Raw genomic sequence first — 288,358 nt, 5'->3', positions numbered from 1 at the left:
TCCCCCCAACTGTAGTGGTATGAACAACAATAACAGCAACAAGACTGTGGGGATCGCCCAGTAGGGGTAAAACATAGAGTGCGCACAGCCACTTCCCGGTCCGTAGCTCCAGAACTGTAACCGCCCTCGGTGGAGACTAGGGACGAGAAAGTGGTCCTTGGTGTACGTTACCACAGGGGTGCAGAGTCCATGCAGGTCCATCGATCATGAATCGCCCCGAAGTCTGAAGTCCGAGCCGCTGGATGACCGCCAGCTGCCGTGGAGAAGACTCGATCCGTAGTGCACATGGACAGCTATTCATCATGTGGCGCTGGTGACAGGTCGGCATCGTTCTGTTCATCAGCAGCAGCGCCGTCTGCTCTGCGCTCCCTACGTATCGATTTTAGGTAGTCCTCTGCCTTTTGCGGGTTGGTGAAAAACCTCTGCTTACCCTGGTGGGTCACTCGAAGCTTCGCAGGGTATAAGAGAGCATAGTCTATCTGAGCCTCTCGTAGCTTTTTCTTCACCGGCAGAAACTTTCGCCGTTCATCCTGAACCATCGGCGTGAAGTCCGGGTAGACAGAGAAGGTAATTCCATTAAATTGCAGTGATTTTTGAGTGCGGGCCGCCCTGAGAGCAGTGTCACGATCACGGTAATTCAAAAGCCGCGCAATGATGGGCCTTGGTGGAAGGCCAGGCTTGGGCACAGGCGCCAGGGAGCGGTGGGCCCTCTCCACAATGAATTGAGGCGAGAAAGCATCCTCTCCTATCGAGCCTCTGAGCAATCTTTCAACGTATAGTTCCATCCTACCCGTATCTGTAGATTCCGGCACATTCGTGATGCGTATGTTGTTCCGGCGGCTTCGCGCTTCCAGGTCCTCGTTCTTTGCCGCTATAATCCGGAGTAAGTTATCCATCCTGGCCAGTTGCGTCGTATGGGTCGTGGCGACATCGGCGTTATCGGATATCCGCTCCTCCGCAGTCGTGATCCGCTCCTCATGGCGGTCGACCTTGTGTACCAAAGCATCCAGCCGGGCCGTGACGCCGTCCACTTTCTCCACGACAGTGGCGAAACCCTGCCTCATCTCCTGAATCAGGCTGGTAAGATCTACATCATTAGTAGGAGGCGGAGTAGGCAGCGAAGAAGATGCGCTGGACCCAGGATTCATCTGCACCGATTTGGCGCCTTTTTTCACACTGTTGAAGCTCAGTTTTGGCTGACGATTCTCAGTCCGTCCCATAGCGGTGTCCGGGGGATGGCTTCCGGGCCGTGGAGCAGAGTGGTGGTAGAATCTGCGGCCGTGGGATAGATGAGTGCAGTCCACCCAGAGAATGCACAGCCGTCAGTGGACAGGAGAGAGCAAACGCAGGGCCGCCAAAGGGGCTGCGAGGGGGGCCCAATCTGCAAGCGGCGCTATGTGGCAACCAAGCGCTGTGATGGTGAGGGGGTCCAGCAGCCAACAGTAGTGGATCGTGGTAATAGATGCTCCCCGCCCAGTGCCAGCAGGGAAGCGGCCCGGGTATATATTGCTGCTGCAGGCAGTGTGATCCAATCAAGCAGGGCAAAGGATGGCAGGACCCCACTGTGTAGTGCGCAGTGAAGGGTTGCAGCACTCAGGGGGGCAGTCCAGGGCCTCTCCACGTGACAGCCACGCACCCGCCAAGCAGGCGACAGCCCCCCCCACTCGTCCGCTAGTGCAGAAGCTTGATGGCAGCAGGAGTGGCGCGTGATGGTAGCGCCGAGTGCGAGGGGGCTAGTCCCGACCCTGGATCAGCGGTTCCGATTGTTCGCGCTGCTTAGCATAGGAGCCGCAGCGGGCAGAGAGTCGGAGCGATGGTTCGTGGGGGCCGCCCGGCCCAGCAGGCTCCTCCGCCGAGTGGGAAGGAGATCCTTTCCTAGCGCCGATAACGGGGGCCAGCAGGAGGGGGGGGGGGGTGTCTCGCGGCAGAAAGGACAGTAGCCGCTTACCTCCGTTGAAGCCCCCCCGCGATGTCTCCGCAGGAGATCGGTGTCCGCGGCGATCTGCGGCCCAAAGCCTCGTGACAGTCCCCGGGGTCGCGCAGCAGCAGCGGCCGGCCACACGCTCACAGCAGCTCCAGAGCGAGCACCGGATAGAACTCCAGCAGCCTGTAACTCCGGCCCTGGAGCACTTAGGGACTTCAGAGTTTGGTCGAGTGTCTATGGCGATGACCTGAAGCAGGGTCCAAAAGGTGGAGGCAATACAGCACTCCGTGGCACAGGATATGTTAAGGATTATTTACCAAGGAGCGGGAGCTACGCACCTAGGCAGCCATTCCGCAAGTGCGCCCTCTAGCGCCCCCCACAAATATGTTTAATGTATTATTATTAATACTATATAATTAATAATAAGAAATTAAATATATTTAACTGATAATATAATTTAAAAATGTATGTTATTATAATAATTTTCTAGTATGATATTAACATTATTAATTATCAATCTTGCAATGGTATGGTAATCTTTATTGCTTAATTAATTAAAATTTTAGCAATCTGTACAAAAACATATATTTAGAACAAATTCATATTTCATTTAAAACTAAAACTCTATATTCTTAGTCTTGGTATTTCCTATTTAAAATACATACACAATGCAAACAACCCAAAAAATGAAAGTAAGAGGAAAATAAAAGGGTTGTGGGGTAACGGGTACTACTTGGCAGAGTCCACCCGTTAAAAGTCAGTTACAGGCTTATTTAATTTGGCCGTTAAAGCTGTTCAAGCATGATAGATGAATTTTGCGAAGTTGGCCATATGCTTCACTGTGTCCAGCAGGTATAGTTGGGAAACAGCCTCTTCTGCCGTCCTAACTCCTATTTGGAGGAGGATAGGTCTTAGATAGATTCTTCGAACTGTCAGGAGGGCAGGGCAGCATAATAAAATATGAGATAAAGATTCCCGCGTATATTGACATAGTCGACATTCCTTGATCTCTGGTGCAGCTTTAACAGATGGATATAGCTGTTTTAAGGGGAGCACATGCAGTCTTGTAGCCAGGATCCTTTGAAGGGCTTGCCGGCCCACCGACTCTACCAAGTGTGGTTTTAGACCATTTGAAATATGCGGGGAGCTTTGAGTATCGTGGAAGCCTCTGACTGTCAAGGCTTCGATGTCCAGGTTTCGTGAACGAGTTCTTACTTGTTTTCTCAGGACTGTTTTTATGTTTGTGTATTTTATTATGTTCGGATCCCAGTTTTCTATTGCTAGTTCCAGATGTTCTTTAGCTAAAGTCAGGCAGTCTGACCAGGGGTTACCAGTTTTTGTGAATATTTTATTTATTACTTGCTTCATCGAATTCTCTGGAGCTGCTGTCGTTAAATAAAAGTATTTTGCCATGCCTGCCAGTTCTTCCAAGAATTGTCGGGTAAGGTTAAATTCAAGGCGAATTAGGGTATTTCTTGTACGTGCTGGTAGACAGAATAGCTTTTTATATGCTGTGCAATTAAGCTTTTCAAGGTCTTGCGACAGTTTTCCTGGAAACGCCTGTATACCGTAATTGACTGAAGGTAACAGCTTTGCTTTCAAGACCCGTTGGATTGCCACGGTGGTCGGGCTTTCCAAGGTTGCGTTTAATTTGCAAATTGCATAGGTTACCATTTTCGCTTTCTGCATAAGCTTGAGTCGATGAACGTGAGGCCTACCGGTTTCACTAAGCCATACTCCAAGGTAATTATATGCTTGAGTCGTAGATAACGTGAGCGATCCCAGTCTCCATTTTGTTAATTTCTTATTTGGGTATCTGCCAAAAATCAGTATTTTGGATTTTAATTGGTTTGCCACCAGTTTATTTTTGGCATTGTAGTTTGCTAGGGCAGTTTTGACTTTTGTATGATCCAATATGACCAGATCATCGGCATACTGCATCAATTGAAGTCTGGTTTCCCCGATCTTCGGAGTCACCAGGTTTGCTCCCTTAAGTGCTTTACCCAAGTCAGCTGTATATAAATTAAAAAGGAGCGGGGCAAGGACACACCCCTGCTTTAGGCCTTGGTCTGTGCCAATTTTTTTCGTGGCTGATTGGCTCGAAAGTTTGACTCTTACCCACGTCTGGGTGTACAGGGATCTGATGGCTTGTAAAAGTTTCGGACAGATATTCCAACCTGCCAGTTTGCTCCATAGGATGTTCCGGTCGACACCGTTGAATGCTGCTGTGTAATCAATAAAGCAGGCAAAGAGAGGTTGAGCACCCTGGGCCGTTGGTTGTTGAGCAAGGTATGAGAGCACTATGATGTTATCTATAGTTGACCCTCCCGGGCGGAAACCCGTTTGGTGGAAGGGGAGCAGGTTTTCCTTGGTTGCCCAATTTGTTAGTTCTGTAAGGAGAGAGCTTGCAATGTAAAAATATATAAACCTATATACCATAATTTGTACAGCACATTAATGTTAAAAATTCAATTACATTTCATAGAATAAGAATGTATAAATATTTTCATTTATCTTTAAATGTATGTACTCTACTATAGTTTTCTTCAATCTATTTTCAGGTTCTATATTATGTTAATATACAAAAAATGTACTGTACAGAACAACTATAAAAAAAATGTTATTTGTATTTTACATTGCACTTATATTTATTTGTATAAATATTATACATTCATGATTAAAACATGTATAATTTAATTTGTGTACTATATGAAGAAATAAAAAAAATCGAAAAAACTGAGTGATGTTTGTCTACTACCTATTATAAAATCATGAATAACACTATATAAATATTTTTTATTAAAAACATCATATATATGCATATTATAAAAAAATTAAGTAAAACATTTAAAAAAAATAATATTCATACTTAAATCTAAATTTAATTTATATACATACTACAAACTTAACCTATTCACTTAACTATTCCAATTCATTTTTACATTTAATTGAAGTAGTTGCTGGACACTGAACCTATTTAATTAACTATTCCAACTCCTATCTACATTTAATTAGGGTAGGTGCTGGCCAGTGAACCTATCTAATTTACTATTCCAACTCCAATATACATTTAATTAGGGTAGATGCTGGACACTGAACCTATTTAATTTACTATTCCAACTCCAATCAACATTTAATTAGGGTAGGTGCTGTACAGTGAACCTATGTAATTTACTATTCCAACTCCAATCTACATTTAATTAGGGTAGGTGCTGGACACTGAACCTATTTAATTTACAATTCCAACTCCAATCTACATTTAATTAGGGTAGGTGCTGGACACTGAACCTATTTAATTTACTATTCCAACTCCAATCTACATTTAATTAGGGTAGGTGCTGGACAGTGAACCTATCTAATTTAATATTCCAACTCCAATCTACATTTAATTAGGGTAGATGCTGGACACTGAACCTATTTAATTTACTATTCCAACTCCAATCAACATTTAATTAGGGTAGGTGCTGTACAGTGAAGCTATGAAAATTACTATTCCAACTCCAATCTACAATTAATTAGGGAGGGTTCTGGACACTGAACCTATTTAATTTACTATTCCAACTCCAATCTACATTTAATTAGGGTAGGTGCTGGACACTGAACCTATTTAATTTACTATTCCAACTCCAATCTACATTTAATTAGGGTAGGTGCTGGACAGTGAACCTATCTAATTTACTATTCCAACTCCAATCTACATTTAATTAAGGTAGGTGCTGGACAGTGAACCTATCTAATTTACTATTCCAACTCCAATCTACATTTAATTAGGGTAGCTGCTGGACACTGATCCTATTTAATTTACAATTCCAACTCCAATCAACATTTAATTAGGGTAGGTGCTGGACAGTGAACCTATGTAATTTACTATTCCAACTACAATCTACATTTAATTAGGGTAGGTGTGGGACACTGAACCTATTTAATTTACTATTCCAACTCCAATTAACATTTAATTAGGGTAGGTGCTGGACAGTGAACCTATCTAATTTACTATTCCAACTCCAATCTACATTTAATTAGGGTAGCTGCTGGACACTGATCCTATTTAATTTACTATTCCAACTCCAATCAACATTTAATTAGGGTAGGTGCTGGACAGTGAACCTATGTAATTTACTATTCCAACTCCAATCTACATTTAATTAGGGTAGGTCCTGGACACTGAACCTATTTAATTTACTATTCCAACTCCAATTAACATTTAATTAGGGTAGGTGCTGGACAGTGAACCTATTTAATTTACTATTCCAACTCCAATCTACATTTAATTAGGGTAGGTGCTGGACACTGATCCTATTTAATTTACTATTCCATCTCCAATCAACATTTAATTAGAGTAGGTGCTGGACAGTGAACCTATGTAATTTACTATTCCAACTCCAATCTACATTTAATTAGGGTAGGTGCTGGACACTGAACCTATTTAATTTACTATTCCAACTCCAATCTACATTTAATTAGGGTAGGTGCTGGACACTGAACCTATTTAGTTTACTATTCCAACTCCAATCAACATTTAATTAGGGTAGGTGCTGGACAGTGAACCTATGTACTATACTATTCCAACTCCAATCTACATTTAATTAGAGTAGATGTTGCACACTGAACCCATTTAATTTAATATTCGAACTCCAATCTACATTTAATATATTTAAAACACACTCCAACCTTATCCCCTATAAATCCTACATCCCACTATTAACAAAATTATTTATTTTGAAAAATAAAATATATTATCTATCTTCTATTTGTTTTAATTATTTTGCAAATAAAATTTGTATTTAAAAATTAGATATAACATTTTAAAAATATCTAAATTTCTGTATATATCAATTTCAAACAATACCCACCCTTATTCCCTATAAACCCTACATCCCACATCTTCAAAAATGTAAAAAATATTTTTAAATTTTGTATCAAAATTCAAAAATAGAAAATATTTACATTGTCGAATATTTTTTTCTAATGTACATTTTTTAAATATTTTTTTTACATATATATATATTTTTAAAACACTCCCTACCCTTATCCCCTATAAAACCTAAATCCCACTACTTTAAATTATAATTAATATAAAATTTCTATTTATTATCTATTTTCTAATTTCAAAAGAATTTCAAAATTTTATTTTAAATTTAAAAATTTCAACATATTTATAAATTCAAATGATTTCGACTAATTTCTACTTAATTGTTACAACAAATATAAATATCTCTATATATATTTTTAAAACACTCCCCACCCTTTTCCCCTATAAACCCTACATCCCGCTCCTAAAATATATATATTTTTTTTAAATTCCGAGAAATTTTAAAAGTTAAAATGTTTATTTATAATTCAATATTTTTGAGAAATTTAATAATTTCGAATTTTTATTTCTAACTTCTATTTAATTGTTTTAAAAATTTAACAAATCTCTCTATATATTTTTACAACACTCCCCACCCTTATCCCCTATAAACCCTACATCCCACTCCTAACATTTTTAAATAATTTTTAAATTGCGTAAATTTTTACATTTTCAATTTTTTTTTCGAATTTCTATTTAATTGTTTTAATAAATATAAAGAAATATCTATATATTTTTAAAACGCTCCCCACCCTAATCCCCTATAAACCCTACATCCCGCTGCTAAAAACATATAATACATTATAAAACTATTTATTATTACTATAACCTATTATTTCTAAACATTTACAAAAATAATATTTTAAATTTTTTTAACAAACAACACTTTTACATGTCGATATTTTGACTTTTCGATATTTTATACATCAATATTACTTTTAACAACATTACTTGCCTCGATAATATTTACATTACACAAAAATCGATATTTAATACTACGATATTTCCAACATCGATATTTCTTACCCTTGATTTTTTGAACTCAATATTAGTGCTAGTCGACATAAACAACTCGATATTTTGACTGTGTACCATTTATTTGTATATGTTTGTTGATTGAGTGTGTAGATTGATAGGAAAAGTTTGCTATTTGCTATAGGACTTCCTGACCCCCTATGGCTGCTTACGGGGTTTTACAATGATCCCCAAGGTCAAAACCTTTTATTTGTTCTTGCTACGGTACGCTTACTGGATGACTTTCAGACTTTGCACCGCACATAGTCCGTACGTACACGGTACCCGCATGGTAAATCTACTTTTAAAAAAAAATAGCCTCTATCAGTAATTTTTATAATCCCCGGGACTCCATTCCCCGGGGCTTCTTTAAAAGCACCTGTGTGTGGGGGCTTATGTCTCCCCACATGCCCCTGGGACCAGCACCTCTTCGGGTTTCTAATATAGAAAATAGGGTGGTTCGTGACGGACGACCCAGCCCCGGGGACCACCATCCCCCGGGGCTTTTGAAGGTTGGGAGAGGTGTGCGCAGCTCCTCTCCTGGAGCCTTTGATGGCCCTGGGCACTGCCACCTCTCAGGGCAGGCTCCCGCAGTGTCCCGGGCTGCCTACCCCTGGGACACTGCTGTTTGCTATGGTAGGGCGGGAGTCTCGTGGCTCCCACCCTACCATAGCATACTGCTCTCCTATTTGAAAGAGAGAGCAGGTCTCTCTTTCAAGTAGGAAAGGAGATTGCTTTTTGTAAGAGAGAGCAGCATGTAAGTTGCTCTCTCTGACGAAAATCAATGCCGGCTCCCGAAGGATGCGGGGAGCCGGTTGGGACCGTGGGGGCATTAGGGCTCCCACCACGGTCCCCAACTTTATATTTAGCCCCGGGGGATGGGGTTCCCGGAATCATAAAAAATTAGTGATAGAGGCTATTTTTTTTTACGATAGATTTACCATACACGTACGGACGACGTACGTTGCTCAGTTTGAAAGTCGTCCCCTAAATGTACCTAAGCAAGAATAAACCAATCAAAAAACTATATTTTACAAATATCTATCAAATTTATGTGTTAATATGTTGGTTGGTTCTAATGAGATCTTTTCTGTTTATTGGTACTTATAAGTAAGTACTTAAGTATAGTGTAAAGTTGTTGAGGAGCAGTGTTTTATAGAGTGCTGAACTTTTGACCTTTGTTGACAGTTGACTTTTGCATGATCTGTTGGGGTTAGAGTGGACAGTTATGTCAGTTGGAAAGGTTTGAAATGTTGAACCAATAGAAATGTGTGTTTGGTTTTGAATTAATGTGTGAAGGATTTTTATTTTTATTGACATGTAAATATGTGTAAATTGAGAGGGAAAATGTGCTATTTCTTGGTTCTGCTGCAAACATTGAAGTAGAGAGATTTTGTATAAGAATATCTGCTGTGTGAGTTGCACTCGTCTTAATCTATAAATCAATTTCAAAGGTGAGTTGATAAATTGTAAGGGAATGTATGTGGTACATTTTATTTTTGGTAAGAGTAATGTGTTCTTTGCATTTGTATAAATATTGTGCTAACATTATTTGGTAAGTTAGTTTTTTTAGTGAGTCACCTTTGTGCAATAAAGTGCAGTACTAAAAAATGTAGAATGTGTGCAGTCAGTTTTTCAGTTGTAGAGTAGTTAATAGTGTTGCTTGTTTAGAATTAGGCTTGTGTTCTAAATCTACAATTTTGCAGTCAGTATACATACACTACTGCATACACATTTGGCAGATTTATAAGCCCCTTTTGTCTTTTTGTTGTTGTATTACTCTGTCTCTCCTCATTTTCTTTCTATCTCCTCATTTTCTCCCCTCTCTCTTCACACTTCATCTTTCTCTTCATACTCCCTGTTCTGTCCTCTAACTCTTCCCTCTCTCCCTTCATACATTCTGGGGCAGATTTACAAGCCCCTTGTGCGTCTTTGTTGTTTTATTGTGTCAGTTTTTTTTAATGTAATGTTGGCAAAAATAATGTTGTAAATTGCATATGTATTTTCAAAATGAGTCAGGGTTGTTCACTGAAATGCAGTAGTTATATACATGTAATGTGTACAATCACTTTACCGTTTTACAGTAATAAATGTGTTTTGGTATAAAGCACGGTGTCATTTTTTTTGTCTGATATCACACTGTGCAGCTGAGTAGATTAAGGAATTATGGGCCATATTATCAAGGCCGGTGTTAAAATTATCGCTGTTTTATCGGCAGGAAATTGCCGATAAAACGGCGATAATGTGCTTGATAATACGCCCTTGTTAATTCCTATAGAAGCCCATGTTATGGTGTTAACATGGGCTGCTATATGGATTAATAAGGGTGTATTATCAAGTCCATTATCGCAGTTTTTTCGGCAGTTTTCTGCAGATAAAACAGCGATAATTTTAACACTGGGTCTTGATAATATGTCCCTATATTCGCTCCTTTTTACATATTTTTCATCGTCTCTTGTTATACTCCCTCCTCTCTCTTCTTACTCCTTCTTCTCTCCTGATACTACTCCCTTTTTCTTATATTCTCTTTTCTCCTCTTACTGCCTTTCTTTGTGTTTATATTTCCCTGTCTCTCCTCATATTCCTGGTGTCTCCTCATTTTCTTCGCTCTCTTTTCTCATCATACTCCCTGTTCTCTCCTGTTCCCCTTTTCTCTCTCTCTCTGTGCAGATTTATAAGCCCCTTGTGCATCTTTGTTGTTTTATTGTGTCAGTTTTTTTTTATGTAATGTTGGCAAAAATAATGTTGTAAATTGCATATGTATTTTCAAAATGAGTCAGGGTTGTTCACTGAAATGTAGTAGTTATATACATGTAATGTGTACAATCACTTAACCGTTTTACAGTAGTAAATGTGTTTTGGTATAATGCATGGTGTCATATTTTTTTGTCTAATATCACACTGTGCAGCTGAGTAGATTAAGGAATTATGGGCCATATTATCAAGGCCCGGTGTTAAAATTATCGCTGTTTTATCGGCAGGAAATTGCCAATAAAACGGGGATAATGGGCTTGATAATACGCCCTTGTTAATTCCTATAGAAGCCCATGTTATGGTGTTAACATGAGCTTCTGTGGGAATTAACAAGGGCGTATTATCAAGCCCATTATCGCCGTTTTATCATCAGTTTTTTGCCGATAAAACAGCGATAATTTTAACACCGGTCCTTGATAATATTGCCCAATATTCGCCCCTTTTTCCATATTTTCCACCGTCTCTTGTTATACTCACTCCTTGCTCTTCGTACTCCTTCCTCTCCCCTGATACTACTTTTTCTGATATTGTGCTGTGTCCTCGTAGTGCTCTTCTTTGTGTTTATATTTCCCTGTCTCTTCTCATATTTCTCCTGTCTCCTCATTTTCTTCCATCTCTCTTCATATTTTATCTTTACTCCAGTATTGGAACTTTCATAGATTCCCATTGCTTGTATCATTCCCCGTCGTCGGAATGGGAGCCTCGGTAATCATATATATATATATATATATATATCTAGGTAAATACACCCTAGTAGGTACAAAAAAGTAAAAAAAATAGGCCTAGGCCTCATTATATTTTGTAGCCTATAGGTGTCCTTATGTAAAAAGACCCAAACTCACCTCATCAACCAATCAGATAAGCCTCACCCTGTGGAACCTTCCTGAGAAAGCTCAGAACCTCAGATTTTCTACCGCATCGTTGGTGACAGGGAGTCTCCTTAGAGCTCTGCTCTAACTTCTACTTTGAGGTATTATTTAGACTGTTTTCTGACAGGATTTATTCAAAATTTAACAATGGCTGATAAGGAAAAGAAGAGCCTATTCAAGCCTTTTGCCACTTGTGGCAGAAAACGACTTTATGTTGAGGATAAACACAAGGACTGTATATATTGTTTATACCCTGATCATAAAGCAGAGGATTGTAAGATATGCAGGATGATGTCTGTTAAGACCCTTCGTGATCGTGAAGGAAGATTACTTATTTGGCTTAGTAAGTTGGAAAAGAAGGATGTTGTGGTATCCAGTGATGAGGAGGATGCCAGGTCGACGTCTTCTAAAACGTCTCTAAAGAGGGTTAGATCATCTGTGGAGGTATCATCTGAGCCCCCCTCAAAGGCTGTGCGTGGGACCTCTGATAGGTCTGGCAAGCCCGAGCCTGGCGAATCTCCTCACGTAAGTGTAAAGGAGAGGGAAAGGCAAGCACCTCAGGTGCAGAAGGCAAAACTTGATGATGGCTCGGCCGGGCCTTCACATCAGGGTAAAGTTTCTAAGTCCTTCAAGAAGCCAACTGTGGAAGTCTCAACAGTGGTTAAAGAAGGCTCTAAGGCCTCTTCAGTGACTTCGTCTCCTCATCCGTCGACGAGTCATCCAGCGACGACGAAGACGTCGACGAGGACTTCGACGACGATGCCGTCTACGAAGACTGGAGCGACGACAGCGTCGACGACGATAACTACGTCGACGGTTACCACCTCGTCGTCGAAGACAATTCCGTCGACGATGACAATTCCGTCGACGATGACGAGCCCGTCGACGGTGACGGTCCCGTCGACGGTGACGGTCCTGTCGACGGTGAAGATAATCTCGTCGACAGCCTCATCGACGATGGCAGTACAGCCTAGGGATTTGGTGGACTCTTTTATGACGCCGTCGACGGCAGGTGCAAGGCAAAGCACCAGGAAAAGGAGGATAACTCCGGAGATGACTTCACCTAGAAAGGTGGATTCATTACCCCCAGCCCTATTATTGGACGAAGAGGACTACTCAGAGGAGGAGAATGAGATGTATGGAGATGCATATAGCCCATCACAGTTGAATCTTAAATACCATGATTCAGACAAAGATCATGGGTATTATTATCGGCCAGGAAACCCAGGGGCAGCAGGGCACGGTTACTATGCCTATGAGTCTGCTGACAGACTTAAGAGCTATGCTGGAAGAATATAGAAGCAGACAAGGGTCGCGGCCAGTGGAAAGTCAAGTGCCAGTTCAGCCACAGGTTGTGGCGACTCAGTCTGTACCTCCGTCACATGTGGATGAAAAGAGGGAATATCCTAGGCATACACCGCACCGGGATGACACCTCGGATGAGGATGGAGCAGGCGACAACCAGGATCAGAACCTGGATAGTGAATGGAACCAATATATTATTCCGGATCCGGCTTCTCCGGTACCTGACCCGATAGATTCACCTCCAGAGGAGGTGGGGGGTTTCTTCAGCTTAATGGAGAGAGCCACGGCACGCTTTAAACTAGCCATGCCTTCAACATCTACGGATAGTTTTTTGTATGATTTTAAAGAGGCTTACCGTAAGGCAGTGCGTTCGATTCCCATTGTAGAACATATATGGGAAGAGGGAAAGAAGGTGATGCAGGCCCCGGCAACGGTCATTCCAACCTTACCACGCCTAGAGAAGAAGTATAAAGCTCCTGATGACAGTCCCGCCTGCTTGATTGGACAACCTCGACCAGACTCAGTCATATCACAGGCAGCTCAGAAAAAATCGCGAAATCCTTCGGCCACCCTCAGAACTCCACCAGACAAGGAGGGTAGAAGGTTAGACAACGCTGGGAAGCGTTTTTCATCAATGGCTAGCTTGCTGGTCCGGGCGGCCAATGCCCTGGCGATTCTAGCAAGATACGACCGTCAGATGTGGAGTGATATTGCAGCCTATGTAAACCTACTGGCGGATGACCCTAAGGTTGAAGCACAAAAACTTCTGGAGGAGGGGCAACGTTCTTCTTCAGAAATGATTGACTGTGCGATGGACATCGCAACCACTTCTTTCCGTGCTCTGGGTAGCGCGGCTGTTCTTAGACGGCAGGGTTGGCTACGAGCTACTTACTTCCGACCAGAGGTTCAAAATAAGATTCTGGACTTACCCTTTGATGGGGACATGTTGTTTGGAAAACATATCGATGACACACTGCAAGGAATAAAAAAGGACACAGAGACGGCTAGGGCTCTTGGTACCTTACAATATAGGAAAACACCGTTCCGTGGGGCAAGAGGAAGAGGCTTCACTTCGACAAGAGGTGGTTATCAACAGCAACGGTACTCGCAGCAGTCACAGTCGTACAGGCCTCAGTATGGCTATCAGTATTATAAGCGGCAGTCACAATCTCAGTCGTTCTCTCGTCAGAACTCTCGTGGACGTCAAGGACGTCAAAGCAAGGACGCTGGCAAGCGTCAATAGCGGCCTCCTGACTCTGCCAACTGTTCCTCCGCTCCATGGTTCCCCAGTGGGCGGCAGGATAACTCAACATCTGAGCAGCTGGGAAGAAATAACATCGGATCAGTGGGTATTGAACATCGTCCGACACGGGCATACGTTAGAATTAGAATTCCACCTACAAGAGCTCCCCACGCCACTACTTCAAAACACCTAAACCTTCTGCAATTGGAAGTTCAACAAATGCTTCGGAAAGGGGCGATCCAACGTGTTCCCCTATCTCAAAGAGGAGAAGGTTTCTATTCAAGATTTTTTCTGATCCGCAAAACAAAAGAAAAGTGGCGTCCGATCCTGGATTTAAGGGCGCTCAACACCTATCTCCTAAAACTGTCGTTTCGGATGATTACGCTCCAGGACATTTTGCGCCTCTTAAATCCAGGCAACTTCATGGCTACGTTAGACCTGGAAGATGCCTATTTTCATATCCCAATCCACCCAGCTCACAGACGTTTCCTTCGCTTCACAGTAGGCAAGAGTCACTTCCAGTTTATGGTGCTCCCATTTGGATTAAAGTCCGCACCCCGGATATTCACAAAGGTGCTGGCTCCGGTGGCAGCGTTTCTGAGAAGACAGTCGTTGGAAGTATTCCCGTACCTAGACGACTGGCTGCTGAAGGCACCCAGTTTCCAAGCAGCAACAGAGGCGGTGGAGACATGTTTAAGTCTCTTCATTCGGCTGGGTTTACAACTCAACAGAGAAAAATCGGTTCTTCAACCGGCGGGTACGGTGAAGTTCCTGGGAGCAATACTCGATACTCAGGTGTGCAAGGCCTTCCCTTCGCAAGAGAGACAAATGAAACTCATGTCTTCAGCCGCTCGGTTGCAGAGGAGAAGTTGGATGACAGTCAGGATGTACAAATCTCTGCTAGGGTCGATTTCATCCTGTATTCAATTGATTCCGCACTGCAGGCTGCGAATGCGCCCCTTGCAAGAGGAGCTAGACCTTCAGTGGAAGCAGGTGGAAGGGTCTTTCAACGACAGGGTAACTGTCACTCAGCAGATGAAACAGACGGTTTCATGGTGGATGAAAAAATCTGACCCCTCGGTGGGTCTCAGTTTCAGAGCGGCGCCGGCTCCTCGCGTCATTACAACAGACGCCTCCCTTCAGGGTTGGGGAGCGGTCATGCAAGATCTCCAAGTCAGTGGACACTGGACGCCAAAAGAACGTCGCTTGCATATCAATGTTCTGGAGCTACGACCTATTCGATTGGCAATGTTGGCTTTCCTTCCAAAGATTTCAAATTCTGCCATCCTAGTGCGTACGGACAACACCACCGCAATGCATTACGTCAACAAGCAGGGAGGCACAAGATCGCCACTGCTTTCTCAGGAAGCCCAGCTGTTATGGGAATGGGCAATCTCACAGAACATCATGCTTGTGGCGGAACACCTTCCGGGAGTATGCAACACGAAAGCGGATACGTTAAGCCGCCTGAGGGCAGTCTCACACGAGTGGGAATTGGACAATGCAGTGGTCAAGGACATCTTCTCCCGCTGGGGGACCCCAGCGATCGACCTGTTTGCCACTCCAATTAACAAGAAATGCCGGTGTTACGCAAGCAGGGAACACCATCGAGGATCGCTGGGGAATGCCCTTTTGATGTCTTGGTCCGGCGCATTTGTTTATGCCTTTCCGCCATTTCCCCTGATTCCTCGAGTCCTCAAGAAGCTCAAGATGGACAAGTGCAGGATGATACTGATAGCGCCCGCCTGGGCTCGCCAGTTCTGGTTCACGGAGTTGCTTCTTCTGTCAGAGGAACAGCCCATTCATCTTCACTCCAACCAGACGCTTCTATCAATGTCCAACGGCCAGGTTCTCCACCCGAACCCGAGCTCGCTTCAATTGACAGCATGGCTCCTGAACACAGAGAGTATAAGGATCTAGACATTCCGGAGGAATGCAGGAACATCTTGGGACAGGAACTAATAAAACATATAGAGCGAAATGGAAAAGGTTTTATTTATGGTGCCAGATATTGATATTGATATTGATATTGATTGGCATTTATAAAGCGCTAACTTTCGCTCCGGAGGGAGCATCTTGGCGCTGAGCACAACAGGAAGTCATCTAGGGGGGCATGGATCAAATAGCTGCGAGAACAAAGGAGTCGGACTGAGAGTAAATCCAAGTTTTCAGGGATTTCCTAAATAGGCTTTCTGAAGGAGCGTGCCTAAGGTTGGGGGGGAGACGGTTCCATGCCTTAGCCGCCAGAAAAGAGAAGGTCTTTCCACCCTTGGATTTTAGTTTTATACGCGGTTCAGAAATGAAATTAGCGCCAGATGACCTCAAACAGCGGGTTGGAGTGTAACGCTGGAAGCGCTTAGTGAAGTAGAATGGACCCAAGCCCCTGTTTGCTTTAAATACAGTGACTAAGAGCTTGAATAAGATTCTCTTATGGAGGGGCAGCCAATGGAGAGTGTTAAGGGCTGCAGAGGCTGAGGACCTACGGGGGAGTTTCAGAACAAGCCTAGCTGCCGCATGTTGGACACTCTGCAGCTTTTTCAAAGAGGACTTCTTGATGCCTGCTAAGAGGCCGTTGCAATAATCCAGCCGGGAGAGGATGAGGGCCACCGCGACTGCTTTCCTGGCTGTGATAGGCAGAAAATTAAAAAATTTCTTTAGTTGCCTGATCAGACTGAAACAGCGCCCTGCGGTAATACGCACATGTTCATCGAAGCTGAGGGACGTGTCAAATTGAACGCCCAAGTTGCGGGCTGAGGTGACCGCGCTTGGTGGTGCTTCGGAGTTATGAGGCCACCAGTCTTTGGGGGAAAAGAGTGTGCCTTTGCCAAGGGGAATTATTTCTGTTTTGGCGCTGTTGCATTTTAAATGGTGCAGGTTAAGCCAAGAAAAAACTTCTGACAGACAGTTTTGGAATCTGATGGCAGCATCCGGAAGTCTTTTATCGATAGTGACGACAAGCTGGGTGTCGTCAGCGTAGGATGTCACGAGAATCCCATGTGACTCGATCAACGTGAGAAGGGGGGCCATATAAACATTGAAAAAGAGGGGGCTCAGGATGGAACCCTGAGGGACCCCTGAGATGATGGATCGTTCACCGGAGAGGAAGGGGCCCAGGGAGACCGTTTGAGAGCGATTGGACAGGAATGAGGTTATCCAAGCAAGCGCGGAGCCCGAGACACCAATCTCACGCATCCTATTGATTAGAATAGCATGTGAGATGGTGTCGAAGGCCGCGGTTAAGTCGAGCAGGATGAGGACGGCCTGCCTGCCCTCATCCTGCAAGAACTTGATGGTGTCTGACAACTCAATCAAAGTGGTCTCCGTGGAGTGGCCGGAGCGAAAGCCGGATTGCTGTGGGTGCAGGATACAGTGATTTTCCACAAAGTTCTTTAGTTCCTCATGAACTAGTTGCTCAGTGATTTTGCCTAGTGCAGGGAGGAGTGAGATTGGGCGCATATTAGACAAATCAGTAGGGGATTTATTTTGTTTTTTCATGAGGGGCTTGACTGTGGCCTTCTTCCACTCGGAGGGGACAATGCCGGAGTCAAGGGATTCGTTTACGATCGCATTAATTAGAGGGTTAACGGCCTCAATAAGATGGTGCAAGATGACTGGGGGGCAGGAATCCGTGGGCGCACCTGATTTGCAGGCTAGTATGGCTTTATGCGTTTGCAATAAGGAGACTGCTTTAAATTGGTTTAGTGAGGGAATAATTGTGTCAGGCTCTTGGGTGGGAATAGGTGCAGGGGGGAAATCCTTGTGGATATTATTAATTTTCTCCTCGAAGAAATCAGCAATTTGATCACAGAGGACTTGCGAGGGGGGGATTTCAAGTGCCAGTGCTTTAGGGTGAGTAAAAGATTTTACGATATTAAAAATCGTTTGTTGTTTCTGTTTAGCAGAGTCTATTGCTTGAGTGAAGAATGCCTTTTTTGCTTTTTTTATATTAGAGAGATATTGCTTTCTCTGGAGAATGTATGTGGATCTGGAAGATGGATCGTAGGTTTTTCTCCATTCTCTCTCTAAAAGCCTACACTTAAGGTGGCATTCAGCGAGGACCGGAGTATACCAGGGAGCATTGGGTTTCTTTTTTCCTCGGACAGGCTTTTGGATGACGGGTTTTGCATTGGCAGAGATTACTCTCTCAATTACTCTCTCAATCCACAGGTGGAAATTTGTGGAGTCTGATGAAGCGTCACCCGTGATGGAAGGGTGGGGTACAGCTGGTTGTGGGTTGAGTTTGATGTACTCAACTACCTTTTTCCAATTAATGGGGAAAGGGATGTGAGGAAGTTTCATGGGGGGAGAGGGCAAGGTTTTGTTTTTGATGGAGAAGGGAATGAGGCAGTGGTCTGACCATATTTGTGGCACGGGGGTAAAAGCATCTAGGGAGGTCAAGTTTGTGCAAATGCCGTCTAAGGTGTGCCCGGCACAATGGGTAGGAAAGGAGACTAATTGGGAAAGACCAAAAATCTCAAGAGAGTGGCGGAAATTGAGAGTGTGGGGGTCAGTGTCGGATTCCAAATGGAGATTAAAGTCTCCAAGAAGGGTAAAGGTAGGGTAATGGGTAAGAAAAGCTGCAAGAGTTTCGTCAAGGGAGTCCAGGAAAGTAGTGGCATTTCCGGGGGGACGATAGACGAGTGCTCCAGAAAAGGCGGAGGAGGAACTAGTTTGAATTACAAATCCCAGGGATTCACAGTCCTTGAGGGAAGCAAGATCAAATGTGTGACACTTGAGTGCTTTTTTTACAATGATGGCCAATCCGCCTCCCCGACCAATGGGCCTGTCTCGCCTGAAGATGGTGTAATCAGGGGGGAGAGCGGTGGCAAGATCGGGATTTGAAGCATCATGCAACCAAGATTCAGTAATGAACATGGCATCAAAATTGGCTGTTATGATAAGGTCATGGATGTCTTGTCCATGTCGCGCTAAGGATCTGGCATTGATAAGGCCACTGTTAAAGGAGGTTGTCTTATGCCGAGGGCGAGGGGGGGGGGGTAATGGGGCTGGCGGGGCTGGAGGATGACCATCCACACGGTCGGCAGGTGTAAGGGCCACCAAGGTGGTCAGAAAAGGAATGCACACAACAGGAAAGACTAGGTAAGGAGGGGCGCATAGATAGCAACTCAGAAGAGGCGTACCTGAGAGCAGGGGAAATGGAAGCAGCGTGTCCTGCGCCTGGCGCGGTCTTGGCGCGGACGGGCGCAGACGGGCTTGGCTTAGGCGCGGCTTCGGCGCGTATCCGCCAGAGAGAAGGAGTGCATCCATTGTGAAGTGTGTGGCTCACTGGTTAGAGGCGGCAGACCCGAGAGCAGAGGACGGCCCGGGACCAGGGTTCGATTCCCGGCGCGGCAGGTTTCTGGACCAGGGTCAGTGGACTTGATAATTCTCTCGCCTCGGTGCCCACTCTGATCAGCGATCACACTCGGCAACTCTGGGCATTAGCTTGCCTCATCTTCACTAACGGCCCCACCAGACCGCCGGGGATGCCTGGTCTCACCCTGGAGATACCCATTAAGGGACCATCTCTCAGGGAAGCCAGGAAGGGTTTCGCAGCGGTCGAAGCGCCTTGGGACCCTACGGGTAAGTAGTGCGCTATATAAATGCCTATACATTTACATTTACATCCATTCTCATCAGCTCCGCATCAACTCTTGCCATACATTCTTTCTTTGGCAAAGGCAGGTCTGGCTCATGCTTCCATCAAGGTCCACTTGGCGGCTATTTCCAGGTATAGAAGAACAAGATCTGGTCCTTCTCTGTTATCAGCAAGAGTGATAAAGCAGTTTCTGAAAGGACTCTTTAGAGTGTTTCCGTCAGTTCGGTCTCCGCCTCCGGTTTGGCATCTGAATATGTTCCTGGCTCAACTGATGAGATCACCATTTGAGCCGATACATAAGGCGGACTTGAAGTTCCTGTCATGGAAAGTGGCGCTTCTTCTGGCACTCACCTCGGCAAGGAGAGTGGGAGAACTTCAGGCTTTAACTATCAAGGAACCTTACTTGCAGTTCAAAAATGATACCTTGATCCTCCGAATGAACCCCAAGTTCATTCCGAATGTACCGACAGACTTTCATCTTAATGAACCGGTGGTTCTGAATTCCTTTTTTCTTCGGCCTTCAACCCAGGCTCAGAGGACACTTCATTCTCTGGACGTTCAGAGATGTTTGAAATTCTATCATCAACGCACAGCTGGATTTCGGAAGACACCCCAGCTGTTTGTCGCTTTTGGAGCCCCAAGGAAAGGGTTTCCTTTGTCAAAGCAGGGAATTTCCAGATGGATATCGAGTGCGATCCGTTTCTGCCACCAGGCGGCAGGCAAGCCGTTGGAAGGACAGGTGAAGGCGCACTCCACAAGATCGATCTCATCGTCTACAGCACTGTTTGCGGGAGTATCGATAAAGGATATTTGCAGAGCGGCCACCTGGAGCAGTACTCACTCATTCACGAGACACTACTGCCTTGAGGCGGCTGCTAAGGAGGATTCGGCTGTTGGTCAAGCAGTCCTGAGAAATCTCTTCCAGTAAGAGGTGAGCTTTCCTCTCTTTCCTCCTTCCTGTTTTTTCTCACATTTCGTTGATTATGCTATGGTTACTGATTGATGATTATTATGATGTGTTATATCATTGGTTGATAATAGATTTGTAACTATGAACGAAATGTTTGAGGCATGCTCACTGCTATCTACTCTGATACAAGCAATGGGAATCTATGAAAGTTTCAATACTGGAGTAAGAAACAAGTTACTTACCTGGAACTTTAGTTCTCCAGTATTGGTAACTTTCATAGATTCCCATGCGCCCACCCACCTCCCCTGGGAAAGCTCACTCCTGGTATAGGTGACTCTGTGGCAAGGCAACGGCTACGAAAATCTGAGGTTCTGAGCTTTCTCAGGAAGGTTCCACAGGGTGAGGTTTATCTGATTGGTTGATGAGGTGAGTTTGGGTCTTTTTACATAAGGACACCTATAGGCTACAAAATATAACGAGGCCTAGGCCTATTTTTTACTTTTTTGTACCTACTAGGGTGTATTTACCTAGGTATATATATATATATATATATATATATGATTACCGAGGCTCCCATTCCGACGACGGGGAATGATACAAGCAATGGGAATCTATGAAAGTTACCAATACTGGAGAACTAAAGTTACAGGTAAGTAACTTGTTTCTTCTCTTCATACTCCCTGTTCTCTCTTCTTTCTTATTTCTCTCTCTTTCTCTATACACTCTGGGCAGCTTTACAAGCCCCTTGTGCGTCTTTGTTGTTTTTTTCATTGTGTCACTTTTTTTTTATGTAATGTTGGAAAAAATAATGTTGTAAATTGCATATGTATTTTCAAAATGAGTCAGGGTTGTTCACTGAAATGTAGTAGTTATATACATGGAATGTGTTTAGTCACTTAAAAGTTTTACAGTAGTAAATGTGTTTTGGTATAATGCATGGTGTCATATTTTTTTTCTAATATCACACTGTGCGTCTGTGTACATTAAGGAGTTATGGGGCATATTATCAAGGACCGGTGGTATAATTATCGCCGTTTTATCGGCAGAAAACTGCCCATAAAATAGCGATAATGGACTTGATAATGCACCCTTGTTAATTCCCATAGAAGCCCATGTTTTGATGTTAACATGGGCTTCTATGGGGATTAATAAGCATATTATCAAGTCCATTATCACAGGTTTTTCTGCAGTTTTCTGCCAATAAAACGGCGATAATTTTAACACCGAGCCTTGAAAATATGCCCCTATATTTGACCCTTTTTCCATATTTTCCATTGTCTCTTGTTATACTCCCTCATCTCTCTTCTTACTCCTTCTTCTCGCCTAATACTACTCCCTTTTTCTTATATTCTCTTTTGTCCTCATACTGCCTTTCTTAGTGTTTATATTTCCCTGTCTCTGCTCATATTCCTGCTGGCTCCTCATTTTCTACACTCTCTTTTCATACTTTATTTTTCTCATCATTCTCCCTGTTCTCTCCTGTTTCTCTTTTCTCTCTCTCTGTATACACTCTGGGAAGATTTACAAGCCCCTTGTCTGTCTTTATTGTTTTATTGTGTCAGTTTTTTTAATGTAATGTTGGTAAAAATAATGTTGTAAATTGCATATGTATTTTCAAAATGAGTCAGGGTTGTTCACTAAAATGTAGTAGTTATATTAATGTAATGTGTACAATCACTTAACCGTTTTACAGCAGTAAATGTGTTTTGGTATAATGCATGGTGTCAGATTTTTTAGTCTAATATCACACTGTGCAGCTGAGTAGATGAAGGAATTATGGGCCATATTATCAAGGCCCGGTGTTAAAATTATCGCTGTTTTATCGGCAGAAATTGCCGATAAAACGGTGATAATGAGCTTGATAATACGCCCTTGTTAATTCCTATTGAAGCCCATGTTATGGTGTTAATATGAGCGTCTATGGGAATTAACAAGGGCCTATTATCAAGCCCATTATCACCGTATTATCAAGCCCATTATGTTCGTATGGAGCCTAAGACAGGAAAATTGCCTCCTTCAGATTCACAGAGAATATTAAAGGGAAGAGCTGAATATTTGCTTCTAGATTTAAAGAAAAATATTGAAACAATTGGTGTAGAAAATGTAGAAGATGAACCTTTAGTTATTCTTGTTAATGGCGTTCCTACTAAGAGTAAGAAAATCTGGCAAGAATTAGTGAATGTTAGGAAAGTGAAAAAGGCAACATTGTATCAGGTAAAAAATAATCAATATTATAGAAATGTGTATATGAGAGAAGAGGAAATAACTGTAGAAGAAGATAATGACTCGCCATCTGGAGAAATTGAAAAAGTGGATGTGTCCACAACTGAAGAAACATTACAGTGTTCATCCACTTCATTCTAAAGTAGTGATGGGGAATACTATAGTTATTCCAAATGAAAGAAGCAAAAGGAAGTCCCATTAGTGTGTGGGAAAAAAGCTTGGAACCTCATTGTTTCCCTCAGTTGTTTCCCACAGGAAAAGGAGGACGATATGATGACCGACCTGTGCAGATTCCTGCATCTGAATACCGGACATCAAAATTATATACAGAAGATCCAAGATTTTGACAATGTATTACGTATTTGTTTCATCCTTTGTTTGAGAGGGATTTGTCTGGACTTTCTTATGCAGTAATCCATATATTGAAAACAAGTGTACATCTGCAAAATGTTTCGGCAAAGGAATTTATGGATAAAGTACTGCAGAAAGATAATGTTTTGGAATCTCAGCTAATTACTCTCATGGCATGTCAGCGTGGTACTAATGAGTACTGGTACCACCGTCATGGAGAACTGAAATGTCTGCTAAGGAACTTAGGAACTCCTACATGGTCCCTTACTCTAAGCTGTGCTGAATATGCTTGGGATGATCTACTTTAATTTCTTCAAGAGGCATATCCAAATATACTAAATATTGAATACAAGACACCTGGAGAAGTTTGCTCTTTGGATCCAGTTAAAGTATGCAGGTATTTCAATCATAGATTTGAAGCTATGATGTCTTTTATCACCAATAAAAAAAAATCCTCCTCTTGGAGAGGTTCTGGATTTCTTTTGGAGAAAGGAGTATCAAGCGAGAGCTGCTCCTCACATACATATGCTAATATGGATCAAAGATGCTCCCAAATTTGGAACAGACTGAGATGATACAATGTTGTCTTTTATTGAAGAATATGCTACATGTGATATACCCAAAAGTACACAAGATAAAGACTTAAGACAACAAGTCTTACGATTCCAAAACCATCGTTGTGAGAAATTCTGTCGTAAAAAATACAAATCTAAGGACAAATTCTACACCAAATGTCGTTTTGGATTTCCACATCTGTAATATCGAAAGGAAGAGTGAACAGTTTTATGTTATCTTTGCGACATACTATCACAAGAAAGTCCCTAAAAAATACCTACAACTTAAGAAGAAATGAAGAGTCAAAATACAACCCAGACATTTTGTCCATGTGGAATGCTAACATGGATATTCAATACTGTTAGACCTGGCCCCTTGGCGTGAGTCTCCCTTCCACTTTCTTGCTGATGTGCCTCAGATGTTTTGCTGGTGTTCGATGCTCAGGGCACTGCGCCACAGCCAATCCGTGCCGCAGTGCAAGTGCTCCCAATGTAAGGTGTATGTGCAATTGATTTCCACAATTGGCTTATTTGGTTTACTATCAGTCCCCAGTAAAGTGCACGAGGAGTGCCGGGGCTTGTAGGTACAAATGCTGCTAGTGGGCCTGCAGCGCTGGTTGCGCCACCCACAGAAGTGGCTTCGTAAGATATGTCTCGGGTCTGCCATTGCAGACCCCGCGTACAGTCTCGTACTATCACGCTGACTGCGCAAGTGCCCACACTTGCCAGTCCCGGAACCTTCCCTAACCTTCATATCAGTCACCCCTATGGTAGGCCTGCGGGCAGGGTGCATTGTAAGCGTAAGGTAGGACAAGCCTAGAGTGTGGCATGTCCTAGTAGTGAATTGCCGCCCTTTTCGCTCTTCACTATTGAAGGGCTACCTGTTCTCTTAGGCCAGGATGAGCTGTCAGAGCTATTACATGCTATAGTCCAGGCAGGCTCAGGGAACACGGTTGCACGTCGAGTTTAGTGTGCCTGAACTCAGAATAATAAAATACTTCCTTTAGCAAGGTTTATTTTAATATCCTGTGTTTGCAAATGCTACTTTTAGAAAGTTAGCCTTTGCTGGCCTAACTGTTCAGCCCGCCTCTGCCAGGATGTGTATCTGCTGTCTGGGTGTGTGTGAGTGACAGGGCTGGGAGATTACCGGGGACAGTCGGGTGCTCCAGGTGGTGAATGGGGTGCTTACACCAGGATGGGTGGGCGGAGTAGTCCTTGACTCTGAATAGGGTTTTGCTCCTCCACCACAATGCTGGGTCCGCCTCCTGCGGAGCGTCTGATGTCTCTGCCCTGCACCCTGAAAGAAGACGGCAGCGTCCTGTCAACAGAGTACTCCAAAACCGTGTTGAACCAGGCTCAGCCCCCCTGGCCTGCAAAGACAAAAGAAACGCAGTATAAATATAGGAGCTTCGCTCCTTACAAATCAGATCCAGTTTCGACCACGACAAACCTCTGCCTGACTAGAAGAACCAAGAGAAGCTGAAGGACGGAAACCAGTCTGTATCCTGTTAGACTGGCCTGCAGTGGTGCCTTGCTGAGAACGGAGAGGAAAGGACCAGAGAGGACGTTGTACACTTGTGCCTGAAACGATCTCCAAGGGATTGATCAAGAGCTTGCCCCCTGAACGGAACCCCAGGAGCATTGGGTTCTATCTGCTTGTGCCCGTCTGCTGTTGGGCCTTAGTTCTTATTCCCTCGCCGGAGCTGCGACTCGGGTGCCTTCGCCCCCTCCCAGGTCGTGACAGCTCAGAGCCTGGTCGCCCCGCCGTAGAGAGCCCCGCTCATCCCTGAGCCGCTCTCCGCTTCAGTGCCGAACCGCCCGCTCTCCTGTCACCTCGCCGCTAACGGAGCGCGTTGTGTACCTCTCATCTTCTCCTGCCGGAATCTGCACGGAGTGCATTCCATAGCCTCGGACGGTCCGTACGTCGTAACGTACCCGACTGTCTCGCTTTGCCCTCCTGCATACCAAGGCCTGTGCCGCACCTCAAGAAAGGCCTCCCCGTACAGTGGTACCGGAAGCCTGGTGCTGCACCCGTCTGCCCGAGAACGCGATGCCCCTCACAGATCCACAAGTATGACCTGGCATGCTAAGAACTAGTACGTCCCGCAGGCTTGAACGGCGCGTTGCCCCGTGAGCTGCTTCGACCCCGGATCACCACAACCCTCCACAGTCCTGCTCCCCCGCCTCACTCCTCGAGGGGGACCGAGCCGGAGAGATCATCTGGAGAACCGTTGGCCTCGTTCGGAGTCCGCCCTCACCAGTAGCCGCGCCTGAAACGCCTCGGACTTCCACAAGCAAGGTACACTTGAACTCCGTCCCGAGTTCGTATCGGATCCAGGGTCCGCAACGTTCTTATTTCCCTGTTATCGTACCTTGCTGAACAACGAACATTTAAAGACTAAGTTTGCCTATTGTAATCTGGTGGCCTTCAATCGCTAAACGTTATTTTGGTCTTGTGATAATCCTGCTTGAATCTATCTTTTATATAAAGAATACGTATTTTTGATACAACCATACGACTGGTGTCCATTTGTGATGGGTCAATGGGTTTACTGTGTGTGATCATAAATGCTTAACTTACTATCGCCCTGAAGATTAGCCTTGTCTGCTCGCGCCACACTCCCAAGAGGGTGAGCAGGGGTTATTCAAAGGAGTAGTTCCCTTGCCCTGACGTGGAGCTGAGGGTCCCTGCTTGTCACAAGTGCATACCTGTGCCAACCAGAGACCTCCGGTTCCAACAAATACGTTGCGGACAATTCCATTGCTGTTGCTCGATATGTAACATCCTACATAACAAAATCAGAAAAGACGGAATTGAAGGAAATGTGGGAAGAGATTTCCCACGAGAAGAGTCTAAGTAAGAAATTATATAGTTACAGTTTGAAGATGTTATCTCATTGAGAAATTGGAGCATATGAATGCTCGAATTGCTTATCATCTGCAAGTCTATACTCCAAATCTAGAAGAATAAATTCAGTGAGTCTTGCTGCAACACGAAATCGAGTACTTAAATCTGTACAACAAATTGAATATTTAGCTGAAAAAGAGCCAGAAAGTACAGGTACTGTGAAAACTAATATGCTGGACACATATTATCCAAATAGGAGTCATCATCTTGAGAACATTTGTCTCTATGAAGTGCTGCAAAACTATATTTTTAAACGGAATATTACGGAAAACATCAATAATAGTATATATGCCGTGATTGGTTCCGAAGGATGTTTGGTAAAACAAAGAAAAGGACATTTGATTAATCACCGTAAACTGAGTTGCGAAACTCCTGGCAAAAGGGAATTTTACTATTTAGCTCTTTTGCAACTTTTCAAGCCGTGGTGTTCAGAATTGGAATTACTTTGAGATTTTGAGAGCTATGAAGATTCCTTCAATGCAAGTAAAGATACTATAGAATGTCCTATTTTTGCTAATTATGTGAAAATGTTGAACAACGAAATTGAGCAAGAAGATACAATTGCAGCTGAGATTGCTAGAGACAATTATCAAGACAGTCATACTTCTGCTCCGTTGAGTCAGGACCCACTAGGAGAACCAATTGTTCAAAATGAAGCAGCAACTGCTATGGAAGAGGTGGAAACAGCAATATATCAAGCTCAAGGAGATGTAACAAACTTAGAAAACTTGGAAGAACAACTAAATGTTGAGCAGAAACAAATATATGAGCAAGTAAGAGAACAGATTGACCATGGATTACTTCATGAGAAGAAAGAGTGCTCTTGCTCATCATTTCAACCTATCCGAATGTACGTGAGTGGACAAGCTGGAACAGGCAAAAGTTTTTTAATTAAAGTAATCACAACTTTTCTACAGAAAACAACTGAGTCGCATTTGTCTTTTGTTGTCACTGCTCCAACTGGATTAGCAGCCCACAATATTAAAGGAATTACTTTACATTGTTTATTAATGCTACCAGTAGAACACGAAAACAAATTAGAATACCACAAGCTATCTGGAGAAGCTTGCTGTGAAGTTTCAAGAGTCTTGAGGAAAATGAAACTTCTCATTATTGATGAGGTAAGCATTGTATCAAACTTAATGATTGACTTTGTGCATTTAAGAATGCAGCAAATTCTTAAAACAGAGTATGACGTATTTTTGGGAGGAAAACATGTCATAGTTTTTGAGATCTACTACAACTTACTCCTGTTTAAAACACTGGCGCATGAAGAAACCAGAAGTCTTTGGGGAGCATTGTTAACATTTGGTCATATTTTGAGTATAAGGAACTTATTACAAATTTGTGACAGGCAAATCATGCAGATTATGGAACTATCTTCCAAGATATAAGAACTGGAAAAGTGACTATACATGGCAAAGAAGCTTTACAGAGACGATTACTTTCCAATTTGTTTCCAAATGAAAATATTGTCCTAGAGACATCATATATGAGAATTGCAGAAAATAAATCTGTAATCTGCTTAATCAATCAATCAATCAAAAAATAAAGTGTATTTAGACCATTTGATCTATAAACCACAGCTCATACATTATCGTTTAAAATCGACACATCACAAATTCATATTCTTAAACAATAAAAGTCATATTATCCTTAAAGCTTCATTTATAACAATTTAAAACAGATAATTTCATTTTGAATTACAAAGCAGTTAGCTACTCTTAAGCCTCTAATAAGTCAGGGAACGTATATACACCCTGCATATTTTTCCCAATGGCTATCGCAATATCTACATTTTCCATATCAACAAGAAACTCCCGTGCTTGTGAACGCGCCCTTACATCATATTGTAAAAATATCGGGCGAAGGAACAATTTACATACATTTAAAAATATATGACAGTCCAATAAACTGTGCAAAATATTACATTTCATCTCTATCTTACACAAACATTTGCCATCTGGTTGCATTAAAACAACTTTTATTGCACTATTAATAATGACCATGTTAATACCAATTCTTAACTTAAGTACTTCCATTCTTAACCAGCGGTTCGGTAATATGTTTAGGTAGGGAAAGCTTATGTCTTTCTCCCAGCTAGTGCTCATAAATTTTACATAGTCTTTCTTTCTCAAATACTCTTGGTCTATTGCTCTAGAAATGTCTTAACCCTGCACTTTAAGAACACTCTTTATTACATTAATGTGTAGTGTCTTCTGGTCTATTTTCACATTCAGGTGGTCACAAATGGCCAGGAGTTTACTACTTGTTGCTTTTGCTCACTTTAACTCACTGGCCTTTATTTCATTCATGCTCCATTGAGACACCTTTGTGACTTCCCCAAGCCCCAAACGATTCCAGAATCTGAGGAGACTTAATTGCACCTGAACATTCCATGTGGTTAGGCCTAATTCCAGTCTGATTGCCTGGATCATTGCAGAGCTGGGGAGAGACAGTAAAGATTTTAAACATTTCCCCTCATCTTTATCCCAGGAGCTTTTACCTTCAATACAAAGAACTTCCGAACCATATTGGAGTAGCGGGGGAATCGTAGCTTTATAGGCCGTCAATAGAGGTTTATTTATTTATTTATTTATTTATTTATTTATTTATTAGCATTTATAAAGCGCAGCATATACCCTGGGGTGTCTTGGCGCTGATAAATTTGCCAGCTTGATGTTGAGTAAGCTGCCATGCTCAGACCTCTATCCTATACCATGATCTTATTTATTAAACAGCCAGGTTTTAAGTTGTTTGCGGAATTGGAGCAGTGTGGGACAGGCTCTGATTTCCTGGGGTAGGGTATTCCAGAGCTTGGAAGCTGCTACCACAAACCGTCGGTCTCCCCACATCACTGTTCTGGTGCGAGGTATCGTTAGTTGGTTACTGTTAGTTGAACGCAACTGGCGTATAGGTTGGTAAGGACATAGATGGTCTTGAAGGAACTGCGGGCCCTGTTTATTTAGTGCTTTGTAAACAATGCACTGTGATTTGAATCTGGCTCTGTTTTGAATCGTCAGCCAGTGTAGTTTTGAAATGGCATCAGAGAGAGGGGCAAACTTAGGAATTCCCAGAACAAGACGTGCTGCTGCATTCTGTATGGTCTGTAGTTTTTTTATCACTCTAACTTGGGAATTAATAAAAAGCCCATTGCAATAGTCAAGGGATGTCAGGACCAATGAGCTCACCAGAGTTTTGATGGCAGTAGTGGGAAGATAAGGACTTATTTTACGGATCATGCGTGAAATTTAGATGGTCATCAAAAAGTATTCCTAGGTTTCTTACTTTTGTAACTGGACTGGGGGGGGTACCAAAAGTTTGGGGCCACCACGAGGCAGGCCATTCTGGTGAGAGTTGTCCGAAAATCATTACCTCGGTTTTTTCCGAGTTAAGTTTTAGGCAGTTCACTGCCATCCACTCGCCTATTTCCGTCAAACCTCTCTGGAATCTTTTAGCTACCTCTTCTCCATCACCTCTTATTGCCATCACCAATTGAGTGTCATCCGCGTAGGAGGTAAGGCTCATCCCATGTGCTTTGATGACATTGGCCAGGTCCGACACATAAATATTAAAAAGTGTCGGACTCAGGGATGAGCCTTGAGGTACCCCACACGGTTGTGACAACTTAGCAGATTGGTAAGGGCCAAGAGTGACGGCCTGCGTTCTCTCAGAGAGAAAGGAAGCGATGAGGGCTCTAGCCGTGGATGATATGCCCATTTTTCCGACACGGTCGACCAAAATACTATGGTCGACCGTGTCGAAAGCTGCTGAAAGATCCAGCAGTACCAACACCGCTGTACCACCTTGATCTCTTATTATTCTTACATCTTCAGATGCTTTAATAAGGGCGGTTTCAGTCCCATGGTATTTACGAAAGCCATACTGAGTGTCGTCCAGCTTTTTATTGGTTTCTATATACTCAGTCAGTTGTATGTTCATGGCCTTTTCCACCACTTTGGCCATGAACGGGAGATTGGCAATGGGTCGATAATTTTTTAATTCTGACTTATCAGCTCCTGGTTTTTTTAGTTGTGGCTTGAGCAGTGTGGTTTTTAGATTAAGGGGGTATATCCCTGATTGCAGGATGGAATTGCAGACTTGTGTCAGGAGACATATCACCATAACTATGGTTGAATCTTTTCAGCCCACATACCGCTAGATGTGCTTTTAATTTCTGTGCCTCCCAATGCATGCCCCACTTCAGGGAACTTGTAAACCATATTCTGAGGTAATTGTATTCACTTACAATATCTAGTTTAGTTTGGCCCAAGTACCAACTAAACTTCGTATTCTTCTTTCCAAAGCATACATTTTTTGTTTTGTCCATGTTTACTGTAAGTCGTTTGAAGACCCACCTCGGTTTGGTCCAATATTACCAAGTCGTCAGCATACAGCAAACAGGGCAAGTGCCTTCCATTTACTTTTGGGCTTGCACCTCTGGCAGAGCCCAAGAGAATGGGCAAGTCTGCTAAGAATATGGCAAAGAGAAGCGGAACCAAAACATAACCTTGCCTCAGTCCATTGTTTATTGCTATCTCAGGTGTTAGGCCGCCAGAGGTATCTTTGATTACCTGTGCCCAATTTTGGCTGTACGGTTCCTGGATTACCAACAAAAGATCTGTAGGAGCCTCATAATTTCTCATTGTCTCCCACAAACACTCCCTATCCACCAAATCAAACGCTGCGCGGAAATCCATAGAGCAGCAAAACAACTTGCCCTGCAGCTCCATGGACTTCCGCGCCACAGCTCACAGAGCAAAGCAGTGATCGTTAGTAGAATGTCCTTCCTTAAAGCCGCCCTGCTCTATTGGAACTATCGACTGCCGCTCCACCCACTCCTTTAATCTACCAAGGATTATTTTTGAGAAAACCTTTTCTCCAATGTCCAATAAATTGATTAATCTATAATTCCTTGGATCCTTCCTTTCCCCCTTTTTATGTAAGAGTCTAATTATGGCCCCTCTCCAAGATTTGGGAGAATGGTTTGAGTCCAAAATGGCGACAAACATATGAGATAAAAATCTGAATTTTAATTAAGATGGCAGGGAGATTATTGGGACCTGCTGCACGAGATAGATTCAACTTCTTAATTGTTTCTTTTACTTTCTCTACGGTAAAGGCTGGTTTTAGCGCTTCTACACACCCTGACCAAGTTGGTTTATCCTTCTCTATTTCCGGAGTCCTTCTCGCTTTATATAAATTACTTAGGTAATTTACCCATGCCGCCTCTTCCACAACACAGCTCATATTTTCTGGGGCCTGATCCAGCGGCCTATAGAAAATATATCATAAACAACGCTACCCAACTTCATAACCTATAAACAAAATTCTATACTAAATATGGACCCATTTATAAACCTGACATATTTTGGGCCTACTGAATCAGGTGGTCAGATTAAATCTATATACACATTATCTACAAACTATATACATTTTTATACATCTGCGAAAGGAATATTGTCATTAGAATAAAACTTAACCATTTAAATGACCACCATTGGCGACGTGATCTAGCTAATAGTAACCTACACTCCTGAATAACCAAGACCAGCTTGTTTGTCAAAAGTAAGATTTTATTTACTAAATTATGGTATATAAGTTGATAGTTTTATAAATGAATTTTATTAGCAATAAAGCAAGCATGATTGTAAAGAAATATGAGAAAAATACAATTTAAGTAAGTGAATCAAATTTAAAGTAAATATATAAAGTTTAACATTTCTAAAACCTAATTCCCTAACTGAACTAAATAGATAGAATTTAAAGTAAAGTTCTTTGAGGATTCTTACGTTCTCCACGCAAAGTCCGTCAGCACTTCACCCTCATCGGAAAGTCAGAAAGCAGCAGCCAGCCCATCCCTAGGGGCATGACTTTTTATACCTTTCTACGCTAACTAAACTACGCAAAGGAAAGTTTTCAGAAATCTTCGACGTCCCATTGGCTGAGAGTGACAAGTGACATGTCACCCACTTTTCAAAACTTCCATTAAGTCACATTTCTTAGAGACCATTGTCCCTTCCGAGTGCAACCAGGAGCTTCCTTGTATTGCAACAATTGTATAAAGTCATTCTCGCAGCGTCCATTGACTTCCAATTGATTTCCGCGGATGCCAAGTTAAGAACTGACAAAATGTTCTTTTTCGACCTTGGCCATGTCCGACAGAATGACGATAGCACGTTAGTTTTTGCTTTGTGAACGCAGCTTTTGACGAATAATTTATTTCAGAATGGGCGTCTCAGCACTTTTGCAGAAGTAAAATTCAGCATATTGTAGTTCGGGTAGACAAGGCCCAAAAGCAGACAACTTAAGTTTTCTAATATAAAACAAACACAAGAAAAGTATTAATGTAAGAAATAATGTAGATTCTGTATCCACCCCAGGATTTACTAATTAATTAACCCACCCGATTAATCAAAATGTTACCTAGCCATTGCAAACAAATAAAGCAGCGTTTATATCTACCAGTCTCCGTTATTCCATGAGACTTATATGCACCTAGAATAGTAGAAATGACATCACACAGACAAGGAAAAGCAAAACAAGCACATGCTTCTTTTAAGTTTGCAGCAGTTAGTAATGACAAAAACGAAAACAATAAATTATTTTATTATTTTGCACGAGCAAAAAGATGCAACAATTATGCACGTTTATGAGCACACATGTTAGTCCCCCCCATGTGTAAAGTTTAATCTAAGTTGTATTAGCATGACAAATCACAAATCATTAATATTATTATTCATGTTATGGAAATATGACTTCACGAGTTTAAACAAAATTTTGTTTTCTATCTCGCTCCATCAACTCCCTCATCTGGTGATTAACAAATCACCACACCAGCACTCAAAATTTTGATAATTTAAATTTCTAAGAAATCGATTCAAATTCATTTGTATCAGTAAACCTAAAAGTCTGTTTCTGCATAATCTTTGGAATTAGCATAACGCTCTCTATGTAACTCCTGTAATTCGATCTCTCTTTCTTCTTCTTTTCTGAGTTTATAGATCCTTTTCTTCTCTTTCAACTGTTTCTTTCTTTTATGTAACAAACAACCTATTTTGGTCAAAATAAAAATGAATACTATTATAATCAAAGGTGCCAGAATCTTGCCAAGAATTGAACTTCCGATATTATGAAACCAGTTTTTAATTGCTTGAAACCTTTTTGAAAGTTTCCCTGTAAAATCATCTTCTTCTAAAGGAATTATCTCTGAATGCATTTGCGTAATATTCTTAATATACATTTCAATATTCTTACTTTCATCAGGTATATATGTACAACAATGTTGTACATGTAAAATGCCACAGACTCCTCCCTCTTTTGCTAGGAGTATGTCTAAAGCAAGGCGGTCTTGAATTACCATAGATCTAATTGCAATAACTTCAACATTCACTAATTGAAATCCATCAGCTGTGTCAGTTGATAATCTATCAACTATAGTGGACAATTTTCTAATTCTCCCTGCATTTAGGGTTATACCAACAAAAGGTATTACAGCTTGAAAAATATCTCCCAGAACTTCAGTAAAAGTTTCTCTTTTAACTCTATTTACATAATTATGAATTTTAAACAATCCTTCTGAATCTCTGTCAACATGAAACACTTTAGGAAAAACAATTCCCACATAACAAGTTCCATACCAGTGGTCTGGAAGGTTGTAGTAGGCTTTGTCACCACAAACAAAATAAATCCCAGGAAAGATAGGATCTTTTCCACCTTTAAATCCCCAACCTCCCAAAATCTGATAAGTATCTTCAGTTACTTGCACCTACAAAATAATTATCAAAAAGTGTATTATCTCTTCTAATGCAAAGTTTTCCACTAACTGGTTTGTCTATGTGAATTGCAATATTTTCAAGCATTTTGCCATTTAATTTTTCATCCTCTTTCTGCCAGAAACTTGACTTAGTCTGCTTGACTAATTCATTCCTCTTATAAATTGCTCTTCTCTCCTCAACCATGTTCAAAAATGTCTTTCCTTCAGCACTTAATTTACATGTTAGATTATTCTTGTAAGCATACTCGTAAGTGAGTTCGTTAGTAACAAGGAAAAATTCTCTCATTTGTTTTGCTTTCTTATGCTTATTTAAAGCATTATCAATCTTAATATTTGCAAAAATTTCATCATAATTTGAATAGTAATATTCTAAACGTCCAGTTTGATAAAATAAACTAGTTAATACACTACATGTTACAGCATAAGTGAGAGGAAGCATATTATATGTTACTCCCTCAGAAACAGAAGCAGGTAACTTAACGCAGACGTAGCAGTCTTTTGCATCCATTACCTTAACATATTCACTCAATAGCTTTGTGAATGTATTACTTGAGAAATCACCAATTGATTTATCTTGATGAATGTTAGGCTGATGATCAATAACTTTTGTAGACGCACTATGTTTAGTTTGGCTAACCAGAGTTTTGCTTGTTATGTTAACTTTGTGTAATTCTCTGTTCATTTCCAAAGGGATAATCACAGCTAGAACCAACCAGAGCAGAACTAAAATGAGCAGACACACCAGAGTCATCTTACAGCATCTTTTAAAAACAGAACACTTTGAAGTGCTCTCCTTAACATAAGGCATTCTTGGTTAATTTTAGCCTCAAAAAATAAAAATAAATTTTAAAATTCTAAATTTATATTTACACCCCCCTTTTAAAATATTTTTTTTTTTTTTAAAACCCTAAACAAGATTTCTTCGACCTTATGTCATACATAAGTTTTCTTCAACTAAACAGTTTTTCTTCGACCTTGTGTCAACTAACAAATTTTCTTCAGCCTTTTGCCAATTTATTATTTCTGTACCTCAATCATTGTCACTAATTTCTTGGATTTCGTTTTCTTCTTCACTACTATCATATATGTCAATAACAGGTGGAATTACTAAGTAAGTCCACTCTGGAGACTTGTATTTTTGGTTTGGTCTTATTATTCTCTTCCCTTTTCTCGATATCACTTCAATTTTTCTTCCAACTCCAACTTCTTTTCCAGGACTCTTTTGACTACTGATTTCTTCAACTTGTTCTTTTGGCTTCTTGATCAATCTGACTCTCAATCTTCCACCTGGCCAGTAGTCTGCTTTTCTCACGTACTTCTTCTTTGGTTCAGAATTATTTGATTCTGACTTCCAAGTCCTTTTCTTTCTATTTTCACTTTCACCTTCCACGTCACTTTCTTCAGTTTCGTAGTCTGAAATTTCAATTTCAACAGGAACTTCTCTATTCGGCAATTTCACTCCTTCAGGAACTTCACTTTGTCTTCCATCACTGGTACTCGGTAATTCGTCTTCCTCCTCTTCCTCAATTACCCCAACTTCCCAGATTTCGGATTTCTGTTCCTTACTTCAGAGTTTGTTCTCTGCCTTTCGATACTCTCCTGGTCAGAAACTTCTTTTTGTTCTACTTCTTTGTCTTCAATGGAGACAACCGAATCTTCAGTTATCTTTCCTTTTAACAGATTCTCTTCACCTTCAGAATCTATTTCAATTATTTCCAAGTCTTTTCTTGTCAAATTTCCATTCACTGGCACAGTTTCCAGATGTCGACTTTCTTGTCGATCTTCAGAATCTGGAATTATTTCACCTTCTGTTTCGCCTTCTGCCTCAGAATCAGAATCGTCTGTGGTATCACTTACAACATCAGAACTCTCAGGAGTTGGTACTGGAATAGTATGACTAGGATGAATCCAACGTTTCAATCCTCTGCACTTTACAGCATTAGTAGTGATCAAAATTATCTGCCTAGGTTTCTGCCATCTAGGAGCTAGACAATTCCTTCTCCGATGTACTTTCGTTCTGACCCAATCGCCAGGTCTCAGATCATGTGTCAAAACCTTTTCATCTGATTGAGCTTCAGTTCCCACCTGATTAGACACAGAAGTTACCATATCAGATAACCTTTTACAATAATCCAAAATTGCACTGTCATTTATGCTCAACAGTTTACCTACAGGTACAAAAGCTTGCCTCATAACTCTTCCCATTAAAATTTCATGAGGACTCAAACCTGTCTTTTTATCTGGTGTACTTCTTAATGACATCAAAACAAGTGGAAGAGCATCAGTCCATTTTATACCTGTTTCAAGACACATTTTTCCAATTCTGTTTTTAATTGTTCCATTTATTTGTTCAACTACTCCTGATGCCTCTGGTCTGTATGCACAGTGTATTTTCTGCTCAATGCTCAAAGCTTCGCAAATTAACTTCATCAGTTTGTTATCAAAATGGCTTCCTCCATCACTCTCAATAGTGACTGGAAAACCGTACCTTGGGATGATTTCTCTGAGCATTAATTTTGCTACTGTAATTGAATCACAATGTCGTGTAGGGAAAGCCTCTACCCATCTTGAAAATAAGCACACAATTACAAGTACATATTTCAAACAATTGTGTAAGGGCATTTCAATGAAATCCATTTGTAACCTGGTAAAGGGACCACCTTCTCGACCAATTATTCCTGTCCCCACTACTGATTTTCTGTTTGGATTCATTTGTTGGCATGACAAACACCTTTGACAAAAAGATTCAGCAATAGTTCTAAACTTGGTATTGAACCATGTTTCTCTGAAAAGTCTAACCATAGAATCTCTTCCCAGATGTGCTGGACCATGATATAATCTGGCCATGTCAGCAATCAAACAATTTGGTAAGACTACTCTGCCATCTTTGTAAACCCACACTCCATCTTCTTCACGTGGTCTACAATCTGATCTTAACCATAAGTCTTTTTCTTCATCTTCTGCTTCATTTTGTAAATCTCTAATCTCATGCCATGTTTCTACAACAGTTGTTAGCATTAATGAATTTGAATCAGTTTCTTTACTCCTCTCCCGATTGTATGAATAATTTTTCCTTGCGCAGTATTTAGCTGTTTCATCTGCGAAGGCATTTCCCTTGGAAATATAATCAGTTCCTCTAGTGTGCGCTGCACACTTAACAATGGCGATTTCTTTTGGCAATTGTATTGCTTCAATTAATCTCCTAATGAAAACTGCATTTTTAATTGGTGATCCTGCTGATGTCATGTATCCTCTCTGTGACCAGAGTTGTCCATAATCATGCACAACTCCGTACCCATACTGACTATCAGTAATGATGGTAACTCTTATATCCTTTGATATTTCACATGCACGAAATAAAGCAATCAATTCAGCCACTTGTGCTGAACGAACTCCTTCAAGACATGATGCTTCTTCAACATCTACGACTGTACAAACTGAATATGAAGCTTTTAAGACACCTCCTTCGGATCTTAAGCATGACCCATCTACAAAGTAGACAAAATCCGATTCAGACAAAGGTCTGTCTTTGATGTCTTTTCTTGGTTTTGTGCAGAATTCCATGACATCTAAACATTCATGTTCTGTTTCAATGTCATCAACAATTTCAGAATCAGGCAGTAATGTAGAAGGATTCAGATTTAAACATCTTGAAATCGAAACATTATCTGCTCCCAGTATGATTTTCTCATACTTTGTCAATCTGCTACTTGTTAGATGTTGAGTCTTACCTCTTGTCAGTAATATTTCAACTGAATGAGGCACAAAAACTTTCACAGGAAATCCCATAATGATCCCCTCACTTTGTTCGAGGCTGATACTTGTAGCTGCAACTGCTTTCAAACAACCTGGTAATGCTTTAGCAATTGGATCAAGAACTGCAGAGAAGTATGCAATAGGTTTCTTTAAATTTGCATGTCTCTGAATTAACACAGATAATGCACATCCTTCTCTCTCACTGCAATACAGTTCAAAATCTTTCTCATAATTTGGCATGCCTAAAGCAGGAGCTTGGCATAAGCTCTTTTTCAGGTTCTCAAAAGAGTCCATCTCAGCATCATTGAGAATAATTGGATCTTTTACATCTGACTTTGTCAGTCTTTGTAGTGGTTTTGCAATTACTGAAAATCCACTTATCCATTGTCGACAGTAACCAACCATTCCCAAGAACATTCTTACCTGTCTTTGTGTTCTTGGTGGTAACATTGCTTGAATCATTTTTATTCTCTCTATTGTTACTTGTCTTTTTCCCTTTGCAATTCTGTGACCAAGATATTTTACTTCTTGTTTGCAAAACTGTAGTTTTGCTGGGGACACTTTATGTCCTTCTTCTGCAAGGCGATTTAACAGAATTATTGTGTCTGTTACACAATTTTCTCTTGTCTTTGCAGCTATTAACAAATCATCAATATACTGCACTAGCGTAGACCTACCAGGTAAGTCTAGGTCTTCTAATGATCTTTTTAACAATTCGTTAAAAATTGAAGGACTTTCTGTATAGCCCTGAGGGATTCTTGACCATCCGAGGGTCTTACCTTGGAATCTGAAAGCAAAGATTTCATAACTGTCTGGATATAAGGGAACAGTAAAGAATGCATTGCAAAGGTCGATGACTGTATACCATTCAGCATCATGTGGAATCTGAAATAGAATTACTGCTGGATTTGGAACCACAGGACAACATGGAACGACAATTTGATTAACCTTTCTCAAATCTTGTACGATTCTAAATGTTCCGTTAGACTTTTTAACTCCCATAATTGGTGAATTACAAGAGCTACTCTCCATTTCTTTTAATACACCTTGCTTGATTAATTTTTCAATTATAGGTGTAATACCTTCAATTGTTTCTGTTTTCATTTTATATTGTGGAGTGTTTGGAAATTCTATTCCCTGCTTCAATGTAATTTTTACTGGATCTACGTTTTTCATTAGACCCATCTCATTTCCAGTAAAATCCCATATTTCAGATTTCACTGTTTCTTTGAGTTCTTCAGGTAAATCCTTTTCTTCAAATGCAGGAAACAATTTTGTTTCTTCTGCTTCCATCATCATCATTGTCATTCTGTATAAACCATCTTCCTCCATTGTTTGTAATTCAACTCCATCAGGAGAACAATATATTCTACAATTCATTTTACATAGGATGTCTCTGCCCAATAGATTTACTGGACTACTATTACAAACCACAAATCTGTGTTTATCTCTGTAGTTTCCAATTTCAACTGGTACTGGATCAGTTAAGTCAGTTTTAATTTGTTGATTACTTACTCCGACAACTTGGATGGTATCCCCAGAGAGAGGTAGGTTTTCAATTTCCACTGATCTAACAGTAGAACGGGTAGCACCAGTGTCCACTAGAAAAGTGATGTCTACATCATTAACTTTCCCGTTTACAAAAGGACCAGACTGGTCAACCTCAAGAGTGGCTCCAACAACACACTCTTCCTCCTCTCTCGGGCACCGTCAACAATAATCATCAGAATCGCTATCTTGACTTTCTGCTAATAAAAATTGTTGTGAAGCATTTTGCATTTGAACCCTTTGCTGCTTTTGCTGTTTTTGTGGTTTTATTACCTGTTCACTTCCCTGAAATCCCACGTTTGGATTATATTTTTGAACTCCCCCACAATTCGGAAAAGGTGGTTGTGGCAATTGGTCTTGACGATTATTCACCTGTTGTTGTTGCTGTTGCTGTAACTGTCGTTGAATATTTAATTCGTTTAACCCCTGTTGCATCTGTAGCTGTCGCTGCAGGTCAACACCATTCTGCATCTGTGGATTCAATAAGGGATTCTTTAAGTTTTTAGGAGGATGAGGACACTCGTCTCTCCAATGTCCAATTTCGCCACAATTAAAACAAGGTAATCTTTGTTTCAACTCCTCAATCTTTGGGCTAAATTTCTTTGGGAAATTATTACTTTTAAACTTTCCTTGTATCTGGTTTGTATTTCCAGTTTGAACAAAATTAGTGTTCTTATTTCCCATGCTGGCAATCTGTTGCTCAGCCACCTTTACCTGAGCCCACATGGCTTTCTCTTTCAGCTTCTTCTGTTTTACTTCTATTTCATCACTGCAATACTTAGCCTTTCTTAGAATATCATCTACAGATAGTGATTGCCATCCGACAATACTATTTCTGATCATTTCTCCAATTTCAGGTTTTAGTCCATAAACAAATCTATAGACAAAATGGCTCATGTCTTTTTCATCTAATTTTTCATAACCACTGTATTGTTTAAAAATTAACAGTAGTCTTTCATAAAAAGAATGAACTGATTCTTTTGTTTCCTGTTCTGTTCTTTCTATTTTAACCCAATCGACTTCTTTGGGTGGAATTTTGTTTTTCATCCAAACAATTACCTTTTCATAAAAATCCATTACAAGTGGATTTGGAGCACCTGTTTCTTTGATTCGCTCAGGTTCTGTTTTTGGCCAACTAATCGATATTTTACATTCTGTCCAAAGATCAGATGGAACGACAATATCAAAAAATCCATCTAAATCAATCCACAGAACTTTTGACACTTTGATAAATCTATCGACTTGCCTGTACTACTCAACTGGTTTTTCCCTCAATTTTGGAAAGTCATTTGTAAATAACAGAATGTCCTGTCTCGACCAAGGGACATGAACATATCCTCCACCTGCAATTTCTCTCATTGGAAATTGTTTTGACAATTTATCCAATCTTTCATCTTCCTTCTTTTTCGTCCATTTTACTCTCCATTTGTTCAGTTCTCCTAGCTTTTTGATATAGACAATCAAATCTTTAATATGAACTATTCTTCCCATTGAGTTTAAACTCTCAATGTCACTTTCTGAGAAGTCTAATCTGTAATGTTTCGCAAAATTCTTTTGTTTACTCACATCGATTTCAAGTTCTGCTGCTAGATCCTCTAGCTGATCATATTTATTTTTTGTTTTCCATTGTATGCTTTTGCAAATGAACAGTAATTCATCATCTCGATAGTAATTTAAACTATCTGGACCAATTGTTCCAATTATTAATTCTTCGATATTCGCTTTTAATTTGGCCACATCAAGTTTTGGTGTGGTTACCCTGACTTCAGGACTCCCTATATCTGATATAGCACCCATTGGTGTTTTTGGAGATAAATCCTCATTAAAGGTTAAATCAGGCATTCTCGATTTAGAAGAGTTTATTTCAGATAAGTCTGAATAAAATTTTTCAGCAGCCTTTTGAATTTCTGTATTTAAAGGAATAGTTAATCCAGTTTTGTTTGTTTCCTTTTGGTCAAATACGGGCTGAACAGGACCAATTGTTACTGGAACTGTCACAGCTTCCATGCCTTTTGTCATTCTTTTTATTAATTCTTCTTTTGATCTTAAATATTCATTATAATCAACATCTTCAACATTTCTTGCCTCTCTTATATAATCCTTTGGAGGTTCTCTTGCTCTTGGAGCCATTGTAAAATGTCTACCTTCATTTCGAGCATTCTCGAATTCTGGTCTTCTAGGAGTTTCAATGATTTCACAATTATTAGGATAAAGTTTAGGAGCTTCATTAATTGGAGGTGCACTCGGTGAAGTTTCAGTAGAAACCACCGGAGTAGACCATGATCTAGGAGGTCTCAAAGGCTGATTCTTTCTAGCAGTTGTATATATTTCTTCCATAACTGCATCCTCAGATTCACTTTCCATAGATTTCCCTGTAGGAGTACCCATTACCATTTCATGAATTAAATACAATCCTTCACTCATGTTTCCCTGTCTCCACATTCGCAATCTATCTTCATGAGTTTCTCTTCTCCAAGGTGGATTTTTAGAAGGTCTTTTAATTCCACTAGCTTCTCTTTGTAACTGATACATCTCGTCTTCCCACTCAACTAAAGCTTCAAATTGAGTTGGTCTCGGTTTCGGAACAAGAGCATTCATTTTCTCTCGTAAATTTCTTAAGACTTTTACATTAAATGAACCATCATCAGGCCAAGTTAAAACACCGTCGTTTTTAGTATAGCGTTTCCAACTATCTAACCATAAGACAGTATGATATCCATATTCACCTTCCATATACGCTGCAGGTGTTTTATACTTATGAAGTAGTTTACCACCTCGCGTTTCGATTTTCTTGTCAGGTGAAAATAAATTCTTAAACTTCTGAAATAATGTTGGCTTTTTCTCAACATGTTTAAAATGATAACTCATTTTTAAGAGTTAAATCTAATTCACAAAATCGTTCGTAAAATATTTCCGGGATGTTCCGAAAAACAACCAATCCGTGCGCGAAACACACCAACAAGCCAATGACAGTTGAGCTATGTCACTTTTCTGCTCAACCAATAAATTTGAGTTTTTCCGAAGGACCAATCAGCTCACAGGCCGTCAGAGACTCAAGAGCCAATCAGAATATAGCTTGTGACGTAGGTCGCCCAATCCTAGCGCGGCTCTGTGACGTACACAGCAGCTGCGGTTTCTCGTTTCTCACTCCTGGCGCTTACCCCTCCTTCACAAAATCTTTTCACAGCGCCATTTTAAGAACACTTTTCAGTGTAAATTAATTCTTAACAATGACTATAAAGACAACATCTGTTCGTTTCACTATTTAGGATAGTTTACATACATTCAAGTATCCACACTTCGGAATAGACGGCGCTATTCACACTAAGGATAATATTCAATTGTTAGTAGAGTAACCTTACCCCACCCTTCTAACACGTATAATTATGAACTCGCTTTGCTCTGAATCCACCGCGAAGTGAAAGTTCTAAGAGTTCCACTTGAACATAAAATACAATTCAAACTCGCACTTTCACACTGAAATTTCCCTAATTTTCAAACACACATGAAATCCGTACAGGACTCTCACCTGTTTATAGAAATCATGCACCGTTAGCAAAATAACGACGTTATCCGTACAGGGCTCTCACCTGTTTATAGATATGAAACATGTACCCGTACAGGACTCTAACCTGTTTATAGATAATCATGCACCGACGCTAATTTACCCTTCACTCAAGCTCGGATATAACTAATACTCTCATCACAGTGAGTTTTATGGAAGGCGCTTTGTCCCTATTCTCATGCTGCTTTAATTTCTTAGAAAACCCTCACTTTACAAGATTCAGACCTAGCCCTAAAACTGTGTTGCTCGGCGACAACACTATGGTACACGGCGATACCTCTTGTGATACTCGGCGATATCACTACAAACAGAACAGATGGCTTGCGTGACTAATTTCTCGCCACACAATCTATACCGGTATAGCTTACAGATAGCACGAAAAACGAACTCAACATGTGTTAAAACATCGATCCTATTTCCATACCATAATATTTTAGTAACTCTTAGCAACCAACATATTACCTTGGTTACCCTTAGCAACCATCAATTTCTGCTACCAGAGAATTGATCCAGCGGCCTATAGAAAATATATCATAAACAACGCTACCCAACTTCATAACCTATAAACAAAATTCTATACTAAATATGGACCCATTTATAAACCTGACATATTTTGGGCCTACTGAATCAGGTGGTCAGATTAAATCTATATACACATTATCTACAAACTATATACATTTTTATACATCTGCGAAAGGAATATTGTCATTAGAATAAAACTTAACCATTTAAATGACCACCATTGGCGACGTGATCTAGCTAATAGTAACCTACACTCCTGAATAACCAAGACCAGCTTGTTTGTCAAAAGTAAGATTTTATTTACTAAATTATGGTATATAAGTTGATAGTTTTATAAATGAATTTTATTAGCAATAAAGCAAGCATGATTGTAAAGAAATATGAGAAAAATACAATTTAAGTAAGTGAATCAAATTTAAAGTAAATATATAAAGTTTAACATTTCTAAAACCTAATTCCCTAACTGAACTAAATAGATAGAATTTAAAGTAAAGTTCTTTGAGGATTCTTACGTGCTCCACGCAAAGTCCGTCAGCACTTCACCCTCATCGGAAAGTCAGAAAGCAGCAGCCAGCCCATCCCTAGGGGCATGACTTTTTATACCTTTCTACGCTAACTAAACTACGCAAAGGAAAGTTTTCAGAAATCTTCGACGTCCCATTGGCTGAGAGTGACAAGTGACATGTCACCCACTTTTCAAAACTTCCATTAAGTCACATTTCTTAGAGACCATTGTCCCTTCCGAGTGCAACCAGGAGCTTCCTTGTATTGCAACAATTGTATAAAGTCATTCTCGCAGCGTCCATTGACTTCCAATTGATTTCCGCGGATGCCAAGTTAAGAACTGACAAAATGTTCTTTTTCGACCTTGGCCATGTCCGACAGAATGACGATAGCACGTTAGTTTTTGCTTTGTGAACGCAGCTTTTGACGAATAATTTATTTCAGAATGGGCGTCTCAGCACTTTTGCAGAAGTAAAATTCAGCATATTGTAGTTCGGGTAGACAAGGCCCAAAAGCAGACAACTTAAGTTTTCTAATATAAAACAAACACAAGAAAAGTATTAATGTAAGAAATAATGTAGATTCTGTATCCACCCCAGGATTTACTAATTAATTAACCCACCCGATTAATCAAAATGTTACCTAGCCATTGCAAACAAATAAAGCAGCGTTTATATCTACCAGTCTCCGTTATTCCATGAGACTTATATGCACCTAGAATAGTAGAAATGACATCACACAGACAAGGAAAAGCAAAACAAGCACATGCTTCTTTTAAGTTTGCAGCAGTTAGTAATGACAAAAACGAAAACAATAAATTATTTTATTATTTTGCACGAGCAAAAAGATGCAACAATTATGCACGTTTATGAGCACACATGTTAGTCCCCCCCATGTGTAAAGTTTAATCTAAGTTGTATTAGCATGACAAATCACAAATCATTAATATTATTATTCATGTTATGGAAATATGACTTCACGAGTTTAAACAAAATTTTGTTTTCTATCTCGCTCCATCAGGCCCTTCCTGCGACATCCTGTATCAACTTCCAGAACCCTTTTATATTTTTATTTTCAATTGCCTCTAATAGGTTTACCCAACACTTTTCCTTAAAAATACTTTTCTGCCACCTTAATAAGAATTTATTTTCTTTCTTCAGAATGTGCAGGAGCTCTAAATTCCGATGATCATAACAATTCCTCTGATGCCGCTCTATTTTCCGAATGGCCCTTTTTTTATTCTGTACTACAAGATTCATTCCAACTCTGCACTCCTTTTTAACTTTCAATTAATAATTCAAAGAATACAAAGATTTTTTGAATTATTAATTGAAAGTTAAAAAGGAGTGCAGAGTTGGAATGAATCTTGTAGTACAGGATCCATATCTTAATTTCGAAATCCAGTCCTGATAGCCCAGCAGGACTACCACCTAATGCACCAACGAATTATATGAACTATCTTACAGAGTCTCCACATCTAGTCAGGCGCTTTGGGTATTCCACATTTTGGGGGATCACCCTTTCCCATGTACTTGTTAACCCCCCTAAATATTCACAATACAAAACATTATAATCACTGTCCCTGCGCTTGATTACCCGGAACTTTTTTACGATTGCGTAGTTCCAGACCTGAATAAAAATATAATCTATAGGACACTGTTGATTGCCTACTCTAAAGTTCTGTGTGGCTGGTCAGTCTGGGTCCTTCCTGCCATTTAAACATATTAAACCCTTAGAACCCAAAAACTTCCCTAATACTTCATCTTCATTGGAGGTTAAACACATCGGAAATTCTGCTGGGCCTACATTATAAGAGCTCAAAATGTCCTCAAACCAGTGATCTATCTTTCCAAAGTTTAATTTGTCGTTAAAATCACCCATTATCACCTATGTATCCTTCCCGTACTTTTCTATTAAGTCAGTTATATCCTTTTTGAAAAGCCCTAATTCTGTATCGTATTCATTTGGGAACCCCATTGAATATATACATTTATGATAATCAAATGGTTGGCCTTCCCTTTTGTGCCTGGATGAAGTACCTTACAGACCAACAACCATTTACATAATGAGCTAATTAACTTGGCCTCTTTCACAAACCTGGTTGAGGCGAGGGCCATAATCCCCACCGAGGGGCGTCCACATTTTTTCTTTTTGCTAGCTGGTTTGTGAATTTGAACAAGCCCTTCAACTACTTGGGTGTTGCCGCATAGCCATGTCTCCTGCAAACAAATGATATCAACGTACTTTGCAACATGGTTTAAACTATCCACCTTTGTTGTTCCTCCCAACCCGTTTATATTCCACAAAATTAATCTCAGGCTATGCGGCAACTCGGTGACCTAATCGATCTCACTAGAACACCCAGACTCATTCAGTCCCTATGAACAAGTACTTCGGATACTATTATCCGAGCCCCAGTTGCCCCAGTTTTTATTAGGCTTCAAATTCTCTACAGCTATGGTAATATTAGCCTTCTCCCCAGGACCCCCTGCTACCAACTTCACCTGCCTTTCCCCCACACCTGCATGAAATCTCAGAAAGCCTCCCTCTCATTGTTTCCCTTCTTCAACTTCTACTTCTGAAATTATCCTTATACTTTCTTTTAGTATCTCCTTCTCAGCTTTCTGAATTGCTGCCTTAACAAGCCCTGAGTAGACTAGGACCTTTGTGTATTCAGCACCATTGTTGTCACTACTAAATCCTACCTGTCTCAAATCCCTTGTACCAATTTATTTTAAAGTAGGGCATTTTGCAAACAGAAATTTGAGTTGGGAGCGATTTAGTATGGCTGACTTCCTTTGTTTTTTCCTCCCAATCTCTTGATAATTGGGTTTAAAGTAAATCCACATTTTATTCGTATTGCTCTTGTCTAAAGTTTTTGAATCCCAGTCTCCTCTTCTCTGCCGTTCATTCTTTCTAGGAAGTGTGTTAACTCTGCTTCCTCCAACTGCTAAACTTCTTAGGGATTCTTTCCCTCCTAACTTGTTACTGTTGATTTTGGAACACTCCACCTCCCTAGAGGATTTACAGGTGTATTTTCGTGGTGCCCTTTTCCCTTCTACTTCGGCTTCTACTCCTACAGAGCCAGCTTGCCTCACTATTTGCCTTCTTTCCCTTTTATTATTTTTCAGCATGCCATTTTCATAGGTTTGTGCACTAGTCTGCAATTCCTTGCCCTTCTCTTTTTTTGGAGCCTTCTTTCTTCCATATATATGAGTTGATCTTTTATGAGAGTAACTAAAGTTCTGGTCTTTTAGCCAAGAGAAGTCTCCCTGCCTCCTTACCAACATTGGCCATCTAGAGATGTATACATCATGTGGGGCACAACCCTCCACCTTAGCCCCTGTGTTCCCTTCTGTTAGGGCTTCTATTAAGGGGTCATGTACTGGTCTAACCATTGTAGGCATCTGTCCCCTTATCCCCTGTAGTTCTTCTATCATTCTCTTAAATTGTATTTCGTGATTATTTAACTGGGTATTATTTAACACAGAGACTTCTAGCAGCCCTTGCAGCATTTTTTGTAGCATCAGCATAATGTCCAGCATAGAGGCAGAAGATTACGTTGTAATGTCTAGGCCCAGCGTGCCATTCCGTAATATTTCATTTAGGGAGTCTAAGAGTTTTGGGCTTTGGTTTCCTACATGATCCGAGCTTCTGTCAAATGTAGTTCTTGCAGTACAGTTTGACAAATTAATGCGGGCCCCCACATCTTTGGACAAATTCCCTACCGATACTTCCTCCTCAACCGCTAGGAGGAAAAGATACGTGGTGAAGATGAATGTCCCCACAAAGTCCTTTATTGATTTGGACACTAAGCCGCCTTCTTTCCCACAATCTGCTTAATGCCAACACTGCGTGAATGTTCTATATTCAATGAAGAAATTATAAAGTTGGAAAATGAAGAAATTATAAAATTGGAAGCTATTGATAAAATAGAACATGAAGGAATCACTATTATTTTGACCAAAAAGTTGAAGAGGAAATTGGATTCTTTAGAGAAAACGATAAGTAAAACTGCTGGTTTAGAAAAGAATTTATATGCATGTGTAAACTGTAGAGTAATTTTATGACGTAATTTGCATGTGGAAAAGGGTTTCGTAAATGGAGCAATTGGTAAAATTGTTGATTTTGTTAATTATGTAAATAGAGATGGTGTAGAAGGATAAGTTACTTACCTGTAATCCTAGGTCTCTTCCAGGGGTATCCTCATCAAAGTCATTAGCACTGAATATTCCCGCCCATGTGCAGGACCCCGGAAACAATATAAAAATATATATGTAAAAAACACATATATCTCGCTCCACATATATGTATGTACATATATCATTTTTCTCACACCAATGCAGCTCCACAACTGAGGCTAAAACAATGTAAACACATATACATGCACTGCAATTAGTAAGGAAAGAAAAAACACATTAGGTCAAATAACCCTTGAACTTTGTGTTTTAATGAGTAAAACCACTCATAAATCCTGAAAATTGCTCATAACTAGACATTGTTAGCCCTCAGGCTGCATTGCAAAACAATAGCATAGAAAATGAAACCATTTTCAACAAAAAACTGGCACCGTGCCTTTAAGGCAGCCATGACCCCAGGCTTCCCATCATGCCTCAGGGGTGACAGTTAGGTCAGTTGTTTTTTGCATAACCCTGAAGACAGGGCTCAATCACAAGGTTGTAATAGTACCAAATCTCATTTACCTGGGGAGGCGGGTGGGTTGCTTATGACTTTGATGAGGATACCCCTGGAAGAGAACTAGGATTACAGGTAAGTAACTTATCCTTCTCTTCCAGGGGATCCTCATCAATAATCATACGCACTGAATAGAATAGCAAGCCCATCAACCCCCTGCAGGTAAATGAGAAGTATATGACCCAACCAAGCCATAACAGCCAATAACTCAGCTGTTAAACAGATTCCTCAAGGAGGCCTGGCCCACCTGGGTATCTGCTCTTATGTCCGAATCTAGACAGTAATGTCTTGTAAATGTATGGACAGACCTCCAGGTCGCCGCTTTACAAATCTCAGACATGGGCACATTATGCAGTTAAGCTGTCGTGGCAGCTCTACCTCTAGTGGAATGAAGCTCAGAGGTTTCTGCGCCAATTGGTAAGCAAGTTTGATACACGAAACGATCCACCTGGAAATGGAACGTTTCGATGCTGCATGACCACTTCTGATCGATCCGTAGTTAATAAATAATTGATCAGAATGTCGAATAGACTTGGACCTGTCCAGATAGAACTTTAAAACCCTTTTCAGGTCCAAAGAGTGTAAAGCCCTCTCAGCTGGAGTAGAGGGATTGGGAAAGAAAGTGGGCAGAGAGATGGTCTGATTTACATGAAAATCTGACACCACTTTCGGCAGGAAAGAGGGGTGCGTTCTGAGCACCACTCTATTCAAATGAAACACTGCATAAGGCTCTTTGGTACAGAGGGCCTGAATCTCGCTCACCCTACGGGCTGACGTAATCGCTACCAAAAAAGCAGCTTTCCAGGAAATATGCTGTAAAGTAGCTTTATGAATGGGCTCAAAAGGAGGGCCCATCAACTTTGATAGTACTAGGTTCAGCTCCCAAGGAGGAGAAGGAGGCCGTACAGGAGGATACACCTTCTTCAGACCTTGCAGGAAATCTTTTACTGCTGGCAACTGGAAAAAAGAGGTTTGTGAAGGTGATCGCCAATAAGCAGTTATAGCAGCTAAATGCACCTTAATGGAGTTAAACTTCAAACCTGCCTTAGCCAGGTACAACAAGTATGGAAGAACTGCTTCTTCCTGACTCTTCACCGGATTGTGACCATTCTGCATGCCCCACATATAGAACCTCTTCCACTTGCATGCATAAGAATGTCTTGTGGAAGGACATGCAGTCTTGTGGCAGTCCTAGATGGCCGTACTGAATGACCTCAGGGGCAATGCTGCCAAGTTCAGTGACGGAAGGTTGGGATGGTAAATCCTCCCGCTCATCTTCGATAACAGGTCCGGCCTGCACGGAAGCCTCTTGTGAGGAGACACTGACAGATGAAGTAGGTCCGTGTACCACCATTGCCTCGGCCAGTCGGGGGCAATCAGGATCATTGTTGTGCACGAGTGGGTCAGCTTGCTCACCACCTTCGGGATCAGAGGAAGGGGTGGAAAGGGGTACACAAATTCCCCCTCAAAAGAGCATTCCCCCTCGTTCCTGGTCGATAGAACCTTGAGGCGAAGCTTGGGCATTTGCTGTTTACATCGTCCGTGAAGAGATCTATGGAAGGACGACCCCAAGACTAGAAAATGTCTTCTAGCACTTCGTCGTTGAGCACCCAGTCTTCTCTGTCTTAGAGGTGCCGACTTAGTGCGTCCGCCCTCACGTTCTGCTCTCCTGGGAGGTGGACTGCTTGAACAGACAACTTGCGAGCCAGAAGCCAATGCCAGATGCACTGAGCTTCTAGTGACAGAGTCCTTGAGTGGGTTCCTCCCTGCTTGTTCAAATAGTACATCGTGGTGGTGTTGTCCGTTTGTACTAAAACCACTTCTTCCTGAAGCGAGGGAAGGAACGCTTTGAGAGCCAGGTGGACTGCTCTCAATTCCAGCAAGTTGATGTGGTAGGTGCTTTCTTTGGACGACCACAGACCCTGCATCTGAAGGAGACCCATGTGCGCCCCCAAGCCTTGCAACGACGCATCTGTGATGATCGTTTGTGTAGGAGGAGGTTGATGGAAGAGAACTCCCACTTGCATGTTCTGCTTCTTTGTCCACCACAGGATGGAAGATCGCGCTACCTCCGACAAAGTGATCTGATCGTCCCAGCGATCTGATTGCTGGTCCCATTTGTCCTCCAGATCCTGCTGAAGAGGAAGCATCCGAAGTCTGGCGTTCGGTACCAAAAATATGCAGGAAGCCATCGATCCTAAGAGGGAGGCTATCTTTCGCACTTTCTGAGTCCTGTTGCGAAGAACTTGCTGGCCCTTGAGCGCTATCGAAAACTGTCTCTCCTCCGAAGGAAACACTTTTCCTACCTCGGAGTCTAGCAGAGCTCTAGGAAGTGAATCTTCTGAGTGGGTTGGGAGACAGACTTCTTGTAGTTGGCATGCAGGCCTAGACGTTGACAAAGTTCTATGCATGTCTGGAATTGATTCCTTACAGTGTCTGGAGTTGGACCTTTCAACAGTCAATCGTCTAAGTATGGGTATACGAAGACTCCCCCGTGGCGTAGAGCTGCCGCCACCACTGCGACACACTTCGTGAACACCCTGGGGGCCGACTTCAACCCAAACGGAAGGATTTTGAACTGGTAGTGAGAGGTCCCCACCCGAAATCGAAGGAATCTCCTGTGATCGGGCCGTATCGGGACATGAAAATATGCGTCTTGAAGGTCCACCGAACACATCCAATCCCCCTTCCTGAAATGTGGATAGATTTGGTGAAGCGCCAACATGCGAAATTTTTCTTTTCTTACATGTAGATTGAGTGTTCTCAAGTCCAGAATAGGTCTGTAGTCCGCCTTTTGGCCCTTTTTTCTGACCAGAAAATACCTCAAGTATACTCCTTTCCCCCTTTGAGACACCGGCACCCTCTCGATGGCTGATTTCTCGAAGAGTGTCGCTACTTCTTTCTTTAACATTCCCCACTGGAGTGGACAACGGCGCTGGGGGAAGTGAAGACGCATTGCTTCTGCTGAGGCTTATTGAAGTTGTTGCCTTGGCGCTGATTTCCATTTCCTTTGGAATTGCTCTTGCCTTTATATTGCGATTTTTGTTGGCCTTGCTGGTTCTGGCCCTTCTGCCAGTGAGGGGTTTGAACCCTCTGCTTCGAAGAGCCCTTGTTGTCAGAACGGACTTCTTCCGGAATTCCTTCTTCTTTTCAAGTCCCACAGCTTTAAGGGTGTCTCACTCCGTTTTCATCCGCTGCATTTCCTCATCAGCACTTGCCCCAAAGAGAGATGCTCCTGAAAAGGGAAGATTTAGTATTCTGGATTGAGCCTCGGGTTTCAATGCGGTAAGGCGCAACCATGAGGACCTCCTCGCTGTGATTCCATGCACAGCCAGCGTTGCTCCATCTGCCGCCGCTCCTATAATCCTATTGGAGACTTGACCGCCCTCCAACAGAATCTCCTCAAAGTCCTTTCTATCTTCCTGAGGAAGTTTATCAGAAAATCTCTGAAGCGAATCCCACAGAGATCTGTCATATCCGCCCAGAAGAGCTTCCGCATTGGAGACCTTGAGGAAAGAAGCTGAGGTATTACAAACTCTTCTCCCCCATGAGTCTTGTATCTTGCTGTCCTTATCCGGCGGTACCGTGGATGAGGAAGCCACCGCATTGGATTTTCTAGCCGCCGCAATGATTAGTGAATCTGGCGGAGGATCGGACTTGAGGAACAGAGGGTCCTCTTCAGAATCTGGGACTGACTTAACCGTCGCCGGAGTCAGGAAGACCTCTTTTACTGTATCCATTATACCAGGGACCATCGGCAATAAGGGTTTGGGTGCCGTTCTGTGCTGCAGGGTTTCAAAGATGACCGTCGTCTTGATCTGCGGAGCTGTCATAGGCACTCCTAACTTCAGGGCTTCCCTGCCCAAGATGTCTTGGAACGAGAAAATATCCTCAGTTGGGGATATTCTCGAGCGTGGACTGTTTGTTAGAGTCGGAGAGTAATTCCTGTGAGATCGGGTCCTTGATGAACTTGAAGAGCTATGAGTTCGCCTGGACCTAGATCTTCTTCTAGTTGAGCGCGTTCTAGAACGAGATCGCTCTCTGTGACTAGATCTTCCTTTACTTGAATGTCCTCTAGAACGAGACCGTTCTTTGCGGCGGGAGGCTTGATCTCGATACGCCCTCAACCGATCTGCCGTCTCCTTGTCCTTGGCCCAGTGGTGAAGAGGTGTATACCACCTTGGGGAAAGACGAACAGTAGGAGACTTTTGGGTGCGACCCCTCTCTGGAGAACGTTCTCGTGGAGGAGGCTGATCCGCTGGATCCTGCTGCGACATTGAAGGAGACTTTGACCTCTCCCTATTCGAACCGCTATCTTCACCATCCGAGGATCTGTCACTTCGAGATGCCGAGGAGGATGAGGATAGGCTCACTAGAGACCGTCTAGAGGAAGACCTCGACCGACCTCTCTCTTGTGAGACCCTCTTTCTCTTGGCAGGAGGATCATGTAATGGAGAATGTTCCACCTCTGCAGCCGATGCTGATCCTGGGAAACCCAGTTGAGACCTTAGGATTTGAGACTGGTCCAATGGTTCGCTCTCCATCTCCTGCACCACCTGCACCAAAGGCGACCTCTCCTGCGATCTTGAAGGAGAGATGTTCACCGGCTGCGAATCACCCCGCTCCCTGGATCTCCGCTGATCCGTTGACGTGGCTGTTTTGACGCCGAACGCCGAGCAGATAGATGCTCTCTCGACGTCGACCTCGAGTGTCGATGACTGTCCTTCTCCATAGAACGTCTCGCCGTTGGAGGATGCCTGCTCGACGACGACGGAGGCTGCTTCTACGCCGATCATCGGTGCTCTGTCTGCGACGAAAGGTGTCTCGACGTCGAATGCCGCTTGTCTGAATGCGACGGAGGCTGCCTCGACGTCGAACGCCGATGACCGGGCGTCGACGTGGGCTGCTTCGACGTCGATCGATGATGTGTTGGCATAGGTTCCCTCGACGCCGAATGACCACGACTAGTCGTCGACGGAGGTTGTCTTGACGCCGAATGCCGATGGCCAGGCGTCGACGGAGAATGCCTCGACGTCACAGCATGACGATGCTGCTTCGACGTCAGTTGGCTCGCCGTCGAGCTCTTATGCTTCGACGGTGACCTATCCCTCGACGCTGTCTGTAGCAGAGGTACCTTGGATGTAGACGCTGAAGACATCTTCTACGTCGCCGTCGACTGCTTCTTCGACGCCAATCCCGACGCCGAAGGTGAACAAGTCGGGGCTTCTTTCGACGTCGACCGCACCTTCTGACTTTTCTGCTTCTTGGGAGATCTTCCTCTCTCAGAAAGTCCATAAATTCGAATTCTCTCTCGATCTTTGAGAGTTCTGGATGATAAAAGCTGGCAGTGTTCACAGGTTTTTGAAGAATGAGATTCTGGTAGGCACAGGATACACACTGAATGACTGTCAGTCTTGGCCATCTTCCTTCCACATGAAGGGCATTTGTCAAAAAGGGAAGGCATTTTGACAGAAAAAACACCTTTTTTAAGCCTAAAAAAGGTAGTAGTAGCACCCTAGGTCTAAAAGACATCAAGTGAAAGCAAAAATTGTAGATTAACCAAATTATTTTTTGACAGAAAGTCAAAAAGAAAAGGGAGATGTTTCACCAGGGTCCTGACTGAAGGAGCCGGAAAGAACAACTGACCTAACTGTCACCCCTGAGGCATGATGGGAAGCCTGGGGTCATGGCTGCCTTAAGGCACGGTGCCAGTTTTTTGTTGAAAATGGTTTCATTTTCTATGCTATTGTTTTGCAATGCAGCCTGAGGGCTAACAATGTCTATTTATGAGCAATTTTCAGGATTTATGAGTGGTTTTACTCATTAAAACACAAAGTTCAAGGGTTATTTGACCTAATGTGTTTTTTCTTTCCTTACTAATTGCAGTGCATGTCTATGTGTTTACATTGTTTTAGCCTCAGTTGTGGAGCTGCATTGGTGTGAGAAAAATGATATATGTACATACATATATGTGGAGCGAGATATATGTGTTTTTTACATATATATTTTTATATTGTTTCCGGGGTCCCGCACATGGGCGGGAGTATTCAGTGCTTATGACTATTGATGAGGATCCCCTGGAAGAGAATTTTTGAAAATCAAATTTGATGAAATTGAAGTTCAACAATTTAGTCGTTGTTCAGCTTGGTTTTTGCTTGTAAAAGATTTGTATGTTCGCAGAATACAGTTTCCTATTTCTTTGGCGTATGCGGTGACCATTCATAAATCTCAAGGTTTAAGTGTAGATAGTGCTTTAGTGAATATTGGAATGTACTGTGTTTAAAGAGGGTATGGTATATGTTGATTTGTCTCGAGTAAGAACTTTATCTGGATTGTACTTGATTGATTTTGATGAGACAAAGATTAGTGCAGATGCAAGTTGTGTGAAAGAGTATAATAGGTTAAGAAGAGAATATGCACCCAATGTAGGTCAATACCCAGTATTTGAAAAGCGTGTGGTAGGTAGAGAAAGAAGATTTGAGAATGTCTGTAGTGAAGCTGTAGAGAAGAAAAAAAACAAGATGTAGTTGTTATTGGAGGCAAAAAGAAAAAGGACAGTGTTGAAGAGAATGTTGTTATCAGTTTGAAAATAGTTCTGGTGTCAACTGCTATGCTAATGTAGTTTATAATGTTGCTTTTTTTCTTGAAAGTTTGTAACAACAAATTGTTGAAAATCGGAATGAAAGATTCTGTTCGTTGTTGTATTCTGTTTATGAAAAATGTAGTAGTGATAAAAGTAAAATACAAAGTGTTACTCATATTCAAAATGTTTTGGACATATGTCTTGGTTCTACTCACTTTACGCAGAATATTCAGCAAGATTGTCAGGAATTTCTAATGTATATGCTTGTTGTATTGGAAGATGAAGATATAGATATTGAAAACCTTTTTGGCCTTTCTTATAAATGGCAACATGACAGTGGAAATTGTTTGTTTACATGTAACATTGACACTGAAAGGTTCATATATTTGACTTTGCCTGACTGTAAATCAATGTCTTTTAACAATCTACTTAGAGGAGTAAGCCAAAACATGGAGTGTAGCCAATGTAAATCAGAAATGTCATCAACATTATTTATACAGAGATATGGACAGTATGTCATTTTAATGCTGCAACATTGTAGAGCTGATAGAAGAAAATTGGAAACTTTAATTATACATTTTGTAGCTACTAAAGTATTAATATCAGGAAGAACTTTTGTAGCTGTTGCAATTATTTTTCATGATGGACCGTATGTGGACATTACACTGTTCATTTAAAATGTCTGAAAGGTTGGATACATTGTAATGATAGTTAATTGTTTTTTAAACAATGTTTGCCTAAAAAGTTACCAAATTCTTACCTAATAGTTTTAATGCCAACGTTTTAAGAACCAAATTTGGCCTTTCAGGATTACTGCTGTTAAGGTAGGTTGGACTGGTGTTGTAGAGTACTTTGTAAGTGAGGGTGAGGATCTTGAAGGTGATCCTCTTTTCGACGTGGAGCAGTGTAGGTCTCTCAGGTGGTGGGGGATATGGCTGTGGCAGGGGACATTGATGATCAGTCGGACGGAGGTGTTTTGGACTCTTTGGGCTCGTTGGTGTTAGTCGGAGTTGAGATTTAGAGAGTTAATCCTTATGCATTTGGTTACATCTTTCAGTGATGTGTGGCTCCTTGGTGAGGGAGAAGATGAGTTGGGTGTCGTTACCTTAGCAGATAATGTTGAGGTTGTAATGGTGGGCCACTTGTGTAAGGGTGCCATGTAGATGTTGAATAGCGTCAAGTTGAGGGATGAGTCCTGCAGGACGTTGCAAATGATGTCGGAGGATTTGGATCAGAAAGGTGGGAGATGTATGCTGAGGATTACTATTAAGGAACTTCTTTACTAAGAATTTGAGATATACTATTTGGCCATGAGGAAAAGTATATAAAACTATTAAGGACTATTTGTTGTATATTTTCTCAGCATATATTTAAAAGTAACTTTCTTTACAGTGTATCAAAATTAATGATAGTGTTTTGGTATTTTAAGATTCTTTGAGATATCTCATAGTTACGTAAGAAATTGCTGTTTGAAAAAACATTTAACATATGTTTTATTTCAATTTTTTCGATTGTTATTGAGAGTGTTGAATGTTTTTTTTAAGATAATCTTATTGATCGTCTTTTTTTTGCCCGCTGTTATGTCATGAGTACTATTGAACTCACTATTTCTAGTGAAATTAAATATATTCTGAGAACAGCAAAAAAGACAAATGAAATGCTTTACAAATTATTTGGTGTTGTAAAGGATTTATTGTAACTGTATTTTTTTTGTCTTCCACAGATGCTCATTTTAGAATATATAATTTTATTATTATTTATTATGTTTAAGATAAGTGTAAATAACTGTTAAGAATGGCCAATGGAGTGTGCTTCTACAGGGGAAACATCCTTTACAATGCAACATTTACCACGCAGTGCCTTTACGACGCAACTATTACAACGCATGTCATTACAACGCATAGTGCTGTGGGGCGCTCTAGGATAGGGAATAGATTTAATTTACTATCCAACACCTTCCCTACTATCCACGGGTACTGGAGTTGGAAAAGTAAATTAAACTATTCACTATCCAGCACCCCTAAGCACTATGAATGTAAAGGCATACGTTGTAAAAACTGCGTTGTAAAGGCATGCGTGGTAAAAGCATGCGTTGTAATGTCATAAATCCTTCTACAGAGGTGAAATAACAAAACATGGATGGAGTACATGAGTGTTCAAAGATGGTTTGTATCTATTATATACATTTGAAAAACTTAAAATATAAATATACTGAGTGTACCAGTATTCTTTGCATTTTACTACAACACATCTACTAGTTTGGTACAGGTAAGGTGAATAGACATATTGTACTTTTTTTAGTACTGCATTTTATAATAACAGCCTGGTTTTTTTTTCCGATAGTGATAAGGAGTGACTGGTTTGATAATTTAAGAAACTTTAAAAACTGAACATTCATATAAATAATTATATTTATATAATGTTATAAAGTAGTTGAGAATGGTATTTATATAATGTTTCAAAGAGAAAATTAGTTGATAAACCTAGTTTTGTGTTCTGTATTAGGAAAAATGATGAAATAAAGTGTTTATGTTTTTGTACAAGGACCTACAACATAAGAAATTCACAATGAAAAATCAAGAAAACAATATGGAAGACGATTTTGACATTAGTAACAGTGTCATAGAAGAGCTAAACATACCTTTTACGAGCAACAACAATAAAGACGAAGAAATGAATGCTGGAGATATCAGCTGTGATTTTCTGGATGAAACCTTGGATAATGCTTTTGTGGAAGTATTAGATGAGATTGAGATTCATCAGATGACTTTTGAAATTGATAACCAGGAAAATGAAATACCTGATGGAATTATTTTAGAAGTTCTATTAAATTATGAGATGTTACAAGAATACATGTATTATTATATATTAATAATGGTTTGAGACACTCTGCTTGCAGAATTGTAATCATTCAGCTACTACCCAAGTACTCATGGTGTAAAGTGTGCCTTAGGGCATGGACTGCTTCAAAACCTTATAGACTACGAATGTATTTTTCTATGCACTGGCAAACTTGTCTTTTATAGCTTCTATTCCCCAGTCTGTATCGTTAGACTTTCACCAAACACTCTCACACTACTGTTTCAATATTGTAGTGAGCCATTCAACAGTATGTGCTTATCTACACACTGTTCTAAAAATTAACCTCGTATACATTCAACTACACAATGTCCTTGCAGAATTATAGTAATTCAGCCAGTACCTAATTAATCATGGTGTAAAGTGGGCCTTGGGGCATGGACTGCTGCAAACGCCTATATACTATGCGTGTACTGTAGTATGCACCGGCAAACTTGTGTTTTGTACCTTCTTTCCCCAGTCTGTATCCTTATACTTCCAGCAAACTCTCTGTGATTGCTGATTCATTTTTGTACTGAGCTATTCAGTAGAATGTCCTTATCTATGTACTGTGCAAAAAATGAAGCTCTTATAGATTCACTCATGCACTCTCCAAGCAAAACTGTAATCATGCAGTCAGTACCCAAGTAATCATGGAGCAAAGTAGGCCTCAGGCCATGCTTTGTTTTAAACCCCTATAGACTATGCTTGCAGTCTTCTATGCACCTGAAAACTTGCCTTTTATATGTTCAATTTCTCCAGTATATATCGTTAGACTTTCACCAAACACTCTCACACTACTGTTTCAGTATTGTAGTGAACCATACAGCATTATGTGGTTATCTATACAATGTGGTAAAAGTAAAGCTGCTATAAATTCAGCCACGCACTCTCCTTGCAGAATTGTTATCATTCAGCCATTACCCAAGTACTCATGGTGCAAAGTGAGCCTAAGGGCATGGACTGCTTCAAACCCCTATAGACTATGCATGTACTGTTCTATGCACCAGCAAACTTGTCTTTTATACCTTCAATTCCCCAGTCTATATCCTTACACTTCCAGCAAACACTATCACACTTCTGTTTCAGTATTGTAGTGAGCCATACAGCACTATGTGCTTATCTATACACTGTTCTAAAAGAATCCATTCCCTACATTAAAACACTAATCAGCAGATGTACAATAAGTGGTATATCCCCAGAGATATGCCAGTTATTGTGTACTGTGACATCACCACCATGGATGCACTGTATTTACAATATGGTGCACTATGGGGCAAAAACGGTACAGATATGTGATGTATCTGTGCTGTGAAGGCGGCGCATTGCTTGACTTGCGTTGTAAGCCTAATGCAGCTCCACCAATGCTCCTGGGGCCCTATGCTAACAATGCTGTGTCAATACTTACACCTGGTTCAAGCAGGTGCAGGGTTTTGACGCAACATAAGCCCAAAAGTGACTGAATGAAATCTTATAGATTTCACTCAGTCACTTTTAGACTTTTAGGAGGCGTTCCTGCGCCAGAACACCCCCCCCTGCGCAGGAAACCCTCCTTCTGGCGTAGGGATTTACAATGTGATGCACCTTCCAGATGTGTCACATTGTAAATACCACACACCATGGCACATCTTTTGCACCACCGTTGCTTCATAAAAGTGACGCAACGGCTGTGTAAAAGAGGCACAAGGAGGTTGTAAATCCACCCCAACACATACAAATTCATCCAGACAGTTTCACCAGCAGTGCAAATGAAAGCATAATTGTAACATATTTATGTGCATATGTTACATTCAAGGGCTTTGGAGGTACTACAGTATACTATAGGTAAACACCTTATAGATTTATGCTGTTGCACTTCCTTATAGTTCTGCACTTTCACATTCATCATACACTAGTAATGTATTCATTCATTCATTTATGAACTACACATTCAGTCTGACAAACTTTTACACACTAACATAGAAATATAGTTCTTTCTTTGACCAGTGAAGGTAGTTCTAAAAAGAACAGGTTTTTTTTTTTTTTTTTTTTCTATTTTTTTTTCATTTTTCAACATTTTTTTTTTCTTTTTAAAGAAAAATAATTGAACTGGAACCCAAAAAGTGTCCAACAGGAACAAAACAATGAAAAAAAAACCTAATGTCAAGGACAGCGATGCTCCTGCTTCCTGTGTTTTATCAGGTCGATAGACTGTTCCTCATAACACAAAAGTTAATCGCAATAAATGCATAGAATTTTAACTTCACCGAAATCAAGATCAATCTGTGGATGTTGACTGCTTGCCAAAGATACTGCTGCGGTAGTCGATGTGCTTGGTGCAGCAGCAGGCGGGTTGTCCTGCAACCTCCGTGTTGCAGCTCGAGAAAAGTTGTTGGGGTGCAAGTTCTTGACATGTCGCACCATACTCGCTGTGCCAAAGCCAAAGGAGTATTTTTTGGATGGATCACCCCTTGAAAGAGTTGTTTGGCAAATTTTACTGGTTACTAACGGAGCATTAACCTTTTTTTGCCCTTCAGGGAAAGTAAAAACTTCCAAATTAGAGCTTCTTTCTTCTTCTGTAGAGGAATGAAATCTCCCTCTGAAGAATGGCTGGAAGATGACTCCATTGCTGTTATTATGGTGATCTTTCTTCTATTTGACAGGATTCTCAGAAGAGATGCTTCGTCTTAGAAAGTCAAAGTAGAATGAATAAAATGGGAGGGGTCTTTCAACAGTTGGAATAGGAAGTGTTATGAACCAATCAAATCTCTTTTAAACTCACATGGCTTTGCGTACTCTTACAGTGCGCTTACGGTGCTCTTACGCAGCGAGTACGAACGAAGTACCTCCGTGATTTACGTACTAGCTTTTAAAAGTAATATAGGGTTATTAAAAGTTTTAAAAGAACTATTTTCATTATTATCCCAGATAATGTCTTCCCTTAATATGTACATTAAATACATAAATATATGTCTTTGAACAATTAGAAACTTTCGCGCCGTCCTCGTGCGGGGCGCCGTACATGACGTCACGCGGAAGCGTTGATGCAACGCGCAATGTCAAAGCGTATCCCTAGCGGGTGCGCGGGTACGCGCAGAAGACGATTTACCGTACAAAGTATGGTGCAATCACCGTACGTGTACGGTGCGATTACCAAGAAAAAAAATATGGAAAAGGAATTATATAGAATTACATTTTAATATATCGAAGAAGAAAAAAGTAATTCATAAAAAAATTAATTTAGTTTTGTTATTATTTTTCATTAAGAATATGAAATATAGTTACAAATATAAGAAATTAGTATAAAAAGAAAAATATAATAATCAATATATTTAAAAATTATCATTTAGAAAACCTTTTAAATTCATTGAAACATCATAGGCTTCAGCCACGTTATATTTAGGAATTAGCATTTAAAAAACCTTTGAAATTCACTAAAAAAAACATAGGTTTCACACACGTTATAGTTAGGAATTAGAATTTAAAAAACCTTAGAAATTTACGGGAAAAACCATAGGTTTCACACATGTTATAGTTAGCTGGACATTTCACTCATACAAAACCATTGAAATTCCCCCGTTATAGTTAGTTCAGCTAACTATAACTAGCGCGCCCGCAATGCACTCCTGATGACATCACATATTACATCACTCATGACATGGTCAGTGACATCACTCATGAAATCACTGATGACATCTCAAATGACATCACTGATGACATCATCCATGTGAAAGAGTGGCAGACCTCCTCTCACCCTAATATAACCTTTGATAAATACATTCAAAAATAGAAACTAAAATTTTCAAAAAAATGGAGATACCAATACCAGTTACAGCAACCTATTCAGTAATTCCAAAATCTCCATACGCATCCACTCATTCACGAACAGTTCTATATAGTCACTCATACATGTACTCACTCATCATATGTACTCATACACCTATACATCCTGTTACACACCGACACTCATCCATAGAATTACTCACACACATATTCACACATGCATATAAACTATCAAACATTCATTTACTTGCATATACAACTATTAACACAGACCACTACACTTACTTCTACAGAAACGTACACATCTTACTCTCTTAAACAATCACTTATAGAAACACATACTTATTTATAAAAGAACTCTTACAATCTCTCACTCTCACATATATTCACTTATATACATCAATACTCACATATATTAGTTTAAAAAATATGTAGTTACTCATAAAGATACTATTGAGACAGTCATTCATTCACTAATACACCCATGCACACACACATCCACCCATTCAGTTCTGCACACATGCTGTCTTCAAAACACATACAAACAGTGAGTCACTCATTCATGCATGTATGCGCTAAGTAATACCCCCCACCAAACCATACAGACACTCATACTGATACTTAAAAAAACAACTAATAACCCATATAGACACCCATGTAGCTACTCACCAACCCATGCAGCTACTTATAGGCAAAGTGAGACACTGATACAGATATTTACATATTTAAACATTACTCACTAATACATGTATTCACTAAGATACACTTAATAAGTCAGTTATGCAATCATTTTTACAAACAAAATCCATTTAGACACTTATTTACACATTTATTCTTTCATTGACCTTTAAATATACATATATAAAAAATATGTATTTTTCAGAAAGACACACATTCACTGGATGATGTCATCAGTGATGTCATGAGTGATGTCATTTGAGATGTCATCAGTGATGTCATGAGTGATTTCACTGACCATGTCATGAGTGATGTAATTTGTGACATCACCAGCAGTGCATTGCGGGCACCCGAGTTATAGTTAGCTGAACTAAATATAAAGCGGGAGAATTTCAATGGTTTTGTATGAGTGAAATGTCAAGCTAACTATAACATGTTAGGTTAAGTTGTTAGGTTGTCTTGTAAAGTGCATGGCTACCCCAGCGTCCCAGCGCTGTAGACCACTGGGGAACCCGTCCTGGCTTTCCCTGTGAGATGATCCCTGCTGAGTATCTCCAAGGTGAAACCAGGCATCCCCGGTATATGTGGGGGGCCATTGTGGAGATGAGGCAAGCTAATGCCCAGAGTTGTCGAGTGTGATGCCTGGTTAGAGTAGGCACCGAAGCGAGAATTATCGAGTCCGCTGACCCTGGTCCACAACCCTGTGTGAAACCTATGGTTTTTTCTGTGAATTTCTAAGGTTTTTTAAATGCTAATTCCTAACTATAATATGTGTGAAACCTATGGTTTTTTCAGTGAATATATACATATATTCACTGAAAAAACCATAGGTTTCAGGCCTTATATAGTTAGGAATTAGCATTTAAAAAACCTTTAAAATTCACTCAAAAAACTTTAAAAGTTGTAGGGGTGTTATAGTTAGCTGGACATTTCACTCATACAAAACCATTGAAATTGCTCCTATATAGTTAGTTGTACTAACTATATTTCGCGCACCCGCAATCCACTGCTGATGATGTCACATATTACATCATTCATGACATGGTCAGTGACATCACTGATGACATCTCAAATGACATCACTGATGACATCATCCAATGAATGTGGTTTGCTTCGTTATTTAAATATGCATTATATATATATAGCAATTTGCATTGAAGAATGAGTGGATATATAAAAAAATATTTGGATGGAGGATTTAGTAGCAGTGTAATTGACTGTTTACTTGACCAATTTATAGTGTCTCACTAAATATAGTGGATAGTGACTAAACTGTGTGAATATCTGTATCACTCTATCAGTTGTTGTGTAAACTGGTTCTCCAGTTGGTTACTAGCTATGTGAAAGTCTATATTAGTTATTGATTAGGTAACTGAGTATTTGTATTTTGAGAGTGAATGTGTGTGTGGTTCAGTGGGGGGGTATGTGACTGCCCAAAGACGTGTGAATAGTTGATTCACTAGATATATGAAGTTAAAACTACATGTTCTAACAGTTGTTTGGGTGAGTGAATATCTTTATGGGTGTGGTGATGAGCAAATATATTTCTCAATGGTACATGTCCAACAAACTAGAAAAATAAAAGGCAGTGTATGTGTCAGTTGTTGTATATAAATAAGTATACATAAGACTCAATGATTGTGTGAGTGACTGTATGGATAACTGTATACTTGAAATAATGGTTTTATAATTCACTAAGTATGACTTACTATCTAAATGAATAGATGAAGTTGTGTTTGTATAAGTGTGTAGCTAAGTAAATATGTAAGTATGATCCATTGTTTGCATAAGTGAGTAGGATGACTTCATATGTGAATAGGATGTGTGCTGGTGTGTAATGTCGATATAGGTGTATAAGTATTTTTGATAGTGTTCTATTGTTCATTGACAGCATGTATGAGGGAATCTACAGGTAAGTGATTAGATGTGTGTATACATCTATGAATCACTGAGTGGGTTTTTAGATACTTGTAGTGCTGTGACAATGGATTCAAATATGATGCTCTGTATTTTACAAAGAGTGATGAAAGATTTTACTAGTGTATGAAAAGGTGTATGTGATTGTCACGTGGATGATGTCATCAGTGATGTCATTTGAGATGTCATCAGTGATGTCACTGACCATGTCATGAATGATGTAATATGTGACATCATCAGCAGTGGATTGCGGGTGCGCGAAATATGGTTAGTACAACTAACTATATAGGAGTAATTTCAATGGTTGTGTATGAGTGAAATGTCCAGCTAACTATAACACCCCTATAATTCCTAACTATATAAGGCCTGAAACCTATGGGTTTTTCAGTGAATTCCAAAGGTTTTTTAAATGCTAATTCCTAACTATATAAGGCCTAAAACCTATGTTTTTTTCAGTGAATTTGCAAGGTTTTTTAAATGCTAATTCCTAACTATATAAGGCATGAAACCTATGTGTTTTTTCAGTGAATTTCAAAGTTTTTTTTAATGCTAATTCCTAACTATATAAGACCTGAAAGACCACCAGGAATCTCCAGTATGCGCCAGGGGACTGCATTGCAGAGAGGTGTAATGAAGCCACGCCCCTTTTTACACCTCTGCAACGCAGCCCCCGGGCGTGTTTGCAGAGGGGGAACTAATTCCCCTTGCATACTGGGGGTCCCTGGGGGTCAACTAGCCCACCTTGAACCTGCAGTATGCGCCAGGGGGCTGCATTGCAGAGAGATGTAATGAGGCCACACCCTTTTTTACACCTCTCTGCAACGCAGCCCCGTGCATGTTTAAAGAGGGGGAACTAATTCCCCTTGCATACTGGGGGCCCCTGGGGGCCAACTAGCCCACCTGGAACCTCCAGTATGCGCCAGGGGGCTGCATTGCACAGAGATGTAATGAGGCTATGCCCCTTGTTACACCTCTCTGCAACGCAGCCCCCTAGCGCTTTTGCAGAGAGGGAACTAATTCCCCTTGCATACTGGGGGTCCCTGGGGGCCAACTAGCCCACCAGGAGCCTCCAGTATGCGCTAGGGGGCTGCATTGCAGAGAGGTGTTATGAGGCCACACCCTTTTTTACACCTCTCTGCAACGCAGCCCCGTGCATGTTTGAAGAGGCGGAACTAATTCCCCTTGCATACTGGGGGTCCCTGGGGGCCAACTAGCCCACCTGGAACCTCCAGTATGCGCCAGGGGGCTGCATTGCACAGAGGTGTAAAGAGGCTATGCCCCTTTTTACACCTCTCTGCAACGCAGCCCACTGGCGCTTTTGCAGAGGGGGAACTAATTCCCCTTGCATACTGGGGGTCCCTGGGGGCCAACTAGCCCACCAGGACCCTCCAGTATGCACCAGGGGGCTGTGTTGCTTAACCCCGGAGTGCGGCGGTCCCCGGGGCAGTGTGGGGTGGATTGGGCACCCCCCACACTTCTTTATCACTATGGCCCTGCGATTTGGTCCTCCTGGGGGGTAATTTTGAAAAAAACATACTGGGTTTAAAAAAAAAAAATGTTGGCCTTGGGGGTCCTTGTGGGACCACCTGAGCAGGCCTAGGGGGTCAGGGTGCTTCTACCCTGCCCCCTTTTTGAGTTCTACACGTTTGTTTTTCTGCTTTCTTGTGCCTCAGTCTACCGAGGCACAAGATGGCTGCCAACAATTTCTGTTTTGGAGTGTTGACAGACATTGGCAGCCAATCAGCATGCAGCTCGCGTACGCGAAGGTCCGCGCACGTCCGAGCACGTATATATAAATATATATATATTATAGTTAGCTGGACATTTTACTCATACAAAATCATTGAACTTCCCCGTTATAGTTAGTTGTACTCACTATAACTCACTCGCCCGCAATCCACTGCTGATGATGTCACATATTACATCATTCATGACATGGTCAGTGACATCACTGATGACATCTCAAATGACATCACTGATGACATCATCCAGTGAATGTGGTTTGTTTTGATATTTAAATATGTATTATAAATACACTACTTTGCATTGAAGAATGAGTGGATATATAAATATAAATGTGTGGATGGTGGATTTAGTAACAGTGTCATTGATTGCTTCCTTGACTAATTTGTAGAGTCTCACTATATATAATGTGTAGTTACTAAACTGTGAAAGTCTTTATTGCTTTGTCTTAATTGCTATGTTAAAGACTATATTTGTTATTGGTTTCTTAACTGAGTATTGGTATGGGTAAATGAATGTCTATGTGGTTTGGTGGGGGGTGTGTGATTGCCAAAAAATTTATGAATAGTTCATTCAGTAGGTATATGAGGTTAAGACTACATGTTATAACAGTTGTTTCAGTGAGTGTATATGTTTATGGGTGTGGTGGTGATAAAATATTTCTCTCAATGGTACATCTCCATTAAACTTGAAAAAAAGGCAGTGTATGTGACAGTTATATCTAATCAAGTGTGCCTAAGACTTAGTGATTGTATGAGTCACTATATGGATAACTGTATACTTGTAATAGTGATTTTATAACACACTAAGTGTTTGTATAAGTGTGAAGGTGAGTAAATGTAAGTATAATCAATTGTTTGCATAAGTCAGAAGGATGTCTTTATAAGTGAATACAATGTGTGCTGGTGTGTAATGTTGAAATAGGCGTATAAGTATATTTGATAGTGTTCTGTTGATTATTCACTGCATATAACACTGAATCTATAGGTAAGTGATTAGATGTGTGTATAGTTCTATGAATAACTGAGTGGGTGTTTAGAAATTTCGATTGGTGTGTCAATGGTTTCAAATATGGCACTTTCTATTTTACAGTGAGTGATGAAAGATTATACTAGTGTGTGATGAGGTGTATTTGATTGTCACATGGATGATGTCATCAGTGATGTCATCAGTGATGTCACTGACCATGTAATGAATGATGCACTTTTTGTGACGTTCCGGTGGCGCAGAAGACTGAGTGATATTTATCAGGCAGGACTAAGCCACTTTTTGTGGCGTAATCCTGCCTGATAAATATCAGTCCCTTTAACGCAGTGTCCTGCGTTAAAGGGATGTGCAATGGGTGTTGCTGGGGGCGTTCCCAGCAGCATCCATGGACTTGAGTAATTTATAGCATCCTCAAAATCAGTCTTTCCAAAATTCCAAAGTATAGGACATGATAATCCAAATCCAAATGTTTCTCAAGGAAAGTCATAAACCGTGTCCGTGGTCATATCTGCCCAAACGCCGATATTCCGAACGATTGAAAATGACTTTTCTTTCTTTGGATTTGGATTATCATGTCCTATACTTTGGAATTTTTGAAAGACTGACTTTGAGGATGCTATAAATTACTCAAGTCCGCCCGAATTGTGTGGGTAAAATTGATACCTAGTCACTTTGAATAAGAATGTACTTACGTCTCGTCTAACATTCGGAAGAAATATCTAGTTATATGACAACAGGATACCGACATAACTTGAAGAAAATAAGAACGCCCTGAAGAAGTTCTGTTGTACAGAACGAATCGCATCGGCTGACTGTGGTACATAAACTTAAGGAAAATAAAAGCATTTGAATATACACCAAGATTCAGCGCTTCAATAAGGACTCTAAGTGATATGATTTGACTTGTTGTGCAAGTGGTGCTGTGCCAAACTTTGGAATATTCTCCACTACTCTCTACTACTCACTCTCTACAACTCCACTGCTCTCTAATACTCACTCTCTACTACTCATTCTCCACTACTCTACTACTCTCTACTACTCTCTCTCTATTACTCCCTACTACTCACTATCTACTACTCTCTGCTACTCACTCTCTACTATTCTCTACTCTCTACTACTCACTCTCTACTACTCTTTCTCTACTACTTACTCTCTACTACTCACTCTACTACTCTCTACTACTCACTCTACTACTCACTCTCTACTACTCTCTACTACTCACTCTCTACTACTCTCTCTCTACTACTCTCTACTACTCACTCTACTAATCACTCTCTACTACTCTCTACTATTCTCTCTCTCTGCTACTCACTCTCTACTACTCACTCTCTACTACTCATTCTCTACTACTCACTCTCGACTACTCTCTACTACTCACTCTTTACTACTCTCTACTACTCACTCTCTACTGCTCTCTACTACTCACTCTACTACTTACTCTCTACTACTCTCTCTCTACTAGTCACTCTCTACTACTCTCTACTACTCACTCTACTATTCACTCTACTACTCTCTACTACTCACTCTCTGCTACTCTCTCTACTGCTCTCTACTACTCTCTACTACTCACTCTACTCTGTACTACTCACTCTCTACTCTCTACCTCTCTACCTCTCTCTACTTCTCTCTCTACTAGTCTCTACCTCTCTACCTCTACACCTCTACCTCTCTACCTCTCTCTACACGCACACATATACATATATATATGCATATATATGCATATGCATTTATATATATGTATGTGTATATATATATATATACACATACATATATAAACATATATAATCTGCATATCTATATAAATACAAATATAAATGCATGCATACATATACATATATGCATATATATGCATGTTATTTACATGAAAGTTTGAAAAACACAAATAAAAGCAAAGCTAAAAAGCCACCTCATTACAAACAGAATGGCTTTAACTTAAACGAGGGCGAGATCTATTGCATTTTCAATGCTTGTTTACTTTGGTTTCATCTAGAAGGCATTCAGATGTGTCACACATTTGCCATAAATTCTGAATGTTAGAACTCTAGTTGCTCATTAGATCACTGTATTAAAGCTACTGATCACCAGGGAAGTCTGCTGCTGGTATTCAAAGTGCATGTTTCAGTCTGCATGTCAGAATTATTTTAATGAAATAGAAGAGGATTTGAGAAGTCACTCAAAATGTGCCCTAATTTTTCTTTCTGAAGCACTAATCATACTTTCTATGGCAAAATGAACCCCCTCATTTTGTTCCTTTTTAAATTAAATGTTATCAGACTTACCACTTCATTCCAATCAAGATGGCTTGTGGTGTGCCATACTTTGTCATAAGTAAGACTGTTAGCTCTCTAGTTGTTCTTTAGAACACTCTGGGACATTCTGTCATTGGGCTATACTTGGGCTACATCTGGGTGATATTTGGGCTACATTTGGGCTCTTTTGTCTCTGGTGGCCATCTTGGGAGACCGCATGTCAGAATTGTTTTATGAAATAGGTTTTGAGAAGTCACTCAAAATGTGCCCTACTTTTTCTTTCTGCAGCACTAATCATACTTTCTATGGCAAAATACACCCCCTCATTTTATTCCTTTTTAAATTAAATGTTTTAAGAGTTACCACTTTATTACAATCAAGATGGCTTCAGGTGTGCCATACCTTTGTAATAAGTAGGACTGTTAGCACTCTAGTTGTTTTAGCGCTCTAGTTGTTCTTTAGAACATTCTAGGAGGCTGCAGTAGAACACAAAGGAATCAACTGACAGTCTCTGTCCTTGTTGGATGTACATGTTTTACTGAGAATGTCAGACTTCATTCTCACATGACTGAGAAAGATAATGTGGATTTACAGAAAATATGCTTTCAGTTTAGCTTATAGATCCCCTTCCAAACTACTGTGGGAAAAGCATGAGATAATAGTTTTCTTTCAAACATGATTCATGATATCCCAGCAGAAGGCTTTTTCACATGGTAAAATCACCTTAGAACACACCACAATTCCTAAAATGAGTATGGTACCATCAACAAATGATTTATAATGTAACTAAAGCCCTAAACCCTTCTAATAACTGCAATGCTTTTTATTGAGGTGCTATCATGTATATTGGTCCCAAGATGGCGTACCCCGCGATTTAAAAAAAAAAAAACATTTTTGGGCCTGGGGGGTCCTTGTGGGACCCCCTGAGCAGGCCTAGGGGGGGTAAGGGTGCTTCTACCCTGCCCCCTTTTTGAGTTCTACACGTTTGTTTTTCTGCCTTCCTGTGCCTCAGTCTACCGAGGTACAAGATGGCTGCCATCAATTTCTGTTTTGGAGTGTTGACAGACATTGGCAGCCAATCAGAATGCAGCTCATACTCGGGAAGGTACAGAGTACAGTATGCTTATATAGATAGATATTTTTTTTCAATTTAAATTTTCTCAACAACTACTGGCGGGATTTACACCATTTAAACAAAAGGCCCTACTGCGTACCAGTCCCTGCCAAGTTTGGTGTAATTCCGTTCAGCGGTTCGGGCTGTAGCCGTGTCTAATTGTCCTATGGAAAATAACATGGGGAAAACACGTTTTGGGACCTCCCTTTTTTCTCAGCCCCCCAAAACTTTCAGGGAAGGAGCAGAGCGGGCCATCTTCTTTGAGAAATTCGTGGATCTTCATCAACCGGCGCCAAAGTTATTCCCAATAGAATGTTGCGGATTTCCTATGGAAACTAGGTCCTAACTATATATACCTACTAGTGACCGCCAGTAGGTAATATATATACATATACATATATATATGAAATCCAAACCTTCATTATTGCAACGAAATAGGCGCTGACACCGTGGGATTCAACAAAGAGGAATTTATTCACCTCGACGACAACTGCTTACGCGTTTCGGCGGGACAACCGCCTTGCTCACATATATATCTTTGCATATATATAATTTTTTGGATGTGTGTAGGAAAGTGACTCCTTTGACATGGTTAGCCCCCACTTTTTGCTTGATGCCTAAAGTGATTTCGAACAGTAAGTGCACTGGGTCCTTGCTAATCTAGCTTCCGATGCTAGAACTCCTTTCTCAAAACCCTACCATAATTGGCATAACTTCAGCCATCCCTAGTAAAGGGCACACATGGTACCTAGTATATGAGTACTGAAGATGATCCACTGGGGCTGCGTCGCAAATAATGCTTCCCCAGGGACCCCTCACCAAGACCTTGCTCACTGCCATTGCAGGCTGCATGTCTTGGTGCAGAGAAAACTGAAGAGTTGACATGGCACACAGCCCTGTGTGCATGCCTTCAGATACTGCATGAGGTATATGTCTCACCCTTACTGCAGGCCTTACAGCCCTAAGGCAGGGTGCACTATATCCAATGTGTGAACATATATCTGCATGAGCAGATATGATCTGCAATATCTGAGCCATTCTTGGATATTGCAAGTGCACAGGGAAGCCATAAGGAGTGCTTGGGCTGGATACTGGTCCTCACGAGATTTCTGGCTCCATGATGGCTACACTGAACATTGAGGTGTTCGGCACCAATGATCTAGTCTTAATAAATCCACTCTGATGCCAAGGTTGGATTTATTAGTAAATGCACACAGTAGACCCTTCAGAGGGTCCACTGAAAACCTACAAAGAACTGGTGTGCTCTCTGACTAGTCATAGCAAGGCTGCCACCACCAAACATGCTTCTAACCTCATGTGGGCCTGGGGTCGGCGGGTGGCAAGCATAGACCTGCTGCTCAGGGCAGCAAGGGGGATATGAACCAATACTTAGATTCCTTCTGAGATTATATTTTTACGCTTTCAAAAATGTAATGCTCCCTCTTGTCCACCTAAGAGCCATCCCAGGCTATAAGGGTGGAACATGGCTCTGATTATCTGACATACATTCCAGCAACCACATGTTCATCATCCCTAAATATGCTTGATCAGCTAACAAAGAACAATGATTTTGAGTTCTAAGTGTCTTATTCCCTGGAAACTGATCTAATGAAACTTTGACCAGTAAAATAATGTCAACCAATTATATTGAAATATATATCTATACAAAATTACCTTCAATGGACAAATGGATACATATCCTAATCATGCCCCTTTCAGGTGACACCAGCAATCCACCAAAATGAAAAGCTCAGCTATATAAATATGCACAAAAGGGTGCATCAGCCTTTAATGTAAAAGTACAGCAGTGTGGACTCACCCACAACTTCAAAGTTATAGTTAAATATTGAGGGCAGACACCTCAGGCACGGTTAATAGTGCCATGCTTCTTCATAGGTGCTTTCCACTTATTCAATTAGGTGAATCCCACCCAAATGGACTTGGTTACTAATTGGGTGCTTGATGTAAAGATTTTCCTCTGGATACGTTCCGCGATTCAGTTCTTCCTTAAAAATGACTATGAGTGTACTGTTGAGTGTCATAACAGATCCTTCAAATTAATTTTATTCTAAATCATGGCATGGGTACCCACCCAATAAAAGGAGATATCTTTAAGGAACACCCACAGGAATTTTTAAGCAAACACTTGATACCTGTACCACTCCAAAAGAAAAACTTTATATTGAGCTCCCAATTAGGGGCTGAGACCATTCAGGGGCTATTAACCTAACCAGTATCAGCGGAAGGCCCCTGTGATGAAGCATGTTACTATTACCTTAGGCGAAGTTTCTTCTCTTTATATTTTATTTATATATTTGCAGTTGTGGGTGAGCCCACACAGTGGTATTAAAGGCCCAGGCACCCTTTTTGTTTGCAGATCTATTTGATAGGTCGAGCATGCTTCGGCCAAATCCTCTCTCACAATCTAATGTGGCATATTTATATGAAGTTCTCAGCTAGGCCTGGGCAGTGAAATTTATTCCATTCACGGAGTTATGCGGAGTTTTCTGTACTCCGCCGAGCTTGCGAAGTGCAGTATTTCTACCCGATCTGCAGGAATACTAGCACAAACTGCAGTTCACACTGCACTCCTCCACTCGCGGAGCTTCGCAGAGTTTTTTTGTAACTTCGCGAAGTGCTGTGTAGCAAAACTCCACAAACTACACCCAGGGTTAATCTCAGCTAGCCTTAAAATGGTGCTCTCGCTAATCTTATCTGAGTTGAAGGGAGGGTAGAACATACCCTTCCAACTAGCTAGTGAGTAAATAAAATCTTCACATATAATGAGTGATCCAACTCAGCTGGTTAATGTGAATGATCATGTACCTTACAGGGAGGGGTCATCAGAATTAGCACCATAAACAAAGCAAACAATAAACGAAGTACACCTTTGTTGTAACTGAAGAATGTGTCATCTTCTTCTAGACGCAGATGAGAAATGTAACTTGTGCCTGAATCCCAGCTGGGTAAGTATCACAACCCCTTCTGTTCATCAGCTGAGTAATAGAGGTCAATATCATTGGCGTTGCTAAACTATAGGGGGCCCCCCACTTTCCGGGTGCAGTCAGGAGCTCTCAGACCTGATGTGTACAATGGCAAAGTGGGCCCTTGCAGCTAAGGGGCTATTTTTATGCCACTGATAAATACATAATATTCTAGTTGCTTTAATGAACCTTGGTCTTCATTGCATATATGCATCTTGAGGAGACAAATTATATCAGCCTAAAGGTCCTTAATCTCGTCAGACACTAAACATCTCTTTTCAGCTTAGTTTAACCCCCTAATACATTATCTAGGTTAGGCCCTTTAACTCACCTACTGTATCCTTTGCTTAAACATAGCTAGTTAGCTTCATTTTTTTTCTTTGCTTAGTCCCCATATGTGCTCCATATCTCACCATGACCAATTACAACAACCCATATCCATCATCATTAGAAGCCCACCACCCACACAAATATCACTCTCCATTTAGGGTGCCAGCCTGCTAACTTCTGATAAATACCTTGATTAAAGTGACAACCAAGGGGGTGTCAATTGTTGAACACTGATGTGTGCCATGTCAAGAGGAGTTACATCAGTGAAAAGACTGACAGAAGAGTGCTCCCCAAGATGTCAGTTTTGGTTTTGCTAAGGGTGGTTCTTCTGTGACCTTGTTCCAACTTTTGTTACGGTAGCGGTGGGTGTGATGGTGTACGGGGGGTTTGGTGAATGAGAAGTGGATGCAGCGGTGGTCGGTCTTAGGAAGCTCTGAAGTGTGGCTGACTGTGATGGTGTCGCTGGTGGAGAAGTTGGGGTCGAGAGTCCATCCTGCTGAGTGGGATAGGGAGGTGGCCCGTTGTTTGAGTACGATGGTGGCAAGGTTCTCCAGCAGAGACGTGGTGTTCTCATCATTGAGGTCGTCCAGCTGAAAGTTGAGGTCGCTGAGAACGTTGTAGTCTGTGGAGGCAAGAGCGTGGGGTGCAATGAAGTTTTTTATGGAGTTGCTGAAGAGTGGATGGGGTCCAGGGCATCTGTAGATGAGGGTGCCACAGAGGGTGGTGTGTGGGTTGGCCTGGCCCTGGAAGTGGGGTGCTCCATGTTGGTTGAGGGGTCATCCAAGCGGGAGGTGAGGTGGAGGATGCCTTTGTGTACGATAGAAATGCCTCCACCTGGCTTGTTGATGCTGTTCTTGTGAATAATCTTGTAGCCATCGGGCATGGCAGTGGCGATATGGAGTTCATCCAAGTTTCCATGAGAAAGGTGATGTCTGGGTAGACAGAGTCGAGTGGGCCCCAGGTCTCCAAGGGGTATTTGTGGGAGAAGCTTGTGTTGAACAGGATACAGCTGATGTGGTGGAGTCCAGTATTTGTTGGTCGTGTAGTGGGTTCGGCTGGTCTGTGGTGGCAGATGAAGGTGCAGCTGCAGTTTCGGCAGGAAAAGGGGCCCTGAGTATCATTTGGCAGAGTGGCGTCTGGTGTTGAGGGCATAAGGGGTGCTGGTGTCGTAGCGGTGGATGGTCTGAGGACCAGGGTCCGTGGTGCTGGGCCGGTCCAGGTGCTTTCCGCGAACCGGCATCCCACTGCTCTTGGTCGCACAGTGGCCATTATTAAGTAGCATGAGGGGTATGGCTGGACAGTGTGGAGGAGGGGATATCGGCAAAAGGAGCAGGGCAAGGCCATGGGGGACGAGCAGTAGCAGGAGAAAGGCACAAAAGTGACAAGAGAAAAAGTGGAAAAATGTAGAAAGTGCAAGAAAGCGACAGAAAAGCAGAAAATATGAAAGTAGAAAAAAGAGGAAGCAAAGCAGAGAGACTGAAGGCTGCTGACAGAGAAGTCAATGGCTGGCAGTCCCAAACAGCACGCCCCAGCCGCGTGAGTCAGCAGTAACTCACCAGCAGTCTCTGGGCGGGTGAGCAGCAGGAGGGTGCCACAACATCATAATGGCTACATGATGTCAGTGAAGAACTCCAGGGCTGCCAAGGGTGCCAGGCAGTGAGAAGCGCTGGCCAGCCACGATGACCCAACACCCAAGATGATGGTGGCTGAGACCGCCGCCGGTGCAGAATCTGTCTCGTGGGTCCACACAGGTGAGGAACGAATGAAACACCCCACCGCAGGGTACCCCCTGCAGGCGGTAATCACTGGGGCCGACGCCACTGTGGTAGCACCCCCACATCTGCATAATATCTCGACGGGATGAGATTTCAACGAGAGCTGCTGTGGAGAGGAGTGCCCTCCCAGGCATCTCACCGGTCCCAATCAAGGCCACGCAACGAGCTTCAAAGGAGGCAGGAAGTAGGCGGAATGGGTGGAAGGATGTCCCCGGGAAGCCTGGTTATGAGCAGGAACAGCTCCTACGGCATGGATCGCAGTCAGCCAAGTATTAGCATCTTGTCTGCCTCCTACTTAGGCTGACATATTTGATGGTCGCTGCCAATGGATGCTTACAGTGAAGGCTAAAATGTCTACATGTGAATCGAGACGACACACTATTGCCAATCTTATGAATATGAGGTGAAATAGACAGACAGGTACTATGAAAAGTCAAGAAGCTGACCATTCGCTGGAGAGGCTTGCAATCAGGCCAGAGGTCAGGCCTGCCCACAGCAAATGGGTCCCAGTCGGGGATTGTTCGTTGCTTCTGAGAGTGATGCAGATAAGTGGTCTTCAACCCAGCACTGCTTTATCATTTCTGGGCAAGGGTTCTGACAGAAAATAGCTAAACAGCGATTTCTAACTGAGGTAGAAGTGAGTTGGTCTGCTGCACATTTTGAAATTGCACAGTTGTGCAATGAATAGCGGGTAGCAAAAATTAGTACCATGTTGGGTAATGCTTGCATGCACAGTTGTAGAAGATATTTTCATACCAACACAACAGTATTGTGCCATGATCTAGGGAAAAAGTTCATGCTAATGTGGAAATAATTATACTACCCCAGATCAGAGAAACAGAAACTGTATGTGGGGTTGAGTGTGGTAGATATGAGTCACGCGTTGTAACAGCACGCGTTGTGACGGTACGCGTTGTACCGTCATACATCCATTCAGATGTGCTCTTTATCTGGAATAAATCTCCATTTTACAATTCATATTTGATTCATTAGTTTATGAAATAACTACAAACTTTTGGCGACGAGGATGGGATTCTGCGGATTTTTTTTTATCGAAATCCCATATTTTTTTTCTTTCTGAAATTAACTTGTTTGGTTATTGCCAAGTGAGCCTTACTTTTATCATTTTTAATTGTGAAAGAAGAATTCGCCTACCAGCATTCAACATTTTTTTTTGAGTGGATCGAGTGGTCTTTGAAACGACCAGCCTCTCTCTCAGAAGGAAAAAAAACAGGAGGAAACTAAACGGAACCCAGGCAAGCAAGAACTCAATTCTCAGCGGTCAACTGTGAGTAGATTTTGTGCTCCTTCAAACGCTGTACTATTTTTCTTCTTCTACAAAGTGTTTCAGACATAGAGCGCTAAAAGGTATAGGTTATTTACCTTTGAATTGCGTTGTTGTTGCCGACTTCACCGTTCTGCTCGTGGCCCCCGCGTTCTGAGGCAGCGGTGCATAGCAACGCTTTAAGCAACGCATTTTACGTCAGACGCCTTACCTAGCGTTTGTGTCATATTAAAGGTCAAAACAACTAGACCTCACGTAACGTATACGTGCCCCCATTTTGGATTTTCTGCAATCACTTACCGAGCACGTCTGATTCTGCTTCATCGTCAGATTTTCATGTATTTTTGTCTGCAAGTAAGTTTTTTTTGGTTTATTTATTACTATTTCACACATGTCTGAAATTTCTTTCGAATCGTTTCAAACGCTGTGTACATTTTAATAAACCCTTGATAAGCATTCTATTTATATTATTGCTGCCATGAGTAATAGTAATACAAATGACTTTTCAGCTTCTACCAGCACTTCCAATGCTTCAAATGCTTCATCATGTATTAATATTAATATCAGCACACCTAAAGATTTTAAACTTCACCTGGTGAACCAATTATTAAGTGGACCGAATGGAAATACTATTTTTTGAATTACATTGCCACATTTGAAGATAATGTTGGTATTTTGTCTGCTGATAGAAAAATGAGAAGGCTTTTACATAGTATTGGTCCTGAAGGATTAAGAGTTTATAACCAGATGCAAAAACCAGAAAGGTCAGGTGACTGATATTTTCAAGACAGCCGTTTCAGACTTGACTGAGCATTATTCACCTACTGTCTGCTTTGGTGTTACTAGACATGCCTTTTTCAAACGTAAACAGCTTCAACATGAAACGGTGGAAGAATATGTCTCTCAGCTTAAACTTTTAGCAGCACATTGTAAATTTGGTGTGTTACACGATGAACTCAAGAGAGATCAAGTTGTTGTGTGTACAAGGAATAAAACCATCCAGGAAAGACTTCGGATTGAGGGAGAATCTAGGCTTAAGGATGTCATAACCTTATTAAAAAAGGCTGAACTTTCAGACAGAAGTTCAAAAGCTTTGTCAGAACAGTCTGAATCTGCTTCTACTTCCACTCCTACTGTTAACAAGATATCTGACAATAAGAAAGGGAATGAGTATTCTAAAAGAAAAGGAAACAAGAAGTCGCAATTCAACAAGAATTTTCAAACAAAATCGCACAATAACAAGTCGTTTAACAAGTCCAGGTTTAACCAAAATAACTCATTCACTTTGGCATGCTACCTTTGTGGAGACAAAAACCACAATGCAGGTTCTGAAAAGTGCCCGGCGAGATCTGCGAAGTGTTCTAATTGTGGCATTGTAGGACATTATGCTAAAGTGTGTAATAAGAACTCCATTCTGCGCTCTAAAGTAACATGCATTACTGACACCGATTCTTCTGATTAAGATTCTGATTTGAGCAACTCTACGCCCAATTCTACTGGAAACGTACAGTGTAATATAGTTTTAAATGTTAGTGAAAAAGAAAGAAACAAACCTTTATGTGTTGTAAAGTTTGGTGGTATTCCTTTACAGGTTGCTGCAGACTCCGGTTCTCCGTTTACTCTTATTAACAAAGATGTTTGGGAAAAAGAATTGGTCAAAGATTTGGGTCCTCATCTGGAACCTACTGATGTTCTTCCAGAAAGCTTTACTGGTGATAAAATTGATATGTTAGGTTTCCGTCCATTAGTATTTGAATTTAAAAATCGTACTGCCTTTTGTAAATTGTATATTGCTATCAATGGTCCTTCTGTGTTAGGTTGGAAAGATCAAAGATCTTTACATATTATTCTCGATCCCAACTGCCCGAACAGGTTCTGGTTACTGGTGAGAGTGAAGATACTAAGAAATGAGCTCTTAAGGAATTTCCTAACGTATTTTCAGGTAAGATTGGTAAGTGTAAAGGTTTCTCTCACCACATAAAATTGAAAAGCAATGCCGTTCCTATAGTTCAGTAAGGTGCGCAACATACCAATAATAGTTAGAGATGAGGTCAAGAATGAATTACTAAAATTGCAAGAGAATGGTATATTAGAACCTATTGAGGCTGCTGAGTGGATTTCTCCATTGGTCGTTGCTGGACGGGCCAATAGGAAAATTCGCCTATGTGTTGATTTAAGGTATTTAAATAACAATATGATTGTGGACCAATACCCTTTACCAAGGATTGATGAAATGTTATCACTAACTCGTGGAGCCAAATACTTTTCTACGCTCTATTTGTCTTCAGCGTACCACCAAATTACTTTACACCATTCTAGTCGAAATCTCACTGAATTTTGTACTCCTTTTGGGTGCTTTCGTTTTCGCCGCATGCCTTTTGGTTTGGCATCCACGGCTGCGGTATTTCAACGTATTATGTCACAACATTTTTTGGAGACATGCATGGTGTCATTTTCTTCCAAGATGATAATCTTATCATGGGAAAGAATGCACATCAACATGATTCTAGATTAAGAAAAGTTCTGAGTGTTCTGAATGATAAAGGTCTTACTGCTGAAATCTCTAAGTGTAAGTTTTCAGAAGATAAGGTGGTGTACTTAGGTCACGAGATTGGTGAGCAAGGTATAAGACCTAAGACCAAATTGGTAAGAGCTATTTTGGATGCACCTTCTCCCAAATCCAAAGACGACTTAAGATTAAGGGTGGGCGTAGTCCGTGTAGTGGGGCTCCGCGAAGTGGGGTGGGTGCTATGCCCACCCACACACTTTGCGTAGCCCCACTATGCACCGCCCGCCTCCCTCTCACCCTCTTTTACAACCCTATTTTTCTCACGAGAAATGCGCATGTGCGGGCACCCACGCATGCACATTTGTTTGAAGAAGTCGGCCCGTCTACAGGATGAGGGAGCCCCGGGATGCCGCATTTAAGGTAAGTTATTTTCCTTTTATTTTACTGTATGTAATATGAAAAATAGGGTTGTAGAAGAGGGCGGGAGGCAGGCGGGTGGTGGGCAACTTCACACCACCACAGAGTGGGCGTAGTGTTGCCTACTATGCCTACTTTGTGAAGCGCGAAGTAGGCAACACTATGCCCACTCCATGGTGGAGCGAAGTGCTACGCCCACGGTTACTGAAGATCATTTTTGGATGTAGCCGAATTTTGCTCTAAATTTGATTCGAATTTTTCCGAGAACCTATCCTATGAGAAACCTATTGAAAAACAAGGTTCCTTTCACATGGTCTCAAGAATGTCAACAAGCTTTTGTTACAGTTAAGAAGGCTAATTGTTGTGCTCCCAACTTGCAAGGGTTTGACCCTAGTGCTTCTACATTTGTTACTACTGACGCGAGTTCCAAGGGTTTGGGTGCTGTTTTACCTCAGATTTCTGAGTGCAATCAAGAAGTTGTGATTGCATTTGCATTAAGATCTTTGACACCTACAGAGGAAAAATATTCCGTAATCGAAATGGAGACTCTTGCGGTAGTTTGGGGATTAGAGCATTTCAGGAAATTCATTTGTGGGAAAAGTTTCTGTGTGAGAACAGACCACAAACCGCTCACTAAATTTCTGACTACAGATGGTCTTTACGAAGCTACTGCTAGGATTGCGAGACTTTCTATGCGTTTGCAAGATTCTTTGTTTGACATCAGATATGTTCCAGGGGCCAGAAATGTTATTGCAGATTTTTTGAGTAGGTTTTCCTTACCCATTTTTTAATCTGACCGAAATTCTTGGAATTATTTTTCTGTTGCCAATGTTGTTTACAATGATACAATTTTTTGACTGCATTGCTCAAGAACAGTGGGTCAAAGCAGATTCCGATGACAAGAATTTGAATGATGTAAAATCCAAGGTTATATCTAGATGGAGTGATTTTTGTAAAAAAAATCTTGATGATACCTTGGGGGGGTTTTTGGGAGGTCAGGGATGAACTTTCTCTTCTGAACAATTTCTTGTTAGAGGAGACAAAATAATACCTTCTATATCTGTAAGAACTCAAATAGTGCAATTATCCCACGAGGGTCATCCTGGCATTTCTCGCACTAAATCTAGGGTAAGGGATCAGTATTGGTGGCCAGGAATGGATAATGATATTGAGAAAATTGTTAGATCATGTATCAATTGTAAAGTTTCTGAAAAATCTAAGAAAACTTTTAACCCGCCTTTAGGTGAGGTAGCTTCTCCAAATCTTCCTTGGGAAGAATTAGCTATGGACATCATGGGTCCTATCAATTGGTTTGATGATAGTACAAAGTATATTATCGTTATTGTTGATTTGTTTTCAAAATGGTTTGAAATGAAAGTTGTTGATAAAGCTAACACTTTTAATGTAATTGAATTTTTGGAAAACACATTTATTCAAGAAGGATGTCCATCGTCTATCTTAACGGACAATGGTGTCCAGTTCCAATCTAAGGAAATGCAGATGTTCTTTACTTCAAATGGAATTAAACATAAGCTGACTCCGCTTTACCATCCTTCTTGCAATGGTGTTGTGGAGAGACTCAATAGAGTTATCAAAAGTACTTTACAACGGTGTATTAAATCTGGACTTCTGTGGGAAAGTGAACTTAAAAAATGTGTGGGCGTATAGAGTGACACCTCATCCATCTTCTGTTAAGTGTCCGTTTTCTCTTATGAGATGTAGAATTCCTCTTACTAAAATAAATCCTAGTTGGATGAAAAGAAATGAAATGTTCTTTCATGATACTTGTGAGATCAAATCTAATCTTTCCTTGTCTCAGTCAAAGAATAAGAATTATCATGATACTAAACATGGATCTAAACCTGCTAAGTTGCAAGTTGGGCAATGGGTTTGTATTAAAAGTGCTAGGAAAGTTTCCAAAGGTCAGAGTAAATTCAGTATTCCAAAGAAAGTTGTAATATTCGGTGACTTTAGACAATGGTGAAAAATGGCATTTAAGTCGCTTAGCTCTGGCTCCACAAAAAGGTGTACATATGTTTAATGATAATGACTATAGTTCCTGTTATGAAATCTCGTGGTCATTTTTGGTGCTTAGACAATGATAAGAGTGATAAATCTTCTATTGAGTCCTCTTCAAGTTTTTTTGAGAACAGTTCAACTGTGGAGGATGAATGTACTAATAATGATTGTGAAGCTCATGTTTCTCATAAATCCTCTTTTGGAAGATCTATAAAGAGACCTATGAAATACAAAGAGCTTATAGTTTATAAGTAGGGTTTTTTTTCTTTCTTCTCTTCTCTTTCCTTTTCTTTTTCTTTTCACTTATATTATTTCTTTATTGTTTTTTTTTTTTTTGAAGAGGGGACGATATGTAGTATGCTAGTTATTAGTTATTAGTTGGAATGTATTCCTTTAAGTGTATTCCTTGTATTGCTTGTATCCTTTTGAATGTGTTTGCATTCTACGTTCTAATACATGTTGTTATAGAATGTAGTGTTCCTTACTGATGGTCAGTTCACTGCTTGCTACTGATCTATTCAGACGCTCTTTATCTGGAATAAATCTCCATTCTACAATTCATATTTGATTCATTGTTTTATGAAGTAGTACACCTCACTCACCACTACAGAGCATCTATAACACAATGCAATCATAAGGCTAGACACTCAAATTTTGATCTGGTAGCCTGGCTGCTGGATCCTAGGAAGCTGCCATAGTGTTGAACCCTCCTCCCCGCTAACCTGCCTGTAAGGAATATAATACAGAGATTTTATTGTGCATTCTGTAAACATAGATTAACCAGTCATATTTCAGCTGACAATGCAACTTTATTTGGGATTTTCTGTCTGACACTCACATAATACTGTGACAGCAGAATAAACATTTCAGGCCAGGTGCCCACATCACATGCAAGGTTATCACAGCTCTACAGAAGATGAATAGCACAACAACACACATTATCAAAACACTAGAGTCCTTATTTCCCATTGCAGAGGCTCCATTGAAGGCGCTGAAACTTTGCTGAGTGTGTGCCATGTTTAATGCAACTGCACGGCAAAGATATCTGTTCTTCAAAAACAAACTCCCAAAGCAAACGCTTCTTTTTGCAAAACAAATCACTTTGGGATGTTGAGGTAATTTCCTTGGTTTCATGACTGGGGCCTACAGGCTTTCCAGGAAATCCTTAACAACAAAGAAGTAGTTCAAAATGATCACCCTAAATAGAGTGGACGGTTTGAGACACTTCCATTGGGGGAGCCAGGATACACTCTGCCAATGGAAACATCGTAGTATTGCGGCTCTATATTGATCCTGGAAACTTAAGTTTGGGAGATGGAATAACCACCAATTTTTTGGGAACAGTATCCCTTCTACCAAACTATAAATGAGGGTCTGTATTCATCACACCAACGTTATGTAAAGTGTCAGACAATATAATATAGAATGAAGTAGGAGCCTCTTCTCTTGAGATGGGGACTTTGGCAGTTCCTTTTGTCGCCGAGTCAATGTGTCACATCTCTTCTTTGGGTTACACTGAAATAAAAGATTGGGAGAGAAATGTCAGTTGTGAAGTTGGTTAGGGGTATTGTTAGAAGGTGGTTCTGATCCATCTGGGCCCCCTGGATTTTTCACATTTTGAGCACCAATTGTTGAGCTTTTACTGTGGGAGAGCCTCATCAGTTGGGACTCACCCACAGTGAACTCATGATGAAAGACACTGCATGTGGATTTTACTGGTGTCCCCCTTGCTTGAATAGGCCACTGCGCTGCAACTAGAGTGAGGGGCACCGGGCTGGTTACATGCAGAATGTGGACCTGCATGTGCACACGTGTAGGGGCTGCACAGGGGAGATTTCAGGTGTGCGCACCCCAAGAGCAGGTACAGATAGAATGGTGTGGCAGGGATTATGCAGAACTGGGTGGTGACATGAAATAGGCTTTATACAGTGGGAAGAAACATGCCAGGGAACGTCAGTGTGTTTTACTGTTTTCACTTCATCATTCTCCTATGGGGATATGGAGCCCATGTGCTAGTTTCACTTTCCTAGGGCCTACCAATGTCAGACACGCACTAAAGCCCAATGTAACTGATGTGAGAAGAAGTATTCTGCAGAGTCCAAAGTCATATTTGTACTGCTTTTGGGTAATCCAGAAATATCATATTTCTCTGAGTCAGTCCATAACCAGGGCCTGGCTGGGGGCTGACCCCAGCAGGCTGGATTAATGACCTTCCCCTCCAAGAGCAAAGGCCTCCTCTCCACAGAAGAGAAGATGGGTGGAGCTACAGGCTCATCCATCTGCCGCTGTCACTGGAAGAATGCAGCCTCTCCCAACACGAAGAAGAGGAGTCCCCCCTAAGTCTCATGGGGACTTGAAAAGAATAACCCCTCAAGGGCTCAGACAGCATTTTAACACCTCCTGGGCTGGAACGTTTGTTCTACAGCTGGGGGTGTATTGAGAAGTGCACCAAGGGATGAAGGACTTAGCTGGGGATGTCTGGAGAAGGGAAACCCCTGGAGGTGAAGAGGTGTAATTGCACCCGTAGTGCATTTACTAATGGTATTTCTTTTAGAGGGACTGAAGGTCACATGTGTAATGTAAAGTACCCGTGTACGGTGATGTCATAAGCAAAGTAGGGTTATGTTGCCAGACAGTCCTGCTAGGGTGTCTGGCTGTATATGCTTAATCCTGTGATTTCATCTGTGATTCATTTAGGGGCTGTAACTGCAATGCATTCTAATGAGCCACAAATGTGCCGAGTACTGTCTTTCTAAAGTGATGCTTAAACATGTATTCTTGCTGCTTTGCTTAAATAAAGAACCCAGACTGTTAGCCCTTAAGATGCATAGGTGTATACTTCATGGCCAGTAGAAAATGCTCAGTCAGGTTTGTGTGTCACCAGGGCAGGTGTGCGTGTTTTATATGCTTGTTGAGGAAATGGGGTGGGTCGCCACTGGGATGATGCCAGTGCGCAGGGCCCTCGCTCAGATTATGTTCAACTAACTGCATTTGGGGGCAAGATGATGTGCATACATGGGAGTGGTGGTACTAGACCCCACCCCCCTGCAGGAGGGGTGGAGATGTTATGCAATTTCATAAAGTAATTCCAACAGCTTATGTATGTATGAAAATTGGTTGCATAATATTGAGTAGTGCGTGTGTTTCATAAATGTACTCTTACTTTTATAAAGCAAAGTACAAACTGGACAATCAATTATTGAGTATTATTGCTGCTCACCTGTAATGGCAGTTACTAGCCCACACCACCTTCCTTGAGTAAGCCTCAGACTGCTCTGCAACGCTGCCCTCTGACAGTCAGGTGCTATAATTGGGTGTTTGGTTCCCAGTGAAGGACAAATGTAGTCATGTTATTTGTGCAGGCCTGACAGACACTGCCTCATTTTCCAACAGGTATACTTTACCCGAGAGGGTGCATAGCTGTTGTCAGAGAGCTAGCCATGTATATATGTCACAGGTTATATCTATTTGATATAGAACATTGTTTTCCCCCAATCAGTTCAGATTTAGGCAATAGTTAAGTCATTAGTCTTACAAAGATTGCAGGATGTCCTAAGGTATTTGACTGATTTCTGCTCAGTGGATCTATCTGAAAGCCACAGCTCACATATGAGAGTGTTGTATGTATGAAACCGTGGTCTTGACTCATTCCAGCCTGAAGAAGAAGTCATTTCCACCCCTTGAGTAAAGCTGGTGTTTACAGACCCCACCAGTTTCTTCTCCTTGCCACAGCATCATTGATACGTGAACCTGCTTCTTTGCAGCCATGATGTTTCTTGTTCTTTCCTTGAACTTTGCATTCTTTGACCAAATGTTAAGTTAAAAAGTCTCACAAGGTTCTGCTGCTCTAGGCTATTTGCAGTTTGACCAGAGTATGTCAACAAGAGCTGGAGTTTGTAAGATGCTGATTCCTTGGACACTCAGGCCCAGAATGAAGATATAGGAAGCACCTAAATACCAGCCGCAACAAAGACCACACCAAATGTGCTAGCTTAATATGTGAGGTGCAGCGATATAAAGCAATTAAGTGTGTCATGTGACTGATGATGAGTTCTTAGATTCTAGACTCAGTGTGACTGCCACCTTAATTTTAGACTTGGAGCTAAAACTCTTGATTTTTAGATTCCCAGCAACAGCCCTCAAATTTCTACATGTGGAACTGTAATCCACTTATTTTTAAACCTTGTTCAACATCCTCAATTCTAGACTTGGTGGTATAACTTTTTTAATTCTTGACTCAGTGCCATTGCCGTCAAAATTCTAGTCACAAGGCTACAAACGTCTTAATACTAGACTTAACGTAATACACCTCTTTTTGATTTCATGCTATAACCCTCTTAAAGCTATGATCTTTAGTCATTTATTGTGTAGGAGACTTATACTCATGACAGGTGAAGTAATTCTTTAGAGAAGGAAGTGGCAGATGCAGACCACTCAGTTCATCCATCTATGGAGAGCCAAAGAAAATAAATAAAATTGATCAGCTCAAGGCATTAATGAATGGACAAGGTGTGGCAGAAGTAAAGCAACACTAAGGGGTTGATTCCGACGTGGTCGAAAACGGCTCCAACTGTCGGTCGGAGCCGTCCCGACTGCATCGGAATGTCCTGTTCGGATTCCTTTCCGACCGACCCATTTTGATGGGGTCGGTCGGAAAGAAATCCGAATCAGATTTCCAAATGGTTTCCGACGGGCCCGTAGAGCCCAGATGTCAATCGGAAATCCTCCATCAATCCCTCTGGCGGCTCTTACTGGCCGAGGGATTTTGATGGAAGATTCCCACAGCATTTCTGTGCCGGCTTTTCCGACGCAGAAAGGCAGTGGCAATCCTACTTTGGGGGCCGTGAGCAAGGCCCACATTGGTGCAGGGCCTCCGTATGGCAGCCTAGGGGGCACCTATAGTGCCTCCCTATTGATCCCTGCACCCGGTGGCAGGCACCTTGAAGTGCCTGCTATCAACTGCACATCTGCTCTTTACAAAGAGAGCATGCATGCAGTTCGGAATGCATGCTCCCATTGTAAAGAATAGGATTGTGACCGAACTGGGTTCAGTCGCATCTGACTTGCTGGGCTGGAACCGACGACAGGAGGTCGTTCGGTTTCAGTTCCCAAACAGTGTTGTACAGACTCCGGTATGTCTGACATCGTATTCGGGTCCTACATGTTGATCGATTGCTGCTGTTGGCTGCACTGTAAGAGCTGGATCGGTGGCATGTTGCATGAGGAGATACCAATGCTCCAAAAAGCGTAAGAAAATATTATCCAACATTCTCGCTCAAAAAACCGTACTAACTTAATTCTAAAACCTTTGTACACTCTATCTACACTGGAGCTGCTTCCTTATATTTCATGTTATGTTATGTTATATTGATTTGTATAGCACACTAATCACCCGAGAGGGTATACAAGTGCTTCCTGATATTTCAAGCGCTCAGCATCGGAAATTAAAAACCTCAGGGTTTTGGGCCTTTATCATTTTGGAAATTGGTTTGTGAATCACAATATCCACAGCTGAATCCATGTGGTTCCTAAGAAGGAAGTAGCATCAAAGAGGCATGATGATAACAAGATGGAAGGATATATATCAATCCTGTGCAACCACAACTGTAGATAAAACTATCAAATAGATGCCGTCACAGCAAAGAAGAGGTTTCCATTCACAAAGTAGAAGCTGACCATAACAGGCTGCTTGCACTTTGTGAATGAGACATGCTAGTATTGGGGTAAGGAGAGGGAGAGCCGACAGTGGTTCAGAAGACTGCTTCATGCGTCTCCGGATGCCAATTTGTATTATGCCACCAATTTTTTTTTTAAAACATAACAGGTCCTGGGTTTTAAGTGATAGAGGACCCCATGTCTGGTGAGCCTCACAGGTTTCAGTTCTTGCATTGGCGGGCATTTTGTGGGGTCACAAGTGGATTCCTATGTTAATAATAACATTATTGGAACAGAGATTCTTAGACTTCTACTGAATATAACACATGATTGTACTGCACTGCCTATTGTTTGTACGAGCAGGTTTCTGCAACCAATTTTATGCCTGTGCAAACCAATGCTCTGCTTGTCCTGTTTCAAATTTGTATGGTTGTGTTTTGCAGTCAGACTCACATATTTGTCTGGTTTATCATTTGTTACATTAGGATTTTGTGTTTTGGTTAGGTTTCTGTGTTTGGTGTCTTGCGTATTGCAACCAATGGTCAGCTTCTCCTATTTCATATGTGTCTGTTTGGGATTTTGCAAACATCGCTCTGCTTGTCCACAATGCATGTCGTCTTAATACAGAACCTGACAACTGTGTGCCTCAAGTGTTAAGCCTGGTGTGTAAGGATTAGTTACTTACCTGTAATCCTAGTTCTCTTCCAGGGGTATCCTCATCAAAGTCATAAGCATTAGAATATTCCCGCCCATGTGCGGGACCCCGGAAACACTATATTATATGTGCCCCACATATATATATATACTCATATATATATATATATAAATACATATATATATATACAACATGCAATAGCAGCCAATAGAAACAGAGCTGAAATATGCTGTGTAGAATTTCCACCATACATGTAATAATAATAAGCATTAGAAACATGAGAAACAACAAAAAAGTTTGTTTAGAAATTGTTTTAATGCTCAGAAAGCAGTAGAAATTCTTATAACTCACTGGAAGCATAGAAAGCTCCCAGGCTGCATTGCAAACACACAGTCTAAAAAGACTGAAAAGCTAACCTGTAGCTGCATAGCAATAAACTGACACCGTGCCTTTAAGGCACTCATGACCCCAAGTATCCCATCATGCCTCAGGGGTGACAGTTAGGTCAGTTGTTCTTTTCGGAGACTGAAAATAAACCCAATAACAAATAGGTTAACAATATCTCCTTATTAAAGAATGTCCTTTGCCCGGGGAGGCGGGAGGGTTGCTTATGACTTTGATGAGGATACCCCTGGAAGAGAACTAGGATTACAGGTAAGTAACTAATCCTTCTCTTCCAGGGGATCCTCATCAATAGTCATAAGCATTAGAATAGAATAGCGAGCCTCACTTCATCTCCCTGCGGGCAAAGGAGTAACAATACAGTAATAAACCATATGAAGCCTAGTAACCACTAAGCTTGTACAGGCCGTAGGCTACCCAAATAGATTCCTCAAAGAGGCTTGCCCTACTTGAGTATCGGCCCTGGAATCAGACTCGAGACAGTAATGTCTCGTAAAGGTATGAACTGATTTCCAAGTCGCAGCCTTGCATATCTCCGACATTGGAATGTCGTGCAAGAAGGCTACTGTAGCGGCCTTCCCTCTAGTGGAATGCGCTTTGGGTGACTGCAACAAAGGCTTGCCTGCAAGCTGATAAGCCAATTTAATGCAAGAGACAATCCATCTCGCGATGGACCTCTTGGCCGCTGGAAAACCTGTTTGCATTGAACATAGTTCACAAACAGTTGATCCGTTTTCCTAATCCCTTTGGTCATTTCCAAATAGAACTTGAGCACTCTTTTAAGATCTAAGGAGTGAAGTGACCGCTCAGCTGGGGTCGCAGGATTTGGAAAAAATGACGGGAGGGAAAAGGACTGATTTATATGAAAATCAGAGATGACTTTAGGTAAGAAAGATGGATGAGCCCTTAGGACTACCCTATTGTGATGAAAAATAGTGTATGGTTCTTTTGCACAGAGAGCTTGAATCTCGCTGACTCTGCGAGCAGAGGTAATCGCCACCAAAAAGGCCGCCTTCCAAGAGAGATGTTGCAAAGAGGCCTTGTGGATGGGCTCAAAAGGTGGTGACATTAACCTGGATAGCACCAGGTTTAATTCCCATGGAGGAGAAGGATTTCGCACAGGGGGATACACTTTCTTCAACCCCTGGAGGAAGTCCTTAACCACTGGAACCTGAAAGAAAGACACCTGATCTGGTGATTTTCTGTATGCTACTATGGCTGACAAATGCACCCTAATAGAAGCGTATTTTAAACCAGCGGTAGCTAGGGAAAGGAGGTATGGCAATATGACGTCCTCCTGTCCTGAAGTCGGATCAAGGTGATGATCCCTACACCATAGGAAAAACCTCTTCCACTTGAATGCATAGGACGCTCTCGTGGAAGGTCTCTTAGCCTCCTTTAAAATGTTCATGCACTCAGGAGGCAAGTTCAAATGTCCATATTGCAGGACCTCAGGAGCCATGCTGTTAGGTTCAATGATGGGAGGTTGGGATGCATTATCCTCCCGTTCATCTTGCTCAACAGGTCCGGCCTGCAAGGGAGTCGTCTGTGTGGACACACAGACAGATGTAGAAGGTCCGGGTACCACCACTGCCGCGGCCAATCCGGAGCTATCAGGATCATTTCCATGTTCGACCTGCAGAGCTTGGAAACTACTCTCGGAATCAGAGCCAGGGGAGGAAACGCGTAAGCGAATGACCCTGACCAATCCATCAGCAGAGCATTCCCCTGAGTCCCTGGTCGGTGGAACCTGGACGCGAAGGCGTGGCATTTGGAGTTTTCGTCGTCTGCAAACAAATCTACGGTTGGACAACCCCAGCAACGAAAAAGCTCTTCCACTACTTCGTCGTTTAGCACCCAGTCTGGCTGATCTTCGAAGTGCCTGCTGAGTGTGTCTGCTTTTACGTTCAACTAGCCTGGAAGGTGCACCGCCACTACCGTGAGGCCTCGAGAGAGGAGCCAATGCCAGATTGCCTGAGCCTCTCGAGACAGAGGGCGAGACCTCGTGCCTCCTTGTTTGTTCAGATAGAACATGGTGGTCGTGTTGTCCGTCTGAACTAGGACTGAGTTGGACTCTATCGCTGGTAAAAAAAGCTTTGAGAGCCAGGAATACCGCTCTGAGTTTCAGCATATTGATGTGGTATGTCTGCTCCTGCGCAGACCACAGGCCTTGAATCTGAAGCGGACCCATATGCGCTCCTCAACCTTGCAGAGAGGCATCCGTCACTATCAACTGGGTTGGAAGAGGCTGGTGAAACCGAACCCCCACCAGCAGATTCTTTCTCCGTGTCCACCATTTGATGGCATCTTTTGTCGCTTGGGAGAAATTGATGCGATCCTCCCAAAGATATGTCGCCTGGTCCCATTGATCCTCCAGAGCCTGCTGTAGAGGACACATTCTCAGCCTGGTGTTTGGGATGAGAAAGATGCAGGACGCCATGGAACCTAGCAGGGATGCTACTTGGGCTGTTGGAAGCCGAGATTTCAGCAGGATTCCACATTTCTGGCTCATGGAAAAAAGTCTCTCCTCCGAAGGAAACGCTTTTCCCACTTTTGTGTCCAGAACAGAGCCTAGGTAGTGGATTGATTGAGTAGGCCGCTGGACTGACTTCTCCAGGTTCACATGGAGGCCGAGCCTGTGCAACTGGAGTAGACACAGATGTAGCTCGTGTTTTACCTGACCTGGAGATGGACCTTTCATGAGCCAGTCGTCCAGGTACGGGTAGACGAAGAGCCCCTTCTTGTAAAGAAAAGCCGCCACCACTGCCATGCATTTGGTGAAGACTCACGGTGCGGACTTGAGACCGAAGGGTAGCACTGTGTACTGATAGTGTTTGTTCCCTATGACAAACCTTAAGTACTTGCGATGTTGTAGAGCAATAGGGATGTGAAAGTACGCATCTTGTAGGTCCACCGAACACATCCAATCTCCGACTTGAAGATGTGGGCATATTTGGTGAAGTGCCAACATGCGAAACTTTTCTCTGACGATGACCTTGTTGAGAAGTCGTAGATCGAGTATTGGTCTGAACTTGTCCTCCTGATCTTTTTTGGGGACAAGAAAGTACCTGGAATAAACTCCCTTTCCTCTTTGAGCGAGAGGAACCCCCTCTATCGCTCTTTTTTGTAGTAGGACTTTTACCTCTCTTTGGAGCAAGCTTAGTTGATGAGGGTAAGCGCTCTTTGGAGGAATGCTCTTTGGAGGGGCATGGAAACGTAGCCTGTATCTATTGCGCAGTATATTCAGCACCCACTGATCCTTGGTGATGCTGACCCACTCTGCCAGGTGTTGTGAAGCACTTCCTCCCACTGGAGTGGGCAACGGCGCCAGAGGAAGCCACTGATCAGGCTTTTCCTCCTCTTGTGGTGTTAGAGGATTGCTGATGACCTCCTCTACCTCTGCCCGGTTTACCTCGAAACTGGGCTTTCTCTTGGGTTTTACTTTGGGACCATTGAGGGGTTTGAACCCTCTGTTGAGCCCCTCTCCCCCTGTTGGGCTTGAAACGGCGCTTGAACTCTTTCTTCTTTTCCAAGCCCACCGCTTTCACTGTGTCCAGTTCCGTCTTCATTCGGGTCATTTCTTCGTCAGCATGCTCCCCGAAGAGAGCGGAACCCGAAAAGGGGAGATTAAGGATGCGATGTTGAGCATCCGGCTTCAGGCCTTTCAGGCGCAACCATGCCGATCTCCTGGCACAAACCCCATGAGAATAGGAGTGCGCCGCAAGGACAGCACCATCCGCAGCCGTGCTTATCATCTGATTCGCCACCAGACATCCTTCAGTCACGGTCTCTTCAAAATCCTGCTGGTCTTCTTTTGGCAGCTTGGCTTTGAACCTTTCCATAGAGTCCCATAAGGCTCTGTCGTATCGACCCAGAAGTGCAGCCGCACTAGAAACCTTAAGAGTCGACGCAGCTGAGTTGCAAACTTTGCGGCCCCAGGAGTCTTGAGTCTTGCTGTCCTTGTCTGGTGGGACTGAAGAAGAACCGGCAACTGCGTGTGTCTTCCTCGCCGCCGCCACAATAACAGAGTCTGCTGGAGGGTCAGATCTTACAAAAACCGGGTCAGAAGAGGCCGGTTTTTATTTCTTCTGGATGCGGGCTGGCACAGCTCTGATAGCCGCCGGAGTTAGGAATACCTCCTTGACAGGATCCATAATCCCCGGGACTAATGGTAGTAGAGGACCGGTGATCGCCTTTTTGTGTAAAGTTTCAAAAATGACTGTCGTTGTAACCTGAGGGACAGACATTTCAATGCTCAGCTTCTGGGCTCCTCTTTGCAAGACATCCAGATACGTGCCAATGTCATCCACTGGGGAGGATCGGGACGTAGGACTGTCCGTCAAAGTAGGGGAGTAGTCCCTCTTGGAAGACCTGGTAGAAGAGGTAGATGAAGTAGACGGAGTTCGTCGACGTCTACGGTGGACACTGTGCCTCCTCTCTTTTGATCGTTTCGAACGCTCTTCTCGTCTAGGAGAGCGAGACCTGACCCGCTCCTCTGGTTCTTTTCTGGGAGATCGGGGCCTTCTGGGAGATCCGGTAGGTGCTCTCACAGGAGATTTGCGCCTGGGAGGGCTATGCTTGTCCATCTCCTCCACCAGATCCTGAAGAGGAGACCTGTGCTGCGAGCTGGCATAGTCTTGCATACGCTTTGCAGCCCCAGAATCTCTCCAATGGTCCAAAGACCTGTACCATCTAGGTGACAGTCTGACTTTATCCGCCCAAGGGTCCGTCCGACGCTCAGGTGATTTGCGTACCGGACTTCTGGACTTCGAAGATGCAGTTGAGGAGCCAGAGGACCTTGAGGTGGAATGACGGGAAGCTGACTCCGTTACCATCACCACATCTGAACATCTCGACGTCGAGCGATCTTCCCTCGTGGTCGAATGCTTTCGGGGAGTCGGCGGATCAAACAATCTTGTTTTTGAATGTCTTTGCGAGGATGTGTGGTCTCTCGACGTCGAGCGGCGATGAGCAGCCGCCGACGGAGTTCCATGTCTCGACGTCGAACGGCGAGTACCGGCCGTCGACGGAGTCCTCTCTCTCGACGTCAAACGACGATGCCCAGTCGTCGACGGAAGTCTCGACGTCGAACGACGATGTCCTGTCGTCGACGAAGCACCCTGCCTCGACGTCGAGTGACGATGTCCAATCGTCGACGGAGGTCTTTCTCTCGACGTCGAACGGTGATGATCAGCCGTCGACGGAGTTTTCTGCCTCGACGTCGAATGTCTGTGCGACGACGGTGGAGGGGTATTGGACACCCTCGACGCCGAGAGCTGACGAGACACCGACGGAGACTGCCTCCTCGACGCCGATCGACTCTTCCCTGTCGACGGCGGAGGGGTCTTGGTCCTCGACGCCGAACGTCGCTTCTTCGACGACGGCGGAGGAGTCACACTTCTCGATGCCAGTCGACGTCTGATTGACAACGGCGGAGGGGTGACCTCCCTCGACGCCAGTCGTCGCCTGGTTGACGACGGCGGAGGGGTCTTGGAACTCGACACCGACTGTCGCCCGGTTGACGGCGGCGGAGTTCCCTTCCTCGACGTCGGACGTCGCCCGGTTGACGCCGGCGGAGGGGATTTCGACGATGGAACTGGATCCTTCGACGACGTCGACGTACCTGGTCTTCTCTTCGACGGCGAGCCCGCCGTCGACGGCAGTTTAGATGATGAATGATCCACCGGTTGTTCTTTTCTCAGCGCCGAGCCCAACGCTGAGGGTGAGGGGTGTGAAGACTTCTTCCTGGACGATGAATGAGTCTTCTTGGAGCCCTTCCTCACCGGAGATCTTCCTCTTGATGACCTATGAGCTAGGCCATAAATGCGAATCCTCTCCCTGTCTTTTAAAGTTCTTCCTGACAGGTGTTCACAATGAGGACAGGTGCCTGGATCATGTTCCTCAGGCAGACACAGGATACAGTCGTCGTGGTTGTCTGACTTGGCCTTCTTGTTGCCACAAGAAGGGCATTTGTCAAAGAGTGAAGGCATTTTCAGGAGAAAATGCTCACCAAATTGACTGAAAAAGACAGTATCTTACTTGACTAGATGTTAAATGTCGAGTAAGAACAAAACATTGTCAAAAGTGAAGAGTTTTTATGTCAAAAAACGGGAAAATTAGTGGAGCTGTGTAACCAGGGTCCTTCTCTGAAGGAGCCGGAAAGAACAACTGACCTAACTGTCACCCCTGAGGCATGATGGGATACTGGAGGTCATGAGTGCCTTAAAGGCACGGTGTCAGTTTATTGCTATGCAGCTACAGGTTAGCTTTTCAGTCTTTTTAGACTGTGTGTTTGCAATGCAGCCTGGGAGCTTTCTATGCTTCCAGTGAGTTATAAGAATTTCTACTGCTTTCTGAGCATTAAAACAATTTATAAACAAACTTTTTTGTTGTTTCTCATGTTTCTAATGCTTATTATTATTACATGTATGGTGGAAATTCTACACAGCATATTTCAGCTCTGTTTCTATTGGCTGCTATTGCATGTTATATATATATATGTATTTATATATATATGAGTATATATATATATATGTGGGGCACATATAATATAGTGTTTCCGGGGTCCCGCACATGGGCGGGAATATTCTAATGCTTATGACTTTGATGAGGATACCCCTGGAAGAGAAGTTATACTACTTAAGTGTATTGCTAGATAGAGGAGGACAAATGAGCAAGGCAGCTTGTGGGGAACACGGACATGCATCCTGAGAGAAGAATGAAGGGGCACATGGTGCAGTATCTAAGAAGCCTGAAGGGTAAAGCTTTGATGCAAAATGTTGTCCTCTTTATCTTTGATGAAACCTGGCAGAGTTACATACCTAATGAGATATGTTAGGGAAGTGAGAGCTCTCCTGTAACTAAATGCAGAGAGATTTCTTTTGAATTGGAGTAGAGAGTGTCCAAAGCACCAGCGATTGCTAGAGGTGGAACTGAAACATTGCATCATAGTGTCTTAATATTTGCATTGCATCAAAATAGTAACATTCTTGTTGAAATTTCATTTTATTGGTTTGGGAATATTTAATTGCTACACTGTTGAGTCTTTACAACATTGCCTAGTGAGAGGAGCTTTTTCTTTACTTGTTTTTCGCACCACTAAACTCAAACTCTTCAAGATTCTTCATAGGGATTTGTAGCCCCAAGTATCTGTGGCCAAGTTCAGATAAGAGCATCTCAGTTGTAGGTAAACATTCCATCTGCAAAATGGCTATCTTTGTGACTATAAAGTGGCCTTTAACTTGTAGCCGAGATGTCATAAAGATCATCACAATGGATGGATCGGAACATGATAGTGAGGATGAGTTGAGGTTATGAGAGAAGGGATGCAAACAAGTGCCACATTCACTTCGTTGGCAGGTATGGATGGCTCTCACACTGTTGCACAATCACTTCATGGTTCTTCAAGCCTTAACGGGGAAGAAACGGAGAGTAGCCAGGGGTGTGCAACAGAGGCCAGGAAGGATATGATAGATCCTAGAAAATGGTTTATGGTTCTCATGGATGGTTCAACATGTCCCATTGCCTTGAGCCATTCTTTTTGAAGATTCTGGTCTATGCTTCTGTCATCAGAGCTCCAGTTCAAGGGAATTTTTGTGGGATGACTAAAAGGAGGACCCAGGTTGGTATGCAGTAGTCGTCCATTGTTTGCAAGTCTCATTGTCCTTTGTGCTAAGATGGTTTTTGTGAGAAGTGTAGCTCTCTGGATTTGATTTTAAACCCCATTGGAACATGATATAGTGACTTTACGTTGAGTTTCTTGTGTTCATGCCTTATTGTAAAAGCTGGTTTCGCTGTAGGATTTTGCACCAGTGATTCTTGTCACATTTTTTTTCAAACAACAATCATGTGGTCCTTTAATTTTGTGGATTACCAAGGTATGGCAAACTGTTTGGTAAAGTCACCCAACTAGTAAATCAAATTCATGGCTGGTACCTGAATAGCTTCTGTGGTAATTCTTGGTTAGCTTGGTGTGTTGTTGTTGTAGTTCTAAACCTTCCGGAAAACATTGCTACATGAAACTTATAATACAGTACCACAAAATGCAATACAACATAACAACTCAACTCAACCTAGCACGTGAAAACATTTAGCGCGAATCAACTTACCGAAGGTGTATGTAGCCTGGAAGCCTGTCCTCTCATCTGAACTGTCACTGTGGAACTGGAGCAGCAATGAGTTCCCTGTGGACACCACTGATGGGACTGGACCAGATCCACAATATAGACCAATCAGTGGGTCATTGTTTGTGGGACCATTATAGATGGCTAGGTAGTCTATGTGGCAGCGGGGGAAGCTGGGCTCCAAGTCAAAGTCAGTGAATGTCAAGGAAATCTATGATATGAGACACAGAAGAAAAGAGGAGCCTTTTTTAGGGGTAATGTGTCATCACATTCTTCTACCACTTGACGTGGTATCATAGGCTCTCCCAGTGTAATAGTAAAGAGTGTGTTGTGCTACTGACCTTATTCCCTGATGGGGCCGAGATGTAGTACCCACAGTCCAAATTGGCTGGATAGTTCTGAGGATAGTTTTCTGATGTGACAGTACCTGGTGAAGTGCTGTACACATGGGCACAAGCAACTAGAAAGCAAAGAGAGACACACTGTCAAACATCCAGAAACCTCTACGTGCCATCACCATCTATGTTTCAGAAGCACTGGTTTGTTCCAAATACTTTAGCAACATGCAGCGATGATTCACTAGTGCATGTTAGGAGTGTAATTTTTCCTTCAACCATTCATTCATTACCACAAAACCTATTTTTAAACAGGACTAAAGGCTACTCAGTGCTGTTTGGTGCCAGCAGTAGCAGGCCTTGGCTACGCAAAATAAGGGTTGCATGTCAGAATATCATTGATGAAACTACTGTTTGACAATTATATTGTGTCTTGAATATTGTTTCCAAAAATATAATCTGATAGAGTGTAGATTTTCTATTATGAACTCAATGTGCCAATATTTTAGTAATTCCATTAAGAATGAAATTTATGTTGGACAATATTCTGGGAGAGATATTCTGGTATCAGACCCATGATCAGTTGCATACACATAAAATTCCATTCTTGTAAATTCCGTCATGTCTCATAACGATAACTTATTCCTGGATTTGTACTTTGCTAGGTTATCATTTCACTTCTCTCCTTTAGTACTTTTGACCTCTGTCCTTACTGACTCTAGTTTTAGTACCCAGTGGCCCATTGTGGGTAGGTGTATGTGTTAGTCTATATCACATGTATCTGTTCATTCAACGGGAACATTTTATTCAGCTATTGAAAAGGCCAATGCTATGAAAATATCTTTTAAAGTTGTTGAAAAGGTATTCTATTGAGGTGTCATAAGCTAATGTGACATTCAAACAACCAATCACCTAGTGAATAAGAGATAAGAAACAGAAAGTCTCCTACTGTTCTGGTAGTAGGCGTTAAACCCGCTGGCAGAGATGGCTCCATTGGTAACAAACTGCAGCAGCATGACATTTGTTGAAGAGACCACTGGGGGCACACTTCCTCTCCCACAGGCTCTGTTCAGTAAGACCGGGGAGTCTTTGGTCATCCCATCATAAACCATGACATAATCAGACTCACAGTTTGGAGAGGACTCAATATCGAAGGCCTTAAATGTGAGCAAAATCTGGAAGAGAAAGCAGAGAAGTGGCTTGGCATCAGGACACTGCCCTGGAGTCTTCCATATCAAGGGAGGCTTTCAAATCAATGGTGCAATCTCCACTGTCTGACAGCTTAATGGTCGAACACGCATAACCAAAAAAGAACTTTCTGCAGACTTACCTTTGCAGCATTAGCTCGAATCAGATACGAACAGTCAGTATTGCTTGGGTACTGTGAAGGGTAATTGGTAGAGTTCAGAAATCCATAGCCCACCCTGGAGATTGTGCTGCACATATCTGAAAGGGAAATTAGGAAAAGGGACCTTTCATGAGCAGGTCTGTTCAGGCCTCTTTACTACTTCAAAAAGCAGTGAAACACTTGGAACTTTGAGTTTTTACCTTTTTTGATAGAGGCCATGACAACACTAACATCAATAACTAGGCAGCAGCAGGACCTACACACTGAAGTAACATAGAGAAAACTCTCTTAAAAGTCCTAAGGTGGGGGTTGCAGCACTTGCAGTAGTTACAGGAGATGGTGATGAGCTCACAAGGAGTGAGCTTTGCTGCAATCAAGTGGTAAGAGAGAATGCTGAAATCACAAGAAGGGAAAACAGATCAGCTGAGATCACAAGAAGGGCAAAGTGATCAAATCTTATGATAACAGAAAATACTGTAATAAAGTGGAAGGAGAAAATGTGCTGATCACATGAACGGAAAGAATTATTGGAAACAATCCAAGACATGTATGTTGGGGAAAACACAGATGGGGTGTTGGGATCACTTGGTGAGAAGGATCCTGTGATCACATGCAGGGGATGATATCACAGAAACCAGAAAGAATGGATGCTCAGACCACATGTCAACAAGGGTGTTAAGATCGAAAGAAGACCAGGAAGCAGGAATTACATGGAGGAGAGAATGATGGGATCTAATCGAAACGAGGATGCTGGAATCACATGGAGGATTTGGTCCTGGGATCACTGGAGAACAAGACTCTGAAATCACATGGAGCAGAGGCTAGCGGGATCTCATGGTGAACAGAATGTAAAAGGGTATACCGAGATCACTTAAGGAACAGGATCACCTGGAAAATTGAATCACATGGAGGAAAGGTTGTTGGCATCACATAGAGAATGGGAAACTCAAGTAACGTGGTGGAAAATAAGCTGGGATCACATGGAGAACCTCATGGTGAAAGCACATGGAGGAGAATATACTGAGAGGTGCGGTGGGTTCTTAGGTAACTACCGGCCTAAGCTGCTTGAAACACCGGCGGTGCTTCCTCAGACACAGGACAAACAGTGGGATGTCTCCTGCACTATTTGTGTCCACGCGCCCCCTACCCTCAGGCCACTTAAAGAACAATCTGCTGGGATCATTTGGAGGACAGGATGGTGCAATCACATAGAGGAGATTATGCACATCTAACATGGTGCACAAGTAGAAGAGGGTACTGAAATCACATGGGGAAAAGGATGCTGAAGTAACATGGAAAGGAGAGAGGAGAAGTTGCAGGAATCACTAGAGGAGATGATACTGGCACTGCTGGGAAGAGCGACTGCAAGGATGACACATTAAAGAGAGGAAACTTAGTTCATGAGGATGAGGGAATGTTAGGGTCAAGTGGAGTGTGGGATACTGAAATTAGATCATGGTATTACATGGAGTGAAGGATGCTGGGCTCACATGACATACATGAAGAACAGCAGAATGTTATCACACAGGAGAGAGCATAGGCAGAGAGAATTCCTTGATAAAGAGAGATCACATGAAGAAGAGGATGCTGGGATCATATGAGAGAAGGGGATCATGAGATCCTATGTGGAACAGACAGGACGTAGTTGGGAGGACTAGATGCAGGAATCACACAGAGCACATGGAGTAGAGGGTATTGGGAGCACTTCAAGAATGGAATGCTGGGATTGCACAATGGAGAGAATAAATAGAGGTATTTCACGGAGGAAATGGGATCCTATATATTTATATGTTGTAACCAACTATTATTAATATTTGCAGTGCACACAATAGTTTACTCATTACAATATAAGGATGAAAATGACAGTAGCACTTCTGTTCCCTCCAGGGTCTACACATTCTATACAAAGATGTTTAATGCAGCAGGAGATATTCGTTCAGCTTTTGATAATCAGTAAACAATATTGAGAACAAACACAACTGACAGGTCATAACAGACGTCAGTAGTCAAGATCCCTGACCATGCACCAAACAAACAGTACAGCTTTAGTCGTTGATAACAAGGGGCTCGAGACTATATAATGGAACAGCTTCCAGCTGCACTCACTGGCCAACTCTCAGCAAGATACACAGTGGATTGTAGTGCAAGGTGGCACACTAAGTCCTCCACCCTGTACTGTAACATCCCGCACCGTTAATTCCAAGGAGCGGACCTGACCTTCGATGTCCCTGACTGTGGATCGTAGTTTATTGAGGGTGCTTTCTGTCTGGGTGACTCGTCCTGACAGTTTCCTCTGGCCTTCATGGAGTAAGTCAACCTCAATCGCCACAGCATCCATTCTGGTATGCAAGTCCTGACGTGATTCTGCCACGGCGATCAGAATTTGATCAAACCCCTCTGGCACAGGATGATCATGACTTTTACGTCCCTGCAACTCCATAGAGATCGCCTCCAGGCATCCCAATGAGTGGGTTCTATGGGCTCCACGCTCCGCATATATTTCATTCTCACAAAGTGGGAGTTTGGTATAGGTATGGGTGATCCAGGCAAGAGTGTAGGGAAATGGACGCCAAGAGCACAATCCCACACCCAACGGGCACTATGGATCATCAGCGCATTCACAGAGGCAAACGTGTGACACAGACTCCAAGTGAAGGTGCCACCCAGTGTAGTTCACTCTCTCCAAGAATGTCCTGAGGGTGGGGGGCGCGTGGACACAAATAGTGCAGGAGACATCCCACTGTTTGTCCTGTGTCTGAGGAAGCACCGCCGGTGTTTCAAGCAGCTTAGGCCGGTAGTTACCTAAGAACCCACCGCACCTCTCATCGGGGAAGTGGACATCAGGTGAAGAGAGAGGCACAAGCAGTCCCTAGTCATTGCCAACTGGTGATGTGTTGCATCGTGGGAGCCATGCAAGTCAGGCGATAACAGTACAAGAACTGTTGTGCCCTGATAAGCTAGAGACTGTGGTGAGATGCTGGGGTGGCAGGGGGTGGTCCGCATAGGTAAGTAATCCTCCTCACCTATACTCTAGTGCTGTCATTCTGTGGTGGGGAGAGGGGAATGAGCATTCTAAGCCCCCCTGCCGCCCTACGGTGAAGCACACCACGCACCGCACACTCTTGTTATCAAACGCCTTGATGGGCTCAGTCCATTCATGTATCAGCCCTCAGTCGATGGGGCCGGCAAGATCAGTCCCGGGTGGGCAACCAAAACACTGTCCAGGAGGAACCCAATTAAGAAGAAAAGGGGGAGGCACGATGAGCAGTGGCTGCAGGAGGGAGAAAAGTCCCCAAGTTAAGGCTTTTTCTACCCAACGGGGCTCGGCCATTTGTACTATCCGCTGCCTCATGGGTGCCGAGCCGCAGGTCAACTAGGGGGCTCGATGGCTGCAGTCAGATTCATGGTGTGTGACATAAAGAGGATCGGGCCAGAAGGGTCCACCGACCTCACCAGGGGTAGGGGAAACGGTGGCAGCTGGCTCCCCCTCATCTCTGGCTTCTGCCTCCAGGCGTGTTCCACTCAATGCAGGCCTCACCAGCGGCACAAATCCTTGTTGCCTCAAATCCTCACCGGCTGCCTCTGAGCGAGGGAAGTGTTACATTCAATGCCAAACAATAGCAAAAAAGGCAGGGCCATGCAGGAAGGTCCCATCTCAGTGGCCACAATGCAGCAGAACCCCAACAGGTCACCACACCAGACCCCGGAGCCAGCACTCCTTGCAGTCCCCTACATGTCACAGGGCCAGACAGTGGGTTGCCGCGGTCTTCAGAGTTGACAGAATGATTTACCGGGGCACTCTGGAACACCGCACTTCACAGGTGCACTTAAAGTAGGCGCCAGATTGCAGATGGATGACATAGGATCATGGGTCAGGTTGTTGAGCTGTACTAAGCTGCATCCGCCATATGGCCGTGGTCAGCTATGCCACGGAAGTAGGATCAAATAAAGGAGAATTCTGGGATCACCTGAAGAAAGTGGTGTTAGATTGCACAGAGGAGTGGATGACAATATCAGATGAGAGAAGGGGATACCAAGGCTCCATGAGAGAAGAGGATGATGAGGTCACATGAAGGAGAGAATGCTGGGATCACATGAAGGGAGAGGATTCTATTATCACATGAGCAAGTCGATACTGGCATCACATAAAGGGAGATGCTATGATCACATTAATGAGATAATGCTTTGATCACATGAAGGGATCACATGAACAAGAGAATATGAGATCATATGAAGGGAGAGGATGCTACGACTGATCCTCGATGTACCACGACACGGCCACATCACCCCACCAGAGAAACCTGCACTGGCTCCCCATCAACAAGAGGATATCCATCAAGCTCCTCATTCACGCACACAAGGCACTCCATAAGACCGGCCCAGCCTACCTCAACAGACGGCTCTCCTTTTACACCCCCAACCGCCAGCTACGCTCTGCCGACCATTCACTCACTACCGTCCCATGCATCCGAAGAACAACCACCGGCGGGAGATCCTTCTCCCTCCTCGCCACCAAGACATGGAACACCCTCCCACTGAGCCTGCAACAGACCCAAGACCTGCTGACCTTCAGGAGGATACTAAAGACCTGTCTATTCGATCAGTAGAGGCCCCCACCTCCCCCCCAGCGCATTGAGACCCTCGCGGGTATGTAGTGCGCTTTACAAATGATTGATTATGATCACATTAATGAGAGAATTCTGGGATCACATGAAGGGAGAGGATGCTATGATCACATGAATGAGTCAATGCTGGGATCACATGAAGGGAGAGGATGCCATGATCTAATGAACGAGAGAATCCTGGGGACACATGAACGGAGAGGATGCTATGATCACATGAACGAGAGACTCCTGGGATCATATGAAGTTAGAGGATGCTATGATCACAAGAATGAGTCGATGCTGAGATCTCGTGAAGGAGCGGATGAAAGTAAAAGATTCTAGGATAAAGTGGAGATGGTGATACTATGTTCACCTTGAAGAGAATAATGTGGACAGACAGGTGAAGACGACATTGGGATCACATGAAATAGAGGAAGTTGAGAACACATAAAGGAAGATTCTGCAATCACATTGTAGGTAGTGATATTAGATCGCATGCAGGAGAGGATGATGAGATCAGATGAGAGGGTATAGAGAATTGTTTCGTAAAGTGTGATCACAAAGAGAAGAGTATACAGGAACCACATCAATTGAAAGATGCTGAGATATGATGGGAGTGCTGCATAGTAAATGAGAATGCTGGAATTTATTTAATCACTCAGGGATTAGTGGACACCATCTCGGAGAAGAAGGAATGGCCCTGGGATGCTAGAAGAGTAGGGGAATGTTGAACTAATCCCAAATATCCAAATTAATCATAGCAAACTGTTACTTACCACAGTTATATAGCCGGTTGATTTTAGCTAAATCCAGATTGGTGAGACCAACTGTCTGCCCAAGGGCTGCATTAGGATCTTTTATGGGGATGATTGTTGCCTGTCCTGTGGTGTTAGTAAATGCATACCTGGGAAAATAAAAACATATTCACTAATAGTAAATATTCATTTATTAGTCAATAAAAACCATAAACATTATTTAAAAATACAAATCTGGGCATATAACTAGAAAGAAATATAGAGCACAAACACCAATCATATACAATTAGTATGTTCAAGGACAATTTAGCTAAATCCAGTGTTGTCGTTTTGTACAAGATACTTAGTATATAAAGTACAACCATATAGATCTTTATTCCTATTTGGTCAGTAGCGAGAGTGCAGGCTGGATAGCTTTAGTCCTGTCTGGTGCCCCATAACATCCTGCACTAAAGGAAGAGCAACTGAGGCCTATACAATGTGCACAAATATGCCAAGAGAACAGTTTGGCTGGTTCTAGTGTTACCTGTGTGTGCAAAGAAGAGCATAAAGTGCAATCGTGCAGATCTTCATTCTTGTTTAGGCAGTGCCACTAATACAGAATTTGCTGGGGCTACACAATGAGCAAGAATGTGTAAAAGCAGAAAGTGCAAAAGTATTAGTGTTGAACTAGCAAAGGCCTATGCAATATGCAAATGTGCGCAAAACGTGCACAAAAGATGCTAATATTTAGCCAAGAGAACATTTATGGGAGTATGAAACTGGTACTCAACCTGACGGGATTGGAAACAAGGATTCATGGTGCCTCGCAACATGCCATGGTATAAATACATTCAAAAGTTCTTACAGGGACCTTCTTTACCATTTATCTTGACCCCTGCCAGTGTCCATGGATCTACCTTGGCAAGTGATTTGAAAATGTCCAAGAACTGTACTAGTCTAATGTTCAGCATTGCGTTCCTTGGATCCAATGACTCAATTTGGGCTGATCAACACGACCTGATACCTAACTTATTAAATTATTTTTTAACAAGCTTTTTCAATGTATGGCCAGAGCAGAACAGATACAGATGACATGCTTCAAGGTTCCGTCTGCCTGGTGACATAAGCAGCATTCATGGTCTCCTCTTTTGCCACCTTCCCTCCACTTTGGAAGAAAGTCTAAAGTTGGAATATCAACAAGTCATAATGTCAATAATCCCTGTTTAATCTTCAGGAGTTGGGTGGCCTCCAGGAGGGATGACTCTCTTTGAGCTTCGTAAAATTTCAGTAACAACCACCTGTATGACCTTTTGGTCACCTTGTCTTTAGCATTCATCCAACTTTGCAATTTAATGCATTTTTTCACTGCTCTTCTAAAAGCTTGACCAGATATGTTAAGGTTCCACAGGTCACCCACCTCGAGCATGTCAATGCTTTATTCATGGTATTTTTTTTTTATTCACTGATCCCCTTTTCAATCGGAACAGATTAGATTAGCCAGGGTTGTCCTCAGCGGCTGACCACAGTTTGTGGCAAAACGTAATAATCGTCGCAAGTATGGCGAATGTCTGCTTTTTCAGTGAGAACTCTAGCCTAACTTGAGTGGGCGATGCCAATCTGGGTGCTGGAAGACTTGTTTATAGGATCTTATCATGATTTTATCAAGGACACTGGCCTCAGCGCCTATCATTAATTCCGACCCATAGGAGGGGGTAGGTAACAGTTTAGCCTTCATTACTGCTACGAATGGCTTGAGATTATTGCCCCGAATGGTTCTTGCCAGCGTTGTAAAGGCATGATTAAGTGCCTGCGCTTTTCTTTTAATCCCCTCTCTTTGGGGTGCAAACATTGCTCTTGCATATTTATTGACTCCTAAATACACGTATGCGGGTGCTTCATCAATTGTGTTTCAGCTAAGGTGCCATTTGCATTGATTTTAAATGCGATGATTGAGTGAAATCACTTTCGTTTTTTTGCAATTCATTTCCAGGTCGTTGTCCTCTGCATATGATGCAAGGTGGTTCAAAAATCTCTGTGGGCCTAATCTGGCATTGCTAGGTAGTATCAGATCGAATGCATACAGAATATTTGATAGTTGCTGGCCACCAAGGCTCAGAGCATGGGATGTCTGGTCATCCTGGTCTATGGAGAAGTCTGCAATATATGAATGAAATAGTAGTGGTGCTAAAACCAACCTTATTTTAGATTGTTTGATGTTTTTTTCACTTCCCATTACAAGTGAGTGTCATCTCCGATCTTAATCTTAACCCACGTTTCTGAGTATAGGAGCCTTAATTCCTCACAAGAAGTTGGGCAGAATTTCCCATTGTTGGAGTTTAGCTCATAGCCTGCTGCACAGGACACAGTCAAACGCTGCCTTGAACCCCTTCCATGCTCATGACGAGCTCAGCTCGTCATGCAGTACACTGCTTGTGTGCTCATGACGAGCTGAGCTCGTCATGAACAATGGGATTCATCGATGATTAGCACAGAGGATGAATCTCTGTAGCATTGATGGTGTTAAATCAACAAAATACATGTGGAGGGGTGCTTGTGGCCTTGGCTCTACTGATGATCAGCCCCACTGCCACGAGATTTGGTAGAGTACTTTGGCTCCTGGTAAATCCAGTTTGGTTGAGTGGGAGTCTGCCAGTGTCTGATGCCCATGCCTCCAGATCGTGTGGTAGCAGTGTAGAAAAGATTTTAAGATCTGCGTTCAAGAGTGCAATGAAGCGATAATTGCTTGGTAAAGATGCAGCACCTCCCTTAAACATGGGGTGGATTACTGAGCCTTTCTAGCTTTTGGGGATGACTCCTTTTCCAGAATGAGGTTAAACATTGCTGCCAGGAAGATTGCCCACAACATATTCACTAGACCCTCAGCATCACATTTTTTAGAAACAGTATTCCGGCTGGTGCTCTGCTATAGTGTAAATGCAACAAACGATTGGACGGAATGCTGAATGATTCAAGCATTCTTCCCAGTCAAGAGATCTGGGTTAAATCCATTGTTCTTTCGTCCACTACTCTACCCCAGTTTGGACCAAGCCATATGCAAACCAGTCTTGACACTGTGCCTCATGGGAACAGTCCAGACCAAACTGCCAAGCCAGGTTCTCCCTGCACCAGAAACAAGCATCCTGGGACCTGTTTCAGGGTATGTCACCCTTCATCAGCTAGGCTAGCTTGAATCCAGTGGCCCAGTGAGCAAGGGACCCACGCCTGGGTCCAAACTGGAGTGGTGTGGTGAGCAAAAGAATGATGGATTAAACCCATATTCTTGTGACTGGGAGTGAATGTTTGCATTGTCCAGCCTTCCATAACTTGTTTCTTTTGCATATGTCACCCTAAGTGGGAAGGGTATGATCAGACGTGGGTTCCGTGCTTTCTAGACCAATGAATTCAAGCTAGCCTGGCTGATGAAGGGTGATGCCCTGCAACCGGTCCCAGGATGCTTGTTTCGGTCCAGGGAGGACCTGACTTGGCAATTCGGGCTGGACTGTTCCCACAAAGAACAGGGTCAAGACTGATTTGCATTTGGCTGGGTCCAAACTGGGGTGGTGTGCTGAGCAAAAGAAGATGTATTAAACCCAGATCCTTGTGACTGGGTGTGTATGTTTGCATTGCCCAGCATTCCGTCCATCAATAGTTTCTTGTGCATATTGTGCTCTGCTAAAGGCTTGAGTCTGATTTGTCATGACTTATTTAGAAAAATCAAAGATTTTATAATATTCCATTCTTTACCAACTCAACCACATCCAACCTCATATTTGTTCTCTGGCCCCACAGCCCTTCTTGTGTTAGACCATTTTGGGGCATATTATCAAGCACCTTATTGCTGCGTTATCAGCACTTTCCTAACCAATAACGCTGGCGATATTTGCATCGCCCTATTATCAAGGCAGGGTTAAGGCAATTAACGTGGCTCAAAGCCACGTTAATTGGCTTAACGCTGCCTTGGAAATAGGGCCCCTTTCACAATAAATGAATAGTTAAAGGGGGCGTGCAGTGGGTGTTGCGGTGGGCATTCTACTGCAACACCCATTCACTTCGACACTGCCATCTATTACCAAGCTTGGAGATAATAGGTGGCAGCGCCGAACTTAAGACCAGAAAAATCCTGGCCTTAAGGTAGTGAAAAGAGAAGAAATGATTCATTTCTCCTCGTTTTTGCTTTTTCCATGTGTGTTGCCTTATGCAGAACACATTGGAAAAGCAAAATGCCATGGTTTGTTTATGTACAGGAAGGTGTCACTTCCCGTACATAAACAAACCTCTTTTTAAAAATGCCAATTTGTAACTTACACGTGTGATGCATGTAGTAGCACACATGTATGTTACAAAATGGTATTTAAGGTTTGTTTATGTGCAGGAAGGAACTCCTTCCTGTATATAAACAAACCTTCCCTGCTAACAGACACCCTTGCAGTCTGATCCAAGAGTGCCTGCGCTGGCGATAAGTTGTAAAACTTATCGCCAGCGCAGGGGAAAATGCTAGGCTGCACCATATCCTTGGTAATATGGTGCAGCCTAGCGTTTCCGAAGTGGTGAAGAGAGGCGTTCAGCCACTTTATTGATAACATGTTTGAAAAGTGTTGTTTTCAGTGTGCTAGCTACATATGCTGCAGATACTTTGAAACACACATGTCTTACAAAATATCAACAATATAACTAAAATAAAAATGGAGTCATGCTATCACTAAAAAATGCATTACTTACCTGTAACTGCAGTTATCCAGTATTGGTATCTTTCATAGATTCACATGCCTGAATCATTCCCCGTCGTCGGGGTGGGAGTCACCGGTATATAATAACAGTAATGTCATATAGACATATACATACTAATAGGCCAGAGGCCTCACATTAGTAACCTATCCTTTTGTAAAAAGGACCAAACTTTGGCCAGGAGCCAATCAGCTACTACCACCCTCTAGAACCTTCCTGGAAGGAGCCCTAGTCCCTCAGATTTTCGTAAGCACAGTGCTAAGTAGTACCTTCTGAGAGAACCAAGGTGAGCCCTTCCAGGGGAGGCGGGTGGGTTGCATGTGAATTTATGAAAGATACCAATACTGGATAACTGCAGTTACAGGTAAGTAACGCATTTCTTATCCAGTATTATGGGTATCTTTCATAGATTCACATGCCTGAATCAGAGTAGCAAGCAATAGGCAGCACATTTCGCATAATATAGCATGTAAGACACTTGATAACAACTTATCAATAGTGCAACGCAATAAACTGCAAACAGTAGCAGGATAAGAAATGTGCAATTAGGTAATAGGAAAGGTGGGATGAAAGGAAGAAGGCTCACCTCTAATGAAATAGATGACGGAGCACCGCCTGACCCACTGCTGCATCCTTCATAAGTTCTGAATCCAAGCAGTAGTGCTTGGTGAACGTATGTGGTGTCTTCCATGTCGCCGCTCTGCAAATGTCGACAATGGGCACCCCAGAAAAGAGCGCCATGGAGGTGGAAACCGCTCTCGTGGAATGAGCCCGAACCTTGGAGGGCAGAGGATGTCCTGCCTGCTGATGGCAGAAGGCAATGGCCGCAGAGATCCATCTTGAAATGCTCTGCTTTGACAGTGGTAGGCCCTTCCTGGGCCTGCTGAAGGAAATAAACAATTGGTTGGACTTGCGAAATTGTTCCGTTCTATGAATGTAGAATTTTAGACATCTTTTCAGATCTAAGGAATGTAGAGATCTCTCCGCTGCTGAAGATGGCTTCGGAAAGAAAGATCTCAAGACAATAGGCTCGTTTAGATGAAAAGCAGACGGAACCTTTGGTATGAATTTGTGGTTAGTCCGTAGAATGACCCTGTCCTGTTTGAACTGAAGAAACGGGTCTTGAATAGAGAAAGCCTGCAGTTCACTCACTCGCCTTGCTGATGTGAGAGCCAGCAAAAGAGCTGTTTTCCATGACAAGTATTTGAGGTCTGCTTTATGCATTGGCTCAAAGGGGTGTTTCATCAATTGAGCCATGACCGCATTGAGTTGCCATGTAGGTGGTAAAGGTTTTATTGGAGGATAAGTCCTGAATAAGCCTTTCAGAAATTGCGTGACCAGTCTATTCGACCATCGGGAAATTCCAGACGAAGAGCGCCTGAACCGAGATATGGCTGCCAGGTGGTCTTTGATTGAGGCATGGGCCAATCCCGAGTTGGCCAGGTGAAGCAGGTAAGGCAGAAGTTGAGCCGGAGATGACGAGAATGGGTGCAGCTTGTTAGCTTTACACCACAAACAGAATCTCTTCCACTTAAGGGAATACTTTTTGTTGGTACTGTCAGCACGGGCCCTGGCTAAGACAACTCTGCAGTCCTGAGGAATATCTAAATCCTGAAAAGCTCTGAACTCAGGAGCCAAGCCGATAATCTGAGAAATGTCGGATCTGGATGTTGGACTTGCCCCTGGTTCATAGTGAGGAGATGCGGGTAAGGCCTGAATGGAATCGGAAGCTCCAGTGACAGGATGTGTAGTTCTGTAAACCAGTGTTGGCGCGGCCACGCTGGGGCTACCAGGATCAGGGTGCAACGCTCCGCTTTCAGTTTCCGGATGACCTTGGGGATCAGGGGAAATGGAGGAAAAACGTAAGCAAAGACGTTGCACCATGCCATCGAAAATGCATCCCCGAGAGATACTTTCTGGGGATGCCAACTCGCATAATGTTGGCATTTTGCGTCGATCTTCGTCGCAAATAGATCCAGTTGAGGTCTGCCCCATCGGGAGAACACTGTGTCGAGAGCATGTTGGTCGAGCTCCCACTCGTGACAAATGGAGCGTTGCCTGCTCAGTGAGTCCGCCAGGGTGTTGTCCGCTCCTGGGACATACTCCGCTCTCAGCGAAATGTTGTGTTGGAGTAGCCACTTCCAAATTCGCTGTGATTCTTGAGATAATGTCATGGATCGAGTTCCCCCTTGCTTGTTTAAATAGTGCATTGTGGTGGTGTTGTCCGTCCTCACAAGCACTGGGGGAGTTCCAGATCCGAGGCAGGAATGCTCGGAGTGCCAGGTATACTGCCCTCAGTTCTAGCAGGTTGATGTGGAGCTGTTTTTCTGCCAGCAACCACTGACCATGAATTTGAAGTTCCTGCAGGAACGCACCCCATCCTTCCAAAGATGCATCCGTTGTTATCACGTGTGGGGAAATTGGAAGTAGGAATGGAAGGCCCTGGTTTAGGTTGTTTGTTTGAAGCCACCAGTGCAGGGCCTTCACCATGGACGGAGTGATCCTGATAAGATCGTCGAAGGATCCCGTACACTGGATCCACTGAGAGGATAACGCCTCCTGTAAGGGACGCATACGGAGGCGGCAGTGTGGTATTAGGAGGATGTTGGAGGACATCATTCCTAGTAATGACTTGAAGAGTCGCACCTTGATGGTCTTCTTGACCTGAATGTGGGCTGCAAGAGACCTCAGTTTGACCTGACGCTCCTCTGATGGGAAGGCCTTCTCCTGATGCGTGTCCAGAGTTGCTCCCAGGAAAGTGAGGCGTTGAGAGGGCTGCAATACTGACTTTTCCTGGTTGAGCGTAAGCCCCAGGCTCTCGAAGAGCTGCAGACAAGCGTTGTAAGATCCGCTTACGCCTTCTAGAGTAGGAGACTTGATGAGCCAATCGTCCAAGTAAGGGAATACCTGGTGATGGTGCTGGCGAAGGTATGCTGCCACTGGAGATAGGCATTTTGTAAAGATGCGTGGCGCCGACTTTAGGCCAAATGGCAACACTCTGAATTGGTAGTGTCTGCCCGCCACTACAAACCTTAGGTATTGGCGGTGACTTTTGTGGATGAGTATGTGAAAATAGGCGTCCTGGAGGTCTAAGGACACCATGAAATCTTTGGAATTGAGTAGCTGTAACACCTCCTGAATGGATACCATACGGAACGATTGTTTCTTGAGGTATCTGTTGAGGTTCCTTAGATCCAATATAGGTCTCCATTTCTTCTCCTTTTTTCTTATTAGGAAGAACCGGGAATAGAATCCTTTCCCCCTCTGACCTCTGGGAACTCTTTCTACGGCTCTTTTCTGGAGCATTAGTGAGAGTTCCGCTTGAAGGAGATGCAGATTCTTGTGCTGCATGGGACCTGGGGGGTTCGAAGGAGGAGTTTCCACGAACTCCAAAGTATGGCCGAACCAGTTGTAGAACCCAACGATCCGTCGTTATTTTTTGCCAATTGTGGAGGAAGTTGGAAATCTTTCCTCCAACTACGTAATGTGGAGAAGAAGTGGAGGCCTGTTGGAGAAAGAAGTCATTGTCTTCTGGTATCCTTCTTTCCTCCTCTCCCTCGAAAGGACGACTTATTGTACGAGGACTGGCCTTGTTGCTGCCTCTGTTGGAATTGAGGCTTGTATTGCTGGGACGAGCCGTAGGAGGATTTGTATCTCTGATAGCCACCTCTTGTCTGCTGGCCTCTTCCTCTGGAGCCCCGAAAGGAAGTATTTCTATACTGGAGGGTACCCAAGGCTTTTGCGGTCTCCGTGTCTTTCTTGATACCCTGCAGCATTTCATCAATATGCTCCCCAAAGAGCAGGTTTCCGTCAAACGGCATGTCCAGTACTTTGGACTGTACCTCCGGCCGGAAGGATGTAGACTTAAGCCATCCCTGGCGTCTAAGGACCGCTGCCCCCGCTAGCTGCCGAAATCCTGTTGAGGCGATATCCATCGCCACGTCAATCATTTCTGAGGCGGACCACTCTCCCTCAAGGAGGATCTTCTTTACCTCCTCTTTCTGCTCCTCTGGCAGTGTGCCTAGATATGGGGCAACATCCGCCCACATCTGGCGATTGTAACGCCCTAAAAGCGCTAGCGAGTTTGCCGCCTTAACCGTAAGGGCCGACATCGACGAGAATCTCTTCCCGATGTTATCCAGTTTACGGCCTTCCTTATCCGGAGGCGCAGTCAGCGCAACAGCTGGGTTGTTGGATTTCCGCTGCGCGGCCTGGGTGATAACAGAGTCCGGTTTGGTATGGCCTGTAAGGCATGCCGGAGCTGAGTCCGGGGCCTTATACTTCTTGTCAAGCCTAATCGGCACTGGTTGCAAAGATGAGGGGTTTTTCATTATTTTTACCCCCTGGTCCCAGATGTAATCAAGAATAGCCGTCTTCTTGAACGGCTCTTTGAAGTCATATAGGAAGCAATCCTGAGGTTGCGTGGTCATCTCTATTTTGAATCTTGTTGCTGCTCTCTCTACGACATTATGAATGTGAATCCGCCTGAGCCTGGTCTGGGGAAGCTGGACGTTCAATGACATAGTCATCCCACTCGTCATCCTGTATTTCTCCCTCCTCCTGTTGACCTTCTTCATCTTCTCCTACTGCTTCCTCCTCTTCTTCTTCAGAAGACAGCAGAGGAGGTAAAGTCACAGGATCCTGGCGAATGACCAGCGGTGGTGGTCTAGGGCGAGGAAGAGGAGCTGGTGGCACAAGATTTTGAGGCACCACCGAAGGAGGTGGAGTAGGCGGAAACCGCAGCTTGTAGTCTGTTATGAGGAATTGAAGGTCCGTGACTATTGAGGCCGGGAGGCACACCATAGGCTGTGGAGGAGGAGGTGGTTGATATTCCTCCTGGCATGGCACTTCTGCCTGACCAAGGTCTTCATAGTCCGAAATCTCTTGGACCTTTACATTGAGCTGTGAAGGACTTGTTGCAGTGTGGAACAAGGCACAATCATCAGAATCCTCAGTCTTCAGTAAGTGGACCAGTAAGTGGACCGGCAGCAGTGGCTGGACCTTGCTAGGAGACGTAGTCTCTGGCGTCAGCGTACGCATTGACATTTTGAAGTGTGTATAAATACACTTCAGCTTAGGAGATTCTTCCGTCGACGGGCCCATCGACGGGGTGGTCATCAGCGGTGAGATGCTGTCAGCCCCAGCAGACCTCTCTGTAGTCTTCGTCGGCGACGGCGTCGTCGACGATGGCTTCTTTGTCGACGGCTTCGTCGACGCTGGTGCTGCTGTCGACGGCTTCGTCGACGGCTTCGTCGACGATGGCTTCGTCGACGCTGGAGTCGACGACGATGGCTTCGTCGACGATGACATCGTCGACGAGGTTGTCGTCGACGTCGATGGGACCTACGTCGACGACGATGGTTTCGACTTCGTCGACGCGGAAACTATCGTCGACGGAGGCGTCGTCGACGCTTTTTTGACAGGAATTATTGAGGAAATCGACCTACCCGTCGACGACGATGCTGTGGTAGTTGTCGACAAGGTGGTAAAGGTTAAAGCTGTCGTCGTAGAGATGGTTACTGTCGACGCTGTCACAGGCAAGACAGAAGACACCAGCACAGGCTTCTTGAAGGTGGCCTCCTGAAGAGAAGTATTAACTGTCATGGCCTTTGAATGACCCTCTGAAGACTTTGGCGTCTTCTTTTGAGGTGGCACCTCAGACAGACCTGGGGATGTCTGTATTGGCCTTTTGGAAGAGGAGTGTGAGCTCCTGAAGGAACACTCGCTCTCACCTGAGGAGACTGTTTGATCCCTGTCCTTTAGTCTCTGAAGCCACAGAAGCAGGCGACCTTCTCTGTCTTTTAAAGTCTTGACAGAGAAAGTGCGGCAGACCTTACAATCCTTGGCAGAATGTTCAGGATAGAGACAGTAGAGGCAGTCTTCATGTTTGTCATCCACGTGCAGTCTCAGCTTACTACACGAGGCACAGGGTCTAAAGAGCCCTTTTTTAGGAGTGGTAGACATAGCTGCTCTAGCACTCCTCCACGAGAGTAAGTTTGAAGAGAAAAATATGGAAAGAATCCAAAAATACCAGAAAACTGAGCAGAGCTCAGTGGAGACTCCCTTAGCACAACGTGCGGTAGAAAATCTGAGGGCCTAGGGCTCCTTCCAGGAAGGTTCTAGAGCGTGGTAGTAGCTGATTGGCTCCTGGCCAAAGTTTGGTCCTTTTTACAAAAGGACTTGGATAGGTTAGTAATGTGAGGCCTCTGGCCTATTAGTATGTATATGTCTATATGACATTACTGTTAATATATACCGGTGACTCCCACCCCGACGACGGGGAATGATTCAGGCATGTGAATCTATTAAAGATACCCATAATACTGGATAAGTTGACTTGTTCTGTTTCTGTCCAGCCCTGGCACCTGGTCCCAATGTTCCCTAAGAGCCCAGTTTTCAAGAGTTCCTGTTTCAAGGAAAAGCAGATCTGAACTTTCTAAACTACAGTAACATGGTGAAAAATCTTTAGCTCCAAATATCCCAGATTTTTTTAGCCTGGATAATATACTTGACGTTTATAGTTAATCCATTTATTTTTCTGTCAACTTGACTGATGGGGTGTTTTTTTATCTGAACATTGCCTATTTCACATAGACTTCGATTTTGGCTATTTTTTGATAGAATTCATGCATCTGTCCTTTTACACATTTGAGTTTACAAACCTGGGATAATTTTGATGTTAGTAAGATGCTCCATGGACCAAATACTTCTACAACTATTTGAATGTGATGTACCAAATACTTCTTCTAAAACGATTTGAATGTGACTCTAATTCTAATTTAATATTTTCATAAGTTATATCCTGAATGAATACATAGGTTTCAGAATTTGAAGCTGTTTCTGTCTGGCATGGCAATTAGAAGACATTTTATTATTTCCTGTAAAATGGGTTGAATTATAACGTTCAGGAAAGAGAATCTCCTTATCGCATTGATTCACTAGTGGGGATCTGTCCCACAATTCTGCAAAAGGCTAAAACACATCTTTCGTTCCATGTCTCTTTGTTTAATTGTCACACATCTTTATGTGTTCTGTTCAGGGACCTATCCCTCCCTTTCCTCCCTGCTTGAGTCACATTCCCTAAACACATAGGGACAGATTTACAAGCCCCTAGCGACGCTTTTTCACCGCTGTTGTGTCACTTTTTGTTTGTGACACACTGGCGGCATAAACAATGCAGCCAATTTACAACGTGATGCATCTAGGGAGATGCGTCATGTTGTATAGCCCTGCGTCACATTATTGCTGTGTCAGGTATAATGTATGCAGGGTGGGCGTTCCCATGATTTCCCTGCACCACTTCTAGGATGCCACTGCATCAAAACCTTACTTAACAGTAAGGTTGAAGCAGGTGTAAGGAGTGATGCAGTACGATAAGTATAGGCCTCAAAATGCATTGCTGGAGTTGCATCGTGCTTGCGACACAACTCCAGCAATGCTTGACTTTTGGGCCAACAGATGCATCAGAATTTCTGATGCATCTGTTAATCCTTGCGCCATGGTGTGCCGTATTGTAAATACAGCGCATTCACGGTGGTGCAAGGGTATTGCAGGCTGACGCAAGGAAACTGACTCATCTCTACAGATGCGTCAGTTTCTTGTAAATCTTGACCATGTTGAAATGTTACACATTCTGCATTGTTTTAACCTCCTAATTCAGGAAGTAGACAATACGGAGTGTAGACCCGGTGAGGGCAATTGGAACAACAGTGTTATTTAACAGCATATAACATATGGCAGGGGTGTAATGATGTTCCAATGTACTTCTATTTGTGTGTATCTATATATATATATATAAGCACACACAAATAGAAGTATACCTATATATACGTTTTACAAGCGTCCACATTCATCCAGTACTCCATGAGATACAAGTGGTTTCAGGGGGAATTACTTACCTGGCTTTCCTGACTGATGAATGCTGGGAGTTGTAGTGTGCCGACGCCGCTACAACGCCTCCCCTCCAATCAACCTGACCCACCTGGATGGCCACCAATGGCAAGACGCTGTTTCATACTTTTAAACGGACTGGCAGATTTGATGGTGTATCAGGCATTTGAAAAAGACATTGTTGTCGAAACGCGTCATGCCACACTCTGCTGAATAAATTCCTTTCCTGAAAACCCCGCTGAGTCTCTCCGGTTCTTCTTGCAGGAATCATTCTTTCTCATTCGATTCGCGCGTCAGCCCTTGGGCGCGCCTGAGTAGACCCGTCTTCTAAAGTGGCCGGAGGCACGAGGGCACTCTTTCTCAATTGTCCAAGGTATTGGAAGCACTCCGGCTCGCCGCTCTCCTAATCCGCAAGGCTTCCGCTGCAGCCCAGCAGTCCGTGACCTCACGGAGCAGTCAAGATCACTGCATTCTTGGCTTCAGGATCAGCGTTGCAGGAGCTACCAGCGGCTTAGACGTTGGGGGACTCAGGAGAGGGGAAGACTTCAGCCACAGCACAGCCTTTTCGTTTTACAAGCGTCCACATTCATCCAGTACTCCATGAGATACAAGTGGTTTCAGGGGGAATTACTTACCTGGCTTTCCTGACTGATGAATGCTGGGAGTTGTAGTGTGCCGACGCCGCTACAACGCCTCCCCTCCAATCAACCTGACCCACCTGGATGGCCACCAATGGCAAGACGCTGTTTCATACTTTTAAACGGACTGGCAGATTTGATGGTGTATCAGGCATTTGAAAAAGACATTGTTGTCGAAACGCGTCATGCCACACTCTGCTGAATAAATTCCTTTCCTGAAAACCCCGCTGAGTCTCTCCGGTTCTTCTTGCAGGAATCATTCTTTCTCATTCGATTCGCGCGTCAGCCCTTGGGCGCGCCTGAGTAGACCCGTCTTCTAAAGTGGCCGGAGGCACGAGGGCACTCTTTCTCAATTGTCCAAGGTATTGGAAGCACTCCGGCTCGCCGCTCTCCTAATCCGCAAGGCTTCCGCTGCAGCCCAGCAGTCCGTGACCTCACGGAGCAGTCAAGATCACTGCATTCTTGGCTTCAGGATCAGCGTTGCAGGAGCTACCAGCGGCTTAGACGTTGGGGGACTCAGGAGAGGGGAAGACTTCAGCCACAGCACAGCCTTTTCGTTTTACAAGCGTCCACATTCATCCAGTACTCCATGAGATACAAGTGGTTTCAGGGGGAATTACTTACCTGGCTTTCCTGACTGATGAATGCTGGGAGTTGTAGTGTGCCGACGCCGCTACAACGCCTCCCCTCCAATCAACCTGACCCACCTGGATGGCCACCAATGGCAAGACGCTGTTTCATACTTTTAAACGGACTGGCAGATTTGATGGTGTATCAGGCATTTGAAAAAGACATTGTTGTCGAAACGCGTCATGCCACACTCTGCTGAATAAATTCCTTTCCTGAAAACCCCGCTGAGTCTCTCCGGTTCTTCTTGCAGTAATCATTCTTTCTCATTCGATTCGCGCGTCAGCCCTTGGGCGCGCCTGAGTAGACCCGTCTTCTAAAGTGGCCGGAGGCACGAGGGCACTCTTTCTCAATTGTCCAAGGTATTGGAAGCACTCCGGCTCGCCGCTCTCCTAATCCGCAAGGCTTCCGCTGCAGCCCAGCAGACCGTGACCTCACGGAGCAGTCAAGATCACTGCATTCTTGGCTTCAGGATCAGCGTTGCAGGAGCTACCAGCGGCTTAGACGTTGGGGGACTCAGGAGAGGGGAAGACTTCAGCCACAGCACAGCCTTTTTGTTTTACAAGCGTCCACATTCATCCAGTACTCCATGAGATACAAGTGGTTTCAGGGGGAATTACTTACCTGGCTTTCCTGACTGATGAATGCTGGGAGTTGTAGTGTGCCGACGCCGCTACAACGCCTCCCCTCCAATCAACCTGACCCACCTGGATGGCCACCAATGGCAAGACGCTGTTTCATACTTTTAAACGGACTGGCAGATTTGATGGTGTATCAGGCATTTGAAAAAGACATTGTTGTCGAAACGCGTCATGCCACACTCTGCTGAATAAATTCCTTTCCTGAAAACCCCGCTGAGTCTCTCCGGTTCTTCTTGCAGGAATCATTCTTTCTCATTCGATTCGCGCGTCAGCCCTTGGGCGCGCCTGAGTAGACCCGTCTTCTAAAGTGGCCGGAGGCACGAGGGCACTCTTTCTCAATTGTCCAAGGTATTGGAAGCACTCCGGCTCGCCGCTCTCCTAATCCGCAAGGCTTCCGCTGCAGCCCAGCAGTCCGTGACCTCACGGAGCAGTCAAGATCACTGCATTCTTGGCTTCAGGATCAGCGTTGCAGGAGCTACCAGCGGCTTAGACGTTGGGGGACTCAGGAGAGGGGAAGACTTCAGCCACAGCACAGCCTTTTCGTTTTACAAGCGTCCACATTCATCCAGTACTCCATGAGATACAAGTGGTTTCAGGGGGAATTACTTACCTGGCTTTCCTGACTGATGAATGCTGGGAGTTGTAGTGTGCCGACGCCGCTACAACGCCTCCCCTCCAATCAACCTGACCCACCTGGATGGCCACCAATGGCAAGACGCTGTTTCATACTTTTAAACGGACTGGCAGATTTGATGGTGTATCAGGCATTTGAAAAAGACATTGTTGTCGAAACGCGTCATGCCACACTCTGCTGAATAAATTCCTTTCCTGAAAACCCCGCTGAGTCTCTCCGGTTCTTCTTGCAGGAATCATTCTTTCTCATATATATATATATATATATACACACACACACACAAATAGAAGTGTGTGTGTGCATGTATATATATATATACATATACACACACACACAAATAGAAGTGTGTGTGTGTGTATATATATATATATATATATATATACATATATAACATTATTCCACAAATATATATATATATATATATATATATTCACTGAAAAAACCATAGGTTATAAACCATATATAGTTAGGAATTAGCATTTAAAAAACCTTACTTTACTCACACAAAACCATTGAAATTCCATATATAGTTACTTGTACTAACTATATATCGCGCACCCGCAATCCACTGCTGATCATGTCACATATTACATCATTCATGACATGGTCAGTGACATCACTGATGACATCTCAAATGACATCACTGATGACATCACTGATGACATCTCAAATGACATCACTGATGACATCTCATTTGACATTACTGATCACATCACTGATGACATCATTCATGTGATAATACGATGAACCTCTTCAGACTCTAATATAACCTTAGATACACTCAGTGTAAACACAGACTCACAGATTGTCACTCATCCATGAAGTTACACACACACCTAGTCAGTCATGCAAACAATCAATCACACCTCCATTTCCTTAACTATACAGTTAAACACACCTTACTTATTCAAACATATACTAAAACATATTTACTCACTTATACAATCCTGGATACAAGTTCACAATGATCCATACAGCCACTCACACATTCACTGGCTCTTATGCACAGTTATTTATATATGTCAACTCTCACATGTACTGTATTTTACATATGTACTTACTTTGACATGTAGCACTGAGATATCTATTCACTCACCAATACAGTCATGCACACAGTCAACCGCCCATACAGCTGTTTCCACATGCACTTTTGAACCCATACATCTATGCAGAGAGTCATACACCTCCCAGCCACCCATACACACTCTCAGTCTCCCATACAAATACTTGGGCAACCAATCAATAACCCATATAGTTAATCATATAGCTACTGATCAACACATGCAGCAGTTTACAGAACAACAGACATAATGATGCACAAATTAAGACAGTTTAGTCACTAACCCATGCACTCAGTGAGACACATTTAATCACTCACTCATACAGTCAGTCATGCACCTACTAAATCCTTTGTTCAGACACTTCTACATCCACTCATTCTTCAATATGTAAGACATATTTTAACTTTACAGAAACATACAGTCACTGGATGTTGTCATCAGTGATGTCATCAGTGATGTCATTTGAGATGTCATCAGTGACGTCATCAGTGATGTCATTTGAGATGTCATCAGTGATGTCATCAGTGATGTCACTGACCATGTCATGAATGATGTAATATGTGACATGATCAGCAGTGGATTGCGGGTGCGCGATATATAGTTAGTACAACTAACTATATATGGAATTTCAATGGTTTTGTGTGAGTAAAGTAAGGTTTTTTAAATGCTAATTCCTAACTATATATGGTTTTTTCAGTGAATTTTCAAGGTTTTGTAAATGCTAATTCCTAACTATATATGGTCTATAACCTATGGTTTTTTCAGTGAATATATATATATATATATATATATTCACTGAAAAAACCATAGGTTATAGACCATATATAGTTAGGAATTAGCATTTAAAAAACCTTATTTTACTCACACAAAACCATTGAAATTCCATATATAGTTAGTTGCACTAACTATATATTGCGCACCCGCAATCCACTGCTGATGATGTCACATATTACATCATTCATGACATGGTCAGTGACATCACTGATGACATCACTGATGACATCTCAAATGACATCACTGATGACATCACTGATGACAACATCCAGTGACTATGTTTCTGTAAAGTTAAAATATGTCTTACATATTGAAGAATGAGTGGATGTATAAGTGTCTGGACGAAGGATTTAGTAGGTGCATGACTGAATGTATGAGTGAGTGATTAAATGTGTCTCACTGAGTGCATGGGTTAGTGACTAAACTGTCTTAATTTGTGCATCATTATGTCTGTTGTTCTGTAAACTGCTGCATGTGTTGATCAGTAGCTATATGAGTAACTATATGGGTTATTGATTGATTGCCCAAGTATTTGCATGGGAGACTGAGTGTGTGTGTGGCTGGATGGGAGGTGTGTGACTCTGTACAGATCAATGTGTACTTGTATCAATGATTGTATAAGAGAGTAAGTATGTGTTAGTATATGGTTGAAAACGTAAGGTGCTCTATGTTTAACTGTATAGAGTAGAAAATGGAAGTGTGATTGATTCTTTACAGGACTGACTAGGTGTGTGAGTAACTCCATGGATGAGTGGCAGAGTGTGAGTGTCTGTATAGGTGTATGAGTGCATATGATTGTGTTGTAAACATGAGTGATTGTATGTATGAATGATTGTATGGGTGAATGAGTGAATGTGTGTGTAGACGTAGGAATCAGTGAGTACGTATGTAGTAACTAGTATTGGTGTGTCAATGGTTTCAAAAATTATACTCTGTTTTTAACACTGGGTGAAACAGAGGTTATATTAAAATGTGAGGAGATGCATTGTATTGTCACATGAATGATATCATCAGTGATGTGGTCATTGATGTCAAATGAGATGTCATCAGTGATGTCATCAGTGATGTCATTTGAGATGTCATCAGTGATGTCATCAGTGATGTCACTGACCATGTCATGAATGATGTAATATGTGACATCATCAGCAGTGGATTGCGGGTGCGCAATATATAGTTAGTGCAACTAACTATATATGGAATTTCAATGGTTTTGTGTGAGTAAAATAAGGTTTTTTAAATGCTAATTCCTAACTATATATGGTCTATAACCTATGGTTTTTTCAGTGAATTTTCAAGGTTTTGTAAATGCTAATTCCTAACTATATATGGTCTATAACCTATGGTTTTTTCAGTGAATTTCAATGGTTTTTTAATAGCAAATATCATAAGCTGTCGAATGTCAAGTACGTGGTAAGAATTTTTTTTTTCGTGTTTATGCACACTGATCTGCTTTGATTGCTGCCCCCCACCCCTCATTTCTATTAGGAGTACTCTCTCTTTGCAGATAGTGAAGGGTAGTTAATGCAGCCCTTTCCCCCTTTGTAATCCGTCGTGCCTGCTTCTCTCTCCATTTGATTGATTGTTCTCTTTGGTTCATTCTCTATTTACAAACAAGCACAGAGTCGCAATACTCTGTTTAGTCTTTGCAGATAGCGAAAAATCGTGTAAAAAAACAAAAGGAATCGAGCAAAATCAGTAGGCCACTAATGGGATCTCTTTTGACCTCGCTAAAATAGAAACATTAGGAACAACCTGTTGAAAATAGCAATGCGTATGTATATAAGCGGCGTTCATTTGTGTTCACAGTACCCCTTGTTGATTGTTTCAATCGAGCATTGAATTGTTCGAAGTTAATTCTCTTAACGATCTTCTCTACCTGCAAACGAGGAAGAATAGGAATATTCTATCTCCCTTTGCAGATAGTGAAGGGTAGGTAACGCAAGCCTTTAACACGTCGTACCTATTTCATTCCTCATTGATTGATTGATTGTCCGAACATTGACTGTTTGGGAATTAGTTCTTTTTGGAGGTATTCCCTGTTTGCAAATAAACGTAGGAAAATCTTTGCAAGTAGTGAAAGGGTACGTAATGCGGACCGTTCTCCCCCGTTGTAATCTGTCATGCCTATCTACTCCCCACTGATTGATGCACCTTTTTCACCCGGACCATTTACTAGAGATACGTCATCTGGCCCGACCAGAGAGCACCCCTAGTGAAAAGGACATATGCAATAATAACGAAGTGATCACTGTATCCTGTTAACAGAAACTTTACCATGAAACAACCTGGAAAGAAAAAAATAGGAAAACGAAAATCAGTAGGCCACTGATGAACATGAACTTTTATTAAACAACGAACAAAGAAACGATAACATAACGTAATGATAAAACCTATTAATGTCCTAGAAACAAGAAAACGTTAAAATATGCCAGTGGTGAGAGACCAGAAAAACAGTAAGAGAAACCAAATCACCCCTCGCTGTCCCACCGCCTGCCACGCCAAAAAAATCGATAGACTAGGGAAAATGCAAGTCAGTAGAACATCCACCCCCACTCTGGAAACTTCCAAGGTGGGGCAGGGTTCCGGCTACGCCCAGCCGGGAGCAGCCCATATAAGGCAGGTTCTGCTGCCACGCCTCGGCCAGGAGATCCTAACGTAGGGTGTAGCCGGAGGAGAGGCCGAGACCAGCGGGACCCGGCCAGGGGATTGCCTTTACAACGCTGAACAGTTGCAGGGGGGGGGAATGTCTCCTCGACCCTCCCCTCTCTCTCCCAGTCCGGCCGCGGTGGCCCTTGAGAGTTGCAGGTAGTCCCGCCACATGCTCTTCCGGTCCGACCACCAACGGTCGGGGGGCCGAGGCCGACGGGATCCGGCTGCAGCCGATAAACCAAGAAACCCGTTCATGGGGCCAGAGCCAGGGGCGTCCGGCCGACATCCACCGGAAGCCCGGCCCGAAGACGGACGGGACACTTCTTTCTTTTATAATGGCTGCGACAACACTGGAGGGGGATGTCTTGCACATGCCTCCGACCCCCCCTCGTCCTCATCGCCTGGTCCGGCCATAACAAATCTCAAGCGAGACGCCGTGGGGTGCACTGGGAGGGAGAGACGGTGCGAACAGGCCTCTCCCGCCTCCCCAGGTGGAGGCTTCCCAGCTGCACCCTCAGCGCTCCAGGCGGTGGCATCCTAACAACTCCAGTGCTGCACAGTTTCGGAACGACCTAGATAACGGTTCTTCCACTGTGGCCATGCTGCAACGTCTCGCCCGGCAGGGTGGAGCCCGTCCGCTCATGTGACCCCGCGATCGCCGGTAGCTGCCGAACTCTCAAAATGGCGGTCGACCTGGCAAGAGCGGGCCCAACATAAAGAAATGGCCCGGTCACTGGTTGACTCCACCACCGTAGTCCTCCACGACCTTGAAGATTCTAGAGGAGCCGCGGGAGTCTCCGACCCCCGATGGGGAATGACTGCCATGATCGCCCGTGGAGTGACGAAACTGTATCCGCGGGACGTCGGCGCTCCCATGCTGGCGCCAGCCTCACTTTGAATTACTACAATCCTGCAGACCTCACTTCCGGTGAAAGCACAGTGTGACCCGGTAGGAAAAATTATTGCACCCCCTCCCCTTTTTGACTGATAGTTCAAACCACCGATCCTTTCCTTTGCCCTTTTAACGGAACTTTGGACTGCCTCCCCCTCTTTTACATTTTCTAGAGAAAACAAAACATTAACCACTACATTAGCATAGCAGTTGACACCAGAACTGTTTTCAAATTGAAAACCAACAACATCTTCAACAGAATCCTTTTTGTTTCTGCTGTGACCCTGCTACAGCACAGGCATTGTCCCCAGCAGTAATTCTGCAATGCCGGTAAGAATAGCTGTGGTGCCTACTGGACTCACTCACCCCCGCGGCGCCCCACGCCGTTATTTGCTGGGCGGCAACTTGCTAGACATCACTTTCGTGCCATCTAGATTTCAGCGCGTTCTGCTGCCTTGGAACTATTCGCACAACAGACCGCTACTGACAAGAATATTTCATTATTGGTGCTGTCAATTTCAATAAATCTATTGGATAATTAAAAAGAAATTGCCACGGTCTCTTCGTTGTTTAAATGTTTTTACTGTTTTTGTTTTGTTGTATATATTTATATGTTATTAAAGTTTTATATTCCTACTACTTTGTTGGAGTGCTATATATTTTTAATGTGACACATAATTGTAAAAACTTTGATGTACAAAGAGTCATTCCTGGAATCTTCCGCTTCAGGCTCGGTCCTCTCCCCAATCACAATACAGGATGGTTTTCAGATAGTAGGAACGCGTGTGCTGTGACGGATCACATCGGGTGTGGGCCTTGATCTACTATAACTCCTTTGAAGAGGGGTGATTCTTTACAGCTGGGGCCATAAACTACATCTGCAGGGCTAGCTGATAGCCTAGGACCGGCCTGGACATTCGGACACAGAGGAAGAGGAGTGTCAGAGGGTGCGGTAGTGAATAGGGCGAAAGGGAGGTGTCGGGCGGGCACAGAGTGTGATTCTCAGGGAAGAGCAGCGCAGATGGGGGAAGGTTTATTGCCCATGCATAAGACAGAGAGCGGTGGTGACCAGTGCCTGGGGGAGATGCTTACGAGGGTGAGGAGCCATGCTACGAATCGACAGCGTGCAGAGAGTGGGTCTGGTCAAGACATCTAAAATGGCTGCCGTGCACGACAAAAGTGTGGCATTTCAAAAAAGGCAAGATGGCGCAGACAATGTTTTTCAACACTTCCTCATTTCCTTCGAATCGAACGTTAACAGACGTTGGGGCATATTACCAAAGTTAAGCGATATTTATCGCTAACGATGCTTACCAACCAATTTTTTACCACTAAGCATCGTCAGAAATTATCGAAGATAAACCTTACTATTATCAAGGTTTATCGCAAATGCGATAATAAACGGCCGCAATGCATGAATATCGCTAAAAACTCAGCGATATTCATGCATTACCGAGCTAATACTCTTAGCCATGTTATCCACCTCCCATTGGATAACATGGCTAAGAACTGCTCAGGGCAGGTGTTACTTTTTGGAGATATTCGCGCTTAGCGCGAATATCTCCAAAAGTTGGTAATAGGAGATAGATATCTTGCATGTTGTAATGCAAGTTATTGTGGTATATGGAACTCATACCATAATCTCTCAGGAAAGCAGAAACTGATCCTTTTGGGACCGCCTAAAAAGGCCTAGGGGGTGAGGAGTACTCTACTTTGCCCCCTTTTCACGTTCCGAACTATTTTATTTTACTCTCTTCTGTAATTACACAAAATACCAGCGATAAGATGCATCGGAGACACACAGTGAGAGAAAGGAGGCCGGAGATGAAGAAGACATGTCAAATACACATTGGAGATAATATAGTGGCAGAAGGGAAGTAAATATGAGTAAACTTACCATGTAACATAAAAATGTTGCACTCTATACTATAAGTCTCATTTTATACTACAATCACTTCGCTACAACCTCATAAATTAAAAATAAAAATAAATAATGTCTCAAACAATTTTTGATTTCTAAATATAAATTTATTCTTCAGAATTTTCTAAATTTGAAACAACTACTAACATGTCCTCATCAGTAATTTCCTCTTCAATCATCTCATCTGGAATCTCCTCATTAAAAGTCTGCAATGATGATTCTTGTAACTCTATGGTCTCCAAACACTCGATAAATTCGCCATCAAGAGATTGATCAAAAAAATCATTCAAGTCATCTCCTCCTTCTGACAATATTTCATTATTGGTGCTGTCAATTTCAATCAATGTAGTGGAATCATTCAAGTCATCTCCTCGTGACAATATTTCATTATTGGTGCTCTCAATTTCAATCAATGTAGTGGAATCATTCAAGTCATCTCCTCCTTGTGACAATATTTCATTATTGGTGCTGTCCATTTCAATCAATCTAATGGAATCATACAAGCCATCTCCTCCTTGTGACAATATTTCATTATTGGTGCTCTCAATTTCAATCAATGTAGTGGAATCATTCAAGTCATCTCCTTGTGACAATATTTCATTCTTGGTGCTGTCCATTTCAATCAATCTAATGGAATCATACAAGTCATGTCCTCCTTGTGACAATATTTCATTATTGGTGCTCTCAATTTCAATCAATGTAGTGGACAATTCAAAAGAAATTGCCACGGTCTCTTCATTGTGAGCCATTTTATTTTGAAATTGCTTGCTGTAAATTGCAGAAAAAAATAATCACTTTCATTTATCGTTTTTAGTAATACATAATATAAAACTAACTTCATCAAGTATTTAGTATAACAGAAGGACAGCAAATAAATAACAGAAAACATTTTTCAAATTATCTTCAAGTGTACAACATAGTTCCCCTTACAAATTAACAACTCACCTTTTTAAAAGTAGCAGAAGTGTTAGTACTGTGTAAATCAAACACCAGAAATTCACCACCAAAAATTCCTCACAAATGTACCTCAGACAGTAGTATCACAAAATGGCTGTGGTTTCCTCTCATTTGACATATATACATAACCAATTAACTTTCATCACACACAAATACAAAACCAAAGTAACATTTTAATTGGTTCTAAATTTCAACACTTTCAAATGTGTTTTCCCCATGCAATTTTCCATAGGACATTTACATACGTCTACAGCCTGAATGGCTGAACGGAATTACACCAAACTTGGCAAAATGGTACATCAAACCTAAGAGGTCAGGAAGGATCTACTATGCCCCCTTATGGTCATTTCCCCCTTCGCTTTGGCCTCCTCTTGTCTCTCAATCCTACCGAGGGACAAGATGGCGGCCGCTACGGACTGTTTGGAATGTTGACAGACGCCGGAGAACCAATCAGCTTCGCAAAGCTCCGTAACGCGAAAAGTACGCGAAGCGGAGCGCTGTTACAGATATATATCTTTTTTTCAACGTTAATTTCTCAAAATCCACTGGAGCACATATATTGAGACCTAGCAAAGGCACATCGGGCTACCAGTCCCTAATATTTTGCCAAGTTTCGTGCAAATCCATTCAGCCGTTCGATTATTATTATTTTGGTTTTTTTTTGCCCCGCGGGGCCCTTTTAAAACCTCCACATCAAACCTAGGGGGTCAGCGAGGATCTACTATGCCCCCTTATAGTTATTTCCCCCTTTGTTTTGACCTCCTCTTGTCTCTCGATCCTACCGAGAGACAAGATGGCGGCCGCTACGGACTGTTTGGAATGTTGACAGACGCCGGAGAACCAATCAGCTTCGCTTCACAAAGCTCCGTTGCGCGAAAAGTCCGCGAACCAGAGCGCTAACCGGTCCGCTGTTACAGATATATATCTTTTTTTAAACGTTAATTTCTCAAAATCCACTGGAGCACATATATTGAGACCTACAAAAGGCACATCGGGCTACCAGTACCTACAGATTTGCCAAGTTTCGTGCAAATCCATTCAGCCGTTCGGGCTAAAAGTGAGGCCAACCGCCCTATGGAAAACTCAATGTTAAAAACACGTTTTGGGACCCCCCTTTTTTCTCGGCCCCCACTGGACGAACCCCCCCCAAATTTTCAAGGGCTGCTCAGAAACAAAATGTGCCATTTTCCTGAAAATTTCAGCCGATTCCGTCCACAAACGCCAAAGTTATTAGACATAGAATTTTCAAAAAACCCATAGAGAAAAAATCCTAACTATATATACCTACTGGCGACCACCAGTAGGTAATATATATATATATATATATATATATATATATATATATATATATATATATATATATATATATATATATATAATATATATATATATATATAACATTTCTATGGCAAAATGAAACCCCTTATTTTGTTCCTTTTCAAATTAAATGTATTAAGTGTTACCACTTTATTCCAATCAAGATGACTTCAGGTGTGCCATACTTTTGTCATAAGTAAGACTGTTAGCGTTCTAGTTGTTCTTTAAAACACTCTGGGACATTCTGTCACTGGGCTATAGTTGGGCTACATCTGGCTGATATTTGGGCTACATTTGTTTTTTTTTGTCTCTGGCGGCCATCTTTGGGCTACATTGGGCTTCATTGGGCTTCATTGGGCTACATTGGGCTACATTTGGGCTCCAACATATATATAGCCCAATGTAGCCCAATATATATTTTTCAAAGTTAATTTTCGTAAAAACCACTGGAGCATATATCTTGAGAGATAGCAAAGGCACATCGGGCTACCAGTCCCTACAATTTTGCCAAGTTTCGTGGAAATCCATTCAGCCGTTCGAGCTAAAAGTGAGTCCAACCGCCCTATGGAAAACTCAATGTTAAAAACACGTTTTGGGACCCCCCTTTTTTCTCGGCCCCCGCTTGACGAAACCCCCCCAAATTTTCAGGGGCTGCTCAGAAACAAAATGTTCCATTTTCCAGAAAATTTCAGCCAATTCCGTCCTCAAACGCCAAAGTTATTCAACATAGAATTTGCAAAAATCCCATAGGAAAAAAATCCTAACTATATATACCTACTGGCGACCGCCAGTAGGTAATATATATATATATATATTATATATATATATATATATATATATATATATATATATAACATTTCTATGGCAAAATGAAACCCCTTACTTTGTTCCTTTTCAAATTAAATGTATTAAGTGTTACCACTTTATTCCAATCAAGATGACTTCAGGTGTGCCATACTTTTGTCATAAGTAAGACTGTTAGCGTTCTAGTTGTTCTTTAAAACACTCTGGGACATTCTGTCACTGGGCTATAGTTGGGCTACATCTGGCTGATATTTGGGCTACATTTGTTTTTTTTTGTCTCTGGCGGCCATCTTTGGGCTACATTGGGCTTCATTGGGCTACATTGGGCTACATTTGGGCTCCAACATATATATAGCCCAATGTAGCCCAATATATATTTTTCAAAGTTAATTTTCGTAAAAACCACTGGAGCATATATCTTGAGACATAGCAAAGGCACATCGGGCTACCAGTCCCTACAATTTTGCCAAGTTTCGTGGAAATCCATTCAGCCGTTCGAGCTAAAAGTGAGTCCAACCGCCCTATGGAAAACTCAATGTTAAAAACACGTTTTGGGACCCCCCTTTTTTCTCGGCCCCCGCTTGACGAAACCCCCCCAAATTTTCAGGGGCTGCTCAGAAACAAAATGTTCCATTTTCCAGAAAATTTCAGCCAATTCCGTCCTCAAACGCCAAAGTTATTCAACATAGAATTTTCAAAAATCCCATAGGAAAAAAATCCTAACTATATATACCTACTGGCGACCGCCAGTAGGTAATATATATATATATATATATATATATATATATATATATATATATATATATATATATATATATATATATATATATATATATATATATATATATATATATATATATATATATATATATATATATATATATAGTAATATATATAGGACATTCTTTACTGGGGGTATAAGAAATTGAGAAAGTTCCATATGTTACTTATCTGGGCGTACAATTTGATGCTGATTTTATTTGGAAACATATTTTAAATATTAGAATTATGCAATTTCAGAAATAGATTGATGCCATTTGTAGATTTGCTAAAAGACTTGGATGGAAACCTACTAAGGAAAATGTATGTATTTCTAAGAGTAAAAGCCTTTCTGTGGTAACCTTTGGGGTCGTGGTGTGGGGACACGTAAATTGCAAATCACTCCAAATAATAGTGAATATGTTTCTAAGAAGACTTCTCTCAGTACTCCAGAGTTCCTCTGTTTCTTTCTGTCATGAGGAAGTTGGTCTGAGTTATTTGAAAGATCACATTGCGATACAACCATTGATGCTTTGGCTAAAAACTTGGAAGAATCCAGAGTCTGCCTTCTGTAGAACAATACTGACATACTGCATGTAGTTGGATAATAGCTCAGACATACCGTGGCTTAGGTATGTCAAAATGTGTTTTTCCAAAATGGGTGTTATAGTATACTACACAAACCCTGACACATTACAAAGTGTATCGTCTGCCTCTATAAAGTCACTCTTTTTCCAACGTTATTTTCAGACTGGGCCTATAAGCAGTGCTGCTGGTCAGCCAGAGCGCCTTCCTCAACTACAAAGAGAACCTGCCCTGTACCTCCAAATTGACTTAAACGAAAGAAGGACATTTTTGTTGACAAGGCTGCATTTAAAAACTGTACATTCGTTGCTTTTCGTATTCAAGACTCGTAGTTCGCTACACTCCCAGTTTGTTGATTTTATTCCCCCCAGAGGAAGCAGTTTATTTGCCCATTATTACTTGCTGCAGGGATCACGAATCATAATATGGCAATGGAGTTTTTATTTTGTCTAGGAAAAGTTGAGACCATACACTTTATTTTAAATTATATTTTTACTGTTTTTAAGATTTAAAGCAGTTTCTGAATATTTTAAAAATCTGTAATTGTTGTGTATGTCAACTTGCTGTTTTCTACAAATGAAAATATGTGTGCACAATCTTTTATGGGTCTTTTAGAGTTGAAATAAAGTATCCTTAACTATCTACATATATGTAAATATATATATATATATATATATATATATATATATATATATATACACACACACACATATATATGTAAATGTAAAAAAAAGATATAGATATATGCTAAAGCCACGTGCACTCCGGTGTAGCTTGTACCACAATTTACTGCTAATATCCACGGAGAGTGACCGATCAGTCAAACGCTTAACCAACGGTTAAAGTAGCATTACAGTTAGGTGAATTTGTCAGTGACAACATTAATGTTTTGAACTAAAAAAAACACAGACATTCACCAGTTATAGTTAGCAGAGCTAACTGTAACTTGTGCCCCACCATGCACTGTTTATGACCTTATATATTAGATCACTCACAACATATTCTATAACATCATTTATGACATCACTGACTTAAATGTTGTCATAGATGTTAATATGTGAGGTCATAAGCAGTGCATGGTGGGGCACAGGTCATAGTGAGCTCTACTAACTATAACTGGTAAATTGATGTGCTTTTTTCTTAGTTGGAAACATTAATGTTGTCTCTGACAACTTCACCTCTGTAATGTTACTTTAACCTTTGGTTGTTTTTTCAGTCAATTTTTAAAGTAATTTTTTTTATCAGATCTTTATAACACACCTAGCTATAACGTTACTTTAACCTATGGGTTTTTCAGTGAATGAACGACAATGAATGATAAAAGTATTATCAATCTGTCATCAGTTACTTTAAGCAAGGCTGAAGAACAACTTTTGGCGCTTGGTTTAAACTACTGCCCAGGAGGAAGCTTTAACTATGGGCGCACCCAATTGATGTCTACTGTTTTATTAGGAAACTTAAACTTAAAAAGTGTTTTGCCTTGAAAACTTGCAAACAAACAACTGAGAATACATCTGAACAAGTGTATGTTCCCAAAATTAAAAGAGCCAGGATGGGCGGACGCTCGTTCTGCTATTTAGAAGCTCAGCTGTGGAATTCGCTTCCTCAGGCACTCCGGCTTGAGAGTTCTGAGCCCATTTTTAGGAAGGGTCTGAAGACGCACCTATTTCCAGCTTCCTAAACTTTTGCCCTGGCCCTTTTTGGTTGCTGCTGTTGGATATGTTGATACCGTAGCGTGGGGACACACTGGTCTCAGTGTAACCAGGCGCTTTACAAATGTAATTATTATTATTATTATTATTATTATCATTAAGAGAGAGATCAAGGCCAAAGGTTATCAGTCTCTGACATTCCAACTTTACTCACAATGCACAATTTGAATGAACAAGCTGAGTTGCAGTCTTCTCATATTGAAACTGATGTGGCCACACAAGAAAGACTGAGAACAATTGATCTATTGCAGAAGGGGGCTGGGATCAGCCCTTTTAATCCTAAATCCTGCTTTGTGCCACTGATGCCAAAAGATGCAGTCGATACATTTCATGATATGGTCGTTGATGACCGTAAGAAATTGTACCACAGTGTAAACAACGAAAGAAAACAGAAAAATGTACACTATAGAAAATGAGAATATGACAAGTTAATGAAAAAGTTGGGCGAAAATCATATTATCATAAAGAAATCAGATAAAGGAGGCAATCTGGCAATTTGGCCCAAAAAAGATTAAGTACAAGAGGCACATAGACAACTAGATGATAAAGCATGTTATAAAAAAGCAACTATGAAGGAATATAATGCAGCTAAAGATACACTACAGAAATTGCTAGCACAATGAAGACAAGAAGGTCCCATCTCTATTGAGGATTATAAATTCATGTATAACGAATTTCCTGTGTTACCCATTTTGTATTTGAGTCCAAAAATACATACAAATGTAATGCCCATTCCAGGTAGGCCCATCATTTCGGCTATCAAGAGTGCAGGTGAAAAAGTAGGTCCTTATATTGACTATTTTTTACAGGATCTGGTCAAGGAGATACAGGTGACTTTTTAATGAAAATTGAGGAGTTGTGTGGACTGATGACCTGTATTTAATTATGCTTGACATAGAGTCACTTTACACGAGCATAGATCACAGCTTGGGTTTGAGAAGAGTTCAACATTTTTTAGACATGAGAATGTGTGAGTTTTACGAACACAATAAAGTAATCTTGGAGCTTATCTCATGGTGCCTAAATAACAATGTTTTCTTTTTGATAAGGAAGTTTTTAAACAGCTGAGAGGAGTGGCTATGGGAGCCTGTTTCTCCCCCAGCTATCCATGCTTGCATGTTGGCTGGTGGGAGTAACAGGTTCTTAAAAAGACACATCAGGTATCATTTGAATCACATGTTTTAAGTTACCTGAGATACATTGATGATGTTTTTATTTTGTGGAAGGGCAGTGAAATTGAAGCCCTGCAGTTGATGGGGACTATCAATGATAATTCCATGAACTTAACTTTCGCGTCCCATATCAATAAAACTCAAATTGAATTTCTCGATGTGAGGCTTCACATCAAAGAGGGTAAACTTAAAACTACTCTTTATAGAAAGCTGACGTCTGGGAACATTACGCTTCATGCGAATAGTGCACATCCTAGGCACTTAATTGCAAGTATACCCTATGGAGAAATATTGGCACTAAAACGCATTTGTAGTGAAGAGTCAGACTTTAAAGAGTGTTTACATGATATGTCTATTAGACTGAAAGCTAGAGGTTAGAGTGAAAAAATCATCAAAGAAGCCATGAACAAGGCCAGCATCCGACCAAGGTGCAGTTTATTTAAAAGCAGTAACATCGATTCTTATAATCATGATAAGGCAACAGCACCTGTGTCAAGTAAAGCGGACAACCCTAGACTCATTACCACATACAGTAATGAGGAGAGGAAAATCAGGACAATCAATAAAAAACATTGGCCCATTGTATTAACAGATAACGTGTTTTGCAATAGAATAGCAGACACCCCTTATGATTACTTTTAGAAGAGCGAAATCAATGGGGTCTATTCTTGACAAGAGTTCTCCGAGACCAGGAAAGCCACTAACTGGCTACAGCCAGCGCATGGTTTTAAGAAATGTTCCTCTTGTAGAGCATGTAAGTTTGGCTGCAATAAGACACATTACTCTACTCCTTTTAGTGAATCACCCTTTTCTATCTCTGGCAACTACAACTGCAGAACTGAATATGCAGTTTATGTTCTTACATGCGCCTGTGGCCTTAACAACATTGGCAGTACAAAGCTACAGGTGCATGTCAGGATATTACAGCACATACGAGCCATCCTCCACAGCAATTCAGCCTACCCAGTAGCAAGACATTTTAAAATAATTCACAATAATGATGTAAACTGTCTAACCTATTATGTTATCAATGCTATCCCCAAACCACGGAGAGGGGGCAATAGGGAACGTCAACTAAGACAGCTAGAAACAAAAATAATTTTGGAATTCGATAGCAAGTGGCCCAATGGGTTAAACAACACAGACGATATGCACAATTTCCTTTGAGGACTTGTTGATATGTAACTTCGTGTCTCTATGTTGATAACTGCATTGTATAACACTGCATGCTCTTGCGTACTCTCTTGATGCTTGGCAAAATGTAAGATGACGAAGAGAACAATGATTGTATGAAGCAGTAATAAGAACAGAATCCATAAGAATTCCAGTAGCTGCAGCCCAAAAAACTTTCCCATGATTGAATTTTCAGTATAATGAAGTTTTAGCAATATATTTATATTTCATGCTTTTAATGGTATTTTCTAGAAATTGATTTTACTGTTATCGATATATATGAAATTGGCATTTAATTATACTAATTACTATTTTGGAATAATACTCTTTTGCACTTTACACTTTTGCACTTTTGCACCATTTTGCACGCCAGGTTTTTTGCTGCTAGGCATTTATGCACTTTACTCCGATGTCCTATTGGATTTATCCGGGAATTATTTTTTAGAAGATGACTATTATCATTTGGCTCTGCTTTACATGTGTTTTAAACTATTCACTTGGGCATCATCCCGCTATTTGTAGAACTACAAATTTTATAAGAATATAGATTTAACAGAAAATATACGAATTTTAGAAATGATTTGGCTATTGTATTTAAAAATAGCAGATTTGTGATGCTACATCGATATATTTATACTGGCAGTTAAATCTGTTTTATAGTTTGCTCTGCTTACCAACTTTTAGCAATAGCAATGCACAATGAAATGTAATGTGTTTGAGCAGTTGTTACTAGAGTCTGTCTTCCATACCATTAATTATGTGACACGGAGCTTTGGAGGTGGGTGGGCACTAAGCTAACACTTAAAAACCAATATGGCGATGTTGATTCCACATGTGAACAAGGGCTCTTGAAGCCCGAAATGCGTTGTGCGTGGGAACAAGATCTTAAACAAATAAACATCTTGCTTGAGACTGCGGGGTCTGTGTCTCCTTCATCGCCGCCTGGAGGTTGCAGGAGTTCGAGTTTTTCTGATATATATATTACCTACTGGCGATAGCCAGTAGGTATATGTAGTTAGGACCTAGCTACCATAGAAAATCCGCAACATTCTATTGGGAATAACTTTGGCGCCGGTTAGGGAATTTGCGTGTAATTTTCCAAAATTTTGGCCAGCTCCGCTGTGCTCCTTCCCTGAAAGTTTCGGGGAGATTCGTGAAGTGGGGGCTGAGAAAAAATGGGGGTCCCAAAACATGTTTTCCCCATGTTAATTTCCATAGGACGTTCTGACAAGGCTACAGCCCGAACCGCTGAACGGAATTACACCAAACTTGGCAAAATTGTAGGGACTAGTACGCAGAAGTGCCTTTGCTATATTTCGTGAAAATTGCTCCAGTGGTTTTTATGAAAATTAACTTAAAAAACACATATATATCTGGGCGGAGCCTAACCACACATCTCATCGTGAGATCTGATTGGCTGTCAGAACTTCATCCAAGAAGTGTTGGCAGCCATCTTGGGACCAATATACATGATAGCACCTCATTAAAAAGCATTGTAGATAATAGAGGGTTTTAGGACTTTAGTTACATTATAAATCATTTGTTGATGGTACCATACTCATTTTAGGAATTGTGGTGTGTTCTAAGGTGATTTTACCATGTGAAAAAGCCTTCTGCTGGGATATCATGAATCATGTTTGAAAGAAAACTATTATCTCATGCTTTTTCCACAGTGGTTTGGAAGGGGATCTATAAGCTAAACTGAAAGCATATTTTCTGTAAATTCACATTATTTTTCTCAGTCATGTGAGAATGAAGTCTGACATTCTCAGTAAAACATGTACATCCAACAAGGACAGAGACTGTCAGTTGATTCCTTTGTGTTCTACTGCAGCCTCCTAGAGTGTTCTAAAGAACTACTAGAGCGCTAACAGTCCTACTTATTACAAAGGTATGGCACACCTGAAGCCATCTTGATTGAAATAAAGTGGTAACTCTTAAAACATTTAATTTAAAAAGGAACAAAATGAGGCGGTATATTTTGCCATAGAAAGTATGATTAGTGCTGCAGAAAGAAAAATTAGAAGAAAAACCAATATGAGCACCAATATTGCCAACCTATTCAAACGGGGGTCTATTTTTTGCCTCGTACCTGACTGAACTGAACAGTAAGTAACAGGACTGATTTGTTTTCCTGAATAAATCGATTATTTTTATTTTATATTTCAACGACACATTTTTAGGAAAATTCACATGATTTTTTGAACATTGCTTACTTCATTTCAAATTTACTCAAAATCACAGGTTAACCCACATTTCACACATTCAATCATCCATACACGACGTACAAAACATTAAAAAAAATCACAGTTATTATGCAATATTATTTACAAACATATTCCAACAACACAGCATTGGGGATAATTTCAAGTTCTATCACTTTTTGTTCTCACAAAAGTACTCCTAACGCTGTTTGACCCTGGTTTTTACAGCGTTATACATATATATTGATATACACATACATAAATGCATATGCATATATATATGCATATATATATGTGTATATGTGTGCGTGTAGAGAGAGGTAGAGGTAGAGAGGTAGAGGTAGAGAGGTAGAGACTAGTAGAGAAAGAAGTAGAGAGAGGTAGAGAGGTAGAGAGAAGAGAGTGAGTAATAGAGTAGAAAGTGAGTAGTAGAGAGTAGTAGAGAGCAGTAGAGAGAGTAGCAGAGAGTGAGTAGTAGAGAGTAGTAGAGAGAGTAGTAGAGAGTGAGTAGTAGAGAGTGAGTAGTAGAGAGTAGTAAAGAGTAAGTAGTAGAGTGAGTAGTAGAGAGCAGTAGAGAGTGAGTAGTAGAGAGTGAGTAGCTGAGAGAGAGAATAGTAGAGAGTAGTAGAGAGTGAGTAGTAGAGTGAGTAGGAGAGAGTAGTAGAGGGAGCGTAGTAGAGAGTGAGTAGTAGAGAGTAGTAGAGAGTGAGTAGTAGAGAGTGAGCAGTAGAGAGAGAGTAGTAGAGAGTGAGTAGTAGAGAGTAGTAGAGAGCGAGTAGTAGAGAGTAGTAGATAGTGAGTAGTAGGGAGTGAGTAGTAGAGAGAGAGTAGTAGAGAGTAGTAGAGTAGTAGAGAATGAGTAGTTGAGAGTGAGTATTAGAGAGTAGTGGAGTAGTAGAGAGTAAGTAGTAGAGAGCAGTGGAGAATATTCCAAAGTTTGGCACAGCACCACTTGCACAATAAGTCCAATCAAATCATATCACTTAGAGTCCTTATTGAAGCGCTGAATCTTGGTGTATATTCAAATGCTTTTATTTTCCTTAAGTTTATGTACCACAGACAGCTGACGCGTTTCGTTCTGTACAACAGAACTTCTTCAGGGCGTTCTTATTTCCTTCAAGTTATGTTGGTATCCTGTTGTCATATAACTAGATATTTCTTCCAAAGTTAGACGAGACGTAAGTACATTCTTATTCAAAGTGACTAGGTATCAATTTTACCCACAAAATTCGGGCAGACTTGAGTAATTTATAGCATCCTCAAAGTCAGTCTTTCAAAAATTACAAAGTATAGGACATGATAATCCAAATCCAAATGTTTCTCAAGAAAAGTCATTTTCAATCGTTCGGAATTTCGGCGTTTGGGCAGATATGACCCAGGGACCTCCAGTATGCAAGGGGAATTAGTCCCCCCTCTGCAAACGCGCCAGTGGCCTGCGTTGCAGAGAGGTGTGAAAAGAGGCATAGTGCGATGCGTAATCAAGAGAGAGAGGTAGGACCAGAAAGCTAGTCCATGTCCCCGGTTAATATATGATTAAATCAAAAAGAGACTAGCTCAAGTTACTTTTAGGGGAGGGGGAAGACTCTGATATGTTTTGTCACGGAGTGTGAACACCCAGCAGGTGTGTTCAAAAAGCCCTCACCCACCAACCTAGTTGGTGGCATGCTTCATCATCGGGCCCACCTAGTGGCACCTAGCGTGCCCCGGGTGTGCTTCAACGCCTGACTACAGCGGAGCTGGTATTTTACTGAGTGTGCGGTGAAGATAGTTAAGGAAGTGATGTTAAAACGGCTGAACGGTGGTCCCAGTACCCGAAGGTAAAATTAGACTTTAATACCTGGGCCTCCGTCAGCGGTTAAAAATAAGGCAAGGGGATGTAAGAGGCGAGTGTACAGGTGGTCTTGAGAAGGGAATCCCCCTCTCACACGTAGATACACTTTAGGGCGTGTAGACACATAGTCTCCCCTACACCCCCACTAGGTAATTTGCACTCACTTATTTTAGGTCCTGAAGAAAGCCAGTCTAGTCATAAGGCACTGGCTGAAACATGTTGACCCATTGGATGTGAGAGGTCGTAACTCGCCTCTTACATCCCCTTGCCTTATTTTTAACCGCTGACGGAGGCCCAGGTATTAAAGTCTAATTTTACCTTCGGTTACTGGGACCACCGTTCAGCCGTTTTAACATCACTTCCTTAACTATCTTCACCGCACACTCAGTAAAATACCAGCTCCGCTGTAGTCAGGCGTTGAAGCACACCCGGGGCACGCTAGGTGCCACTAGGTGGGCCCGATGATGAAGCATGCCACCAACTAGGTTGGTGGGTGAGGGCTTTTTGAACACACCTGCTGGGTGTTCACACTCCGTGACAAAACATATCAGAGTCTTCCCCCTCCCCTAAAAGTAACTTGAGCTAGTCTCTTTTTGATTTAATCAAAAGAGGCATAGTCTCATTACACCTCTGTGTAATGCAGCCCCCCTGGCGCATACTGGAGGTTCCAGGTGGGCTAGTTGGCCCCCAGGGACCCCCAGTATGCAAGGGGAATTAGTTCCACCTCTTCAAACATGCACGGGGGCTGCGTTGCAGAGAGGTGTAAAAAAGGGTGTGGCCTCATTACACCTCTCTGCAATGCAGCCCCCTGGCGCATACTGGAGGCTCCTGGTGGGCTAGTTGCCCCCCAGGGACCCCCAGTATGCAAGGGGAATTAGTTCCTCCTCTGAAAACGCGCCAGGGGGCTGCGTTGCAGAGAGGTGTAACAAGGGGCATAGCCTCATTACACCTCTGCAATGCGGCCCCCTGGCGCATACTGGAGGTTCAAGGTGGGCTAGTTGGCCCCCAGAGGCCCCCAGTATGCAAGGGGAATTAGTTCCCCCTCTTCAAACATGCACGGGGGCTGCATTGCAGAGAGGTGTAAAAAGGGGCGTGGCTTCATTACACCTCTCTGCAATGCAGTCCCCTGGCGCATACTGGAGATTCCTGGTGGGCTTTCAGGCCTTATATAGTTAGGAATTAGCATTTAAAAAACCTTTGAAATTCACTGAAAAAAACATAGGTTTCAGGTCTCATATAGTTAGGAATTAGCATTTAAAAAACCTTGCAAATTCACTGAAAAAACCATAGGTTTCAGGCCTTATATAGTTAGGAATTAGCATTTAAAAAACCTAGTACAACTAACTATATAGGAGCAATTTCAATGGTTTTGTATGAGTGAAATGTCCAGCTAACTATAACACCCCTAAAACGTATAGTTTTTCAAGTGAATTTTAAAGGTTTTTTAAATGCTAATTCCTAACTATATAAGGCCTGAAACCTATGTTTTTTTCAGTGAATATATATATATATATATATATATATATATATATATATATATAGTAGCTCCCCTGACAAGTCAGAAAACCCAGCACTCACAGTGAGTAAAACCAATTTGGTTTATTTGCACACAAAAGGAAAAACGCGTATCGGCTCTTGCCTTCGTCAGTTTCAAACTGGCGGCGGTGAGGCGGATGTAAATAGTGGCAAGGTCAACATAAAGGTAGGACTTAAAGTCCGAAATCATAAGCGCCATCTTGAAACAGTAAATAAAACATAAGAATAACACAAATCAAATCTGAACGTTTTCTAACACTGTCTTGATTAATTGATCTTTTTTACCTAATCGAGTTATATTGCCCTGGATGGGCATTCGTAACATTTCAATTCATGAAATTAATTAAACAGTAAATCATGACAGTTATATACAGATTTCATTATAATAATCAAAATAGTGGAAGAGTATAATCTGCTTATAGTTTACGAATTCAAAATACCTCCTAATAGGCGATTGTTATTACTCTAACGGTTTCTTAAATCATTATTCATTAAATCATTCCAATTCGTATATTAAATAATTAAATCAGCATTCTTCCAACTTATAACTATGTAGATACATTGGGACGTGTCCCTGATGAACTCAGGTTTGTCGGCAGCTAGATTACTTGAATTACTTAAATTACTCTCAATTACTACAGGTGTGACAGCAGTTCTTCTCCTTATATATATATATATATACATACATACATACATACATATATATATATGTATATATATATATATATATATATATATATGTATATATATATATATATATATATATATATATTCACAACAAAACCAAAGGTTACATGTACGCTATAGTTAGGTTCAGATTTTACACACTTAAACCATAGAAATTCAGCAGTAAAAGTTATAGTTATCTCAAGAAACTATATCTTGCGCCCTAAGGTAACTACAACTTGTGCCCCCAACTTATTTTGCTGCGGAACCACTGTGAATTTGCGGAAAAATAAAAAAAACATTTTTGGGCCCCAGGAGCGGTGGGATGCCACCACCAGGCTAAGGACATATTGCTACCCTGTCCCTTGTGGGGTTTTTTGCTTTTTGTCTTGGGAATCGGCCAAGTCCAAAGATGACTGCCACCTCTTCCTTGTTGAAGTGATGGCAGCCAATTATGGCATTGCTGTTGGCTCATGGATCTGCGGATCAAAGGTTATAGTTCAGTAAGGTAATACAATTTTAGTTGACCTCTAGAAATTTACTGAAAAAAACACAAAGTTTAAATTGTTGTTATAGTTAGGTGTTAGATTGTTCTGTCGTCTGGTACTTGTCCCTGGACCTCATGGGCCGAAATGAGCAACAGTAAGAAATTTACCAATCAGATTGCTCTGTTTTGTAAATCTGTGATTGTTCTTTGTGCGCAAGCATATAGGACTCCTTGGTACAGCTCACACTGAGGCGCAATCCTCCAACTAAAGACAAAGAACATGCACTAAATGTGTAATATTGAAAAGCATGAGGAAAAAGCCATCAGAACCTTTCTTCAACTGCTAGCAACAATACATCAGACTCCCCTATGACCTCTGAAAGCAGCATTTCAGACTCCCTGCAGCTATCAACAGTGATATCCCAGGCTCACCTTCCGTAGTGCATGATAGAGGAGTAGTCATATTCCAGACCCAGGTTATTGGTGTTCTCTTTGTTAAAGTTGGCCAGATTGTCTGCAGTGAGGAAGAGATAGAAAGAGATAGGGCTGAAAAACACAGTACTCCTGCATGCAAGACCACTGTATCACATTTAAAGAGGGCAAACAATCATCTATCCTTATTGTGTAGTACACATCAGTTCAGTCTCACTGCTAGGGAAACAGAACCCTAACTTTTTTGCCAACTTTCTACTATGAGAACCAGGCGGTTTCCTTATCACTTCCACACTCTGCCCTTACACCACCTCCTCACCGCTTACGCTATCTTAACCCCATTAGTTAAAAAGGTAGGATCTGATGTCAATAATCCAGCCAACTATAGGCCAATCTCACAACTTCCCTACATCTCCAAGGTCCTGGAGAAACTTGTCAATAGACAGCTAGTCAACTATCTAGAATCAAACGAGCTGCTGGATCCCACTCCAACAGGATTCAGGGCCACCAACAGCATGGAGGAAACCCTCCTGGCTGTCCTAGACAATGTAAGATCACTGTTGGACCAGGGAAAGGCGGTAGCCCGGATCCTGTTGGACTTGTCGGCGGTGTTCGACACGGTCTCTCACCAACTTCTACTGGAAATACTACATGAAAAAGGGAAACATGCTAAAGCCCAGAAATGGTTGAGCTCATTCCTATGTAACAGTACTCAAACTGTACAGCTAGGGACCTTTTCATCCACCCCAAAAAACCTTAAGTGTGGCGTTCCGCAGGGCGCATCCCTAAGCCCCACTTTATTTAACGCCTATGTTTCATCCTTAGCAAAGATTGGCATGAAATGGGGCTTTGGAATGTGCTCCTCTGCGGACGATACCCAACTGACAATAGCCATTGGAAATCAGTATGATGACACCAGAACCAAACTCAATAATTGTCTTACGGAGATGGCAAACTGGATGTCAAAGCATTGCCTTAAGCTCAAAGCAGAGAAATCTGAAATCCTGCCTCTCGGCGATGCCAATCACATCTGGGATTCCACCTGGTGGCCCCACTCTTTGGGCACGGCGCCAGTACCAAAACAGTGCATCAAAAACCTGGGCATCACCATTGACAACACCTTGTCAATGAAAGACGACGTTCGAATACTGTGTGGTAGAAGTTTCACCACCTTGAAGCTCCTAAAAAGACTATTCCCATGGATCCCGCTGGACAGCAGGAGAAGCATCACGCCGGCGCTGTTGGTCAGTAGGCTGGATTACGGAAATGCACAGTTTGTCGGCATGCAAGACTGTCTTTTTAAACGCCTGCAGGTATTACAGAATGCAGCAGCTAGACTGGTGTGCAAAGAGATCAGATACAGTTCCATGACAAAATGTCTAAAACAGCTCCACTGGCTACCTATGCGCCAAAAAGCGCGTTTTAAACTCCTGGACAAGCCCATCGGGCACTCCACCACACAGGCCCCAAGATTCTCCAGAACAGAATTAAATTCTATACCCCACCTAGATGCCTACGGTCATGCTCCTTAGCACTAGCTGAGACTAAAAGAATCAGTAGGAGCAGGACAGGTGGACATTCTTTTTCACACCTTGCAGCATTGCACTGGAACGAGGTTCCACTGGAGTTACAACTAACCAACGAATTTGCAACATTCAGGAAGAAACTCAAAACATATTTATTTCCCTAACCCCACCGTCGGCCGCTGCCCCATTAATCACAACATGCTCCACCACTTCTCTGCCACTCCTAGCGCCGTGATACCCCCATGGGATGACTGTCACGCTTTATCAATAAATAAATATAAGAATATATCTAGCGTGATTCTTTTACTCTGACTTTTGATACAGAACCTATCTGCAATCTCCTCTTGGAGTGTTATGGCTGACTTGTTACCATTCTAAACACAAAACCCCTATCCCTAACATTTAGGGTCTTGGTCTGCTGTCTTTCCACACTCTTTAACTGTTCTCTCCTCCATGGGTCCTATGCTGAATTATTTAAATTTGTGGCTGACCTAACTTTTCTAAAAATGTCAACATGTGATCACATCCCCTTTTCTTTTCTATAAAACCGTAAGTGATTAACTTGTCTCAGCCATTACCTCTTGTTTTAACACAACATAATACATTTCCACCTGCTTTCCTCAACTTTGCTTGCTGCAAACAGCCCTTACACATGTCTCTTACTTTATGACCTCATCATAATAATTTTTCCTCTATTCCCATTCTCTTAGTCTTCTCTGTAGTGTTTTAAATGATTGGCCAGCAATCTTGTTTTTGAACAGTTTCCACCCATGCACCCTGAGTAATTACACTGGAATATTACTTTCCTATCTGTGATTTTTCTCAATCTCCTGGTGTTGTTAGCTTTCATCGCCTTGATCAGTCAGTCTATGTCCATACCCCCATGTTCAGTCTTGTAATTCTTGTTTCCCTCCATATGACATCGTCTTCTCATTTAGCTTCTCGTACCACTGAAATGCTGGTGATGTATACATCTTTTTCACCTTTGTTGAGCCACAGAGTTTCTCCACAGACTGTAGCACAACTGTCTGACACTGGATGGTTTCTACTCCCTAAAGTTCTATTTCTGGCTCATCAGCTCCCCTGACATGTTCCTCTCCTATCTTTCTGGCCTCCAGACACCTTTACGCCTTTTCACTTCACCACTGGTCACTGGAGCATTTTACCTCCTTCAACACCACAGTGGTTTCGGTTCAGCCCTGCCATATCACAAATATCCACCACCACCTTCCTTCCCATCCAATCAGACACAGGTCAATGTAGTGGTTAAAAGTAGGCTGGAGTATCGTGAGACAATATTCGGGAGACTCCTTTAAAGTGTTGAATACAGAAAGATGATGTTAGGAGTTCTTATGCTCTCAATTGATACTAGAGTTCTGCTATCCCACAATCATCATAGCCATTGGGACTGTATCATAGATTATTTATTAAGATGACTCCAAGGAACTATAAATTAGTCGCAAAACAAGTGTTGGCATTCCCTGGCCTGTAGGAAGAGCGAGTAAAGTTACTTACTGATGGGTGGCGTGATCATATTTCCTCAGTAATTTGACAAAGTGAGCTGCAGCATGAGGGATTCCTTTCAGGTGAACCAGTGTGGAGTTGGAACAACCTCTGAGTAGAGCATTGCCTCCAACAACGTGGGATACTAGTAGTACTTATACTGCTGACCTGATTTTGTTCAAGGATAGGTACACTTTACTTTCTTCAGGAATGAATGGTAATTCCACACTTTCTTGGTTTTCTTGGTAATGCATTCATTGAAGGAGTGGTCTCTGTCAAGGATGAGGTCCAGAATTGTCACATTAGTGGTCAGGCGAGGAGGAGCTGTGAAGGTTCATGTCTGCTAGCCAGGGTTAAACCAGAATTCAGCCTTTGGTTGTTGCAGTTTAGTTGACTTCTGGGTAGGTGATGAAGATCCAGTTCTGAATGAGGTTGAATCAAGATGTGAGTCATTAAATGTCATACTCTGATAAGAATGTAAAGGAAAGATTGTGTTATTCAGATGGTTGCTTGAGGTTGGTGAGGTCGGAGATGAACCATTGCAAGAACGTATTAGCAAAGACCATGTGTGTTGGCAGTGGTGTGGGTATTGATATTAACTTTGTGTTATTGCTGCATCTGTACTGAAACGAGATCTGAATCTGTATTACAAACACTGAGGCTGCTATTGGTGATTTGCTATTGAAGTTGTAGAGTGTTACCTTTTCCGATGGTCTTTTCTTTAAAATGGACGTTAATCAAATAATCAATCAGCATTGGTAAAGTGCTATACTGTCACCCCTAGGGGTATCTGGGCGCTGTGTCTCAATCAAAGAACCAGGTCTTGAGTCTCTTTCTGTACTCTTCCAGCAAGGGGGCTGTACGGAGCAGAAGGGGACAGTTGTTCCAGGTTTTTGAAACAATGTAGGAGTAGGAGTAGCCACCTCTGCAGCTGCATTGGATGTGGGGTGTTTGTACGAGAGCGAGTAAGGAGGAACGCTGGAGTCTAGATGGTTGGTGGATGTTCAGTTGATGGGTGATGTAGGCCTGTCCTAGGTAATGGAGGGCTTTGTAGACATGTCTGAGAATCTTGAACTGGCTGGAAGGGGGGCCAATGGTGTTCTCTCAGTTGGAGGGTGATGTGGGCTCATTTGGAGAAGTCCAGGATGAGGCTGGCTGCAGCATTCTGTATGGTCTGAAGTCTTCTGAGGAGCTGGAGGGAGATGCTGGCATAGAGGGTGTTACCATATTCGAGGCAGCTAGTGACGAGGGCCTGAGTGACGGACTTTCTGGTGTTGGTTGGGATCCAACTGAAGATTAGAGGAGAATGCAAAGTGTGTGGTTACAGGATGAGGCAACTGCATTGACTTGCTATTTCATGGTCAGTTGGCTGTTAAGGATGATACCAAGGTTGCAAGCATGGTCGGTCGGTGTGGGTGTAGGTCTGAGTTCAGCAGGCCAACAGCTGTGGTCCCATGCAGTGGTGCCGAAGATCAGTATTTCAGTTTTGTCAGAGTTGAGTTGGAGGTATTTGTCTCTCATTCATTTGGCTTCATTGGACATGGCGTTGCAGAAGTTGGTTTTGGCATTGGTGGGGTCCTCGGTGAACGAGAGTATCAGTTGAGTGTAGTCTGCCTAAGACATTATGTTGAGTCCTTGAGATCTGACAGTGACTGCGAGGGTGGTCATATAGATGTTGAACAGGGTAGGGCTAAGGGATGATCTTTGTGGTAGGCCGCATATGACATTTTGGGTGAGGAGGTGAAAGGTGGCACTCAGATGCTCTGTGTGCATCGTGTAAGAAAGGAGGTAATCCAATTGAGGATGTCTTGCTGTATGCCTATATTTTAGAGTCTGTTGATTAGGGTGTTATGTGAGATGGTGTTGAACGCTGTGGTGAGGTCAAGGAGGATCAGGGCCATGGTTTCTCCATGCTTGAGGAGCATTCTGATGTCGTCTGTGCCGGCAATGAGTGCGTATCAATGCTGTGGCTAGCGCAGAATCCTGATTGTGATGCGTCCAGTAGGTTGTTTTGTTCCAGGAATTCAGGGAGCTACTGGTTGATGGCTCTCGAGTACTGTGGCTGGGTAGGATAGTAGTTGGTAAGATGTCTGGACATAGGATGGGCTTCTCTAGCAGTGCGAGAATGTGTCCTAGTAAGAGGTTGTCAGAGAAAGTAAATTAGCTGAGAAAGCCATTTACTGTGTTAATAAGAGGTATGAGGACATCCCCACGAAGGGATGTTGTCTTCATAGAAATAGTTTTGAGTGCACTGAGGATATCAGGTAGACTGTCGAGCAAGAAGAGAAAAGGCTGTGCACTGGGAATAGAGCAGTATTGGGATACATTCATGCTATTTTGTGTTGTTGATCTGCCTTTTCCTAAAAGATACTGCTGCATTTGTTACACTGGTGTCTAACATGCCATTCAGCAAACAGAGATGCACAGAAGTCACACTAGTATCTGACGCTATAAACTGTTGATTTTCACTGTTTTTTTATGAGAAAAATCTGAGCCTAACTAAAACGTCCCTGTAACCTTTGTTTTTTCAGTGTATTTCTACGATATTTCAAATTCTATTACCTAACTATAACATGCTTGTAACCTTTGTTTTTTAAAGTGAGTATATATATCTATCATTTACCTGGGTAATGTCAACCTATCGGAAGCAGAAAAACAACTGCTCAGCTTGGGCTTAAGCTATTGTCCTGAATCCAGCTTTTCATATACTAGAACTAGAGCAGATGTATACCAATTCATCCGTAAACTAAAGCTTAAAAAGTTACATTTACAGAAACAGGCCAAGGAAAACAAATTAAATGTAACAACCGGCAATGAAGCTCCAGACCTTGGGATCTCTGATATAAGTGTGTACAAAGATCTGTGTCAATTGGCTCTAGGAGAAGACACGAACACACAAGAAGTAATAACAACCTTGGGGCAAAGTAAACCGGAAACACCTTTTAAACTAAAATCAAAATTCATTCCTCTCGCAGTACATGATGGACTGGACACTTTTAGTGAACACATAGTGACTCAGATAAAAAAATTGACATACGCAAACAACAGAACAAGGAAGAAATACTCAAACTCTGAAAGAAAATATCATCAATTAATATCTAAACTGCAGAAGGCCGAGTTGTTTAGACGCAATTCGGACAAAGGTGGAAATATTGTTTTATGGCCAGTATCAGACTACTTAAAGGAAGCACACAGTCAATTGGATAACGTGACTTGTTATAGAAAAAGCACTCCTTTGAAATATAAAGCAATGCCAGAGGTGTTATTTAAAAGTCTACTCGGGTGGAAAGGACTGGTACTCTCGAGCTGGGATGAATATAAGTTCATCAAAAAAGAACATGCACTGGTACCTTATATTTATTTTATACCGAAGGTTCATAAAAACCCAGTCTCCCCGCCAGGAAGACCCATTATTGCAGCATGTGTGGGCCCTTTTGAAAATCTTTCAAGATATATTGATTATTTCCTACAGACACACATGAAAAACATTATATCTTATGTACAGGACACCTCAGATTTCCTTGGAAAAATCGACAATATTCCGTGGAGTGATGACTTATTACTAGTGACATTGGACGTCAGCTCACTTTATACCTGTATAAAGCATAGAGATAGGCTAAGAGCTGCGGAATTTTTTCTAGGTACTAGACCATTGGAATATGCAGAACATACTAGGATGCTACTTGACATGTTATCATTCTGTCTAGAGAACAATTATTTCCTTTTTAACGGCCAATTTTACGAACAGGTGCAGGGTGTAGCGATGGGGGCCAGTTTCTCCCCCAGCTATGCCTGTCTCTTTATGGGCTGGTGGGAGGAACTGGTCCTCAGGCGTAAGTATGAATAGGCCTGCACCCAAAACATAGTCTCCTGGCTGCGTTTTATCGATGATTTATTTATTGTTTGGCGAGGATCTGAAGAAAGCGTGCTTAAATTTGTGGATGACATTAATCAAAATGATCTTAATTTAAATTGTACTTTTAATATCAGCAGATACTCAGTAACATTTCTAGATGTACAGGTTTTAATACAAGAAAACATTTTAACAACTACCCTTTTTAGAAAACCTACAGCTGGCAATACAATATTGCATGCCACAAGTGCACATCCCCCCATTTAATAAGAAGTATACCATATGGGGAGATGCTTCTTATCCGCCGTATATGCAGTGATCCACTGGATGCAAAGGAAAAACAGATGGAAAGCTTGGCAAGGTTTTTAGATAGAGGGTACAGCCGCAAGGTTGTGGAAACAGCCATGAAGAAATGCCAATCAAAACCAAGGGAAGAACTCCTTCAATACAGAAATAATTTGAGTCAAAGAGTAGAAAGTAAAAAGGTAGAGCCAGTTTGTTTGATTTTAACATATTCCAAACTGGAAAGGGATTTGAGGAATATTATAAGGCGCAATTGGCATTTTATACGGGATGATCCTGTGATTGGCGACCTTATGCCTTCGAACCCGGCCATAACCTTTCAAAAATCTAAAAGCACGGGCAATGCGCTGGCCACTAACAGTAAAGAAAACTTTGGTAAAATAAGTTGGCTGTCCTCTAGAAAGGGATTCTATAAATGTTTGACCTGTCGTGCATGCCAGTTTGGTATTAACACTAAAAATTACAGGACAGCGTTCTATGATGCTATGAGAGAAATCAAACAGCATCTTACATGTAAGACGGAGTACTGTGTGTATGTCCTGGAGTGTGACTGCCATTTAAAGTACATTGCAGCACCAAACTGGCTGTACACAAACGTATTTTACAGCATTTGAGAGTGATCACAAACAAGGACCAGATTTATCCAGTTGTTAGACATTTTCAAATAGCACACAATAGTGACCCCAAATTTCTTCGATACCATGCCATAGAGTCAATTCCCCCATTGAAGAGAGGAGGGGACAGAGAGGCCAGTCTCCGTAGATTGGAAACAAGCTATATACTTGAGTTTGACTCTAAGTGAACAGGGGGACTCAATGCAACTGAGGACCTTCATACCTTTTTATGAGAAATCACTTGTGGTATTGAAGTCATTTTATTTGTAATATGGTCCTTGTTTTTACCAAATTTTGAATCTGCTTCTCAAACTGATCCAACTATGAAATGAATGTTATTTTTAAAAAAGGTCTTATACATAAGGATTGCCGGATATCAAGATTAGTATGAGGGTAAACTATTTATGCACAGGCTTTCCCGGGGTACTGTTTTTAATGATTGGTTTTAGGATGTCATGGGTAGTTTTTATCTATGCTTCTTTTAATTGATCGTATTAAATATGTTACTGGGTTTCAATCTGTGCATATTGACCTTATATGAGTATTTATTGCTTTTTGATCTTGTTCTATGATTAATTGTCTTTGTATCATAACTCTTTGAATATATATAAAACTTTACATGCATATAGTGTACAGGCACTAGTCACTATAAAATTTAGCACTAAGGCACCAGTCACTTTAAAAATATGTAGTACTGTAGCACCGAAGCACTTTATTCAATGAATTTTAAATTTAATGTTTTTCCAACTTTGATCTGTTTACAATTTTGACTGATTTAATGAGGAATAAAGGGGCATTGAAATGAAATTTTGTTATTGTAATTTCATTAAGAAAATTTGCTTAAAGTTTCATTTGGAGAAAAAAATGAAAAAATGTAAAAATGTAACTGATGCATTGCCTACTACATATGAAATTAATTAGATGACTGGATGAAGTTTTTGAAGTTTTTTAAAACCACTTTTTAGTTATTAATTTTCCGAGATATATAAATGTGTATTTTTTGTCTGAAAATTTACAATGAGCACATAGTTGTAAGGATGAAGTAGTGCATCAAGGTTAGAAGAAGTGAAATGCAAAGCATTTATGCAGTAATTTCTTGCTATAATTGGCAAAATGTTGATAGGTTTGTAAATTTCTGATTTGCATTTAAGCAGTTATGTAATGGAACCTTAACCAATTTTTTCTATATATATGTCAAGAAAAGTATTTATACAGCTATGAGTATTTCTTCTGTGTCTATTTCTACACATGATGCACTGGCACTTTAAATTGGGTAATGTTTTATGCACAGTCAGGTGACCAAGACCTTGGACGGCCGAAACGCGTCCTGATGATTTTTGAGAGAGAATAAAATAATGCTGCACAAAAGCTTGGTCTGCGCCCGTGAATCCGCATTCTAAAGCGGGTTGGATTACGAGTTGGTGCTCATATATATATATATATATATATATATATATATTCACTGAAAAAACGATAGGTTATAGACCATATATAGTTAGGAATTAGCATTTAAAAAACCTTATTTTACTCACACAAAACCATTGAAATTCCATATATAGTTAGTTGCACTAACTATATATCGCGCACCCGCAATCCACTGCTGATCATGTCACATATTACATCATTCATGACATGGTCAGTGACATCACTGATGACATCACTGATGACATCTCAAATGACATCACTGATGACATCACTGATGACAACATCCAGTGACTGTATGTTTCTGTAAAGTTAAAATATGTCTTACATATTGAAGAATGAGTGGATGTATAAGTGTCTGGATGAAGGATTTAGTAGGTGCGTGACTGACTGTATGAGTGAGTGATTAAATGTGTCTCACTGAATGCATGGGTTAGTGACTAAACTGTCTTAATTTGTGCATCATTATGTCTGTTGTTCTGTAAACTGCTGCATGTGTTGATCATTAGCTATACGAGAGGCTATATGTGTTATTAATTGGTTGCCCAAGTATTTCTATGGGAGATTGAGTTTGTGTGGGGGTGGCTGGAAGGTGTGTGACTCTATGCATAGATGTGTGAGCAGTTTATTCACTAGGTGTATGAGTTCAAGAGTGCATGTGGAAACAGCTACATGGGCAGTTGACTGTGTGCATGAGTGTATTGATGAGTGAATGGATATCTCAATGCTACATGTCATAGTAAGTACATATGTAAAACACAGTACATGTGAGAGTTGGCATATATAAATAACTGTGCATGAGAGCCACTGAATGAGTGAGTGGTTGTATCGATCATTGTGAACTTGTATCAGGGATTGTATAAGAGAGTAAATATGTGTTAGTATATGTTTCAATAAGTAAGGTGTGTTTAACTATATAGTTGAAGAAATGGAGGTGAGATTGTTTCTTTGCATGACTGACTGGGTGTGTGAGTAACTCCATGGATGAGTGGCAGTGTGTGAGTGTCTGTATACACTGAGTGTATCTAAGGTTATATTAGAGTCTGAAGAGGTTTATCGTATTAGCACAAGAATGATGTCAAATGAGATGTCATCAGTGATGTCATCAGTGATGTCATTTGAGATGTCATCAGTGATGTCATCAGTGATGTCACTGACCATGTCATGAATGATGTAATATGTGACATGATCAGCAGTGGATTGCGGGTGCGCGATATATAGTTAGTGCAACTAACTATATATGGAATTTCAATGGTTTTGTGTGAGTAAAATAAGGTTTTTTAAATGCTAATTCCTAACTATATATGGTCTATAACCTATGGTTTTTTCAGTGAATTTTCAAGGTTTTGTAAATGCTAATTCCTAACTATATATGGTCTATAACCTATGGTTTTTTCAGTGAATTTCAATGGTTTTTTAATAGCAAATATCATAAGCTGTCGAATGTCAAGTACGTGGTAAGTGAAAACATTTTCGTGTTTATGCACACTGATCTGCTTTGAATGGTGCCCCCCCCCCTCATTTCTATTAGGAGTACTCTCTCTTTGCAGATAGTGAAAGGTAGTTAACGCAGGCCTTTGCCCCCGTTGTAATCCGTCGTGCCTGCTTCTCTCTCCATTTGATTGATTGTTATCCAAGTATTTACTATTTTAGAATTAGTTCTCTTTGGTTCATTCTCTATTTACAAACAAACACAGAGTCGCAATACTCTGTTTAGTCTTTGCAGATAACGAAAAATCGTGTAAAAAAAAAGAAAAGGAATCGAGCAAAATCAGTAGGCCACTAATGGGATCTCTTTTTGACCTCGCTAAAATAGAAACATTAGGAACAACCCCTCATGACAAATACAAAACTAGTGAGATGAACTGAACTCCACACAATGATGGCTGCAAAACAGCTCGGCTCCGCCACCCACCCCGCCCAAAATAACGATAAAGAGCGGCTGCCATGATTGGTTGCGGAATGGCCACGACGGAGCTACGAAATGGTGCTGCTCTCATGCTAACCCCAGCTTCAGTCTGAAACATCCAGAAACACTGTAGACTACCAATTCGATCAGTTCCGGTAGCGCCCCAATGTAACCCGGTAGAGAAGAACTAGCCCTCCCCTCTTTGACTGATGGTTCTTGTTGCCTGTCCCTTCTGTTGTCATTTAACAGAACTATTTAGCCTGCTGAAAGGGGTTGTGTTTCGACCGCTGGTTGGTGGAGACATTTTGACTATATTCTGGACCTGCGTTGTCGCGTAATGCGTCATATGACGCGCCGCGTTAGCGCATCCGGAAGTCATCCGGGGCGCGCAGCGCGTAACGTAAGCATAACAAGTCATGTGACTTGTTAATAAAACTTTTCATTGGTTCATTTTACTTTTCTTATTCTAATGATGAAAGCCTTGGTCATATCACCTAAAAATTACGCTTTTAATTACTTCCGAACATTATTTTTTCTTAAATATATGTTATAATGTTCCAGGCTAATGTACTTTCCCGGAAATTTTACAACTGTCCTGCAAGTAAAATATATTCTTTTTTCGAGAAAAAGAGCGTTTCTTCGTCCCATGACGGAGCCGTTGAGCAAAAGAGGGTCGACCTGCTGTCTTAGTCGCCGATACGCCTGAATATGAGATTCTTATCGATCACTTTATGTTGCAGGAATAGAAAACACAACAGCCCTTGACCATTTATCTTTACTGCGTTCCTTCGTATTATACCTTTTACCCTTCATGTAATTGGTCTGCTTTATTTCACTTGCCTTTTAATGATTCTAAAACAGTGACTATTATTAAAAACTTTACCAATGTATATACTACTACCATGTTTTCTTTTAAAAACCTTTATTGTGAAAATTTCATTATACAAATACGAGCCTATAACCACGTGGGCCTGCCACGGAGCAAACTGTAATCGTATATGATGAATAGACATTTACACTGTAGAGGAACGTAACGGGCGGGCCATTAGGTTGCAAGAACTAAGGTGTCTAACAGTTACGGAATCGGTGGACGTACATTTTATAATTAAAATACAACAGGGCCAGTTACAATAAAATTATCTAGATATACATTTGCGGGCAAGTACCATGGGTGACGTTAATTCGAACTTTCAACAGTACAGTAATCAATAACACATCAGAACTTAATATCAATAGGGATGTCGAAATATTCAATCAATTCTCGTCCCCGCCCGCCATGTGCTTCAAAACTGCATACGTATCTCGTGATTTCAAGGTTCTGCAACCAGTACACAACAAGGAGTTACGAGTCCCATTTATTCTGGCGCCATTTTGGGCGAGGACGGGCAGGTCCAGGATATAGTCAAAATGTCTCTACCAACCATCGACTATGATGATGTTCATATGCTGTATTTATTAGAGTAACACTCATCTGTCCACATGAAATTAATTTACCACAATCTAAACATGTCATTTTAATCTTTCCAAAGTTCTTCTAAATATTTGGGACCGTTTCCCTTGCCTCTGAAGCTCTCAGTGCCACTTCTTTGATGAATGTACTAGCAGGTCAGGGGTTCTCCTCCAAATCTCTCTTTTATGCAGCACTATAATTAATTGGTGCCACCTCTCCATATGACGATGCATGGTATAGTTACCACAACTATATTTTTTTTCGGTTCCTCTGGAGAGTTCATCGTGGCAGATGAAGCGTGTAACGTACCGGGCATTTACCTTTTTTTGCATGTACAGGAAAGGAAAAAAAAATCGAGCGTCCAAGTTCTAAGGTGTCCCAGGGCCATTTTAGTGGACCAGGCCCAAATCCAAAGAACAGGCCGCCATTTTGAGAGTCCTCTTGCAGCCGCCTGTCGCTGTAGCATCAAGAGCAGCCGAAACTCAGCTGAATGGCAACTGAAATGGTAAATGGGCGCCCCACTACATTTCAGCATTGTAGGATGACCACACCAGTACAGCAACTTGCTAGACATCACCTCGGTGCCATCCGGATCTCGGCGCCCCACTGCAGATGAAGAGCCTCTCAACTATGAAACCACCACGGTGACATCCGGATCTTGGCGCGTTGTGCTGCCTTCGGCCTATTCGCACATCGGTCCGCTACTGACGCCATCTCACAGGCTAATGGGGTGACCCACGCCGAGTTTCAGCATTGTAGGATGACCACACCAACTTGCTAGACATCACCTCGGTGCCATCCGAATCTTGGCATCTCAACGCCTAGTGGTATCTTCCATACAGAAAATATTGTTACGCTGCCTTTGGCCCCATTCGCACATCAGTCCGCAACTTAGACATCACCTCGGTGCCATCCGGATCTTGGCATCTCAGCGCCTTGTGGTGTCAGTCAGAAAATATTGTTGCGCTGCCTTTGGCCCCATTCGCACATCAGTCCGCTACTGACACCATCTCACAGGCCAATAGGGCGCCCCACGCCGACTTTTACCATTGTACGATGGCCACACCAGTGGCACAACTTGCTAGACATCACCTCGGTGCCATCCGAATCTTGGCATCTCAACGCCTAGTGGTATCTTCCATACAGAAAATCTTGTTACGCTACCTTTGGCCCCATTCGCACATCGGTCCGCAACTTAGACATCACCTCGGTGCCATCCGGATCTTGGCATCTCAGCGCCTTGTGGTGTCTTCTACTCCGAAAATATTGTAGAAAATATTGTTGCGCTGCCTTTGGCCCCATTCACACATCAGTCCGCTACTGACACCATCTCACAGGCCAACAGGGCGCCCCACGCCGACTTTTACCATTGTACGATGGCCACACCAGTGCCACAACTTGCTAGACACCACCTCGGTGCCATCCGGATCTTGGCATCTCAGCGCCTTGTGGTGTCTTCAAATCAGAAAATATTGTTGCGCTGCCTTTGGCCCCATTCGCACATCGGTCCGCTACTGACGCCATCTCACAGGCCAACGGGGCGCCCCACGCCGACTTTCAACATTGTAGGATGGCCACAGAAGTGCGACAACTTACTAGACACCACCTCGGTGCCATCCGGATCTTGGCATCTCAGCGCCTTGTGGTGTCTTCTATTCAGAAAATATTGTTGCGCTGCCTTTGGCCCCATTCGCACATCGGTCCGCTACTGACGCCATCTCACAGGCCAACGGGGCGCCCCACGCCGACTTTCAACATTGTAGGATGGCCACACCAGTGCGGCAACTTACTAGACACCACCTCGGTGCCATCCGGATCTTGGCGCGTTGTGCTGCCTTCGGCCTATTCGCACATCGGTCCGCTACTGACGCAAACTCACAGGCCAACGGGGCGCCCCACGCCGACTTTCAGCATTGTTGGATGGCCACACCAGTGCGGCAACTTACTAGACACCACCTCGGTGCCATCCGGATCTTGGCGCGTTGTGCTGCCTTCGGCCTATTCGCACATCGGTCCGCTACTGACGCAAACTCACAGGCCAACGGGGCGCCCCACGCCGACTTTCAGCATTGTAGGATGGCCACACCAGTGCTGCAACTTGCTGGACACCACCTCGGTGCCATCCGGATCTTGGCGCATTGTGTTGCCTTCGGCCTATTCGCACATCGGTCCGCTACTGACGCCGCCTCACGTGCCAACGGGGCGCCCCACGCCGACTTTCAGCATTGTAGGATGGCCACACCAGTGCTGCAACTTGCTGGACACCACCTCGGTGCCATCCGGATCTTGGCGCGTTGTGTTGCCTTCGGCCTATTCGCACATCGGTCCGCTACTGACGCCGCCTCACGTGCCAACGGGGCGCCCCACGCCGACTTTCAGCATTGTAGGATGGCCACACCAGTGCTGCAACTTGCTGGACACCACCTCGGTGCCATCCGCATCTTGGCGCGTTGTGTTGCCTTCGGCCTATTCGCACATCGGTCCGCTACTGACGCCGCCTCACGTGCCAACGGGGCGCCCCACGCCGACTTTCAGCATTGTAGGATGGCCACACCAGTGCTGCAACTTGCTGGACACCACCTCGGTGCCATCCGGATCTTGGCGCGTTGTGTTGCCTTCGGCCTATTCGCACATCGGTCCGCTACTGACGCCGCCTCACGTGCCAACGTATTTTCTCCGCATTTTACACCCTATGCCGCATAACAGGTCATGTGACTTGTTTATAAAACTTTTCATTGGTTCATTTTACTTTTGGTTTCCTAATGATGGAAGGCTTGATCATGTGACCTAAAAACAACACTTTTCATTGGATGAAAACTTTTTTTTTTTCCCAAACGATGAAAGCCCCACCTTGTTTCTGGATGTTTCAGACTGAAGCTGGCGTCAGCATGAGAGCACCACCATCTCGTAGCTCAGTCGTGGTCATTCCGCGAGCAATCATGGCAGCCGCTCCCCACCAGAAGCCTGCAGGAGTCGGAGCCCCCAAAACTTTTGATGAATTCTCAAGGCGGAGGGGACGCTTTCGAGAATGGGGTCCAAGACCTAGCAGACAAGCGTCCGATTTCCAAGGTGTCCCAGGGCCATTTCAGTGGACCAGGCCCAAAAAGGAAACAGCCTGCCGCCATTTTGAGAGTCCTGTGACAGCCGCCTATCGCTGCACCGCAAGAGTGGGCGCAACTCAGCTGAATTGCGGCTTTTGACACAGTGGACCAAAAACGGACGGAATGGCAACTGAAACGGTAAAGGGGCGCCCCACTACAACAGATGACACTCCACCTGGACAGGCCCGTTCACCGCCTCCCCCGGGGCGCCCCGCGCCGTTATTCGGAGCAGCATTGTAGGATACCAAAACCAGTGCGGCAACTTACTGGACATCACCTTGGTGCCATCGTTCTGCTGCCTTGGAACTATTCGCGCAACAGTTTGCTACTGATGACCCACCCCCGCGACGCCCCATGCCGTTATTTGCTGGGTGGCAACTTACTAGACATCACTTTAGTGTCATCTAGATTTCAGCGCGTTCTGCTGCCTTGGAACTATTCGCACAACAGTTTGCTACTGATGACCCACCCCCCGCGACGCCCCACGCCGGAAATCTGGACGTTGTGCTGCGTTGGGACTATTCGCACAGCCGACCGCTACTTCGTTGTTTTTCCCTAAAAATGTTTATATGTTATTACTATTTTTGTTTTCTTGTATATATTTATAAATTATTAAAGTTTTATAATCTTACTACTTTGTCGGAGTGCTATATATTTTTAATGTGACACATAATTGTAAAAACTTTGATGTACAAAGAGTCATCCCTGGAATCTTCCGCTTCAGGCTCGGTCCCCTCCCCAATCACAATACAGGATGGTTTTCAGATAATAGCAACGCTTCTGCTGTGACGGATCTCATCGAGTGTGGGCCTTGATCTACTATAACTCCTTTGAAGAGGGGTGATTCTTTACAGCTGTGGCCATAAACTACATCTGCAGGGCTAGCTGATACCCTAGGACCAGCCTGGACAATCGGACACAGAGGAAAAGGAGTATCAGAGGGTGCGGTAGTGAATAGGGCGAAAGGGAGGTGTCGGGCGGGCACAGGGTGTGATTCTCAGGGAAGAGCAGCGCAGATGGGGGGAGGTTTATTACCCATGCATAAGACAGAGAGCGGGGGTGACCACTGCCTGGGGGAGATGCTTGCGAGGGTGGGGAGCCATGCTAAGGATCGACAGCGTGCACAGAGTGGGTCTGGTCAAGGCATCTAAAATGGCTGCCGTGCACGACAAAAGTGTGGCATTTGAAAAAAGACAAGATGGCGCAGACAATGTTTTTCAACACTTCCTGATTTCCTTCGAATCGAACGTTAACAGACGTTGGGGCATATTACCAAAGTTAAGCGATATTTATCCCTAACGATGCTTAGCAACGATTTTTTTACCGTCAGAAATTATCGCAGATAAACCTTGCTATTATCAAGGTTTATCGGAAATACGATAAAAAACGACCGCAATGCATTAATATCGCTGAAAACTCAGCGATATTCATGCATTACCGAGCTAATGCTCTTAGCCATGTTATCCACCTCCCATTGGATAACATGGCTAAGAACTGCTCAGGGCAGGTGGTAGCTTTTGGAGATATTCGCGCTTATCTCGAATATTTCCAAAAGTTGATAATAGGAGATAGCGATGTTAGCGACTGTTTCCAGTCGCTAACATCTTGGCATGCCCACTTTGCATGTCATTAGTGATAAATATCACTCACATGCAAAGTGGGGCCCAAGATGGTCGCTATCTTCTACTAGCCGTCGCTAACTGGTGTTAGCAACAGCTAGGTAATACACATATAATTTTATCTCCGCGAAGCGGAGCGCTGTTACAGATATATATCTTGTTTCTGAACGTTAATTTCTCAAAATGCACTGAAGCACATATATTGAGACCTAGCAAAGGCACATCGGGCTACCAGTCCCTACAATTTTGCCAAGTTTCGTGCAAATCCATTCAGCTGTTCGATCCTACCGAGAGACAAGATGGCGGCCGCTACGGACTGTTTGGAATGTTTACAGACACCGGAGAGCCAATCAGCTTCGCTTCGCAAAGCTCCGTAACGCGAAAAGTACGCGAAGCGGTGCGCTGTTACAGATATATATCTTTTTTTGAACGTTAATTTCTCAAAATCCACTGGAGCACATATATTGAGATCTAGCAAAGGCACATCGGGCTACCAGTCCCTACAATTTTGCCAAGTTTCGTGCAAATCCATTCAGCTGTTCGATTATTATTATTTTTATTTTTTTTTGCCCCGCGGGGCCCTTTTAAAACCTCCACATCAAACCTAGGGGGTGAGCGACAATGTACTATGCCCCCTTATGGTCATTTGCCCCTTCGCTTTGGCCTCCTCTTGTCTCTCGATCCTACCGAGAGACAAGATGGCGGCCGCTACGGACTGTTTGGAATGTTGACAGACGCCGGAGAACCAATCAGCTTCGCTTCACAAAGCTCCGTTGCTCGTAAAGTACGCGTCCTGGGACGCTGCCAGGTCCGCTGTTACAGATATATATCTTTTTTTAAACGTTAATTTCTCAAAATCCACTGGAGCACATATATTGAGACCTACAAAAGGCACATCGGGCTACCAGTCCCTACAATTTTGCCAAGTTTCGTGCAAATCCATTCAGCCGTTCGGGCTAAAAGTAAGGCTAACCGCCCTATGGAAAACTCAATGTTAAAAACACGTTTTGGGACCCCCCTTTTTTCTCGGCCCCCCCCTTGACAAACCCCCCCCAAATTTTCAGGGGCTCCTCAGAAACAAAATGTTCCATTTTCCAGAAAATTTCAGCCAATTCCGTCCACAAACGCCAAAGTTATTAGACATAGAATTTTCAAAAATCCCATAGGGAAAAAATCCTAACTATATATACCTACTGGCGACCGCCAGTAGGTAATATATATATATATATATATATTACCTACTGGCGGTCGCCAGTAGGTATAGAACAAGATCGCGAAGAGAGTGGATACAAACCAGCTTCCACATTTGTCCCACAAATGCCGTGGGATTCAATCGACGCCTTCTCCGAAGCCATGACCCAAGAACTCATGCAATACAGAAAAACTAACCATCCTGTTAAGTACAACATTACGGAACAACAAAAAATGGCCCTACAAGATCTCATGAATGATGATAAAATCATCATCAAGCCTTCAGATAAAGGTGGTAATGTTGTGCTTCTCACCAGGGAATACTACAGATCAGAAGCCCTACGCCAATTAGAAGACACCAAATTTTACAGCAGATGCACCAATGATGCATACTTGGAAAGTATCCGGAGCTATGATAAATTAATAGGGAAATGGCATAATTGCAACATGCTCAGTAAAGATGAATTTCTCTATCTCCGGACCACCCAACCACTTACACCAACCTTCTACCATCTGCCAAAACTACATAAGGACAGCCTATTCCCTCCAGGCCGTCCTATAGTTTCTTCAACTGGCAGTCTCACCGAAAACATGTCCCGATTCATCGATAAATTCCTATTTCCTTTGGTTTTGACCCTGCCCTCATATGTTCGGGACACCAAGGACTTTTTGAATCTCATTAGGAACGTGAATTGGAACTCAGACTGCCTATTGATTGTACTTGATATCACCAGCTTGTACACTGTTATCGATCATCAACAGGGCCTACAAGCCATCCAGCATTTTCTGAACTTGAGACCAATGAGATTTGCAACTCACAGTGTCATGATTCTCGAGTTCATCGAATTTTGTTTGAACAATAATATTTTCTTATTCGAGGATCAACTGTTCAGACAAGTGTCTGGGACGGCGATGGGTACTTGCTTCGCTCCCAGCTACGCGAACCTTTTCGTTGGCTGGTGGGAGGAGCAGGTACCCAGGAGCTGTATGGTGGATGGAGTGGAAGGGAGGACGGAGGGTTGGTTCAGGTATATTGACGACCTGTTTATTGTTTGGCGAGGCCCGTTAGTAACAGCACATGCCTTCATTGATGAACTGAATAAGAATGCCTATAACTTACACTTTTCAGGGACTGTAAGCGCGACATCAGCTGAATATCTAGACCTGAAAGTGTGTGTACAAGACCAGCAGATACATACAGCTCTACACAGGAAAACTACCGCCGGCAATTCTACCCTTTTTGCCAGTAGTAGTCACCCTCCCCAACTGGTCAGGAGCATTCCGTACGGAGAGCTTCTCAGGCTCCGTAGGAATTGTTCCAGATTAGAGGACTTTGATGTAGCAGCCAACGAGTGCGTAACTCGTTTTAAGGCTAGGGGTTATGGTGAGTCTCTTTTGAAAAGAACCTTAAAGAAAGTAAGAGCTATCCCTAGAGACTCCTTACTCATCACAAAACCTGCCACCAAGAAAGCTGACAATGGCACAGGAAGGTTCAGATTAATAACCCCCTTCTCTGCGGGAGCTAATGACCTCAGATCAATGCTGCGAAAAAATTGGCATATTCTTAAAACAGACAGTATCATCAAGGACGACCTACCTGATCACCCACTGATAACCTTTAATAAAACCAGATCTTTAAGAGATCATTTGGTGACCAGCCACCTGGAGAGACCTTTGGCCAAAAGTAACACCTTAAAATCTATGAGTGGTTTCTTCCCATGCGGGAAATGCAAAGCGTGCGCTGGAAGTAGAAGAGTACTTTCAGTGGACAATCATGAAACCGGTAAAAAACTGCATATAAAAAAGTTCATAACTTGCAGTACTCCCCTAGCCGTCTATTGTTTGGTGTGTCCCTGTGGCCTTCGCTACATAGGGAGCACCATCAATATGCTGAAATTGCGGATCTTAGAACACCTAAGAGCCATTGACAAAGCAGATCAGGCATACCCAGTTGCCCGGCATTTTGCCGAAAAACATAACAGGGACCGCAATCAGCTGCAGTATTTTGGTCTTGACACCATAAAAAACAACGCTAGAGGAGGTGACCGCCTGCGACGACTACGCAGACTTGAGTCACGCTACATCATAGATCTATCCACCAAATGGCCGAAGGGGATGAATAGTGGGGAAGAAATGATCGTCCATTTAGGCAAATAACATCATGGCTGTTTCTATAACTGATCGTATTCTATTTCTGCAAAAATATGGGTCACTGCATGTGTATATTACTAGTGCGTGTGGGCGTGTGTATATATTGTATAATCTGTATTAACATGTGGGGGAGGTTATTAAGATGAATTGACAAACTGCCTCTGGAACTCATATGCAATCTACAGAAGGGTGAAGTTCTTTTGATTCTTTTCTCCTTAATTTTTTATCTTATCTAGACACACTGCCCATGATAAGTGGCACTTTGGTAGGATTCGAAGGGCTCTTTGTCTCCTATGTTACTTGCTTAGTTGACAGTAACTTGATTTTAATACACCACTGGCATTTCCTCACGGTTTTTCCTGGCATCCCTCACCCCTTGCATTTTGTATATCACATTATGGTTTATTTAACGTAACAAATGAATTTACATTACAGGCTACACATAGAGTAATCTCTCTTTGTTTTTTAGAGGACCATTGCCGATCCACGGCTATATTAGGAATGTACAATAATTTCCAGTATTATGATTAAGATCTCCCATCTGTGCATATTTACCTATCTGTAGGTATGATAACATGCAGTGCATTCTGTGTGAATAGGAATGTGTGTATACTTTTTACCGTTCCAAGATGGCGCTTGTGCTAGCTGGGAGTGCTTTGGTCCTCTGTCGATGTCGACTGAGAGGTGTAACCTGTTCACATTGTAAAATATATAACATGTACCGGTTTTCAATGTGTAAATCACACACTGACGAAGGCTAAGAGCCGAAACGCGTCTGTGGCACGCTTGTGGTGAATAAAACTACTGTGTGAATTTGGTACCCCCCCGAGTGCTGTCTTTTCTTCCTTGGATTTGCAAGGTTGTTTGAGCGCAATATATATATATATATATATATATATATCCATATGCAAAGCACCCACAATTGAAAGCGCCACACATCGTCGTGTTTCATCCTTTTATTGTGCCGGGTTAGCACCCCCTTTTCTACCGCTTTGTTCGCCATAAGTTGGCAGGGTATGCTCAGACGTGAGTTCCTTGCTCACTTTGCCACTGGATTCAAGCAAGCCTGTCTGAAGACGGCTGTAATGCCAGAAACCGGTCCTAGGAAGCTTGAATCCGGTCCAGGGAAGGCATGGCTTGGCAGTTCGGGCTGGACTGTTCCCATGAAGCACAGGGTTAGACTGATTTGCATATGGCCATGTCTGAACTGGGGTGGGCTAAAGAACGGTGATGGATTAAACCCAGATCTGTTGACTGGGTGTGAGTGTTTGATTGGTTCAGATGCTCCGTCCTTCACCACCCCCTTTTTAGGAAGAGGTGTGGCGCCACGGCCAGGGTGACTGACTCCGGAATCTGGGGATCACGGTTCGATCCCCGGCACCGGCGGCAGATTAGCCCAGCACCATGTGACTCTGGGCAATAGCTTACTTAATCTTCCTGACGGCCCCCAGCGCCTAGAGACCCTTACGGGTGATTGTGCGCTTTACAAATGTGGATTATTATTATAATTATTACCGGGTTAGCAGGGCGGCAACATTGCTTGACACAGCTAGATTTCACCAAAGTTCATACGCGTTTCAGGAGTCTGTCTGGCCTTGTTCACTGTTTTGGCTTCATCGCAGTAAGTAGCAGCAATCATTTTCCTCACCTGGGGTTGGTTTAAATATCCTGCCTCATTGGCATGTGCATAGTGCATTATGGTAATTGCAGTTTTAAAATAAATAAATCCACAGTGGGTCCTGCAAAGTTCTGCATTCAAAAGATTATTCAATCCACAATGGGCTGCCGTGACTCGCTCAGTTACCGTGCCTCCCAAACACACGGTACACGTCGTTCCAAGTGCGCCACATCGTTCGTGGCACTGGACCCCGACATGTGCAGTGGGGCGCTTTTGCGACCTGGATGGGCCGCTATATATCTCCATATGCAGAGCACCCACAATTGAAAGCGCCACACATTGTCGTGTTTCATCCTTTTAATGTGCCGGGTTAGCTGGGCGGCAACATTGCTTGACACAGCTAGATTTCACCAGAGTTCATAGGCGTTTCGGGCGTCTGTCCGCCCTTGTTCACTGTTTTGGCTTCATCGCAGTAAGTAGCAGCAATCATTTTCCTCACCTGGGGTTGGTTTAAATATCCTGCCTCATTGGCATGTTCGTAGTGCATTATGGTAATTGCAGTTTTAAAATAAATAAATCCACAGTGGGTCCTGCAAAGTTCTTCATTCAAAAGGTTTTTCAATCCACAATGGGCTGCCGTGACTCGCTCAGTTACCGTTCTGACTTGTGCCTCCCAAACACACGGTACACGTCGTTCCAAGTGTGCCACATCGTTCGTGGCGCTGGACCCGCAACATGTGCAGTGGGGGCTTGCCCGACCTGGATGGTCCGTTATATATCTCCATTTGCAAAGCACCCACAATTGAAAGCCCGCACATCATCGTCTTTCATCCTTTTATTGTGCTAGGTTAGCAGGGTGGCAACATTGCTTGACACAGCTAGATTTCACCAAAGTTCATACGCATTTCGGGCATCTGTCCGCACTTGTTCACTGTTTTGGCTCCATCGCAGTAAGTAGCAGCAATCATTTTCCTCACCTGGGGTTGGTTTAAATATCCTGCCTCATTGGATATTTAAACAAAATTGGCAAATTGGATACAGGGTTTCACTACTTACATGGCTGTCATGTTAGAACGTTTTCCAGAGGTAGGATCTGAAATGGCATGTTACCAAAATAGGATCACAATCGCACATGTGACTCAGGGTGGCGATGGGTGGAAAGACTATGACAAAGAGTTTAGGAGGGCAAAAGCGCAGGACCCAACTTTAAGGTGGAATCAGACCGATATGTTTATGCATTTGAGGCATTTAGTGCAGGGCCCATCGGATAGTGTACAGGAACAGGTACCCGACAGCAGGCGTTTTCAGCCCTTCAAAGCAGACCCCACCGGTAATACGGGGGGGTCACGGACAAACCAGGGAGCAACGGAAAAAAGGTAGTCTGTTTTGATTTTAACAAAAGATCCTGCAGTAGGGCACCAGGCACTTGTAGGTTCAAGCATGCCTGCGATTACTGTGGTAATGCATCCCACCCCGAGTCCAAGTGCCACAAGAAAGCCAGGGACAAAGGGGGCAAGAAACATGAATAGCCAGCAGCATTTTGGAAAGCCTAGATCCCCAGTTAATGTTAGCGCCATGATACCTTGATTAGAGCTTTACCATTGCCCCCACACAGCCAAGATGATCAGGGAGGGATTTGTTGAGGGTTTCAGGGATACAACGGTGTGGCTCATTGCAGAAATCAGTTGTCAATCAGGTCCAATCTGAACATAGCAGCGGCAAAAATCTAAAAGGAATTAGGACTGGGTAGGGTGGCAGGACCTTTTGAGGATGTCCCTAAGGAGGATTTTGTGTGTTCACCTCTTGGGGTGGTACCTAAGAAAACGCCAGGTGAATTCAGGTTAATCCACAACTTGTCAGCGCCTAAAGGCAGTTCCGTAAACGATGCAATTGCAGACACACTGTGTAGCTTGAAGTATGCATCTTTTGATCAGGCAGTTGACATGCTCCGAGCACTAGGTCAGGGGGCGCTGCTAGCAAAATCCGACATTGAGTCCGCTTTCAGACTGCTGTCGATCCATCCCTCAGACTTTCACTTACTAGGCTTCCAATTTTAAAGGGAAATACTATGTGGACAAGTGTATGCCAATGGGTTGCTCAGTGTCTTGCGCCTATTTTGGAAAATTCAGCTCCTTCTTAGAGTGGGTGTTCAGGAGAGTCTCGGGGCATCAATGGGTCCTCCATTACTTGGATGACTTCCTTCTCCTGGGGGCCCCAGGCTCAGGGGATTGCGGGGCAGCTTTGAAAAAAGTTTGTACCCTCATGCAGGATTTTGGGGTGCATCTGGCTCCCGGTAAGACGGTTGGTCCAAGCACCACAATTAAATTTGTGGGGATTGAACTAGATTCTGTCCTAGGTGTGTCTGGGTTACCAGCCGACAAGGTCAGAGACTTTGGGGTTGCACTGCAACACTGCCTCCAAAGGGAGAAGGTTACTCTTCACCAGTTACAGCAGGTCATAGGGCAAATTGAACTTTGCACTGTGCATTATCCCCATGGCGTGCCCCTTTTCCCGCATGCATCGCACATGCCATGTCAGGTCTCAGGGAAAAGCACCATCACACCAGGCTGTCTGGCGAAGTCAGGCAGGACATGCTGATTTGGAAAGCATTCCTGCGTGACTTTAATGGCAGAGTGGTGTGACCCAGCCCACAAGTGTCCAGCCGCGGAATTGGGCCTGATGACCGACGCTGCCAGCAGCGAAGGTTTTGGGGCCATTCTGAGGTGCGCAGCATTGGCCAGACTGGTGGACGAGCTCTGGGCTCACAAGTAACATAAGCTTCCTGGAGCTTTTTCCAATTCTTGTGGCACTGTCAGTTTGGGCAGAGAGACTGAAGAATCAATCAGTAATATTCTGGTCTGACAACATGGCGGTTGTGGAATGCATAAACAACCAAACCGCTAAATGTACTATGATGCTGCGTTTGCTGAAACAGATTGTTTTACAATGCATGAAATTAAATGTCCTGTTCAAACCTAAACACGTGCCGGGGGTTATAAACCATGCGGCTGATGCATTGTCTTGTTTTAAAATGCAGGCATTCAGATTGCACATCCCAGAGGCAGCAGTACACTCAACACCTTTCCCAGAACACTTTTGGCAACTTGGTGCCCCCGGGTATTGAACCTCGTGGCAGCAAGCCTAGCGCCCAGAACCAAAAGTGCTTACGAAGGGGCGTTTGGCTCTTTTTGTCTTTACTTGGGTGAACGGTGGGAACACGAGTGGTACAAACATGAGTCAGTGGTGGCATATCTGGCCTCTATGAGGGATCAAGGGCGCTCAGTATCAGGGGCAAGGAGACACATCTCAGCCATATCATTTTTTCCAAAGTTGAGAGGGGATGGGGATCCCACGAGGAACTTTGTGGTTTGTCAGGCACTGAAAGGATGGCAACATCTGCAGGGAAGGCAGTCAGATGTCAGGAGACCCATTGGTTTGGACACGCTAGGGAGCTTAGTTAGGGCACTGCCACAGGTTTGTGTTTTCCCGGGCGAAGTTGTCTTGTTTCAAGCAGCATTCTGCCTAGCATTTTATGGTGCTTTCAGGGTAGGCGAGCTAGTCCCAAAGAATAAAAGGGATTGGCAGGGCGGCCTGCAGATAGGTCACATGAAATTAAGAATGATTTAATGCTGATTTCTATATAAACATCAAAAACTAATCAGGAAGGTAGAGGGGTGAGTGTAGTACTACATAGGGCAGGGAACACTTCATGCTGCCCCGTCTATAGGTTGGGGGCCTTTATGGCCCAACACGCACAGGTCATGGGAGGACTTGTGTTGGTACATGGGGACCGGTCACCACTCATGATATTTCAGTTCAAGAAAATCATGCTTTGGCATTAAAGAAAGCTAGGATAGACACGGCTGGCTTCGGGACTCGCTCTTTCAGGATAGGAGCAGCCACCAAAGCTGCAGCAAGAGGGCTGGGGGGAAAGCAACTCAAGAGGATCGGTAGGTGGTCCTCCGATTGTTTCAAAAGGTATGTGCGGCTGCACATGCTCTAGCACGATGTGACTGTTTATTGTCAAGTGCAGATTGTGTGATTCCTTCTTTCTGTGACTCAGATAGGGTGGGAGTGTAGTTCACCAGCAGACATTGCTGGGTGTACTTTGAGTTGTTTTCATGTGCCATGTTGGCAATGCATTTACCTTGTCTCTTGTTTCCATGTTTCCTGCAGTTTCTTCATCCTGTAATTCAGGGGAGAAGCCTGCATCCATTCGCACTCACAAGCCACAGGAACAAACAGGAGAGCGTGGGACGCAGAACACTGGACAACCATTGGATTGGGTGGAGCAAGTTCACTCTTTGCACCAAGAAGACCAAAAGATTTGGGTGGTAGGGCATTCATATGTTCGCCGGTTGAAGAATTTCTTTTCAGGATCTGTCAAGACTAGGGCCCAACTGATGGGGGTGAGGTTCTCATTTATAGGTCAGGGTGGTTTGTGCGTTGGTCAATTCAGGGAACTGGTGAACCGCGCTTTGAAAGCAAGTAAGGGACCATCAGCGATCTGGATCCTCCACCTTGGGGGTAATAACCAGGACAAATTAGGCAGTAGAATACTAGTGGAGGATCTGCTCACAGAAGTGGGGTGGATAGCGAAGCAATGTCCCCAGTCAACGATAGCATGGTTTCACATGATCCCCAGGTTCCAGTGGAGGGGGGGCGAATCAGTTAGAGTGTTGAATCATGCAGTAAAACGGATCAACAATAAATTTGATAAGTTATTCAGGACTCCTAGATTAAGTTCCATAGGACACCAGTACATCAAGGGGGAGCCATTTTTTCTTCAGGATGGGGTACACCTCTCGCATAAAGGGAATCAGGCTTTCATGGAAGACACCCTAGCTTGGGTTGAGAGTATGAAGCACAGTAGAAGACCTTCCTACTGAGTGAGGGGGAGGCCAGTTAGTCGGGCAACTATGGTGGCCTGTGGCTGTAAAGTCATGATTGGTAAGCATAGTCTTTGGTCCTTAACAGTCAGCACCATCTAACTTCAAGGGTAGTGACAGCTGGTAAGAAGGCTGTCGGGGTGTGGTGCCAGGGCAGTCATCCTTCCCAGTGGGCCTGGGGCCACCACCGCACGCGCATCAAAGCACCAATATGCAGAAGTCTGAAGCCCCCGTTTATGGAGTTTAAGGCACTGGGCGTAGGGGGGACCCGGGGGAGTATCCATCCGATAAGCTGTACCCTGTGTGCAACCTTACTCAAGGAGTAGTATTGGTAGTACACTGGGACCGGGGGGGGTGGAGCTGCCAGTCATTGACCGTAGGCTCTAGATGGGACACGCAGAAAGTAAAGACATGCACTGTTAGATTTACGGTAGGAGTGCCTTCTGTATTAGACTGTGTTAAGGTTAGCCCTTTGGAACAACATCTGTCTAACACTGTATCTGTACTTTCTGCGTAATTCATGTATCTAAGGTTTTTAAAAATTGTTTTGTTCATTTTAATAAATACGGCCGGGGGGTTTACACCTCCCTAATCCAAAAACAGAACAATTCGGTGTGGTTTCCAAAATGTTAGTCTGAGGGGAGGGATGTTGACATCCACACAATCCAGAGTCTGTAGTGGTGATAGGGGACCTAGGTAAGTACCAGACCATATTACCTGAGCTCCAGTTACTTTACCAAAGTCCCCTTCATTTTTTATCTTTTAGGCAGGGGGTATTAAGTGGTTTTCCCAGAATCACAAGCTGTTGAGTAGACGCCGATACTCAAACCTGATTCCCCAGTATGGAAGTCGGAGGCTCTGACCCTGACTTCACATTGTCACTCCCGGAAGCTGTTGTAAATGTACTGTCTGCTTGTCACAGGCACATAGAAAGCACTATACTGCAGTGGCGGCTGGTGAAGTTTGAAATTGATAGGGCTTAAAATGGAAGTGGTGTGAGAGGGTGGGGCATTATGGGGGCGGGTTCAAGGAAGGGTGATAACTGAGACAAGCAAAACAGGTACCCACTCAGCTGAATGAATAGAAAAATGCAGAGAAAACATTAATACAGTGCATCTCTTGACCCCAGTGCCACAGCACTATTGTATCTATGCCTCTGAAGGATAAGGAGTGAACACTCAACACAGTCTGTGCATGGAAGACATCTGTACTTGAAGCAGGTGCCTAGATAAGGCTGTAAGGAGGATGTGCTGAAAGAGAAATGTGGTAGGACACTGACTAGAGAGCTTGAAAGCAATCTGTTACACGATATCCGAAGTACTGCAGGAATTAAAGAGATGAAGCATTGTAGGAACTTAGTGATAATGGACGCTTTAGCAGGCTGAATGTAGTAGAACCTTGCAAGAACCTGGAGCGATAGAAGTAGCATAGGAGCCTGGAAGGAGGGGATAGATGCAGGCACCTAGAAGAGGGGGATTATTGCCGGTACAGCAGCACCACAGGATTCTGGAAGTAGTGAAATGTGGCAATAACCAGGCAAGAGGCAAGTGCTGCAAGAACCTGAAGGAGCGAAGTGCTGCAGGAAGTTTGTTAGAGAGCAGTGCTGGAGGACTCAGGCAAAAACAAAGCAGCTACAGGAGCCAAGTGCGAGAGTGGTGCAGCATGAGCCTTTACAGTGGGAAGAGTTGCAAGAGCCTGGGGTAAGGAAAAAGGTGCAGCAACCTGGAGCAGGTGTACTGCAGCAACCTGGAGGAAAGGAGTTCTAGAGGAAGATAAGTGTTACAGAAGACTGGAGAGACGTGCTGCAAGAGACTCGAAGAAAGAAAGGACTGTTTGAACCCAGAAAAAGAAAGTGAAATGGAACCCTGAAGGGAGGGACAACTGCAGGTAACTTGAAGGACTGGAGCAAAGCAGGAGCATAGAATACAGAAAAGCAGCTAAAGTCTGGAACGAGGGAGGCACTACAAAACATTACATACACTACAGAACAAGGTGCTTTAAATGGCAGGTGAAATGAGGTACTACATCACCCAGGACGGAGGCTTGAAGGAGTTAGAATGACAGAAGGGCAGGCCTAGGAGACGCATGAACTTTATGTTCTTCCCGGCCACTGCATTCAGATTTTACAGGAGGTAAGATTGAGGTGCCCCAGGGAGGTATGAGATATTCAAGGGAAGCATGACAGTTGATGTTTTTAGAACCTGGGTGTCCATCCGGTGGGAAATTTGTCTGACCTGCTTATTGATAACCTTTTTCCAGACTGTATATGGATTAGTGTCTGCGGTTATTAACCACTTGGATGCTAAGGCTATTTTAGGACTTCAATGTAATTTCCATTGAAATCAATGGAAACTCCATGACGAGCTGGGCTCGTCATGAGCGTCGAAGGGGTTAATGAGTTATTGATGTCTAACGTTCTTATGGCCTTTATAATTTGACGATTCCATCGATTCCCAGGGCTGGCAAGAGTTTCTTTTAACCGGGCTTTTAGGGTGTTGTCTGCGGCTTTTAGTGTCCTTATAAAGTATTTCAGGGTATCAGCCTCAGAGAAAATAGATTGTCTTTGAAGGCCCAGCTCCAGTCGTAGTCTTGCCCTGTGGATGAAATTTGGAAGATGGAAGATTTTTTATAAATGGAAACTTGGGCGTGGTCGAGACTGGTCGAGCATGCGCCAGGGAAGGCCTGTTGCCCATAGTTTAAGGCGGGGAGAAGAGTGGCTTTAATCACCTTCAGAATTGTTGTTGTTGTTGTGCCTCGGAGCCCGTCCTCTCAACCCCGCTCCCGCCTCCCAGATGCTCCTCCCTCCCACTGACTGATTAGGCTCGCCCCGTCTCCAGAAGCGCTGTGACCGTCCTGTCTGTATCAGAAGCGGTCGCTCCCCACGCTCCCTGGTCTCCATTGGGTATCGTTGTGCCTCGCTCGCATTGCTTTGTGCTCTTAAAGAATTGGTGCTTGCTTGGATCTCATAGCGCTCTATTGCTTATTTGTGCTGCTTGAATTTCAAAGCGCTCTATTGCTCCTTTGTGCTGCTTAGATTTCATTGCGCTCTACTGCTCAGTTGTACATTGCTCGTTTGTTCAGTTTGTACCGTAGCGCTCGCATTGCATAATAGTAATTAATTATCAGTGCCTGACTGCACCGGTGCCACTGCCCACAGCGTGGTCACACTCTGTGCCCCAACCTGTTTCGATTTTGCTTTGCTGCCATTTTGTTGTTGTGCCTCGGAGCCCGTCCTCTCCACCCCGCTCCCGCCTCCCAGCTGCTCCTCCCTCGCTCCGCCCCCCCCCCACTTTCCACTGATACCTGTACAGCCTACGCGCAGCGTTCACGCGCTGCGGGCGCGCCCCATGCGCGCCGAAGGTGCGCCAAAGGTAAGCCCGTCTACGCCCGTCCGCGCCTGGACCGCGCCCAGCGCCAAAACCCCTGGCCCCCGCAAAACCCTCTCCACCCGCATAACGTACGACGTAGCCACCCTATCAGCACTCAACCCCGGCCCTCTCCCAGATTGCTACCAAGCCGTCCCAGGACACACCCATGGACCCTTCACCTGCCACTCCTGCAAATTCGACTGCATCAGGACCCACACCAAATCCACATACTCCAAACAGAGCCCCGACACTAACCACCTGAAGTGCATCCTGCTCAACACCCGCTCGGTCCACAGACACGCCATTGACCTTTGGAACCTAATCGACACCACATCACCGGACGTCGCCTTTCTCACAGAAACCTGGATGAACGCCTCATCAACGCCCGACATCGCCATAGCCATCGGCTACAAAATCATCCGAAAGGACCGCATCAACCAAACAGGAGGAGGCATCGCCATCGTCCATAAGAACACCATCCGCATCACAACCAGTTCCGACGATAACCTCGCAACCGCAGAACACCTCCACGTCCAGATCCACATCGACCCCAAGACCACACTCAGAGGCACCCTCATCTACAGGCCACCTGGACCCCGCACACAATTCAGCGACAACATCACTGACTTCATCAGCCCACACGCCCTCCCCTCCGAGGACTACATTCTACTGGGAGACCTCAACTTCCACCTGGAAAAGAACAACGACAGCAACACCACCACCCTTCTGGACAACCTCGCCAATCTCGGACTCAAACAATTTGTGGACACCCCCACCCACTATGCCGGGCACATGCTCGACCCAATCTTCACCTCCAGCAAGCACATCTCCTTCAATCACACCACAGCTCTCCATTGGACGGACCACAGCTGCGTTCACTTCAACTACAAAAAAACCACGAGCCACAACCACCCACAACCAATTCCCCGCAGAAACTGGAACAAAATTACCACCGACCAACTCTTCACATCACTTCACCAAAACCCTCCTGCCAAATCAGCAGACCCAAACCAAGCAGCCACCAACCTCACACAATGGATCATCCACAGCGCTAATGAACTAGCACCTCTGAAAAACCATCAAATCAAGCAAGGCAGCAAAAAAAATCCCTCTGGTTCAATGATGACCTTAAGAAATCCAAGAAGATCTGTCGCACCCTCGAGAAAGCCTGGCGAAAAAACCCAACCACTGACAACCTGGCCACCTTCAACAACGCCACCCGCAAACACCACCAACTAATCCGATCCACCAAGAAATCAGCATTCAAGGATCGACTCGACAACAACGCCCATAACAGGAAGAAACTATTCAACATCGTCAAAGAGTTTACCAACCCCACCGCCGGCACCAACGACATCACTCCCTCCCAAGACCTCTGCGACTCTCTAGCCTCGTTCTTCCACAACAAAATCATTGACATACATAACAGCTTTGGAGACCAGCCCACCCCACCCTCCTCCGAACTAAAACCCCCCTCCAACAACCTTAGCGCCTGGAACCCAATCACCACTGAAGATACCATCCGCCTGATGAACTCCATCCACTCAGGATCGCCAACCGACCCTTGTCCCCACCACATTTTCAACAAAGCAGACTCCACTATCGCACCCCATCTCCGAGACGTCATCAACTGCTCCCTCAACTCTGCTACCTTTCCGGAAAGCTGGAAACATGCTGAACTCAGCGCCCTCCTGAAGAAACCCACAGCAGACCCCACTGAACTTTAGAACTACCGCCCCATTTCGCTCCTCCCATTCCCTGCCAAAGTCATTGAGAAAGCCGTCAACAATCAGCTCGCCTTCCTCGAATCCAACAAATCCCTCGACCCTTCACAGTCCGGCTTCCGAGCCAAACACAGCACAGAGACCGCCCTCATCGCAGCAACAGATGACATTCGAACTCTACTGGACAACGGAAAAACAGCCGCCCTCATCCTACTTGACCTCTCCGCAGCCTTCGACACAGTCTGTCATGGCACCCTCATACAACGCCTCAGCAACGTCGGAATACAAGGAAAAGCATTGGACTGGATCATCTCGTTCCTCGCCGGAAGAACCCAGAGAGTCCGCCTCCCACCTTTTAGATCAGAGGCCACCGAAGTCATCTGCGGCGTACCACAAGGATCTTCACTCAGTCCAACCCTCTTCAACGTATACATGAGTCCCCTCGCATCCATCGCGCGCCAACACAACCTCAACATCATCTCCTACGCAGACGACACCCAGCTGATCCTCTCCCTCACCAAAGACCCAAACACAACCAAAACCAACCTACACGAAGGAATGAAAGAAGTAGCCGAGTGGATGAAGAACAGCCGTCTAAAACTGAACTCGGACAAAACGGAAGTCCTCATCTTAGGATCATCCCCCTCCGCCTGGTACGACTCATGGTGGCCACCTGCCCTGGGAAACGCACAGCCATACCAATGGACCACACACGTAACCTTGGCTTCATCCTGGACTCCTCCCTCTCGATGACCAGACAAATCAACGCCGTCTCTTCATCATGCTTCAACATCCGACGTATGCTCAAAAAAATCTTCCGTTGGATCCCCACCGAAACAAGAAAGACGGTCACCCATGCACTGGTCACAAGCCGACTGGACTACGGAAACACCCTTTACGCCGGAACCACAGCCAAACTACAGAAAAAACTGCAATGCATCCAGAACGCTTCAGCCAGACTCATCCTAGACATCCCCCGCCATGCTCACATTTCCGGTCACCTGAGAGACCTCCACTGGCTCCCCGTCAACAAGAGAATAACGTTCCGTCTCCTCACCCACGCACACAAAGCCCTCTACGACCTAGGACCAGAATACCTCAACTCGCGCCTGTCCTCTTACACTCCCACCCGCCAACTACGATCGTCCAATCAAGCCCTCGCCGCAATTCCACGCATCCACAGATCCACCATGGGGGGAAGTTCCTTCTCCTACCTAGCGGCCAAGACCTGGAATTCTCTCCCCACTTACCTACGCCTTACACAGAACCACCTCTCCTTCAGAAAACATCTTAAAACTTGGATTTTCGATGAGTAAAATACCCCACTCCCCCAAGCGCCTTGAGACCCTCTGGGTGAGTAGTGTGCTATACAAATTTTAAACTTTTTTTTTTTTAACTTTAGAATGGGTTCTGCAGAAGAACTACTCAGGGACTGGTTAAGTCACATCAGAGAGTATGTTATTGCTCCAGCTCTCTTTTTCAAGGCGGCTAGGTGAGCTGATGGTCTAAAGGACTCGCTAAACCAGACCCCCAGGTAATTGTATTTTGATGTTGTTTTGATCTTTGCGGGCCCAATGTTCCAGCTTAAGTTTTTCTTGTTCTTGCAACAGCCGAATATCAAAACCTTTGTCTTTTCCTGGTTGATTTTTAGAGCGTTAGCAGAATTATATTTGTGGAGCGTGCTTAAAGCTCGTTGAAGGCCTGATTTTGCCTGGTCCATTATAACAATATCGTCGGCATATTACAAAAGGTGCAGGTTAGTTTTTGCGAGGCCCAGTTTTTGACAGAAGGAGATTGCTTTTCTCCAGAAATCTTTCCAGGTCGACGGTGTAAAGGTTGAACAAGAGGGGGGCGAGAACGCAGCCTTGCTTTAGGCCGTCTGAGGTTGGAATTTTTGCAGAGACTGTCTTTGGGCCAGTTCTAACTCGTACCCATGTGTTCTTATGCAAGGAGATAAGGGCTCCTAGCAGACAATGAGGGATCCCCCAATTGTCTAATTTCCTCCATAAGGTGTTGCGAGTCACTTTATCAAAGGCAGCACTGTAGTCAATAAAGCAGCAATAAAGAGTGAAATGATTTTTTTGTGCTGCTTGTTGACTCAGGATAGCTAGAGTGGTGATGTTGTCTATTGTGGAGGCCGAGGATCGAAACCCAGTTTGAAAGTATGGTAGAATGTTGTTTTCTGCTACCCATTTTTCTAGCGACCTGAGAAGACACCGGGCATATACCTTGGCCTCAAGATCTAATAGGGCAATGAGTTGATAATTAGCTGGAAGAGAGGGATCTCCTTTCTTAAATATTGGGCATAAGATCGAGCCTGTCCATGAGTCTGGTAACCGATAGGTAGTAAACGCGTTGTTGTATAAGGGGACCAAAAGCTTAGCCCACTCTTCCAGCGCACATGTGAATACCACAGATGGAAGGCCGTTTTTCATGTCTTTCAAATACTTGGAGACCTCGGCGAGAGTAGTCAGCTCATGGGTTTCTATCTGCGTAGTATCAACACAATCTCTAAATTTGCCCACCACAGGGTCCAGGGTGTCACAGCAGTATTGTTGAATCACATGCTGGGCCCAATCTTCTTCACGGACCGCGTTCCCTCTGTTCTTATTGGAGGAACTAAGCTTGTTTATGTGGTCCCAAAGCTGGGTCAGGTTTTTTCCCTTTAACAGGGCAAATATTTTTAGTCACTCATTCTGTTCTTTTGTCTCTTAGCTTCCCATGATGATTTTTTAAAGGCTTTGCACAGTGAGGCCATATTGTTAGCAGAGTGCGCAGTGCCTTTCGAATTGCCCAGGCGCACAACCCTCCTTAGGGCTCTTCTTTGGATGGTTAACACCGGGTCAAAAATCTGCTTCGGGCGAGGCCCGTGGGGTCTGTGGTGAGCTTCAGGGCCTGTTAAGAGGTCTCGTAATTTGACAATGGCTTTGTCCCACCAGTGATTGAAGTCTGAGGGGGCATTGTGCGTGGAGTTTGGAGTTGTTCCCATGAGCCAGGTGCCCACCTTATTAGAACCCGAGGCGTCCCATTTAATTCGCCTTACTAGAGTGCTGAGTTTGACCTGCATTGAATGCCCCACTTCAGTTACTTCGCGCAGCGGCAGGCACTTGCAGGTCCATTGTTACAGTCAAAGGGTTATGGTCGCTCTCGGTACGAGTGGGGATTTCCATCATGATTAATTTATTCGCCAGAGATGGTGATAAAAAAATATAGCAAAACCAAAGGAAATGATGGCAATACAAGCACTCACACCCAGTCAACTGATCTGGGTTTAATCCATCACCATTCTTCAGCCCACTCTGCACCCCAGTTCAGACTTGGCCATATGCAATCAAAGCAAAACCAAAGGAAATGATGGACGGAGCGTTGACAGAAATGTTTTTCTTTGTTCGCCATAAGTTGTCAGGGTATGCTCAGACGTGAGTCCCTTGCTCACTTTGCCACTGGATTCAAGCAAGCCGGGCTGAAGAAGGCTGAAATGCCAGAAACCGGTCCTTTGTAGCTTATTTCCGGCCTAGAGAAGGCATGGCTTGGCAGTTCGGGCTGGACTGTTCCCACTGATTTGCATATGGCCATGTATGAACTGGGATGGCAGAGTGGGCTAAAGAACAGTGATGGATTAAACCCAGATCAGTTGACTGGGGTGAGTCAACGCTCCGTCCATCATTTCCTTTGATAAAAAAATATAGTCAATGGTTGAAAGATTCTTAAATGTTGGCGACAAATGCGCATCCAGGTCTGTCTCCCAGCTACTACAAGTAGAGGTGTGGGGGCCTTGAGATGTTGGGGTCGAACTTCAGATGGATGATTGTTCCCCACCAATTGGCTTTGCCCTCCCGAGACATGCATCAATTGGGAATGAGAAGGCCTCTGCATTTGTATAGGGTGATCCCGATGAGTTATGGTTGGGTCACCTGACGAGTGACACAGAGAATGTCGCATCAGTGCACCTTCTGTTGTAATTTGAAGGTCTACGTTGGTTTGTTTTGCATTTTCCGAGCATTTGTTTGGGCTGTTCCATGTGTTTGGGACTTCCCTTAAGGGCTGTGCTATGTTGTCTTGACTGCCCAGGCTTTGGTCTTGAGAGGCTGGCCCCTTGGGTTTTGTTGGCAAAGATCCATGCATCGCGATCGTAGTGTATAGTTCAGTGATTACGGAGGCCGGGGGCATTCCCTTAGGCACTTCCTGTGTTAATGGCCGTAGATTATCAGTGGCATCATTATTGTCCATGAGAATCATTCTAGTCTTAGGGGGTTTTCATTTTAGGTTTTGAGGCCTGGTTAAAAATGGGGAAGTTGGAGAGCCCCCTCGCTTCAGAAGCTGGCATACTAGAAGCCCCTGTCCCGTTGAGCCCCAATCTCCTTTTCGCAAGGGGTTGTTTTTTGGATTGTTTTTTAAGTTTCTTTCTCTCCCTCCTAGGCAGTGGTGGTTTCGTGGTAAGATTAGATGGCTAGTAGGCCATGTTTAAATGGGCTGTGTCAGTGAGATCAGACTGCGTAATTGCTGATGGAATAGGCATTAGACTGCTGATGTTAGTGCACTGCGAGCCAGCTTTGGGATCGCTTTGGCCGGTCGCCAATGACAAGCAAGGCGAGAAAGGTGAATTTTTTAGGTCTAATTCCAAGGAAGGGGAGATAGTTCTTATCGCTGATGATGGGGCATCCAATGTTGCAATACACATACCTTCAGAGGAAAAAACATTTTGAGTCTCTTGAGTGGATTTCGGTTTCCCGTTTCTATTGGTATTGAGCTTCACACTGTCCAAAATCGCGCTCAGAATTTCTGGAAGGGATGAGAGTTTGTTAATTAATGGACAGCAGGAACAAGAGTTCGAACTATCAGGAGGCCCAACAGATATTTCGAGAGAGCTTAGCCTGGAGCCCAGGTCAGACAGTGCTGAAGCCAAAGTTTGAATTAAGTCAATCTGTAGTTCCATTTTCTGAGATTGCCATAACAGAGCTGTTGCAATTGAGTCTTGCTTTACGTGAAGGGACGTCAATGAGACCGAGATAGGACTTATAGGTCCCGAGGGGGTAGACACAGGTGGGTCCTTGTCTTCTTGCACAGTGCTGAAGGAGATGTAGTGTGATGTATTCCTATAGGTACTGTATCGATTCCCCTATTCCTGACCCTGGTTTGGTTAATAATTAACTAGCAGCCATCCAACGGTGCAAAAACCGTTATCTGATTAAGCCACACCACGGCACAGAAGCGCGTTATCTGATTAGGTCATAACGCATGCCATCACGCATGCCATCTAATTAGACAAGCGATATTCCTCCAGCCCCTGATAAGGCATACGGAGTTCTCAAAACAAATCAAACCTACAGCGACCTGGGAAATTCCCATAACCATTGTTTTGATTTCACCGAGAACTTCAGCAAAAGAATGTGCGAACGAGCCCGTTCATATGACATCCTTATTGACGTATATATGTCCATCCTTACGTCAATCTCGGCACCTTTCATGTATAAATATTACCGACATTGCCTTAAGCAAACACATGCGGTGGTGACGAGATCGGAGCAGCGAGACGTGCTGAGGAGCCCAGCAGAGAGCGAAGCCCACAGACGCTGCCCCGCCTTCCTGACGCGCTGAGAATGAGACGCTGCCTTTCTCCTGCCGAGAAATCCAGCTCCGGCGTTTCCAAGCAGCCCTCGCAGGCAGCTGGAATATCAAGACCTGGGATAAGAGATACCAGCGTTCCATCATTCTAGATCTCAGGTACAGAACTGAATAACCCCTTGCAGAGAATTCTCGAGTCAGTCCCTTGGCAAAACAAACTTAACTTAAACTGCTACTTATCTACTCCCGCCCACGTATTAGGTCAGGTACACTGGGGTAGGCATGGTTAGAAGCACCAGTTGAGTACGATTAGCCAAATGTATATATGTATGTATCTATTTTATCCATTTTAAAGTATCATATGGCTCAGAAACCATATCAATGCTTTTACAGTATTATTTTATAATTCTGTCTCTACTGTATGCACTTTACTTAACTACAAGTATTGCAATAATAGCGATTCATTTCTCTTGTATGAGAAAAGAGACTGATCAATAAATAACATCTTTTATTGAACCACGCCCATCTCTTATTTCTCTACAAACTGGTGAAACTAAGAATGCACGTACTGACTGAGTAAAATAAGTTGTCTATTGTTTTCACACGACTCTAGAGATACACTCTTGATTAGGGGAGAGCAAAGTGGTCATGTTCTATGGTTGTCAGAAACTAAATCCCTTCTTATCTATCCAGGGAGGTTAAAATCCTCCTTGCCTATTCGAGAAAGTTTCTAGTGAACTCTGAGCTAGCTGGCAAACACAAAACTTTAAGTCTAATATCGTCGGTAGAAGACCTAGTTAACCTCTGCCCTAGGTCTATACTATTGAAGATATTATTCCAATGCGCAGAGCCTATTGGGATAATAGGAACTACACTACATGGCGCCCAACGTTTGGATAGGCGATAAAACTAACGCAAGACATTAGAGTAACTCAGTTGTGCTTTTTCACACAGACCCCTTTTTTCCCATAATACTCCAAAGACGTCTGGAGTGGGTGAAAGGTCATATCCGCCAAACCTCGCAGGAGGAAACTCCTATGTATGGTTCTTGGTTTATTCAACGTTGAAGGATACACTGTTCCAAAATATTGTGCATCTAATCTTTGTTTCCATAGAAACCTGATCTGCAAATAAATAAAATAATCTTCTTGACAATAGTATGTCAGAAACTGAAGAAGAAAGGGAGACAGCTAGACTAGCAGCTGAACTCCTAGAAGCAGACAATACTCTGCTGGAAAATGACCCAAATGCAATACTAATCCCGGTCAACATAAGGAAATCTATAACCTTAAAACTTATAGAAAATGGACTGACACCAAGAGGTGGTACAGTCATATTCGTAATTGAGGCACACGAATATCGGCAGACAGAGGTATTCTATTCATGGATAAACTTTCCAGCAGCAAACGCTGTAACAAAGGACTTCCACTATTACAAAATAGAGGGACCTCCTAATGAGTACACTCCTTTCGAGGAAGTGGAAATACCACTCAAATTCCAAGAGCACCTGCTCTTGTTTCATGGCGCCCTAAAACATAATATTCACATCACCAGGCTCGGTCCACTAGGTAGACCAGGAGCAACGTGGCCGGTCCTAGCCGGATATACACCACATCCAGACATTGAAGAAATGCCTGCACCAGATCTTTTAGTACAACTAAAACAATTAATAAGAATACATAGACAATTAGTCCAATATGTAATGCGGACTTCAACAATCCAACCAGCAATTAAAATTCCACAGCTGACCAGTCATCAGGGGAACACAAATAAAATTACACCACAGAACATACAGTCCTGTCTAGTTAAAGTACCCGCAAAACGGGAACAAATTCCTTTCTGGCTAGCACAAAAAAACACTCAAATAGAGGCGGTGTTTCCAGATACCACCCCTGTTGAGAAACATAGGATTCTGACTATCCGTCTTCCAATGGGAATCGCACCACATGTGGAGGACTGTGAGACTTGGGGAACAGTCTTTGCTTCCATTTACACAAAAACACATGGTGTACCATCCATGTCAGTAATACCAGATGTGCTAAAACAGATTCAAGATGAATACGGTCCAGAACCCGCCTTAACTCTCGGTATGAAATTACTGAAAGATTTCAAGCAGGTCTCGGCAATAATATTAGCCAACATAAAGGGAGAAGCAGCAAATGTGGCGATTTGCCAGAGGTTAAAAGAGACAAATATAGCAGACCAACCATCTGAAATTGCCAGAATCATAGAAAAATCCTATGAAGAACTAGGAAGAGATAGTTTGGGTGGAATACCAGTGAAACCCCAACTAGTTGAAAGTCCTGAAAAGGTATTTATAAAAAATAATTTAAACAATCAAAAAAAGAGCTGGGATGGAAATAAACAATCCAATCCTAAAGAAAAAAGATTCCAGTCCAGAGGAAGGTCTCCTTGGCAAAGAGAAAGATCTCCCGACCAAGGACGCAAGTCTCCCCAACGTGAGCCCTCTGTGAAAAAATACAACCTTAGAAATAGGGATAATATAAAGAAACCTGATAGATATCAAGATATTGATACACGTCCCTCTAAATCTTTTCAGACTTCCTCGCAGAAATCGGAAAGAAGAGGACGATCAGAACAAAGGGAAGAGCACGTCAAGTCCAAAGACAAAGAACCTGCTCATCTGAATAAAAAATTACAATTTCCAAAAAAGAAGGTAGCCAGTATTAAAGTAATCAACAATGCCGAGAATACTGAGGACACAGCTGAAAAACGGAGAATGGGCTCAGACAACGCTAGACAGCGCAGCAGAAGTGAGCATAGCTCGCAAAGTCCTTATGAATCATCTGGAGACAGTGGACACAAACTGCAGATACCAGAGTTAGCAAACCTCATAAAATATATGAAATAACATTGCGTATAGAGGGGGATAAGACTAGAAAAATAAGGGGACTATTTTGGGATAATCTGTCCAAGGGCTATGACATCCTTCTAGCTGAACAAGACTGGCCTCCAGAGTTTGTCAGGGAGTGCCCACAAGGCGAAGAAATAATTATGCCTGCCTTCTCAAACCATATTCCAATTCATAAAAAATATACACTTGCAAGAAAGTGGGCAGTAGCTCAAGCCCCTGCCTTATATAAAAATCATGTGGGATGGGATGAGGACTCTCCTCCTCACAAAATCCAGTTAAAATCACAACCTACTGCACAGAGGCAGTACCCGATTAAGCAAGAAGCTAAAAAACAGGTAAAAGAGATCCTAGATCAACTTGAATACCAGGGGGTGATTGAAACTTGCACCTCACAAATGAACAACCCTTTGTTTCCTGTCTCCAAGCCAGACAATTCATATCGTCTTGTTTTGGACTACAGACACCTTAACTCATGTTGCAAAACATTTGCAGTACAAAACTCGCACAGTGCTGCACTAATGAATAACATAGTGCGCAAAAAATACAAAACAACTTTAGACATTTCTAATGGATTCTTTTGTCAAAATATAGCACCAGAGAGCAGATATTTGACGGCGTTCTCAATAAATGGCACGCAAAAGAATTTCTGTCGTTTGCCCCAGGGGTTCAAGAACAGCCCAGGATTATTCTCAGCAAGGGTAACAGAGTTACTACAAACCTATGATGACGAGGCATTATCTTATGTCGACGACATCTATCTAACAGATGATGACTTGGATACTCACTTGAAGAGAGTGAACACCATAATACTTGGGTTCGCAGCAGAGGGTTACAAATTCAACTTTAAAAAGTCAAGAATTGCCCATCTAACAGTCCTGTTTTTAGGATATGAACTATCAAGTGAAGGCAAAAGCCTGGCTGACAATTTCCTAGAGAAATGTGCTGTAATCCAAGCACCTAGAACACTAAAAAACTTACAATCAATTCTACGCTTCCTAAATTTCGGAAGAACTTACATTATAAATTATGCAGAGAGAATTAAACCTCTCTATGATCTAATAAAACCAGATTTTAAAAGAATCAATTAGACTCAAAAACACACAGAAATTTTGAGATCTTTACAAACAGATATGTTAGTTAAAACAAAATTACAAACACGTGACAACACACGCAACCTTGTGATTCGAGTCATCCCAGGAAGATGCGGATTCACATACTTGACCTCTAATGAGGGAGAGAAGGTACCAATAGCATACAAATCACACTTGTACACAAAAGCTGAAATGAAATTTAGCCCAACGGAAAAAATTCTGACCGCGGTACAGACTGCTGTAGCAAAGGAACGGGCCCTAGCACAGGGTAAACGAATAATAATCGTGACACCTATACCAGCCCTAGAGGCGGTAACAAAGGCAAGCATTCCGAATGCTAAAGCACTCCATCCAAGGTGGATACAGTGGGCTAACTCTCTTGCTGCAACAGACGTGGTATACGAATTTGATCCCAATTTAAAAACACAAGAATTTCTCCAATATGAATTCGAATGTCCTCCGCCGACCGAAATTCTGCCTCTAGAACACTACGGCTGTATAATATATACAGACGGATCAGCACAACCCGCAGTGGGGGGTAAGCAAGCCTACAGTGCTGCGTGCGCGATTGTTAAAGGTCGCTGGCACGAAGGAAAATTTAAACCAGTGGTCACTAAAACGCAATCCCTAGGAGACTGTACAGCTCAAAGAGCAGAATTACTGGCATTCAAGATGGCGCTTGAAAATACCGATCGAGAATTCCCCACACTTATTGTGTGCGATTCATATTACTGCGTCCAATCTTACAATGAATACTTGCAGATCTGGGTTCAGAATGGTTTTAAAGATGCAAAAGGTGGCACAATCAAACATAAAATGCTTTGGGAACAAATAGTTCTTTTGCAAAAGGAACTACAAAAGACTCACGTGATACATACACTGAGTCATCAACGTGATGGCGTTCACGTTGCAGGGAATTCATTGGCTGACGAAGCAGCGAAGGCAGCAGTGCAAACGGCTTCCGTAGCTGCTATCACCCGGTCAAAAACAAAAAGAGACAGCGAAATATTACAGGCTGTCAGCGCTACAGTAAAAGATGCGATAGAAACACTCCCGAAAGGCTTTCCAGTAAAGTACTCATACATAACTGATGCAAATAATGTTCCGTTTGCTCGAATCCCTGGAGTGGGGGATAGGGCAATTCCAAACATGGAACATAGGTTAGGACTCATTATAGCGGCACACGAAGGACTCGCTTCTGTACATGCTGGCGTTTCAGCCACAGTATTATTATTAAAACAGAGATACTGGTGGCCACAAATGAGAAGACAAACAAGGAACTATGTTCTAGAATGTGAAACATGTCAAAGAATGAAAGTATCAACAGTGAAACGACCAGCACAGACGCCCCTTCTAATCTCAGATAAACCATTAGCCTGTGTTTACCTGGACCACTGTGGTCCCTTAGAAAGGGATGGTAACTATAAATATATCTTGGTCGCAGTGGATTCATGCACGAGATTCATATGGATGTGGCCCCAGCGATCGGCTGACGCCCGAACTGTTATAAAAGATTTGCGAGTCTTTAGCGGCACATACGCAATTGGCATGCTACATTCTGACCAGGGTCCTGCTTTTAGCTCCCGGGCTTATAAGGAGGCCATGACCAGCATGGGCATTGCATTGCGGTACTCTTGTCCATTTCATCCCGAGGGAAACGGAATCGTAGAAAGAAAAAACCGTGACATAAAGCAATCTATAACAGCAAAGGTATTAGGTTCGGGAGCTGGGTGGGTCAAACATCTAATAAGTGTCCAACGTAGTCTAAATAACCTGCCAAGGAATTCTCTGAAAGGGTTCAGTCCGTACGAACTATTGTTCGGGACTAGAATGATAATCCAAGATCTTGATAGTCAGACTTCAGTGGTTAAAGACAAAAGCTTTGATATCAAAGATCGTTTGGCTATTTTGCAGGACTTAAATGAAACAAGAAAAGACCTGAGCAACATAAAGTTGAAACAACAGCCAACAACCACTGAAGAGAAACCACCAGTCCCAGCAAGGCCTGTCTGGATTCCAAAAGTCGGGGATCTAGTCAGAGAAAAGATCGCGGTAAAGAAGGAATTTGGGCCTTCTTACAGAAAAGCAGTTCCTGTCTTGTCTATCAACGGGACAAGATCAGTAGTACTACCGCCCCTTGCTGGTAAAAAGGAGAACCGAGTTGTATCCATCGACCTGGTTAAACCACAATCATGTGGCCGATAACAAACAGTAGGCCAAGTGGACTCCCAAGAAGTAGCAGAACACCAATGTTTGCTACGAATAGAGAGGCTCAAACTGGAAGACTGATCACATTTGGAAAAACTACAGTGAATCAACAAGGACTATGCAACAAAGCAATGGAACTTGAACCTCTTAAAACCCAAATTAAAACTTTTCATCAAGAAACAACAACCTATGATGATGTAACTGCAGACTTTGCTAATGAAACAAAGCAAAATCCAAAAACAATTGGAACAATTGACAGAACAGCATCCGGCTACTTCATCAACTTCGATGATTCATCTGAAGACCTGAGTGAAGCAAAGAAACAGCCATCAACAAAAACTTTTAAAGACAAAGCTAAGGAACTTTTTCAACAGCTGAAAGAAACCTATCTGATCTCTCCATGGATTGAATTTTGGGTGGCCTTCGGTGCATTTATCCTCATTCTTTGGCTCATCCTAGTACTATGTTTGGGACATTTCATTGAAGGGAAATATGCTAAAATGGACACAGCAAGCCAGAAAATCAACTTGGTCCTTAAACCACACACATCTTCACACATCGAGAAAAGAGAACTTTCTTCAGTAAACTTCAAAGCCAATCCTATACCAGGCGGTGTAGCATGGGACAAAACTGATTATGAAATCTATGGTCCGGTTGAAATCCTGAAGTATCCACACCAATTCAAGATCTCATTGAGTGACTTTGTAAAACCAAGCTCATTTGCGGATGATTGGGACTTTGAAAGTATCAATGATATGATGTCTGATCTTGTTATGTCTGCTAAATTCACAGAACATGATTATTTGCAGGGTTCGTCTAATTAGGATCAGATGTTCTGCCACAACCATTATGGTAACCATTATCTACATAAATCTGCTCAACCTAGAAATGTTTTAAATTATAACCAATGGGAACATTGTGCTACTCCTCCAAAAGATAGCTCGAAAACATTTTATGATAAACATTCATACTTTTCAGGGTTTAACACAAGTAATGCAGAAACATTTTATTTCAAATTGTCAAATAAGACAGGTATGAAGACCATGCTTACAAACACAAAATTGATATATTCCGATTCATTCTTTGAACAAATGAATACATTTGGGTTTGATTTCTGGAACAATAATATTGAAACAAAAACTGTTTGGGGTACAAGAGATTGGCAAGTACAAGGTATAGAATCATTGTTTAGAGCCTGCATGATCCCAGAACAAATTATATTTTTGAACAACACTATTCAACAAACTACCTGTCTTGGCTTAGCCAAAATCAAAGATTTGAACAAACCGTCTATTCCAAAGCCAACAGTGAACAGTAATAGCTCTATAGATGTTGAGATAGACGTAAACCATATATTAAACCAAAACAGAACACATCCTGAATGGAAAAAATGGTTGATCTGGCCCACAGATACAAATAACTGTCAAGACAGATTCCTGAACAAAATACAGGGGTTCACATTGACTAGGCCAGACCCTAGATATTCCCAAAGACAACATCCAGGGATAGTAACCACCTACAGCGTGGCCAAGCTCTGCCTTCAATGGCTACAAACGTCCACACTGGCTGAAATTAAGCAACACCTAACTTTACTTACAGAAGGTGCTGACTTGCGTGATTTCATGTTGGGACCACGCAAACAGCGTCAAAAACGTTTCATAGCGGCCTCTATATATGCAGCTTATAACGAAGTTTGGAAAGTAACTCAAATTGAGACAGCAGAAAAATACGGGAAATTGACCGTATTAATTTGGAAAAATCACTTTCTGTGGTGGACAATTGGTTAATGACTCTGTCCTCCAGAATATATTCTCTGGACAGCATTGTGTCTTCAGCAATCGATATAATATCGCAAGACTTACTGATGTTACAACATGGTCAGTCCCAATTGCGTTCTATTGTACAGCTTGGCTGGACGTTACAAAATCTGCGTTCTGGCTATGTGCCTTGGCGTTTAATCAACACAACGTCATTATTTAATATCTTTAACCTCACTGATAAACAAATCAGTTTGGCACAGAAGGGTGCTGACTATACAATTCTGAGCATTGAAAAACTTGAGAGATTACCATTGACAATGTCAGAACGACCTGTCATTGAATGGATAATACATGGAATAATAAATATTCCGATAACTACTTTCCAGTTTCAATTCTGCCAAAAATATATACAGGCAGGCCAGTATGAAAGGTTGGGTAAAGGGTACATTAAGTCAATATGGAACTTGCCCTATACACACGAATGTGTCAGCAATAAAGGCCAGAAAGTGTTTCTCAGTGGCGATAATTGTGCAAGATCACTGAGCGGTACACTTCTGTGTCAGGGTATTAGTTTGCACGGAGCCTGTGAAGGGACTTCAAATAACCTTTCATGTTACCAGCTAGGCACACCTGCAACACGAATAGAACCATTCTTTAGGAGAATCTCGAACGGGAGTTACATTCTAATAGTAGATCGCAGATGTTGTAGTTTGCTGCCCGGAAAACCTTATCTCATAACTGTGACTAGGAAGGTCATGTGCTGTGAACATGTATTATTCCCCAGCGACTCTCCAGACAGGGAGGCAAGGTTATGGCCCGATTTGAAAATTGCTCCTATTCGAATAGATACTTTAAGCAGAATGAAGACTGTGCTCCTACAGACGCCGACGAGGCTCACGTCATCAAAAGAAGCGTATGATCTCCAAGTTGCAAGGACAACAGAAGAGATTCATTCATTATTATCAACTAATTCCCCCATACATTTCGCAGAAATACTGAACAAAATCTTAAATATTTCTGATACCACTGGTATCTCCAGTGTATTTAAAGCAGTGTTTTCGGGTGCCTTAACTCCATTCAAAGCCATCCTGGGTATTTTTCCAGACTTTGTCCATTCCATTTTTGGCGGACTTCCTCTCCTTTTAGGACTAGTAGCGGGTATTCTATTTTTGATCCTGTTATTTCGCTATGGCAAACCATGTCACAGACAAAACACCTGCGACAAGGGAAGAAATGATCCTAGCCATTGGCTACCGGGACCGGGTAACTAAAATCCTTGGACTATCCCGGCTTAGAGACCTGAACATGACTTGGTTTCTTTCATTTAGACCAATGTGGCAAAGTTGTGTTATGCCTGTATTAAGATGCTTGCTATGCGGCGAAGAATGCGTGTTGGACACCTGTCTGGCACTACAATCGGATGCGCCAATGAACGCAGATACCTTGTTGGGTCCGGTAACGGCTCATGCATTGTGCTGTCCCCAGCGGCTACCAATCCTGATGACGGCATTCGTGGAGTCTTCACCACTACGATTGAGGGGTAGTGAAGTACAAGATGAAAGCAGCATCAATCAGGTACGACCTTCAGTCAGCTATGCTGATCAAAACATCAATGGAGGCAATCATGCTCAAGCTCATGAATGCATGGTAACAACTTTTTCCGAATTAGTGGAACTTACGCAAGAAGCTGTTGACAGTTTTTTCAACAGTCTAAATGATATGATGTTTTCACCAGAGCAGCAGGAATAACTTTGAGCAAATTAGCACTCGGAGTTCCCCACATCCTGAATTTGGCCTTACACTTTTTAAAGAAAAGCGATATGAAAAAAAAATGTTCATAATTTTTCAGACTGCAAGAACTTTTCCCCAATTCCAAAATATTTACGATTTTTGGGACACTTATCTTCTGCTTAAAGTAGACATTATTCTTAGAGAACTAAATTTCTATTTTAGGTAGTCACGAGACATTCGCTATCCTCTAGCACTATTATACATAAACTTTATGATTGTGATGAAATGGTCTCGCACTTTTTTTTCTGTATTAAGAGCCATTTCATGTGTGGTTTTCGCATTTATTCATGCTGAATTTAGAAATATGCGTTATATGTTTAGCATTATTAGACTGCTTGTGCATATAGTATACGTGACAGTACATGTGATTGTGTTTCGTATATTTTATAAAATCCAATTTCCGGAATGCATATAAATGTATTTTTGGGGTGGTACGGTATACACAAACGCTACTGATATTCACTATGCCTAGATTCGTAAATATGGACATAGTCTACGTGGAGTGGGTGTGATGTATTCCTATAGGCACTGTATCGATTCCCCTATTCCTGACCCTGGTTTGGTTAATAATTAACTAGCAGCCATCCAACGGTGCAAAAACCGTTATCTGATTAAGCCACACCACGGCACAGAAGCGCGTTATCTGATTAGGTCATAACGCATGCCATCTAATTAGACAAGCGATATTCCTCCAGCCCCTGGAGGCATACGGAGTTCTCAAAACAAATCAAACCTACAGCGACCTGGGAAATTCCCATAACCATTGTTTTGATTTCACCGAGAACTTCAGCAAAAGAATGTGCGAACGAGCCCGTTCATATGACATCCTTATTGACGTATATATGTCCATCCTTACGTCAATCTCGGCACCTTTCAGGTATAAATATTACCGACATTGCCTTAAGCAAACACATGCGGTGGTGACGAGATCGGAGCAGCGAGACGTGCTGAGGAGCCCAGCAGAGAGCGAAGCCCACAGACGCTGCCCCGCCTTCCTGACACGCTGAGAACGAGACGCTGCCTTTCTCCTGCCGAGAAATCCAGCTCCGGCGCTTCCAAGCAGCCCTCGCAGGCAGCTGGAATATCAAGACCTGGGATAAGAGATACCAGCCCTCCATCATTCTAGATCTCAGGTACAGAACTGAATAACCCCTTGCAGAGAATTCTCGAGTCAGTCCCTTGGCAAAACAAATTTAACTTAAACTGCTACTTATCTACTCCCGCCCACGTATTAGGCTTAGGTCAGGTACACTGGGGTAGGCATGGTTAGAAGCACCAGTTGAGTACGATTAGTCAAATGTATATATGCATGTATCTATTTTATCCATTTTAAAGTATCATATGGCTCAGAAACCATATCAATGCTTTTACAGTATTATTTTATAATTCTGTCTCTACTGTATGCACTTTACTTAACTAAAAGTATTGCAATAATAGCGATTCATTTCTCTTGTATGAGAAAAGAGACTGATCAATACATAACATCTTTTATTGAACCACGCCCATCTCTTATTTCTCTACAAACTGGTGAAACTAAGAATGCACGTACTGACTGAGTAAAATAAGTTGTCTATTGTTTTCACACGACTCTAGAGATACACTCTTGATTAGGGGAGAGCAAAGTTGTCATGTTCTATGGTTGTCAGAAACTAAATCCCTTCTTGTCTATCCAGGGAGGTTAAAATCCTCCTTGCCTATTCGAGAAAGTTTCTAGTGAACTCTGAGCTAGCTGGCAAACACAAAACTTTAAGTCTAATATCGTCGGTAGAAGACCTAGTTAACCTCTGCCCTAGGTCTATACTATTGAAGATATTATTCCAATGCGCAGAGCCTATTGGGATAATAGGAACTACACTAGTGAGGGCTGAAGCCCAGTGTGTGGGCTAGGGAATCCTCGATTCGGGCTTCTAGGGAAGCCAAAAATTGATCGGATAGGTTTTTAGATGAAAGGGGACTTTCATACTTTGGGCTCTTACTTAAAGATGAGGAGTCACTGGGCTCAATTTGATGTGCACCCGGGCTGCATCGTGATGCGGGCTTCGATAATGAATAAGCTGCTGCCGGGACTCTGCAGCTTTCTTGAAGATTTAAAGGGGCGGGCAAGATGCTGTCATGGACTTGGGCTTGAACTTGTAATATGGCTGCAGTAGTTGTTACAATAGTTTTAGTAAAGTCTAAGCCAGGGTCTGATGCAGAAAGATTTCCAGCGCTGGTGGGATGAACTCTTAATGGGTCAATAAAAGTGTCCTGGATCGTGATGACATCCTCCTGGAAAAGCCTATGCGGCTGGTGATTCTCATGTGGAATGTGAGCCTCAGGCGACCATAAGCAAGGACTCTCAGAAAGTGATCTTTTGATATGACCAGGGCTGTGGGAAGAGAGCTGGTCGTGGTCCTGGGTTTCTGTATCGCACTGCGATGTCGGAGTAGGGGCAGAGCCAGTTTGAGGAGCAGGTTTACTGAAAAAATCACTAATCTGTGCTTGTGACAGTTGGCCAGCTGTGTTTGACACTTTATCTTGGGGTGATGGCGACTGTTGTAGAGCACCCCCGGGGGAGACAGCTCGAAGTTACCTAAGTGGCATAGTGACTTGCCCCTCATGAAGCTCCCGCGGGGTATTGCTTACAAATTAGAGAGTTGGAGCTCGGAGCTTGCGCTACCCCTGACAGCACTGTCCAGTGATTGCTTACGCCAGTGAGGGTGGCAAACTAGCTGTAGATTGTAAGCAGCCCGTCTGTATAACGTGGTAGTGGTAGTGGAAGGCACTTGCCGCCATCGGAGGCACTAGGGGCGATTATGGTGTTTTGCGAGGCCTCCTCTCTCCTCCTCACCTCTTTGCTGATAGGTGAGTAGAGCTAGGTGAGCTAGGCCACTCCTCACTCCTTGCTGTCAACAGTCTTCACATGGATGGGGTCAGGCAATGGAAGATACCCTTTTTCCCCTCGTTGCCACCCAACTGGGCGTCTCTCGTGTGCTGAAGGCGGTGTAGAAGCGGTTATCCCCCTCTGATGGTGTCCGGTCCAGTCCAGTCAGGTCTGCCAGGGGTCATCCATAGGAGCGGGGCTCTAATCCTTGCTCTGCACCACTCTACACCGCTCAACCTACACACTGCATGGGCGTGAGTTAGGAAGAGGAGATGGTGAGCTCGCCTGAGGGACTGAGAACGGGGAGCAGGAAGTACTGCCGCTCCCGCACTGATCCGCGCGGCTTGACCCTGCTCAATCCCCTCAGCTCGACTCCTGCAACCCTAGTGCGGTGGAGAGAGAAACTACAGGGACCACAATCCACTACAAGCGGGGCCCACAACAGCCCGGAAGAGTCTATTGGGCTCGCTGACTGGAGTGCACTTTAATATTCCCTGATGCAGCACTTCCTTCATCATGTGTGGCCAGAAGACGCCTTGAAGACCAGATTGTCCCAAGTGAATACCCACTTTCTGGTACGTGCTGTTCAGTGCCTCTGTGCACACCCTCGCGTGTCTGCCCTGTGAATAGCGGACCATGAACGGCAAGAACGGGGACTCCGGCACTCTGGCACTCTGGGCGGCTGGCAGACAGGCAGACAGGCAGACAGGCAGGCAGGCGGGCACTAAGAGCAGCCCCAACCACGGGCTGAACAGCCAGCAACAGGCAACAGGAAGGCGAGCCGCGAACCGCAAACAGCAGCTACGGCGGCGCACTCCGGAACTCTGGGTGGCAGACAGGCAATCCGGGTGGCCACAGGCAGAACCGCTGAGAACAGGCAGTCAAACTGCAAGCCGCGGGCTGCGAACAGCAGCGGCAGCGGCGGCGGGAGCAACAGCGGGAGCGGGAGCACAGATGTCCGCTCGCATCCAGGTCCGTCGACACCAGGTGAGTTCTGGCAGCAGGCAACAAGATCAGCAGGACCTCAGATATACCACACGACCGCCAGTAGGTAACATATATATATATTTATATGTCAATAAAAAGAAATGCACAGTGGTCAGGATGATGTCTGATATTCTATTCAAACATTGCAGATGCACAGTTGCCTCCTATGCCTTTCTGTTCATACAGATACACATTAGTAGCCATGGTTGCAGAGATACACTTAAGTAAATGTACAAGACCCACACTGGGTGCAAAGGACACTGATTCTTGGGTGGGTTCTGAGATAATAGAGTGCAACCTACACCTCCCCACTCTGCTATGCCATGCACTAAGCAGTCTTGTTTACAGTTATTGAACTTTACGTGAGTTAGGTCAATAATGTCATAATTGCTTAACGCAGGAGGGTTGTGCTATGTTGTTGGGAGGCAGAAGGAGCAAGAAGGCTCCTGATCAGAGCAAATACCTCAGCGATACATTCCCCTTTCACATTGGTGGCTTTTGTTGATCCTTGCATCACTCTCTAACTGAAAACTATTGTTAATAACATGATTCAATCAACAACAGAAAACAGTAGTCTATGATCTGGAGCAGTAATTGGTCAGAGTGGAGGGATACTTTACCATTTGAAATGTACTGTGTCATGATCCTCACGTAGTCATCACGGTCACTGCGGCTCTGCTCATGGTAAAAACCCAAGGCATGGTTGAGCTCATGCTGGATGCTTCCTCTCATTAGGCAACCAACTCCCACTGATACAGCCTGGGGTCCGCCGGTTCTTCCGATTAAAGACCAGCAGCTGGGACAGACATGAAGTAAAAGAGAGACAGTTCTGAGAACTCCTGACACCTGAGAACAGTGACCTCATTGAGAGAGCAGCTGCAGCAACACTAGTACTAGAGACAACAGTATCAGAAGAATGAAAGCCAGACCCACCACAACAGCTGTGCAATTCCTCATACCGTTTTGCTTGTGTCCCAAAGATCCCCTGCTATTTTGTTTTTTTGGCAGGTTGTGGGGGCCCTTCTTCATCTTCCTTAGGGCCATCCTTTGGCACGCCCTAAGAAGAGGAGACCATCTCTCTTGTCATCTCAGATTCCTGTAGCATTAAGAACACAGAGGTTCTTTGACTTCTCTGTTCATGTTCTGTCTTGTGGGTGCTGACTCTTTGTTTTGGGATGCAGAGTTTTTCCCAGAGTAGTAATCTACTGTTCTCACTATGTAAAGTATGGCAATGGGCTGATGTTCAAGGTTTTTGTTTTAGGTTTGTGAACATTATGAACAATAATGACTGATCATTGGAACATGTGTGCCCATAAAATCCTTCCCAAACACTGCTTGGGCACATATAGATAAGGTGACCCATAGTCAACCGCAAATATATTTTCTTTTTAAATGTCAGTTTCAGGGTTAAACCTGACATTTTCCACCCCCAACTCCCACTTCTTCTTCCTCTGCTGTCCATTGTTTTAGAGACTTGAGGGAAATCATAAGGATTCCCACTAGAGCAGCCACATGGAAAGTGTTGCAGCTCCTCCATACATCTGTGTCTAAACATTAACCAATGCAATGAAGTGTGGGATGATGCCCTTCCAATACTCCTCTCAGAGGAGGGAAACTTAAACCTCCACCTAAATGGCTCACTTTTTGAACTTGCAAAGATGCACTGACAAAGACTGGCAGTGGACAGCCTGGCCACTGCCTGGCTTTGTCAACAGAAGGTGGAGCTGCTCTGCAGCCCCCTGGTCACTTTGTGGACTTGGATCCCAGTGGACCTGTGTGCTCCCTGCAGATGTGGGTGGAACTGGGTGCGGCCATATTCTTCTTGGATCTTAACAATCAATCAATCAATCAAAGACATTTGTACAACACGCAGCTACCTCGACTGAGGCATCCCGGCGCTCAAGCAAGGCTGAAGAATTGACTTGGCCAGCGCAATCTAAGCTTGATTGAAGAGTCATGTTGTTACATCTTTCCTGAATCCCTGTTCTGAATAGGACATGCCTGCAGGCCCTACTGAAGTTCATTTCTGCCATGCTGCTGCTGACCTTGCCTTCATAGAATAATATGTATGGAAAAACAACACTGCTTTCCTCTGCAATTAACCACTTGGGCATGACTGTGCCTACGTCTATCAAGCCATGGATTTATTATTTTTTCAACAATACTGACACAATTACGCAGTAGTCAGTGTCGTTCTTTTTTTAAGATTAATTGAGACTACCTTTTCTCTTTGATCTGTACCCTATTAAACATTGCACCACACTAGTTATACACCCACCAACGCATGCAGATACATGATGATAATTTCTGTTCCATCCAGTTTGAATATGGTAAGCTGTTGTGTCAGTGTCCACCGCCTTACCTTTAACTACAAACAAGTTCACCAAACTAGTTACGGTCCCACCAGAGCAAGCAGAGGAATGTTAACATTCTTTGCGAGATATTTATGGGGATTTTGCGTGGGGCAGCACAGCAAGTCACCTTGTTGCACTGCTCTACATCAAAGTGAAAGGGCAGGAATGCACCATATTTATACAAAACGGTGCATTCCTGTCCTTTACCCCTGTGCTGGTGCCTTTTCAGCAGTTTAGCATGAATGCAGGCACTCTGCGTTGTCGGTACGATTGTTTTAGTGCAGGTAGAGGCGCCTTTGTGCACAGAAACAATCCATAGAGGCATTTTCATCTTTCTATGTGTGCTGCAGAATTTATGGAACATCTCCAGGTTTACACGGTTTTGTAAATCTGGGGAAGCATCAAAATCCACCACAACACTCATGGAATGCCTCCCTAGCACAGAGTAAGACAACACAGTGACTTGTGCTGCCTTGCCTTACTCCATATCTATGAGGCCATTCAAAACCATGCAAAATAGGTTTGAGTGGCTTCATAAATATGATTTGATGGTTGGATGGTTTGCACCGCCTCAGCAAAAAGTGATTCTATGTTGGTGCAAGTGGCTCAAAGATATGTCCACCTGTGTACATATGATAAGCGGTGGTGTCAATATCTACCACCTTACCTATCACTCCTAAACAGATCACCAACCTTGTCATGGACCCACATATACTGCACATATATCCTGTGTATCAGGGCTTGTTTTCATCTGCACTGCTTTCCAGATCTATCTCCATGATTATTTAGTGTAGCAATTATACCAAGGGCAGTGATAGGATGCAGACATTGGTCATCTATGTGAGGGTGGAACGGCAGTGACTTGAGATTTGTGACGTGAGAAAAAACACTGCGTGATGACAAGAGTTCCCCGTGAAGAGGATTGATTAAGTCAATGACCTGAATAATACACAGGTGCCTACAAGACCAGGGACCCACCAACACTGATGTTGCGCTAATATTGAACCTTCGTTTTACAGAACATGTGGCAACCATGTTGGACTAAAGGACTGAGAGAGTTGGATCCCCAAGGTAAGGCAGTGGCCACAAGCTGATGATGTATCCTTGGGGGTGACCCTGAAGCAGGTCCTGTCTTTACCCATCTCCAGGTGAAATCTGGAGGTAGTCGGTTTCCGTGGTGCGTTCCACAAAGCGGATGCAGGTCAATGCTGTATATTCTGAGATAGCGTCAGGGAAGTTTGCGGCATCACTATCACCTGTAGAAGAATGGAGAGTTTGTAAGAATGGTGAAATGACGGTGGATAGACCAAGCAGTGTAACTACTTCTCCCAGATGCAACCTCCACCACCACAGCAAACACTCACTGTAACCGCTGAGAGTGTAGGGCACTTGAACCGTCCCATCACTGGATTTGGGCCAAAAGCAGCTGTTGTCTTTACATATCATGGCACTGCGGCCAAGTTTCACAGCGATGTCTCCACCTTGCAGGAGCTGGTTGCTTTCTGGAATTAGAGCAGATATACTGAGTGATGGAATGAAAGCTCTTATAGTTACATCTAGCAGAAGGAAATAGACAAAAGGCAAGTGGGAAGCTGCAACCTTCTGGAGATCAAGTCATTAGCCCAGTAAAAAATCTACAATAAAGCAACACACACTGAATTGCAGGAGTGTAACTAGCATTAGAGCAGCAGGTACAGTGTCATTGGAGCCCTGGGCCTGAGGGGCCCACTGTGCTGTAATGACTGCTTCCTGTCACTACCAGCCAGAGTAGGGAGCACATTTCCTTTGGTTACATTGGGACCCATGGCACGCTTACTATATCACTAGTGCCTTTGTATGGGCTGGCACCTATTTTCCTAACAGACTTTGATACAGAGCAAGAGAGGGAAAAACACAAAAATCAGAAAGAAGCACAAAGAGAAAGACAGAAAAAACAGCAACAAGGGGGAAAGCAGTGAGGTTTGCCACAGCAAGAGTGAGGTAAAGAAATGGAGAGTATATGGAGATGTAAGAAAGGCATTAGGTGGAATCAAGACTATGTGACATTGGTTTTTGGCACATTGTACTTTGAAGGCGCAAACAGTGACTTCTGTGCAAATCTTTGCATCCAGGTAACTACTGTCCACAATACCCCGGCTAAAACCCCATTCCTCCCATTTACAAACAGCACACAGAGGAGCAAGTTTTGTACAGGGGTCAAATGACAACTCTGGGCCACTTGTACGTTGAGCGGAAATTTCTCACATTAGGCTAATACACAATCTGGAAAAGTATTCCAGGATTCTTGGAGGAACCTCTGCCATTCAGACCCTTCACCCAGGAAATCAGATCCCCAGATTCCACAACATGGGTTTTTGAACTATGCACAATGTTTACAGCAGCTAGAGAATATGGCTCCACTCACAGCAGACAGGTATGGATAGCAGACATCTGTGAGGTGCTGAATGATACACAATGGAAATATTGTTGGTTGTAAACCAAGAAGGTCTCACAGAATAATAGACGTAAAGTGCTTCATGTTTGCATCATGAATAATTTACACCTCATCCATCGGGGCCCTATACCTGCCTGCGGTGCCAGGCAGAACATGCAGAGTTTATCCACTTGGCCTGGTACCTATACTCATTACTTAGTTTAGTCTTGTAGGATCACATGTACCATCTCACAGGAGTTGTAGCCCTTAAAAGATTCCACGCTGGATTAACTGGTTTACAGTTATTGCACCATTACTGGCCAAATGCAGAATTGTAGTGAATTGCTATGGAGAACCATTCCTAAAGTAGACAATCGGATGAAAGATGTAGCCACATTGCAATGACAGAATGGAGACATATCCTTCACTGCACCCTCTACCTCTCGACCCAGGGATGTATGAGGCACACTCAGAGCACATCTAGTGGTGGATGAGACAGACACTCTGCTCACCCATGGAGGAGATGCAAATAGAGACAGGCAGTATCCCTGGAACATAAATAAAAATCCAACCCACCAGACAATCCTACACTCACGCAAGCACCAGGCCTGTACCACAAGCCCTAATAATGGAGGGTAGAAGGGACCTGGTCAGTAGTCAGAGCTACACCTCCAGCGGAATATACGCTTACAGGCCTAAAGGAGGTATGGGAGGGTCAAAATAGACTTGGGCTACACATGTGATGTTATATTTATTTATTTTATTTATTTTATGTAGTTTATAGAGCGCACAGCTACCCCCGAAGGGGTGTCCCGGCGCTAAAAACCTGAGCCTCTAAAGGGGAAAGGGAGCAAAGAGCAAGGAGAAGCAGTAGGGTGACTCAAAGTGCGGAAAAGAGCCAAGTTTTGAGTTTGGCTCGGAAGATGGATTCGGAGGGACAGAATCTCAACTCGATTGGTAGGGAGTTCCACAATTTAGCGGCAATGACACTGAACCCTCTGCCACCCATTCTAGATAATCTAAAACGGGGAGAGATCAGGAGGCGGAGGTCATTGGATCTCAGGGATCTGGTGGAGCGGGATATCGAGACACGTTTTTTCAGGTAGTTGGGCCCGCGGTCGTTGACGGCTCGATAGGTGAGGGTAAGGACCTTGAACTGGATGCGGCTGGCCACTGGGAGCCAGTGGAGTTCCTTACGATACGATATTAAATGATGACTGGTGGGAAATGTCAGTTTAGTTGACTTTTTTACTTTCTTTCACAAAGGAGACCAGGGCCCATATTATACGTAATGCCGTAGGGTGCAAGGGCATGTGCACCCATAGTTTCCCTCACCAGGGCACTATATTTTTATATAAGGGACTGCAGACATCTCTAATACCAATACAACTGGCTCACTTGTAGTGCCAGCACTATTTTCAGAAGTCGTTCCCTCTTTGCATAGGGGCATTACCGTATGCAAATGACGAAAGCTCTTTGCCTCTGTGCCCGCGATATATCCAACATACCCTTAGGAGGCCAACTGTCAGTGCAGCCCCTGTAAGCAGACCTCTGGAGGTGGATAAGGGCTTCCATGGATCCCCCACACACCTACCTGCAGGAGTTTGCAGTTACTCTCTGAACTCGCCAGCAGGGGGATCTGTAAAACCCCTTTTAAAAATGCAGGGTGGTTGCCGCCTGCACAGAGAAACAAGGAGCAGCTTTGAAGCAGCCTCTCCATATTTTACTGAGTGTGCTACCCCCAGGGCAGCATAAGGTTTCCGCTGGCCTGGGGACAGCGCATTCATTGTAATAGGGCACACAGTACCTGTTTACATCGTACGCATCTGCTTAAAGGTGCAACGTGGCGCAATCACGGACAATGTCCCCTTTATGTTATACGGGCTCAGGTTCAGAGATGGCTGCTTCTGGGTGCAATGTTTTTTCTGATATTATGTATTACTTGGACCCCTCTGAGCAAATACAATTAGTATTGATATGTTTAAATATCAAATAAAAAAGAGAAGCTTCACTCCTGTAGTCTCCAGTTCATGGAAGAACGCTTCCAACACAGTAAAGTGACAGTTAGATGGAGGGAGGCGTTTGTTGTTATACAAAATATAGGCCAATGTTTAAGAGAAGTTCTTCTTGCATGGACTGAAGTTCACCAGTAGGTCAAAATGCTAATGGCCTCCAGTAACAGCCAATCAGGTTTTAGTGTAAATCTCCCACCTCTGGGGACGCCATTCTTTAAAGGAAGGCAGACTCTATGTCAGTCACTGTCTTGAATAAACCCAAGAACATAGCTCCTGCTTCCTGTGCCCCTCTTGTGTCCTAAGACTTCAGCTCCTTTACCAGAGAACAGAAAATATACCTTTATTAAAGCTGATTCTAAGTGATATGAGCACATGAACCCCCACGACCATTCTGCCTACACCTCTCTCCGGCCACCACTCAATGTTCCACTTGATATTTGATTTGTTTCCGGCTATGATCTTGCTGCCTGTTTTATTGCCACTCATTTATTTCATAAATCATGTTGAATCTAAACCCTATGCATAGGTACACAGAAACCATGCTGATGTTGAGAAAATCAACCGTTCCCAGTGATGCCAGTCCCAGGAGAAGACAGCACAGAGTACACAAAGGCAGGGTCTGTTTGTTCATCAGTTGCAGGATGAGTTGACTCTAGAACCTTGACTTGGTCAGTAGGAGGCAAAAAGATGCTTTCCTAACTAGGACACCACTGAGTGGCAGGGACACTTGATAGGGTTCAAAGGAAGACACCAGTAGCAGAGTACCCATCAAGCTTGAGAAACTTCAATTCTTCTACAAAGCCTTGGACGAGGGGTCCAGCTGATCTAAAGTCAGAGGGTCTTCCAGATGTAAGGATCCAGGAGTGAGAACATTCAAAGATGGAAGTTGCAGTAGGTGATTGTAGGTGGAGAGGGTGCGAAGGGTCACTGATATGAGCACACAGGTGTGGCTGTGTCACCTAGTAGTAGGGGTACTGACACCAACAGACAGGTAAGACACTTAGGAAGGACATGGTAATCATCATGGAGGCAGTTATCGTGGTGCCAGCACTAAGGGGGAACAATGGCTCCGAGGAGGTTAAAAGGGTGAGACTAGTGGGGCTTACAGACATCATTAGGGGGCTAGAAGAAGCACTAGGGAAAGATGACAGCGTATTAAAGCACATGTGCTTAATAGGCACCAGAGAGTTGAGAAAGTTTTCTGACACATGGGAAGCCGGATGCTTCACTGCCATTCTGAAGTACCTCCGTCTGATTGTGTTTGTAGCACTCTACGGGCCAGATGTATCAACACTTTTGTGCCGTTTCCAAGTACAAAAATGTGTTTTCCACTGTATCAAACATTTTGAATTTGCAATATGGGTAATTACAATTATTAGCGATTACCTAAATTGCGAATGCATTCCCTAAATGCAATTCATATAGCTATCGCAAATTGAGATTTTGCATTGAGGAATCGCAAATTACCACCAACTTCTAGTTGGTAGTAATTTGTAAATTCCTTGAAAAATTCTATTTTTTGCATTTTCCTAAGTGCCATGTGGCAAACATACATGCCCTTAGGGCATGTATGTGCGCCACATGTGCACACATGCATATTTCAGGTGTGCATCAGGGTGGCCTTTTCACCCCCTTGCACCGTGCGCAATTTGCAAGTATCTATTGCAACATCTATTTAACTTGTGAAGGATCTCCAAGGGCTTGGAAAAGAGCTTGCCTCCTGCTGAAGTCTCAGGGACAACAGACTTCACCACCCAGCTCCTCAGAGTTCTTTTGGAAGTGTGTGCTGCTGTTTTGGGCCTTCTGAGCAACTGCGTGTCGCAAGGAGCTGGAAGTGCGACTCAACGAGAAGAAGCGTGTCGCCGTTGCTGTGCCTGCTGTCGCAACTCCGATGGAGGGTGTCGCCGCTTGAACTGTTGCACTGCACTGCATCGGAGAGAAGCATGCCGCAACGAATTGGAAGCGTGTCGCCGTCGCAACTCCGAAGAAGGAGGGTGTCGCCACTGTGGTTGTCGCACTGCACCGCATCAGGAGAAGAATCTCGCAATGAGGTCCGAGTGTGTCGCCGTCGCTGTGCCTGCCGTCGCAACTCCGAAGCCAGAGGGTGTCGCGCTGGAGCTGTCGCATTGCACCGCATCGACATAGAGCACCTCGCATCCCTGAGAAGCACACCGCCGTCGGAGCTGCTACCGTCGCATCTTGAATGTCGCCGCTGTAGTTGTCGCATCGAGCAGAAGCTTCACGCATCTTGGAGAAGAGCGTTGCCACTGGAGCTGTTGCTGTTGCCGTCGCATCGTAAGGGTGTCGCCGCTGCAGTCCACGCATCGAACCGAGAGTTTCTCGCATCCCCGAGAAGCGCGCCACATCTGGAAAATCTTCACGTCTTTATTTCTTTATTTCTGAACTTTGCCGCCTTTCCCATCACTGCGACATTGCTTGTCGTGGAAGTGCAACGCAACTTAAGGTACATTGATGCAGAATGTCACATCTAAGAACTGAACTGAAGTAAGCTTAAATCTAACATCTTAAAGTGATCATAGTGTGTATTTTTGTTGTTTATGGTCTTGTGGTAACTCTATATAAAGTCTAATTATTTTTTATATAAAACCTGTGTGGTGTCCATTTGTAGTGTTGTCACTGGGTTACTGTATGTGGTCACAACTGCTTAACTTACAATGCCTCTGAAATAAGCCTTGAATGCTCGCGCCACGCAGCCTAGAGGGTGAGCAGGGGTTATTTTAGGAGTGTAACCCCCTTGTCCAGACTAGAAGAGAGGGTCCCTACTTGTCACAAGTACCTACCTGTGCCAACTACAGACCCCCAAATATAACAGTCTTGTACATGTGTGTTCCAAGGCTCGTCTAGAGCTGGCACCATGTACAGGTACCTCCACCCTCGATCCCAGAATGCGCTGTTTTTATCTTACCTTTGTTCGTTTTGCTGATGATCTCAAAGACATCCAAGCTCTTTGCTTCAGGTGGGGGTTCTGCATCTGAAAGTAAAAGAAACCCCCATCAGTACTGAACCTGCTGGCCCTATGCACATTTCACACACAGTAATGAAGGAATAACATGTTCCTTACCATGATGTGCCTCTGGCTTTTCGAAGAATTCCTGCAGAAGAAAATGTTTTAAATGTTTAATTATTCGGATGTGTTCCTGTACTTTCTTGGATGTATTAGAAACAAATCTTGCAAACTTCAGATAACTTATACTAATGATCAGAAGACAGCATCAAGTCTGTCTGCAAATTGTACATAGCAGATAAAATGTTAATGTACCTCTACTATCTACACTCTATACAGAGTATGTAACTACATGTGCACAGTTCACACAGGCCATAGAAGGTGTAAATGCACCAGAACTAGCTTCACATTGTGCACAGAGAGCAAGTACGCCAGTACTATCTGTACACTAGGAGAAAGGTGTTGATAATCATACACACTGTGCAAAACATGCAACTGCACTCAAAACACATAGAAGCTACAAGAACAGGTGTAGATAAGGTTATTTTAACCCTGTAAAGTTGTAGTCACTTTGCCCATTCCAGGGCGCACAGGTGAACACAAGTGTGATGCCCTCCTGTCTAGAACTCCATCACTGTTACACGTGGCAAGAGAGATGTGCTGCAGGTCTACAAAATACAGTGGTTGCACGTCGCACCTGTACAAGTGAACACATAGTAAAACAGACATGAGTGTTTGTGTATGCTGTGGGTCTTCATAAACAGTTGCTGCTCCTCACTGGTGCAGGTGCAGTCACAGTGATTCACCTGAGAGTCTGCACTGACACACAGGTGAATATAACACTGTTACTTCGAGTCTCACCTGTGCAAGTGCACTCACAGAGATGCACACCTGAGAGTCTGTACTTGCACACAGCTGAATATTACTCTGTTACTTCCCTTTTTTACCTGTACAGGTGCACTCTCATAGATACACACCTGGGAGGCTGCACTTGCATGCAGGTGAATATAACGCTGTTACTTCCCTTCTCACCTGTACAGGTGCACTCATAGAGATGCACACCTGAGAGTCTTTACTTGCACACAGGTGAATATAACACAGTTACTTCGGCTCTCACCTATGCAGGTGCGCTCATATAGATACACGCCTGGGAGCCTGCACTTGCACACAAGTGAATATAACTCTGTTACTACCATTTTCACCTGTGCAGGCACACTCGCAGAGATACACACCTTGGAGGCTGCACTTGCACGCAGGTGAATATAACACTGTTACTTCCCTTCTCACCTGTACAGGTACACTCGCAGAGATACACACCTGGGAGTCTGCACTTGCAAGCAGGTGAATATAACTCTGTTTCTTCCCTTCTCACCTGTACAGGTGCACTCACAGAGATGCACACCTGGGTGCCAGCACTTGCACACATGGGAATATAACTCTGTTACTTCCCTTCTCACCTGTACAGGTGCACTCACATGGATAGACACCCGGGAGCCTGCACTTGAATATATCAATGGAAATACAAGTCAAAGGGAACATTTTATCTGAAATGTCGTTTTGGATTCCCACAGCCAGTAATTTCGAAAGGAAGAGTCAACAGTTTCATGAAAGCAGTAAGGCATACTAAAACCTCCGAAGTATACATACAATATAAAAAGTAAAGATTAAAAGTATATTAATGGCTACAATCCAGTGATTTTGATGATGTTGAATGCAAATATGGATATCCAATATGTTGCAGATAATTTGATTGCTGTTGCTCGCTATGTTACATCATATATAACCAAAACTGAAAAGACGGAGTTGAAAGACATGTGGGAAGAAATTTCACAAGAAAGGACTCATAGTAACAAATTGTACAGCTTTAGTTTGAAGATGCTTTCCCATCGAGAGATTGGATCCTATGAATGTTCGGATCAGTTGACCTCTGCAAGTTTATATTCAAAGTCAAGAGGAATCATTTGGGTAAGGCTAGGTCTTGCTGCAACACAAAATAGAGTATTGAAATCTGTACAAGAAATTGAATACTTAGCTTTGAATGAGCCAGAAAGTACGGATATTGTTAAAACAAACATGTTGGATACGTACTATCCCAAAAGGAGTCCACATCTGGAAAACATATGTCCATATGAATTATTGCAACATTACAGCTTTAGGAGAAATGTTACAGAAAATATAAACAACTAAAAATATGCAGTAATTGGAAGTGATGAATGTTTGGTAAAAAATGCCAAAGGAAATCTTATTAATCACAGGAAACTCAGTTGTGATACTCCAGATAAAAGGGAATTTTTCTATTTAGTACTTCTGCAACTGTTCAAGCGTTGGCGTAGTGAAATGGGGTTACTTGGAGATTCTGGCTGCTATGAAGATTCTTTTAATGCATGTAAAGATAGCATTAAATGCACAGTTTTTCCAAAATATTTACACATTTTTAATGAAGAGATTGAACACGAAACTAGTATTGCAGCTGAAATCACTAGAGATAGTTCTCAAGATAGTCAGAGTTCTGCTCCACTAAGTCAAGATCCACTAGGACAACCAATTCTGAAATTGAAGCAGCAATAGCTATGAATGAAGCAGAAATGGCAATGCAACAAGCACAACAGTATATTATTGATTTGGGAAACTTGGAAGAACAACCAAATGTTTAACAAAAAGAAATATATAAGCAAGTTCCACAACAAATACAGCATGGTTTTCTGCTTAAACAAAAAAGAATGGAAATGCACATCATTTACACCTATTTGAATGTATATCATTGGGCAAGCTGGAACAGGAAAAAGTTTCTTAATTAAAGTTTTGACCAGTTATCTATACAAAACCACTGAATCACATCTATCTTGTGCTGTAACTGGTCCAACTGGGTTAGCAGCACATAGCATTAAAGGGATTACATTACATCGATCACTCATGCTACCAGTTGAACATGAAAATAAGTTGGAATATCACAAGCTAAATGGAGAAGCATGGTGAGACGTTTCAAGAGTACTAAAGAAAATGTAACTTCTGATCATTGATGAGGTGACAATGGTCTCAAACTTATTGCTTGCCTTTGTACATTTAAGAATGCAACAGTTTTAAAAAACTGGTTATGATGTTTTATTTGGAGAAAAACATGTAATTGTATTTGGTGATCTACTACAGCTTGCTCCTGTGAAATGACAACCATTTTTTAAAACACGTGTCCGTTAGGATACTAAGAAATCTTTGAGAAGTATTGGAAATGTGAACATTTGGTTTCTATTTGAATATAAGGAACTCATTAAGAATATGCGACAAGCATGTGATGAACATTATGGAAACATTCTTCAAAATATTAGAATTGGTCTTTTGACAAAACATGGTAAAGAAGGTTTACAAAGTTGGATACTAACAAACTTGTTTCCAAATGAAAATATTGCACCTGAAATAATGTACAAAAAAATTTGAGAAAAGAAGTCTATAGTTTGCCTAATGCCAACGCTGCAATAGTGTTCTACATTCAATCAAGAATTTTTGAAACTGGAAGCCATTGATAAAATGGAACACAAAGGTGTTACTATTCTTCTCTCAGAGAAATTACAGTAAAAATGGGATTCTTTGGAAAAGTCTGTATCTAAGATTGCTGGTTTCTTTATATGTATGTGTAAACTGTCGGGTAATATTACAGCATATTTTTTTGTGGAAAAAGGTTTAGTAAATGGAGCAATGGGAAAAGTTGTTGATTATGTACATTTTTAGAACAGAGATGAATTGAATTTTTGAGGATTAGATTTGTTGAGATTGAAGAGGTAAAACAGATTGAATGTTGTGCTGTTCATTTTTTGCTTGTAAAAGACCTGTATATTCATAGAAAACAGGTTCCTCTTTCTTTTGGATATGCAGTGATCATTCATAAATCTCAAGTTTGAAGTGAAGACAGTGCTTTGGTAAATATTGGAAGTAGAGTATTTAAAGAGTGTATGGCATATGTTGCATTGTCTTGAGTAGCAACATTATCTGGTTTGTATCTGATTAATTTTGATGAGAAAAGGGTAAGTGCTGATGCAAATTGTGTAAGAGAGTAGGTATCAACTGCTATGCTAATGTAATTGTGAATGTTGTCTTTTATCTAGAAGATCTTCATCATGAAATTATGGAAAATCGTGAAAAAATGATGTTCTTTATTACATTATATTTTTCAAAAGCTGGTAACTGATAGAACTAAAATCCATACTGCTTCGGGCATTCGGCATCTTTTGGATATATGTACTGGTTCTTTGCAATGTACACTTAATATACAACAAGGTGCACAAGAATTTTTTATGATTATGCTTGCAGTACTGGAAGATGAAGGAATAGAAATTGAAAATTTGTTTGGACTAAGTTACAGATGGGATAATAAATGTGAAGAGTGTTCATTTAGTTCTACCACTCAAATAGACACTGAACGATTGATATATTTGACAATACCAGATTGCAAGTCAGTGTTTTTAAACAAATTAGTAAAAGCAGCCAATCAAGATATGAAATGTTCTCATTGTAAATCAGAAATGTTGTCAACATTATATATAGACAAATTTGGAAATATCTTATCTTATCTTATCTTAAGTGGAATTTATAGAGCGTACTGATACCATGAGTCTCCTGGCGCTGAGAAAGGGAGTGCGGAAGTTGTAGAGGGAGGGCTAACCAGATTGGGTGAAGAGCCGAGTTTTCAGGAGTTTCCTAAAATTCAGTAGGGAGCCACTGGATTTAATTGAGAGAGGGAGAGAGTTCCAGAATTTAGGAACCAAATAGGCAAACCTCCGGCCACCAAATTTTTTGAGTTTTACTTTGGGGGTGACCAGTAGGTTAAGATGCGCCGAACGAAGGTTGCGCACCGGGCGGTGTGGCAAGATCAGGGTCTTAAGAAAGTCAGGGTTGGTGCAGTGAAGGGCCTTGAAAGTCATGCAGCCGATCTTGAAGGCCGCCCTTTGCCCAACTGGAAGCCAGTGGAGTTTTCGTAGGAGCGGTTTCGCTGATTCCCATTTGGGGGTTTTATAGATGAGTCTAGCAGCCTGGTTCTGCACAGTCTGGAGACGGCGGAGGAGCGACAGGGGGAGACCATGGTAGAGGGAATTCGAAAAGTCGAGGCGGGATAGCACTAGGGAAATATGTCATTTTAATTTTACAAAATTGTAGAGCAAATGAAAGAAAATTGGAAACAAAAAGAAAAAATGTGTGGCATGTCAAGTGTCAATTTCAGGAAGAACTTTTAAAGCAGTGGCTATTATATTTCATGATGGACCTACTACAACATCTGGATACTATACTGTGCATTTAAAGGGCAATAAAGGATGGACACATTGTAATGATGCCCATTTTGAATTTAAATGTAGGTTGCCTTATGAATTACCAAATTTATAGCTGATATTTTTGATGCCAAAATTGTGAAAACATCATTCGGCCTATTGGGAATATATGAACACAAAATAACTAGTTTATTTTGGATATTATCAATGCCAATGGATTTGGAAACATTATTCGGCCCATTGGGAACATGTTACCAATTAGTGTTTGGATTATTATTTCTACTAATTTTTACTGCATTTGCAAAATTGTGTTTCATGGAACTAGTTTATACATTAGACCTTTATAATGTATGCAATGTAAATTAGTGTGTATATTTTAGAAAATGTACTTCAGAGAAAGAAATAATTTAATGTAGTTGAAGAATTTAACTTAGAAACAGTAGACTCCTAATTCAGGTAAATTAGTGTTTGTTAATTTCTATAACTCAGGGGAGAGTAGCTTTTTAAATGAACATTTATGTAAATTGAAATGCTTTTTGAGGAATACAGTTCAAAGCAAACCGCTTATTATTCAATAATAATTATGGGTGATTTTAATATTCATGTTTGTGAGTTGAACTGCCAGGTAGATGATCTTTTAGGGCCGGAGAACTCCTCCACTCCCTATTTTGAGCATGCTCTGCATGGGAATGTGTGGAGGACCTTTTGGCCGCAGTTGACCTTTTTGAGCCAAGTATCATTGATCCAGATGAGAGGATTCCCACTTTTAAAGCACAAGGGTGTAATACTAGTATAGACTTTATATTTATATCCCCTATTTTACTATCTCAAGTAATTTTTTATAATGCCAAGTGGTTCCACTGTAGTGATCACAATCCTGTAATTCTTGTGTTGGACAGGGGATGTGGAAAAGTGAAAGTAGAAAAGCTAGGTGGTGCCACAGGCTTGAAAACCTCTGATCAGGGACGAAGGCTGAAATGGGCCAAAGTAATCCCGGACCTTTTCTTTCAGGACCTCTGTGTAAAAGTTGATGAAAAGATTGTAACTTGCCTTGATAACGCTATACAGGGGGATAAGGTGATTACTTCCTTTGAAGGCATCTGGGCACAGGTAGCGTCTGACCTTTCCTTACCAACCAGACCTAGGCATAATAATGGCGAGAGTTGGTTCAATAGTAATTGTACAGAAAGCTCACCTAAATTGGATAGCAGCTCTGAAACGGGTCCCACAAGATAAGGACCCGATAGCAGCGTTAAGAAAGCAGTACAAGCTTGCTTTAACCATGTGTAAAAAGGAAATAAGGAGGACACATGGAATGTTTTATTAATGGTGGAGGTGCTAAAAGACAGCTCTAGATTCTGGGCTATTGTAAATAAACCCTTCTTCTCTGGAATAGAGAACGTCCCCCTGAAATGTTACATCACAGAAGATCAATGGATTTCTCATTTTGAAGCCATATACGAGGCCACTGCTACAGTGGTTATACTTGAGAGTTAAGAACACAGAAAAGAATTACCCAAAATTGCTTTTAATGAGGGCGAAGTAGAACTAGCAATAATCCAAATGTCCACTAATGAGGCCCCTGGTCCAGACGGTGTCCCGGCTGACTTATATAAACAAAATACAACCTTCAGAGCTAACATTTTGACAAATGTCTATAATGCGTCTAATAAGCAGGGCTTTCCATCATCATGGTCGCTGTCCACTATTATTCCAGTTTTTAAAAAAGGGCAGAAAGGAGACCCACAATGCTATAGGCTGATATCGCTATTTGATTTGGCTGTAAAAGCCTTAGGGAGAGTGAATTTAAACAAATTAATGGACTGGCTGAATGAGAATGAGGTTTTAACGAACCTCCAATATGGTTTCAGACGTGGCAGGGGCACTCTGGACCAGTACCTAAATTTACTGTTAATAGCAGCCAAAGCAGGGACATTACAGCTGACTTTTATGGATCTCTCCTCAGCATTCGGCCTGGTAAACAGATCCAAACGTTGGCTTATCCTACTTGACATGGGCATAGAATCTATTTCACTTCTTGGCTGACTTACGTAGGGATCTCTCCTCAAGGGTGAGGGTCAACCAAGAAGGTATTTGCACACAGCACTTTAAATCTGGTAGAGGTGTGCGTCAAGGATGTAATTTAGCCCCATTGCTTTTACCCAGTCTATAAATAATTTAGGAAAGTTTTTAGACTCAGCCAGCTAAAAATGCTGGGGGTAGAGGACAGGGTTATCCCTATGCTCCTATATGCGGACAGTGCTGTTTTATTAGCTCGTACAGCTGTAGGGCTCCAGATGCTTTTGGATTTCTATGGGGCCTATATGAAATCTTTGGCCCTAGTAGCAAAATCACAAACTATGACTATGGGCCAGAAATCTAAAGGTCCTAAACCATTTTACTGTGAAGTTGTAGAGCTTACCTATTTGGGGGTACTATTTGATGAGAGGGGCTCTTGGGTTCCGCAACAGACAGCAAAAATAAACACAATGGCAAGGTCTACGGCCGCAGTACATGGTTTTGCAAAGCGTTTAAGGGCTAAGCTGATCGAAGCCATGCTAAAGATCTATAGGTCTAAATTCATAGCCATCGCACTGTATGGATCGTCCATTTGGGATTATAAATCATCGGAGGGTGTACAGACAGTCAAAAATAGGTTTTTCCGTACCCTCCTGTCGGTCCCTCATTCTAACTCAACTTTTTTAATACATCAAGAGACTGGCGTTAGATACGTGTCAGACTTGTTGAGGTTAGCCCGATGGTATGTTGGCTTAACCCAGAGTTAAACATTAATCACAAGATCATTAGGGACTGTGTCGTCCTGGAGCAAGCCAACCGCATCCCATGGTTATATTATATTAAGCATATTTTAAATAAACTAGGGCATCCAGATCTATATGATTTCCCGGATAAAATAAAAAAAGGTGATTTGGCCTGGGTAAAACACATTTTCTGAGTCTAATGACGGAAGAGAGAGAGGAGACTGAGATAATGAAATCCTCAGTAAAAGCCTATTTTTTGTTAGAAACCTCCCCTCAGATTGAACCTTACTTGAAAATTTTCACAAAGCCCTTCAATCGCCTGCTTTTAACTAGGTTTTGTTTAAATTGAATTCACTTCTTCTAAGCAATCAGCAAGGCTGGAGTAGGATGTCTGATTTATTTCCTTCCATTTGTGACAATTTTTCGAATAAAGATACTATGCACTTTATAATGTTCTGTGTGCATTAACAATGCTTATTCACAGGAGGTTTTTAATTCCTATTTTAAGGGGAAAAGGCTTTATACAGGTAAAACCCACCTTATTATATCTTCAGCTGCTGAATGATCCATGAGAGATTATAACATTGCAAGTTTTTTAGTCGCAGCTGTTATACTTAGGAAAAAACAGCACACCAAGATAAATATTTTAAGTGGATGCACTGTGCCTACATTATTATCATTTTATGCTGGTTTTTTTAATTGTGACTGTTTTTATTGGGGTGATTTACTACTATACATGAACTAATGGCTGCTAGGGCTTTTAGGTGATGTAATGAATGTTGTCTCTGTAATATTTTTTCCTTTTTAGGTTGCCCATATTTATCGATGATTTGTATTTTAGATGTTTTTATTGTGTAGTTCGATATATGTTTTATACTTTTATGGTTTTTATTAACCGAATAAAGTTGTTTTGACCGACTGACTGAACTGCAGATAGGTAAACAGATAGTTGAATTTGTTGTAAATATTTTTGTTTACAATCACATTGATTGTATTTTTTCCCCGCTGTTATATGATGATTTGTGTTAAAATCACTGTTTATTGTGAAATTCACTAGAATCTGAAAACAGTAAAAAAGGGAAACTGAATATGTTATGTATTTGTAAAATTATGTTTTTTTCTAAAAACCATAATATTATATGTAATAACAGTTTTCCTTCTTTTTTATTATGTAATAACAGTTTTCCTTCTTTTTTATTACAGAAAGTAATATTAAACCTTGAAAATATTTTAAATTCAGTTTACAACAAAAGAACTGTAAAATAGTTTCACTGAGTTTGGTATGTATTTGAATAAAGAAGATAAGATGAAATAATGCAATAAGCATACTAGTCAAGTCAAATGATCTTTATTCGGAGTTTGGTACATCCATAAAAGTACATACAGTTTAAAACACATTAAAAGCACATAAAAAACATGTATTTACAAATGTAGATAAAAACGGGACTTTCCCGGTATGGTTTAAAGCAGCATATATATCATAAAGTGCATAATACATACTAAGAAGTATTTTTAATGTGCAGGTCATTTTAATCATAGGGTTTTGATTTATCCTTTCCTAAAAAATAGTCAATTACATCCAAGCGAGCATACAGTAAAAACTGTGACCAGAATATATCATAAAAGTGCAATGTGCATTCAGTAACATGAATACCGTAGCCCATCAGGCATGTTCCATGCTTGCCCTTGCTCTCACACAGGCCTTTAAAAAACAGCTTACAATACATATTACCTCATCTGTTGACAAAGTTTGTAAGTTTCTCAATGCCACAATGAAATCCCTTTGGTTTTGTTTGCGGAGAAGCGGCATTAAATATTGACGAGTGTACAATTTATAATGTCCACAGAAGAAAAAATAGTGTGACAAACTTTGTTTCCCACCTTCAGAGCATGGACAGTCCAACTGTTCTAAATTTTTATTATAACCGAGGGGGAAACTTAGTAAATTAACGATGCTTCCATCCCTGAATCGGAACAGTAGACTCCGGTTCCATCTTCCTATCGGGATTGTCAGATATCTACAGCGCTTATTTAGATTGTCGTTATCTGGATTGGCATGAGGCAGATATTTTATAACCACAGTTTTAACAGATTTAGATCTCGTCCGTTCCTCCCTGTAAAGGTAAAACAATGCCCGTTTGACAATGTTCTTGTGAGCAGGAACAATGGTATTAGGAGAGCTAAATAAAGAGCCCTGTCCCACACTCAACAGGCTATTCTCAACAGCAGTTAACCAGGGTACACGGTTGGATCTTTCACATAGTAGGCAATCAGATATTATGCTACGTGTTAAAGTTGCCGCTGGGTTTAGCCATATTTTTATCCAAAAAAGCGCAGGCCTCGATCTAATAAAATCCTGGATGTATGGCAACCTGAGTTCATTATGACAAATAAATGTGGGGGCACAAGGTACTCCCCCCAACACCCTCCTGCAAAATCTATTTTCCTCCAACTGGATAGAGATGCTATTACCGTAACCCCACACTTCTGCTCCATATGTCCCTGTTGGTTGACACTGAGTACGATAAATGTCGAGGAGTGGGGTGATGACATCCGCATGTTTGGGTTGTCGGAGAGATAAAATCGAATTAATCGATTTGGAAATTTTATTTCTAGCATAGGCAGCATGAGGCTGCCATGAGCCTTTATTAGAAAATAGTAACCCTAAATAGGGAAAAGTGCTAGTGCATTTTAGGGTATTAGCACCTGATTTAATTGAGGTGATATTATATTTTTTGGACCACAGTTCATGATGAATGATTTGTTAAAATTAGTATTTAAACCCAGCTCGGACATAAAAGCAACAAACCCAGTGATTAAGATACGTAGAGCATTAGGTGTGCGCCCCATTAAAACTGCGTCATCCGCATAAAGTAAAACAGTAATGGGGGAACCATTTACAATAGGTACATCCTTAGTAGTCTTACTCAAGGTGCTGCTCAACCCGTTAATGTATAAAATAAAAAGCAGAGGGGCGAGTACGCAGCCCTGTCTAACTCCCCTGCCAATAAAAATATCTTCAGATAATTCGCCCTCATTATTAATACGTACTCTGGCTTTTAAATCCCTGTGTAAATAAGAAAGAAAGTATACTAATGAATCATCCAAACCATAATTAAGTAAAAGTGACCACAAACTAGAACGATTAACAAAATCAAATGCAGAACTCAAATCCATGAATCCCAAATAAAGCGGGGACTTCTTTACAATAATATATTTCGCCATGATCAAATTCAAATTAAGACATTGTTCAATGGTGCCCACGTGACTCCTAAATCCTAATTGACTACAATTTAAAACATTGTTTTCCTCGGCCCAGGTCCTGATCCTTTTAAAAATTACCCTTCCATGTACCTTTAGCGTGTTATCGATCAGTGAAATCGGCCGGTAACAGGCAGGGTCCATCCTGTTACCCTTTTTGAATATCGGTACGATGACACTAATCGACCATGATTCAGGAATTGAGCTGTCAGTTAGGTTGTTAAATAGGTTACATAGTAAAGGGGCCCAGAGATTAATCTCGGATTTGATCTGATCAATTGAGAGACCATCCGGGCCTGGGGCTCTGTTTCCAGCACTCTCAGCAATGGCATCTTCGACCTCGGATAATGAGATATACAGAGATCCGGCGGTGTTAGGTAGGGGGACAATATCTAGGGAGGTACCAGGTGTGGCATAAATTTTCGAAAAGTGCTCCACCCATGCTTTGCCAGTTATGTTGCAATTAATTGGTTTGATATTTGTACCAAGGGATCTGAGCGACTTGACCTCTTTCCAAAAGCCTGTCGTGTCTTTAAGTGTGGCAGTGCGACTGAGGGATTCCCAGTGATCAATCACTAGGGCCTCAGATCGAATGCGTAACGTGGCTTTGTATTTTGATCTTAATTCTCTCACGAGTAGGACATCCCTAGGGTTGGTTGTTAGGGCCGCCCTCATGTCCCTATTAGCCTTAGAGCAGGAAGAGTCAAACCAGCGAGGGCCGTGATTCTTATTAGCCTTCGCCGGTTTAGAGGATTCAGTTTTGATAGCCCTGCAAAGATTACTAAAGGCGGTTACTATATCATTGCCTTGAGTATTATACGTCAAGCAAGTCTCTACTAGTGTTGGATGTTTGTTAATAACTCTGGCTAAGATGTCTTTGTTGTCCACTCCTTTCCATATTAATCTTAGTCTATCGGTGGATAATGCCAGGTTATGTGGCCCTAACTCTACTCTCGATACATCCTTCGAGGACTGCAGATTTCTTAATTGTATTCTAAGTGGATAGTGGTCACTATATACAGAGCAAATAACTTCTGCACTTAAAATTATAGAACTTATTATTGGGGAAATAAAAATATAATCTATTGTGGAAGCACAGCCCTGGCCAATATATGTGGGGGTCAATATATTGCAAGCATTTGTTCCTGCAATCTCCATAGCATTCAATAGGTCATGTGAAGCTAGATGGTTTTTCAGCTCCTCACCATTTCTACAAATAGGACTGTCGCGATACATATGGGCATTGAAATCCCCTCCAATACAAATGCCATCAAATGACCCATACTTCTGACCCTCCACAATATCATCAATAAAATTAAATAATTTCAGAAGATTATTATTAGGATGGGTAACAAAATCATTATTGTAAAAATTAATTATACATAGTTTCATCTTATTGGTATATTTCATAGCCATAAGACATTTACCCTGTGTCGGGATCAGTTTTGTTTGTACCCCGGTTTTTATTTTAGTCCAAATAGATAGACCCCCACTAGGGCGACCCATAGGTGAGGGGGATGCCATTAGGTTGTAGCAGCAAAATCCGTCCATTGTAAGCATAGTTGTACTCCAAGTCTCTTGTAGCATCAGTATGTAATAAGCATACTAATATGAAGTAATGTTTACAGACATTTTTATTGCACTGATTCATTTTTTCAAATACTACCCATACACTGATCTATATAATTAGACACTATTCTCATACTACAGCCATCACCCACGCACTATGCAAACATTTCTCCATTCACCTAGCCTGAATCTATATACTTATAATATCATCAAGAGATTATTTATGTACTCATCCAATCACCCAAACACTACTCATGCAGTCTTCCAATCATCTACGCACTACTTCTCACTCATGCAATCACCCAGGCACTACCTTTGCACTCCTCCAGTCATCCAGGTACTAGCCATGCACTCCTGCAATCACCCAACCACTGATAAAATCACCAAGGCACTACCTACACACTCATTTATTCACTCGGGTACTGCCAATGCATTCCTTTATTCACCCAAAAATTACTCCTGCATTCATGCAATCACCCAGGTATTACCAATGCACTACTTCAATCACTCAGGCACTGTTCATGCAGTCATACATGTGCTCAGGAAAATTTGCAGCACTTATGGAATCAACTAAGCACTACCCATGCAGTTTTCCAATCATCCACGCAGTAGTCCTGCAATCATGCTATCACCCTGGTACTACTCATGCACTCCTCCAATCACCCAGGAACTACTCATGCACTCTTCCATGCACCCAGGCATTAGCCATGCACCACTTAAAACACCCAGACATGACTCCTGCACTCATGCAATAAACCAGACATTAGCCATATACTCCTTCAATCACTCAGGCACTACCCCTGCAGTCATGGAAATGCCCAGGCACTATTTATGTACTACTCCTTCACTCATGCAGGCACTACTTATGAACTCATGGAATAACCCAGGCACTACCCTTGCACTCCTCCGGTCATCCAGGCAATATCCATGCACTTCTCCAATCACCCAGGCGCTACCTATGCACTTATAAAATAATCAAGGCACTACCTCTACACTTATCTAATCACTCAGGTACTACCCATGCACTCCTTTAATCACCCAGACATCACTCCTGCCTTCATGCAATCACCTATGCATTGCCCATGCACTACCTCAATCATTCAGGCACTGTTCATGCAGTCATACATGTACTCAGGCAATTCTCGAGCACTCATGGAATCAACCAAGCACTATCCATGAAGCCTTCCAATCATCTATGCACTGCTCCAGCAGTCATGCAATCATTTAGGTACTATCTATGCACTTATGCAATAATGCAGGACCTACCCTTGCACTCCTCCAATCACCCCGCTACCACCCATACACTTATAAAATCACCACGCAGTACTCTAGTACTCTTCCAATCACCTAGGCACTACTGTTCCACACATGCAATCAAACAAGCACCACCCATGCACTTCTTCAATCACTCAGGCCCTACCCATACACTCCTCCAGTCACCCAGGCACTATCTATGCACTTCTTCAATCACTCAGGCAGTACTAATGCACTCCTCCACTCACCCAGCCATTACCCCTGCATTCATGCAATCGCGCAGTAACTTTCTATGCACTCCTGCAATCACCCAGGCACTAACCATGCACTTATGCAATCACCCAGACATTACCCATGCACTTCTTCAGTCACTCAGGCAGTACACATACACTTTTCCAATCACCCAGACACTACCCATGCACTCATGCAATCACTCAGGCACTAGCCATGCACTTATACACTTCTGCTGCACTTATTCAATCACTCAACCACTCCCCATACAGTCTTCTAATCATCCAGACACTACACGTACATTCATGCAATCAACCAGGTGCTTCTTATGTAGTCTTCCAATCACACAGAAACTACCCATGCAGTCCTCCATGCACCAATGCACCACCCAAGCACTCTTCCATGCACCCAGGCATTACTCATGCACTCCTCAATCACCCTGACATTACCTCTGCATTCATGCAATCACACAGACACTATCTATGCGCTCCTGCAATCACCCAGGCACTAACCATGCACTTATACAATCACCCAGACATTACCCGTGCACTTCTTTAGTCACTCAGGCAGTACCCATGCACTCCTACAATCCCCGAGACACTATCCATGCACTCATGCAATCACCCAGGCACTAGCCATGTACTTATACATGCACTTAAGCACTTCTGCTACACTTATGCAATCAGTCAATCACTACCCATACAGTCTTCCAATCAACCAGGTACTTCTTATGCACTCTTCCAATCACACAGAAACTACCCATGCACTCGTCTATGCACGAAGGCAGTACCCATGTACTCTTTCATGCATCCTGGCATTACTCATGCACTCCTTCAATCACTCAGACACTACCGCTGCAGTCATGCAATCAATTATGCAGCTATTACCCATCTCCAAGTATTAGCCACGTACTCATGGAATCACTCAGGTAGTACACTTGCACATCTACAATCACTGAGGCACATATATGCATTCATGCAATCACAGATGCACTACCCATTAACTACTCCATATATTACACTTGCCACCATTCATACACTTACAAATTTTCCTATTTTCAACCAAGTAGGTGGTTCTAAAAAGATCCATTTATTTTCTTTTTTTTCTTTTATTTCTTTTTTGTGTTTTTTCAACTCTTTTTTTCTATTTTTTGGTGTTTTTCTGAAAGAATAAAAAAATTAAAGAACCATCGGTGAAAGATTATAAAACAGTATGCAACTACGAGGTCATTGCAAAAAACAAAACAAAAAACTAAAAATTGCAATGGTGGTTATTAATTCAGACCCCCTAGGATATTGCGGCATAGATTTGCATATTTAGCAGCACACAAATGGAAATTTAGCGGCACAAAAGTGGAAATGTTGCAGTATTATTGCGGTACCCTATTTTATTTATAATCATTCCTTTTCAGCCTTAAATCCTTGTAAACTGATTCAGCGGGGTATTTCACTGTGAAACTGGAATGTTTAGAGTGTCTGGGCTCTACGGAAGTACAGCTCCAATCTGCACCTTGTGAGAGGTGGCCCTATTTCTCCCTGGGGTGTTCTAGCACCCATGTATGGACCCCTGCTTGGGCACCACTGCCTCCTGGACCCGTCCATTTTCAAAAACAGTAATTTCTTGCACCCTTTTTAGGTCTCGCCTACGCAGCGCGCACGCGCTGCATAGGAAAAAGACCTAAAGCCATTGCTACATTTTGCGGGCAAAAACGTGCACGTGTTGCATTGCTTCCAATGGCAAGCCGTGCACATTTGGCGATTCCTTTGTGGGAGCGAGCAGCACCATATGTTAGTAATTATTGCGCTTTGCTGCTCGCTCCAGCAAGGGAAACCCGTGCCGGCCCGCTCCCCTCTCCCCCCCGCCCACCCGCCGCGCGTGCATGTTCTCACAGCTGGTGTTTGTTTTCCATTCATTTTATCAGCTTATGTTCATTGCGATGTGACTAGCAGGGATTTAACTTTCTCAGTTTGCACAACAGACATAGTTGGGGGTTTTATTTAATATTCATGCAAATAGTAGTTAACTTTCATCACTGTAGGCTAAGGAAGCTACTTTTGGGACCAGGTATTTTCTGCTAGCTCCGGTTAATGTCTTAATCGGGTCAAATTTTTGCCTCGATGATGGTGTGCTGCTTAAAGGATTAACTGCTTTGCTCTATCTGCCTGAGCATCTACCAGGACCCTGTGAGCTTTGGCTGTGAGCACTACTTATGCCGCAAGTGCATCACGGAGCACTGGAGCCGGCAAGAGCACCAAGTCACCCGGGATTACCCTGAGTGCGAATGTCTGACAAAATATCGAAATCAAAAATATCGAAATACAAAAATATCGGAACAAAAATATCGAAGTCAAAAATATAGGAATCCTATCCCTAACAAGGTAAGTACAAAAATATCGAAAAAATAATATCGTAGTACAAAAATATCGATATTAAAAATATCGTTTTTTTAAATGTATTAATAATAATGTAAAAATAATTATAAAATACATATAATGTTACAAATATTAAATAAAAATATTAAAACATAATTAAAAAATTAAAACTAATACATATACATTTAAAATAAATTAAAAACTTAATAATTTAATGTAATTTTATATTTTTTAATTTCATTTAATTGATTTAATTTAAATTTATTTTATTTTTACCCTGTACGACTGTACCCCAAAACCCCAAAACTGACCCTGAACCCTAAAAATACCCCTTTACCCAAAAACCCAAAACTGACCCTGAACCCTAAAAATACCCCTTTACCCAAAAACTGAAAACTGACCCTAAACCCTAAAAATACACCTTTACCCAAAAACTGAAAACTGACCCTGAACCCTAAAAATACCCCTTTACCCATGAACTGAAAACTGACCCAGAACCCTAAAAATACCCCTTTACCCAAAAACTGAAAACTGACCCTGAACCCTAAAAATACCCCTTTACCCAAAAACTGAAAACTGACCCTGAACCCTAAAAATACCCCTTTACCCATGAACTGAAAACTGACCCTGAACCCTAAAAATACCCCTGTACCCATGAACTGAAAAGTGACCCTGAACCCTAAAAATACCCCTGTACCCAAAATTAATTAATATTATTTAATTACCAATTAATTATTAATTAAAATATGTACAAACATATATCAATTAATTAATTATTATTAAATTACTTCCCACCCTATTCCCCTATAAACCCATAACCCGCTACAGAACATATTTATCTATTAATAAATTAATTAAAAATAATTAAAAATTAATTCTCAATTAATTAATTAATAATTCCTACTAATTAATAATTAATTTAACATAATTAAATTACTTCCCACCCTATTCCCCTATAAACCCACAACCCGCTACAGTAGTAAAAGACAATATTTAATAAAATAACATTAAAAATAAATAATAAAACATAATAAATACAATATATTATACACTAAATTTATTTAAAAATTGATATTAGTAACATCAAAGTTATTAATTTCGATATTATTAACATCGATATTTACAACTTCGATATTACTGATATCATGCCAATATCGATATTTAGACTGTCGATATTACTTACCTTCGATATTTTTGTATATCGATATTTAAACTTCGATATTTTTGCATATCGATATTTAAAAATCGATATTTTGTCTGTGTACCCTGAGTGCCGTAGGACGTTTGCTGAACCCACTCTCTCACCCAGCCTGAAGCTTTCCAATATTGTCGAGCGGTATGCAGCCTTCCCGCGTGATGTCATCCTCAATGCTCAGAGGAACTCCTTTCCGTGTAAGGACCACGAAAAGGTCAAGCTCTTCTCCCTGACTGATCGGACCGTGGTCTGCTTCTTCTGTGACGAGCCGTCCCTCCATGAGCAGCAGCAACATTGACGAAGCCTTTGAGGAGCTCCAGGTAAGATGCAACAGTTTGGGAACTACGTACTTGATCTAGCTGCGACTTTATGCATTAAGTGCAGAATCCTGTATTGTGCATGAACATGGCTGGATTTAGAATTGGGTAAGAGATAAAGACTGTTTAGGACACAATTGCTGGTACACAACATAAGTCCAGCTTTGGGCATTGATGGGGTTGTTGAAGGTGTCTCCCATCTCTGTAGACTGCATGGTTTACTCTCATGTAGCAATCTCGGAAAAGCGAGAAATGCTGATGTCCACATTCCAAGGCAGTTTTGCACCCCAGAGGAGCAAAACTGCACCTCTGGGGTGCAAATTATGCAGCCGTAAAATCCGATTGCACGGGGCCTGGTATTTAACAGGGAGCACTCTGCAGCTTTTTCTGCTTTTTGCAAGTCTAAATGGGGAATAAGATACGAACACTGTACGTGTTTCTCCATTCCGAGGTTTGCAAATCGCGCATTTGATGTATATGCTTAGCCAATCTGTGTCAGGTTTCACTTGGCTGAAATGGAGGTTGCAAAATCCCTGGTCTGAGCAATTTGCTACTGACTCGGATGCAAACATGAGTTTGTGCCAGATTGGATATATTCATGCCAGAATGAATTGCAGCCTGACTGTGTAGCGAGTGCAACATGCTGAAAGGGCCCATCTCTTGTTTACAGTCTTTGTAAAAACACAATCCGTATACAATGAGTAACTCTTGAACTAAATAAATGCTGTAACTTTAGAAATATTTAAAAACAATATGGGGTAAAACACTACAGATAGAGGCGTACATGAGGTGCAGTGACTTCTTTTTACCTAAACTTCACAGGTTTATAGAGTCCCATCATGTAATCTTTCATGATTCAAGGTAGTATTTAATGGTATATGAATGAAACAAGTGTATTATTTGAGGTTTACATTGTGAAATCAAGATCAACGTTGCCTTCAGCTCCCGGCAGCCACTGCTGATAACATGTTTGAATATTCTTGCTGTACCACTATTCGTCAATGCTAGCTTAACTCTCAATATAAATATTAACAGAGTCAATGCAGTTGTCATAATATAGTTTCAGCATTATATTGTAAAGGCATTTAGTTAGCGCTTCATAACCTGTAACGGTGCTAAAATGCATTGGCACATGAGTAGCATGCTACACTATTGGGTTGTGCTTATCTGGAAAATTGTTGTATTACAAGGTGGCAAGTATATTGATGTCCTGCATGACTGACCATAGTGGGCTATTATCCTGACAAGGGTTGCTGTGCTTAAGCATGTAACAAGTGGAATAGAAAAGAGGAATGAAATGCAGAAAGCGTTATGCTTATTGCTATGCCTGTGCAAAGGGCCTCTGAGGAACCCACTTTGGAGCAGACACCGGTATGCATGGGACACAGGCAGTCATGGCATATATGATCTATATGGTCTCCCAATGAGCAGCAGTTGAGCAACCCACATGCATGTGATAGATACAGACAGCCTTGTTAAAGAGACCACCACCCCTGATTCCAGAGTAAATGCTGTTTAGGTTCCACCCAAGAGCAACAGGTGAACATCTCACAGGCAGGCTAAATAGGGGCAGTTATAGGAAACAATCTGAATAATCTAATGATGAGTTAAAAGTATTCAAACACTGGTACTTGGAGCAAACAACGTGCACTGAGCTGGTGTGGTGGGCGAGTAAGCATAACTTTGCGAAAATAAAAGAAAACTGTCCTGAAGAAGGTGTACATCGTTTCAAGCACCGAAACGCAGCGTTGACTTTGTTTTCTGTTAATGATTAATGTTTTAATGTAATGAAATGTTTTTTTAAGAAAATATGGTTTTAATTCTGTGATTTGTAATAAACTGAGAATATGTTTTATATAGTCTTATGATTTGGTGTTCATTGAGGTGTGTTTGCTGACGAGCTGACTCTTTGTGAATATAAATGTTTTGAAAATATCGCAGTGCTATTTTTGGGTTGCACTAAGATTTAGACACCATGTGTTGGATATTTGGGACTCTTTTGTGTACTTGTTCATGATATTTACCCTGTCCCTATCTGCAATAGTAGGGTACCACCCCCCCTTTGTTTACTTTTGCCTCTAGGTCCCACATATCAAGAGCATGAGAGAGTGGCATGCACACAGATGTCCGTGAAATAACAGTTAAACAGATGCTGACTCTGACACATGCTGGTGTTAAAAGCTGGTAGCTATAACTACAATATATCCCCTGCCACAATGCTGCCTACTGGTGGCTGGATTGTTAGTTTTGCATGAGCCTGTGTCACTTGAAGAAAGGTGGGTCTTGTACACAGTTAATACCACAGTAAGTCGGTATCTTTGGGTGGACGTTTTTAAAAGATTTGTTTTGCTTGTAAAAACATTTTCAACATATTTAGTATTTACATAACATTACATTAGTTGATTGAACGACAATTTTATTAACCCCTTGGCCACAGCGGTTATTTCGCCGCGGCGCTGGGGCCGAGGGGGGTCTGTGCGGCAGCGCCATGCTCGTAATGGAACCACTCCGTCATGAGCCACGGGCGCGCTATGCTTGTGACGGAGTGGTTCCGTCACGAGCACGGAAGGGGTTAAATGGAATACATTTTGTTACATACAAAAGCTGCACGTATATGTCTACTAATGTTTCCTTCAAAAAAGCATTTTGGTGACCTCTGACCAGAAAGAGGTATGTAGCTGATGCAGCAGTGGTAAGAAAGCCCTGCAAATAAGTCCTCTATGATTCTCAGACTTGCTATCTCCTGTCTCAGTGTATTTGCCAAACCCATGCCTTTTGACTTGATAAATCCATTTTGTTAATTACTGCTTGAAGAAGCGATAAAGGGGGAAAGAGGGGGATCCGAAGACCTATGGTGTTTAGCATTTTTAAATGAAAGACTTGTGTAAAACACTATCCATACTAATTTCTTTAAGGTTCCGAAGTGCATCTGACATTGCAACTACCTTCCCCAACTTTCAGCTCAAACATATTTTTCCTGGCACACTTTAAAATGTGTTACACTGTGGTGGGATTAGTGGTGAAGAACTACATGCATGGTGTCCTAGATTTATTTTGCCATTCATCACTCCAAACTGGAGAGATTCCAACCTCATGGAAAATCGCAGTGGTAAAACCACTACAAAAAAAGGCACTACATGACCCCTCAGTTCTATCTAATTTGCGGCCCATTTCACAACTTCCTACCATATGTAAATGTGCTGAAACCCCTGTCAATAAACAACTCTCAACATTTTTGGAAGAAAATAACATCCTCCACCCAAACCAAGCAGGTTTCAGAGCTAGCCACTCTACAGAATCTGCACTTCTGTCAACCACGGAAACCATAAGAGCTGCACTGGATCTAGGCTGCACTGGATCTAGGTAAGAGAGCAGTTTTAATCCTCCTAGATCTATCCGAAGCGTGTGACACGGTGTCCCATGCTATTCTATTACATCGCCTGACCAAGGCAGGCACAAGGGGCACCGTGTTAAAATGGTTTAAAAACTTCCTGATGCACAGAAAACAGATAACCATGCTTGGACAATTCTGTTCAGATGAAAAGAAGGTTGGCTCAGGGGTGCCCCAGGGCTCAAGTCTGAGCCCTACTCTGTTTAATCTTTATATGGCCCCCCTGATCAATCTTATTGCATCCTTTAACATCAGTACTGTAGCTTACGCAGATGACACTCAATTAGTCCTGGTCCTGGATGAAGATTCAGAAAAAGTCGAACTGGTCCTGAAAGAGTGTCTGACGGCGACTTTTAACTGGATGCAGAACAATCATCTTAAATGCAACTCTGCGAAAACAGAAATTCTACCATTTGGGAAAAATAATCTTCCTACCCCACATACCTGCTGGCCAACTGATGTGGAAGCCCCACCAAACACCATTATAGCAGCTAGGAATTTGGGAATAAAATTCGATGAGATGCTCTCTTTTAGACAACAGACCAGAGAAGTTGCTGGCCTATGTTTTAATATCATAAAAGGCCTTAGGAAATTCTTTGATTTCCTACCTTTATCAGCCCGCCGGACTGTGGCAATCGCACTCATTACATCAAGGATAGATTACTGCAACAGTCTGTATGCAGGGGTGGTGAAATCTACCCTGCATAAACTACAGATGGTACAGAACTCGGCAGCGAGGCTGGTGCTAAGATGGCCTAGAAAATCATCAGCCTCGGCCGCATTGGACATGCTGCACTGGCTCCCCATCCAAAAACGTATCCTGTTCAAGGTCCTTGTGATCACCTTTAGGGCTTTTCATAAGCGTGGCCCACGATATCTGTATAACAAATTCAATAGATACCATCCAACAAGAGAACTTAGGTCAGCCACCGCCAATCTGATGATTGTTCCTAAATTCAGACTGGCCACCAAAGGAGGAAAATCTCTGGCAGTCATAGGTGCCAAGGCATGGAACAAACTGCCCTTCCATCTTCGTACAATTACCTCTGAACAGATATTTAAAAAATCCCTCAAAACCTGGATCTATGGGCTAGCCGACTCAGCCTGTAAAACACTTATTTAACTCCTCCTTATGTAAAACATCGACGAACAGTAAAAGTCTACCATCATATCAGTAATGGAGCTAAAGCGCCATGATGCTCCTTGGAGCGACCGTGCGCTATATAAATACCCCTCAATATCAAATTACAATACAATTCATCCTAGAACAAAAGTGCACTCTCGGAGCTTAGAATGCACAATTTGTTACCTAAACGTATTGGTAAGGGCAACAATAACAGAATACCACTGACAGTGGCTGAATACATGTAAACTACAAAATGTACCCATCTGCTTTGAATTTGCATGGGTTATGAGCAATATTGCCTCAATAAGATTTTACCGACAAAAGAAAAAATGTTTACATTGGCAATTTTGTTGGCACTTCTGCGCATTTGTTGTTCTTTGGCAGCTGGCATTCAGTGCCACACTTTAACACAATTGAAGCCAGGAGTGAGTATTGAAAGTTTTCATCAGAATTCAGTGCTTGTAAAGTTCTGCTTTTGCATACTGTGGTATTTTTTCATGCTGAATGTGTCAGCCAAGTGTCATAATGTAATGGCCAGTATCAGAATAATAGACAAGCAAGGATCTTGGAGAGGAGGAAGCAGGTATTGGATGGCTGGACAGCGGCATGTAGTGACGTGTGCGAACACAGGCAATTAACAGGTATTGTTTGTTTTGCAGACACTTTTTGCCAAACATCGCAGCAATAATTGTAACTATTACGGTCATCGCGCTAGTCAGCCGATTTCGTGATTTTTTTCGTGAATTGTGAAATCGTGAAATGCTGGAGGGTCTGATTAATCAAAACCACTATGGTATCCAGTGATTATTTGCCATGACACAACATTGCTTTGCATTTTAAGCAAGTCTGCGCCACTCTGGCAAATTGAGGTACGATCTGCGGTGTTGATGAAGTATTAGCTTCTCCACTGTTGTCCTGTCTTGCTTGCTTTTGAAGGTCTTGTCTCTGCTGTTCTCTTGCAAGACGTTGTGGATGCATAGGGGCATATTATCAAACCAGTTATCGCCGCGTTAGTGGCACAAATGCAATTTTATTTTATCGCCCGATCATCAAGATGTCACGAACGCTTGTTAGCGACAGCTTACCGGCAATAGGAATTGTTTTTACTATCGCCGTGAATGGCAGCAATAGTTACCGCTAATGATATGCAAAGTAGGTGTGCCCTCTCAAAATTTCATGAAAAAAGTCTCTAAGACACCATCACACTATTACCATTGATGTCCCGACCCGCTAAGGGCCCTTAGCTGCAGGAAAATAAGACCTGGAAAAAAACAGGTCTAAAAATTGAAAATTGGTGATAAATGGAGGTATATAAGGGAGACGAGCCCAGACCCACACCTGAAGATCCACATACATCATGGAGGTGCTAATCATACAGCTCAGAGTCCCAGGAAGGCAACAACCACTCCCACCACTGCCGCCTTCCCCAGGACCACCACCAAGGCAGCGCCAAAGATTGCAGCGGGCCCTGCGCAGATGTCTCAGCCTCGCAGACCTGACGCCAGAGGATGTCATTGCCCACTACAGGCTCAAAAGGACATCCATCCAATACATCCTGAACCAGATGGCCCACAGATTGATGCCACAAACACAGGAGAGAACCAACATCCCTCAGCAGACAGAACTGCTGGCCGTGTTGCATATGTTGGCCTCTGGGACCTTCCGACAAACAATGGCCAGATTAGGAGGAGTCTCACAGGCAGCCTTCTCAATCTCACCTTTACCTCAGCCCCTTTACTTCCCCAACACTGTGCAGGACCAGATTGAGACCAAGCAAGGATTATACGCCATAGCCGGATTCCCACAAGTGTTGGGCGCAATGGACTGCACTCATGTGCCCGCTGCGGACAGTGCACACATATACCACAACAGAAAGTACACCCATTCTATAAATGTGCAGGCAATTGTGGACCACCGTGGACTGTTCACCAATGTCATAGACAAGTTCCCACAGAGTGTGCATGATTCCTACATCTTCCGACAGTCCATCTTAAATCAGCGCTTCGAGGATGGCATATATGGAATTGCAGTCCTTGTGGGTAAGTACTAACTGAACACACCACATGCCTCAACTCCACATTCATGCAACTCACAATTGTTAGAATGGACATGTTACAATCACACATACAACATGTCAATCAACATGCCCATAAACCAGACACAACAACACCAAGAACTGTGGGAACTGTGGCTAGATATGTAGACAAACCATCCTCAAATGCTCAGCCGCTGTGCCACCCATAAGCAAATGGTGTGAGAGGAGGGAACCATGTATGTGTGATGGAGGCACACAATTCATAATGAAATTAGGAACACAAGGCCCAGTGCGTCGGTGTTGGGCTGGGCAGTTGGGAGTAAGCTGACTGCAGACGTGCCCAAGTTGGCATAAAGTGTATTTCTGTCACCCAGCCTGATGGCAATGACTGTGTTAGTCACTGTTACGCCAGACAATGGGGGGATCTATGTGAAGGTTGAATGGAGGATGCAAAGGCTGACAAAGCAGCTGCAGGCCACTGTGTAGTGTGTACACCAGTAGGTACATGGAGATGGAGGAGTCAAATATGGGGCCTAGGTACCTAGATTTGGGTTGGGGGCATCCGAAAGCACTGGAACACCAGGTGATGCCACATGCTTACTGTTCTGTTACGAGGATGATGGCTCATGTCTCCCCTGCGTATAGCACGCACCAGCTGTTGATCGTCCATGTTGCAAAATGACACCAATCCTACCTGGAAGAGCAGTCTGGTGTGTGTGCGTATTGTTGATGTTGAATATGAGCATTCTGTACGCGTTGGATGTGCTGTTTACTGGTATCCCAAAGCTTGCACCAGCTCCACTCCATGTGTCAGCAGGTATATTGGCCAAACTCTGAGGTTGGTGCTGACCGAGGTGGCATTCATTGGCTGACGTATGATGCAGTTGCATAGTGGGACAAGGGAGCATGCTTAGTTGGAGATACATGTCTGGAAAATGTTTACTTATGCCATTGTTGACGACTGCAGTATTGTGGTTGTTTCTGTCAATGGTGATTTGTAGCATCTCATCAGTGACTGATCTACAGCAACTTTGTGGGGGCCTGCATGTGGTCAACAGTGGTTTGGGGTAAGTCAACAAGGTGGTGCATGCGTCAGTGGTCACGTGGACATGTGTGTTTAGTGGGGCAGAGGAACTGGACGAAGTCTATACATGCATAGAAGCCATCAAAGGTGTGCCCTGCTTGTGAATCAGTGTGCTGAAGATCTGGGACAGTCTGATATCAGCTAACATTTCTCTGAGTCAAATGTACCATGAGTAGTCAAGGCATGTGAGTTGTAGGCTATACTCACAAATGAGTACTTAGTCCACGGAGTGGAAAGTGTTGCGTATGATGATGCTGATGGTGTGCGTGAAGCGTTCCTGCCTGAAATGGGCCCTCCATGCGAGGGGGCTGATGACTGTTGTTATGTGACCGCTCAGGCATGTGTTGTGTATTGGGGTAGGTCTTGCAGCAGCGACAGCAGCACAACTGAATATGAACTGTGTTTGGTGTGGCCCATTGCCATCTCAATGTTCACATGGCATTATTTGTGAGGAGGGTGGATGAAGGCCATCGATAGATGGGAGAAGAGCCAGTAAAACAACTGCGCAGCACACACACTTGAAGATGCCCTCGGGAGGGAGTATCAACAGTGAGTCAATTCAATTTGCAGTGATGGCTGTAATCATTCACAAGCAACAATGGCTAACATGAAATGTAACATAACACAAATGACATACCACAAAACAATCTACATCAACAACACAGCAGGCACAACCAATAATGTAAACATCTTGCTATTACATGTTACAGGTGATCAAGGATATGCACTATGCCCGTGGATGATGACACCCCTCTAAAACCCCCTTCCACCCAGGCCCAGAGGCAGTATAATGAGACCCACATATGCACCCGGTCCATTGTGGAGGGCACCTTTGATGTGCTAAAGTCATGTTTCTGTTGCCTGGACATCACAGGTGGCAACAAAATCATCCTTGCATTTTGTGTATTGCTCAATGTATGTGTGCGCACAAATGCTCCATGGATCCAAGTGCCTGCTGCACCCGATGACAACCAGGATGATGCTGAAGATGGGGCAGGTGGCACACCCCCCACAGTAAATGCAGCAGGAACTGAAGGGACCGAATAATAAACAATTTCTTCAACTGAGCACGTGACATTGTGACAGTCCCCCTCCAGTGTATCTCATAGCAAAATGACCGTAATCACGGTGTGGGCAAATAATAAAATATACACACATACCTGGTCTGCATGTTGTTGTCCAGCATAGGTACATCACTATGAAATGGGTATGTAGCACAACATGTGCAATGAAAATAACAAAACTTCATCCAAGCTGGGAATGTCTCCTCAGTACAGAGATGCTATTCAGTGTGTCAAATGTGTAAGACTAGAGTTTTCATGGTGCAAATTTGGTTACCCAATCCAACATTTTTGGCATCTCCTTTGTGCAAATCAGTCAATATATGTTGTCGTCGGTGAAGAAATGCACAATTGTAGTCTGTTGGCAGTGGTCAATAATTCATTGGAGTGTGTACGTTGGGTAAAACAATGAGACTGTGGGCGTGCAATGGGGTAAGAGATGATACTTTGGGGGTGTAATGGGCTGAAATCTGAAAATACAGCGTACAATGGGGTAATCATGAGAAATGGGTGTGCAATGGGGTAAATCATGAGAAATAGGTGTGCAGTGCGGTAAAGCCTGCTTTTCTGTGTGTACGGATGAATTAGCTTTGAAGCCACGACCACCTCCAGATCAACAAGCACTACAAAATGTATGTGGAGCACTAACTAGACACAGCAGATGGACCACCAGCACACCTGAGCCAACAACCAGACCGCCATCTCCAAATGGACACCAGGCACGGATGAGTACACCTCCTCCACAAGGAAAGGCATCCACTCGTGGGCCCACACATACCCCTGGCCCCCTCCCATGTACCACAGAGCCACATCTGCCATCACACACAAACCACCACACAACATCAACATCAGCTTCAACACATGCATGTACACAGACAACTTGAGGCTTGCCGAAAGTTATGCCCCTTCGCCTTGTGACCCCCACGGGTGAGTAGCACACTTTAAAAACCCATGATTTATTGATGCAATTATGGTGTGACCTGTGTTGAATGCTGCAAGTTAGGGTGTCATGTGTTGTGAAACAACATTTTCATGGCGTCATTCGAGCGCCAAACAAACTCAACATGTTGTTACATGGCTCTGACACTAAATTTGCAGTAAGACTGTACATCAGTGCATTGATTCCCTCTTAGCGTGCAGATCTTGCTGCTAACATGAAAAAGCGATATTGTTTTTCCCATCCGCACAATATTAAAAACATTGCGCAACACTTTTTCCCATTCGAAAGTTTACTCATGTGACCCTTTGCGGTTTTTTTTTTGCCGCTAACTCAAAAACGGGCCACAAACAAGACAGGAAGTGATATCTGCATGCTTCCTGTCTATTGGAGTAGTGTTCTGCACTTTCAGTTTCTCTTTTGAGCACATTGCTGGTTAGTGTGGAGAGTGCTGTAGTTTCTTGGTGGTATGTGCTGCAGTTTTGTGATTTTGAGAGTGATGCTGTGGCCTGTGTCCTGTGTATAGTGTCTGTGAAGTGTTGTGTACTAATTTATTGTGTTTTATTGTCTCCTGTCCTCAATTTTGTTGGGTGTCTGTCCTGGGGTAGTGCAGGTAAATAGCTGTTGAGGATATTTCAGAGGATTTTGTTTTTGGCTGCGGGCTCACAGGTGTGTAGGGAGATGCCAGCTGGGGGCAGGGTGGGTAGGATGTCCGAAGGGACAGTGGGGGGTTCATGTGGCTCATTAAATTCCAACTGCCACTGATGTTGGAGAGGAGAGGACGTATCTTGCAAGGGTACAATCTGTCTGTGCGTAAGATCAGGTGGGAGCGTGTGCTGGTGCATATGCTACATTTCTTCGTAGTGGACAGCACCGTGCGCCTGTGGAAGCACCAATGGCAGGACATGCTTGCACGTGAGGCAGAACTCTTGGACTTTGTGGTAGTCATGACAGGCCTATTATTTATTTAAAGAATTTATAAAGCGCTGCTGACACCTTGCAGGTTTCCTGGCGCTGAAGAAAACTCTTAACTGAGGCAAATCGTAACGGGGGGATAGGGGGAGGGTTTAAGGAAAGAGCCAAGTCTTAATGCGTTTCCTGAAAGGGAGGAGGTGGGAAATTTGGCGAATATCAATGGGCAGACTGTTCCAGAGTTTAGCCGCTGCGATTTGGAAAGATCTGCCCCCGATTCTAACTTTATAGTAGTTCGGCACTTTTACAAGACAGGCAGATGTAGAACGCAGGGTCCTGTTGGGGGTATACCAAGAGAACAAGGCTTGCAGAGGTTTAGGTCCGAGTCCATGCAAAGCTTTGAAGACCAGGCAGAGGGCTTTGAATGCCACCCGCTGCTTCAGTGGTAGCCAGTGTAGCTCGGCTAGGGCTGCTGTGGCCGAGGATCTCCTGGTCCAGCCGAGGGCTAGTTTGGCAGCCGCCGACTGAATTCTTTGCAGCCGATCCAGCAACACGGTTGGAGACTCGAGTAACATCGCGTTACAGTAGTCAAGGCGACTAAGAATAGTGCACCTGACTATCGTTACTCGGGCATGTGCGGGTAGGAGTGGCATAATTTTGCGCAGAGAACGCAGCAAAGCAGAACAAGTCCCCACTGTTTTTGTAACTTGAGTTTCCATGCTCAGCTTGTTATTGAGCATAACCCCAAGGTTACGGACCGAGGTTACTGGCTGTGGTTTATCCGGTATTTCCAAAGGCCAAAAATCGCTCGGGAACGGACGAGGAATTCTATTTCCAGCACAGAACAATACCTCGGTTTTGGAAGAGTTGAATTGTAGGGAGTTGTTATGCAGCCACCCAGCCGTCTCTCGTAGGCAGTCATGGAAGGATGTTAAGGGAATAGAGTCTTCACCTTCCCAAGAGAGAATGAGCTGGGTGTCGTCAGCATAATTGATGGTTTTTATCCTGTGGGACTTTATAAGCGTGATCAAAGGCTTGAGATACACGTTAAAAAGAATGGGGCTGATGGAGGACCCCTGGGGAACCCCCTGGGGCACGGCTGCAAATTCCGATTGAAATGGGGGAAGGGATACCGCCTGTCTCCTGTCCTTCAGGTAGGAATGAAGCCACAGCAGGGCTGTGCCGTCCACACCGGCCTCTCCGAGTCTCTCCAGCAAAATCTTGTGGTTGACCGTGTCGAATGCGGCAGACAGGTCCAGCAGTATCAGGGCTACTGCCTGGCCCCTGTCTGCACGCATTCGAAGATCCTCCATGGCAACCAAGACCGCTGTTTCGGTGCCGTGGGCTGGGCGAAAACCGAATTGGAGGTCATCCAGGAGGTGGTTCTGCTCCAAGTGAGTGGAAAGACAAGAGCTGACCCATCGTTCGGTGACCTTTGCTGGAAATGGCAGGAGGGAAATGGGCCGATAATTCGACAGACAGTCCGGGCTTAGAGAAGGCTTTTTCAGAAGCGGGGTGACAAGAGCTTGCTTCCAAGGAGTGGGAACGTACCCACAGTGCAAAGATTGGTTGCAAATTCTGCGCAGAGTGTCGAAGAGGTCAGATCCAAAGCTTTTCCAGATTTTCGGAGGCAAAGGGTCAAGAGGGGAGCCCGAAGTTAATCCGAGCGCCAGTCTTTCAAACTCAGTTTCTGGGATAGGGGGGAATTCTCGCAGCCTAGCCATGGGGGGGGGATCAGATAACATCGAGTCGTGGCCAACAGTGCTGGCCCTCGGGCTGTTGGAACAACCCAACGAAGGTGAAGTCTGCAGATTATGAATGATGGTATTAATTTTTTCTGTGAAAAAAGCTGCGAGATTATCACAGAGTTCTTGTGTGGGTGACTGAGTCCTTGTAGCACACTCTGGATGGGTTAAATTTTTGAGGATCTGGAAAATGCTTTTTGAGCTATTGGAGGCGTTGGCAATAGTTGCACAAAAGTAATTAGCTTTACTTTGCACTATAGCGGTTTTATAAGCTCGAAGATTGTCTTTCCAGAGCGATTTGTCAATGTCGGAGTAGCCTTGCCGCCATTTTCGCTCCGATTGTCTGCAGAGTAATTTGAGGGCTCTCAAGGAGTCGTCAAACCAGGGGGCTGGTGCTCTGCTCTTAGGTTTGCACTTTTTCCGGGGGACAAGAGAATTTGAAGTGTTGGAAATTGAAGTGCAGAGGGCGTTGTAATTGTCCTCTACCGATGACAAGGGGGAGAAACTATTGACCACATTGAACACCGGACCAGCCGATCTGACTTTCTCCAGAGCTTTCCAATCTCTGTAGAAAGTGTCGGGAAAGATGTTATGTGACGGCCTACTGGCTCTACTAACGTCTATGTGAAATTTGATAAGTGCATGGTCGGTCCAGCACATAGGCAGAATGTCGCTAAGGTATGCTAGCTGAGGAGAGGAGAAGATTAGGTCGAGCAGATGGCCGGCGGAGTGAGTGGGTTTATCGACCAGTTGGGAGAGTCCCAGACTTTTACAGGACATTAGGAGATTATTCAGGGCGGTAAGTACAAACTCCACATTTATTTTGTTGACTGTAAGGAATGAAAATTACGACGTGGGTGACACTACTGTCAAAGTGAGAAATGGTTGCTGATTCAGGTGGCAGATGAAAAGCGGTTGCGCATATTGTTGGCACATCCGAAACACAATGCAGTACCACATTGACAAGCATATGTTGCAAAATGTGCTTGCAGGCAGACGATTCTTTGTGTACGGCATGGGTGACTGTACATTAACTATCCAATGAATTGTCCATGTTAGCTCTGTGCTGGCCAAACGGTAGTGACAAAATGCTGTCCTCGTGATTTGTGTTACGTTGGATACACTGCATAGTTGCAGTGTGAAAAACTGCGGTTTACAGACAAATGGTCTAAGGAATGTGGACATCTCCAGATTGACATACACCAACAACCTCTATGTAACTGCTTTGTGCAATGTGCAGCTACTCAATTGTACAAAGTGCAGGTAGACCATCAGGATGCATGGAGTAATGTTGCCTTGTGAATGACTCACACTACGATTATGGTCATGTCAGCTAGCATTACTTGTCTGTCCAAAATCAGATGTCACAGGTCTGGTGTGAATGGCAGTCAAAGTTGAAGCAATCGTGTAGTGAACATGAGATGCCACACTATAGTTACGTAGCATTTGCTGTCATATTGATTATTGGTATGAGGAATACGACCCATATGATTCAAAATCTAATACCAACACATATTTCTGTCCTTGTCTCACAGATGGATGACCGCCAATCACACAGGGGGACATTGACATCTTTGAGGACCCATATGCCACTGGTGAGTTGGAACATAATTGACTAACATGTTGTGTTGCCATGGATGTCTGGGTCACATGATTACCATTGCAGTATGAAGTATGGGTGAGTTTCAAGTCTACCTTGTCTACAGTGTGATGATGTATTGTGGAAGCCAGCAGTGTGCACTAATCAGTAAGTGACTCTGGACATATGCATTGGTCTCACAGTTGAGACTTGGTCCAGCCCCAGTCAGTGACACACATTGAAAGTGAGGTGGATATCATCAAGCCCATATCGCAAAGTCAACGTAAGTGTCATCAAATTTGTGTTGTCAATAAGGGCCTATCATCATTATCTGAGCAGCGTTAATACATCCCACGGGTATTAACGCTTACTTGTCAATGAGGTACACTGTCACGCTATGGAGTGTGAACGGGGCGTGATTTGGGGTTGTGTTTGCCGTTCCACAGCAAAACCCATTGTATCAGAGGCTGACCCTGATGTCCAAGTTTGTCATTCATAGTTGGCAAGCACAACTTGCCAACAGTTACATCCCAGTTGTATTTTGGCCATATGACCAGGAATGATTTTTGATCATCATATTTGCTTTGTACATGTGAGCTGCCATGGTGTGTAGAAGTACAGCAAGGTGGCCCTTCCAGTACATACATTAACATACCTCATTTTTCACTGTGTGCTGCACTAAGCGACACACATGATAGTCACAACATGGTCCTCTAAGATGGAATCTGTGCATGAAAGGTCACCTTCATGTACAGCCACAAAACTCACCTGCACACACATAAGCTTACACTCTGGTGCAAGTGTGCCTGCGTAAGCGCTAAGTTGTGAGACGGAACGCCATTGCTGGGGAAATCGCAAGTAAGCACTACATCCTTGGAAATAGGGTTCAGACTTGCATTAGCAAAGTTGCAGAGGTAGCTGTTAATCAGAGGAGGCCTGTCTCCCCATCTCACTTATCAATATGCCCCTAGGTCCATGGGTTTGCTCATCACAACACATGCCTGTGTATTGAAGAGAACACAGATGGGACAGGGAGCTAAATAACGGTGATGGATCAAGCCCTGATCTTTGGACTGGGTAAGAGTGGTCTGCTTAATTCAGACACTCTGTTCATCACCACCCCCTTTTCTGAATCATGTGTATTGAAGAGAACACAGATGGGACAGGAGACATGTAAGTGGCTTTGTAGATGACTATCCAATGACATTGAATGCATGTATATCCTTGCGTGAGACGACCGTGCAAGTGTGCATGATGATGCATAAGAAGGCAGTGCATCTCTGCATGTAAGTGTGCAGGCACATTTTACATTTATGATATTGTAGGTATGCTGCATGCCGGATTCTGAGCTGTGGCAGGGTGCGACTGTGAGCCAAGCATATTCAAAGGCACGTTCCCCAAACACACAGCAGATTTGCCCAAATCATTGCCATATATGGCCACTGCAATTGTGTTGCAGAGCTGTCTCCTTGTGTACATATCGGATTGACTCTGGATCATGTGTGGGAACTCCTCATTCACAATTGTTGTCAGTTGTGTGCATGCATATAGCACACATGCTTTAGCTCTCCCTTAAGTGCTTTGGCATCTATTTTACAATGCAGTGTTTGCCAACACTATCTGTGAAGAAGCAGCACCACAAACAACATCGTGCTAGCGCTTAGACGCCCCAGGGCAACAACCACGCTTTACAAGTTGACATTTCATTCATTTCATGATGACTCCAGGGTGCCAACACAAGTGGAAATGCATAGTGAATGTTTGTGTAGTTACGGCCAGAATATCTTGACACACTATGGAGTGATCCTAGTGTAGACCAGTAATGCATGATTGACTGTGAATTACGAGGAATTGATTTTTCACCCTCTCTGCGGCAAGACTGCACATGTTGGGGCATATTATCAAGCCCCTTTCTCCACCACAATGTCAGTTTTTGTGACGTTGTGCTGGCGATAGTCTAGCGCCCTATCATCAAGGCAGAGTAAAGCTACTCAAAGTGGCTGATAGCCATGTTAAGTGTCTTCACGTTGCCTTCATAATAGGTCACCTTTGGTGCTAAGCGTAGCGTGACAGGGGGCGTGCAGTGGGTGTTGCTGTGTGCGTTCCACTTCAACATCCATTGAAGTTGACGCTGCCACCTATTGTAAAGTTTGGTGATAATAGGTGGCAGCGCAAAAGTTACACCCAGCGAAATCCTTTTGTCAAGGTGGCGATGCAAGGATTAAGGCTTCTTTTCTCCTCAATTTTGCTTATTCTATATGTGCTGCCTTGGCAGCACACATGGAAAAAGAAAAATGCCATGTTTTGATCATGTACACGAAGGTGTCTATACCTGTACATGAACAAACTGTAGATCAATAAGACATTTTGTAACTTCCATGTGTGCTGCACGACGCTGCACACATGATAGTTATGTAATAGCATTTTAGTATTGTTCATGTTCTGGGAGTAAGTCCTCCCTACACATGCACAAACATCCCTGCTCGCAGACACCCTTGCACAATGGTGCATGATTGCTTGTGTTGGTGCAGGTGTGATGAACCGCACACATGTGCTGTGGGACACACATGCCTGAACATGAGCATTGTACCTATCATGCAGCCCAATGTCACTGGTGAGGATGAGGGTGGTGCTACACACAGGGGCATAAGGCTTTCCTCCTCTGATTGCTTGTACATGTCACCCTCTGCCCGTGTATGTAATGCCAAAATCTTTTGGCAGTGCCTGCCAAATTACTTAGTGACAGTGCATGTACCATGCCATGCCATGCACTGTCATGTCAGTCTCCCCTGCATGTAGTCACAGATACATGCTTCAACATGTTGGTGTCCAATTCACTTACTGACTTCACACAGTTACGCTGTAGTGTATGCTTCCATGTTTAAGTGAACTTGTATTACAGATGTGCATGGTGGAACTTGACATTGACTAAGGGACTCTAATTTGCTTTTGTGTATGTTTTTCAGACAACATGGCGCCTGGCCAAATACATGCCTTCCAGATGCGGAGAGACCATTACCGCCATGTGAAGAGGGTTGCGAAGGGGTACTGCAACATGTCCAAGAGTTACTATGAGGAACGTAGGAAGGGCACTTGCAAGGTGGTGCCAGAGCATGCCCAGGACGTCAAACAGCCCCCCCGGGCCCCTCAGGTGTCAGTGGTGAGTTCCAGCCGGGACAGGTGGCACATCCCCCTACGGCACCCCCCTCCTCCCAAGGCACTGTCCCACCTGCAACTAGGGATCAAGTGGTCTCATTCATATTGCAGGACAGGAGACTGCTTCAGGACATTGTGGTGTCACTGGCAGAGCTCAGGCGTGAATTGTCTGATGTCAAAAGACGAGTGTCGGACATTCACCAACACTTGGGACTGCCACGATGTGTGAACCTGTTGGACACCATCCCACTCTTCTCCCTTCCCCCAGTGTTTGAAATCTCTTAACATGTGGTTTTACGTTAGTTATTTGTCTGTTAGGTGGTGTAGTAAAGTGTAGATTTTAGTCAGTGTTAGCTTCTTAGTTAGATATACGATTTTAAATAGTCATTCACATTTGGGTATAAGTTTCCATTTTCTTTGGGTTGGGGGTTGATGTGTTTTTTCTTCAATAAAAAATTAAAAATAAAGACATTAAAAAATATAAATATCTTTGTGTAAGTTACATGTTTAGTCAGTTTATGTATAGCTTAGGTGTCTTTGTCCGGTCTCGTGCTAGCCTTAAGCGTGGGAGGGGGGTTGATGTCTATGATGTGTTGTTGCATGTTTAGGATTAGTTAGGGTAGATAGTTTAGGTAAGTAAGGTTGTTTAATAGTTATTTTAGATTTTAGTAGTAGTTATTGTCATAAGTGTTAGTTTAGGTCACTCGCATATTAATACTATTCTAATAAAAAAGATTGATACTTTGGATATCGGCTTGCATTTATGTCAGGGATGAGGTTGTGAAGTGTGGGTCATTCCAATGTATGCAACTTTTGCCATCACTGTACTGTCCATTTGAATCACTAAGTCTGCTTATGGCATGTAAATTTGCATGATGTTTTGTGTCAGGATCCCTTAGATGTGAGCACACTGAACTTGCATTGCTGACAGGGTGTCAATTTGGATTTACAGCCTAGTCTAGGGACAGTTGTCTGTGATGTTTTACATCTTCGGTGTGACTCACGGATTTGGACAGCACATTGTTGCCCATTTTGCACATGACCTAGTAAGATGGGATGGTAAGTGAATACAGTTAGCTACTGTTATCCATCATGGAGATGGATATATGCGCCAGGTTCAATGGATTACGTCACACACCTGCATGTCAGATGCTCCTGCCGCAGAGTCCATCTACATTGCACAGACCTAGCCACACGTGCTGTCTAGTGCCAGTGTGTCCACTTCCTTTGCTAGATATCTTCTGGTACATGTACGCTCACTCTCCAGACCATGCATGATTTTTTTGAAATCTGTGTGCATTGTGTACTGGACATGGAACAGCAGTATTCCTGATTTACACAAGTTATGTGAGAGTAAGTAATGACTTCACATTTTACATTGCTCACAAATATATTTTGGGAGCAGTACATTTTGCTTTACAGAGTTGACATCTCCTAATTGCCTTCTGTGACTCGCTGGACTAGTCAAGATTTGAAATCTGTCACAGCTAATCTTTGGGGAGTGGCACACTGTTCTGCTGCACACAAGGGGGATATGTTGCATTGCTCCCTGTAGGGATAGTGTCATGGAGACGTGTCCCAGCTGTTACTTCTGCCATTGGCTCATGTTGATGACGCCCTTGAAATGTTGTAGTTGCATCTGACTATATGCTGTGTGCAGTGCCACACACAACACTACACACATTGCCTGATACACTCGCAGTGGTCACAGCATGGGAGGGGGCAAAGCTTAGGTTACATTGTTTGTCGACAGGGAGAGGCTGACTGACGGCTTGCACTTTGTGTTGAGTCCCTATTTGCCAATTTACTTCACTGAGTCAGACATTGTGGGCCCATATGTGTAAGGTGGACATGTGCCCTTCCGTGTCTTCATCAATGTGTATATGCCTTCCTGCATGTTGGGATGTGATATTGAATGTGCACAATCACAACAGGCTTTGTCCACCACGTAGTGTGTGAGTCAATATGCCAAGAGATACGTGTTTACAGTGTTAAGGAGGACACAACTCATGGCCTGCAACAGACTAGGACATGTTAGCACACATACCTTTTCATGGAAGGATGTGGAGCTAGGTTGGTATGTTGCTGCATTGTTGTTTTGGAGCAATGGGGGCACCATTAGTTCACACATACCCCGTCATCTCACTGAATATCTGTATCAGGTGAAACAGAATCTTTGCTTGTATTTCCCTTGGTGTACCTTCTGGGTGAATCAGTGTCCTAACACTTTACACATACTTCTATACTCGATTGTTCAAGAACCACACACATCTGTGTGAGTCAAATGATATTATTGACATTCAGAGGATGAAGACTGGACCCTTGCTTGGACATACATGCCCACATTGCATGGATGGCCGTTGGAGGGCCAGATAGAGTCCTTTGTCGGTAACAGGTCCAAGGGAAGAGGCAGAGTTCAGTTCACAGACTGATTGCAGTTTCATTGGTAAGAGAAAAAATATGGCAGTCTATGTAGAGTTCCAAAGTAATTGTCAGGGGACAGTGGAAGACAGTGCAAGTTGATATTCCGTGACATGATACTAAGCTCGACACCAAGAAGAAACAGGCCTTTTTGAGCCAATGGATGCTACCGCTTTCTCCTTAACACAAATGCTCTATCACCCTCGTCTTCATCCTCTGATGTGTCATGTGCCTAACATATGGGTGGTGGTATAGTGGGTGCAGCACTGTGAGGCACTCATGCATCAGGGGCCGGAGCTGAGGATATAGAAGCAGCAGCAGCATTCATTGAGGTCAGAACTTGGGGCAGCAATGCAGCGATGAGCAGCTGCAGGGCATGATAGATTCCAGCAACATTGCACTGGTGTTCAGCCCTGGTAGCCAATTGTTGTGCCTGCATCCACTCCATGCTCTCGATTATCTCACTGATTGCCAAATCCTGGCTGAGGTTGCTGGAGCCACTCTGACCAGACAGTTGGTGTTGTCTCAGAATCATGACTCCAGCAATGTCAGCCATGGACTGTTGGAGAGCATCGAGTGGGCTGTGGGTGTCCATGAGCTTCTGTATGTGGTCACAGATGGGACTCAAACACCCATGTATGGTACCAAGTTTGGCCACGAGCATCTGAAACCCCACCCGCACATGATCAGACATCTCCCACTGGACCTCTAGCACATGGCACTGGAAGGTCAGATGTGGGTCCTCGAGGTCCTAGGAGCCAGCTGTGGTGGGAGGTGCTTGCTGCTGGTTGGTTTGTGCAGGGGGTGGGGTTGCCGCAATACTACTGGGTTGCCCTGATCCTGGAGGTGGGCTGCTGAGTGAGTTGAGCAGAATTGGCAGTTCATCCTGATTAATGATGGTGTAATTGTCATCGTCATCAGTGAAGGTTGGGCCAGTTTGCTGTCCAGGATGTGGTGTCTCTCCCTCTGCAATGTGATAGGGGAGAGATTTTAACAGTGTGTTTCATGTATGATTATGCATTGAATGAGTTTATAAGCAGACTGCAGGACAGTGTACATTCTGACTGTTTTTTGGGAGATTCCCATTTGTTGCGTGATAGTGATTATTTTGAGGACATAACTGATTTGATGTTGTTGTTGTACATAGTCATCTCACAGTTTATAGCTATGATAAAGGATGCTTGTTGTATTTATACACACAAATGGCACATGTTGTGTCCTATGTTCATTTGTGTGAGTGACGCAGCTTGTTCCACATAGTAGTCAATGTTGATGAGCTCAGATTTGTATGTGTGTGCACTGTATTGTGTGATTGTGGCACCTGCAGCGTTAGTTTTACTGCCCCTTTATAACTTTCAGGCAGTGAGCTTATCATTTCTGTGCATTTATAATGCTGAGATGTCGCAAGCTGGGTGGAATATGGGTCTTGTTCAGAGTTGGGAGACTTGTGCATTGCTTGTCATCAAATGTTTTGTTTACGTCAGGGGTTGTATGTACACGAGGATGTGTCAGAGTGTGACATGCTCCTTTAAGGATGTGATCCACACTCAGCCTCCTAAGTGAGGTGGTCTGCACCATGTTAAGAGGTTGTGTCTGCAGGCAGGCTATTCATCATGCACTGTCACTTGCCTTGTCAGTGTGGCTCATGAACACGCAGCTTTGCAGGGTAATGCACATGTGCATGTGTTTTGTGCAAGATAAGTTTTGTGTGAGGAGGCCCCCCTTTTTGCACATTAGCAATAAGAGACTACTTGGTGTTTCTATGTGTGCTGCACTATGTAGTACACATGTGCATCTAGGTAGCTTTGTCTATTGTCATTGTTCTAGTGTACATGGCGTCCATCATTTTTTATCTTGCATGCATTGCTTACTGCCCTCCTGTTGGATTAGCCGTTGTGAGGATGGTGCATAGTGAGTTTATATTGTTGTTGCTGTCGGAACTGACAGTGTCAACACCCATTACCCTCAAGGTTGACCCCAAGTGTGGTGTGTGAGTGGTCTGTGATTTGAAGTATGTGCATATCATGATACCCACTTATGAAGCTAAAGCCTTGTCAGTGCCAGCCTCAGAAGAGATGCATATGGCAGGGTGATGTGTGTTTGTGTGTTTGTGGATGTGCCAGGCAGCTGCTGAGATGGATGATAAATGTTGTCCTGCTTCTGGTATTCAATATCTGGCTTAGCGTGTGGGTTATAACTACCTGACTGAAAAATTGTTCACTGACACAGTTGACTTACCAAACAGTTAAGTTTACTTGCACATGATGGTGTGATGGGCAACTCACATCAGGACTGATGTGGAATGCTGTTTTCTGTATGGCAGATGTGTAGACTTGGGGGTGGAGGAGTGCAATTTGACCTAAGGGTTGAGGGTGACATTTCTGACTTTCTCTTTAATTGTTGCAAGTTTGCTATCCTTGCATGTGGTCATACTTTGGTTGTCATACTACTTTACAGGCACATTTTGGTTCTATGAGTATGGCATTTTTGGATGTGCATCTTTTATCCAACGGCCTACATGGTAAGTTTGCTGTGACATTGCATGTGTGTCTGGTATGCACTTGGTGTACACAGGATTGCATCTCATGAACAGGCAAGTGTGCACATTGCCTGGAGATGCATGAGGACGTCATGATTTCCCCCTTGCCTCATCAGCACACATATACCAATAGTCTGCACGAGTAGGCATCTCTCTCTGACGCAAAAATGATGATGCACTGTGCAGGTGACTGAGCATGAGTAGGCATGCCACCACCAATGTCAGCACACCTGCAACATTCTGCATGTGTGTCTGAGTTGTGTGCAGGAATGTGCATGTGCAAATAGGTGGACTTTACTGCACATACACAACCTTGCACACAACTCAAACACAAGTGCCCAATGTTGCAGGTGTGCTTACATTGGTGGTGGCATGCCTACTCGTGCACATGATCATTCACCTACATATTGCATCATCATTGTGGCATCAGAGAGAGATGCGTACTTGTGCAGGCTATTGATATATGCATGGTAATGAGGCTAGGGGGCCATTTGCCGCCCTGCTGCATCTCAAGTTAATGGGCCACTTTGCCATTTGCTGTAGCATGTAGTCTGTGTGCCCACCAATATGTGTCTTGCAATATATTGTTTGAGTAGGGTGATATGCGTCTGTGCCACCATGTACAAGGGTATCCAGGACATGATCCACAGTATTTATGTGTATGCACTGCACAAAATGCAATTGTGCACAAGTCAATCAATGAATCAATGCCACAAGTGCCATTGTGCCCGTCCGCCACGTCCCCTCAAGTCCCTGGCTCTTACTCACCCTTTGACCTGTTGTTGTTGTGTCTGGCCACGTTCAGCAGTGTCCTGGCCTGCAACTCCAACCACTGTCTCCTCCCTGATGACTCGGGAAACCCGCTCCTCCAACTCATCCAGCTCCTCCTGTGGTGCTGGGCTCCCACCTCCAGTCTGCATTGCTGCTTTCAGGTTGGATGCTAGTTTCTCCTTGGTCATGTGCTTAGTGTCATGTCAGCGCTTCTTGCAGACGTCCACTGCCCTCCTCCTCCTCTCTCCAATAGAATTCACCTTGGCCACAATGTCCTGCCAAATTTCTTTTTTTCTTGCCAATGTCATTGTGGAGGTGTATATATAGACTTTATTGTTTAGTTAAAACCATTGCAAATTAAAACGTGTTCAGTTCAATCACAAAAAGGACCGCTGAATAAAAACAAGCAAAAGCATTGTAGACAGATGATGGTCAACTAGAAAACATGATTGATTTGTATAAAAAAAAGGAACCGCTAGTTTAAAAAAACTATGCAGCACTTATGAATTACTAAAAAACTTCAAGTGCATTGTGGGCAGATAATGTTCCCCTGGGAGACAAGGAACCAATCAGCTAATATTAGCAGTCTAGGGATCTGTTGTTGATCCAGCAGGCTGGCTGCCGCCCTGCTGAAGCAAAGAAGATTTGGCGGCGCTAATGTCTTCCAACAGTTTTGATGCCTTGTTGACAAATGTAGTAAGCCCAATGTTCAGCTTGATGTTTTCAGGATTTAGGGCGGCAGCTATTATGGCCAGGCGGAATGATCGAACTCCTAGCCTGATCCATTCGCCCCGCAATAGTAGCCGTCTGTCTATGAGCATAGCGGGGCATGCACAAACTATGTGTTCCATTGCTTCGGAGTGATAGCCACACATCCTGCATTCGATGTTGTTATCTGAGCGATGCCATTCAGGCAGGTTCTTTAAAAATGGCCAGTGACCCATCATCAGAGCTAAAAACTTTTGTTTCCAGTAAAGTGCAAATGTGCTTGATAAGTGGGGGCAACTCACAACCTGGTTTAAAGCTGGAGATTACTGCCCAGGCGCGTTTCCTTTTTCACAGAGTTGCCCTGTCTGAATGAAAAGACCACAATCTGACACTTTTCTTTATGGCAGCCTTTAGCACCTGCTGAGAGGGGTTTGTTGCCCCGAGTTCTTTGACTCCTAGTAATTGCAGGCTGTGATCCAGGTGTTGCCTGTACTTCTGGCTGGTCTGGTATTTCGCTATTTCTCGCCAAAGTCTGGCCTCCAGGGAGCCCTCCATTGAATGGCACAGTCCATTGCAAAACTTTATAAACGTGCCAGCCTCAACGTCCTGATGATCCAGTAGGCCCAGTTCGAGTCGAACCTGGGCTGGCAAAGCTGATTTTGGCAGACAAAAGGCACGTTTAAAAATGTTGGTTGTTAGTTTGTTTAGTAAAGTACTAGTTGTGCCCTTTGTGATCTTGTGTTCGTACCACAGAGATTATCCTCGTCTACATCACTTTCAGCATGGGGGATAGACTTGGGCCAAGTAGCTGTTTTGACAGTTTTGCAGCAGTGGCCTCTAGTGAGAAGGCGTTGGTCCTTAATAATTCTTTTTGCTTGACGAATGAACATCTGCGGTCTAAAAAGATACCCAAGTATTTATAGTAAGATGTGTATTCGAGTTTTGCATTATTAAAGAACCACCCACCACTTGGCCTCTTTTGCTTCCCAAACATATTGTTTTAATTTTGGACAGATTCAGTTCTAAGGAGTTTCTAATAGTGTAGGGAAGCAGTTCATCGAGAAGCCTCTGTAGGCCCACTTTTGTATGACTTAACAGCACCAAGTCATCAGCATAGAGCTGATTGCTGATGCGGGTTCCGTCCAGTTGGGGGGGGTGAAAGTTGACACTATCCAGTGATGGGGATCGGTCTGATATAAACAAGTTTAAAAGGAGTGGAGTCAGCACAAAGCCTTGTTTTACACCAGATTTAGTTCTGATTTTCCTGGACACGTGGGAGCCTTCGCCCAGCTTAATTCTGATCCATGTTTCCGAAAGGAGTTGGACGACTGCATGTAAAAGGGTCGGAGGTATGCCGCAAGACTCTAATGTTTGCCACAGCAGCGTATAGCATATGCCCTACCCACAAAAAAAACGATTTTACGACTGGATAGGCAAGGAAGAAAGGGAGAGGGGCTTGCCATTTTTTTTAAAGAATTCCTCAATAGCCTTCCTACCACAGTAGCCCAGCTCAGAGAGCACAAACTACTACCATTTCTGTCCAAAGAAAACTACATTCTACTAGGTGGAGCGGTGATTTATAACCCCCCTGGTTACCAAGCTGAATTTAGCGCCAAGCTGCTCACACAGCTATTCCCCACTTGCCTAAAATACAAAAATGTCATGGCGGTCTGAGATTTCAATGTGCACTTCGAAAAGCTAGACAACTCGGTGGCCACACACCTAAGTAACGACATGCAGATCCTCCAACTTAAACAATGGATCCAAGGCCCCACGAACAACGCAGGCCATACATTGGACCTACTGTTTTCCAATATTGGAACCACTATGATGGAGGAGATTAAACCCGTCACTTGAACGGAGCCCTCCCTAATCTCCTTCTCATTTTCCCAACCTGCGATAACCACTAGACTCCCCATACCTATGCACGGATTATATAGAGTCTTGACTCCGGACTCATTTCACCTTCATTGGCCAATAGTCAATCTTGAATACTTAGGAACCCTCCATACTGACAAAGATGCAGTGAATCTCGAAAGAGATATCACCCACACATTGAATCTATGTGCTCCCAAATTCAAATCTAAATCCACAAAAAGAATTATTTCAGAAAAGGGGTACACACCAGAACTCAAGGCACTAAAAAAGAAGTGCAAAACTCAGGAACACAACTGGAGAATGTCCAGATCAGACACCGATAAGCTATCCTACAAAACCGATCTGAAGAACTACATTAAAAAAGCTAAAAAGACATATTTTGCCAAAGAATAAATGAAAATAGCAACTTAGCAAGAGAGCTATATAAAATCATACGAGAACTATGCAAACCAACCTGTATGTCCCAAATGCTGCACCCCTCGGCAGAGAGCTGTGAAAAGATCAGTAACTTTTTCATAGACAAAATAGACAAAATCTATTTGATATTTAATACTCCTACCCCAGTAGACCGCAGCAACTGGGAAAGAATAGGCCCTCATTTCGAAGCCCATGCAAAACTTAACAGTTTTGCCCCAATCGCCAAAGAAGAAGTCGCCAGGACTATGGGAGAAGTCAAATCAGGATCACCTCCTGACCCTTGTCCACAGTTTATCTTTAGGCAGACCATACCTACCCTTACTCCATTTATTACGCAGCCATTCAACAAATCATTAGAAACTGCAAACTTTCCTGAGACGTGAAAACAGGCCATAGTAACCCCACTATTAAAAAAGGCAGGTGTAGATGTGACCAACCCAGTCAACTATAGACCAATCTCCCAACTCCCTCACCTCTCCAAGGTATTGGAGAAGCTGGTCAATAGACAGCTGTCTAACTACTTGGAAGACAATGACATACCAGACCCCTCCCAAACGGGATTCAGGGGCACCAACAGCACAGATGAAACTCTTCTGGCCCCTTTAGACAATGTAAGAACATTATTGGACCAGGGCGAGGCTGTGGCCCTAATCCTATTAGACCTGTCAGCAGTGTTCGACATGGTCTCCCACCACCTCCTATTAGAAAATCTACACAGGAAAGGGATACATGGAAGGAACTCAAACCGTGCAACTGGGTGCCTTCTCATCCAAACCAAAAAAATTAAACTGTGGTGTCCTGCAGGGAGCATCCCTCAGCCCCACGTTGTTCAATACCTATGCTTCACCCATGGCAAAAATTGGGACAAAGTGGGGTTTTGGTGTATGCTCCTATGCGGATGACATGCAACTAACAATCGCCGTTTGAGACTGGCATGATGACATGACTATGGAAAAGTTCTCTTTATGGGCATGCCAGATTACCTCTTCAAACGCCTGCAGGTGGTGCAAAATGCTGCAGCCAAACTGGGATGTCACAAAGACAATCATAGCTCAGCGAAGGACTGCCTACAACAATTTCACTGGCTGCCCATGCACCAAAGAGCACGTTTCAAGCTCCTAGGGCATGCCCAAAAAACACCCCACCACACCGGCCCCAAGATCCTTCAGAATAAAATACAATTCTACATTCCCACCAGACCCCTAATATCACACCAACAAGCACTCGCCAAAACGAAAAGGGTTAAAAAGTCCAGGGCAGGAGGCTGCACCTTTTCACATCTCGCAGCACTGAACTGGAAAAAGCTTCCAGTCAAACTCAGGCTGATTAAAGAATATAACACCTTCAGGAAAAAACTCAAAACATATATATTCCCTAAAGACTGATGTCATATCCAATATATTCTCAGACCCTATTAACCACTAGTCCATTACCCTAGCGCTGTGATATCTCAAGGAATGATTGTCATGCTTTATAAATAAATAAATAAATTAGCAATCAGATTCTGTCACTAATTGGCCACATCAGCACTTTTTTCACATTAGCGTGAGGCATTTTATTGCTGTTATGCTAAATCTATCTCCGGCCATTTCCGCCCAATAGGGAAGCTATATCCTGTTAGCGGAGTGTTGCTAATACGCCTCTAACACGGTGATAGATTCCGGCGTTCAGCAGCGATAAAATAAATCACGCTAAATGCGGTTGGCGATAATTTTCGCCTTATCTTGCTAATATGCCCCATAGTTTGCAAATGCTTGAGCATTGAAGAGGTGCCACAGGAATAGTTCTTGTCAGATCCTCGTGACAAGACATTCTGACATATGGTGCACGTAACATTTTGTGCTTTAACTATCTTCTTCCCAGGTGGAAATGTGAAGAAAGACCAAATGATACTTTCGTATCTCACCTTCACCGACTCTTCCAAATCATCTTCATCTTCAGGTGGAAGCTGCTCTGCTGGATTTAAGCGATACCAAAGGGGATGATGGACAGAGCATTTGAGCAAATCAAACACTCACCCCCAGTCAACTGATCTGGGTTTAATCCATCACCATTCTTTAGCTCACTCCACCACCCCAGTTCAGACACGGCCATATGCAAATCAGTCTGAACCTATGCCTCATGGGAACAGTCCAGCCCAAACTACCAAGCCATGTCTTCCCTGGACCGAAACAAGCATCCTGGGACCTTTTTTGGGTTCATAACCCTCATCAGCCAGGCTATCTTGAATCCAGTGGCAAAGTGAGCAAGGGACCCACGTCTGGGCATACCCTGCCAACTTAGGGCAAACAAAGCAATACCAAAGGGGATGATGGACGGAGCATTTGAGCAAATCAAACACTCACCCCCAGTCAACTGATCTGGGTTTAATCCATCACCATTCTTTAGCTCACTCCACCACCCCAGTTCAGACATGGCCATATGCAAATCAGCCAGACCCTGTGCCTCATGGGAACAGTCCAGCCCAAACTGTCAAGCCATGTCTTCCATGCACCGAAACAAGCATCCTAGCACCGGTTTCGGGTTCATAACCCTCATCAGCCAGGCTATGTTGAATCCAGTGGCAAAGTGAGCAAGGGACCCACGTCTGGGCATTCCCTGCCAACTTAGGGCGAACAAAGCGATACCAAAGCGGATGATGGACGGAGCATTTGAGCAAATCAAACGCTCACCGATAGTCAACTGATCTGGGTTTCATCTATCACCATTCTTTAGCTCAATCCACCACCCCAGTTCAGACATGGCCATATGCAAATCAGTCTAACCCTGTGCCTCATCGGAACAGTGCAGCCCGAACTGCCAAGCCATGTCTTCCCTCGACCAAAACTAGCATCCTGGGACCGGTTTTGGGTTCATAACCCTCATCAGCCAGGATTTCTTGAATCCAGTGGCAAAGTGAGCAAGGGACCCACGTCTGGGCATACCCTGCCAACTTAGGGCAAACAAACCGATACCAAAGGTGATGATGGACGGAGCGTTTGAGCAGATATAACACTAAACCCAGTCAACTAATCTGGGTTTAATCCATCACCGTTCTTTTCACTCCACCACTCCAGTTCAGAACTTGGGTGCTGGAGTGAGCTAAAAGAAACTGGGGTGGCTTGGTGAGCAAAATAACGATGGATTAAACTCAGATCTGTGACTTGGGGGTGAATGTTTTGTCATTGTGCAACATTCCGTCCATCATCTTGTGTGTTTTGCTGCTGGATTTAAAGCAGCTATTATTTGATGAATTAAAAAAAACAATGAAGAAGAGCAAAACAGAACATCTGTCACTCCTGAGATGCAGTTGAAAGAATAAAAAAAGAGGGTGTGGTCCCTCAAGTTCTAGAATCAAGAGCTTCTTAACCAATCAAATACTTTCTTTTGAAGTCACACGGGACCCGCACACCAGGCGCGCAACGGGCATGCACCAGGCGCAAATTCTGTAAAATATATTTAACAATAATATATCTTTTTTACAATTTAAAATAAATTATATTTACAGTTATAAGAAGTAATCTCTTAGTATAATATATATAATAAAGTTATATATATATATATATTCACTAAAAAAAACATAGGTTTCACAATCGTTATAGTTAGGAATTAGCATTTAAAAAACCTTTGAAATTCACTGAAAAAACCATAGGTTTCACACCAGTTATAGTTAGCTGAACATTTTACTCATACAAAACCATTGAAATTCCCACGTTATAGTTAGTTGGACTCACTATAACTCGCGCGCCCGCAATCCACTGCTGATGATGTCACATATTACATCATTCATGACATGGTCAGTGACATCACTGATGACATCTCAAATGACATCACTGATGACATCACGGATGACATCATTCATGTGATAATACGATGCACCTCCTCACACTCTAATCTAACCTTTTATACATCCAGTGTTCAATACAGACTACCATTCCTGAAACCATTGACACAGCAATACCACTTACTACATACACACTTACTGATTCATAAGTCTACACACACATCCACTCATTCACCCATACAATCACTCATACATACAGTCACTCAACAATACAACGTTATCATATGCACTCATACACCTATACAGACATTCACACAGTGCCACTCATCCATGGAGTTACTCTCTAATCTACTCAGTAATGAAAAGAATCAATCACACTCCCATTTCCTCATCTATACAGTTATACACACATAACCTTATTTATTCAAACATATACTAACACATACTTGCTCTCTTTTACAATCACTGATACAAGTACACATTGATCCATACAGTCACTTACGCAATCACAGGCTCTCATGTATAGTCATTGATATATGCCAACTGTCGCATGCACTGTTTTTTACATATGTACTTACTTGGACATGTAGCACTGAGAAATCCATTCACTCACCAACACACCAATGCACACAGTCAACCGCACATACAGCTGTTTCCACATGTACTCTTGAACCCAAACACCAAATGAATCAACTGTTCACACATCTATTCACAGAGTCACACACCTCCCAGCCACTACCACACATACTCACCCTCACATACAAATACTTGGGCAACCAATCAATAACCCATACAGCCAGTCATATAGCTACTAATCAACACATGCAGCAGCTTACACAACATCAGACATAATGATGCACACATTCAGACAGTTTAGTCACTAACCTATGCATTCAGTAAGACACATTTAATCATTCACTCATACAGTCAGTTACGCACCTACTAAATCCTTCATGCAGACACTCATGCATACACTCATTCTTCAATATGTAACACATATTTTAACTTTATAGGAACACACATTCACTGGATGATGTCATCAGTGATGTCATCAGTGATGTCATTTGAGATGTCATCAGTGATGTCATCAGTGATGTCACTGACCATGTCATGAATGATGTAATATGTGACATCATCAGCAGTGGATTGCGGGCGCGCGAGTTATAGTGAGTCCAACTAACTATAACGTGGGAATTTCAATGGTTTAGTATGAGTAAAATGTTCAGCTAACTATAACTGGTGTGAAACCTATGGTTTTTTCAGTGAATTTCAAAGGTTTTTTAAATGCTAATTCCTAACTATAACGATTGTGAAACCTATGTTTTTTTTAGTGAATTTCAAAGGTTTTTTAAATGCTAATTCCTAACTATAACGATTGTGAAACCTATGGTTTTTTCTGTGAATTTCAAAGGTTTTTTAAATGCTAATTCCTAACTATAACGTTTGTGAAACCTATGGTTTTTTCAGTGAATTTCATAGTTTTTTTAAAAGTGAATTCCTTTGTATATCGACTTTGTTACCTACGATTTTTTTTTATGACCTGTTTTTTATAACTATTAATTATAATTATCATTTTTTTTTATTATTTGTTCACTGTATTTTTCTTTTTTTTTAAATCATTTTCTCTTGGTGCGCTCAGGGTGCGCGCACCGGTAAGCTTACCCCTATCATTTTAACTTGGAGCGCTCAGGGTGCGCGCACCGGTAAGCTCTCCCGAGAGCGCAGCGAGAGCGCTATTTCTGCATTCGTAAAAAAAAATATGTATGAAAACTAAATAATATTGCAAGACATTCAGTACCATGCTTATAAAAGTAGTATTTTTGATTTTCCGAATGAAAATGATTTTGCATATCCGTAAAGCTACCAAAATGTCACTCAGGCGCGCCGCGTAAGCGCTCCCAGAAGCTCCTACGTTCGCGCTGCGTAAGCACCCCCGGAAGCGCTCCGGTGTGCGCAGCATAAGCGTGTCAAGTCATGTGACCTTAAAATACCTCTTTTCATAGGTTGCTAACAGTTTTTTTACAAAGAATGAAAACTCCACCCTTTTCCTTTACTTCTTCTTTCACTTTGGTGAGAGCAAGACCTATTTTTTTCTGTGCTAACAATTCGTGGATAGAATGGCTGCCAGAGCATCCAGCAGCAATGAGGAGTCAGATGGTTTCATAGATGAAGAGCCTCCTCAGTCGAAGGTGAAAGAACATTTCATTTGGAAAAAATGTTCTATACCTGAGGGACTTAAAAAAGTAAATGCTCCAAAGGTGCAGTGTAAGATCTGCCATACTATACTTTCCCGAGGAGACCCCAGAAGGAAGTACAGTTTTGGTAATTCAACTATGATTCGCCACGTCCAGAGGAGGCATCCCCAGAACTATGCCCGGGAGAGTGTCAGGGCTCTGGCACGAGAGGCTCCAAGGGATGGTGCCTCTACTTCAACTGGAGGAGCAACTGCATCGGTGAGGGGGCGACCAGAGCAGCTGATCCCAAATATTCAGCCTGTTTTTAATGAGGCCTCCATCAAATGCAAACATTGTGATGCACTACTTTGTTACGGGGAACAAAGTATTATGATCATTGCTCGAGCAATAGAGAACCACCGCTGCCGTCCCCAGCCCTAATTTTGATATTTTTTTTGCTCATTTTGAGCAGTTTGCCATTCCCTGTTTTTGTTTTTGTTGAAAAAAAAAAAAAGAAGAAAAAAAAAGTTATTTTCAGAACTACCTCCAATTCTCAAAAAAAGCTGTATTCTTAAAAGAATGAAAAAGAGTAACTGAAGTGGAGTGCAGTGAGAGAGGAGAGGAAAATGAGTGAGAAAGCAAAGAAAGGGACGACAGGGGAAGGGAAGTGAAGTAGGGGGACTGAAAGAAGGTGAGTGTGGGGAAGGAAAGTGAGGAGAAGGAGAGTGAACATGGGGAATGAGGATAAGTGAAGAAAATATAGTAAAGGAACGGGGGTGTGGAAGGGTAAGAAAAGAGCAGTGATGTTTAGGAAAGAGTGGAGATACAGACTGGATAAAGGCAAGTGAGTGTGAGACAAGGTGAGTAAGGGAGTGAAGAGACAGAGAAAGTGAAAGAAAAAGTGAGAGTAGAAGACTGAAGGCCTCATTTATGAGGCCATGCGTCACTTTTACGCTGCCAGTGCGTCACTTTTTATGACGCACCAGTGGTGTAAAAAATGCACCTTGTTGAGTCATATTTACAAAGTGACGCATCTAGGTAGATGCGTCACTTTGTAAACCCCTGCACCACATTATACCTGCCCCAAGTGTAATGTATGCAAAGGGGGCGTATTGACGCAAGGAAGGGTCATAGAAGTGACGCAGTGAAATCTATGAGATTTCACTGCGTCACTTTTAGGACGCCGTTGCATCAAAATCTTGCGCCTGCCTCACAGCAGGCGTAAGACTGGCGCAGGCCCTTTCACATGGGGCTGGCCCCATGCGAAAGGATGCATTGCTGGAGTTGCGTCACTTTTGTGACACACTCCAGCAATGCATCACTTTTGCACTTAAAGATATGTCAGAAATACTGAAGTATCTGTAACTCCTTGCGACATGATGCGTCATACATTAAATATGACGCATCAGGAATGTCGCAAGGAGAGCGCACTGAGAAGTGATGCATCGCTGCTTTCACGCAGCGATGCGTCATTTCCTCATAAATGAGGCCCTGAGTGAGAGAGGAAAGAAACATAAGTGAGGGAGTGCGGCTGTGTTATAGGGAGTGAGTGTGATAGAAGAGGAGTGACAGACTAAGGGGTCAGAGAGAATGAGGCTAACAGAGAGAGAATGAGGTAAGAGGAGTGTAGAAGTAAGAGGACAGAGGGAGTAAGAGAAGGAATTAGTGAAGTGGAGTAAGGACAGTAACGGAAGGGAAAACAGTGAAAGAGCAAAGGATGGGAAGAGAGAGGAAGAAAAGAATAATGGCATAGATTCTTTCTCATTTCAGACCCATATTCTTGTACCTAACTGATTAAAATTGTTCCCACACAATTTCAAAACCAAACTTCACATTTTAATTGGTTGTACATTTCAAGACTTTGAAACTCACATAACATTCACCCATGCCCCCAGTGCTCATTCACCAAGTAACCTTGGTAACTCCCTCTTAAACCAGCACACAGTTCACAAGTTCATCATAATATGTTGCAAAAAAATCCATCAAGGCTGTTTGACCTCTCAATCTACTAGCTAATGAAATGCATTGTTTCTTTAAATGATTTTTTCTCAACCATTGGAATGACTTCTTACAAAAAACAAGCATGCAGCCTAATTTTCTGTGGAGATTTTTAAGAAAGCACCAATCATTCCTGGTTTTTCAACTGCACTGATTCCCAACCACTTTTTTTCATAAATAAACTGCCATTTCATTTCCACAATTCATCTGACTAGAAGCACATCTACCTTCAACATGCAAAAAGTCTGGTTTGTGGGTCATAACTATGTCCACTGGAGTCAAAAATACGCAGCTAACAGAGGTATTTACAACCTTGATTTACCAAATGTGGACATTGTATGGATTGGACAGAGAGGATTGAGAAGTCACCAATTGATACCATTGGTAAAATCCTTTATGCATTTACCACACCCTGACCTTATAATTGTGCACTGTGGTGGCAATGACCTGGGCACTTTGACTGGGGTAGGTCTGGAAATGCTTTTAAAGGACATCTTTGGGCAATTGATGTCACTTTTTCCAAAAACTGCCTTGGTATTTTCTAATATATGCCAAAGGCAAAAATGGAACTGGTCCAACCAATTTTGTCCACAGATTGAGAAAGCAAGGAAACATGTCAATAAATCTGTTTCTGCTTTCCTCAGAGACTATGGTATGGGTTCCATTTACCACAACAACTTGCGTTACAACATGCAAGACATCTATAGGAGAGATGGTGTGCATTTTACAGATGAGGGGAATAGAGTTTTCCTCTTGAATATAAGACTCTGCATTGGTACCTACTTGTAGGTACAAAAAACACCCACATAACACAACAGCTCTTTTCAGAGCTACCCTACCTCTAAGCACTCTAAATTATTTTTTTACTATAAATTTTTACACTGTTTTTCCCTGTGGTGCGCTCAGGGTGCGCGTACTGGAGCGAGCACCTGGGAACGCACACAGCGCTTACCCCGCGAAAATAAAAAAAAAATAAAAAAAGTTTTTTTGCCCTTCAGGGTCCTTCTATGCCCCCCTCAGAAAACCTAGGGGGTCAGGATGTGTCTACTCTGCCCCCTTTTAATTATATCCCCCTTTCTTTTTCACCTCTTGTGTCTCGATTCTACCGAGACTGTTTAGAATGTTGACAGACACCCGACAGACAATCAGCTTTCCGCTCGCGCACTCCCGTAGCGCGCTGGGTGCGCTCCCCGGTACGCACACCTGTGAGCGCTCGGAGCACGCCTATAGATATATATGTGTTTTTGAAGTTAATTTAAAAAAAACCACTGGAGCAATTTTCACCAAATATAGCAAAGGCACATCTGCATACCAGTCCCTACAATTTTGCCAAGTTTGGCGTAATTCCGTTCAGCGGTTCGGGCTGTAGACTTGTCAGACCGTCCTATGGAAATTAACATGGGGAAAACACGTTTTGGGACCCCCCTTTTTTCCCAGCCCCCACTTCAGGAATCCCCCCGAAACTTCCAGGGAAGGAGCGGAGCGGGGCTGGCCAAAATTTTGGAAAATTACACACAAATTCCTCTACCGGCGTCAGAGGTTTTCCCAATAGAATGTTGTGGATTTCCTATGGTAGCCAATCCTAACTATAACTACCTACTGGCGACCGCCAGTAGGTAATATATATATATATATATATATATATATATATATATATATATATATATTACCTACTGGCGATCGCCAGTAGGTATATATAGTTAGGATTGTTTTCCATAGGGAAATTGCAACATTCTATTGGGAATAACTTTGGTGCCGGTTGAGGAATCTTCCTGACATTTTCCTTAACTTTGCCTCGCGGCGCTCCGCTCCTTCCCTGAAAGTTTGGGGGGGATTCCTCAAGCGGGGGTCGAGATAAAAGGGGGGTCCCAAAACGTGTTTTCCCCTATGTTAATTTCCATAGGGCGGTTGGACTCACTTTTAGCCCGAACGCCTGAATGGTTTTCCATCAAACTTGGCAAAATTGTAGGGACTGGTAGCCCGATGTGCCTTTGCTATGTCTCAAGATATGTGCTCCAGTGGTTTTTACGAAAATTAACTTTGAAAAAATATATATTGGGCTATATATATGTTAGAGCCCAAATGTAGCCCAATGTAGCCCGATGTAGCCCAATGTAGCCCAAAGATGGCCACCAGAGACAAAAAAAAACAAATGTAGCCCAAATATCAGCCAGATGTAGCCCAACTATAGCCCAATAACAGAATGTCCCAGAGTGTTCTAAAGAACAACTAGAGCGCTAACAGTCTTACTTATGACAAAAGTATGGCACACCTGAAGTCATCTTGATTGGAATAAAGTGTTAACACTTAAAACATTTAATTTGCAAAGGAACAAAATGAGGGGGTTCATTTTGCCATAGAAATTATGATTAGTGCTGAAGAAAGAAAAATGAGGGCACATTTTGAGTGACTTCTCAAATCCTCTTATATTTCATTAAAAAAATTCTGATATGCAGTCTCCCAAGATGGCCACCAGAGACAAAAGAGCCCAAATGTAGCCCAAATATCAGCCAGATGTAGCCCAACTATAGCCCAATGACAGAATGTCCCAGAGTGTTCTAAAGAACAACTAGAACGCTAACAGTCTTACTTATGACAAAAGTATGGCACACCTGAAGTCATCTTGATTGGAATAAAGTGGTAACACTTAATACATTTAATTTGAAAAGGAACAAAATGAGGGGTTTCATTTTGCCATAGAAATTATATATATATATATATTCACTGAAACAACCATAGGTTTCACACCAGTTATAGTTAGTTGGAAATTTTACTCGCATAAAACCACTGAAATTCCCACGTTATAGTTAGTTGGACTCACTATAACTTGCACGTCTGCAAAGCACTGCTGATGACGTCACATATTACATCACTCATGCATATATTTAAATATTTAAACATTACTCGCTAATATATGTATTCACTAAGATACACTTAATAAGCCAGTTAACCAATCAAATTTTTTTTTTTAAACACTGAAAAAACCATAGGTTTCAGGCCTTATATAGTTATGAATTAGCATTTAAAAAACCTTTGAAATTCACTGAAAAAACCATAGGTTTCAGGCCTTATATAGTTAGGAATTAGCATTTAAAAAACCTTTGAAATTCACTGAAAAAACCATAGGTTTCAGGCCTTATATAGTTAGGAATCAGCATTTAAAAAACCTTTGAAATTCACTGAAAAAACCATAAGTTTCAGGCCTTATATTTAGGAATTAGCATTTAAAAAAACCTTTGAAATTCACTGAAAAAACCATAGGTTTCAGGAGTTGTATAGTTAGGAATTAGTTTTTAAAAAACCTTTGAAATTCACTCAAAAAACTATAAGTTTTAGTGGTGTTATAGTTAGCTGGACATTTTACTCATACAAAACCAATGAAATTGCTCCTATATAGTTAGTTGTACTAACTATATTTCGCGCACCCGCATTCCACTGCTGATGATGTCACATATTAGATCATTCATGACATGGTCAGTGACATCACTGATGACATCTCAAATGACATCACTGATGACATCACTGATGACATCATCCACGTGACAATCACATACACCTTTTCATACACTATTACAATTTTTCATCACTGTTTGTAAAATACAGAGTATCATATTTAAATCCATTGTCACAGCAATACAAGTATCTAAAAATCCACTCAGTGATTCATAGATGTATACACACATCTAATCACTTACCTATGGATTCACTCATACATGCTGTCAATGAACAATAGAACACTATCAAAAATACTTATACATCTATATCGACATTAAACAACAGCACGCATCCTATTCACATATGAAGTCATCCTACTCACTTATGCAAACAATGGATCATACTTACATATTTACTTAGCAAAACACTTATACAAACACCACTTCTTCTATTCATTTAGATAGTAAGTCATACTTAGTGAATTATAAAATCATTATTACAAGTATACAGTTATCCATACAGCCACTCACACAATCATTGTGTCTTATGTATACTTATTTATATACAACAACTGACACATACACTGCCTTTTATTTTTCTAGTTTGTTGGACCTGTACCTTTGAGAAATATATTTGCTCATCACCACACCCATAAAGAGATTCCCTCACCCAAACTGTTAGAACATGTAGTTTTAACTTCATATATCTACTGAATCAACTATTCACACATTTTTGGACAGTCACACACCCCCCACCGAACCACACACACTTTCACACTCCCATACAAATACTCAGTTAACTAACCAATAACTAATATAGACTTTCACATAGCTAGTAACCAACTGTAGAATCAGTTTACACAACAACTGACAAAGTGATACAGATATTCACACAGTTTAGTCACTATCCACTATATTTAGTGAGACATTATAAATTGGTCAAGTAAACAGTCAATTACACTGCTACTAAATCCTCCATCCAAATATTTATTTATATATATCCACTCATTCTTCAATGTAAATTGCAATATATATAATGCATATTTAAATAACGAAGCAAACCACATTCACTGGATGACGTCATCAGTGATGTCATCAGTGATGTCATTTGAGATGTCATCAGTGATGTCACTGACCATGTCATGAATGATCTAATATGTGACATCATCAGCAGTGGATTGCGGGTGCGCGAAATATAGTTAGTACAACTAACTATATAGGAGCAATTTCATTGGTTTTGTATGAGTAAAATGTCCAGCTAACTATAACACCACTAAAACGTATAGTTTTTTGAGTGAATTTCAAAGGTTTTTTAAAAACGAATTCCTAACTATACAACTCCTGAAACCTATGGTTTTTTCAGTGAATTTCAAAGGTTTTTTTAAATGCTAATTCCTAACTATATAAGGCCTGAAACCTATGGTTTTTTCAGTGAATTTCAAAGGTTTTTTAAATGCTGATTCCTAACTATATAAGGCCTGAAACCTATGGTTTTTTCAGTGAATATATATATATATACATATATACTTTTAAAACTTAAAAGTTTTGTGATGGATTCGTGCACGCGGCACAACCTCCAGAACTACGTACGTACTTTACGCGGGGCGCATGCGTTGCTTAATGATCACGCATCCTACACGACTTAACCAATATGGCGGCTTGGATTCACGCACCCACCGAGACAGGTACATGATCAGTACGCAAATTCACTCGCTTATAAAAAAAAATAAAAAATGTATATTTATATTATAACTAAGAAAACTTATTTTTCTGACATTATACTTAGAAATGAGCATTTAAAAAACCTTTGAAATTCACTGAAAAAACCATAGGTTTCAAGGAGGTTATAATTGGAGATTTTCATTTCAAAACCTTAGAAATTCATTGAAAAAAACATAGGTTTAAGGGATGTTATAGTTAGAAATGTACTTTTTAAAAACCTTACAAATTCACTGAAAAAACCTTAGGTTCAGTATGTATGTATGTGTATATAGTCAGGGTAGGTCAGATAACACTAAAATATAACCTGTGTTCACCCATTCGTAGCTTGGCACAGAGCAGTCATGCTGATCTAAAGAGGCAATGTGTAGAGTATCTGTGCAGCACACACACACACACACAAACGCACACAGTAACACAATTAAAACACCATAAAAAGACTCCCCACTGGTAAACAAAAATAGACAATAATTTTATAAATAAATCAATAGCTAAGCAACAAAGATCCAATTAGTAGAAGCGGAGATATCACTTTTTAAAGAATAAAAGTGTTTCTAGCGCTTAGAAGCAATAAGCGCCAATCGGTTTATCTGGTCTTGCTGGACCAGGGCAAAGTCAACAGCTAAGGCCAACTGTGATGGAGCGCAGGCCGGGGACAGGAGGCATGCAGGTCCAGCGAATAGAATACCTTGATCCTGGTTGCAACAGCGTGACGTAGAGTGCAGATGAGCGATGCGTCGATGTCGAGCTCACCGTCAAGGTGATGTGTCTATTTTCTCAAAGCTGAGGTGGCGATGAGTTGGTTCCATAGACGAAGTGCAAGCCGAGATGCATTAGTTCCGAAGTGAAATGTGCCAGGTTTCTCCACGCAGTCAAGGGGATCCTTTAATCTCTCCACACCGCTGCAGCGGTGATGCACAGTTCCGATGCATCGGGCTCTGGAGGCGATGCATTGGTTTTGAGAGCGATGCTTCGATTCTAGTCCTGCAAAAGGGTCGATGCGCCAGTTCTGCTACACGCAGACTGGAGATACCTCGATTTATCTAGTGCAAGTATACGGGCCCTTTTCCAGTGTACCAGGCACAGGAGCAGGGTTACAGACTTTGATAGTCCTGAGTCTCAAGCAACAGGAGGCAGGTCAACAAGCACTAGGGGATCATTTCAGTTGTAGATTCCTGCTCTCGTTCAGCAGGTTGAGAGAGCAGCAGGGCAGCACAACAGAAAATTAGGTCTTCCAGATCAGCAGTCCAGCAGAGTGTCAGTCCTTGATGCACCACTGCAGTTTTCTGACATGGTTCAGATACAGACCCAGAAAAGCAAGAAAGAGCCACCAGAATACACATGAGTACTCAGACACACGTAACCTTCCTACGTTTGTGGCTGTCTAGAGGGAATGCACAAAGTGTAACTGTCACCCACCCCAGATGTGGATTGGAAACAGGTTGCAGTCACTCAGAGCTGTAAGAGCAGAGAAATGTCCACTTTCTAAAAGTGGCTTTTCTTAATTAATACTGTCAAATGCAACTTTACCAGTAAAGAGGATTTGTCATTACTATTCCAAAGATATAAAAAATAGCAACTCATTTGTAATGAGGAATAACAGCTTAAAAGTGTATTAAGGAATTCCTACGGTTAACTTATGAGCGGAGTAGGCCTCACAGTAGTAAAAAAATAATATAAAGTGTTTTTCACTTCAACGACATGCAAACCTAATAGTACATGCCCTGCCTTTTACTTACACAGCACCCTGCCAATGGGCTAACTAGGGCCTACCGTAGCGTGACTTATGTGTAGTAAAAGGGAAGTTTAAGGCTTGGCAAAGGGTTTTAAATGCTGGGTCAAAGTGACAGCAACACTGTAGATACAGGCTCTGCAGTGCTAGGCCTGAGACATGTGTTGCAGGGCAGATGGGGGCAAGTGCCCCCAATCTGCCTTCCCCTCCCCCCCCGGGGGGGGCAGAAAGCCCACTTGACGCCAGGGATTTTTTTTAGGTTGCAATTTTTTTTAGGGTGGGGAATGCCCGAAACAGGCACGCCAATGCCTCCACCACCGCCACTATTACAGCCTTTCTGCCCCCCCCCCCCCCGCCCTGGGGGGCAGATGGAGGCAGAAGCCCTCAATCTGCACCCCGGAGGGGCAAAAAGCCCACTAGACGCCAGGGATATTTTGGGGCAAATCTGAATTAGGGTGGGGGCTGCCCAAAAGGGGCATGCCAATGCCCCCACCAATCCCCCCCAAAAATTACAGCCTTTCTACCCCCTTGGAGGGCAGATGGGGGCATTAGCACTCAATCTGCCCCCCGTGGGGGCAAATAGCCCAGTAGAGGCCAGGGATTTTTTTGGCACATTTTAATTAGGGTGGGGGATTTATCATGCCCATTTTGGGCAGCCCCCACCCTAATTAAAATTTGACCAAAAAACTCCCTGGCGTCTTGTGGACTTTCTGCCCCCCTTGAGGGGCAGATGGGGGTATTAGCCCCCAATCTGCCCCACAAGGGGAGGCAAAAAGCCCACTAGATGCCAGGGAGTTTTTGGGGCAAATTTTAATTAGGGTGGGGCTGCCCAAAACAGGCATACCCATGCCCCCACCTGATCCCCTGCAACAATTACAGCCTTCCTGCCCCCCCTAGGGGACATATGGGGCAGTAGCCCCCAATCTGCCCCCCCGGGGGGGCAAAAAGCCCACTAGACACCAGGGATTTATTTTGGCACATTTTTATTAGGATGGGGGCATTGGCATGCCCGTTTTGGGCAGCCCCCACCCTAATTAAAATATGCCCAAAAAACTCCCTGGCGTCTAGTGGACTTTCTGTCTCTCCTAGGGGGCAGATGGGGGCATTACCACCCCAATCTGACCCGCCGGGGGGCAAAAAGCCCACTAGACGCCAGGGATTTTTTTGGGGCAAATTTGAATTTGGATGGGCTGCCCAAAACGGGCATGCCCATGACTCCACCCCCTCCCCTATAACAATTACAGCCTTCCTGCCCCCCCTGGGGGGCATATGGGGCAGTAGCCCCCAATTTGCCCCCCCCCCCGGTGGGGCAAAAAGCCCACTAGACACCAGGGATTTTTTTGGCCAAATTTTATTAGGGTGGGGGCATTGGCATGCCTGTATGGGGCAGACCCCACCCTAAATAAAATTTGCCCAAAAAACTCCCTGGCTTCTAGTGGACTTTCTGACCCCCCTGGGGGCAGATGGAGGCATTACCCCCCAATCTGCCCCACCGGGGCGGGCAAAAAGCCCACTAGACGCCAAGGATTTTTTGGGAGCAAATTTGAATTTGGATGGGCTTCCCAAAACAGGCATGCTCAGGCCCCCACCTCCTCCTCCACAAAAATGACAGCCTTCCTGTCCCCCCTGGGGGTAGATGGGGCAGTAGCCCCCAATGTCCCCCCCCCGGGGGGGCAAAAAGCCCACTAGACACCAGGGATTTGTTTGGGCACATTTTTATTAGGGTATGGTATTGGCATGCCCATTTTGGGCTGACTCCCCAAGAAAAATAGCCACAGTGTTTCTGCCCCCCCCCTTGGGGGCATATTGGGGCTTCCAAAGAGGTATGGCTTGAGTGGATCCCCCAACGTTCCCTTACTCAGAATGCCTTGCCAACCTCAATTTTAGCTGAAAAAATCAGTTTTTTCACACATTTTTGTGTGGGAAAGTGTGGCATCACCGGGCTAACACAAATTTCCTACCACCCAGCATTTCCCCAGGTCTCCCGATAAAAATGGTGCCTCACTTGTGTGGGAGGCGCAAGTACCCGCGACAGGCAAGGGCCCAAAACGTAGTGAGGCGACAGCTAAATTGCCTATCTCAAAACCACCTGCTTTTGCAAAGGGGGTCACCTGGATTTTTGGTAGGGCTGTGCATAGTTTGCGAAGTAGCGCAAAGTAGCACTACGGGAGCTTCGCATAGCACTAAGCGAACTGCGTAGTAGCATGTTCGCACTGTGCAAGATGCCGTTTTCAATGATTGCAGAGTGCCGGAGGCAAGGGCCCAAAACATTTTATGATAGGCAATGTCGATGTTGCCTCAAAATATTTTGGGCCCTTGCCTGTCACGGGTACTTGGGCCTCCCACACAAGTGAGGCACCATTTTAACGGGAGACCTGGGGAAACACTGGGTGGTAGGAAATTTGTGTGAGCCCGGTGATGCCACACTTTCCCACACAAAAATTAATGAAAAAACTGATTTTTTCCGGCTAAAATTGAGGTTTGCAAGGGAATCTGGGTAAGGGGACGTTGGGGGATCCACGCAAACCATACCTCCTTAGAAGCCCTCGGGTGTCCACTTTTTAGAAATGTGTGGGCTTGGTAGGTTTCCCTAGATGGCCGGCGAGCACGGGGCCAAAAACCCAGGTCACCCCCGTGCAAAAGCAGGTGATTTTGAGCTAGGCAATTTTGATGTTGCCTTACTATGTTTTGGGCCCTTGCCTGTCGCGGGTACTTGCGCCTCCCACACAAGTGAGGCACCATTGTTATCGGGAGACCTGAGGGAATGCAGGGTGGTAGGAAATTTGTGTGAGCCCAATGATGCCACACTTTCTCACACAACAATGTGTGAAAAAATTGATTTCTTCAGCTAAAATTAAGGTTTGCAAGGGATTTTGGGTGAGGAAACATTGGGAGATCCACGCAAGCCATACCTCCTTGGAAGCACACGGGTGTCTACTTTCCAGAAATGTGTGGGTTTGGTAGGTTTCCCTAGGTGCCGGCGGAACTAAGGTTCACAAACTACAACTAGGCACTTTGCCAGAAAAGGGTCAATTTTTCACTGTCAAATTGAGGTATGACCACGTTGCATTTTGCACAGTTTCCTGTCGCAGGCACTAGGTCGACCCACACAAATGAGGTACTATTTTTCTCAGAATACTTTGGGGAACGCGGGGTGGGAGGAAATTTGTGGATCCACGCAGATTCTAGATATGTCCACCACAGAAATGTGGTGAAAATATGGGTTTTTTTGTAAATTTTTTAGGTTTACAAGGGTTTTTGGGTAACAGAACCTGGTGGAAGACAATCAAATCACCCCATCCTGGATTTCTCTGGGTGTCTAGTTTTCAAAAATATATAGGTTTGCTAGGTTTCCCTAGGCAGAGCTAGGGTTCAAAAACTACAGCTGGGCACTTTGCCAAAAAAGGGTCATTTTTCACTGCGAAATTGAGGTGTGACCACGTTGAGTTTTGCGCCGTTTCCTGTTGCAGGCACTAGGCCGACCCACACAAGTGAGGTACCATTTTTCTCGGAAGACTTTGGGGAACGCAGGGTGGAAGGAAATTTGTGGATATATGCAGATTTCAGAACTTTCCACCACAGAAATGTGGGGAACATGTGTTTTTTTTGTCAATTGTTTAGGTTAGCAAGGGATTCTGAGTAACAGAACCTGGTGGGAGACAATCAAGTCACCCCATACTGGATTCCCCTGGGTGTTTACTTTTCATAAGTGTATAGGTTTGCAAGATTTCCCTAGGTGCCGGCAGAGCTAGCGTTCAAAAACTACAGCTAGACACTTTGCCAAAAAAGGGTCATTTAGCACTGTGAAATTCAGGAGTGACCACGTTGCGTTTTGCGCCGTTCCTGTCCCAGGCACTAGGCTGACCCACACAAGTGGGGCACCATTTTTTCTCTGAAGACTTTGGGGAACGCAGGGTGGAAGGAAATTTGTGGATACACGGAGGTTCCAGCACTTTCCACCACAGAAATGTGGAGAAAATGTGTTTTTTTTTACAATTTGTTAGGTTTGCAAGGGTTTCTGGGTAACAGAGCCTGGTGGGAGGCAGTCAAGTCACTCCATCCAGGATTCCCATGAGTGTCTAGTTTTCAAAAATGTATAGTTTGGCTAGGTTTCCCTAGGTGCCAGCAGAGCTAGGGTTCAAAAACTACAGCTAGGCACTTTGGAAAAAAAGGGTCTTTTTTCACTGCATAATTGAGGTGCGACTACGTTAAGATTTGCGCCGTTTCCTGTCGCAAGCACTAGGCCGACCCACACAAGTGAGGTACCATTTTTCTTGAAAGACTTTGGGGAACGCGGTGTAGAAGGAAATTTGTGGATACACGCAGATTTCAGAACTTTACACCACAGAAATGTGGAGAAAATGTGTTTTCTTTTGGACATTTTCTTAGGTTTGCAAGGGTTTCTGGGTAACAGAACCTGGTAGGAGGCAGTCAAGTCACCCCATCCTGGATTCCCCTGGGTGTCTAGTTTTCAGAAATGTATAGGTTTGCTAGGTTTCCCTAGGTGCCGGCAGAGCTAGGGTTAAAAAACTACAGCTAGGCACTTTGCAAAAATAGGGTCTTTTTTCACTGCGAAATTTGAGGTGCAACCATGTTGCATTTTGCGCCGTTTCCTGTCGCAGGCACTAGGCCGACCCACACAAGTGAGGTACCACTTTTCTCAGAAGACTTTGGGAAACGTGGGGTGGGTGGAAATTTGTGGATCCACACAGATTCCAGAACTTTCCACCGCAGAAATGTGGGGAAAATGTATTTTTATGGACAATTTTGTGGGTTTGCAAGGGATTCTGGGTAACAGAACTTGGTGGGAGGCAGTCAAGTCACCCCATACTGGATTCCCCTGGGTGTCTACTTTTCATAAGTGTATAGGTTTGCAAGATTTCCCTAGGTGCCGGCAGAGCTAGCGTTCAAAAACTACAGCTAGACACTTTGCCAAAAAAGGGTCATTTAGCACTGTGAAATTCAGGAGTGACCACGTTGCGTTTTGCGCCGTTCCTGTCCCAGGCACTAGGCTGACCCACACAAGTGGGGCACCATTTTTTCTCTGAAGACTTTGGGGAACGCAGGGTGGAAGGAAATTTATGGATACACGGAGGTTCCAGCACTTTCCACCACAGAAATGTGGAGAAAATGTGTTTTTTCCCATGAGTGTCTAGTTTTCAAAAATGTATAGTTTGGCTAGGTTTCCCTAGGTGCCAGCAGAGCTAGGGTTCAAAAACTACAGCTAGGCACTTTGGAAAAAAAGGGTCTTTTTTCACTGCATAATTGAGGTGCGACTACGTTGAGCTTTGCGCCGTTTCCTGTCGCAAGCACTAGGCCGACCCACACAAGTGAGGTACCATTTTTCTTGAAAGGCTTTGGGGAACGCGGTGTAGAAGGAAATTTGTGGATACACGCAGATTTCAGAACTTTACACCACAGAAATGTGGAGAAAATGTGTTTTCTTTTGGACATTTTCTTAGGTTGGCAAGGGTTTCTGGGTAACAGAACCCGGTAGGAGGCAGTCAAGTCACCCCATCCTGGATTTCCCTGGGTGTCTAGTTTTCAGAAATGTATAGGTTTGCTAGGTTTCCCTAGGTGCCGGCAGAGCTAGAGTTAAAAAACTACAGCTAGGCACTTTGCAAAAATAGGGTCTTTTTCACTGCGAAATTTGCAACCATGTTGCATTTTGTGCCGTTTCCTGTCGCAGGCACTAGGCCGACCCACACAAGTGAGGTACCATTTTTCTCAGAAGACTTTGGGGAACGTGGGGTGGGTGGAAATTTGTGGATCCACACAGATTCCAGAACTTTCCACCGCAGAAATGTGGGGAAAATGTGTTTTTTTGGACAATTTTGTGGGTTTGCAAGGGATTCTGGGTAACAGAACTTGGTGGGAGGCAGTCAAGTCACCCCATTATGGATTTCCCTGGGTGTCTAGTTTTCAAAAATGTATAGGTTTGCTTGGTTTCCCGAGGTGTCGGCAGAGCTAGGGTACAAAAATTACAGCTAATCACTTTGCCAAAAAAGGGTAATTTTTCACTGCGAGAATAAGGTGTGACCACATTGCGTTTTGCGCTGTTTCATGTCGCGGGCACTAAGCCAACCCACACAGGCGAGGTACTGTTTTTTCACGTAAGACTTTGGGGAACGCAGAGTGGGTAGAAATGTGTAGATCCAAATTCCAAAACAGATTCCAAAACTTTTCACAACAGAAATGTGGGAAAAATGTGGCTTTCTTGACATTTCTTTAGGTTTGCAATGGATTCTGGGTAACAGAACATGGTGGCAAGCAGTCAAATCACCCCATCCTGGATTCCCCTGGGTGTCTAGTTTTCAAAAATGTATGAGTTTGCTAGGTTTCCCTAGGTGCCGGCATAGCTAGGGTTCAAAAACAACAGCTACACACTCCACAAAAAAAGGGTAAATTTTCATTGTGAAAATGTGGTGTGTTCACTGTGGGTTTTGAGCCCTTTCCGGTAGTGGTCACTATGCCTACCCACACAATTGAGGTACAATTTTTATCGGGAGACTTAGGGTAATTCAGATTTGTAAAGCAACTGTTATTACCTGTTGAGTTTTGATGCATTTCTGCCTTCCAAATTCAAGACATTGTGTAAAAATTAAGTCAGTTTGAAAAATGACCAATAATTCTCATGCTAGGTATGAGTATTAACAATTTTGAAAATGTGCAAATATGTACTGTTTCTAAACTCTATAATTTGTACCAATTTCAGAAATACATAGGTGTCTTTCATCCCGATTTTTCCATGTATACATTTTTGCACAATTATTGCTACATACCCGGTACATAATAAAAAGCCATTGTAAATTGCTACTCAGTTTTTGACTCTGGGTTCGTCTGCTTTTTGGTGAACCTACAAGTCCTATATATCCCCACAACTAGGAAGGTCCAGTGGATGTAACGGTATATTGCTTTCAAAGAGCTGAGTCATCCTTCGCCTCAACAGGTGGATTTATTTAGTCATTTTTGTAACTGAGACTGGTTGGAGGCGCAGATGTCTGCAAGTTAGATCTACCCTGAGGAGGATATGTTTCTCACCTCATGCTTTTGGCTATCTGGGGTATGATTCCAACTTCCAGGAAGTGCTTCCATTGGACTGTGTCAGGGAATATATTTACTACTTATTTAGCCTGTATTGGCAAAGCCAGAAAGGTAGGCTCTAATGGCACATGGTTAGGTTAGGCCCGGTAAGAAATGATGCCATTGTACGTGCTCACATTTCTTAAGTTGTTTTCTCTCATTTTTTCACACTGTGACTTTTGGCATACATTTGCATGCGCTACCATGCAGGATAACATTATCTGAATCTGTACTGGTTACATATCCACTTCGTAGGCACACCACCACGATACCATGAATAAATTTCACTGCACAAATGTTATTTATGTTATTGTCTGAACGGTGACTGCGCTATTCACCTAGAATAAACAATTACTTCTTGACGTGGGTTGCAACAAGGCCACATGGGGTTTGTTGTTATACATACGCAGTCACTTCCTTGTTTAGGCAGAGGAGTTCTCAGCTGATGCTGGAGGGTTACCCCATGTCGGACTTCCAGCTCAGCTGATTCCTGTGCTCCAAAACGAGGGATGTCCAGCTCTACACCAAGACGGACAGCCTGATGACACTTACCCACGGGTAATGGGGAGCTAGTCCACCTTGGCAGGGATTTGGTAGAACACCCACCTTAGGCAACCTACGTCAGGGAGTGCTAGATAGGAGTACAACTACACACAGTACTGAAATGCCTGCAAATATTTACTGTCTTAGTACAATGGTGGAAATATTTATCCTATTCACTGTTCTTGTGATGCTAATTACGCTAATCTGTTTCATTCTACTAATTATTGCAGCACACAAATTTTACGCAAGAAACACAACACTCGAATAAATATTGAAAAGCCTTGCTGCGTATTTCTTGTGCACTTCTTTGGGTATGCATGAGAATCCAAAAGAAAGTGTTCTAGATCTGTTACCATGATTTCTTTGAGGGATCAGGGTTTTCATGATCTAAGGTTGCACACACATGTGTTGCCCTGTAGGGTTAGGGTTATGGATTGTGCACTGTGGCTAGCAGGGACAAATGCCAACATATCCTGAGGGTGTGCACGGAATCAGTCTGGCACAATCATGATGTTCATGTTGTTCAACAAACACTGTGCTTTACCAAGGGAGATACAAGATGCCACGGCATACAAGCGCTCTAAAAAAACATATTTCATTTCATTTCAACAATGTGATATACAACATTAATGTTATAACTGGAAAGGCAGATATTAGATAAGGGCCCTATTGCAGATGTAGTTTAACGGCCTAAATGCCGGTAGTAATAATGGATGCGGTCAGTGATGGGGGAGAAGGTGTGTTTGCGTAATTGGAGGATGTCATTTGTGTCAAGCACTAATAGGACAAACCCCCCATGTATAACAGTTGTCTTTGCTGTGTCTGTGGGCCTTACTTCTCTTTCATAAGAATATTTGATAAACTCAGGGCCAGAATTATTATGCTAATGCATTGCACTTGCATGACTTATGGTGTTGCAAGGGTAACGCAATACCAAGGTCAGATTTACCATGCGAAGTAAAAGACACCTTACCTTACCTGGCCCTGGGTTGCTTGCAAAGCAGTGCAAATCACTGCCTTGCATTATCCTGCCCAGGGAAGGTGTTCCATGGGTGGAGCATGGGTGATCCCACGCATCTAACCACTGCTTTTGGTGCATTCCAAAATTCACCAAGATTGGAATACCTTTGAATGCTTCTAAATGCAACACCTTCCAGCGGTAGGCACAATGAGGAGGTATATCTTTGTTTCTCTTTGTTGTTGCCTCTTTCTAAGTGTGCTGCATTTTGCGTCATACCTAGAAAGAGGAAACCAGCCTCACAGGATTGATTTTGTACAGGAAGGTGCTCCTTCCTGCACAAAAACAATCCAGCTTACAATGCAGGTACCTTTGGCACGTGGCGCAAGGGTGCCTACAATGGTGCAATGCAGCAGATTGTGCGCCAGCTCAGGCATGCACCATATATTGGTAAATAAGGCACATTCACACGTTCTCCCTTTCACACAACGCAGTACAGCCCGTCGTCTTGCTGCGTTGCGTAAAAGTTGATAATCCTGACACTCAGTTTTCAGAAGTCGAACATTTGGTTAAGCTCATGTGTCTGGTTGGAAAGCTGCCAAATATTTACACTTTGGTTTTCAAATTCTTCTGGTTATTGAGAGAGAGAAATGTAGGGGCCAAACACCATAAGATAAAAGGAAGAACCATCCGCTGGTCACCTCAGCCTGGCTCCAGAACCTGAGGTTTGGTGAAAGAGGATGAAACACACAAAAGGTGATGGGAGGCTGCTTGGTATGAGTCTAACCACTGCCACATGTGCACCCATGCATATTTCAGGGGCGCAACAGGGTGTCCTTTGGACACCCCTGCACCCTTGAAATTATTCTCAATTTGCGATTAGCAAATTGCGAATCGCAAATTGAGAATAATTTCACATTCATTCCTATGGGCCTCCTGGCCCATAGAAATGAATGGGAAAGTATTCCTTAATTGCGATTCGCAATTTGCTAATCGCAATTAAGGAATTTTAAGAAATCGCAAAGAAAATGCAATTTTGTACATACATACCCATTTACGATTCTCAAATAGCGATTTCTTAAAAATCGCTATTTGAGAATCGCAAATGGGTATCTTGAAATATATGGCCCTATGTCTTCTCTTGGCCTTTTTCAACAGGTGTTTAAACAAACTCATCAAACTGGTCACATATTTGATCAAATTTTTTCTAATTTGAAGACGGTACCACTCAATCCTTTACCTTCCGTACGGAATTATCACCATCTAATTAAGTTTAAATGGCAACAATAAAAAAAATCTACAACCTTTGGAGAAAACCTAAACCATGTCAAGACAGAGCCCTTCATAAAATTCATCCAGCAAACCTGTCTCGACCTCTGGAAGCAAATTGCAACTCCTCTTTCTAGTTCCAGAATCAAATGTTGAGCGCCTACCGGCATTCTGGTATCAGATAAGAAACAGTGAAATAAGCAATAAACACAATATTACCTACAAGTACCGAGTCAGGCAGCTTCAATGCCCCGCCTGAGCTCCACTGGGGCAAAACGCGCTTCACGGTCTCAGCAGCGAACGTGGGGCTTCGAAGCACTGCGCGACTTTACAGAACGCTAACTTTACAATAAAGTGATATGAAACCCGGCGCTCTTTAAGCACATCTATAAATGTTCAAAACAGGTCGGATTTGTCAAACCTGCTGCCCAGAGGGGTCATTCGACAAAACAGTCAAGGATCGAGCTCTCCCCGACGCAGCCCTGAGCCGCGCGTGACTCCTAATAATGCACGGACACAAGGGCCACAAACACACCGGGCTCGGGCCGAGCTCGAGGTCGGACCGGCCCGTGGGGTGACCGGGCCGCCCCCGTCGACTGCTCTGACAGGTCAGCGTGGGCCGCTGTTATGGTCTCCTGGGGCGGGTTTACTGAGGGTTTTTTAGGTCTCGCCTGTCGATGCGCATGCGCATCGAGCAAGCGAGACTATAGGGGCTCATCCACACTTTATCTAACTTGCAAGGAATCGTGGCGATTCCTTGCAGTGCCCGTGACTTTTAAGCTCAATGCGCATGTGCATTGAGCTTAAAAGCGCGTGCACAGCCGCCCGCATTCCTCCGACACCTTTGAAGTGAAGCTTAGCTTCACTTCAAAGGCCCGGCTTTTCACACCCACATGCCGCTCTGCCCCGCTCTGCCCCCTCCCCTGAGTCATCCTGCCTGCCCCTTCCCGCCGTGTCGCATTTCTCCTCCCCCCTCCCCTCTCTTCCCTCCGTCTTGTCTCTATTTATATAAAGAAATGGTATGTAGCAATGATAACGGTTTTGCCTTGACTTTTTATTAGCAGAGTCAGCTTTGTATGGCATTAACTGTATAATAAATAATAAAAAAACGTTCGACTTTCACATCTGTGTGTGACTCAGTATAAACCTTCTGCCTGGAGGTTTAGGATGCTTTCATGTAAATAGCGCGAGCATGGCGCACACTTTCATTTAATTTAAGTTTAGTGGCTTTCACATCTGTGTAGGACTCTGTATAAACTGGAGCCACCCTCTGCCTGTCAGTCAGTACTGCTCTGTCCCCTGGTTCTAAGTGACAAGCAGCCCCCCACCCGCCATTGCTGCGGAGCCGTTACTTAGCCTGGCGCTAAGTGCTAACTTCTAAGCACTTCACGGCCTGCATTGCTCTGCGGAGCTGAGTTGTTTTGGGACCGGGACCCAGTGCCTGCCCGTTCACAGCCCGTGGTCAGGGGCTGGTGCACAGCATTTAGCTCTGAACTGTTCTCCACCCCGGGGTGCTCAGCAGCAAAGGTATACAGCTCTTCTCTTAAGGCTGAGAGGTGAACGTTACCCCAGTGCACTCTGAGCTCCGCAGTGCTCTGGTGGAGGGCTAGCTCCTAACTCAGCAGCAAAGTGTTACCGGCTCAGTGCTCTGAGGTGGCGAGGCCACCCCCCCCCCTTCCCCTCCCTCCTCGTCTCACACCCCAACGCAAGTATAAACAGCCGGCTTCAACACATGCCCTCCAGTCCTTTTCGGCTGCTTCAAACACTGTTTTCTAAATCTTATCTTTTGTAACCATCTGGTAGCGCCTTGTTATCCTTTCTTCTGCCCTGCATACCCTAGAACAACCTCTTCTAAGATAACTACCCTCCATCTGTGCTACACAGTCGCTCCTTAGATGCTCTGTCCACTCTCCTCTCTCACTGCCCTCGGTCTTTATTCCAGTCCTTTCTCTTCATCCACTGTAGCTCATGTTTTGTACCATCTCTCTCCACAGACGCCCTCTCCTCATCCCAGTTACTTGCAATCACAGCTTTGACATGGGGCGGGTTACAGCACCCTCTGCCCCCCCCCCACACCCTCTCCCACATCTGGTTACAAGACCGGTTTCTCTTCATTTAAAAAAAAAAACACTTTGTTTATTCTGTACAAATGGCGGTGGGCTGTGTTTGATCTGTTGGCTGGCAGGCCAGAGAAATGTGCTGAGTTGTCGTAAATAGAACATCTTTATGTTTGTATTTGCTGTAGCATAAATATTCAAATCAGAGCACCCCTCGTACAAATTTGGAGGCTTACAGCCTCATAAAGGAATGATGATAGTAGCGGAGCAATGACACTCCCTCTCCAGGGGCGGCTGGTGACATTTGAAAGTGGTGGGGCGTAAACTAATTTGCATATTGCACAGCAGCGAGCCCGAACCACCTTGCATCCATCCATACATCATTCATGCATCCATCCATCCATCCATCCTGCATCCATCATTCATTCATCCACCCATCCATCCATCCATCCATCCATCATTCATTCATGCATCCATCCATCCACCCATCCATCCATCCATTCCTGCATCCATTCCTGCATCCATTCATGCATCCACCCATCCTGCATCCATCATTCATTCATGCACCCATCCATCCACCCTGCATCCATCCTGCATCCATCATTCATTCATCCACCCATCCTGCATCCATCATTCATTCATGCATCCACCCATCCATTCATCCACCCATCATTCATCCTGCATCCATTCATGTGTCCACCCATCCACCCATCCTGCATCCATCATTCATTCATGCACCCATCATTCATTCATGCACCCATCCATCCATCCTGCATCCATCATTCATTCATCCACCCATCCATCCATCCTGCATCCATCATTCATTCATCCACCCATCCATCCACCCTGCATCCATCCTGCATCCATCATTCATTCATCCACCCATCCTGCATCCATCATTCATTCATGCATCCACCCATCCATTCATCCACCCATCATTCATCCTGCATCCATTCATGTGTCCACCCATCCACCCATCCATCCACCCATCCTGCATCCATCATTCATTCATGCACCCATCATTCATTCATGCACCCATCCATCCATCCTGCATCCATCATTCATTCATCCACCCATCCATCCACCCTGCATCCATCATTCATTCATCCACCCATCCTGCATCCATCATTCATTCAGGACACCCACGCGCAGTACATGTGAATGCCCTCACCCTCACTCACCCTCAACCCCTCACCCTCACTCACCCTCAACCCCTCACCCTCAAACCCTCACTCACCCTCACCCTCAACCCCTCACTCACCCTCACCCTCACTCACCCTCACCCCTCACCCTCAACCCCTCACTCTCACTCATCCTCACTCACCCTCAACCCCTCACCCTCACCCTCACTCACCCTCACCCACCCTCAACCCCTCACCCTCACTCACCCTCAACCCCTCACCCTCACTCACCCTCACCCTCACTCACCCTCACCCTCAACCCCTCACCCTCAATCACCCTCAACCCCTCACCCTCACCCTCACTCACCCTCACTCACACTCACCCTCACTCACCCTCACCCTCACTCACCCTCACCCACCCTCAACACCTCATCCTCACTCACCCTCACCCTCACTCACTCTCAACCCCTCACCCTCACTCACCCTCACCCTCACTCACCCTCAACCCCTCACCCTCAATCCCTCACCCTCACTCACCCTCAACCCCTCACCCACACTCAACCCCTCACCCTCACCCTCACCCTCACTCACCCACCCTCACTCACCCTCAACCCCTCACCCTCACTCACCCTCACTCACCCTCACTCACCCTTACTCACCTCAACCCCTCACCCACCCTCACTCACCCTCAACCCCTCACCCTCACTCACCCTCAACCCCTCACTCACCCTCACTCACACTCACCCTCACCCACCCTCACGCTCACCCTCACTCACCCTCAACACCTCACCCTCACACAGTGCAATAGCTCTCAGACCATTTCAGTTACAGCTTTTATAAATATTTATGGCTTTTTTTATTTGTAATTCTTTAGCATTGGCTACAGGAAACAAAAATGCTAAACATTTACAAAAAAAACCATAAACAATTCTAAAAGCACTAACTCTAATGCTGCGAGACCTATTGCATTTCCAATGCTTGTCTGATATTACCACAAACAGTGCCCGCAGGAAACACAAGGCACACAGCACCGCAAACCAGCGCCTCTTTCAAGTTCAACACTAGCCCGCTGTGCAAACGTGGCCGCTGGTTACTCGGCTCTGCTGCGCTAACGGGGCCACTTTTATTTTAGTGCTCGGGTGTATCTGATGCCCCAGCCCGACCGCGCTACAACGCGCGTGCGCCAGTCATGGCCAGGCCAGGCTTTCCTTCGCAGGGGGCCTGTGTGCATGACAACACTCTGTCACTTGGTAAATGTACTACCACTCCCAGGTGCCCTCCGCGCAGCCCTCTCTCTCTCATGTTCAGCCCCGGGCACCCCCTCCCTCCAGCATACAACCATTCATCCGCAGGCTGGAGCCTCGCACTGTCCCTCCCCTTAGAGCACCCCCTTTTCACGTCCAGCGCTCATCCTTTTATCAGGAACTCTTTCTCTGCCTATTATCAAAAACACTTTAAAACTGGGACCAGGCACAGGGACTTGCAACTCTCTGCCTGTTATCAAAACACCGAAGCCCCACTGCCAGCACCAGGGGGTGCAATTCCAGGCTGCACCAATCCATAGCGCCTTGATTTATCATATAGCTATCAGTTCACCAAGCGCTGGTCCCAAGCCCTGGGGGGGGGACAGGAGGCCACGCATCAGTTGTGATGCAGAGGCAGGTGTCTCTAACAGACCACCCACGACGCTTCAGCCCTCTGCACTTCATCAAGTGTTTTTATGTGTATTATTTATTTATGCGATTTTAGATAGCGCGGACTTTACCCGAAGGTGTCAGAGCGCTTCACAATAGGAACAGAACTGATACATGAGGAGAAAATTACAAGTGAACAAATTACAAAAGCAAACGTTAAGTTACATGAATCAAAGGTGACAATAGTGAGCAACCAAAATACATAAGGTAGCAATCGGTACAAGCAGTCAGATACAAGGGGGAGGGGCTCCTTACCTCCAGGGGTCTGCCCAGCGTGAGGTGTCAGATACAGGGGGGTCTCCTTACCTCCAGGGGTCTGCCCAGCGTGAGCTGTCAGATACAGGGGGGGGGGCTCCTTACCTCCAGGGGTCTGCCCAGCGTGAGGTGTCAGATACAAGGGGGGGGGGGCTCCTTACCTCCAGGGGTCTGCCCAGCGTGAGCTGTCAGATACAAGGGGGGGCTCCTTACCTCCAGGGGTCTGCCCAGCGTGAGCTGTCAGATACAAGGGGGGGGCTCCTTACCTCCAGGGGTCTGCCCAGCGTGAGGTGTCAGATACAGGGGGGGGCTCCTTACCTCCAGGGGTCTGCCCTGCGTGAGCTGTCAGATACAAGGGGGGGGCTCCTTACCTCCAGGGGTCTGCCCAGCGTGAGCTGTCAGATACAGGGGGGGGCTCCTTACCTCCAGGGGTCTGCCCTGCGTGAGCTGTCAGATACAAGGGGGGTCTCCTTACCTCCAGGGGTCTGCCCAGCGTGAGCTGTCAGATACAAGGGTGGGGGTCTCCTTACCTCCAGGGGTCTGCCCTGCGTGAGCTGTCAGATACAAGGGGGGTCTCCTTACCTCCAGGGGTCTGCCCTGCGTGAGCTGTCAGATACAAGGGGGGTCTCCTTACCTCCAGGGGTCTGCCCAGCGTGAGCTGTCAGATACAAGGGTGGGGGTCTCCTTACCTCCAGGGGTCTGCCCAGCGTGAGCTGTCAGATACAAGTGGGGGTCTCCTTACCTCCAGGGGTCTGCCCAGCGTGAGCTGTCAGATACAGGGGGGGGGGTCCTTACCTCCAGGGGTCTGCCCAGCGTGAGCTGTCAGATACAAGGGGGGGGCTCCTTACCTCCAGGGGTCTGCCCAGCGTGAGCTGTCAGATACAAGGGGGGGGCTCCTTACCTCCAGGGGTCTGCCCAGCGTGAGCTGTCAGATACAAGGGGGGCTCCTTACCTCCAGGGGTCTGCCCAGCGTGAGCTGTCAGATACAGGGGGGGGGGCTCCTTACCTCCAGGGGTCTGCCCTGCGTTAGCTCTCAGATACAAGGGGGGTCTCCTTACCTCCAGGGGTCGGCCCAGCGTGAGCTCTCAGATACAAGGGGGGTCTCCTTACCTCCAGGGGTCGGCCCAGCGTGAGCTGTCAGATACAAGGGGGGGCTCCTTACCTCCAGGGGTCTGCCCAGCGTGAGGTGCAGCACAGACAGCACAATGGCGACGGCTGTGGTGACGTCCATGGCCGACAGTCTCAGGATGATGTCCTCTTCGGAGTCTCTCTTCTCTTCGCCCCTCGCACTCCTTCTCCTGCCTCTCAAGGGTCTTGGGGTGCCTTATAACAGCAGTCGGAGGAGCGGGGTGGGGGGTCCGTGGGGGGGTCAGACGTCAATCACCTCCCAGCCCCAGAGCAAGAAATACTTCCTGGTACCCAGAAGCGGGTGCAGCTGCACGTCTTGCAGACCTCCACCGAGAGCCCCCAGGTCCTGCAGGGACAAAGGGTCAGGGGTCATGCCTTAAGCAGGTGTCAACCCGAAAGGTGCGTCATCAGCTGACCTCTGAGCGTCATAAGAGGTCTCCATTCTTCACAGTCTGGAACTCACCGGCCAGGGCAGCAGCAACTTGGACATGGGGAGATGATTAGTGGTGGAAAGAGGGAGAGGCACGTGAGAGAGTTCACGGTCCACCCTCTGGGCTGGAAACTAGCCCAGAGCATTAACGAGTTATAACTGCCTGCTTACACTGGTCGGAAATGTACGAGTGTGTTCATTAGCAAAGACCAATGACCTACTGCCACTTGACAACCCCGCATCAGGGTCTGAGATAAGAGATTAAAACCCCATCACACTGCAAAGAGCATCTCGAGCTATGGTACCTGGGATAGGTGAGGGTTAAGGGCAGGGGGAGAGCGGGGTGGGCACGGGGGTCCAGTATTCATTACCCTGAGCATGCGCGACAAATGACATCAGTTTCAGAAGGGCTGACGCACTAATGATGATAATGAGGCAAAGGGAGGCCTTCACCAACCCATGGTCATCATTCTCTTGGGTGGGGGTTCAGCCTGGCCTCAGTCCAAGGCAGAGATCTCCAAACTGGTTCACTCTCAGCCCCTCTAAGGAAAATATGTTGAAGTCCGTGGCCCCCTCCAAAACTTTTTGGCGACACTTGGGGGAGCGGGAGTGGTAAGACTGAGTGTAGGGAGCTGGGGGAGTTTGAGATCACGTATGGGACACTTTTCTGCAGCTTAAAGTCTGCACTAAATGTGACCATCATTAAAGAGCAAATACATCGCACAAAAACCAAAACTGACCAAACATCTCTGCCCCACCCAATGAAGGAGCCGCGAGCCCCTCACACTCCTGGCCCCAATGCAATGCACCTGCTGCACTAATGATCGCTGCAGCCCTCTGCAGCAGGCCGCCTCTCTGCCTTTCCCTACACACCTCGCCATTGCTCCAGTCCTGAAACAGACTCTCTGTCCCTTTCAGAAAAAAATGAGCCCCCACACGTTGTCCGCACTATTTCCGTGTCCGGTTCCTCTGCTCAAATGCTCGCAAGGCCACAGGCCTGTTTTGGATGGTAGGACAGGCATGATTCTGCTGCAGTGTGCCTCTCAACCCCTGGGATCCAGTGCCTCTACCTGCTTCAGGAATGGCACCCACTGCCTTGAGAAACAGGCCGTCTCCTCGGCTCTTTGTTAAAAACATGGCGCGGTCTTGCGTCATATCCCTCCTGTCTTCTCTCTGAGGCCCGAGCTAAGGTGTCTCCTCTGCTTCAATAGTCACCTTGTTTGAGCCATTGGTGTGAAGCCAAAAACACTGACACAGCAAGGATGCACTGGGGCCTGGTGCAATCAAGGGAGCATGGTACAATAGCCATCATCAGGCTAAGGTGGCCTCTCACCCCACTGGGCCTCAGTGCCATTGTACCGGCAGCGCCAGTGGTACCATTGATACACTACATAGAGCCACGTAGAGCCCCGTCTTTCCCCCAGTGCCCTGTTCCCTGTGCAACAGAGGTGACCTGGGCCCTAATACTAGCAGAGCAATTGCCCCCACTACATTTTTTGCTAATAAGAGTCATAACTGGGGTGCAATGGCCCCTCATACTCTTACTCTCACTGTCACTGCACCTGCTACATTAACGGTAGTGTTGGCCCTCTCATGAACAAACAGTGCCCACATGTTGCCCATATGTAGAAACATCAGCCCCCTATAGCACCCCTCCTGTGGGCCAGGCATTTGATGTTATCCACGGATCTTGCTCTTTTCCTCTTTCTCCTGGGCCATGTCTCTGAAGCCCCGGGGGGTCCTGGATGATCAGGGCTCTGCTTCTGAGTGCCACCCTGTGGGCCTCACTTCAACCTACCTGAAAGGACATCTGCATGTGGAAGAGGGCAGGGTTTGTGGGGACCCATGTGCCTATGTTTTTTTTTATTTTACAAAACCAGTTCCTAAAATTATTGGGTAAACAAAAAAGAAACAGCCATCCCTGAGGGGTTATGGTGAACCTTGCGGTGCCTCTGGGTAAAAGTGAAAGGGCAGGTGTGGGGCTCTCATGTGTTTGTGAAACCAAGGGCGGAACAGACAGGTAACAGAGAAATTGGCCTTCTCACCAAGGTGCCTGCTACCTCAAATAAGTATTGGCAATGTCAATTGGTCTCGCAGTTGCGACAGTCAGAGCTATTGACATTGTAAATTACAATGTCTTTTACCTATGTGTTATGGAGTAGAGTGGATGTATGTGGCGTGGATGTATTTGGTGTGAAGTGGAATTATGTGGGTTGGATTTTGAGGCATGGTGTGCAGTGGAGTTATGTGGATAGTAACTATGTGGTTTTGAGTGCACTGGATATATATGGAGTCGGTTTGTGTCTCATGGAGTGTAATTATGTGTAATGGTATGTTGTGTAGTGGTATGTTGTGGAGTTAAATTATGTGGTGTGTTGTTAGATTCTGAGGCCTGATGTGGTATTTTGTGGTGTGGATTGGATGTATGTGGTGTGTTACACAAATGTGTTGTTGAGTTGAATTATGTGGTGTGTTGCTGAATTATGTGGTGTGGAATGGTAATTTGTGGAGTGGAATTCTGTTGGGTGGAACTGTGTCAGTGAAATTATGCTGATTGGAATTATGTGGCATGATGTGTAGTGCATCTATGTGGATTGTTGCTATGTGGAATCAAATTAAATTAAAAGCCACGTTGCCTTTCAGATACCAAATAATCAAATGGGGAAGGATCACTTGTCCTGCATTTACCAGGGTATGCAGGAGATAAACAAAGTGTCTCCGATAAAAAACCCTCATGCACGTGTTGGGAAGTATGGGTAGCGGTATATTTTGATTCTCCGCTCTTTATACACGTTTGTGCATAATCATAGGGTTAGTTTTGGTATGCAGCCTCCACCTGGAGGATCTTACCCATGGTTAAAAACCGTAGTGACCCAGTGATGTGGACAGTGTTCAGTTAAAAATGCCCATACAGCCAGATAATGAACTTTATTAAGTCTGGATTCGGGTAGCCCCTCTAGGGGAATGCTAAAAAATAGTGCGTTCTATTGAAAAAATTAGGATTTCAGAACGCGCTAGCATTTTAGTGAATAATAAAAATGCCCGACATGTTTCAGCCCTATCTGCCGGGATTCGGACTTAAGGGCTTTCTTCAGGACCAATCGTGGTAAGTGAGGGTGGCGCAAGTTTACTGAACTATTGCAAACAAGTGATAGAAAAAGGGATATTTTCAACCTGTTTCTTCTTTTAGGTCTCAATGTACATGTGAACAAACAATGTGAACATATAAAGTAAAACAGGACATGGGAAAGGGTAATGAGAGACACACAAAGTAGTGATTCACTACTATACAGATCAATCTTGACGCAACTTAAAATGGCAATACTTTATAAGCCCCCAGTAACTGGCAGTGTCAACTCTCTCTTTCTCCACAAACGTGTTCCATGCAAAAGATATGCACAATACTGGTTGTATTGGTGTTGGTGTACTATTTGTGGTCATGCAAGGTCAAATGGCTCGCTGGTCTCTAATTATTCAAAAACGCTCTTTGCATATTGTATCATAGCGTTCACAATCATCACAAAAGGTAGCTACGGCATGCGTAAATGATGGATTGCTGATTGTTTCTTCATGCAAAAGTTGATATCTCCCATGCGTTATTACGAAATATATTAAGATCGCCCTCAGTATTGTAAACGCAACTGTTGACATGCGTGCTCTTAACTCGTGTGGGGCCGCTAGTGCCAGTGGTCGTGCTTCGCGCAGTAAGATGTTGCAAATTAACATACCTGAAGTGTAGACAACTTACACCTCCTTCGGGTGTTACAAGGGCTTCGAGGGGGCTAGACCCAAAATAAGCATTATATATTTTTTAGTTTGGAGTTCAAGATACTTGTGGTTACGTCGCGATGTTGCAGGCGATGTTATCTACCTAATGCTCCGCTCCTCACGCCTCGCATTACGCTGAATGCCCTTATTTATAGAGACATCAGCTCAGCATGCAAGTCTTTTCTCCCTTTTTACTTCTCCTGAATCATTGTAGCAACGTGAGATTAAAATAGATATTTAGAAAATAAACCACAATTCAGTTTTGGGCAAATGCGATCATTTACATCATGATTCGCTTTCAATTTATTAAGGCACACAAGAATTGCAGTTTTGTCAATCACCTTGACGAACTAGCGTGCATCCCGCTAGTCCCATCTCTAGCTTCATTACTATAGAGCTGTTAAAATCAACCCGGTAGCACAGCTCTGCTACTTCCGGGTAACAAGAGGCAGCTTCAGTGTAATGCGAGGCGTGAGGAGCGGAGCATTAGGTAGATAACATCGCCTGCAACATCGCGACGTAACCGCAAGTATCTTGAACTCCAAACTAAAAAATATATAATGCTTATTTTGGGTCTAGCCCCCTCGAAGCCCTTGTAACACCCGAAGGAGGTGTAAGTTGTCTACTGAGGGCGATTTTAATATATTTCGTAATAACGCATGGAAGATATCAACTTTTGCATGAAGAAACAATCAGCAATCCATCATTTACGCATGCCGTAGCTACCTTTTGTGATGATTGTGAACGCTATGATACAATATGCAAAGAGCGTTTTTGAATAATTAGAGATCAGCGAGCCTTTTGACCTTGCATGACCAGAATTAGTACACCAACACCAATACAACCAGTATTGTGCATATTTTTTGCATGGAATACGTTTGTGGAGAAAGAGAGAGTTGACACTGCCAGTTACTGGGGGTTTATAAAGTATTGCCATTTTAAGTTGCGTCAAGATTGATCTGTATAGTAGTGAGTCACTACTTTGCGTGTCTCCCATTACCCTTTCCCATGTCCTGTTTTACTTTATATGTTCACATTGTTTTTTACAGGTACATTGAGACCTAAAAGAAGAAACAGGTTGAAAATGTCCCTTTTTCTATCACTTGTTTGCAATAGTTCAGTAAACTTGCGCCACCCTCACTTACCACAATAGGTCCTGAAGAAAGCCGTTAAGTCCGAATCCCGGCAGATAGGGCTGAAACATGTCGGCCATTTTTATTATTCACTAAAATGCTAGCGCGTTCTGAAATCCTAATTTTTTCAATAGAACTCACTATTTTTGAGCATTCCCCTAGAGGGCTACCCGAATCCAGACTTAATAAAGTTCATTATCTGGCTGTACGGGTATTTTTAACTGAACACTGTCCACCTCACTGGGTCACTACTGTTTTTAACCATGGGTAAGATCTTCCAGGTGGAGGCTGCATACCAAAACTAACCCTATGATTATGCACAAACGTGTATGAAGAGCGGAGAATCAAAATATACCGCTACCCATACTTCCCAACACGTGCATGAGGGTTTTTTATCGGAGACACTTTGTTTATCTCCTGCATACCCTGGTTCATGCAGGACAAGTGATCCTTCCCCATTTGATTATTTGGATTAAAATGAGGAAACTGAAGGATCAGGATTTCCTCCTCCCCCTTTTGATTAGCAGCCTTTCAGATACCATCAAAGCAGTTGTAAAAATTCAAAGATGTAAATAAGAGTGAGTACGGCCTTTCATCCTACAGAAACACACATAATTAATTCAATAAATATTGACCTTTGTTGTGGGTTTATATTACACCCAGGACAATGTTGGGGAATCCATTTGTATAGCGATTTAAGGGAACCTACCAAGGGTACGAGCAGATGTCAGAAGCCTACTGCTAAGAGGAGTTTAGTTTGGTCCTGGAAGCTACACTGTTGCAAAAAAAGTATACTTTTGTCATAGCTAATTTGCACACAACCACAACATCAAACAGACAAATCTATTTTACATTCCAACAGTGATACTGAGGTGGTGCTGAGTGATGCTGAGGCGGTGCTGGGTGGTGCTGAGTGATGCTGAGTGATGATGTCTGTGGGGATGCTGAGTCATGCTGAGGTGGTGGTGCTGTACTGGTGCACAGGTGGTGCTTAGTGATGCTGAGTTTGTGCTGTGCTGAGGTGCTGCTGAGGGGTTACTGGCCTGATGCTGAGGTGGTGTTGCATTGGAGCTGAGTTGCTGCTGAGGTGAGGGCTGTGCTGACAGTCGTGCACTGATGCTGAGTTGGTGTTGCACTGGTGGAGCACTGATGAGGAGGTGGTGCTGTGCTGATGCTGAGATGGTGTTGCGTCGATGCTGATGTGGTGCTGTGATGGTGTTGTGATGGTGCCTATGTGGTGATGTGCTGATGCAGAGGTGGTGCCGCGCTGATGAGGTGGTGCCGGACTGGTGCTTAGGTGGTACTGAGTGATAGTAAGGTGGTGCTGAGGTGGTGGTGTGCTTGTGCTGAGGTGGTGCTGAGTGATGAGGTGTTGCTGAGTGAAGCTTTGGTGGTTTTCAGGTGGTGCTGTACTGGTGCTCAGGTGGTGCTGAGTGATGCTGAGTTGGTGCTGAGGTAATGCAGCACTGGTGCTGAAGTGGTGCTGTGCTAATGCTGAAGTGGTGCTGCGTTGGTGCTGAGTTGCTGCTGAGGTGATGCTACACTGATGTTGAGGTGGAGCTGCTTTTGTGCTAAGGTGGTGCTGCGCTGTTGCTGAGGTGGTGCAAATGTGCTGAGGTGGTGCTGAGTTGGTACTATGGTGGTGCTCTGCTTATGCTGAGGTAGTGCTGCGCAGATGCTCTGCTGGTGCTGTGTGATGCTCAGGTGGTGCTGAGGTTGGTGTGTGCTAGTGAGGAGGTGATGTTGAGTGATGCTGAGTGATACTGAGGTGGTGCTGCGTGATGCTCAGGTGGTGGTGAATGATGCTGTAATGTTGCTGAGCCATGCTGAGGTGGTGGTGCGGTGCTGATGCTGTCCTGGTGCTCAGGTGGTGCTGAGTGATGATGAGTTGGTGCTGTGCTGAGTTGATGCTGCACTGATGCTGATGTGGTGCTGCGTTGGTGCCGAGTTACTGCTGAGGTGAGGCTGTGCTGGTGCTGAGGTGGGGATGCACTGGAGGTGGTGCACTGATGCAGATTTGGTGTTGTACTGATACTAAGATGGCACTATGCTGATGGTGAGGTGGTGCTGTACTGATGCTGAATTTGGTGCTGCACTGCTCTGAGGAGGAGATGGTGCTGTGCTGATGCTGAGATGGTGTGCTGGTGCTGAGGTGGTGCTGTGGAAGAGCTTAAGTGGTGGTGCGCTGATGCTGAGCTGGTGCTGCGCTCATGCTGACGTGGTACTGCACTGGTGCTGAGGTGGTACTGGGTGAACTTTCCACCTACAAATCACTGATTTCAGGTGTGTTAGTCCACTTAGCTCAGTGGAACTAAACAAGACTCCAACTCTCAGAACATATCAGGTCATCACATGAAAGTTCTGACATGGAAGCGGTGCCCGTAATGTCATGGAGAAAGGTGGTCACACTAAGTGGGACAGGGAGAGCAGGTGGTCGTTGAAAGGGGCGCATGATCATTGATCATTGAAGAAGCAACTACCGATATAAAAAGCATTGGCAAAGTCACCAGATCTGGCCATAGAAAACTGATGCGATGGTAACTTTTTTAAATGTATTATTGCAAGCATTTGCCACAAAAATTACGAAAAAGTAAAAAAAGAAAACATACCATCAACTGAAAATGGCTAGATGCTCTACATCATCTCTTACGTGGACGACACCCAGCTGTTGCTCTCCCTCACCAAGTACCCCCTCACCGTTAAATCCAACCTCCACGAACGAATGACAGCCGTCGTCGAATGGATGAAGAACAGCCATCTGAAACTGAACTCGGACAAGACGGAAGTCCTCACCCTCGGCTCCACCACCTCTCCATGACCAAGCAAGTAAACGCCGTCTCGTCCTCCTGCTTCAACACCCTCCGCATGCTCCGCAATATCTATAGGTGGATCCCCAATGAAACAAGAACGGTCACCCAGGCCCTCGTAAGCAGCAGGTTGGACTACGGAAATGACCTCTACTTAGGAGCCCCAGACAAACTTCAGAAACAACTACAACACATAGGGAACACCTCGGCACGCTTGATCCTCGACATCCCCCACCCCAGCCACATCACACCCCACCTGAGAGACCTGCACTAGCTTCCTGTCAACAAGAGGATCACCTTCAAGCTCCTCACCCACGCACACAAGGCGCTCCACAATACCAGACAAGCATACCTTAACAGACGACTCACCTTTTACACCCCAACCGCAAGCTCCGCTCTGCCGACCTCACCCTCGCTACTGTCCCCCGCATGTAAAGAGCAACCTCCAGCGGCAGATCGTTCTCCCACCTCCCCACCCTCCTATGGCAGACCCAGGACCTACTAACCTTCAGGAGACTACTCAAGACCTGGCTATTCTAGCAATAGCAGCATCCCTCCCCCCACGCCCCCAGCGCATTGAGACCCGCACGGGTGAGTAGTGCTCTTTACAAATGTTCTGATTGATTGATTGATAAAAAAATAAAAACTGGTTACTGAATATAATTTTAATAGAATAATATGGGTTATTCCTAACATGCAGGTGTACTTAAAACAGGTATAGATGCACTTTTTAGTTTAACGCACATCACAGGAATATAGGATACCAAAGAAAAAGTACTATTGACTATGAATTACTGTAACCTGAAAACACTAATATTATTCCTTGTGGCAAATACATTCGTACAGACATGATTTAATAATACAGGCGCATGAGCCTGCATCCATAGGGATCATTTAAAATAAACCTGTATGTCTATTACAACTCGAACAAATTCATATTTATTGTATTACTACGTTTACCAATGATATACATTTGATAAATGTTCTTTGTTAAAAAAAATTAAAAGTTGAAAATAAAAAAGTTATATTAGTTTATGTGGAAGGAATACTTTCAAAGAATCCAAAGACACAACCATTCAGCATTAGCAGAATGTGCTGGAAATGTGCATTTCCACAGCGAGGCTAGGTTCCTGATATAAAGCAGTCAGAATAACTGCTTTGTCCAAGAGAGGAAAGGTAAGCAATACCCCTGCTGTCCAACCCCACAGTGCACACACACTGGCTGCGAGGCAGCTTCAAGGGGAAGGCTCACCTACGGCAGTAGGCATATCTGGCTGGTCTAAGGATCACCTAGAAGTACTCACTGGTTGGGGTCAAGCAACCCTAATAAAGAGTGAGGGCCTGTGTGCAGGAAAGCGGCCTTCACACGCACCCCCCCCCCCATTTTTTTACATTGTTTTATATTGCGCAGATCAGGCCTCCAGATCTTCGGGGAGCTGCACAGAAGAGGTATTACCGTAGGCAGAAGCAAGACCATGACAGTGATAACAAGCATTTACAATGCAATAGGTCTCGCATTTGCCAGATTTAAAGCTATAGGCCTTCTAAACAACAATGGAGGAAGATGTATGTTACCTTGCGCATCCCTGCAAATCAGCAGGGATGTGCCAAGAAACGTGTAACACGTAATGCCATTGTTGCGCCAACACGGATGAGCCTCATTTACAATGCGGCACGCCATGGCGCAAGGATAGGCAGATGCTTGTCGCATCTGCCGGCGTAAGGTTGGCGCAGTGCTGGAGTTGTGTCGCGGGGGCAAAGCAACTCCAGCACTATGCCAACCCAGCATGGTGGTTACACAATACGCCTGCTTCAAGCAGGCGCAAGGTTTTGACGAAACGGGGTCCAAAAAGTGATTGAGTGAAATCTTGCAGATTTCACTCAGGCACTTTTCCGAGGTGTTCCTGTGTCGGAACGCCCACCCTGTTCCGGTGCGCCCACATGAAACCTGATGCAGGTTTCATGTGGCGCAGGGCTTTACAATGTGACGCATCTCCCTAGATGTGTCACGTTGTAAATCCCCCACAGCATGGCGCTAGCTTTACGCCGCCGCTGCATCACAGAAGTGACACAACGGCGGCGCAAAAGTGGCGCAGAGGGCTTGTAAATCTGCCCCAATGTCTTTTCACTATGTGTTTTGGTTGCTAAATGTACATCTAAATGAATACAAATGTAGCCG

At 43.4% G+C, this 288,358-nt stretch overlaps 1 protein-coding gene across 1 annotated transcript; it reads right to left on the bottom strand.

The window, feature by feature from the left end:
• Nucleotides 1–82,852: 82,852 nt before the first annotated feature.
• LOC144826358 (astacin-like metalloendopeptidase) lies at nucleotides 82,853–278,185 on the bottom strand. The gene is made up of 13 exons (XM_078684686.1): nucleotides 278,076–278,185; nucleotides 203,255–203,285; nucleotides 203,099–203,164; nucleotides 197,109–197,246; nucleotides 196,883–197,000; nucleotides 194,011–194,186; nucleotides 142,010–142,091; nucleotides 103,962–104,089; nucleotides 98,564–98,679; nucleotides 98,183–98,408; nucleotides 97,240–97,358; nucleotides 96,884–97,109; nucleotides 82,853–83,578 (listed from the first exon to the last, which is right to left on the bottom strand). Exons 1-13 carry the CDS (start codon nucleotides 278,142–278,144, stop codon nucleotides 83,574–83,576), a joined length of 1,500 nt encoding a protein of 499 aa, XP_078540812.1. The 5' UTR covers nucleotides 278,145–278,185; the 3' UTR covers nucleotides 82,853–83,573.
• Between the last annotated feature and the right edge of the window lie 10,173 nt (nucleotides 278,186–288,358).

Source organism: Lissotriton helveticus, chromosome 3_2, assembly GCF_964261635.1.
Source record: "Lissotriton helveticus chromosome 3_2, aLisHel1.1, whole genome shotgun sequence".
NCBI lineage: Eukaryota > Metazoa > Chordata > Amphibia > Caudata > Salamandridae > Lissotriton > Lissotriton helveticus.
The sequence above is the reverse complement of the archived record's forward strand: the minus strand, read 5'-3'. Positions and strand labels throughout refer to the sequence as shown.

Excerpts from the sequence above, each read along its gene's own strand:
- LOC144826358 (XM_078684686.1), bottom strand. The coding sequence starts at position 278,144 with ATGGACGTCACCACAGCCGTCGCCATTGTGCTGTCTGTGCTGCACCTC. Across the intron at positions 194,187-196,882 it reads CAGATTTCACCTGGAGATGG|CTGCTGGTCTTTAATCGGAA; the intron begins GTAAAGACAGGA and ends TGTCTGTCCCAG. Across the intron at positions 98,409-98,563 it reads TTCGAGCTAATGCTGCAAAG|ATTTTGCTCACATTTAAGGC; the intron begins GTAAGTCTGCAG and ends TTTCTCTTCCAG.